Source organism: Pelobates fuscus, chromosome 1 (genome assembly GCF_036172605.1).
Source record: "Pelobates fuscus isolate aPelFus1 chromosome 1, aPelFus1.pri, whole genome shotgun sequence".
In the NCBI taxonomy this organism is placed as follows: Eukaryota; Metazoa; Chordata; class Amphibia; order Anura; family Pelobatidae; genus Pelobates; species Pelobates fuscus.
This window is the reverse complement of record NC_086317.1, coordinates 447782225-448043153: the sequence shown is the minus strand read 5'-3', so window position 1 is coordinate 448043153 and position 260929 is coordinate 447782225. Positions and strand designations below refer to the sequence as shown.

Sequence of the window (260929 nt, the reverse complement as noted above, 5' to 3'; positions counted from 1 at the left end):
GCAGTTGCTAAGGCCAGTAAGGTTTTGTCATGTATAAATTAGGGCATAAATTCTCGGCGTGAAAATATAATTTTGCCTCTTTATAAATCGCTGGTAAGACCACACCTTGAATATGCTGTGCAATTTTGGGAACCTGCTCTAAAGAACGATATCATGGCACTAGAAAAAGTGCAGATATGAGCTGCAAAATTGATAAAAGGAATGGAGCATTTTAGTTACGAAGAAAGGTTAAAAAATGTAAACCTCTTTAGTTTGGAAAAACGGCACCTCAGAGGGGATATAATAACATTATACAAATATATTCGGGGGCCAGTACCAGTGGCGGATCCAGAACCTGATCTCGGGAGGGGCACTTGTAGATTATTTAAATAAATAATCTAGGCACAATAACCACTACAGCTCAGTGTAGTAGTTATGGCGCCAGTAGTGCCAGGATCCCATCCCAGAGTAAGTAGTCAAACCGTTTAAGAACAGTTTGACAACTTACCTGGGGTCTGCTGGGATATTGGGCATAGGAGCAGTGGTATGTGTTAGGGGTGAAGTGTGCGTGAAAGGTGCAGTGTGTGTGGGAGTGGTGAAGTGCGAGTGCGTGAGGGCAGCAGTGTATGTCAGGGTTGCAGTGTGTGTGTTAGAGGGCAGTGTATGTGTGGGGCAGTGTGTGTGTGTGTGTGTGTGTGGGTGGGTGGCAGTGTGTGTGAGAGTTGCAGTGTGTGTGTGTTTGGGGCGGTGTGTGTATGGGGGGCAATGTTTGTGGGGCAGTGTGTGTAGTGTGTGTATGGGGGCAGTGTTTGTGGGGCAGTGTGTGCATGGGGCAATGTTGTGGGGGCAGTGTGTGTATGGGGGCAGTGTTTGTGGAGCAGTGTGTGCAGTGTGTGTATGGGGGCAGTGTTTGTGGGGCAGTGTGTGTATGGGGGCAGTGTTTGTGGGGCAATGTGTGTATGGGGGCAGTGTTTGTGGGGCAGTGTGTGTATGGGGGCAGTGTTTGTGGGGCTGTGTGTGTAATGTGTGTATTGGGGCAGTGTTTGTGGGGCAGTGTGTGTAGTGTGTTTATGGGGGCAGTGTATGTGGGGCAGTGTGTGTATGGGGGCAGTGTTTGTGGGTCAGTGTGTGTAGTGTGTGTATGGGGGCAGTGTTTGTGGGGCAGTGTGTGTAGTGTGTGTTTGTGGGGCAGTGTGTGTATGGGGGCAGTGTGTGTAGTGTGTGCATGGGGCAGTGTTTGTGGGGCAGTGTGTGTAGTGTGTGCATGGGGGCAGTGTTTGTGGTGCAGTGTGTGTATGGGGGCAGTGTGTGTATGGGGGCAGTGTTTGTGGGGCAGTGTGTGTATGGGGGCAGTGTTTGTGGGGCTGTGTGTGTAATGTGTGTATTGGGGCAGTGTTTGTGGGGCAGTGTGTGTAGTGTGTTTATGGGGGAAGTGTATGGGGGCAGTGTTTGTGGGTCAGTGTGTGTAGTGTGTGTTTGTGGGGCAGTGTGTGTATGGGGGCAGTGTGTGTAGTGTGTGCATGGGGCAGTGTTTGTGTAGTGTGTGTATGGGGGCAGTGTTTGTGGGGCAGTGTGTGTAGTGTGTGTTTGTGGGGCAGTGTGTGTATGGGGGCAGTGTGTGTAGTGTGTGCATGGGGCAGTGTTTGTGGGGCAGTGTGTGTAGTGTGTGCATGGGGCAGTGTTTGTGGTGCAGTGTGTGTATGGGGGCAGTGTTTGTGGGGCAGTGTGTGTGGTGTGTGTATGGGGCAGTGTGTGTAGTGTTTGCATGAGGGCAGTGTTTGTGGGGCAATGTGTGTAGTGTGTGTATGGGGCAGTGTTTGTGGGGCAGTGTGTGTAGTGTGTGTATGGGGCAGTGTTTGTAGTGTGTGTATGGGGGCCAGTGTTTGTAGTGTGTGTATGGGGGCCAGTGTTTCTGGGGCAGTGTGTGTAGTGTGTGTATGGGGGCAGTGTGTGTAGTGTGTATGGGGGTAGTGTGTGCATAGGGGCAGTGTGTGTATGGGGGCAGTGTTTGTGGGGAAGTGTGTGTAGTGTGTGTATGGGGGCAGTGTTTGTGGGGAAGTGTGTGTAGTGTGTGTATGGGGGCAGTGTTTGTGGGGCAGTGTGTGTAGTGTGTGTATGGGGCAGTGTTTGTGGGACAATGTGTGTAGTGTGTATATGGGGGGCAGTGTTTGTAGTGTGTGTATGGGGGCCAGTGTTTGTGGGGAAGTGTGTAGTGTGTGTATGGGGGCAGTGTTTGTGGGGCAGTGTGTGTAGTGTGTATATGGGGGGCAGTGTTTGTAGTGTGTGTATGGGGGCCAGTGTTTGTGGGGCAGTGTGTGTAGTGTGTGTATGGGGGCAGTGTTTGTGTGGCAGTGTGTGCAGTGTGTGTATGGGGGCAGTGTTTGTGGGGCATTGTGTGTAGTGTGTGTATGGGGGCAGTGTTTGTGGGGCAGTGTGTGTAGTGTGTGTATGGGGGCAATGTGTGTAGTGTGTATATGGGGGGCAGTGTTTGTAGTGTGTGTATGGGGCCAGTGTTTGTGCAGCAGTGTGTGTAGTGTGTGTATGGGGGCAGTGTTTGTGGGGCAGTGTGTGTAGTGTGTGTATGGGGGCAGTGTGTGTAGTGTGTGTATGGGGGCAGTGTTTGTGGGGCAGTGTGTGTAGTGTGTGTATGGAGGCAATGTGTGTAGTGTGTATATGGGGGGCAGTGTTTGTAGTGTGTGTATGGGGGCCAGTGTTTGTGGGGCAGTGTGTGTTTGTGGGGCAGTGTGTGTATGGGGGCATTGTTTGTGGGGCAGTGTGTGTATGGGGGCAGTGTTTGTGGGGCAGTGTGTGTATGGGGGCAGTGTGTGTAGTGTGTGTATGGGGCAGTGTTTGTAGTGTGTGTATGGGGGGTAAGGAGGGTAGGGAGGCTTTTTTTTTAAATTTATTTAAAATTAATATATTCATATCCCCCCTCCCTTCTTACCTTTACTGGGAGGAGGGGGACATTTCTTAGTCCCTGGTGGTCCGGTGGGGAATCCCTGGTGGTCCCAGTGGTGGTGAGATGAACTCTAGCCCAGTTACAGGGCTGGAGTTCACTCTCGCGAGATTTGGAGCGTTGCCGTGGTTACCGCGGCAACACTCCAAATCTCGCGAGAGGAGGACTTGGAGGAGCTGCAGGTAAGAGCTCCCGGGTCCTCTCTCACTCCCTCCCCTGCCGGCTGTCAGCACCGTGCCTGCGGACCGGGGAGGGAGATCAGATATCTGCCTCCCCGGTCCGCAGGCACATTGCAGGGCTGGCACTTGGGCAATGCCAGCCCTGCATTAGCCGGCCGGGGGAGAATCTCGGGGGGGGGCAATTGCCCCGTTGCCCCCCCTCTGGATCCGCCACTGGCCAGTACAAACCATTGTCTGGAAATCTATTCATAAAGAGGGCTATACATGGGACACAAGGTCACACATTTAGGCTGGAAGAAAGGAGATTTAATCTAAGGCAAAGAAAAGTTTTTTTTACAGTAAGAACTATAAGGATGTGGAATTCTCTGCCAGAAGAGGTGGTTTTATCAGAGTCCATACAGATGTTTTAACGGCAATTGGATAAATACTTTCAATAACATAACATACAGAGATATAATTTCTAATTAGTGGGGTAATAGCTGCTTGATCCAAGGATATATCGAACTGCCATATTGGGGTCAAGAAGGAATTTTTTCCTAGTTTGTTGCAAAATTGGAAGCGCTTCAAACTGGGTTTTTTGCCTTCTTTTGGATCAACAACAAAAACATATGTGACGAAGGCTGAACTTGATGGAAGCAAGTCTCTTTTTTTCTATGTAATTATGTAAAGCACAGTAACAAAATCATAACAATAGCACAAATAATGGCTGGTTTCTGGTCACTGGTTCTCTTGCATCACAGCCCATGCTGGTGGTTTAATAAAAGCTGTGTTTAAAACAGCTTCCATTGCTAAAGGTAGCTGCAGAAATGCAGGATGAATTCTGAAATACAACGCCTGTCTGTGCTCATTTGCACATCAAGCTGGGAAGTCTGGGATAGTTGTGGTGACATGATTTCTTGAGTTATTATGCCCAAGGAGGACTTTTCAAAGTCCAGCTTGAGATATGCAGGTGATCGCATAACACTAATTGTTTTATTTAAGTAGGTGAATTCAATTTTGACTTCAACAGTAATTCTATTTAGTGTCTAGTTTTATGGATTCCCACTTCAGCTTATAAATGGACTGGATTTTGGCTTGTTTCTTTTATTTTTGGCACATTACAGCTTCTCTAAAACAGCTTACACTTACTCATAAATATTTTAGGATTCATTAGATTTCTGGATTTTTATTTATCTTTTATTTATCTTTTATAACCATATAATTAAAAGTTGTAGATAACTTCTAATTTTTTGTTAATAATAATAATTGGACACTTGTCACTTGGTCCTACCCTGTTTGTTTGTTTTTAACCTACAAATGAGGAAATGAGCTTTAAATCTTGAATCTAGTGGTAGGTCAAGTTCTCCACAGCCCTTTCCATGCCTGCGCCATTGTCACACCTCGTCACCAGTTTTGTCTAAGCACAAAGCCAGCGGCGTACATACTGCGGTCGCAGGGGTCGCAGCTGCGACCGGGCTTGCCACTCCAGGGGGCCCGGCCGCCCTGCGGACCCCTGTGACTGGGTATCCGCCACCATCATCTTCTGCGGCCCCAGTCCATGAGGCAAACCGCCGGGGCCGCCATCCAAGAGGTCCATCGGGTGGCCCATGCTGACAGGGCCACCCGATGGATGTGGATTGTCAGGGGGCCCGGTCAGCGCTGGGTGCTTTAACAGCGCGACCAGGCCCCCTGAGATGATGTCAGACAAATCACGTCACTCCTCCCAGCTAACACTGAGAGCCACTCGGGAGGATGCAGAGGGAGTCAGAGTGGGAACTCTGACTCCCATCAACCTGAGCCACCACTGGACCCCAGGGAATGTCACCTTAAAGTTAAGAAACAGGAGGGTGACTAAAATATTTTGTGTGTGTGTCTGTATGTCTTGTATTTGTGTATGTGTCTTTGTATGTATGTTTGTCTTGTGTGTGTGTATGTCTGTATGTATGTGTTATGTGTCTTTGCATGTATGTTTGTCTTATGTATGTGTCTTTGCATGTATGTTTGTCTTATGTATGTGTCTTTGTATGTATGTATGTGTGTGTCTGTATGTATGTGTCTTTACATATGTTTGTCTTGTGTGTGTGTGTGTGTGTGTATGTATGTGTGAATGTGTCTTTACGTATGTTTGTCTTGTGTGTGTGTGTCTGTATGTATGTGTGCATGTGTCTTTGTATGTATGTGTGTCGTGTGTGTGTCTGTATGTATGTGTGCATGTGTCTTTGTATGTAAGTGTTTTGTGTGTGTGTGTGTGTGTGTGTCTGTATGTATGTATGTGTTGTGTCTTTGCATGTATGTGTGTCTTATGTATGTGTCTTTGTGTCGGGATCCCGCGGGCGGCTGCGAGGGGAGGCTGCACTCCGCTTGCAGTACTCACCCTCCAGCCGTCCTCTCCTCCACGTGGGCTTGGCGAGCGGCATCCTTCCAGCCTCGGATGCCGCCCACGTCTTCCTCCACGTCCCCCAGCGGCAGCATGCATGACGCTGCACGCTGGGAGACCGCCCAATATATTACACGCCGGGGTCAGTCACCTGACCCGGCGTTAAAGGCACAGTGCCTCAATCACAGTGGGAGGTTTAGATATTTCCCACGTGTGATTGTTAATTCTGATTGGAAATTATCCAATCAGAATTAACCTTATGGTTTAAATTCTTACCTTTCCTGTTCCTCCCTGCCCTGTTGTGGTCTTTGCTTGCTAGTATTGCTACTGAACGTGTGTTTCTGGTTACGTACTCTCTGGCTTGTTAATCTGACTTTGTGACTTTCTCCTACCCTTTGACCTCGGCTTGTTTCTCGTTATTCTGTCTTCTGGTTCCCCTTACTCGGCTTGTCTCCTGACTATTCTTTGTGTGCTTAGCCCGGCCACTCTAAGGTCCGGTACTGCACCTTTTCTGTGTATGTGTGTGCATGTCTGTTAGCGTGTTGGGTTCCCCGAATCGTGACACTTTGTATGTATGTATGTGTCTGTATGTATGTGTATGTATGTGCCTGTCTTTGTGTGTCTGTCTGCCTGTCTGTATGTGTGCCTGTCTGCTTGTATGTATGTGTGTGTGCCTGTCTGTGCCTGTGTGTGCTGTGTGTGTGTCTGTCTGTATGTATGTGTCTGTGTGTGTCGGTCTGTATGTATGTATGTGTGCCTGTCTGTGTGTATGTGTCTGTATGTATCTGTCTGTCTGTATGTGTGTGTGTGTGTCTGTCAGAGGTGGAGGGGGGGAAAGGGAGAGGGGGGGCCCACAGATCAGTTTCGCACTGGGGCCCCATGGATTGTGTGTACACCACTGCACACAGCACAGCATGTAAAAGTGAGAGTTCTATGTATAGGCAGCATTTCAAGCGGATAAGCTCCACGTACACATTGCTTGCTCCAGGACCATGTCTAAAAGCAGATGTGGCCACGGAGGATGAGAGGGCAGCTCTCTCGGCCGCTTCATTTGTGTTATAATAATGTAAAATCAGATTCCTTCTTCTTCCCACACTCCCTACAATATAGTTACTATTACACTTACTTGAGACAAAATAATCCCAATGTTGTCTAATGTAAATCTTTTGAATGCGCTGTAATTTCATTAGAAACAAAATCAAAGAGTAGAAGAGCTGCTTTTCTATGGTGCTTATCGTAACCACAAATGCTTCTTTTCTTTCCATTTTCCTCACTTAATATTCTTGAAAACATGTAAAATACAGTATAAATATGTTATATAAATTTGTTTTGAGGATTTTGCTGTTAAATACTAGACATTCAAATGGGTTTTATATTGTTTGATCTAAGATCAAAAAGTTAATCCAACCAAAGCAATAGTGTTTTCATAACATAACACAATTCTCTTCTGATTGCTACAATTCTCTTCTGAATGCTACGTCCTTTTCCTCACTAAGGTCAAGTTCTCCCTCAAAAAAACAAATAAATAATACACCAATATTTATTTATTTATTTGTCTGTGTGTGCAGCGTTTCAAAATGGAACGCTGCCCATAAAGACTCCAGGCACCATGACCACTTCAAATCACTGAAATGGTCATGGTGCTTGGATTTACCCTTTCATTTACTGGTCTCTAGTTTTCCAAATAAAACAATGTGACGGTACCCGAAACAAAGAATGACAGAACATTTAGTATGTCACAGACTCTGGTTTATTGAATAAAGCATGCAGCACAATTAACCACCATTAAGTTTATCTAAATAATGTGAAATTCCCCTAAAAAAATCAGTGTGCGTGTGTGGCAACAAAGAAAAAGATATATATTAAGCTAAAAACAGCAGTCATCTATTTTTTTTTTTTTTATTTTTTTTTTTTATGTCTGTCTTTTACCTGATGTGTCAATATATGTTTTTTTTTTTTTGCATCTTTATAATTTTTCAAGCCCTTTCTCTTTTTCTCAATATCTTTCTATGTTATCTTACACTATCAGTCTTTTTATAGTCCTTTTGATCATCTTCCTCTATATTATTATTATTATTATTGCCATTTATATAGCGCCAACAGATTCCGTAGCGCTTTACAATATTATGAGGGGGGGATGTAACTATAAATAGGACAATTACAAGAAAACTTACAGGAACAATAGGTTAAAGAGGGCCCTGCTCAAACGAGCTTACAGTCTATAGGAGGTGGGGTATAAGACACGTTAGGACAGGAAATATCAATCAAATAGGGTGGGAGTGAAGCAGAGCTGGAGGAGAGAGTAAAGCACTGCCCTATAGGAGAGAGAAAGAGACAGGTATGTAAGGTAGAGGTTACTCTGGGGGGCCATAAGCTTTCCTGAAGAGATGGGTTTTAAGGCTCTTCTTAAATGATTGAAGACTAGGGGAGAGTCTGATGGCAGTAGGCAGGCTATTCCATAGGAAGGGAGCCACCCGCGAGAGGTCCTGCAAGCGCGAGTTGGCCGTACGGGTGCAAGCAGCGGTCAGGAGGTGGTCACGAGCAGAGCGAAGGGAACGAGGAGGGGCATACCTATGGATCATTGAGGAGATATGAGGGGCTAGAATTGTTCATTGCTTTAAATGTATGGGTTAGCACTTTGAATTGACTCCTATAGGATACAGGGAGCCAATGTAAGGACTGGCAGAGGGGTGATGTGTGAGAGGACCGACTAGAGAGGAAAATCAGTCTAGCTGCAGCATTCATTACAGACTGTAGAGGGGCAATACGGCTTTTGGGGAGACCAATCAGGAGAGGGTTACAGTAATCCATGCAGGAAAATACTAGAGCATGGACAAGCTCTTTGGTCGCATCTTGCGTATGAAAGGGGCGGATGCAGGCTATGTTTTTGAGTTGGAACCTACAGGATTTGGCAACAAACTGGATGTGAGGGTCAAAGGTGAGGCCAGAGTCAAGTATGACGCCAGGACAGCGTGCTTGCAAGGATGGACTTATGTGGATATCACTGACTTGAAGGGAGAGCGAGAGAGGAGGATCAGTATTAGGAGGAGGAAAGACAAGGAGTTCAGTTTTAGAGAGATTGAGTTTCAGAAAGCGTGAGGACATCCAGTTAGAGATGGAAGAAAGGCAAGCAGTGACATGTTGCAGGACGGCAGGGGAGAGGTCCGGGTAGGAGAGGTATATCTGAGTGTCATCAGCATACAGGTGGTAGCTATATCAAGCATGTCAAACTCAAAGTCTGGATCGGGCCACATAAACAAGGTTTAAGTTTATGTGGGCCGCAAAAAAAACCAAAATGTAAATTTTCATAGAAAAGTAGGTTTATTTTAATAAGTACAGTATAAGCCCCCTCCCCCCCAGCATCCCCCTCTACTAAACCACAGCACTGCCTCTACTAAATCCCAGCCCCCTCTACTAAACCACAGCACCCCCTCTACCTCCCTGTGCCAAATCTGATCCTCCCGCTGACACACAGACACACTAACACACACATACTCACTGACAGACACACACACATACTCACAGACACACAATCACTGACATACACACACTCACTCACTGACAGACATACACAGACAGACACACACTCACTCACTGACAGACACAGACAGACACACACTCACAGACAGACACACACACTCTCTCACTGACATACACACACTCACAGACATAGACACACACACACAGACACACACATACTCACAGACAGAGACATACACACGCATACACACACTGACAGACACACACATACTTGCTGACAGACACACACACTGACAGACACAGACGCACACACACCTATACTCAGTGACAGACACACACACATACTCACTCACAGACACACTCACTGACAGACACACACATATTTGCTGACAGACACACACACACACATATTTACTGACAGACAGACACACACACTGACAGACACACACACACACACTCACTAGCAGACACACACATACTCACTGACAGACACACACACACACTGACAGACAGACACACATATTCACTGACAGATACACACACACACACACATATTGACAGACACACACACATACTCACTGACAGGCACACACATACTCACTGACAGACACATACATACAGACACATTGACAGACACACACACACACACTAACAGACACACACATACTCACTGACAGACACATTACATACAGACACACTGACAGACACACACACACATACTTACTGACAGACACATACACATACTCACCGCAAAAAAAATGTACATTTTCATACTTTTTTCATTAAAAAGTACAGTATAAACCCCACTCTCCCCAGCATCCCCCTTTACTAAACCACAGCAGCCCCTCTACTAAATCCCAGCCCCCCCTCTACTAAACCACAGCACCACCCTCTACCACCCTGTGCCAAATCTGATCCTCCCACTGACACACACACATACAGACACACTGACACACACATACTCACTGACAGACAGACACACATACTCACTCACAGACACACTGACAGACACACACATTTGCTGACAGACACACACACACACACATATTTACTGACAAAGACACACACACATACTCGCAGACAGATAGACACACACAATGACAGACACACACACATACTCACAGACACACAGTCACTGACAGACACACACTCACTGACAGACAGACACAGACAGACACACACTCAGACATGCACACACTCACAGACACACACAAACACACAGACACACAAACACACAAACACACAGACACACACACATGCTCACAGACAGAGACAGACACAAACATACACACTGATAGACACACACTGACAGACTGTAACGGACCGTTTTGCTCACCAGAGGTTAAAAACCGTTTAGGCGATAATCCCCTTCCAGATAGACAAGCAGCTACTGTAAGCACTAATCTCCCGACCTGGAAACACATGAACCCTGGAACTATCTGAACAGGAAAACCATACGAAAGGGTTACACTCCTGGCAGTCAGCATACAATCCAATTCCCTGAATAACGAGACGACACTTCGTTTTGAGGGTTAAGCAGAATCTGACTGTCCTGGCACATACAGTCTCTTTTATTCCCAATCCACAACCACAGTACAGCCCACAGGGTATTACAGAACAACCAATCAATCCGTACAATACACACAGACACTCCCACACAAAATCCTCCCCTCTGCCTGTGATATAGTTACATAGTTACATAGTTACATAGCTGAAAAGAGACTTGCGTCCATCAAGTTCAGCCTTCCTCACATATGTGTTTTGCTGTTGATCCAAAAGAAGGCAAAAAAAACCCAGTTTAAAGCACTTCCAATTTTGCAACAAGCTAGGAAAAAAATTCCTTCTTGACCCCAGAATGGCAGTCAGATTTATCCTTGGATCAAGCAGTTATTACCCTACATTGAAAGATTATATCCTTGAATATTCTGTTTTTGCAAGTATGCATCTAGTAGCTGTTTGAACATCTGTATGGACTCTGATAAAACCACTTCTTCAGGCAGAGAATTCCACATCCTGATTGTTCTTACAGTAAAAAAACCTTTCCTTTGCCTTAGACGAAATCTTCTTTCTTCTAGTCTAAACGCATGACCTCGTGTCCTATGTATTCGGTTTGCGAATAGATTTCCACACAATGGTTTGTATTGGCCTCGAATGTATTTGTATAATGTTATCATATCCCCTCTCAGGCAACGTTTTTCTAAACTAAATAGGTTTAAATTTGTTAATATGATTACTGAACACAATGGGTAATCTCATTATCACAGGCAGAGGAATACAGTTTTTACACAATATTCATAACTTTGAAAGTATCACATTCACATAAAACTTACATTTTCTGAATCAGCATACTCCAAATACAAACATATGTCAAAATCATCCTAATTGGTCCATTGGTTCAAAAGATAGATCGAAGTCCTTTGTGACCAAATTAAGCATGGCTTTTCTGCCCAAAACCAGTTCCACAGAGTCTTCTATCCTGGAGATAATTGAGAAGTAATCCAATTATCTCCAAGGACAGAGGCAAAACTCCATTAAGCACATGGCAGTAAAAAGACAGTAAAATACAATAAATATACAAGGTTACATTTATTACATAAAATACAGACATTCTACCTATCCCCAGATAGCTTAGATCTGAGCGCACATTATTACCGGATGGCGCTCAGATCACATACATACAGTTCAATCGCAATGGAGCCAAAGTCTTTCATACAGTCTTTCAGTATATGGCTGGGCTCCATGGCATAGCTATCTGAGGTAGCATGGCTTTAACAGTCCGCAGAAAGGCACAAACCAGCCTTTCTGCAGGGAAAAAGAACAGGGGCCATAGTCTAAAGGGAGCAGGCGAGCAACCAGGCTTCTCCAGTGCACAGTGGCAAGGTTGGTTCCGCGACACAGACACAGACACACACACACACACACACACACATATACTCACTGACAGACACACACGCATACTCACTCACAGACACACAGACTCACTCACTGACAGACACACACATATTTGCTGACAGACACACACACACATACTCACAGACAGACAGGCACACATACTCACAGACAGACACACACATATACTCACTGACAGACACATACATTCAGACACACTGGCAGACACACACACATACTCACTGACAGACACATACAGACACACTGACAGACACACACACATACTCACTGACAGACACATACAGACACACTGACAGACACATACATACAGACACACTGACAGACACACACACATACTCACTGACAGACACATACAGACACACTGACAGACACATACATACAGACACACTGACAGACACACACACATACTCACTGACAGACACATACAGACACACTGACAGACACATACATACAGACACACTGACAGACACACACACATACTCACTAACAGACACACACACACATACTGACAGACACAAACACATACTCACTGACAGACACACACACACATACTCACTGACAGACACATACATACAGACACACTGACAGACACACACATACTAACAGACACACACACATACTCACTGACAGACACATACATACAAACACACTGACAGACACACACACACACATACTCACTGACAGACACATACATACAGACACACTGACAGACACACACACACATACTCACTGACAGACACATACATACAGACACACTGACAGACACACACATACATACTTTCTGACAGACACACAGACACAGACACACACTCACTGTCAGACAGACACACACATTATTTTCTTTATTGCTCCGTGCCTTATGGAGCCGATGGGGGGCATCTCCCTTGGGTCCTTCCTGCTCCTCACTGCTCCCTCGCACGGTTTAGTGATGCCAGGTGCCGGAATATGACATCATATTCCGGCGCCCGGGTTCACTTCAGACGGCGCGCACGAGGGAGCAGTGAGGAGCAGGAACACTGAGCTCCCTCGCTGGCCGCCAGCGTCCTGCTTCCTCCCTGGCCGGGTAAGTGTTAGCAGAGTAGGCACCTGCAATATGGGGAAAGCAGGTGCCTACTCTGCTATAACACCAGCATGTACTCGCGGCGCGGCGGGCCGCAAAGACTTGCTTATAAGACCACATCTGTTTCATTGTCTGTATAATCAAGTGTACAACCTATTAAAACTTAGAAGTCTCTTTGAACCTTCAATTCTGTTGTGTTGTTCATTGGGTGGAGATGAGGAGAAATGCAGAGCGTTCCAAATTGATTGAAGTCCATGGCATGAGAGTGTATACCTTCGGATCCAGATAATCTTCACTTCCTTTCAGAAAGATTTTCAGCTCTTTTTCAGGAAATATGTAGGGAGGCTGTGTGAGTCACATTCAGGCAAGGTGTGGCTTACTTTCCTCCAATGTGCAATGGTGAATTGAATACAGAACGATGTTATGTTTGGTCCTCCTGCCAATCCGTTCGGAGGAGGATATCGCACGTGCGTTCCAATGACGTCACGTGCGGTTCACAGACCCGGAAGTGGGTCGCGTTTGGATACCATGGAGGATACGCTGCATGTATTTACTCTTTTTATTTGCTTTTTCTTATTTATCTCTTCTCTCCTCTATGGGCACAGTATTTGTAACCAGGGAATACTCATGGCATAATAGGTTATCCTATATATATACATTCTAGAATTCCTAGCATTAATATGATCATAGAATGATTCATGTCTTATGTGTATGAAGTTAATGATATAGTGTGCATTATTGATTTGATGTATGTATACATTGTAACATTTCACATTTGATATTTGTTTCTTTTACAATGCCTTTTTAAATTACCTTTTCATCAATTAAGAATTTCTACTAATTAGCAGTAATTGATTGATTGATTGATTTCCTATTTGTTAGTGTTTGTTATATAAGCACACTCTGCACCATGTGGTGTCAGCTTGAAAAAGACCTTTCCGGTCGAAACGTTGCGTTGCATTCTGTCACAACAAATCTGCCTGCGGCTTGAAGTTGGAGTGCCTGTGAGTTTTTTCTTCTTGGATTACTTTCCTCAGGTGACATCTCATTTTTTTTTTTTTTTTAATTCTTTATTTTTATTGTGTATGAGGTAACAACAGGCTTGTAGAGCCACAACAGCTGCTACAGGCTTTTTCATAACATTTTAGTATTTTAAAGTGTGGCAGATTAAACAGCACATTTTACTTTTAGGAAAACATGAGAGTAACTAACTACATAACATCGACGAGTTGGTTTAGACATGCTAAGCTAGACAAGTGTATGAGGAGTTAGGTCACGTTTACAATTATGTTAACTACATGACTTTGCGTTCCTGAGGGGGTCAAACAGGTATACTTATGCCTTATTTACAACTGCTTGGGTACTCGCTTTAATTAAGGATCCAGAGGAGCCTGGCAGGAAAGGGGGGCCAAGGGATAAACACAGAGTGGAAGGGGTGTCATAGTATTATCAACGTTATGGTTCAAAACATAGCTGTAGGTTATACAGTACAGTAAATTCTCAGGTGATTTGCTTCAGGGATGACTATGATGGTCTAATAAGCGATCCAGTTCGCAGGTGACCGCAAGGCTGGCATAAACGTAGAAAATAAAACTAAAATGGGCGGTAAGAAAGTAAACAAAGAGTCCCCAGGGTCTTAAGTAGTGCTGCCGTCAGCCGATGCCTTGCGGGGCAACAATGACGTCCCGGTATGGTGCTCTGTGTCTCGCTTTCGGTGATCCGAGAGAGCAGGCAGGAACAGCTGTGTCTTCCGTGGGGTGGTGTGGTTCGTACATTGGGTAAGTCATAGTCCCGGTCGTAGGTCGTACTTTTGGCTGTAGTTGTGAGCCGCTGTGGGTCTGCTGCAAGTGCTCTGGGGTCGCTGCTTTTTCTGGCTTTACCGGTCGGCCATATTGTGCTAAGATTCTCCGGGGTTGTGGTATCGCCATTGTTTGTAGGCAGTGTGGCCTTTGCTGTTTGCAAGCTTGCGTTGCCTTCTTTCGGGTTCTTGCTCCCGTACCACGTTTGCCCCTAGTGTGTCTCCGAGCAGCAGCCTGTAATTCAGCCTCTCTCCGTTGCCTGGGCGCCTTGGTAGGGGAGTTCGGGAGAACTTCCATGCCCCTTTCCCTGGCCTTCTGTGCCCGACCCCTTGGTGTGCCGTCGGGTGTTGTTGCCGGTTCCGGGGGTCTCTGAAGTGCCTCCAGCTTGGCCCAGAATGCTTCAAAAATTTTGTTGAGTCTGAGCTTGGTTTCGCTGGCGGCGGTGCAGGAAATGGTGGTAAGCGAAGCGTCCGCCATATTTTGGGCCTTAGGTGTGCCGCCTAGACCTTGTGGTCGTTCTGTGTGTGGTCGGCTTGTCCGCGGGCTCTTGTGAGGGTGGCCCGGGATAACCCCCGCCGGGCCATGGGAGGGGGAACGAGGGCTCCTGGCCATGTTTCCAGCCGCTTTTGGTGGCAGGAGAGCGGCCGCCTCTCCCGCGCTTGCCATGCTTGGAGGACGTTTCGTGCTATCGGGTGTACGTCTCATGGGATGTCGCTTGACAGGTATCTGTGTATTCCTCTCGTCGTGCCCCTACACCGGGTAACCTTTAGTTTTAGTTTAGCTGCTTATTTTCCTTTTTATTTCGTTTAATATGGTCCCCTGTGCCGGAGCTCTGGAGGCACGCGTCCTCTCTGCTCCACGGTCAGGCCCCGCCCCCCTGGGTGACATTTCATTTAAATACTATAGAGCAGCAATTCCCAAACCAGTCCTCAAGGCACCCCTACCAGTCCAGGATTTAGGGATTACCCAGATGTCTGTCACCTGTGGCACAACTGGGTAATTCCTAATGCCAGGACTGGTAGGGGTGCCTTGCGGACTGGTTTGGGAACCACGGCTATGGGTGTACCACCAACAAATCAATTTTTAATAAAGGAGAGTAGCACTTATTTGATTTTATGTAAGTTATAGCACCTAAAAGGGAATCCCTAATACCAAAAGGCAATGACCCACACCCACCTCATCCATATGTATGAGCAGGTGGTATTACCAAAAGAAGGAGGGAGCACTTTAATCTGATTGACTCAAGATCACTATCCTCTGTCCACCTTTTACTTTTCACATGAGCAGGATGGTTTAAAATGAAAGAAAAGTTCAAATATGTATACTAAGCAATGGAAAGCCCATAGGAGAGGGCGAAATGTGTTTGACGGTTAGAAAGGATTTTAGCATATTTCAGATAAATTAATTGGATTCAGGAATTCAAAAAGACTGGTGAACTTATATTTATATACATCTCCCCTTTGTCTGTCTGAAACACACCCTTAAATATCTCAGTGTCATTCTGCCCCATTTACACTTGTCTCTATAAGTCCTATCTGCCATGGGAAGCTGGCAAAGGGGTGGGCCTGCTGGCAAATGACCCCTTCTGCAGCCTCACATCATACTTCTGTCGATTAAAATATCAGGAGGTCCCAGATGGTCTACCAACCCGTTATTATAAGCAATTCGCAGAGGTCCTCTCCCTTAACCTGTTTAAAGCGCTTAAAGGAACACTATAGCGTTAGGAATACAAATATGTATTCCTAACACTATAGAGCCCTAGTCACATAAATGGTGACTAAGGCCCCGTTCTGCAGCGAATAAATGGTTAATTAATCATTTATTTGCTCACCTTAAGCCAGTGCCGGGCTCCTTCGGCACTGGTGACCTCTCCTCCTCCATCAACGTCAGCTCCCAAGTTGAGTCGAATGCGCATGTGCAGGCAGAGGCATTCAAACCCACCCATAGGAAAGCATTACTCAATGCTTTCCTATAGGGATCTGTATTGACGCTGGAGGTCCGTGAGGACGTCGGTGTAAATCTTGGAAATGCCTCTAGTGGCTGTCAGGGAGACAGCCACTAGAGTCTGGATTAACCCTGCAGTGTAAACATAGCAGTTTCATTGAGCTGAAGTGGTCTGGGTGCCTATAGTGGTCCTTTAATTCTCTTAGGAACTGTTACGCTACTAGGGGTGATTTGGATTGGAACTCAACTGCAGCTTGTAATCTCCCTAATTACAATTGTGAAGAAATGGAGAATCCTTAAGTATCAATACTGTAGCTTTAAGAAAAGAGAGAATCACTGGTAACTTGTGGACTAGTTAGATAAAAAAAAAAAAGAATAAAGGTATGTAGAAGAGGATAAAGGTCTAGCTGACTGCCTCAATGAATATTTTTGTTCAGTATTTACAGATAAAAATGAAGGAAAGGGGCCGCAGTTAGGAAAAAGGACAAATTAGTAATTTATTACATGTGAGTTTACAGAGGAAGAGGTTCTATTTTAACTGTCAAAAGTAAAGACAAATAAGTCAATGGGACCTGTCCTGATGCAATACACCCAATGTTATTAAAAAAGCTTAATGGTGTACTAGCAAAACCATTAACAGATTCATTTAACCAATCATTGTTAACAGGAGTAGTCCCAGAATATTGGAAGTTAGCAAATGTTGTGCCCATTCACAAGAAAGGTAATAGGGAGGAGTCGGGCAACTAAAGGCCAGTAAGCCTTACTTCAGTAGTGGGGAAAGTAATAGAAACCATGATAGGATTGTTGAACATCTAAAAACACATGGATTTCAAGATCAGAGACAAATGGGTTTCCTTCAGGGAGATCATGCCATGATCATGATTGGGTAACTAAAATAATAAATCAGGGTGGTGCAGTAGACATTGCTTACCTAGATTTCAGTAAGGCTTTTGACACTGTTGCACATAGAAGGCTTATCAATAAACTGCAATCTTTAAGTTTGGATTCCAATATTGTTGAATGGGTAAGGCAGTGGCCTGAGTGGCAGGCAACAGAGGGTTGTAGTCAATGGAGTATATTCGAAAAATGGGCTTGTCACCAGTGGGGTACCTCAGGGATCTGTACCTGGACCCATTCTCTTTAAAGCGACACTGTCATGCCAAATCCCGTTTTTTTTTTTTAACCCCCCTCTCGCCTCCACTACATCCAATTGACTCCTTTGTCACCCCCAAATGCCCCTAAGCCCCCCATATTACCTCTTTTTTAATCTTTATTTTCTGCCCCGATCTATATTCAGGGCGCCGCCATCTTTGTGTGGGTAGATGAAGTCCCTGTGGGACACGTCGTCTGCCCACACTAAACAGACTGTGAGATTCCCGCACATGCCCAGTGAAACACCTGCACATGCGAACGGGAATTTAATCTATTCATTCATTCATCAGACAGACGAATGAATGAATAGAAAAATCAGACGAACAAACGAACACTGTGTATCAGTACCCTGGGTGGCGGGTGGGGGCCATAATTATAATGGGGGGGACCAACTGTCCTTCCCCCCTCCAGTCCCCACCCATGGGCAGCGGGTGGGGGCCATAATGATAATGAGGGGGGGACGACCTACTGTCCTCCCCCCCCCGCCCCCACCCCTGGGTGGCGGGTGGGGGCCATAATGATAATGAGGGGGGGGACCTCAAGCCCCTAGTCACCCACCCTCCCACCCAATTAAAAAGGCCCCCACCCCTAAACGACGGGTGGGGGCCCTAAAGTAAAATAAGGGGGGAGACCTATTGTGCCCCCCCGTGGCCCCCCATATTTCAAGCCATCCAATCACAGTGCTCTGTGTCATTTTACACAGCGTGGTAAAGTTCCTTGGAATTTTCCCATGCTGTGTAAAATGACACAGAGCACTGTGATTAGATGGATTTCAAGCCATCCAATTACAGTGCTCTGTGTCATTTTACACAGCGTGGGAAAATTCTTTGGAATTTTCCCACGCTGTGTAAAATGACACAGAACACTGTGATTGGATAGATTTCAAGCCATCCAATCACAGTGATCTGTGTCATTTTACACAGCGTGGGAAAGTTCTTTGGAATTTTCCCACGCTGTGTAAAATGACACAGAGCACTGTGATTGGATGGATTTCAAGCCATCCAATCACAGTGATCTGTGTCATTTTACACAGCGTGGGAAAGTTCTTTGGAATTTTCCCACGCTGTGTAAAATGACAAAGAGCACTTTTATTAGCTTAAACCCACCAATCAGAGTGTTCTTAGCCTAATTGCAGGGTGGGGCAAGGCTATATAAGTCTTCGCGGAGCCCTCCATGGGTGAAGATGGATTATTTTTTTGCGCTCGGGTTTTTTCTTTTTCGTCAGTTTTTTTTTTCTTATTTTAAGTTCGACTGCCTTTTCTGGGGATGAAAAATGAAGATTTTAGAAAAAAGAAGACGTTGAATGGTAAGTTTAATTTTACTTTACAGGTTAGTAATTTTATTTCCCCCTCACTATTTTTTAGGGTGAGGGGGGTTGGTAGGGGCCTTTTTATTTAGGTGGGGGAGGTGGGTGACTAGGGGCTTGGGGACCCCTAGTCACCTTTGATGGGGGGGGGAATTTGACTTAGTGCGGGGGGAGGACAGTAGGTCCCCCCCCCCTCATTATCATTATGGCCCCCAGCCACCACCCAGGGGTGGGGGCTGGGTGGGGGGGGAGGACAGTAGGTTCCCCCCCCATTATCATTATGGCCCCCACCCGCCGCCCAGGGATGGGAGCCGGGTGGGGGAGGAGGACAGTAGGTGCCCCGCCCTCATTATCATTATGGCCCACACCCACCGCCCAGGGGTGGGGGCAGAGGGGAGGACAGTAGGTCCCCCCATCTTTACTTAGTATTAGTAAATGTGGCTGAAAGACCAATTTAGGTCTTTCAGCCTTTTAGCAGATAGCTCCCTGATACCGTGGGAATTAGGGAGTTATCTACTTAGCGGCTGCAAGATGCAGCCGCGGCACAAATTGAATCGGAGTTGCATTCATTCGAATGAAATTCCAACGCGAACAAAGTTCTAAAACAAACGAACATACTGTTCTCATTGAGTTAGAACGCAATTCGGCAGTTTCAGCTAAAATGACAGGAAGCATCGTGGGAACAGGGAGGAAAGGTGAGAATTGTGGGAAAATTGCTCTGACCAGCGGAAATGAAGCACACTTTGCTCCTCCGCTGGTCAAGCGGAGGAAACCTCCATAAGGCAAAGAGCAGGGGCGTATTAGCCGCGAGGCAAACAAGGCATTTGCCTTGGGCGGCATTTTCCAGGGGGCGGCAAAAAAAAACGCCCCCAAATGCCCAAGGCAAATGTCTTGTTAGCCTTGCGGCTAACAGACATGCCGGCGGGCTGCTGAGCTGTCTGCTCAGCTCCCTCGCCAGCCGCAGAGTGAGGCTGGGAGGCGGAGCCGGAATATGACGTCATATTCCGGCTCCCAGCCTCACTCTGAGGCCGGCGAGGGAGCACTTCCCGCCCGCCAGCCAGGCAGTGCCGCCCGATCGCCCAGCAGCCACTGGACCACCAGGGAGGAAGAGACACCCCCCCTCCCCAGCATTCCCAAAGGTAAGGAGGCTGGGGGGCGGGGGTTAAATTAAAAAAAAATGTGTTAAAAATAAATTTTAAAAAAATGTGTTAAAAATAAATTACAAAAAAATGTGTTAAAAATAAATTTAAAAAAAATTTGTTAAAAATAAATTTAAAAAAATGTGTTAATGTGGGTGGGTGAGTGTGTGTATGTGTCTGTTAGTGTGTGTCGGTTAGTGTGTGTGTCTGTTAGTGTGTGTGTGTCTGTTAGTGTGTGTGTCAGTGTGTGTGTCTGTTAGTGTTTCTGTCTGTGTCTGTTAGTGTGTGTGTGTCTGTTAGTGTGTGTGTGTCTGTTAGTGTGTGTGTCTGTGTCTGTTAGTGTGTGTGTGTCTGTTAGTGTTTGTGTCTGTTAGTGTGTGTCGGTTAGTGTGTGTGTCTGTTAGTGTTTCTGTCTGTGTCTGTTAGTGTGTGTGTGTGTGTCTGTTAGTGTGTGTGTGTCTGTTAGTGTGTGTGTGTGTGTGTCTGTTAGTGTGTGTGTGTGTGTGTGTCTGTTAGTGTGTGTGTCTGTTAGTGTTTCTGTCTGTGTCTGTTAGTGTGTGTGTGTCTGTTAGTGTTTCTGTCTGTGTCTGTGAGTGTGTGTGTGTCTGTGAGTGTGTGTGTCTGTTAGTGTGTGTGTCTGACTGTGTGTGTCTGACTAGTGTGTGTGTGTCTGACTAGTTAGTGTGTGTGTCTGTTAGTGTGTGTTTGCCTGTGAGTGTGTGTATGTTAGTGAGTGTGTGTGTCTGCTAGTTTGTGTCTGCTAGTGAGTGAGTGTGTGTCTGTTAGTGTGTGTCTGTTAGTGTGTGTCTGTTAGTGTGTGTCTGTTATTGAGTGTGTTTGTTTGTTACTGAGTGTGAGTGTGTCTGTTAGTGTGTGTGTGTTTCTGTTAGCGAGTGTGTGTTTCTGTTAGCTAGTGTATGCTAGCAGTGCCACCCGATCGCCCAGCAGCCACTGGACCACCAGGGAGGAAGAGACACCCCCCCTCCCCAGCATTCCCAAAGGTAAGGAGGCTGGGGGGCGGGGGTTAAATAAAAAAAAAAAATGTGTTAAAAATAAATTACAAAAAAATGTGTTAAAAATAAATTACAAAAAAATGTGTTAAAAATAAATTACAAAAAAATGTGTTAAAAATAAATTACAAAAAAATGTGTTAAAAATAAATTACAAAAAAATGTGTTAAAAATAAATTTAAAAAAAATTTGTTAAAAATAAATTTAAAAAAATGTGTTAATGTGGGTGGGTGAGTGTGTGTATGTGTCTGTTAGTGTGTGTCGGTTAGTGTGTGTGTCTGTTAGTGTGTGTGTGTCTGTTAGTGTGTGTGTCAGTGTGTGTGTCTGTTAGTGTTTCTGTCTGTGTCTGTTAGTGTGTGTGTGTCTGTTAGTGTGTGTGTGTCTGTTAGTGTGTGTGTCTGTGTCTGTTAGTGTGTGTGTGTCTGTTAGTGTTTGTGTCTGTTAGTGTGTGTCGGTTAGTGTGTGTGTCTGTTAGTGTTTCTGTCTGTGTCTGTTAGTGTGTGTGTGTGTGTCTGTTAGTGTGTGTGTGTCTGTTAGTGTGTGTGTGTGTGTGTGTCTGTTAGTGTGTGTGTCTGTTAGTGTTTCTGTCTGTGTCTGTTAGTGTGTGTGTGTCTGTTAGTGTTTCTGTCTGTGTCTGTGAGTGTGTGTGTGTCTGTGAGTGTGTGTGTCTGTTAGTGTGTGTGTCTGACTGTGTGTGTCTGACTAGTGTGTGTGTGTCTGACTAGTTAGTGTGTGTGTCTGTTAGTGTGTGTTTGCCTGTGAGTGTGTGTATGTTAGTGAGTGTGTGTGTCTGCTAGTTTGTGTCTGCTAGTGAGTGAGTGTGTGTCTGTTAGTGTGTGTCTGTTAGTGTGTGTCTGTTAGTGTGTGTCTGTTATTGAGTGTGTTTGTTTGTTACTGAGTGTGAGTGTGTCTGTTAGTGTGTGTGTGTTTCTGTTAGCGAGTGTGTGTTTCTGTTAGCTAGTGTATGCTAGCAGTGCCACCCGATCGCCCAGCAGCCACTGGACCACCAGGGAGGAAGAGACACCCCCCCTCCCCAGCATTCCCAAAGGTAAGGAGGCTGGGGGGCGGGGGTTAAATAAAAAAAAAATGTGTTAAAAATAAATTACAAAAAAATGTGTTAAAAATAAATTACAAAAAAATGTGTTAAAAATAAATTACAAAAAAATGTGTTAAAAATAAATTTTAAAAAATGTGTTAATGTGGGTGGGTGAGTGTGTGTCTGTGTCTGTTAGTGTGTGTCGGTTAGTGTGTGTGTCTGTTAGTGTGTGTGTGTCTGTTAGTGTTTCTGTCTGTGTCTGTTAGTGTGTGTGTGTCTGTTAGTGTGTGTGTCAGTGTGTGTGTCTGTTAGTGTTTCTGTCTGTGTCTGTTAGTGTGTGTGTGTCTGTTAGTGTGTGTGTGTCTGTGTCTGTTAGTGTGTGTGTCTGTGTCTGTTAGTGTGTGTGTGTCTGTTAGTGTTTGTGTCTGTTAGTGTGTGTCGGTTAGTGTGTGTGTCTGTTAGTGTTTCTGTCTGTGTCTGTTAGTGTGTGTGTGTCTGTTAGTGTGTGTGTGTCTGTTAGTGTGTGTGTGTGTGTGTGTGTCTGTTAGTGTGTGTGTGTGTCTGTTAGTGTGTGTGTCTGTTAGTGTTTCTGTCTGTGTCTGTTAGTGTGTGTGTCTGTTAGTGTTTCTGTGTGTGTCTGTTAGTGTGTGTGTCTGTTAGTGTGTGTGTCTGACTGTGTGTGTCTGACTAGTGTGTGTGTGTCTGACTAGTTAGTGTGTGTGTCTGTTAGTGTGTGTTTGCCTGTGAGTGTGTGTATGTTAGTGAGTGTGTGTGTCTGCTAGTTTGTGTCTGCTAGTGAGTGAGTGTGTGTCTGTTAGTGTGTGTCTGTTAGTGTGTGTCTGTTAGTGTGTGTCTGTTATTGAGTGTGTTTGTTTGTTACTGAGTGTGAGTGTGTCTGTTAGTGTGTGTGTGTTTCTGTTAGCGAGTGTGTGTTTCTGTTAGCTAGTGTATGCGTATCTGTCAGTGAATGTGTGTGTGTATTTAGAATGCGGGGCGGGGGGAAAGGTTCGGTGGTGGTGGCGCGGGGGGAGGGGGGGCGCCTGAGTTTTGTCCTGCCTAGGGCAGCACAAAACCAGGATACACCACTGGCAAAGAGTCCCTACTTTGTCTTATGATTTTAAAGAAAACTAAAGAAGACAGGAAGAAAAGAAGAACAGATCCTGAGAGAGAGGGAGAAGAGGAAGAGATTGAGGAAAGGTAAGTTCGGCATGACAGAGCCGCTTTAATATTTTTATTAGTGATATTGATGGTAAGGTATGTCTTTTTGCTGATTATACTAAGATATGTAACAGGGTTGATGTTCCAGGAGGGAAAAGCCAAATGGCAAATGATTTAGGTAAACTAGAAAAATGGTCAGAGTTGTGGCAACTGACATTTAATGTGAATAAGTGCAAGATAATGCACATTGAACATAAAAACCCAAGGGCAGAGTACAGAATATTTGATAGAGTCCTAACCGCAACATCTGAGGAGAGGGATTTAGGGGTGATTATTTCTGATAACTTAAAGGTAGGCAGACAATGTAATAGAGCAGCAGGAAATGCTAGCAGAATGCTTGGTTGTTTAGGGAGAGGTATTAGCAGCATAGGCGTGCGCATGGGGTGTGCCGGGTGTGCCTGGGCACACCCTAATCCCCGCGGCACGCCTATGTATTGAGACCGGCAGGGGAGATCTCAGGATCTCCCCTGCCGGCTCATGCAGAGCCGGCGCTATCCAAGCGCCGGCTCTGCTCTCAGCCTCCCCTCCCCGGCTCACATGCAGGGAGGGAGGCAGGAGAGGACCGGCGGAGCTCTTGCCAGCAGCTCCGCCGGGTTCCTCTCGCGAGATCTGAGCGTTGCCGCGGCAACGCTCAGATCTCGCGTGAGTGAACTCTAGCCCTGCGGGGCTAGAGTTCACTCTCCACTGGACCACCAGGGATGGCAGCAGAAAGGATCCCCCCTCCCAGGCATAAGGTAAGAAGGGAGGGGGGATAACTGATCTGCCCCCACCTCCACTGGACCACCAGGGAAGGCAGCAAGGAAGGATCCCCCCTCCCTACATGAAGTAAGAAGGGAGGGGGGATATTAAGTAATGTACCCCCACCTCCACCCCCCACAATCACCCCCACACACACATACACAGCACCTACACACATACAGCACCCACATACATACACAGCACCCACAGACATACACAGCACCCACAGACATACACAGCACCCACACACATACAGCACCCACAGACATACACAGCACCTACACACATACAGCACCCACATACATACACAGCACCCACAGACATACACAGCACCCACAGACATACACAGCACCCACACACATACACAGCACCCACAGACATACATAGCACCAAAACACATACAGCATCCACACACATACACAGCACCTATACACATACACAGCACCCACACACATACACAGCACCTAAACACATACAGCACCTACACACATACAGCACCCACACACATACAGCATCCACAGACATACATAGCACCAAAACACATACAGCATCCACACACATACACAGCACCTATACACATACACAGCACCCACACACATACACAGCACCTAAACACATACAGCACCTACACACATTCAGCATCCACACACATACAGCATCCACACACATACACAGCACCTATACACATACACAGCACCTATACACATACACAGCACCCACACACATACACAGCACCTAAACACATACAGCACCTACACACATACAGCACCCACACACATTCAGCACCCACAGACATACACAGCACCCACAGACATACACAGCACCTACACACATACAGCACCCACACACATACAGCACACACACACATACAGCACACACACACATACAGCACACACACACATACAGCACCCACAGACATACACAGCACATACACACATACAGCACCCACAGACATACACAGCACCCACACACATACACATCACCCACACACATACACAGCACCCTCACACATGCACAGCACCCTCACACACATTACACAAACAGCACCCTCACACTCACACAGCACACTAACAGTACCCTCACAAACACAAACAGGACCCTAACAAACACACACACACACAGCACACTATCAGTACCCTCACACATAAACAGCACCCTTACACACAGTACATTTACAGCACCCTCACAAGTGCACACACACACACAAACAGCACCCTGACACACAGTACATTCACAGCACCCTCACAAGTGCACACACACACACACAAACAGCACCCTGACACACAGTACATTCACAGCACCCTCACAAGCACGCACACACACACAAACACCCTCACCCACATAGTACACTACCAGCACCCTCACACACACATCACACAGCTTTGTGTGTGTGTATATATGTGTATATATACATACATACACATATACATATATAGGAGACTATATATATATACCGCGTGTGCTTGTGCTTTAGGGTGCACACCCTAATGCAATAGGCTGCGCACGCCTATGATTAGCAGTAGAAAGAGGGAAGTGCTCATTCCAGGGGTCAAGTCCTGGGGAAGAAAGTGTGGGAACTCACCCAAGATTCCTGGACTGCACTATATGCATAGGAGTGTAATTTTTTTTTAAGGGGGGGTAAATTCAATTACACTCCTATGCATATAGTGCAGTGCAGGGTGTGTATAATGAATGTAGTGTGTTTGTAGTGAATGCAGAGTATGGATAATGAATGTAGTGTGTTTGTAGTAAGTGCAGTGTGTATAATGAATGTAGTGAGTGCAGTGTGTATAATAAATTTAGTGTGTTTGTAGTGAGTGCAGAGTGTGTATAATGAATGTAGTGTGTTTGTAGTGAGTGCAGTGTGTATATAATGAATGTAGTGTGTTTGTTGTGAGTGCAGTGTGTGTATAATGAATGTAGTGTGTGTAGTGAGTGCAGTGTGTATAATGAATGTAGTGTGTGTAGTGAGTGCAGTGTGTATAATGAATGTAGTGTGTAGTGAGTGCAAAGTGTGTATAGTGAATGTAGTGTGTTTGTAGTGAGTGCAGAGTGTGTATAATGAATTTAGTGTGTTTGTAGTGAGTGCAGTGTGTGTATAATGAATGTAGTGTGTTTTTTGTGAGTGCAGTGTGTGTATAATGAATTTAGTGTGTTTGTTGTGAGTGCAGTGTGTGTATAATGAATGCAGTGTGTTTGTAGTGAGTGCAGTGTGTGTATAATGAATGCAGTGTGTTTGTTGTGAGTGCAGTGTGTGTATAATGAATGTAGTGTGTTTGTTGTGAGTGCAGTGTGTGTATAATGAATGTAGTGTTTGTTGTGAGTGCAGTGTGTGTATAATGAATGTAGTGTGTTTGTTGTGAGTGCAGTGTGTGTATAATGAATGCAGTGTGTTTGTAGTGAGTGCAGTGTGTGTATAATGAATGTAGTGTGTTTGTTGTAAGTGCAGTGTGTGTATAATGAATGTAGTGTGTTTGTTGTGAGTGCAGTGTGTGTATAATGAATGTAGTGTGTTTGTTGTGAGTGCAGTGTGTGTATAATGAATGTAGTGTGTTTGTTGTGAGTGCAGTGTGTGTATAATGAATGCAGTGTGTTTGTTGTGAGTGCAGTGTGTGTATAATGAATGTAGTGTGTTTGTTGTGAGTGCAGTGTGTGTATAATGAAGTGTTTGTAGTGAGTGCAGTGTGTATAATAAATGTAGTGTTTGTAGTGAGTGCAGTATGTGTATAATGAATGTAGTGTGTGTAGTGAGTGCAGTGTGTATAATGAATGTAGTGTGTAGTGAGTGCAAAGTGTGTATAGTGAATGTAGTGTGTTTGTAGTGAGTGCAGAGTGTGTATAATGAATATAGTGGGTTTGTAGTGAGTGCAGAGTGTGTATAATGAATGTAGTGTGTGTGTGTGTGTGCTGGATGAAGTGTGTGTGTGTGATGGATGATGTGTGTGTGATGGATGATGTGTGTGTGTGTGTGCTGGATGAAGTGTGTGTGCGCTGGATGATGTGTGTCTGTGTGCGCTGGATGATGTGTGTCTGTGTGCGCTGGATGATGTGTGTCTGTGTGCGCTGGATGATGTGTGTCTGTGTGCGCTGGATGATGTGTGTGTGTGTGTGTGTGTGCTGGATGATGTGTGTGTGTGTGTGCTGGATGATGTGTGTGTGTGTGTGTGTGCTGGATGATGTGTGTGTGTGTGTGTGTGTGCTGAATGATATGTGTGTGTGTGCTGGATGATATGTGTGTGTGTGCTGGATGATGTATGTGTGTGTGTGTGTGTGTGTGCTGGATGATGTGTGTGTGTGCTGGATGATGTGTGTGTGTGTGTGTGTGTGTGTGCTGGATGATGTGTGTGTGTGTGTGTGTGCTGGATGATGTGTGTGTGTGCTGGATGATGTGTGTGTGTGTGCTGGATGATGTGTGTGTGTGCTGGATGGTGTGTGTGTGTGTGCTGGATGATGTGTGTGTGTGCTGGATGATGTGTGTGTGCTGGATGATGTGTGTGTGTGCTGGATGATGTGTGTGTGTGTGCTGGATGATGTGTGTGTGTGCTGGATGATGTGTGTGTGTGTGTGTGTGTGCTGGATGATGTGTGTGTGTGTGTGTGTGTGTGCTGGATGATGTGTGTGTGTGTGTGTGCTGGATGATGTGTGTGTGTGTGTGTGTGTGTGTGTGTGTGTGTGTGTGCTGGATGATGTGTGTGTGTGCTGGATGATGTGTGTGTGTGTGTGTGTGTGTGTGCTGGATGATGTGTGCGTGTGTGTGTGTGCGTGCTGGATGATGTGTGTGTGCTGGATGATGTGTGTGTGCTGGATGATGTGTGTGTGTGTGCTGGATGATGTGTGTGTGTGTGCTGGATGATGTGTGTGTGTGTGTGTGTGCTGGATGATGTGTGTGTGTGTGTGTGTGCTGGATGATGTGTGTGTGTGTGCTGGATGATGTGTGCGTGTGTGTGTGTGTGTGCGTGCTGGATGATGTGTGTGTGTGCTGGATGATGTGTGTGTGTGTGTGTGTGCTGGATGATGTGTGTGTGTGTGTGCTGGATGATGTGTGTGTGCTGGATGATGTGTGTGTGTGTTGGATGATGTGTGTGTGTGTGTGTGTGTGCTGGATGATGTGTGTGTGCTGGATGATGGGGGGAAGCATTTGTTTTTTAAACTGTGTATGTGTTTAGGTTTTTTTTATTTTATTCCCCCCTCCCTGCTTCTTACCTTGTCAGGGAGGGGGGAGATCGCCTGGTGGTCCAGTGGAGGGAAGCAGGCGCTGCACACAGGGACCCATCACACGCTGTGTTCGTCTCCAGCACTAACTCTCGCGAGACTTGCCTGTGCGGAGCGTTGCCATAGTAACCCGTGGCAACGCTCTTACAGCCGCGCGAACACAGCGTGTGAAGGGTCCCTGTGTGCAGGTAGCAGGGCAGGTCCTGCAGGACTGGTAACGGGAACGGCGTTCCTGCTTTGGAAAAAGTGCAGGAACGCCGTTCCCGTGCGTTCCTGCAGGACTTGAGCCCTGGCTCATTCCATTGTACAGCACACTGGTGAGACCTCACTTGGAGTATTGTACGCAGTACTGGAGACCGTATCTTCAGAAGGATATTGATACTTTAGAGAGAGTTCAAAGAAGGGCTATTAAACTGGTTCATGGATTCCAGGATAAAACTTACCAGGAAAGGTTAAAGGATCTTAACATGTATAGCTTGGAGGAAAGACGAGACAGGGGGGATATGATAGAAACATTTAAATACATAAAGGGAATCAACACAGTAAAGGAGGAGACTATATTTAAAAGAAGAAAAACTACCACAACAAGAGGACATAGTCTTAAATTAGAGGGGCAAAGGTTTAAAAATAATTTCAGGAAGAATTACTTTTACTGAGAGGGTAGCGGATGCATGTAATAGACCTCCAGCTGAAGTGGTAGAGGTTAACACAGTAAAGGAGTTGAAGCATGCATGGGATATGCATAAGGCTATCCTAACTATAAGATAAGGCCAGAGACTAATGAAAGTATTTAGAAAATTGGGCAGACTAGATGGGCCAAATGGTTCTTATCTGCCGTCACATTCTATGTTTCTATGTTTAGTGATATGTGGATAGCAGTGCGATTGTTATTAAAATTTACTGTGTATATGATAGTATTTGCTTTGTATAAAAAGTGGTGTCCTGTAACCCTCGTAATAAAGGAACTGCAGAAAATACATACTCTGCTGTTGTTTCATCCAACAATGTCTACTCCCTTTATCTGCAGTGTAGTTGTTTTTTACTCTACTCTACTGTCAGTATTCAAGTACTGACTGATCAATTACCACCTATAACATTAAAAGAAAACCTGTCATTTTTTATAACTGAAAATATGAATATATTTAATATAGATTTGAATTGTTTTTAATGAATATATTAAAGTTTTAGCAAGTTTTTTGGCTTATCCATGCCTCATGAGGATGCTTATTTTTAGTTTGAATCACAACTTATCTACCATGGCCATGATCAATTTGAAGGTCTACAATTGATCCAGATTTTTCTTTTGTCTAATTTCTTTTTTTTTTTTTAATTGGCTAATAGTCTGCATTTGCAAACTTGTATGACTGACTATTCCAGTACTATCCAATAATACCCCTCCTTTACCCTGTTCATTTCTCCCACAGTTTAGTTATTGTTGTCCACTAATCTCATTGCTATTTAAAAACATTTTGCTATTTACATATGCATATAGCCTTATCAAGTGTCATGTAATACCTTGTAACACTTTTAATTGACTATTTGTCATATACTGTATTTTGTATTGCAACTTATTTCTTAGAAACATGAATAAAAAATCAATTTGTAAAATAGAAATAAATTTTCCCAGAGTGCATTTTGGAGTCTTCTAGCACTTCTGCCTGATGTCATTATCCGTGAACAAATTCATGACTACCAGCACAGATGACCAGCATGATTTTTTTCTAGATTTGCAGGAAGGAAGTGCTTCTGATTAAAGAGAACTTAAAGATGGCCGCCTCCACAGAGCAAGTGTAAACCAAGAGAAGCATTGAAAAGAGCTATTTACTTATATGCATGCATTAGAACACAATACTCACATAATCTGTCAACATATCTGATATTTTATTTTAAATAAGAATAAACATTTATGACTGTTTTCCTCTAAGGATTTGTTGCAGTATTATGGTATATGGATATTGAATCATTGTTGCAGTATCGTAGTAAATGCATATCGAATCTTATTATTCTCAATATGTTGTGAGGACCAATATATTTTTTTTTAAATGTTGTTTGTTGCTGTTTTGTAAACCATTCCCTGTTTTTGGTAAACACAAGTTTGATCAGCCTGCAAGGCAATTTATAGTGAAAACCGCCAGAGTCAGATTATATACAGTATAATGCATTTAGGCAGGTGCCATGTATATACGACAATATTGAGGAAGATCAGGGACTACTACAGATTTCTATTCTATCAGAGAGTGCGTAGTTATGGGCCTCTTCCGAATTAATGAATCTGCCGTCTGATAATGACAGGCACTAAATGTTTTGCTCTACTGGCTCTCTCTAAACCTCTTTTATGCTGGGGAAATACACTTTGTTTTCTGTGAGATTATCTCTTACTCACATTGGCATATATATATCAATTGCATTAAACCTTTTATTTCCTATGTCATATATTACATAGTTACATAGGCTCAAAATAGACATGCGCCCATCAAGTGCAGTCTTTTTCGCATCTGTTTTTATATAAATATATGGACAGCACCAACAAGTAACCACACGCTGGCACTGTACCTCCAATTTTAAATAAATGATCCATACTCACATCAGATTTTCTCCCAATGCCAGTCGATCCAATCAACCCATTTTCTTAAATTATAAAAAAATCAAAATGACATACATGAAAACGATTGTCCAGGATTGATGTATCTCTCATGTAGAGGGAACTTTCAGACATTTTGGATCTGGACCTCTCATTATGGATGGGATCAGTCTGATATGCAAGTGGTATATCTCTCTGTAATGGCACAGGTGAGCAAAAACATTTTTAAGATATGAGCAATGAATTACCAAAGGGGAAAGCTATTAAGGTTAAAGGTTTTGCCCCTTCTCAAAGTTCTCATATTCTCTGTTATTGCTTCACATGTATATTTTGCATATTTTATTTTTGTTACATAGCATATACCATCTTTCCCCCAAAATTAGACCTGGTCTTATATTATTTTTTTCCTCCGAAAGAAGCACTAAGGCTTATTTCCAGGGGGTGTTTTATTTTGGGGAAAAATGGTAGCAAGCATGTGCTACAAAGCAGGTCTGCGTTCGGGGGATCAGTTCACTAAAGCATATAATCCCGCAAATCTATGTTCGGGAAAACTTCCCCGAACATAGATTTGCTTACTCGCGAATGGAATCCTGCAAATCTATTTTCAGGGGAAATTTCCTTACATAGATTAGCGAACTAGCAACAAGGACTTATTTTCGGGGTAGGGCTTATAATATGATCATCACCCGAAACTAAGCTAGGGCTATTTTTGGGTGATGTATTATTTTCGGGGAAACATTATGAACACAGTGAACAAGACGCATGTCATAGTTGGTGAATAGTACATTTTTTTATTAAAATTAAATAACATAAATACATACAGAAAAGAAGAGGGAACACGGACACAGGAATCTAGTGGCATCTCTGCTAGTCAGAACTTTGCCTTAGCAAGAGACTAGAAATGGTTACTTGTGTCTTGACTTGAGGTCAAACTCTGCTCCAGTCTGGAAGGATCTCTCATAAAGTATGATAAAGTATTGATCAAACACTTTCCATATACTCAGGATTTCTATATAATAACCATTGTTATGGAGAGCGACCCAAGTACTGGTTAGTGGGAGTACCTGTCTATGTTTCTTCCTGTGGAGTAGCATGTTGTGTTTATTTTATGTGTGATTTGGAATATATTAATTAATCTGTAATTCATAACTAGTGCAAAGATCAGTCGACATTGGTTACATTTTCAGTTCTAAAATGTGTGCATTACTTAAATTGCTAAAAGGCTAAAGTATAAATATATATTTATATATACACTTCTTACCATTTTCAGTGATCTACCTATAATACAATTCTATAAATGTATATGTTTGGATTAATATACAATTGCCTAGTCAAGGCTGATAGGCTTGTGATACAGTGCATGCACTAAGATTGCTTATTGTTTGAAATTTACCTACATTTACAAGCTGTATGTCTGTAGTATTGCTTGCATAATGTCAGCATCAGGGCTGGGAAACCTATGTCCACTGTACGTGTTGGAAATAAAAAGAGGGTTATGTATAAAATACAATTCTTGTGAGGAATTCCATAACTGAAACAATCATTATGGCAACGAATGGCATGTTCCATATGTTAACACATAAACCCTATTTAACCCCTTAAGGACACATGACATGTCTGACACGTCATGATTCCATTTTATTCCAGAAGTTTGGTCCTTAAGGGGTTAAAGGAATACTTGGAATATAGTTTGTGGAATACAAAGTTGTATAACTAACACTATAGTTCCTTCTGCGCTTCCCTTCCCTCACAGCCCCTTACCCCCAATAAAGGGTTAAAAACCTTTTTAACACTTACCTGACTCCACTGCGCTCAACCTCCTTCTACAGGGTCAGTTGACGGGGTTGAGGGCCTAATGCACATGCATGGTGAGCGCATTAGGTCCTCCCCATAGAAAATCATTGAATCAATGATTTCCATTGGGGTTTTCACTCACTGATGCTTGATGTCCTCATGCAGAGTGTGAGTCCAGGAGTTAAGTATTTCTCCGTTTTATTCCAATGGAGATACTGACAAAACCTGGACTATTGGTGGTCCATGAGGATTGGGTTGGAGAACACAGAGTTAAGTGACCTACATGTTTGACATTGCAAAACTAAGGGCAATATGGACTCTGTACCCAGACCCCTTCAATAAACTGAAGTGTTTTGGGTGCCTATAGTATCACTTTAATGCCCACTTTGCCCAGATAAATCCACAATCTGTGGAAGTACAACATAAATAGTATGAAGGTTTGTGGCTAAGTAACCTTAGATGAGAAGAAAGCAAATGGAGGTTGAATGCTAACATGCATTAAAAGCAAAAGAAACAGATCTGTCAACAACTGATTGATCTGTAACTACAAATTACTTCTACCCCATGGATCTCTGCACTTATTGAATTGGATTACTTCACAATAAAATTCAGTTAAAGCTTGTGGCATAGGAGAAACTTCCTCCCACTCAGATCTGTTGCTATGGTATACTTGAACTTCATCAGTGATTTCATCTGGAGAATAATCTCCTCCTAGTATATAAATTTTATCTTCAATTCCAACGGCTCCTGCATTAAAGCCAGCACATTCAAAAGAGCCTTCCCCTTTCCACACACAAGTCTCTGGGCAAAAGCTATAAACTTTGTATGTCGAAAGATCACAGATGTACAGTGTATTGTTGACTGGAACTGCTTTGATTAAGGTTGCATGGAAGAACTGTCCAAACTCTGCTACAAGTTCACACCACTGATCTGTATCGGCATTGTACTTAAAGAAACAGTCAAGCGAAGGGTTGAAAGCATCTGTCATTTCAACTTCAGAACCGAGGACGTAAATGACAGTTTTGCAAGCACTTGCTTCTGGATAGTATATTCCTCTTGGCAATGGACTTACTGATTTCCATTCTCTGCTAAGAGGATTATAAGCTTCAACGTCTAGAAGACTTCTGGTGTCCTGTGCACCTCTAGTTTTACCTCCTATTACAAATAATTGGTTAAGTGTCATCACAGATGCATGCATTGTCCTAGGTTTCTTCATGGCTGGAACCAAGGATGAAATATTGGTAGCCGGACAATAGCACCAAGTTTGGTCAGTAGCATCATGATAAGATTCAGCAATGTGAAGTCTCACTGCCCTACAACAATTCCCTTTGCAGCCTCCAGTTATAAAAAGCTTTTCTGCATAGCTAGATATACTTGAACCGGGGAGGTCTACAATATGAATTTGTGGAGGTTCTGACCATGTATCAGTTTTTATACTATAGCAAAAGGTGTGTTGAGTTTCTGCATCTTCTATAGTTTTATGGACAAAAATGTATTTTTCAGTTGTAGAAACACGAGCATCAGGAAATAATCCCCCTGACTGTTGCACAGATTTTATTGCAGAATTTATTGTTGAGAAACAATTTGTGCCTTTTAATAATTGCTCCTCAGAGACTAGCAGTGCTTGCAATGTGGCTTGAGATAGTTGATGTAATCTCACTTTGCTTAGTAACTGTGGAAGATACCTCTCCCGCTTATCCAAATGGCGCTTCGTCCAGGCCAAAACCGCAGACAACACAAATTCTTCTTCAGGAACATTTAGGTTATCATGTTGCAGGCATTTTTCCAGCACCCCAATATTCAATTCTAAAAAATCTGTTGACTGTGTTATTAAAGAAAAATGCTCCAGGGAAAATTCTAAGGCACGTTCAAACAAGCGTGATGAACCGTAACTCTCCGATATTGACAGCAACTGCAAGCAATTATGTATATCAATAGATTTTATTAAGAAATCACTGCATGCTTTTGAAAGAAGGGGAACCTGAAAAAATGACGACATCTGGAAAAGCATGTCTACATTTTCCTCTGTTATCTCTGCTTGTCCAGAATAGGCATAATCAAGAAATGCCTTTACAGCAGTGGGCGTTAAATTGCTGATGTTTACATTTCCATCATCTCGTTCTTTCATATTGACTTCAAACATGGCTCTGTAAAAAATAATATCCAATAATTAAGGTCAGTTACATGATTGTTATCATCGTCCATGAAATCAGTTTATGGTGACAAGTATTGGTATTTCTATGTTACATGGTGCTGTAAGAGTATAAGGCAATGCTATATATGCTAAGTCATGGGATATAACTCTCCTATTTATTAACATGTGGTTCACAATTCAGAATTTTAGTTTTTCTGTTTAGACTGAGACATAAGATCTGTGGATCTTCAATGGAGCAATCAGGGCTCAGTTCTTAAGACACATGTAAGAGCTATGTATTGGAGTTTGCAGTACCTAAACAGTTACATTTTTTTTAAAAAAAAAAAGCAGTTTGTTTGTCTATCTATGGGAAGGTTTGCTGATAGTATCAAAATTTCCAACAACTCATTTTAAAATTTTGCCAGCCTGCAGATCCCTTGGCATCATATGTGCTGAAAGCTACCTATTGGATACACCTGGTTTGGAATATAAGCACTTTTAAAATAAGTAGCTTTCCCATAAGTGTCAAGGTGCAAACATAGGCTTTGAACTCCACCAGATGGGCACAGTCCAAATTTGAAAAGTGATATAGATTCACCAAGCCAGATACCAAGTATTCTGACTGCAGACAACAAATACTCAATTGGGGTAGGGAGAAGTCCACCAAAATGTCTACAGAGTCACTGTAAACTGTGATAGTAACATGGGACCATAGACACATAGAATTGGACAGCAAGAATCCCTAGTCTTGGTTTTGATGAAACAATCAGTATTTGTCTAGAAACAGCTTGTTTGTGGAAGGTCCATGTATATTCTCAACAGTGTGATTGTAAGCACATCTACAGCTTAGGTTGGTTCCTGCAACACAACTGTATGGCCTATTACATAAATGGAGGTCGCCATGTGGATTGTATCTCTTGATGTATAAGTAACATTTACCCAGAGTGTTGATTAGATCCCTTAGAGTATGGTCACGTGTATGCTGTAACATATAAGATGCATCTCCTGAGAACACTCAGAATGCTTTACCTGGGAACGCTATAACACTTCTCTTGGGAATCTCTATTGAATTACCATGCCAAGATGCAGTGTTTATTATTGGTCCCTGTGATGCAGAGGAAAAGTGTGTTTCTGTTTATGTTGGAGGCCATTATCCAGACCTTGCTTCTGTCCATTATTCTAATTGCTCGGAGGTTTTTAAACACTCTTTTGTTGATCATCACATCCATCTTCTTCCTACTTTTTTCAGCTTAAAAGGTTGTCTCTCATACAAAACATAGTCAAATCTTAAAGTGTACATCAAGTATACATTGTCTGGTGTGTTTAGGAGAGGAAGATGTATGATCATTAACTTTTAATTACCCCCCCCCCCCCCCACCACCACCACATTTTTGGATCTTCTTTTAAAAAAAAAGAAAATGCCTGAATATAAGACTACCATATGTGAAAATACACACTAACATATACAGATACAGACTGACACACTTACACATTAACATTTAGATACTCAAACACCTACAGACATATACACACACATAGATAGATATACACACAGAAACACACAGATACAGATACACAGACACACATACAGACACATATGCAAACAGACATACATACAGACACAGATATGCATACAGACACACAGACACATATAGACACATATGCACACAGACAGCCACACAGACACAGATAGATACACAGAGACACACACACATACGCACACATACACATACATACAGGCAAAAGGTACACATTTTAAGCCATCCTCATGTTTCCTACCTGTTGGGTACAGGAGGGTGGCTTCCCTGAAGTCTAGACGGCTGACTCAAGCTGTTGGGAGTCAGACGATCTCTCACTCCACTCCATCTCCTCTCAGCAAACCTCCTTTGCGGCTCACTGTTAGCTTGGAGGAAGTGACTGGCCGCCACTTCCTTCCATGCTTCCAAGAATATAGTGGCCCGGTCACACTATTAAAGGGCCACAGCACTGTCCAGGCCCCTGAGAATACATTTGCCATCGGGTGGCCCATGCAGTTAGAGCCCCATAAGTGTGCAGGCTCAGGTTGCATCGGCGGTAGTTCCGCCACTGGGAGGTCTGATTATAAAATGATCTGATCTGGGAGGTCTAATTATAAGACAAGGTTGTTTTGCCAAAGTTTTTTTTCTGCAAACAACCTTGTCTTATAATATGGTAGGTTATTATAATATTGGTAAGTTATTTATACTGTCTATCCAATCACAAATGTCATTTCAGAGTACAGGTAGTTAAAGGGAAACTCAAATAATTGTTGTTGGGTTTTTTAAATCACTGTTTAGTTGATATACCCCTTATACCCCAATGAAAACATTCATGCATTTAATTCCTCTTTTTTTTCCCCTCTCATTGGGGTATATCTAAGAACCACTTACAAAAGCTGCAGCTTTATTGTCTCTGCAGCCTTTGCAAGTCCTCCCTTTCTAACCCCACCAGGCTTTCTGTGGCTGTCCAATCACAGACTTCCCAATGCAGCTAAATGAGATGTCTTTGCAAGGCAGGTGCGCTGGACAATTGCTGCTTGTTGAGCTTAGGCAAAGTAGCCAAACTGAACACAACGTTGACTTCAAATATTTTTTCAAATTCTGCTTTTTTTTACCTTAATTTTAACTTCAGAATAATACACAGTTGAAAAAATAAGACTGGTTACATGTTTGTGCAGGAGAAGAGTGAGAGAGTAAAGATATATGTGTGTTTGTGTCAGAGCCTCATGGTGTGTGAACGCAAAAATTGCTCTCTCTCTAATTTCATCCTAGTCTGAACTGTGCTGCCGCCGTTTTATGTGCCTGCATTCATTTAATATCTATAATTGAACTGTTCTCAAGAATTGTTTCTGGATTCCTGACGGATGTCATTGAGATTTGATGGAGAGTGAGGGAGGAGAGGACCATTAAGGATAGGGGAAATGGGAATACGAGCAATTGTCGTTTCTCTGACAGTCACTTGTCTCAGTATGTGTTTTCCCAGGAGGTGTTGCTGGGGCCATATGTCCAGACCAAAGAATTGCTGTTTCCAGCTTTTTTTTTTTTGCTTTTAACCTTTTCTGGCTAGCAATAGATATTGTTAAATAGACATAATTCTTAACCATGTAAAATCCAAACCTCTATATATATACTGCCATAACTATAAATTCAATGTATCAATATGGAAAAAAAGGAACTAACAACTGAGTGGCAAAAGCCAGGACCAGTAAATTGAGTGGAGCGCAATAGTAAAATAACAACAACTTACCTTTATATATCTTAAGGGTTTCTATGGCTAAGTGATTAAAAAAAAAAGAAAAAGAAAACCAAATATAGTATAATGTACATAAAAAATGTAATAGATACACTCATAGAGTAGATTTTTGGGGACAGGCTCAGATCTCTCAGATAGATGTGTACTAATGTGGCACTGCCCCTATTCTATCATCCAACCACACCTGTGCAAGGGAAGAACAAAGACAAAAACAGAGGTGTCTAGTGCAATATGTTTTGTTGATTTTAATATGGATCAAACAAGCTTAAAACTGCTCACCTTAAAAACAGCCATTTTTTTTTTTATCAAGCTCTAGGTAACAAAACCTGTGTGCCAACAAAGGGGTACACACACCCTTATTTAGGGCAGGAGCAGCTGGTATTGGGAAGCCACAGGATGTGAAAATATTAAGTTAAAACAAGTAAATAAAATCCAAATCAATAAAAAGTCCTTGGGCACTCCTTCGAAGACGTACTTCGCAGACTAGCAGATTTCTCAGTTGGTAACACATGCTCTTATCCGGCGTCCTATTTCAACTGCTGCCCTCTGAGTGATTGGCTGACTCCAATAGCAGTTGCTAGCTTTTCTCTGTATCACTATGCATTAGTAGATTTCTTTTGCAAGTCTCCAATATTATCAATATTGCTCTATGTTCAATAAATCTACCTAGTCATAAAAAGAACTCAGAATCATAGTTTTTGTCAAAACAGTCCCATGTTTTGGGTTCCTGTCTTGGCAAAAATGGAACTGGGGACCTGTCCTGGGTTACTTAAGTGTTGGGAATGAAGAGGAAAAGTGTGGCAGCTGCTGGTGAGTGTGCACTCCGTATGGGTCAATGTGTGTGTGTATGGGTCAGTCTGTGTGTTTGTATGGATGGGTCAGCCTGTGTTTGTGTATGGATTGGTCAGTGTGTGTGTGTGTGTGTGTATGGGTCAGTCTCTGTGTATGGGTCAGTCTCTGTGTGTGTGTGTATGAGTCAGTCTGTGAGCGTTTATGGGTCGGTGTATGTGACAGTGTGTATGGGTCTGTCTGTGTGTATTTATGGATGGGTCAGTGTGTGTTTGTGTGTGTGTGTATTTGTCAGTTTGTGTGTATGGGTCATGTAGCGGCACCCCGGTGTAGTAGGGGTTTACGCCGCTGAGAAGGTGTCCTTTCCCCCAAGCACGAAGTTAGCTACAGCATAACAGGTTCCCCATAATTACGACATCCAAGTAATAGTCATCCCCTCCAAGCACGAGACGAGACTCTGTGTTGAGGGTCAAAGTAGGAATAACGTTTATTCTGTAACTCGGGCTTTTATGCCGTACAACAACTCCTCCCCGTATCCGGAGGAGATAATACATTTACAGTGGGAGTCACTCCCACTGTACCAGACAGAATATTTTACCATTATTACAAGTTTTAATACCACACACAATATGCAACGAAATTACATTGTGCTACGTGTATGAGGGAATGGAGATCTAAGGGAACAACATACGTGAAAATCCCCTAGATCGGTTGGGCCGTTCGCCAGATACACGTTTGCACCAATTACGCAAGAACTATACAATATAAACGAAAACTCTCTTTTGGATCCGGTGTCTTTATTTCGGTACTTTGGATCCGTCGACTAGCATGGGCGTACGTTGTCGGTAAGGTCGGAATTCGTCGTGTGGAAAGTTCGGTCATTAGTCCATGCGGTCAAAATGGCCGCGACCCATTGTTCTCTCCACGTGGCGGTGTATCCCGTACGGATCCACAAGTACCCGAAATCCACAATAATCCACATACAACGGCAATTCTCCGAGATGGTATCTGTTACTCCAAAAAGGGGTCTGTCACACGGCTCCCTCCTAGTGGTACACTCCGGCAGACCTGGATTGATCCTTTCGGATTAACTTAGGGATGACCGGAATTCACTTGTCCGGAGAATTGTCCAGTTGTCGAGACAACCCATCGGCGTTGCCATTTAGCTTACCGGGTCGATAGCTGATGGTGAAATTGTACGTTTGCAGGGCCAAGCTCCATCTTAGCAATCGGCCATTGTCTCCTGCGACCCGGTTAAGCCATACCAATGGATTGTGGTCGGTTACCAAAGAGAATTCTTGTCCATACAAATAAGGTGTTAGTTTTTTCAATGCCCATACCAGGGCCAGGCACTCTTTCTCTACGGCCGCATAACTCACTTCCCTTGGTAGCAATTTTCGGCTGAGGTATGCGACCGGGTGCTCTTTTCCATCTTCCCCGATTTGGCTCAACACAGCCCCCAGTCCATACATGGAAGCGTCTGTATGTACAAGGAAACGTTTGTTAGGTACTGGGGCAGCCAAGACAGGAGCATTAACAAGAGCATGTTTGAGGGATTGGAATGCGGCTTCGCAAGCGGGAGACCACAGGACCTGTCTGGGTAAATTCTTTTTGGTCAAGTCAGTCAAAGGTTTGGCTACCGTACTATAATCAGGGACAAAGCGCCTATAATACCCGGCGGTCCCTAAGAAGGCCAATACCTGGGTCTTGGTATTCGGTGTGGGCCAGTTCGCTACTGCTTCAACCTTGGCAGGCTCCGGTCTCTGGTTGCCACACCCTACCCGGTGTCCCAGGTATTGGACCTCGGCCATTCCTAAATGGCATTTCTCGGGTTTTAGTGTCAGGCCCGCGGCCCGAATCTTATCTAGGACTACCCCTACGTGGACTAAATGTTCTTCCCAAGACTCACTGTAGATCGCAATGTCATCCAGGTATGCACACGCAAACTCCTGGAAGCCATCGAGGAGCCGATCCACCATTCGCTGGAACGTAGCCGGGGCATTTTTCATCCCGAATGGCATGACCTTAAATTGGTATAAGCCAAACGGGGTGACAAAGGCCGACTTGAGGACGGCATCCTCGGCCAGGGGAATCTGCCAATAACCCTTGCAGAGGTCTATGGTAGAGAGATAGTTACCCCTGGCTATGCGATCTAATAATTCGTCTACCCGGGGCATGGGGTAAGCGTCAGTGGTAGTCTTTTCATTTAGTCGCCTGTAGTCGACACAGAACCGAGTGGTTCCGTCTTTCTTGGGGACTAGGACTACGGGAGAGGCCCAGGGACTGTCTGATGGCTCAATGACCCCCAGCTGGGTCATTTCCCGTATTTCCTTCAGCATTCCGTCCCGGCTTCCGGAATACGGTAAGGGGGTTGTCGGAGGGGGGCCTGCCCTGGGGTCTCTACCTTGTGTATGGCCAGGGTGGTGTATCCTGGCTCCTGGGAGAAGGTACTCTGTTTCTCCCATAGGAGCTGTCTAGCTTGCTCTAGCTCCGTAGGGTTCAGTCGTTCTCCCAGCTTCACTAGGCTAACTGGGTCGGGGTGAGTCTCCCTGTCTAGCAGGTCAGGTAGGGGTAAATTTTCGGGGTCATCAGTAGCTGGGGCACAAACAGCGTTAACATCTTCCTGTCGCTCTTGGTATTCTTTCAACATGTTCACATGAAAGGATCGTTGGATCCTTTCATCTGCACAGCTGGCAATAAGGTAGGTGGTATCACAGAGTTGGGCTAAAACCTTGTAAGGACCCTGCCACGCAGCCTGCAGTTTGTTGTCCTTCACCGGTTTTAGCACCAATACCTTCTGCCCTATGTGGAATAGTCGTTGCCGGGCACCCCTATCGTACCATCGTTTCTGTCGCCCCTGGGCCGCCTGGAGATTCTCCCTTACCAATAGGGAGAGTTGCTCCATGCGGTCCCGGAGTTCCAGGACATATGGCACAATAGGTGTCCCTGCCTGTTCGGTTTCCCCTTCCCAGTGGTCCCGAATGAGATCGAGGGGTCCTCGCACCCTCCTCCCATACAATAACTCAAAGGGAGAAAAACCCGTAGATTCTTGGGGGACCTCCCTATAGGCAAATAACAGGTGGGGTAAGAATCTCTCCCAGTCTCTGCAACCGTCCGTAAAGGTCCTCAACATCTGTTTGAGAGTCCCATTAAAGCGCTCACAGAGACCGTTAGTTTGGGGATGGTACGGGGAACTGAGCAGGGGTTTAATGTGGCACACTTTCCATAACTGTTGTGTGAGTACGGCAGTGAACTGAGTTCCTTGGTCGGATAGGATTTCTTTAGGGAACCCCACCCGAGTGAATATCTTAACCAAGGCATCGGCTACCGTCTCAGCTTCAATATTCGGCAGGGGTACTGCCTCGGGGTACCGGGTCCCATAGTCCACCACGGTAAGAATGTACTTCTTACCGGACGGGCTATGTCGCGCTAGGGGGCCTACAATGTCGACGGCGACCCTATAGAAGGGTTCCCCAATGATCGGCATCGACATTAATTTAGCCTTCGGGCGATCTCCCCTCTTACCCACCCGTTGGCAAGTGTCACAGGTTCTGCAATATTGTCGCACGTCCCGGTTAAACCCTGGCCAGAAGAAATTCTGGGTAATCCTATGGGCCGTGCGACGTACTCCCGAATGGCCAGCTAAGGGTATATCGTGAGCGATCCTCATGATCTCTTGCCTGTATTTTTTCGGTAGCACTAGTTGCTTCTGCGGGACGGGGTTTTTACCTGCTGCGGGCTCCTGGGGGATCCTATACAGTCTATCCCCCACCCACTCGTAGCTTTCCCCATCTGTCCCCGGTTCCCCTTTATCTGCCTTATCCCTATACTTCCGTAGAGTGACGTCTTCCCGCGTCTCCCTCCCAAAAGTCTCAGGGGTATCCCAGTCTAAGGGGGTCTGTCCTAAGGTCACAGTCGGAGAGTCAGATCTTACCTGGGTCTCCGCGACTGGCGGGCCGATTCCAATAGCACGAGCCTGAGCCCGGGTGGTGACAGGGCAGGCTCCAGCAGGGCCTTGAGGAGCAAAAGCGGACAACAGCGGGGCTAAGTCATTTCCCAAAAGTACTTCCGCGGGTAGCCCTTTCATCAGGCCCACATTCACTTGGCCAGCTCCCACCCCCCAATCCAAATGCACTCGGGCCGTGGGGAGGCGATGTACTGCACCCCCGGCCACTCTAACGGCCACCGTTTGGCCAGTATGTTCTTTTTCTGGGACCAGATCGTGTTGGATCAATGTCAGGGTGGCCCCAGTGTCTCGTAATCCACTGACAACTTGTCCATTTACTCGGACTGTTTGTCGGTGATGCTGCCGGTTGTCTACGGCAGCCGCATATAGGGGATTGGCCTCGTGTAAAATCTCCCATTGCTCTTCCCCCAGGGGTTGGGCTTCAATGCAATGGGCCCCTGAGGTAAAAGGTCGGGGGTTCCCTTCAGCGGGTTTCCTCCAGGAAGTTTGTCGAGCGGGATCAAGTGGGCATTTGTCTCTCAGGTGACCCACCTGCTGGCACCTATGGCACCGCCGGCGGTCCGGGACACTGGACTGGGTGAAGCGGGAGGAAGTGTTGTAGCTAGGTTGAATAGCGGGGGTGGTTGGAGTAGGGCCGACGGGGCGGCTTTCTACTCGGGCAGCTGTCTTTTGGACCGAGAGATCGGGTTTGCGGGCGTCTGCGTACTCGTCGGCCAACCGGGCGGCTTCGGGTAGGGTAAGGGGTCTCCTATCCCGAATCCACTCTCTGAGCTCCTTGTCCACCTTTTCAAAAAAATGCTCCAACAAAAACAACTGTAAAACCTCCTCCGCGGTGGTAGCTTGGCACCCATCCATCCAGTGGCCAGCCGTGCGTTGTAATCGGCAGGCCCATTCGGTGTAGGAGTCACCGGTTTGCTTTCGGGATTCTCGGAAGCGTCTCCGATATGCTTCGGGGGTTACCGCATATCGGGACAATAGAGCTTCTTTTACCAATCGGTAGTTTCCCACCTCATGGTCCGGGATCGCCCGGAAAGCATCGCTGGCTCGTCCGGATAATTTGCCAGACAAAATTTTGACCCACTCCTCGGAGGGTACTTTATGCAGGGCACATTGACGTTCAAAGTCCGCTAGGTATTGGTCAATCTCCCCCTCTGCTTCCACAAAATTTTTAAAAGCGGCAAAGTGTACTTTCCTCTTTTCCTCGGGAGTTTGGAAAGTCCCAGCAATTGGACTGGTGCCGGTGGAAGTCTGGCGCCGGTTGGCATTGACTGCCGCAATTACTTGGGTTACAATCCTAGGTGAGGGGTTTGGTCCGTAGTGAGCCAGCCTTACCCTCACCTCGTGGTCGAATCGTTCATCTTCCGGAGTTCGGACCAAGGCGATCTCCGGTTCTGGGTTTGGTTCGACATCCAGTCCGCCATTCTGTTCAGCTAAGTCCAATGCGACCAATTCTGCCAAAATGTCTCTTTTCTTTTTGTTGCTAGCCGAACGACCACGGCTCTCCAACAAGTCTTTTAGGGTAGATCGTTTCAACCTTCCGTAGTAGGCCTCCATCCTGATTGCTCTCGGTAGCTGTCCTTCTGGGGTGAAAGAACGATCCCACCGCTGCCACCAATTGTAGCGGCACCCCGGTGTAGTAGGGGTTTACGCCGCTGAGAAGGTGTCCTTTCCCCCAAGCACGAAGTTAGCTACAGCATAACAGGTTCCCCATAATTACGACATCCAAGTAATAGTCATCCCCTCCAAGCACGAGACGAGACTCTGTGTTGAGGGTCAAAGTAGGAATAACGTTTATTCTGTAACTCGGGCTTTTATGCCGTACAACAACTCCTCCCCGTATCCGGAGGAGATAATACATTTACAGTGGGAGTCACTCCCACTGTACCAGACAGAATATTTTACCATTATTACAAGTTTTAATACCACACACAATATGCAACGAAATTACATTGTGCTACGTGTATTAGGGAACGGAGATCTAAGGGAACAACATACGTGAAAATCCCCTAGATCGGTTGGGCCGTTCGCCAGATACACGTTTGCACCAATTACGCAAGAACTATACAATATAAACGAAAACTCTCTTTTGGATCCGGTGTCTTTATTTCGGTACTTTGGATCCGTCGACTAGCATGGGCGTACGTTGTCGGTAAGGTCGGAATTCGTCGTGTGGAAAGTTCGGTCATTAGTCCATGCGGTCAAAATGGCCGCGACCCATTGTTCTCTCCACGTGGCGGTGTATCCCGTACGGATCCACAAGTACCCGAAATCCACAATAATCCACATACAACGGCAATTCTCCGAGATGGTATCTGTTACTCCAAAAAGGGGTCTGTCACAGGTCAGTGTGTGTGTGTGTGTGTCAGGATTCCCCCATTTTACTTTTACTCAGATCGGCATTTACCCGTATGGCTTCCGGGTTTCGCCGATCCAACTCCGCCCATGTGTCTGACGTCACGCACCTCCCTGTCAAAAGGAAGACGTGTCCGCATTCACATTACTCAATCAATTTGCCACTTTGATACTTTTCTACTTTGTTGCCAATTGCCGACGGAACTCCTTCTATTGATCACCTGTGTACCGAACCTCTTCTACTTGATTCTGACTATGTTGACTTCTCCACCCCCAGACTTGACTACGAATTTCTCTAATCCTCAGTATACTGCAGGGATCCTCAATCCTCATTAACATACTGGAAAAGACTTCCATTCTCATCATCCAAAGGAATTAAGCTAAATACTTCAGTTAATAGGACTAATAATTGGATCATTCCTTAAAGTTATTTGGAAGGAAAGGTGGATACTAATGTCTGCCCTCTGGGAATCTATAATTGCATGTGGGCTTTATTGAAAGTACCATTACAGCTGATTGCTCTTTCCTAATTTGTTTCATTCATAATTGTTGGAGTCTAAAAGGACAATAATCACTATCAAATTCAGGATCTTCAGGACTAACCTGTTCTTCCAATTCCTTATTTGATGTCTAATGGACTATTACATTTCCCTAATTAAGGAGTTACCATGTTTATTTATTTCTACTGAATGCTATCTCTGTTAAAGCAAATCCAAGCAGGATTTAACTTTGCTAATGCTTTATTATTTTCAAATCATATTGCATATTGCTACAGAGGATTGCTAAAGTTAAAATAATTTATTTCAATAAATCAAACTATCTTAAAGTATCAAATGTATTATTTCATCTGCAGTTGTATTCCAAATGAAGTTTTTCACAGTGTGTTTGTATGGGTCATAATTGATTTTGCATAAATGTATCGCAGTTTCACACACACACACACACACACACACATCATTCAGCCTCCTCCACACACATGCAAAACTCAACCACTGCACACAACACTAATATAAATGTGCCTGGGGGTGTAGCAGGGGGCCCCCAATGTGGTATCATCTCTAGGGCCCTGTGCCCTCTGGTTTGTGTGACAGGTAGTGATGTCGCGAACATAAAATTTTCCATTCGCGAACGGCAAACGCGAACTTCCGCAAATGTTCGCGAACGGGCGAACCGGGCGAACCGCCATAGACTTCAATAGGCAGGCGACTTTTAAAACCCACAGGGACTCTTTCTGGCCACAATAGTGATGGAAAAGTTGTTTCAAGGGGACTAACACCTGGACTGTGGCATGCCCCCATGGAAAATTACATAGTTGATGCAGAGTCTGGTTTTAATCCATAAACGTGCTTCAAAACATCAGGTATGATGTTGTATCGATCAGGTAGTGTAAGGGTTACACCCGCTTCACAGTGACAGACCAAACTCCCCGTTTAACGCACCGCAAACAACCGCAAACAGTCCATTTGCACAACCGCAAACTCCCCATTTGCACAAGGTTGGATACCAAGCTAGCCATGTCCCGTTCCTTGTCCTCACTGATGTCATTGAAGGTCTCTTCCTCCACACAGCCACGTACAACACCAAGGGTCCCCCGAAAGGTGACAACAAGCCCCCTGTATTTTTTTTTTTAAATGTACACTACTGTTACACCAGATATGAGTTGCACTGGTGTGACACTGTGCCCTGGCAGGCCCTGAAACGCACACGTGTGAAGGAAACTGACTGCTATTATTTCACAGTCAAATTTCTAGTTTTTTTTTAATGTACACTACTGTTACACCAGTGATTGGCCCACGTCATGCCTACGCCCCTAAAACGTTCGTGTGTGGGGGTGCTGGAATGACGTGGGCCAATGGGAACCTGAATCAACTTTTGGCTCCCACTGCCCCTTTAAGAGCGAGCTCGTGACTCGAGCCGTGCTCCTTGTGCCAGGCGGGCCACGTGACCGATCACTGCGGTCAGTGCACGCGGCTAAGTCAGAAGAGAAGATCAAGCCGCATGCGGCTCGTGTGGAGGCAGGAGTGATCCAGCCACGCGCGGCTCAAGCTTAGGAGCCAGGTCGGTCCCAGGATAAGGTAAATACAGCCACAACCACTTATCCCAATCACACACCTTTCCTAACGTCCTATCCCATTAAAAGCATATTACCGCGTATTTAATAAAACAGATAGACCCCCTACTTCATCCAGGTTACCGATCGATGGTTCGATATTCTGAACCCTCTCTGATTTACTGTACACGACTATTCAATATTCCCACAAATTTTATATAGCATTTTATGTTTTAAACCACCTTAAAAATATTGGATATCGCTAAAAATCATGATCACTATATACTTTCTCTACAAACCTCTAAAACGAACCAAACTACTCATCCATCCGCTATACAACTTTATCCCACCTAGAACTAGTGCCCAGTTAAAATACTTGACTCTTACTTACCCACACTCAGTCATGCCACACACATTTCACCACTACTCTCACTGAATCCCTCTGACTACGGCTAAATTCATCTTCTACATCAGAACACTACTCCTAAGATTGGGTTGTATCCATGTCTCGGGCCTTTCATTTAGAATAGGGGCAGCTTCGGTCTCCTTCAACACTGACACTCCAGTGCATATTATTAAAAGATTGGGCAGATGGAAATCCTCAGTCTACAACCGATATATTCCTCATCCCGAGAAAGAAATGACGAAAGCTTTTAAAAGTTTGGCTTTGTAAATTTGATGCAATAAGTGTGTTTTTCTTTAATACCTTTTCACCCTCTTTGCATGAACCCGATTTACATATATTACTAATATGTTTCTGAACATATATATTATATTATTCACTCACTCACTCTCTTGGCCCGGCCTAAGACATCATGCTGTCTAGGTCCAACGATAAATGACTATGTGGGATAATGTATCATAAACACAGGTTACTGGCTATGGGGGGGATAATGTATAATAAACACAGGTTACTGGCTATGGGGGGATAATGTATAATAAACACAGGTTACTGGCTATGGGAGGATAATGTATAATAAACACAGGTTACTGGCTATGGGGGATAATGTATAATAAACACAGGTTACTGGCTACGGGGGGATAATGTATAATAAAAACAGGTTACTGGCTATGGGGGGTAATGTATAATAAACACAGGTTACTGGCTATGGAGGATAATGTATAATAAACACAAACACAAAAGAAAAAAAAGAATGCAGCTTCAGAATTAATCTAAATTGTATGCTGTCTAGAAGGTGGGAGGGTCTGGGAGGGAGGGTCTGCTGCTGATTGGCTGGAATGTGTCTGCTGACTGTGAGGTATAGGGTCAAAGTTTACTCAATGATGACGAATAGGGGGTGGACCGAACATCACATATGTTCGCCATCCGTGGCGAACGCGAACAAGCTATGTTCGCCAGGAACTATTCGCCAGCGAACCGTTCGGGACATCACTAGTGACAGGATTTATAAAGTGATTGTGCTGATTTTAAAACTGTAAACTTTGCAATAGTCTTATGGACAAAATATTGGATAGGTAATTAAACTCCCCAACATATTAACCCAACAAAATCCAGCCCTCCACAACAGATATTAAAAAGCCCGGTTTTAGATCATGGTTCTCTGGATTATACTCTTCTTCATCAAAACCGCTGTAATATAGTGGCCAACAGGGATCTACTCTATTGCTTTGATAATAGTTAACAAAAGCACTTATCAATCGAATCAACTAAAAACAATCCAATTACAATGATGTAAAACTGTCCATCTGATGTTGTTGAAAGATGAATGTCAAAAAGAGAAGAGTCTGATTAAAGGTATTTAAGGTGCTTATAGTGGAAGGAAAATAATACCTGACTCTAGTCATTTAGAATTTACTTTTTGTAGTAATACCCATTTGTTTCTAGTAAGCAAAACCACATTTTTAAAAATATCATTAGGAATTACCGCTTTATGAATGATCAAATGTGGACAATTTGGAAATAATTTTAACAAAGCAATAGAGTGGGATTTGGCCAGAAAGCAGCAAATCAGATATATTCTATAGATTTGTTAACAATTCTGTAAGACCAGAAATATCCCTGTAGCCCCACCAGGTTTGACTTGGATGTTCCAGGTATGGAACCTCACTGCATGGCCCGGACGTAAATCTCTCTTCATTTGCAAAGCGGAAGATTTTGATACCCCAAATAGCACATGGGCAGAACCTCCCCAAAAACCTCTTTTTCCATGAATCTACCCATCTGCCTTCCATAAGAATACCCCAGCATGTCAAAATATGGGAGAGACAACTAAAACATCAGCCCACAAATAATTGGCCAACAAACGTACATTGTTAAATAGAAACAATTCAGCAATCCAAAAACTGATTATGTAAAAGCATATACCTGAAAAAGTCACTGCTTGCAGCCAGCACACATCGATGACAAGGCATTAGTTGATCTTTCACAGTTATGTTGAAGTCAAAAAATATCTGTTGCTCTCTAAAGGCCTGCAGTACGTTTAATACTTCCTGTCCATGACCTTGTACCAACAAACAGACCGCCTTCTTTTGAGAAGGAGAGAATCCATTGCATACTGAATTTGCATAGGAATCGCGTGGTATGTCCATATTGGTATACTAAATAAAACAAACAGAAGAAGCATGTTATTTATGATGTTTTTCCAACTACTCTGTTCGTCATAATTTAGTCTGAATTAAAAAAAAGAGAGAGAGAAACAATATTTTGTTTTGTTAAAACCAAAAACTCATATTGTACTTACTTGCTTGCGTCATTATCTTTCCTTTTTTATATTTTACAGATTATTTATTGAGATACGTATGTATACACTGATATACTATTACAGCTCCAGCCCATTTTGTAGTGTTTGTAAAAATAATAATATGCTTACAATCAGATGAATCACATGTGGTGGGATTGAAGGTTACTTTAGAATAAGAATGTCTTTGAAAGCATGAATAAAGTTGCATTTGATTATGGGATCATTCATATCCTAGCAATATTTCAGGCACATTTTGCAAATAAATCCTTTTAATTATTATTATTATTATTATTATGTTATTTTTTATATAGCGCCATCAAATTCCGCAGCGCTTTACAATGGGTGAACGAACAGACATGTAGTTGTAACCAGACAAGTTGGACACACAGGAACAGAGGGGTTGAGGGCCCTGCTCAATGAGCTTACATGCTAGAGGGAGTGGGGTAAAATAACACAAAATGGTAAGGATAGTATTAGACTAATGACAGTTGCAAGAGAGGATTTTTAACAAATACAATTATTTATATAGCACCAATAGATTCTGAAGCACTTTTTAAACACAGGAGTTTCCAGGCCCTCTAAAGATTTTTTGAATGAGAAAGACATAGCAAGCTCTTGTAAATGAGGTGCCAGTGTATTCGCATGACATTACGGGTTCCCAGGAACTACCCTATCCACACAGATAGCACAGAATATGGATACCAGCTAGCGGCTGAACGAGGAAGAGGGGGAATCTATAGCCAGCAAAAAGTAAAAGCTCACTGGGGATCATTCAAGGTGGGCATCATGTCTCAGTCCAATCCTGGTTATAAATAGTTCTGTTGGATGGGATTTCAGAACTCCCAATTGTCCCTGTTCATGGTCTTTTCATTGTGCCAGAGTAAGCAGTTCTTTTTAAAATGTTTTGCCTACCCCAGCTAGGACAGGGGGACTAGCGGTCCCTGATATCCGCACTTATTACTATGCATCTATCTTAGCGGCTGGTATGGTACATTTTGATAATCACAGTCCTCCCCAGTGGGTTCAAATGGAACAACAAATGGTGTTACCATATAATATTATACATATTTTATGGCTCCCTAAACAGTTTCGGCCCTTTTTAAAAATAGTTCCGGATCAGATAGCTTTGTTAATAAAAATTTGGGATATACTTAGATATAAGTTAAGTAGACAACTAATTTCCCTTGCGACTCCTACGGAAGCTCTCACATATTGCATCCCTACATTTCATGCAAAACCATGGAGGGAGAGGGGTCTTACGCATTTAATTCACTTTTATGCTAACTCAAGGTTACAGGAATTTCAGACTCTTCAATCACTATGACATTCCGTTAACCTCTCAATTCTCCTATAGACAATTGCATTCTTTTATGCACAAACAAGGAACACAGCCTGTATGCCAGGATATAATTATGGATCAACTCACAGTATGGGAAAAATTATGCATTGATAAAAAATTATCTACGCTATGTAAACCAATCTCCACCTGTTATCAAATATTATTAGATTATACACCCCTCTCAGAAGCTACACCTGGGAAACAATGGGTAGAAGATTTGGATATTGAGATTTCCGGGGAACAGTGGACTGATATATCTATAAAGACTAAGAAAATGGTTAAATCAGCCTCACTTATAGAACAGAATAAGAAAATGATTTATAGCTGGTATATGGTCCCAGCACGAATTCATAAAATGTATCCTTCTACCCTACCTACTTAGTGGTGTATCCTGGTTTTGTGCTGCCCTAGGCAGGACAAAACTCAGGCGCCCCCCCCTTCCCCCCGCGCAACCCCCAGCCAACCTTTCCCCCCGCCCGCATTCTAAATACACACACACACACTCGCTAACAGAAACACACACACACTAACAGACACACACTCACTCACTGACAAACACACTCACTAACAGACACACACTCACTCACTAGCAGACACAAACTAGCAGACACACACACTCACTGACATACACACACACTCACAGGCAAACACACACTAACAGACACACACACACACACTAACAGACACACACACACACACACACTAACAGACACACACACACTAACAGACACACACACTGACACACACACTAACAGACACAGAAACAAACACTAACACACACACACACACACACACTAACAGACACACACACACACTAACAGACACACACACTGACACACACACACACACACTAACAGACACAAACACTGACACACACACACACACACACACACTAAGACACAGACACACACTCACCCACCCACATTAACACATTTTTTTAAATTTATTTTTAACACATTTGTTTTAATTTTTTTTTTAATTTTTTTTAACACTTTTTTTAATTTATTTTTTTAACACGTTTTTTTTTTAATTTATTTGTAACACTTTTTTTTAAAATTTATTTGTAACACTTTTTTTTAAAATTTATTTTTAACACATTTTTTTTTTTTTATTATTTAACACCCCCCCCCCCCAGCCTCCTTACCTTTGGGAATGCTGGGGAGGGGGGGTGTCTCTTCCTCCCTGGTGGTCCAGTGGCTGCTGGGCGATCGGGCGGAACTGCCTGGCGGGCGGGCGGCCGGCGAGGGAGCACTTCCCCTGAGCTGTCTGCTCAGCTCCCTCGCGCGCCTCAGAGTGAGGCTGGGAGCCGGAATATGACGTCATATTCCGGCTCCGCCTCCCAGCCTCACTCTGCGGCCGGCGAGGGAGCTGAGCAGACAGCTCAGGGGAAGTGCTCCCTCGCCGGCCGCCCGCCCGCCAGGCAGTTCCGCCCGATCGCCCAGCAGCAGCCCAGCATGTCTGTTAGCCGCAAGGCTAACAAGACATTTGCCTTGGGCATTTGGGGGCGGCTTTTTTTGCCGCCCCCTGGAAAATGCCGCCCAAGGCAAATGCCTTGTTTGCCTCGCGGCTAATACACCCCTGTACCTACTTGTTGGAGATGTCAATATAATAATGGATCGGTAATACATATATGGTGGGAATGCCCACGAATCCAACCTTTTTGGAGAGAGATACACAATTTTCTACAAGATTACTAAACTAAATTACTAAAACTAAATTGTCATATGATCCCCTAACACTTTTGTTATTGAATCTCCCTCCATATATACTTAAACATCTTAAAAAATTAATTCTCCATGTAGTATTAACGGGTCAATGATGTATTGCACGAGCGTGGAAAACCTCTAAAATTCCTAAAATTGAGTGGGTATACCTTGAATTGGATGAGCAGAGGCTTTATGAATGCTGCTTTAATAAGGAATATCAGACTACGCAAATTGCGAAAGCAGCATGGGATATTTGGAACAAGTGGAGATTGGTAACGTTAAAGGACCACTCTAGGCACCCAGACCACTTCAGCTTAATGAGGTGGTCTGGGTGCCAGGTCCTTCTAGGGTTAACCCATTTTTTCATAAACATAGCAGTTTCAGAGAAACTGCTATGTTTATGAATGGGTTAAGCCTTCCCCCTATGTCCTCTAGTGGCTGTCTCATTGACACAAGCCTTATATTTGACGCTGTAATTTTTGAAAACACCATAAAACCTGTACATGAGGGGTACTGTTGTACTCAGGAGAGTAATATTTGTGTTTCAAAACATATTTGTGTTTCAAAACAGTAAAAAGTATTGCAGCAATAATATTGTCCCTGTAAGTGCTGTTTGTGCGTGAAAAATGCAAAAAACGTCACTTTTACTGGCGATATCATGGTTGTAATACATTTTACTGTTTTGAAACACTAATATTTGTGTTCAGCGAAGTCTCCCGAGTAAAACAGTACCCCCCATGTACAGGTTTCATGGTGTCTTGGAAAGTTATAGGGTTAAATATAGTGCTAGCAAATTAAATTCCCTCTACTTTCGGCATGGGTGGTCAGGCAGGTCCCGCTAATTGTAATTAATTAGGATACCTAATTATGTAAAATTATTACATAAATATATGTGTAGAATTAATATATGTATATATATACATATGTGTATATATTTATTTTTTTCTTTTAATATTTTTATTTATATATAGGTATATATATAGTGATATATACGTATATATTTATGTATATAGATATATATATTATTTCGTTCTACGTGTATTTTGATATAAATATATATATATTAATATCACAATACAGTTAGAACGAAATAAAACACATCTATATATTTTTTAATATTTTTAATTATTTTTTTATTTTATTTTTTTACGTATTTACATATTTTTTTTTAATATTATTTATAAATATATATATAACAATAATTATATATATATTTAATCAGTATCAGTCTACGTGTAATTTGATATTAATATATATATATAATTATATATATATTAATATTAAAATACACCTAGACGGTGTATGTGTGTGTATGTATATGTGTATATATATACTTAGATCATATATATATAATATATATATATATGATCTAAGTATAAATTTTTTTTACACTTATTTAACATTTATTTTATTTGACTTCAGCCAGCAGGGGGACCAACTGTCATTACAGTTGGTCCCCCTGCTGGCATTGCTGCAGCCAGCTATACCGGCCATGTGATTGTGAGGTCCTCGCAAGTGTCACGATACTGGGGAACCCAACACGCTAACACACACACAGACACACAGACAGAAAGTGTGCAGTACCGGTCCTTAGAGTGGCTGGGCTAAGCACACACAGAATAGTCAGGAGACAAGCCGAGTAAGGGGAACCAGAAAACAGAATAACGAGAAACAAGCCGAGGTCAAAGGGTAGGAGAAAGTCACAAAGTCAGTATAACAAGCCAGAGAGTACGTAACCAGAAAGCACACGTTCAGAATCAATACTATAAAGCAAAGACCACAACAGGGCACAGATAGACAGGAAAGGTAAGTATTTAAATCCTAGCCTGAATCCTGATTGGCTAACCACCAATCAGTATTAACAAACACACGTGGGGGATATCTATACCCCCCACTGTGTTGGTTGCACTGTAGCTTTAACGCCGGGTCACGTGAGTGACCCCGGCGCTTAGATAATAGTGCCGGCTCCCAGCGTGCAGCGTTAGACATGGGAGGAGGAGAGGAGGACGCGAGCGGCGTGTCAAGAGGAGAGGACGCCGCTCGCTTATTGGTAAGGGGAGAGGGGACCGCGGGCGGCGACGGACCGAGGGTGAGTGCTGCGAGAGGATTGCAGCCTCCCCTCACCGCTGCCCGCGGAGCCCTGACAGCAAGGACCTCACACTCACATGACCGGGAGGGACCGGAGGAGGAAGATGTGCCGCGGGGGGGCTCCCTGGGAGTCCCCCCAACCGCGATCGCCGGCGTGGGACCGCCGGCGACCGGGTAAGTTACTAAAAACCGGAGGGCGTACTATTACGCCCTGCGGCGTTTAGAGCCGCTTTAAAAAGGACGTAATAGTACGCCCTCCGGTCTTAAGGGGTTAAAATGTGTTTTATGCTGTTTACAAATATTGTATATTTTCTGTACCTGGGAGATAATTTAAAGATTTGTTTTTACTCAGTTATCTCCCAGGCACAGAGGAGGAGTCTGTGAACGGTTTACTTGTCCCTTGTCCCCACTCGGTCCACCAGGGGAAAACCCCTGGAATATGATTTTATAAAAAACTTGCATGGGGAGTTGCATAAAAGCCAGCTGTGGCTGAATAAAAATGAGTTGACACCCAGAACTGTCATCCAGTTACTGGGGGGATTTTGCTTTGGATATTTGATTGCTTCCTCAGCTACAAGGAGTCTACAGCAGAGATATTTATGTTGGATATTGGAGCTCCGGTACAGGTCTGTTGGATGGCCGCGTGCATGTGCGCAGGATGCACTGTGGGAAGAAGGCAAGTCAGCGAAGGCAATGTTCTTCTGGGAAAACTTGGGTCCTGGCATTCATGTGGATATTAGTTTGACAAGTACCACCTATCTAGAGATTGTAGCAGGCCACATACACCCCTTCATGACAATGGTGTGCACTAATGGCAGTGGTCTCAGCAGGATAATGCAATTTGCCATACTGCATAAATTGTTCAAGAATGGCTTGAAGAGCATGACAAAGAGTTCAAAGTGTTGCTTTGATTTCCAAATTCCTCAGATCTCAATCCCAATGAGCACCTATGGGATGCACTGGAACAACAAATCTGATCCATGTAGACCCCCATCTCGCAACTTGAGCCAGATACCGCAGAGCATGCTCAGAGGTCTTGTAGAGTCATTGCCTTGGCACATTAAAGCTGGTTTGCTAGCACAAGGGGGACCTACACCATATTTGAATGTTGTGGCTGATCAGTGATTACATTATTACATTTTAGTATAATAAACAATATTTATTAGATACAGAGAAACATAACATAAGAACAGCGTCTCAACTTAGAAATTCCAGGAAAAGTATCAGATGTAACTTTTAGGGGTGAGGGTTATGTATTTCTAAGGTACTTTTGGGGTGTTTGGGAAATGTGTGTTTTTTGTGCCTGGAGATAATTGAGTTTTGTACAGTTCCTGACTCAATTATCTCCCAGGCACAGGGGAGTGATTATCTTGTTTTGTATGGGAGTGTCCTGGACCTGAGAGTCAATGTAATCATGGATATGTTTTTACTGTGGTCTACTCTCAGGTCCAAGGGGGAGTGCCCCTTGCATGGGGACCTGCATATAAGGCCAGTTGTGGCTGCCAATAAACATATTCAAGCTTGTACTCTCAGAACTTTGTGTTGTCTGGTTACTGGGAGGGGAAAGTGCTATTCTTTAATCACTGTTCCAGTGTGGAGGATTCAACAGAGAAAATCCTAGAGCTCCCAGGACCGAACTAGAGCGAATTCCCCATTCGGCTCCAGGAGGAAGTGGTTCCAGGACCTAAGTCAAGCCACGGCGACTGGGGGCAGAAGTGCTGTGGTTTGTCCCCTGTTCCAGCTAGGAAGCGGTCCTTGGTGGAGGTACCCAGCCAGGGGTACAGGGAGCTCCGTTACACAGTTCATTAAGCCCATACAGTTAATGCTTGTGAAAATGGGTCTGTGGCAGAAATGTCTCTGCCACGTGTTCTTGGAGGTGCCTGCTTGCCATCCTCCTGCCTCAGGACTATGGTCCCCTGCAATAGACCTGGCTAAAATACTTTTAAAAGGCTTTGTTCGTGCAATTGGGATTATATGGTTTGGTTTGGTCGAACAGCCGCACGAACCAGAGACCACCTGGGAGCTTGTTAAGCCTGTTAAGCTGTTCGCATGTACGACCACAAGGTGGCAGCCATCGTGTTCCTGCGAACGCAGGCAGCGGTGTTTGGTCGTCAACTTCATGGAACTGTTTTCGGACACTGAAACTTCCGAACACCGCTGGACTTCCAGGATCGCCTGCGTTTGGTTCTACACAACTTAGAAGGGCACTGTTCGGTGGAACATTGATTCAAAACTGGAATTGGTTTTGGTGCTGAGAGTATCCCTTTAAATTTGCAATTTACTTTGAATTCCCAACAGTTCTTACTTTAGTTTCTCAGAGTTTGCATGGGCTGCATGAGCAGGTATAGGCATAAGGCATTTAAGACATCTTGCTGTAATATGTTGTTATTCTACCATGTCCCTTGGCTGCATGGACATGGGAAGATTTGGGGAAAATAAAGATTGTGACTGTACAAAAGGTATGTGAAACAGAACAAATGTCCACAATTTGAAATATTTAGTGCGGAATATTTCCTATCTTCAGCAACTCATCAAGACACACGGGTGGAAAAAGCCCCTAAGGAAGATGTAAAAGAGTAAAAATGTATTAAAAGACATGTTTAAAAAGAAAACGCTAAAAGTATACAGTCTAAATTGCAATTCTCACATGCAATACAATTTTTTTTTTTTTTTTAAAGTACATTTTAATATGGTTATTTATTGTGCTTTAATGGAATTTTGGCAAAATATCACTAACATATTAATATAATAATATCAGGAGTGTTCAATCTCTTTGGTGTTGCATGGATCTCAAATGTAGCTTAATTTTAGGAACTAGGTGCATGAAGAAATCAAATGTAATATTGAAACATCCATAGAAGAGATTGCATTCTATGAAGCATATGTATAGATCAGGGTGTGATCTACTTGGATTTTTTTCCAAGGTGTTTGATACAGTTCCACATAATAGATTAGTGTTCATACTCAAAGAAATCGGTCTAGATGAAAATTCTTGTTCTTGGGTAGAACATTGGCTTAAAAATAGAGTACAGAGAGTTGTCATTTATGGTACGTTTGCAAGTTGGACAGAGGTGGCAAGTGGTGTCCCTCAGGGTTCTGTTTTGGAACCCCTTCGATTTAACATGTTTATAAATGATCTTGAAAAAAGCATTCAAAGTCATGTTTCAGTGTTTGCAGAAGACACAAAACTCTGTAAAGTAAGAAAATGTGAGCAAGATATTACCTTGCTTTAGAGGGATTTAGATAGACTGGGGAACTGGGCAGTCAAATAGCAGATGAAATTTAATGTAGAAAAATGCTAAATTATGCACTGCGGCGTCAAGAATGCAGAAGCAACTTATACCCTTAATGGAAGCGAATTAGAGATAGCCACACACGAGAAGGACTTGGGAATTGTTATTGACAACAAACTATGCAACAATGGACAATGTCAATCAGCAGTGGCTAGGGCCAGTAAGGTATTGTCATGCATAAAAAAGGGCATTCATTCTCAGGATGAAAATATAATTTAGCCTCTTTATAAATCACTGGTAAGACCACATCTTGGATATGCTGTGAAATTTTGGGCACCTGTTCTAAAGAAGGCTATTATGGCACTCGAAAGAGTGCAGAGGCGGGCTACAAAATTCATAAAAGGAATGGAACATTTTAGCTATGAAGAAAGGTTAACAAATGTAAACCTTATTAGTTTATTATATAAATGCATTGTGTGGAAATCTATTCGCAAACAGGACTTTACATAGGACACAAGGTCATGTGTTTAGACTGGAAGAAAGAAGATTTAGTCTAAGGCAAAGGAAGGTTTTTTTACAGTAAGAACAATAAAGATATGGGTTTCTCTGCCTGAAGAAGTGGTTTTATCAGAGTCCGTACAGATGTTTAAACAGCAACTAGATGCATACTTGCAAAAATAGAATATCCAAGGAAATTATTTTTTAATTTAGGGTAAATGCTTCTTGATCAAAGGATAAATCTGACAGCCATTCTGAGGTCAAGAGCGACTTTTTTTTCTAGTTTGTTGCAAAATTGGAAGTGCTTCAAACTGTGTTTTTTTTTGCCTTCTTTTGGATCAACAGCAAAAAATGTGAGGAAGGCTGAACTTGATGGACACATGTCTCTTTTCAGTCTAATCTCAGCTTGTTACCTGTATAAAAGACACCTGTCCACAGCAGCAATCAATCTGATTCCAAACTCTCCACCATGGCCAAGAGCAAAGAGCTGTTCAAGGATGTCAGGGACGAGATTGTAGACCTACACAAGGATGGAATGGGCTACAAGATCATCGCCAAGCAGCGGTGAGAAAGTGACAACAGTTGGTGCGATTATTCGCAAATGGAAGAAACACAAAATAACTGTCAGTCTCCCTTGGTCTGGTGCTCCATGCAAGATAACACTTCGTGGAGTTTCAATGATCATGAGAACGGTGAGGAATCAGTCCAGAACTACACGGGAGGATCTTGTTAATGATCTCAAGGCAGCTGGGAACATTGTCACCAATAAAACAAGTGGTAATGCACTACGCCGTAAAGGACTGAAATCCTGCAGCGCCTGCAAGGTCCTCCTGCTCAAGAAAGCACATGTACAGGCCCGTCTGAAGTTTGCCAATGAACATCTGACTGATTCAGAGGAGAACTGGGTTAAAGTCAGATGAGACCAAAATCGAGCTCTTTGGCATCAACTCAACTCTCCGTGTTTGGAGGAGGAGGAATGCTGCCTATGAACCCAAGAACACCATCCCCACCGTCAAACATGGAGGCGGAAACTTTATGCTTTGGGGGTGTTTATCTGCTACGGGGCCAGGACAACTGCACCGCATCAAAGGGACAATGGACGGGGGCCAAGTACCGTTAAATCTCGGGTTAGAACCTCCTTCCCTCAGCTAGGGCATTGAAAATGTGTTGTGGATGGGTATTCCAGCATGACAATGACCCACAATACACAGCCAATGCAACAAAGGAGTGGCTCAAGAAGAATCACATTAAGGTCCTGGAGTGACATAGCCAGTCTCGAGACCTTAATCCCATCGAATTTCTGTGGAGGGAGCTGAAGGTTCGAGTTGCCAAACGTGAGCCTCAAAACCTTAATTACTTGGAGAGGATCTGCAAAGAGGAGTGGGACAAAATCCCTCCTGAGATGTGTGCAAACCTGGTGGCCAACTACAAGAAACATCTGACCTCTGTGATTTCCAACAAGAGCTTTGCCACCAAGTACTAAGTTGAACGGGTCAAATACTTGTTTCACTCATTGACATGCAAATCAATTTACAACTTTTTTAAAATGCGTTTTTCTGGATTTTAGTTTTTTGAATAGACTGATCATTTCTTTGTCAGTGAGCAAACGTTCAAAATCAAATACTTTTTTCCCCTCACTGTATGTGCGGTAACAAGGATTCTGAATAATTTATAATTATTATAATTCATGCCAATGGTGATAGAACAACAACTTACCAGCTTCGTCTTCAAGGCATTGTTCTCTTGGGCAGCCTGTTTCAAAAAGATCTAGAACATCTAATTCAGCAGACAGTACTGTTTTATGTTCTTTCTGTATAGTGTGTAGCTGATCTAGAAAGGTAGGGCGCTATTACTTTCTCTAAAATTAATTTGTTCCTGCTTATTATAACTTTCATCTGTTGATTTACGTCAGCAACTCATCCACTTCTATTGATTTATGAAACACCATCTGTTTCCAATGCAACTGACAGTAACACACAAACTGCAACAAACTCTATGCTGAAAGCAATTTTGTATTTGTGTTTCCCTAGCAATGGCTCATACAGTAGAACAGGAGTAGGCAACCTTTCAGTAGTACTGTGCCAAAACCAATTCTTATAGTCCCTTGGCTAGTCCTATTTTTGTTTAATTGAGGTGCCATATTGTGCATGTGTTATTTATGGTGCAGTTGCTTTGTAGCATTGTATTTGTGCGTTTGTGGGTTGTTATAGTGTATATGTTCATGAGTGGTTTGTTTTTTTGTGTATGTTACCTATGAATGTGTACCGGGGCTGCTTGTGGAATTGTGTGTGTGGATGATATGTCACGTTGTGTGTTTGGTGTGTATGTGAGGGAATTCTTGTGGTATTTCATGTGAGAGGCTGCTTGTGGGGTTGTGTTTGTGAGCACTGTGTGTGTTTTGTGTGTGGGCTGTTTGTATTATTTATATGGGGGGGGGGGGAAGGGAGCTTATTCTGCAGCTCTTTGTATATCTAGCAGTGTGGGTGGCTTCCCGAGGTCCAGTGGGGACCAGGTTGGCCTGATACAGGTCAAGGACAGGATACGATAGCTGTTGTAGGCTGCTCTACTCTCGTGTGAATTCCCGTTAACAAGTGCTGGGTGGAAGTAATCTCAGATAGGTGCTGCAATGTGTAAACTGAGGGCAACAGCACAACCGCCAATCCTCACGGTTTTTCAAATGTTCCGCAATTAATGATTTAATCGTCTTGAAGTAGCAACTTAATTTATAATTCCTCTAATAGGCTTGAACTAAAAAATACAAAGCGCACATATCGAATGAGTGGAACTACTTTTAGTAGTTATAACTCATGACTGATTTCTTGTTGTTGCATAAACTAAAATAACAGTTTAGTTAATAACGCCCATTTTGCTACTAAAAGGAGCTATGTCCGACAAAATTAAGATTCATATTATTATCTTAAGATTTGTATCTTTATTTTCTTGGAAAGATGTGAGAGTCTGAACTTGATCAACACATACCTCTTTTCAGCTATGTAACTACCGTATATACTCGAGTATAAGCCAACCGAATATAAGCCGAGGCCCCTAATTTTACCCCAAAAAACTGGGAAAACGTATTGACTCGAGTATGAGACTAGGGTGGGAAATGCAGCAGCTACTGGTAAATTTCTAAATAAAATTAGATCCTAAAAAAATTATATTAATTGAATATTTATTTACAGTGTGTGTATATAATGAATGCAGTGTGTGCATATGAATGCAGTGTGTGCGTATGAATGCAGTGTGTGCGTATGAGTGCAGTGTGCGGATGAGTGCAGTGTGCGGATGAGTGCAGTGTGCGGATGAGTGCAGTGTGCGGATGAGTGCAGTGTGCGGATGAGTGCAGTGTGTGTGTGTGCAGTGCGTGTGTGCAGTGCGTGTGTGCAGTGCGTGTGTGTGTGTGTGCAGTGCGTGTGTGTGTGTGTGTGCAGTGCGTGTGTGAGTGCAGTGCATGTGTGAGTGCAGTGTGTGTGTGAGTGCAGTGTGTGTGTGAGTGCAGTGTGTGTGTGAGTGCAGTGTGTGTATGAGTGCAGTGTGTGTGAGTGCAGTGTGTGAGTGCAGTGTGTGTATATGAATGAAGTGTGAGTGTGTGATGCAGTGTGTGATGCAGTGTGTGTTTGTGTATGTGTTGGTTGGGGTGGGCATTTGATATATTATTAATTATTATTTTTTTAAAAAAAAATTATATTATTATTTTTTTTTTATTATTATTTATTATTTAATTATTATTAATTTTTTTTTTTTAATTATCTTTTTTTTTTCGTCCCCCCTCCCTGCTTGCTAGCTGGCCAGGGAGGGGGGCTCCTTCCCTGGTGGTCCAGTGTCATTGGTAGTTCAGTGAGGGGGGAGAGGGGTGCTGGCAGAGCTGTACTTACCTTTCCTGCAGCTCCTGTCAGCTCTCTCCTCCTCCGCGCGGTCTGTGCAGCTCCCTCTGTCAGCTCCCAGTGTAAGACTCGCGAGAGCCGCGAGACTTACACTGGGAGCTGACCGAGGTGCTGAACGGACGGCGTGGAGGAGGAGAGAGCTGACAGGAGCTGCAGGAAAGGTAAGTACAGCTCTGCCAGCACCCCTCTCCCCCCAGTCTGTATTATGGCAATGCAAATTGCCATAATACAGACTCTGACTCGAGTATAAGCCGAGTTGGGGGTTTTCAGCACAAAAAATGTGCTGAAAAACTCGGCTTATACTCGAGTATATACGGTATATGACACAGCTTGTCTCAATAGTAAGATGGGCATTATAAACTGAACAGTTATTTTGATAGTGCCAGTTTGTAGGCACTTTACCTGTAAGTTCCCACCGAGAAGGGAGGTTGATTTTTATTGTTTTATGCAATTGGTTCAATAAACTAATACACTATGTAGGGTATCTTGGTGGTACTTTCTTTCCAGATAAATGTCTTCGTTAACATCTTGGACACAGAATTGTAGCGGAGGTAAAGAGTTCTGTATCTTACTGACATCCAATCCAGTTTTTTTTTGTTTTTTTGTAAATATGATTTTTATTGCAATACGAACGGATCAGATTGAGACTCGCAGGTCTCTAGTTGCATGTAAATCAATTGTATAGGACACAACATGTGTCAGAACATAAGAAAGTATAAGACACAAGATATATCACAGTTGATTGGGCGCGCAGGCCCGTAATAGCATTGGACTCGCAGGTCCTTAACTGGAGTTAGCGGTCCTCTCTAATGGACCAGGCAACAATGAAATCTTTAGCTTCAATCATGGTATAAGCCTAAGACTAATCCTAACCTGTAACGTATATTCCGGGTCATACGGACTCTGTAAGCGTGTATCCTGGCATCATGTATGGGAATTGTCGATCACTTCTGCAACATCTACCTATCCCTTTCGGGTTTCCGACCTAGTTTGGCCTCTTGCACTGGGGTATGGCTCCGCACCGTTCTGGTCGGTGCGTATTGGTTGGATCGAGGTCAGGGGGGGATAGGATCAGGTAAGGAAGGAGGGGTAGGGTTAGTGTGTTGTCTCCGTATCAGTCGGTCTTGGGCTCTCAGGTGTTAGACTCGTCAGTATCGTCTGGAATTCTGGTTTCGCAGTCGTCAGTATCCACTGTGTCCAGATGTCTAGGTATGTCTGCTGTTGCGGTCCAGCCACGTACATAGTGAGTTCCTCTATGGCTCTGAGGTCTTCCATTTGGGCAAACCATAAGGGTAGGGATGTGGGGGTGTTTGTGTGGTGGAGTAGCATGGCTGCCGGTTCAAATGGTGGGGGATTGTCCGAAAAGCGGGTAATAATAGCATGAATAGTGTGCCAGAAGGGTTGTATCAGTTCGCAGTCCCACCATATATGCCTGAGTGTGCCTATCACCTTTTCGCATCTCCAGCAGAGGCGAGACTCTTTCGTGTCTATGTGATGTGCTGTGGCTGGTGTACAATACCATCGTGTGAGCAATTTATAAGCTGTCTCTTGGCTCTTGCTGAATATGGAGCAGTGGTGTATGATATTACACATCTTCTCCCATTCCAGGGCGCTAAAAGTTTGGTTCAGGGATTCCTCCCATTTACCCATAAAATTAGGCGTTTCAGGGGGCGGGGCCTGAGACCCAAGATGGCCGGACGCACTTGCTGATAGCTCCGACAGCGACGGCAACAAACTAAGCCCTAGCAGAGACTCACCACGCCAGACACGATAATTCTGATCTGGGGGCTGATCTGCACTCGAGGTGACACACGTTGGGGCCAAAAATGTGGAAATCTGCCCACAGAAACCGGAGCTCGGCGGTGCGGCCTAGGCCGCAAGGAGACAAGCAGGGAAGCTGCGGGAGAGACGGCCGCTCTCTCGCGGTCATACCAAGTAACGACCACAACATGGTTTCCCGTTCCCCCCCCTTTGGACCGGCGGGGGTTACCCCGGTCCCCACCAACCCAGGGCAAACAGCACAACAAACCTCGGTGGCACCATGCAGCCTGACCGACGAAGCCAGTGGGCCACGCAAGATGGCGCTCGCATCCCTAGGGCAGAAGCCCGCGCAACTACTCCATGACACTTACCCGGTGGACGAATACGCTGAGCGACTGGACAGCATCTTTCAGAGGTTTTGGGAGCGTTTGGAGCAACGCAGCAGACTGAAACAGCCTGGTCCTGTGAAAGCTGTGGAGGGGGACGTGGAAGGGGGTAAGATGCAGCCTCCATCATGTAAACCCCACCAAGTAGCTAACACAGTCCGCCCCAAACATCCTCCCTGGCCGAGGGCCACCCGGAGAAAGTCTCCACGGCACCGACCACACCGCCGGAACACTGACCGTCGCTGGCGATGGCAGTCCACCCAAGGCACCCGACAGAGGGTAGACACGGCCTCAGTCTCGAGGTTCCGAAGCTGTGGATCGCAAGGGCTGGCCTTCACACCGGCCAGGGGCCGGAGAGCTCCTTTCACATACCTACACTCCACCGCCCTCCTGCAAACTCCACCGGTCCGGGATGCCAGCCTGCCCAGTAGAGGTATCGGCTGAACTGGCACCCTTAGCTGGCGGTCCCACCAAAATCGATCTCGGCTGAGAGCACCAAGGGACCTAGCCTGCACATTCTGTATTGGACTCTCACCTAGCACATAAGCTCACCTTCAGCTATTCCTTTGCATGGCCCTGGAGAGCTGGTGGGCGTTATAGCATGTTTAGAAATGTATCTAGCATAATTACCAGTGATCAATCTATTAGACCAAAGTAATGCTTATGGTTATGCTATTAAACTTAGGAGTGCATAGAATGTTTAAAATGAAGCCTTTAAGCTACAATATGTTTCTAATAGTTCTCCATATGCCAACTAATGACACTGTAGGGAAACTCACTGCGCCCTGGAGGGCATTAACAAGCATAACAAGCCTGTTGTAATAACTCCAATATGCACTGTCTCCACCAACTACTGCTAGTATGCAATCCGTGCCTATATACTATGACTAAGATAGCACAGCAGAACAGAACAGATAACTAATCGTTACTACTTCACGGTATTTTAGTTCATCTCATATCCTTGACCTGTTTAGTTAAGCTTGGTTAACAAAAATATATAAAAAATGTGTGAATCCTCATGCCACTGTCAATCTGTATTGATCTATTGAAATACGCTGTTGTGGCGACCGTTAATATACTGTAATCATCTGCACATCAAAAATAAAGAACTAAAAAAAAAAAAAAAAGGCGTTTCAGTTGGTGTCTGTGATTGGAGAAGGAAGTATAGATGCGATACCCCATGTGGTAAAGGGTCCGGGTCAGAGCACAGCCTTTCAAAGGCCGTGAGGTCTCTGCCGAGAGCCTGGCCCTGTGGGAATAGCTTTATGTAATTGTGTAATTGTTCGTATTTAAAACGCGTTAGGAAGGGCTGGGAGGTCTCCCCACACAGTTCTGTCAGGTTTTTCATTCCCCGTCTAGTGCAGACGTGTCGTAGGCGAGGCAGGGGGTCGTTTACCAGTGCCCTGAAGGCTCTCGGGTCCAGGCCCGGCGGGAAGTCCGGGTTATGAACCAGGGGTAGCAGTGGGGACGGGTATGTGGAGAGGGCATGTCGTCCGACACTACCTCGCCACACCATCAGTGTCGCTTTTGTGTAGGTCGAGTATCGTGTTTCCTTCCCTGACCCCCTGGCGGGGAGCCACGGGAGGAGGGCGGCTGGTATGCCCGCATCGCACTCCTCTGCTGTTTTCCAGAGCTTGCTAACCCCTGGTTTGGACCACTCCACCACACGTTGCAGGTAGCATGATTTGTAGTATAGTTTGAAGTCTGGTAGGGCAAGACCACCTTTGTCTTTGGGTCGTGAAAGCAATGTATGTTTCAGTCTCCTCCCATCCCAAACGTAGGACCCCAATGCTCCCCGGAGTGTCGTGAAGAAGGATGTCGGGATCACTATGGGCAAAGCCTGGAAGAGGTATAGCAGTCTCGGTAAGAAATTCATCTTTATGACTTGCACCCTACCTAGCCAGGATATGTGGGGGAAGGCCCACTCCCTCATCTCTTTTCGAAACTGGGTCAGCAGTGGGGTGAAGTTGGCCGAGTATAAATTCGTCGCGTTCGCTGTCAGCCAGGTGCCTAGGTAGCGTATTTTGTCTAAAGCCCATTGGAAATTATGACTCCTACGCAATTGGTCGGCTCTATGCGCGGGTACACTGATATTGAGGATATAAAATTTTGAAAAGTTAATTTTCAAGCCCGAGAGGAGCCCAAATGCCCGGAATGCCTGCACCAGGTTGGGTAGGGAGATCTCTGGGTGAGTGATAAAAAATAGTAGGTTGTCCGCGTACGCGGCTATTTTATGATGTGTATCCCCTGTATATAGGCCGGTGATGTCGGGGTGGCGTCTGATGGTGTTTAGGAATGGCTCCAGGGCCAACACAAATAGTAACGGGGAAAGGGGACATCCCTGGCGTGTGCCATTGTGTATCGGAAAGGCCTCCGTTAGTACCCCATTGACCAGCACGTGTGCGGTCGGCTTGGAGTAGAGGGCTCTAATCCATCCCCGAAGGTGTGGTCCCAGACCCATATGTGCCAGCGTCCGGAACATATATTCCCAGTTGACCCTGTCAAAGGCCTTCTCCGCGTCCGTGGAGAGCAGGAGAAGGCCCGAGTCCACCCCGGATTTCCTGTGCATAAGCGTGAGGGCCCTAATAGTGTTGTCCCTGGCTTCACGTCCCATCACGAAACCCACCTGGTCTGCGTGAACCAGACTGGGCACGTGTGTTTGGAGTCTGGTCGCTAGGACCTTTGCCAGAAGTTTAAGATCCGGGTTGATGAGGGATATAGGTCGGTAGCTCCCACAGTGTTCCCGATCCTTTCCCTCCTTGGGGATGATGGTGATGTGTGCTGTCGTGCTCGGGAAGGTCGTGTCCCTCTCTGATTGCATTAAACATGTCTACTAACGGGGGGTACAATATGTCTGCGAATCTCTTGTAGTATTTTAGTGGCAGTCCATCAGGGCCTGGGCTCCTCCCGGGCTTAGAGCTTTTGATCGCAAGCGCCAGTTCCTCAAGGGTAATGGGTTCTTCCAGCTGGTCAGCTACGTCTGTCGTTAGGGAGGGGAGTGTATGGGCCGAAAGGTATTCGTCTATAGAGTCACGGAGTCTGAGGATGTGTGAGTCTGTGTGTGGCCGCGGCATCGCGTATAGTTCCGTGTAGTATGCCCTAATGATCTCCTGTATCTTAGTGGGGTGTCTGTGAAGGATTCCTCCCTTGTCACGAATGCGGTCAATGTAAGTGTCTTGCCTCTTTTTATTGAGCATGCGCGCTAAAAGTTTCCCACTCTTGTTACCATTTACGTGAAAGAAAGCCCTGTTGCGCAATGCGGCCCTGTGGTGTTGGGAGTGTAAGAGTGTAGTCAGCTCTCTCCGTAGACTTAGCAATGTCGCCTAGGGCATCTAGGTGTTGTATGTCTGCCAGTAGTGAGGCCATGCGTGCCTCCCTCTGTCTCTTTAGGAGTGCGCCCTTTTGTATGAAATGCCCCCTAACGACACTTTTGTGTGCTTCCCATCGTATGGTGGGGGACGTCTGGGTACCATTGTGTGTGAAGTATTCGTGTAATGTAGTTTCTATGTCGGCCGTCAGTTCTGGCTTGGCTAGTAGGGCCTCATTTAACCTCCATTTGGAGATCTTGGGTCTGAATAGCGGGGACTTCAGGGTGACCGACACCGGTGCATGGTCCGACCATGTTGCAGTGCCCTGGTCAGCCCGAAGTGCCAGCGGTAGGTGGTATTGTGGCATAAAGAGGTAGTCGATGCGGGTGTATGAATTATGTGGGTGTGAATAAAAGGTATAATCCCTTTCATCGGGGTGTAGGGCTCTCCAACAGTCCACGAGTCTTTCCCTTGCCAAAAGGGCCCTGATTGCTGTAAGATGTTGGGTGGGGACGTGAGAGCGACCCAGGGAGGAGTCCCACTTAGGGTCCAGAGCCACGTTCAGGTCTCCCCCCAGTACCAGCACGCCCTCTGTGAAGCTCTTAAGGGTGCGGAGTATCCGGGCTAGGAAACGATATTGTCTACAGTTTGGGGCGTAGACGTTAGCGAAGGTGTATATTGAGCCTGCTATCTCCCCCTTTATGAAAATGTACCGTCCCTCCGGGTCGGTCATCACCCCCTTTTCTTTAAACGGAATGCGTTTGTGAAGAAGGATTGCTGTCCCCCTGGATTTCCCACCCTGGAAGTCACTGTAGTATCCGATGGGATAGTGCTGATTAGTCAGTGGGGGTCGCGACCCCTTTCTGAAGTGTGTCTCCTGTAAAAACACTATGGATGCCTTCTGGGAGAGGAAGTCCCTCATGGCTCCCGATCTTTTCTCGGGTTTGTTTAGGCCCCTAGCGTTGAGGGAAAGAACCGTTATGGGGGCTGGGGTAGTGGACATGGCCGAGACCTGTCAGTCGGGTGTATGAGTGCTGTCTTGTCCGTTCGGCGGTCAAGTGCTAGGATGGGGTAAGGGGGGTGCAGGGAAGTATAGGGTAAGTGGGGTGGAAAGGGTCAGGGGTAGTATGTACACAGTCGCTGTAATCAGCGGTGTTGGAAAAGAGCGTCGGAGGGCAGGGGCCCCTCCGGCCATTAGCGGGCGGAGGGGAACCGCTCACCTGATACTTGTCGCTCACTCCAGTAGGGCAGTCGAAGGAGTCCCGGAATTCCCAAGTGGGCAGGGCCCAGGGGACCAAGTGCGCTCGCAAATCAGTCGTCGCTGACCACTGTGGCCTCTCGCGGCTCCACCCAGTCAGGATATTCCATCTCCCCGGCTTACGGCACAGTCTATCAAGAATGAAGCATATATGTCAACCTCACCTTAGAAGAACAATAGTAACTTTAACATGTATGTCAGCCATAACAAAAAACATTTCAACATAGATCCCACATGTACCTCCATCGTGTAGGTCACCTGGTGGCCTGTCACGGGGCCCTCCCCCCACCCTTGTCTCCATTTCCCTCCCACCCTCTTGTCCCCCTATTTTATCTCCCTCCCTCTCCCTTCCCCCGCTCCGGTGGGCAAAACCCAGCCTTGATGACGAGCTCCTGGGAGCCAGCGTTGTGGGGTCTAGCCATCGGGCGGATGGGGTATACTATATCTCTCGTTCTCCTCTTGAGCATAAGGCCCAGTGTGCGTCTCCAACCCTCGATGAGGAAGCAGGTTAAGAGTGTCCCCCCTCCCCCTGAGCTAGCCCCTCCAAGCTCTTGAGTGTCCCCCTATCTGCCCACCCTACCCCCCTGTCTGGAGCCGCAGCTCTAGCAATACTTGCTGTGTCAAAAGGCACATCAACGTTCATAGAGTGGTGGAGCACCAGAGGCACCCCGATGTAAGGTCCATAGTTAACATCATGCCTGCGGTATCAGGGTAACAGTCCCAAGGCCGAGTCGCCTAGCAGGCGTGGCTGTTTTCAGTTGGGCATCCCCACTGGTCTGGTCGTCTGTGTGCAAGGTGGTCTCAGTCTCTGAGGACAGGGGCCCATGCCTTGCGGTCTGGGGGCAAAGGTGTAAAAATTTAGCGGGTTCGGCCAGGGCAGTGTCTCCGGTGGCAGGTGTAGCTCTTTCTGGAGCGCCTGAGTATCTTCCTCTCCTAGGACCATGAAGGGGCCGTTGGGAGTCGCAACCTGCAGTCCTGTGGGAAAACACCAGCGGTACCTCAATTGGGCTGTTTGCAGTTGTCTGGTTAGGGGTTTCATCGCTCTTCTGTATGCCAGGGTTGCTGGGGACAGATCGGGGAATAGGTGAATCTCCGAGCCTTTCAATAAGATTTTATCTGTGTTTCTGGCTTTGCGGAGGATCTCCTCTTTCAGGGGGAAGCTCTCCAGACAGCAGATGATGTCGCGGGATGGGCCTTCAGGGGGTCCCTGGGGCCTAAGTGCGCGATGCGCTCGTACAAAGCCTATAGGCCTCTGAAGCGGCCGGGCCAGTAGTCTGTTAAATAGATCTGACAAGGTGGCTTGAATAGGGGTATTCTTGTCCAGTCCCTCAGGCACCCCCCTGATGCGGATGTTCTGTCTCCTACCTCTGTTATCTAGGTCCTCAATATGAAGTGCCATTTGCTGCAGTACCTTTGTATGGGATTGCAGCATGTCAGTGTTTGCTGCCTGTGCTGCAGACATGTGATCGCTGTCTGCTTCGAGCTGGGCCACTTTCTGGCTGAGGCCTTGTATCTCCTCTCGCAGTGCGTGGAGCTCTGTAGTGATGGAGGTTCGGAGTTCTGCGTTCGCCTGCTTCAGATCTGCTTTTGTGGGTAGTTGTTGCAGTATGGACATCAGCTCAGGGGTGGAGGTTTGGGAGATCGTTGGCGTGTGTTCTCCCTGCGGGGACCGCGGGCGGGAGAAGCCCGAGGCCGTGGAGTCAGTTGAGGCCTGTTGGTCCGGGTCCGCCTGTGCCACGAGGTACTGCTTCATGGAGGGGTTCGGAGTGCTTTTCGGGGTGTCTGCGGGTCTTTGAGCGCTTGATGCGCGGTGAGTTTTCCCCATTTTGAGCGTTTGGCTGTGCGGTCGGTGAGGTTTAGTGCAAGGCCGGCGGGGAGCTCACGGTTTAGGCAGCCATGTTCGCGGACCTCCAAGCCACGCCCCTCAGTAATTCAATAGTGCATACAGGAATAAGGGAATTAGAAGCAGTCATAAAAAATAAAAGAAAAACATGAAAACGAGAACTTGTGTTACAAAATAAATGTTTATTCGTGTATTTACTGCTTGATAAACAGTATCAATCTATTCAAAACTGATTAAACCAGATGGGGGACCAAAAACAGACTTGAATCTTTACTAAAAAGATTGTTCACCTTTATACAGAAACACTGAGAATATCCCACATATTCCTGCCCAGTATAGGTTTGAGATTTGTCAATTAGAACCCTGGAGCAAAACCTTGTAGATTAGCGGCCATCGTTTTTTTTTTTTTTCTTTAAAGGAACACTAACATAACATATAAAAACGCTTCACCATACAGAAGTTAATGACCAGGGGCACTTGTTCAGGAAAAAACAAACAATAAAGATATTAAAAAAAATTAAAAAAATTAAAAAAGGAAGGAAAGGGGGGCGTGCTGACTAAATTGCACAAAGTGGATTGTATATATCAAAACAAAATAGCTTTATTAAACACAATTGAAATAATATCCATTAAAACATCAATTTACTCTCTGTATGGAAAAAAAAGCTGCAACCTGAAATAGCAAACCAGGACTAAAAATAACATCAGGATACAAAGTGTCCAATGTAGTATTTTAAAACTCTCAGTTTATCTGTAATAAAGCAATTTAGTTTTTTTTTATATACTATCCACTTTGTGACATTTAGTCAGCCTGCCCCCCTTTCCTTTTTTTTTTTATCTTTATTGTTTATTTCCTGAACAAGTGCCCCTGATATCTTTTTCAGATTAATTTCTGTACGGTGAAGTGTTTTTATTAATTAGCTTTATTTGTTTTGTTTTTTTGGTGGCCTTGTCATACCATTTTTTGAGCACTGTTTAGAACAGGGGTAGGCAACCTTCAGCACTCCAGATGTTGTGGACTACATCCCCCATAATGCTCTTACGCCCATAATGCTGGCAAAGCATCATGGGAGCTGTAGTCCAAAACATCTGGAGTGCCGAAGGTTGCCTATGCCTGGTTTAGAAGATAATTCCTGTAGTAATTTTATTTAGAGAAGGATTTTTTATACTTTTTTCGTATAACTAACATAACATATAAAACATGTATTTGTCATGTTAGATTGTTTCTTAGCATGTCTGCATTACCGACCCCCCATCTGGGGATCTACCTTTTTGTCACCCCTGCTATAAAGCGTATTTCGAGGAGATGGAAACTTTTATGGAGTACATAACCTGTTTGCACATGCCACACTTTGAATGCCAGTGAGAAAACATACGACTATAATGAACAGACAGAAAGGATATGAGGCCGGATTCTTCATCGCTCTATGAAAAATATACAACCAGTAAAAACTGCCAAGGTATTTAAATAAAGCAAGCTGGAACTTTAAGGCATTTGGCATTTGTTTTATGATGTTTGCATTTACTTTTCTTTAAACAAATCATATGACATGCACTTAGATTTATTTCACACCTTTTTACTTTACAGATTCTACATTAAACTTTACAGCAAGCGCTACATTATAAACACAGGGGGTATTTTTCTCTGCAAAGACAATTTACCCGAACTATTATATAACACATATAACCATAACACCAACCTTTACCAACCCGACACTATCTCTTAATAATTTTACATAAAATGGAAACTACCATAAATCCATGAATATTGTTCTGTACAATATAAGCCCTACATATAACTAAGTAATACAATCACATAGCCAAACTGGTCAAATCAATAAGGAAATAATTGGATCAATTCCAGGCGAGCAGATGGAATAAATAAAAAAAAACAAAAAAAAACACTATATAAATATTATCACTTGGAATCTGGAAATTCTGCAGATAACTGTACTGTGACAGGGTTTGTTATTCACCCAGTAGCAGAATAATTAAAGTGAAGCAGTATATTCAGTGATAACAGATCCTTAATCATCTGTGGTCAGGAAAGCCACAATGTTACAGTTAATTAGATGTGACTGGACAGCAAGTTGTATATCTGACCTCCAAACATCTGTCATGCAGTTAGGGTGGAGATTACAGCTGCTATTACAAGAAAATGGATTACCTGAGTCAGTGTGATGCAGATAACTGTGTGTGCTGTGCTCAACGCAGCCACAGGTCCCTCTGTTTAAATGCAAGGGTTAAGGAGGTCCCACATCACAGTGTCACATCTGTGAATTGTGTAATGCAATACAAAAAAACCAAAAACCCCTGACATTAACAATGTAACACAGCCTTCTCACACACACAGCCAATAGCAGTACACCTTTCTATACTTGTAAAGCCATGAAGCTATGATACTTCAGCTCCTATTGGTTTGCACTGTCTGCTGCTTGGATTGGATTGTATTAGCAGTGAGAAAGGATGGGGAGAGCACAGTCCCATTCCCTGTTTTAGTATGTCAGTGCCCATGTAACCCATGCATGTGCCAAGTGTCCTAGAGTTGCAGGGTCAGAGTACCAATATCATTCCTTTACAGGCCCACAGACTGACTGCAAATCTGTTAGTTTGTTTCCCCAACAGTATGCTGCTGTCTGTTCTATTTAACTCCATCAGTTCTGGTTTTGACTTGATTTTCTTAGCCTCCAATTCACAGTAAACCTGTAGAATGTTGGACAATGTGTTAGCAGCTGTGGGAAGTAAAATAAACCAGTATCAGTTTAAATAAAACATTAAAAAAAAAAATGCAGTGTAAAATGAATAAGTTATCTCCATCTCAGGGCAATCAATATGCTATTGGGTTACTGAGTTCCAAATTTTAGGCCAAAATTAACCAGATTGGAAACATTCTCCAAGTCGCCTACATCCTGTATATAGTTGGTATGTTATCTTTAGCTGAAAATAAGAAAATGTGCATGATGGACATTGTAAGCTTGTTCCAGCAGGGTCCTCGATAACCTCTTGTCCCTCTTCAACATTTGAAATAGTTTGTCTCATTAGCCTTTAAACCCCAGGTTTTAATATTTTAAAACAATGAGGATTAAGCTGGCTTTGTATAAATGGCAATAATAGCACTGATTTCATTCACAAAAAAAAGACAAATGGGTTGTGATAAAAAAAAAAAAAAGAAGAAGACGCATTTGCAAATCGACAGGTTTTTTTATGCCTTAAAGCGCTTCTTACATGTTCCAAGAGCTTCTTACCTGTTCCACTCTGAAGAGGCAGAAAATTGCATCAGAAAAAAAGGCAAACTTATTTTTTATACATTTAGAGTGACATACTTAAAAAATGCTTTGAAAAAATGGAACAGAAAATAAAGTGATGAAAGATGTGCAGTAAGGAATATTTTGTCACAAAAAAAGAAACAAATCGGAAAACTGTCAAAAAGCAGCCTTTTTATGCATGACCACGATTGAGTCATCAGTACCCTGCCACTATCAGTTAACAGCTGGTGTACATTATTCTCGAAAGAGAAATTGTCACATATTTGTACAAATAATTAGCTAACTAAAAGTTAGCAAATGGTTATTTTTTAAAATAAAAATAAAAATAAAAAATTCACTAGTTTTTATCATTCATAGCATGAGAAAATGACCCACAACATGAAAGTGCAATAGGTAAGTGCTTTTTCTTTTCTTGTTGCCTTGGTAAATATTGCAGTACTTCCAGGGAAGTGACAGCTCTGATTTAATATTTTCTAGTTTTTTTGTTGTTTTTTTTTATATTTACTTTATATTTTAAATATACATACAGAAACACAATATACAATATTTGGTAGAAAAATTGTTCAATATATGTTAATTCCATATTCAGAAACATTCAAAGTCCATTATCACCATATCAAAAAAGCTTGTTGCATGTTCATAAAGATAAACCACAAGTACAGACATAAAACACTTAACAAGGTGGCTAAGCAACATTTGTAAATTGCCCTTTACAAAAGACAGAGTGGTTTTCCATAAGAGGTCTGGGAGAGAGAATATAGTCTTGCAACTTAGAATTTATCAAATCATAAAAATACACCCATTCTTATCTTGAAAAAGGAGAAAAAAGCTTAATCACTTGTATTTGTCTCTAAAGTTGTTCTATTTGGTTTAACCATGAATTCAGTTTATCATATGAAACCTTATTATACCTCTTTCCATTTTAGTTTATATTTAAGCTGTTTGTTTACTACAGACCAGATTGTAGTATTAAATGATTTCAATATTTTCTAGTTTTATATGTTTGAGCTCACAGATGGCATATTTAAGGTAAACTGTGGCAGAAATGACAAATTATGTAAATAGTGTAAAAAAATTCAATGTGAAAAAAAGTTTCTCACCTGTAAAATTTCCTTTAAAGCACTCTTTAGAACAGGCGCTGGATGAAAGTAAGTAAAGCCTTGTTTTAAAATGTTTTCAGGGCTTCTTAAGGGGGCACCTAAAGAATAATACCCAGTAGGGCATTGTTCAAACATGAATCACACGTGTTAGAGCAAACCTTTAAGGTTACCAAATTATGGAGCTATATTACTAAACACACAAGATTCTCATGCATACACACACATAATCACAGACACATACTGTACATACACATTCACACACATGTAATCACAGACATATTCACACACACAATGTTTTTTGTGTTGTGGTATGCCTGGGAGGACAGGGGTGCTGCTGCTATTTTGATACAGCTGTGCAGAAAGAGCCAAGTAAGTACATAGCTCCCTCACTGCTCGTCAGCCCACAAGGTAGAAGCGGCTGACTGGGCCACCTTAGGCTTGCGCTAGCCATACTCTGGGTTGAATGACCAATTTGTTTACAAGGGTGTGGGCCTTCTGACCTCTATTTAAAAGGGTCTGTTAATAGTAAAAAATAGTAAAAAAAATAAAAAAGGGAATTGGGGGACATCCAGAACATTTCTCAGCAGTGGCGCTGCCATAAAGATACATACAAAATAAAGATACAAAATAAAGATTATGAACAGTGCACACACAAAAATAGTTTTACAGGAATATTTAAAAATCAGCTATATCAGCAAACAATGATGGGGATTGAATTCATATTATGTTAAAGGGACACTATAGTCACCCAGACCACTTCAGCTCAATGAAGTGGTCTGGGTGCCAGGTCCCTCTAGGGTTAACCCTGCCGGCTGTAAACATAGCAGTTTCAGAGAAACTGCTATGTTTACATATGAGTTAATCCAGCCTCTAGTGGCTGTCTTCTGGACAGCCACTAGAGGCGCATCTGCGACGTTGGAGGCATATTATACCTCCATCAAGCAGAGCGTCCTTAGGAAAGCATTGAAAAATGCTTTCCTTTGGACACTTTGAATGCGCGCATAGCACTGCCGCGCATGCGCATTTCTGCTCCACTGACGTCAGACGGGGGAGCTGACGTCGGTGGGGGAGGAGAGGTAAGGGAGCCCGGCGGTGGAAGAAGGTGAGTAACTGGAGGGGTTTTAACCACCTTCAGCACCACGGGAGGGGGACCCTGAGGGTGGGGGCACCCTCAGGGTACTATAGTGTCAGGAAAACCGATTTGTTTTTCTGACACTACAGTGATCCTTTAAGTCCACCACTACGCCACAGTACCTCAATATCGGTGGGTCGTACACAAATTCCAACGTGGGAGATAAATTAAATAGTGCTAAAAGAAACTAAAGTGTGTTTAATGTGTTGTAAGAGCGTTCTGAATATATTTAATACAAAATGAATGCGGTAAAAAAAAAAATACAGTGTCAAAACTAAACAATTAAAGTGATAGTGCTCTCACAGCAGATTAATAGCGCAGGTAGATATTATGATGCACTCTCGCTGAGTTTGGGACTTGTCTCAAAGTTGTCTACTCAGTGTGAGCGTTATCATGCTAATTCTAATCAAGAATCTCTAAATTGTGTAACAGACACTTGATATTTAAAATGCAGACCTGCTTTATTAACTTCAATATTTGACATTTTTTTTTGTACTTAATAAATTTACAAACACAATGAAAAAAAAATACATATACAAATCAGTTTTGCTATTTTTTTTTTTTACAACTGTTCTGCTAAACTAACAAGTTTATTTTTTTATTTTAATTTTCACAACTCATCAAAACATGCAGTTTAGAAACTAGACACTGCACACTATCACTTGACTATAAACAAAAGAGACACTAAACAGGCGTTCTTATTAACCTCCTAAACCAGGTCATTCAGTACTCCGGAAAAATGGCCGCCACAGTCCCACATATTGTCTCATTTAGTGTATCGGTGTGTAGCGCTCTAAACAGCCAGCTGATTTCATATAAGCCAATAGCAACGCATCTTTCACTTTCTTGTCTTTGAGCCGAGAATTCCTATTGGTTGTTGTTTTTTTTTTTTTTATTGTGGGCGCGTCCTACGCTGCTGACAGAAGAGGGAAGCGTGCTTGTTGCATTGTCTCCATTCTGTGGGTGCATTGCCTTGCTCCTCCACAATGGAGGCGGTTGACTGAGCCCATGCCAGGGTTCATGGGTATAAAGGGGGTTGCCTGCAGGCTGCTGGCCATGGAGAATGTGCGATGGGCTTTCCACTGTGGCTCTTGGGCTCCCACCCGTGCAGAATGGCTGCTGTGTGCCCAGTGTGTGCAGCCAGAAGAGAAGCACCGCATTGGGCAGTTCATGTTTACCAGGGATGCCAAGGCTGCCATGGTACCCAGCTTCTTACTGTTTATTAACACTCCATAATAATAATTAGGGAGAGTGAGAGTGAGAGAAAAAAATAAATAAATCTTTCCTATTTTCCCCTGTCTTTTCGTTTTACACCTCCAGACTTAAACTTAAATGTTTAGTCATAGTCCCCCTTCTTTTCCTTGTTTGTTTCATTTTCAAAATCCTATATTATTAATTAATTTAGTGCTTATATACTTCCATTACATTACATTTATTTTATGCCTATATCTTTCTCTGTTTGTGATTCTAATTATTAGTGCACATGTTTATTTTGTAAATCACTAATTATCAAAAAGAATGCAAAGTTAATATTAAGTCCAATTCTCTTAATTTCTATTGTGATCTCTCCTTTATTTTATCTTTTTAGCCTTTTCCTTTCTTCTACAAAAAGTGTTAACTTACTAGTGCAATTCTAATGTTTCTCATCTGTATTTCATCTGAGGTGTCTTATATAATCTTCTTACTTCTTTTCTAATGTGCATAAAATAAAATAAATAAATCTTTCCTATTTTCCCCTGTCTTTAGTTTTGCTTTACTTTACATTTTAGTGAATAGACCCCTAATGTGTTAATTGTCCATTTTTAAAAAGTGAATTCAATTTTTTTAGGCCACAATAACTAAGGCAAAAAACCATAGCTGTTTGTTTTATTTTTTCTTCAATTCAGCTATTTTTTCGTAAAATTTGCAATTTGCTTTGCATTCCTGACAATTCACCCATTAGTGAATACACTGTCTAGTGAATATTCAGGTGACAATGTGGCATGCAGCCTGTTGAAAACCTATTAATCCCAAAATATACATTCATTTATAATTTTGCTTCTCTTAATAGCACAATAAACTGTGAGGTTGCATGGCGCAGGAAGCTGAATTTTAATGGTTATTTTTAGATCTTTTTTTATACTTTTGCAATATGCGTTTGCTGCTGAAATAGTGTGAATTTGTATTTTGGGGATCTCAGCAAATAATAAAACTAACATCACAATTGTGTATTTTAATAAATAAGAGTTACATATACAGAAACACCCAACAAAATAATTATAACATACCGTATATACTCGAGTATAAGCTGACCCGAATATAAGCCGAGGCCCCTAATTTTATCCCAAAAAACTGGGAAAACTTATTGACTCGAGTATAAGACTAGGGTGGGAAATGCAGCAGCTACTGGTAAATTTCTAAATAAAATTAGATCCTAAAAAAAATATATTAATTGAATATTTATTTACAGTGTGTGTATAATGAATGCAGTGTGTGCGTATGTGTGTGTGTATGAGTGCAGCGTGTGTGTATGAGTGCAGCGTGTGTGTATGAGTGCAGCGTGTGTGTGCATGAATGCAGCGTGTGTGTGTATGAATGCAGTGTGTGAATGCAGTGTGTGCAGGGCCGGTGCAAGGATATTTGCCGCCGTAGGCAAAAAACATTTTGCCGCCCCCTCCCCCCCCCATATGTCCTGACTTCCCCTCCTCCTCCCTCAGTGGTCCTTACCTCCCCACCCCCGTGTTCCTTCACCCCCCCCCAGTGGTCCTGACTCACCCCTCCCCTAGTGGTCCTTATCCCACCCCCTCCCTCCCATAGTGGTCCTTATCCCCCCCCCCCTCCCTCCCATAGTGGTCCTTATACCCCCCTCCCTCCCATAGTGGTCCTTATCCCCCCCCTCCCTCCCATAGTGGTCCTTATCCCCCCCTCCCTCCCATAGTGGTCCTTATCCCCCCCCTCCCTCCCATAGTGGTCCTTATCCCCCCCTCCCTCCCATAGTGGTCCTTATCCCCCCCTCCCTCCCATAGTGGTCCTTATCCCCCCCTCCCTCCCATAGTGGTCCTTATACCCCCTCCCTCCCATAGTGGTCCTTATACCCCTTTTTTTTGTTATTAATTTTTTTTTTATTATTATTATTATATTATTATTTCTTATTTTATTTTATTTCGTCCCCCCTCCCTGCTTGATATATGGCAGGGAGGGGGGCTCTCCTTCCCTGGTGGTCCAGTGGCAGTTCAGTGGGGGGGAGAGGGGGGCTGGCAGAGCTGTATTTACCTGTTCTGCAGCTCCTGTCAGCTCTTTCCTCCTCTGCGCCGTCCGTTCTGCTCTTCTGTCAGCTTACACTGTAAGTCTCGCGAGAGCCGCGGCTCTCGCGAGATTTACACTGGGAGCTGACCGAGGTGCTGACCGGACGGCGCAGAGGAGGAGAGAGCTGACAGGAGCTGCAGAACAGGTAAGTACAGCTCTGCCAGCCCCCCTCTCCCCCCAGTCTGTATTATGGCAATGCAAATTGCCATAATACAGACCTTGACTCGAGTATAAGCCGAGTTGGGGTTTTTCAGCCCAAAAAATGGGCTGAAAAACTCGGCTTATACTCGAGTATATACGGTAGTTTATAACAGCAAGTTTTCGGAAATAAATAGCTGACAGCCATAATATCCTGGAAAGCAGAACTGTCAGTTTTCTTGGTCTGGGTTCTACAGTTTATTGTCCCTCCACCCTGTAAATGCCAATAAAGTATATTGGTGTGTAGTGCAGCTGTGGTAAGAGAGAAAACATACCTCCACGGCACTTCAAGGGACACTCCAGGCACCCAGACCACTTATGCCCATTGGAGTGGTATGGGTGCCAACTACCACTAACCTTAACCCTGCAACTGTAATTATTGCAGTTTTCATAATCCCTTCCATAAATAATTACCTTGCAGGGTTAACTCCTCCTCTAGTGGCTGTCTACTAGACAGCCACTAGAGGGCACTTCCTGCTTCATAGCTCTGTGGTAGAGCATCTCTGGACGTCCTCACGCTGTGTGAGGACCTCCAGTGTCGCTCAATACCCCATAGGAAAGCATTTTCAATGCTTTCCTATGGAGAGCTTGAATGCGCATGCACGGCATTGCCACACATGCACATTAGGTCTCCTCAGCCAGCGGGCGGGATCAGTCTCCACTGCCGGCTGACGTGATGAAGGGGAGGAGGGGGTCATCGGCAAGGTTCTCAGGTAAGTCACTGAAGGGGTTTTCACCCCTTCAGAAACCGGGGATGGGTGGTGGGAGGGAGAGGGGACTTGCAGTGCCAGGAAAACAGATTGTTTTTCTGGCACTGGAGAGTCCCTTTCAGTACTTTGGATGCCTTAAATGGCCCATTATACCTCTGGTGCACTCGTGCATGCTTGGACATTTAAAAAGAAATGATGTATGACCTCAAGCATTCCATCAGTAATTCTATAATCAGTCATTCTAATATGCTTGCAAACGTCACCGGACTGGGTTGTCCAATATACAAACCGTGTCCAGGAAATTAAGCAATATCTTTCAAATTCCATAGCTAACTTTTAGCCAACTATCATCAGTTACTTTCAGTTAGCAGTTTCTTATTATGGTACCAGAAGAGTCACGGAGTACTTGCACTGTAATTTGTGAAACTGGAATGGTTCCCCTAAGGATCAACTCCACATCCAGATGTCTCCTGCAGAAAAGACTGAATGTCTTCATTGATTTAACAATGGTACATGAATTCTTGAATTCTTATTGCAGACTGGCTAATGACACCTTGATAATGTTGCTGGAGGTGGATTTAAAAAGAGGCTAAACTTTAAGTTTAGATTTTTCAATGCGAAAAGTGGTCATGCTTAGAGTACCACTTTAACTTGCCCATCGTTTATGATATCCCTTCCATTCTTTGAAGGAATTCCAGCTGCTTCAACCGAAACAAAAGTGAGACTGTAGGGGCATGATCTATACAACAAAACCGTTTCATTAAGCTAGAGTTGTTTTGGTGCTTAGTACCACTTTAATATACTCCAAAGGCTCACTCTAAAGGATGTTAGGAACCAATTTGGTATTAAACTCATGAAATATGCAGAACATTTTATAATCTGCTGCTCTATACGATGCCTGGCACTATTCTCTGTTTGGAAACTCAAGCTTCTAGGTGAAAACATGCATTGTGTGACAAAACTAAATATATTTGTAATTTTTTTTTATTTATTTTTTTTAACAACCAATATGTACCCTTCTTAGTCAATGTAGTAATAAAATGTTGGAGAATACGAGTAAGAATGTGGATGATGCTTAGTTTTTAGTAGTTCCCCAGATAAACCATTCAATTACAGTTTTTTCAGGTTTCACTTCCAACTGGTACTATAAGAGTGAGATTTCTCTTGAATACATTTGTTGGACTTGCGTTAGGAATGGGTTGGATGTCACAAAAGATTCTTAATGTGTGTACACCCTGTTGGGTTTGTGAGTTGTATTTCCCACCTGTTGAGCATTTATGAAATAAAATGAATACACCTGTTAAGCCTACCAGTAAATATTTTAAAATGTAAAGAGATACTAGCAATGCCTTATAAATGTATCAATTAGTATTTTTAGATCTGCAGCAGATTTGCATGTTTCAGACTAAATGATCAAATTGATGACGGGGTTAAAGACAACATTCCATGATTCCCCTGTTGACACTTTAAAATTCCAACTTTAATGGATAAACCTTTATCGAATGTTGTTTGTTTATATATTCAGTTCAGAACTACTCACCATTCCCCTTTGCTTTCAGGCTGGTCGTCTTTTAATAAGAAAGTTAATTGCTGAAAAGCTTCAGATCCCTTGGAGTAAAATATTGCTGCAAAGGACAGCAAAAGGAAAACCATTTCTCGCCAATGAAATCTCAAGCCAACATCTGAACTTTAACTTCAATGTTTCTCATCAAGGAGACTATGCTGTACTCGCAGCCGAACCTGAGCTACAGGTTGGAGTTGATATAATGAAAACAGATCTACCAGGTATGCAACCTTGTCATTATATAGATACAATTCAAGGGAGCCCCCCATTTAAAACAATATAAATATTGTGACCTTTATGGGCAAAGCAACACAGTACTCTAGGGTAACAGGTATAGAACAACAGTCTCTAATGCAAAAATGGTGTGGTTTATTTACAGCGTGCACAAAAATCCATGTAGCAATCAATTTGTTCAAAACTGCAGCACAACAGAAAGGAAAATCTACAAACAAAATCCTAGCTCAAATTCGAGCACTAACTAAACATAAAGTAATGTCCCTTACTAAACCAGGGTAATAAACTACACAAATCAACAAAAATAAACATTGGTTTCACCAACCTTTAGCACTTTGTTTGGTGCTTCTCTGCACAGACCTGCTCTCTCTGCAGGTCAGATTGTACCTCTCTCCTTTCTGCTCTGAGACCTGCTACGGTAATTAAAGCCTCAGCAGTTGCTAATTGGGCAGGTGAATGAGTACAGACTATGGAGGATTCTGGGTCCTAGATACCTTCCTTCTATTACCCTCCCATAAACTGTCACGGATCCCCCCCGTCAGCTTAGACCCATCGGTCTAGCGACCTTTGACCACAAACAATGGACTCTGGATAAACCATCTGCATTCCCCTGGTCTTTACCAGCTCTATGCTCCATAGAGAAGTTATATGGCTGAAGACTAAGGAACCACCTAGTTACTCTGGCATTTGTTTCCTTGTTTTGTCTCATCCACGTCAAAGGCGCATGATCTGTGACAAGTTTGAACCTTCTCCCCAATAGATACTACTTAAGTGTTTCCAGTGCCCATTTTATGGCCAAGCATTCTTTCTCAACCACTGAGTATCTCTGTTCATGGGGATTCAGCTTCTTGCTCAGGTACATAATGGGATGTTCTTCTCCTCTGTGTACCTGAGAAAGAACCGCTCCTAGGCCCACATCAGACGCATCTGTCTGTACCACAAATTCTTTTGTAAAGTCTGGGTCAACCAAAATTGGGTCAGCCCACAAAACCTCCTTCAGGGTACTAAATGCCTTCTCTACCTCGGGAGTCCACTTTATCATAACAGGGTCTTTTGCCTTAGTTAGCTCTGTCAACCGGTTTGCGATCGTAGCAAAGTTAGGTATGAATCTACGGTAGTAGCCCACTAAGCCTAGAAATGCCCTAACTTGTTTCTTTGTCACAGGACGTGGCCAATCCAAAATAGCATCTACCTTACTTTTCTGTGGTTTCAGGAGACCCCTCCCAATAGTGTAGCCCAAATACTTTGCCTTTTCCAACCCTATCGTACATTTGGATGGATTGGCAGTTAGACCTGCATCTCGTATAGACTTTATTACTGCCTGAACTCGGGGAAGGTGTGTTTCCCAATCTGTACTGTGTATAACCACATCGTCAAGGTAGGCAGCCGCATATTCACTATGGGGTCTAAGGATTCTATCCATCATTCTTTGGAAGGTGGCAGGTGCACCATGCAACCCAAAAGGTAAGACTTTATAGTGAAGTAAACCTTCTGGTGTGGAAAAAGCATTTTTTTTCTTTGGCCCGCTCTGTTAAGGGAACTTGCCAATAACCTTTAGTCAGATCTAATGTAGTCAGATATCTGGATCGTCCGGATCTCTCTATCAGGTCATCAACCCTAGGCATGGGATAAGCATCACATTTTGATAGCTCATTTAATTTTCTGAAATAATTACAGAATCTGATTTCTCCATTTGGCTTGGGTACCAACACTATAGGATTACTCTATTCACTTTGATTCCTCGATAACCCCTAGCTCAAGCATCTTTCGGACCTCTGCTTTGATGGCTTCTTTTCTGGCCTCTGGGATTCGGTAGGGTTTTAAGTTAACCCTTTTTCCAGGTTCCGTAATTATGCTATGTTCAATAACAGGAGTCTTTCCTGGTACTGGAGCAAACACATCCCGATTTCTAAGAACAAACTCTTGGACCTCATTTTTCTGATGAGGTGCTAGAGTGTCAGCAATGTTAACCTATGGTACTTTGTCTACTTTGCTCAGAGGAACTTTGTCTGTCATGGCCATCAAGGCCTCTCTGTCTGTCCAGGGTTTAAGTAAATTTATATGGTATATTTGTTCGGGCTTTCTTCTACCAGGTTGTCTCACCTTATAATTCACCTCATTGACTCGTTCAATGATCTCGTATGGGCCATGCCAGTTTGCAAGGAATTTACTTTCTACTGTGGGGATTAGTACCGTAACCCTGTCTCCAGGTTGAAAGACCCTCAGTCTAGCATTCCTGTTATAACTAGCTTTCTGGGCTTCCTGTGCTCTCTCCATATTTCCCCTGACAATTGGCATTATGGCCTCAATGCGATCCTGCATTTGTGCCACATGTTCAATAACACTCCTATGAGGCGTGTGTTCCTGTTCCCATGTTTCCTTCGCAACATCAAGGAGACCTCTAGGATGTCTGCCATATAACAATTCAAAAGGTGAGAACCCTGTGGAAGCTTGGGGGACTTCTCTGATAGCAAACATTAGATATGGGAGCAAACGATCCCAATTCTTACCATCTTTATCAATTACCTTACGGAGCATTGTTTTTAATGTTTTATTAAATCTTTCCACTAACCCATCAGTTTGTGGGTGATACACTGAAGTTTTCAATTGTCTAATCTTAAACAAGTTACATAGCTCTTTCATCACGCGTGACATGAAAGGAGTACCTTGGTTTGCAAGTACTTCTCTAGGTATTCCAACCCGGCTGAACATAAACATTAACTCTCTGGCAATGATTTTAGCTGAGGTATTTCTTAAAGGTATAGCTGCAGGAGAGCAGGTAGCATAATCTAGTACTACCAATATATATTGGTGCCCCCTAGCGGATTTAAGTATAGGACCAACCAGGTCCATAGCAATTATTTCAAATGGGACTTCTATAATGGGAAGAGGAATGAGGGGATTATGGAAAGCTTGGAATGGAGCCTTTCTTTGGCATTCTGGGCATGACTTGCAAAATCGCTCTATAGCAGAGTAAATTCCTGGCCAGTAAAATCTTCTTAGTACTCACTCCCTGTTTTTTTCAATCCCAAGATGCCCCCCTAATACATAGCTGTGAGCTAGTTTTAAGACTTGGTTCCTGTGGGATTGAGGTACTCCTCTCTACTCGGTAAAGTAAATTATTTATTTCTGCAAAATAGGGAAGGGACAATTGGGTTTCCGGGTTAACAGGAGTACCTTCCACTACCTGAACATTGTTACGGGCAGCTACCAAGGTTTGTTCCTCCCATTGGGCAGCCCGAAAATTTCCTGAACTAATACCTAGATGATGGAACTCCACCTCTTCCCTTAGATTCTCTACTTGGGAGGAATCCCTTTCATTGTGTTCCCCTTCCAAACCCAAACATACTAGAGTGGGTTCATTTTCACTATACTGCTCCAAATCAATCGTAGAAAAAGGTAAACCATTCTCTAAACCCACTGTTTCTGTCTCTACCTCTGTACGCTTATCCTGTTTTATTACAGTATATTCCAAAATTTTCCGAAAGAAGGGAAAATCACGCCCCAATACAGCATCATAAGGCAATGATGGTACCACCCCAACTCTGTTTTATCGCCCCTACCGCTGTAGCAAATTCCACCTCGGCCGTGGGGTACGTGTGGGTGTCACCATGTATGCGAATTATATCCAACACGTGAACTTTATCTACTTGCTCACTCTGAAGTAAAGATCTCTTTACCAATGAAACCTCACTCCCAGAATCTAAGAGTGCTTGCACACTCCTCCCCTCCATATTTACAGATTTGACATGATTAATACCACCAGTACTTGTTAAAGCAGACATTTGTGTGTATACCAACAATGCACCATGTTTCTCCCCCCTCCCCAAATTACATTCCATAGGTTCAGTCTGTGGACAGTTACGTGCAATATGTCCAATCTCCTGACATCTATAACACTTTATCTCTCTCTGTCTGGCCTTGTGGCCGGGTTGGGAACCTGGGCACCCAATTTTCCAGGTAGTCAGTCTGTCTATGGGTCTGTACAGAATCTTTTTCCCCATCTGTTTCTTTAAACCCACCAGACTTCTTTGCAGGTATCCTGTTACTTTGCAATTTGGCGTTGAGGTAAGGTTCTTACTCTGAGTTTCATTAGCAAACCGGTATCTCTGTCAAGTTCATCATTTCTTCTGGGTCCTTTGCATCCGCTTGACTGACCCATTTCCGTAGCGCTATCGGCAGACTCCTGAGGAAGCGATCCATAACCACCTTTTCAGTGATTACTGCAGCAGAGTTGATTTCGGTCTGTAGCCACTTCTGGGCAAATCTCAAGAGGTCATACATTTGTGACCTAGTAGATTTCTCGGTATCATAAACCCAAGCATTATATCTTTGGGCTCGCACTGCAGGCGTAACTCCAAGCCGTGTTCGTATTTCTGCTTTCAATCGGTCATAGTCTTGTGCTTGCCTGAGAGGCAAATCATCATATGCTTTTTGGGATTCTCCACTGAGGCAAGGGGCTAATAATCCAGCCCACTGACCTGGAGGCCATCCTTCTCGGGTAGCAATCCTTTCAAAGGTTGTCGGGTAAGCCTCCATGTCATCAACCTCACTTTATGTAAAAAGTCAGTAACTCTAATCCGGCGCCCCCTATCCATAGTAGGGGTAGTCACACTTGACAGCATGGTTTGTTGCAAAGCACTTGTTAGTTTTTCTCTGTCTTCCCGCTGAGTTTCCATAACGCAGTCTATTTGTGTGGCCAAAAAGCGGTTTGTCTCCTGTTGGACCGCAAAAGCCTGTCGCTGTGACTCCATGAGGCTACTGATCTGCGCCGCTGTTACACGGTTTGTGTCTTGCTGGGTAGTAGTAGCCTGTACCAAGGCTTTTACTAACTCTTCCATCTTGTGTTTTTTTTTTTTTTTTTTTAGCCACCTGGTAAATACCACACACCACACCTGCAGGCCTCTGTTTCAAACAACCAGTCTCAGTTTGCAGAGTCACAGTACCTTAGGTCTCTATACCCACTGACCATATAAATGTGCTTTAAATGCCCGCATTCTCCAACATCTTGTGACCTTTATGGGCAACGCAACACAGTCCTCTAGGGTAACAGGTATAGAACAACAGTCTCTAATGCAAAAATTGTGTGGTTTATTTACAGCGTGTACAAAAATCCATGTAGCAATCAATTTGTTCAAAACTGCAGCACAACAGAAAGGAAAATCTACAAACAAAATCCTAGCTCAAATATGTTTAGTTAGTGCTCAAAAAGTAATGTCCCTTACTAAACCAGGGTAATAAACTAAACAAATCAACAAAAATAAACATTGGTTTCACCAACCTTTAGCACTTTGTTTGGTGCTGCTCTGCACAGACCTGCTCTCTCTGCAGGTCAGATTGTATCTCACTCCTTTCTGCTCTGAGACCTGCTAATTAAAGCCTCAGCAGTTGCTAATTGGGCAGGTGACTATGGAGGATTCTGGGTCCTAGATACCTTCCTTCTATTACCCTCCCATAGACTCTGTCACAATATATATAATCTCTGTTGTAATCCAAATTATTCAACCCCCATTAAAAAACAGGATTTGGTCAAAATGTATAGACTTTAAGCTGTTTGCAATGAACAAATCAAACAAAAGCATTTGAAATAGCTCAACATAATGAATGCTTCAAGTGGTTTCCCCAAATTCAACTGAACATTCAAGTTTTAATGACTTCTCCGGTCTCTAAGTTATTCAACCCCAGAGCTTGCTCGTCCACAGGACGGACTGGGGCAATGGCCCCAAGCGGCGCTGTAACAGGGGCGGCCCTGGGCCCCCTGTGCTGCATATAAATGCAAAGAGACAGCTCTCCAATCAGACGATTTAGGCAGCCACCTAAATCGCCTTAGGGCAGACTGATCAGTCGGGTCCTCAGGGAGAACCTGTCACCAGGAGCGGGCCCGGCGGAATGCCCTGTGTGCCGCCGGGTGCGCAGCCCCTACAGCAGTCTGCACTGCAGGAGAGAGCCACACTGTAACTGTCACCTTCACATTCTGTCACCCCAGATAATGCTTCCCTCACTATCACCCGCACAGCCTGTCACCCCCACACTGTAACTGTCACCCTGCCACCAACCACTGTCAAACCCACACTGTAACTGTCACCCTCACACCCTGCCCCCACCACTGTCACCCTCACACCCTGCCCCCACTATATAGACACACACAATGGATTCAGTACACACGACATCCATGACACACAGACACTGCATCCAATGCAAACACACTGCATCCACTACACACACAGACATTGCCGCGCATGCGCATTAAAGCTCCCCATAGGAAAGCATTAAAAATGCTTTTCAATGCTTTCCAGTGGGGAAATGAGCGACGCTGAAGGTCCTCACACAGCGTGAGGATGTCCAGCGACGCTCTAGCACAGGTTTTCTGTGCTATGAAGGAGGAAGTGCCCTCTAGTGGCTGTCTAGTAGACAGCCACTAGAGGAGGAGTTAACCCTGCAAGGTAATTATTGCAGTTTATAAAAAAAAAAAAAACTGCAATAATTACACTTGCAGGGTTAAGAGTAGTGGGAGATGGCACCCAGACCACTGCAATGGGCAGAAGTGGTCTGGGTGCCTGGAGTGTCCCTTTAAAGTGTCTGTGTGTCATGGATGTTGTGTGTACTGAATACATTGTGTGTGTGTGTGTGTGTTTTTTTTATAAACTGCAATAATTACCTTGCAGGGTTAACTCCACCTCTAGTGGCTGTCTATTAGACAGCCACTAGCGGGAACTTTCTGCTCTATAGCACAGGAAACCTGTGCTAGAGCGTCGCTGGACGTCCTCACGTCCTCATGCTGTGTGAGGACCTCCAGCGTCGCTCAAATCCCCATAGGAAAGCATTGAAATTTGTTTTCAATGCTTTCCTATGGGGAGACGTAATGCGCATGCGCATTAGGTCTCCTCGGCCGGTGGGCGGGATCAGTCTCGCCCACCGGCCAACGCAATACAGAGGAGGAGCATCGCGGTGGAGGAGACAGCGGTGAGGGACATCGCCGCTGCCTCAGGTAAGTGACTGAAGGAGTTTTCACCCTTCAGTAACCGGGGAATGGTGGGTGGGAGGGAGAGGGACCCTCCAGTGCCAGGAAAACGGATCGTTTTCCTGGCACTGGAGTTTCCCTTTAAGCATGGTGGTTGCTCGTTGATGCTCTGGGGCTGCTTTGCATCCACTGTCACTGGAAACCTTTAGTGTGTGGAAGGCAAGATAGATTAAAGTATCAGGAAATCCTTGGAGAATGTGACGACAGATAAGAGCCATTCGGCCCATCTAGTCTGCCCAATTTTCTAAATACTTTAATTAGTCCCTGGCCTTATCTTACATCTAGGATAGACTTATCCCTATCCCACACATGCTTAAAATCCTTCACTGTGTTAACCTCTACCACTTCAGCTGGAAGGCTATTCCATGCATCCACTACCCTCTCAGTAAAGTAATACTTCCTGATATTATTTTTAAACCTTTGCCCCTCTAATTTAAGACTGCCCTCTTGTTGTGGTAGTTTTTCTTCTGTTAAATATAGTCTCCTCCTTTACTGTGTTGATTGCCTTTATGTATTCAAATGTTTCTATCATATCCCCCCTGTCTCGTCTTTCCTCCAAGCTATACATGTTAAAACATTATGCGGTCTGAGAGGAAGCTTAAGCTTAGGTGTCATTGGACCTTTTAACATGTCAATGATCCCAAGCATTCCTCAAATTCCACCAAAGATTTGTTGGAAAATTCTACACTGGCCATCACAGTCATCTGACTTGAAATCTATAGAAAATCTCTGGTGGTATTTGAAGAAGGCAGTTGCAGCAGGCAAACCGAAAAATATTACTGAATGGGCTAAGATTCCTCAGGAACCCAGAAGCTGGTGTCTGGCTATGCATCTCGTTTGCAGCAGGTCATAATAGTAAAAAGGTGCTCTACTAATAATTTTGAGACTGGAGAAATCATTAGAAGTTGCATTTTCAGTTACATTTGGGGAAACTACTTGAAGCATTTGTTGTGTTGAGCCATTTCAAAAGCTTTTGTTTGATTTGTTCCTTACAAACAGTTTAAATGGGGGTTGAATAATTTTGATTACAATGATGTATGTGTGTATGTATACACATTACAGGGGTGGCACTTAGGCCAATTTATACAACATGATCCAGTGTACTTATCCATTCATTAAACAGCAACTTCGAAGCTCATAGCATGTAATAGTATTATCTAAAAACACCTCACCGTGGCAAAAAGTAATGGGGGTTTAGTTACAGTATATGATTATTCATTTCCCAAGTACCAGAGCGACCACATAGGTGACAATTTTGGTCTGTGGTGGTTTTACATGTTTTGGTTAGAAACACAGAGGTGATGCACTATCTGAGCAGCATTTTAACCACGTATATCCTATGTTTCTTTACATTTTACCCCCTTTAGATTTTCATCTGTGTTCCTTTACCATTTTTTAATATATACCATTTTTGTGTCATCCTGAGGATGAGAATTGAGTCAGAGATATATAAAGTAGAAATATTAGCATGGTTATTTGATCTCATTAACCCCTTAAGGGGAATCATGTGACATGTCCTGATTCCCTTTTATTCCAGACGTTTGGTCCTTAAGGGGTTAAATAACCTGTGGCACAAGTTTCAGTAAACTCCTGGCTGGCTAACCAATGTAATTAAATATCACACTTAAAAATGAAAAGTGTTTATGAAATGTAAAATGTGTATTCATGGCTTTACTGAAGTTTGCTCAAAACAAATATCTCTCTGGAAATCAGAATCACACCCCCCACTAAAAACAATCACACATTTATTGAGAAACTTGATGATGTCTCTCATCACACATAACATTATTATTATAACAGTGCTTACTGTCTGTTAGTCCACCCATTGTAAAGCGCTGCGGAATTTGATGACGCTATATAAATATAATAATAATAATAATAATACAAAAAAACTAAATTATTACTTCTTGTACTTGGCAGCTATTTTCGGCACTCCAGATCTCTTTCTGTTTCCTCCAATGTTTTATTACCTACACTGTCTCAGCTTTTATTTAAATTTGATATACTATAGTTGGCTCAGGTCCAAGTAAGAGTGTATGCTGTATTTCAAATCCACTCTTTATAACCTAATGTATATTCTATTATGGACACTGTGTATATATAATGTTACCATTAAAGGAGCTTAATGAAGCAGTTTTAATGTAAAAATAATGCCTCTCAGGTTTTACTGCTCAATTCACTGCCACTTAGGAGTTAAATCACTTTGTTTCTGTTAATGCAGCCCTTGCCACACTTTCCCTGGCAGAGAAAGGGCAGATAATGTTGGATTCTAATTCAGGCCAGTGCTTTAAACCTCATGGAACATGCATTTGAATTTGAGCTACGTGGGCAACATAGTATAGTGAATATGAAGAAAACCTACACCCCTTTGCACCTTTTGTCTGTAAATAATAGTTCTTTTGACTCTCTTGTTTTGGCATATACATTTCTTTACTGCTCGCAGTAATATTTGGAAATATTTGAACATGTTATAAAGTGGACAGTGCATGGAAAAGATCAACGTAGAGGTGGTCGTAATTTCTTTGTTCTATAAGCCTCTGTCTCTTAGGAGGCATTTTTATGTTCTTTTTTGTGATACGCAATGTTATTTTTCATCCTGTTTCTCTAGAAGAATTCCTTATCAGAATTTCCCCTATTTTGTTATATTTACTTATTCTTTTGTTGTGCGATAGGCAAGCTGTACTTACTTGAAGCCGGGAGCTTGACAGATTGCTGTGAGCAGCCCAGTTTGGCTGCTATCAGTTTGAGCAGTTCCACTCCTCCTGTGGAATGAATATAATTGTAACTGGGAGATACTAGGGTTTGATGAGATAAAGTTGCACCTCATGAACCAGAATGAGAGGCTCCTGATTGGATGAGTCTCTTTCTGTTAAGAGAGAAATCTATCTGTTGCAGTACTTGATGTGCCAGTGCAGCAACTTTAGAAGCTGCAAAATGCGTAGTGTTCACATCACCCTGAGCCCGCTCTCTAAGAGTGACTTATAGCGGCCTATATTTGTAAACATTGTTACCTCTATAGCACAACCTACCAGGGCTGTCAATCATACACTCGGAACACTATGGGTCTATTTTTACCGAAACAATCCGTTGTAACTAAAAAGTCTTGAATTGCAGTCTTAATGTACTGCTACAGCTTCCTGCTCAAATATTCATTAATTGAAGAGATTACAGAAAAATTGCTTCATTTTGTCTGCTACAGAAAGCACATGTGGAATTCTTTCAAATGATATAAGAATATACATGTATATTAAATCATTGCTTTGTAATTCAAGGCTGAACTTCCAATTTGCCATTCATTGTAATGTACCATTTAGTATGGATAAGTGGTGCGGTTAGCAGTCAGCAGACTTGACATTTTGTTTTAGCTTTAATAGGTTTCTGCAGAAGAGTTATTGATTGAACTTGTCAGTGTCTTTTTCAGAGTGTCGGCCTGCGGTTTAGTCAAGCAGCGAAGAAAGTGTCCTTAACATCATTTAATCCAATTCTAAATGGGTTTTCATGGCGTCATGTGCATGCTTTGCACCAATGGCTGCCAATACTAGGCGATCTGCACTTAGCTACATATAGATATGCTGAAGGAATGTTGTTCTTCGTGCTTCTCATCATTCTCTATTGATGAAGAACAGACTCTGCACCCTGTGCAGCTACTTCTACATTCTCCATTGAATCTTCTGACACCGCTCAGAGCTTTCCGTAAACAGATACATAACCTGGCATATAATTGCAACTTTTGAAGTAAACTTTTTACTATTTTTTTAAACCATTTTACTTAAACAGTTTTACTTTTTAAACATTTTACTTTTCTTAATTTTTTTTTTTTTTTTTTTTAACTGCTGAATATGATCTGTAATGTAAGCTAAGGATATTGTAAAGAAATGACCATCTTAAATGGAAGTGTTATGTCAGACTTAATTGTGGGGTTCATGGTGCTCAGACTCATTCTTCTCTATGGCTACATCTCACCCCAAGAGTACAACACTGATGCATCTCATGACTGAGGAAGATGGGGGTAAGTGGTTCAGGAAAGTGTTTACGTCTGCTCCCCCTCCTTCGATTTACACTGTGTAAGTAGACGTGTCACCTATTTGCAAACAAAGCAAAGGACATAAAAGTGATAGTTTCACTTTTAACTTAAAGGGACACTGTAGTCACCAGAACAACTACAGCTTATTGTATTTGTTCTGGTGAGTAGAATCATTCCCTTCAGGCTTTTCACAGTAAATACTGTCTTATAAGAGAAAAGGTTGGTTAGTGTTTTTAACACTATAGGCTACGTATCCATCTATTTATAAATGGATTAAAGAGAAGAAGTCCTACTTCTACGTGCTGGATTTTAGTTCTGTAATCATTATTGTACTAAAAGATATTTCCTGCTCTGGTGTCAGAATATTTGCTCTGTATTGTAATACCTAACATTTAGCAGCTACAATAATATTCAGTGTGTATTGGAGGTATTACAGAGATCCACTGCACTAAAAATCAAACTTCTATGCAGTGTGTGAATATAAAATATATAAAGAGAGGGTGCTGTAGCATAATGCATATTTAATTACACCGACATATCACTACACTAGAAATAAAACATCATACTTGTTCAAGTTCTTTTCTGAAAGCACACTTGTACATCACATAGAAAGCCGTTTGTATAGGAACACTAATAACAGCACATTTAATTCCCTGCCAATCTCAACATTGTACTCAAAGTACTCCATGCAAATATAAAGGCTCCTTTAAATATTGGTACATTTGATTCTCGGGCCAGTCTCAACATGACATTCAAAGTGCTTTTGTGCAAACATAAATATCATGCAGAATCCTTTGATATCTTTTGTGTAGCTCAAATACAAATTTGTGAGTTTGGCTGAATGCGACATTGAACCAAGTAAGTTCCAATAAATTGCTTTGTGCCAATATAAACAATCTGTTTTCCTTTACTCCATGGAACTCCTCTTGTTCGAGACTACACAAAAGAACGCTCTCTCATGTTTAAAGCGCACTGACGAAGTAAACGATAATCCAAATAACGATAACATATTAATAACCCAGCCACTTCTGTGATACCTATGTTCCCCCGGCCATGTGACTGAATAAATAAAAGGCACTATAAAATTAACGGGAATCCATACGTGATCATGCATAATTAATAGCGGGTCTTAACCAAATCCCAGATACAAAATTTAGCCCTCAACGCTTGTTACTTTTAGTGTTCACTGTAGGCACTTCTACCACCAACACGATTATAAAAAGTAGTTCACTCTGTCACCTCCATGTCCACAGCACCCAATCCACCAAAACGCTTCCTAGTTAAAGTAATTGTGTAATCCAGTGGTAGTCAACCTTTTTTTACCTACCGCCCACTAATGCATCTTTTTGGTTGAAAAAATTTCCTTACCGCCCACCAGTTTTCGCGCAAATGCAGAATATTTTTTAGAAAGGAGGGTGTTTCTAAACAGGCCTATCAATGATGCAGACTATCTTAGCAAAAATTTGTTTATATGATGCCTGGAGAACGTCTAATCCAGAAGCGAGAGACTACACGTTGTTTTCAAATGTTCATCAGACATACACTAGAAATGATTATTTTTTGGTAAAACCTGAAATTTTGGGGCGAGTTAAGAAGGTGACAATTGGACCTATAACATGGTCCGACCATGCACCTGTAAGTTTAGTCATAAAAAATAATCCTGAATATAAATGTAGAGACAAATGGAGACTTAATGAAAATCTTCTAAAATCAGAAACTAATGTAGAAGAACTGCGCACTCAGACTAGAGAATTTTTTTAACTTAACGATACAGGGGATGTCTCCAACGCCATGTTATGGTGTACTTTTAAATCATATATGAGCGGATGCCTCATAAAAATGGGCGCTATTATAAAAAAAGAAAGGAAAAGAGCTCAACGAGCTTTATATTGATCTGGCAAAACAAGAACGCCTACATAAACTTACCATGGATTATAAAATTTTGGAGGATATTAAAGAGATTAGGGGAAAAATATTAGTAAGAACTCAAGAAAAGATTAACAAAGCTATGCTAATTCTAAAACAGAGATGGTACTATGGAAATAATAAAACAGGGAAAAGTCTTTCAAATAAACTAAAAAATAAAAATAAACTTCAATCTATAAACTATATAACAGTTGGAAGTAAAAAAAATGTTTTCTCCAACCCAAATAGCTAAAGCATTTGAAGACTATTATAATAGCCTATACAATATAAAATTTAATGAGCCAGCTGAGGGCGAAACAAAACAGTTTCTGGATAAACTGAGCTTACCAACAATATCTGTGGAGAAATTGAGCCAACTAAATGCCCCTTTTTCTATTCAGGAGATTAGTAATACCATTAAAGCACTAACAGCAGGTAAAGCACCAGGCCCAGATGGCTTCTCTTCAATCTTCTATAAAAAATTAAGTGATATAATCTCTCCATATATATTAAGAACATTTGAAGATTTTGCTAATCATAAAGCCATCCCAACGGAATTACTCCAGGCCTCCATAATACCAATCCCTAATATAGACAAGGACCCCTACGTACACTTCAAACTATAGACCAATTTCTCTTATCAATTTGGATATCAAAGTATACTCTAGAATTTTGGCCGATAGACTAAAACTAATCATACCCAATATTGTACATATAGATCAGAGCGGGTTTGTAGAGGGTAGGGGCACATCTGATAACATTAGGAAACTACTGAATGTCCTATATCATGCAGATCAAAGTTTGTCTCCTTTTGCTGTGGTTACCCTCGATGCCGAGAAGGCCTTTGATCGGGTTAACTGGAAGTACATGGAGGAAGTACTGAGGGCCTTCGGCATCGAGGGTTTCTTTAAGGAGTGCACAATGGCGCTATATAAGGATCCTCAAGCTAAAGTATCAGGATACATGTTTCAATCAAATTGGTTCCCTATTAGAAATGGGACGCGACAGGGATGCCCTCTGGCACCCCTGTTATATATCCTTTCCATAGAACCGTTGGCAGCCGCAATTAGACAGAACGAAGACATCAGCGGGCAAAAAGTAAATAAGATGGAGAATAAAATTGCATTATATGCAGATGATGTTCTACTGACCCTTGCAGATCCTATTAGATCTATCCCAGCCGTATTTCGGCTTATTAACGTGTTTGGTATACACTCAGGTTATAAAATAAATATAAAGAAAACACAAATCCTGATAAAAGGCCTAAGTGGATCAGGTGTAGACGATACGCGGTCTTCAAAGGCAATTATCAAATTATATTTGGCAAGATAGGAGACCTAGAGTCTCATTGGAAATACTACAGAGAGACTGGAAAGAAGGGGGGATTTGTTTCCCAGACATACAGAAATTATATATGAACAACATGGTAGCACACCTAATTAAGTGCGACAATTTTACAATGGCTAGACCAAATTGGTTAGATATTGAAAAATCAGATCTCGGTGACATTGAACCTCTATCGCTGTGGTGGTGCGATAGTGAATTTCTAAAAAATATAAGATCTAGCAATCCGATGAATAATACAATGATTTATATCGTTAAGCACTTGAAAAAGAAATACGGAACAAAACACATATCACTAAATGCCCCATTAACAACCTTAAAACTTTATATAAAGGATATAAATATCCAAGAATGGGAAATTGGTGGAGTAGTAAGAATAGCGGAACTTTTAAATAATAATAAAATGTTGCCATTTCCAATATTACAATCCAAATATAACCTCCCTTCGAAGGAAATTTTTAACTATTTAAGAATAAAATCCTTTACTATGGGAAAAGACTTTTCGGAAAGTTCCCTAATGGACCAGTTTGTAGAATTTCATTATAAAAAAAAATTGCTTCCAGATATAATCAATTCGTAAGAAGTCAAAGGCAAATAGATAAAGCGCCAGCAATGAATAAATGGGAGCAAGAACTTCATTTTTCATCCTCGGTGGAGGACTGGCTGTTGGGTTTACAAGCAGTAAAAAGATATATACACGGGGTGAACATACAGGAAGTGTACTTCAAACTAGTATACCGTTGGTGCCTACTCGCCTTCATAGATTTCAACCCACACTCTTACCAGACTGTTGGAGATGTGGTAGGGAGTTAGGTTCATTCTCCCACATCTGGTGGGACTGTGAGGAGCTGAAACCTATGAAACTAATCCTAGCGGAATTGGTAGACTTTATGTTCGAGATTCGGACTGAGATCACGCCTCAAATGTTTTTGTTTCATTTAGATTTACCAAAAAGCAACATAAAACAAAAAATTCTTATGATTCACATCTGTATGGCAATAAAAATAGTTATGGCCAGAAATTGGAGAAATATGGGTGCGTTAAATTGGCAGCATATATGTACGCAGATTGAATACCAACGCAGCATGGAAGCTGGGATAGCCCTAAACAAGATATCTAGAGAAAAATATAATGAAGTCTGGGCCCCTTGGGTTAGATTTATTAACTATAAAATGTAAACCCCCCCTAGCCCCCCCCCCCTCACATAGATAGCTACCCGTAGGCAGTAGAGAGAACGGGATGTATGGTTAAGATGTATGGTATGTTTATATGGCTGTAGATACAGTAGAATATTGGTAGATGTCTATTAGAAACACGGCCCTATTGTTAATTATAATTATTATTATTATTGTATTACTATTGTAAAGTAATCTTTTGTACTGTGTTTAAAATTTATAGTTGAAAACTGTATCTGTACTTGAATGAAATTTAAAAAAAAAGGAAAATAAAGATTTATATATATAAAAAAAAGAAAGGAGGGTGTTTTACAAAAAATAAATGTACGTACAATTATCTTTTTATTTCTACTTAATGCAGGTTTATAAGGTTTTAACTTTATAAAGTTTAATGAGAAAACAATAAAGTAAATTGAAATTACCTTTACTAGTGATTAATGAGATCCTTGAGGTTGATGCTGCGAGACTAAATATTTGATATCTGGTTCGATTTTCGTAAGGAACAAACGAAGGTCTCTTTCAGTGATATTCAGACGACTTCTCTGTTTGCGCATAATATGATTACTCATTTGTGCGTCAGCTCATCTCCTCTCTCTCCTCAATTCCCCTCCCCACCTTTTTTCCCCTTTTTTCTATTTTTTAACCTTCCTTGTAGCAATGCCCAATAGGAAGGCTGAGCTAGGTAGCCCACTTACTATATAGTCCACTATAACAGACAGACACACGTACAAGACACACGTACAAGACACACGTACAAGACACACGTACAAGACACACGTACAGGCACACGTACAGGCACACGTACAGGCACACGTACAGGCACACATACACACAAACATACAGACACACACGACACACACACACATACGGACACACACACACACGACACATACAGGAACACAGACACACACAAGACACACATACCAACAGTCACACATACATGCACACACACAAGACACACATATATACAGACACACACACACACACACACACACACACACGACATACATACAAAGACACACACACACACACACATTATATTTAAGTCACCCTCCTGTTTCCTACCTTTTAGATTCAGGAGAGTGACTTTCCCTGGGGTCCAGTGGTGGCTCAGGTGGATGGGAGTCAGAGTTCCCACTCTGACTCCCTGGTCTTCCTCCCGCGCGGCTCTCAGGGTTAGCTGGGAGGAGTGACGTGCAGTAACTTCCTCCCAGCTCTGCGATGTCATCACAGGGGGCCCGGTCGCGCTGTTAAAGCGCCCAGCGCTGACCGGGCCCCCTCACAATCCACATCCATCGGGTGGCCCTGACAGCATGGGCCACCCGATGGACCCCTCCATATGCGGCCCCGGCGGTTTGCCGCGCGGGCTGGGGCCGCAAATTGTCACGGCGGTACCCAGTCGCAGGGGTACCGCCGGCTCGCACCCGCCCGTCCGCCCGGTCGTCAGGTCGTCAAAACCTGGAAATCCCTACCGCCCACCTGAAATCCTAAAACGCCCACTAGTGGGCGGTAGGGATCAGGTTGACGACCCATGGTGTAATCTCTCTCTTCTCTCCTCATTCAGACACTGCTTTCTCTTAGGATGAAGGCAAGCAGGAGAGTTCCAGAGGAGTGCAACCTTCTATTCACTGTGCCGTTTTGTTTCAGTGGTAATATTCTCCTTACCCTGTCCATTGACTGAATTGTTTTCAATCCCCATGACAACCCAACTATTTAAACTATTATCATGAAACCTCATAAAGTGTACAGAAACTGATGTATTACTCTTTTAATTAAGAATGGAGATGCAGTGTTACCTAAACCTTTATTTAAAGATCAGATCGTAGCCAGATTCCAAAACATATACCTGGTGGAGCCGGTACCACCCATTCTGACCTATTTCCCTAGCCATAGATTTAACGTTCTTGTTAATCTAGGACTAAGGGGAATTTTCCTGTTCTTTATATACCAGTCTGTTCCTTTTGTAAGTAACTATCAGTTGATCAATTTGAGGACCCCTTAGAAAAAAATATAACCGTTTTTACCTCCCTGCTTAAAGTGATGACACATAATGCACCTATATACATCTTTCCGTCACAGCCAGGGGAGGTGTTGCTAGCGCTGCATGAACAGAAACAAAAATGATTTAACTCTTAAATGGCAGAGAATTGAGTAGTGAGACTGCAGGGGCATGATCGGTACACAAAGACTGCCTCATTAAACTAAAGTCTTGGTGACTATAGTGTCCCTTTAAGCCAACCAATCAAAGCCAAGGCTTTCCCCTCAGAGGGAGCTTAATCTTCTGCCTTGCGGGGTGATAATGGATTATTTTTTGGTCTGGTTGCTTGCTATTAACTATGCATGCCCCTAATCGCAACACGACAGGGGCAGGAGGGAGAGTTTAAACACCCTTACTAATACTATGTACTTTTTATTTAGTATTAATAAAGTTTTCTGCAAGACCAAAATTAAGAAAAGGAAGGGGTGTTCAGAATTTTGATCTTTAATCTTCTTAGTAGATAGCACTCTAATCCTTGTGGGATTGCCATAAGGATACCAAAGAGGAGCTGTCAAACAGCTACCTAATTTGGTGCCCTTAAATATGGCAATTCTACATAGATACCAATTTAGGGATTTACCTGCTAAACGGCTGTTATATGCAGCTATGGCCTAGATCGGAATTTCTTCTGTTTGTATGAAATTGCAATATAAACAAAATGGCCACATTTCGTCTGAAAACAGACAGACAAAATTTGTTTCAGATTAAACAAAATGTTTTTTTCCGTCTGAATAGATTTGGCCGAAACAAAAATTTCGGTGGCGCCCGAAGATAAGTGTTTAAGACCCCGTCACGCTGCCATGAATGAGGATCTGGTGCCGCAAAGCCTAGAAATATTATGGGTAAAGAGAGGTTCTTTATGAGCAAAACGGAAAGTAAAATAAGGGTGGTAAACATCATGTTGAGAAAGCACCAGGAGGGCTGCGAAACGTGTCCAGGGCTCTACCTATCTTTTTTCTGTCTAGTCTTCTTGGGTGGTCTCTCCCCTGTCCAGTAGTTGCGGGTAGTCTGGTTATCTGGTATTTATATATATTTTTTAGAATTTTAGTTTTTGGGATACTGTGTTGCTTTATTGATACAATGCTATTTTTTATAGTTGCAGTACCGTTGCATATATATTGTGTTTCACAATATCTTTATCCTTGTGGATTGTTTAGAATTATCCATGTGTGTGGACCATTGTTCAAACAATGTGAAGTATTGGTATAATGCAGTGTTCCCCAACCCCCGGGCCGTGGACCGGTACCGGGCCGCCCAGGGGTGTGCGAGCCTGCCGGCTAATGCAGGGCTGGCATTGCCCAAGTGCCAGCCCTGCAATGTGCCTGCGGACCGGAGGGGAGATTAGAGATCTCCCTCACCGGTCCGCAGGCACTGTTCTGACAGCCGGCAGCGGAGGGAATGAGAGAGGACCCGGGAGCTCTTACCTGCAGGTCCTCCTCTCGCGAGATTTGGAGCGTTGCCGCGGTAACCACGGCAACGCTCCAAATCTCGCGAGAGTGAACTCTAGCCCTGTAACTGGGCTAGAGTTCATCTCACCACCACCGGACCACCAGGGACTAAGAAATGTCCCCCCTCCTCACAGTAAAGGATAGAGGGGGGGGGAGGAGGGAGGGGGGACATGAATATATTACGTTTAATTAAATAAATAAAAAGCCTCCCTACCCTCCTTACCCCCCATACACACACTGCCCCACAAACACTGCCCCATACACACTGCACACACTGCCCCATACACACACTACACACATTGCCCCAGAAACACTGCCCCATACACACACTACACACATTGCCCCATACACACACTACACACATTGCCCCAGAAACACTGCCCCATACACACACTACACACATTGCCCCATACACACACTACACACATTGCCCCAGAAACACTGCCCCATACACACACTACACACATTGCCCCATACACACACTACACACATTGCCCCATACACACACTACACACATTGCCCCATACACACACTACACACATTGCCCCATACACACACTACACACATTGCCCCATACACACACTACACACATTGCCCCATACACACACTACACACACTGCCCCATACACACACTACACACACTGCCCCATACACACACTACACACACTGCCCCATACACACACTACACACATTGCCCCACAAACACTGCCCCATACACACACTACACACATTGCCCCATGCACACACTACACACACTGCCCCATGCACACACTACACACACTGCCCCATACACACACTACACACACTGTCCCATAAACACACTACACGCACTGCCCCACAAACACTGCCCCATACACACTACACACACTGCCCCCATAGACACACTGCACACACTGCCCCACAAACACTGCCCCATACACACACTACACACATTGCCCCATACACACACTACACACACTGCCCCACAAACACTGCCCCCATACACACACTGCCCCGCAAACACTGCCCCCATAGACACACTGCACACACTGCCCCGCAAACACTGCCTCCCATACACACACACTGCAACTCTCACACACACTGCCACCTTCACATATACACTGCACCGCTCACACACACATACACACAATTTTGAGTCTGTCTTTATGTGACTGTGTTTGTGATTTTCTGACTATGTATGTGTCTGCGTGTTTTTTTAATATATGTGACTGTTTTCTTTTTTGTCTTATTAAATCAAAACAAGCGGGCCACGGAAAAATTATCAAACGTTTACCGGTCCACGGCGATAAAAAGGTTGGGGAGCACTGGTATAATGTACTAAAAATCTACCCAAATAAATGTGATATCTTCTTTTAGGATCGACTCTTAAAGGGATCCTATAAACCTGTTTTCCTGGCATTATAAAACCCCTTCAGCCACTTACCTGAATCCAACGCCGATGCCCCTTGACGCTGGGTTAGGCACCACCCACGCCCCTCCCCGGACGATGTCAGGCAATGGCTGAGCACACATTAGACTTCCCCATAGGAAAGCATTATTCAATGCTTTTCTATGGGGAAAATCTGACGCTGGAGGTCTGTGAGGACGTCCAGCGTCAGATAACGGACCAAAAGTATGTTACGATTTCGGAAGCGCCCCCCAGTGTCTGTCTGGTAGACAGCCACTGAGGGCAGACTTAGAGCTGCAATGTAAACATTGCAGCACAAAGTGCAAAAGGGTCACAGCTCCCAGACTACTTCAATGAGCTGAAATGGTCTGGGTGCCTACAGTGTCCCTTTAAGATGACTGAAGTTCTTACTCTATCCCATTTTAAACATAAAAATGTAATCTCCCTCCTCACCAAAACTAGAAATATCCAATTGTGCATGTATCCATTTTTATTCTATGTGACATAAGTGTAATTCTGTAAAAACGAAATGAAATAAAAACGCACTTTGAATAATGGTTGTAATCTAGAATTAGTATTAATCCTAATCATAGTGTAGGCATTCAAAATTGCCGTGTTTTAGTTTCATTTACATTATTTAACTTCCTATTAATCTAGCAAGAACATCAGAAGCTTTATCTTTTTAGCAGACATTGTAATAACGGCTAATAAAAAAAAGATCATGCTGAGTTTACTAAAGATTGATCTTTTTGCACACTGAGGTTGAATGGCCCTTGCTGCTTCCATCACTAAAATGGTCCAACTAAGAATAAACTGCAGCAATTCATCACAATGACATGTTTTATTTGGGGAATTTTCTTATATCGTCTTTTATCTTTGGTATTACTTTTTTCCCGAACTGAGATCTGAAATTCTAAAAATACTAGCACGACTTTCTAGAATGTATAGTCTACATTTATTTATATTCAATACACAGCAAAAGTAGATTGATTGTAAGAACCGTTTTGTAAGTGTGGAGAAATCAGTAGGAACATTTAATTGGTTTCTTAAGGCTGCCCATTTGTAATTTTGACCCCAAATGGTTTTCTGTACACACCATGACCATGACAGCAGGCTGTGATATTCCTTTTAAATCCCTGTAGTTTCTATACTTTATATGGAACACTCTGCTATAGTATGCAGAAACCAGGAGCTAACCTATGATACTGGCTGAGTATGGTAAACGGTAGAAGACTGCAAGTGTATAAAAAAAGTGTACTATGCCTTTAAGGAATGAGAAATGTGTGCTGTGCCTTTAAAACTCACATAATATGCGTAGCAGGTCTATTAGCAAGAGAGAAAATAAAAATAAAACAGAAAAAGGATCCAATAAATCGCAGAAAAAAAGGGGAGAAAGAGAGATGAGAAAATAGGAGGAAAAAAAAAATAGAAAGATGAAAAAAAAAGAGAAAGATAAAAAATAAAATAGAGTATAAAAATGAAAATAGGTAATGAGAATAAATAAAAAGAAATGGATGAATAGTGGATAACACAGCCGATGATATGTGCAGTGCAGATAACTCTATCCCTAATGGGATATAGGGTAGTTGATATCTGCTCCAAATATTATACTTTGTATATTATACTTTGATAACATTATACAAATATATTCGGGGCCAATACAAACCATTGTGTGGAAATCTATTCACAAACCGGACTTTACATAGGACACGAGGCCATGCGTTTAGACTGGAAGAAAGAAGATTTCGTCTAAGGCAAAGGAAAGGTTTTTTTACTGTAAGAACAATCAGGATGTGGAATTCTCTGCCTGAAGAAGTGGTTTTATCAGAGTCCATACAGATGTTCAAACAGCTACTAGATGCATACTTGCAAAGACAGAATATTCAAGGATATAATCTTTCAATGTAGGGTAATAACTGCTTGATTCAAGGATAAATCTGACTGCCATTCTGGTCAATAAGGAATTTTTTGTCCTAGCTTGTTGCAAAATTGTGCTTCAAACTGGGTTTTTTTTTTTTTTTTCCTCTCTTTTGGATCAACAGCAAAAAACAGGTGTGAGGAAGGCTGAACTTGATGGACGCAAGTCTCTTTTCAGCTATCTAACTATGTAACTATGTAACTATATATCAAAGATCTGGTTCAAATTATAATAGCAATACAGTATGTGGAACTGGATGCTAAGGTGGTTCTTTAAAAAATGTATCACTAGATATAGAAAGCAATGGTACAAACTGGATGTAATATAACATAAACCAGTTTATTGGTAAAATTATAAAAGTATAAAAATATATAATAATATAATGCAGGAACAGTTCATGCAGTGGTTACCAGTCTAATGAGGTTCAGAAAAGTGCAGGAACCCTTGGATTTGGCTGGGATTGATGTGGATTGACTTTGGCCGATGAGCTTCAGAAATCCTGCTGCCGGTGAAGACGGCGGGCTTTTCGGTGTGCGTCCCGATAAGGATCTCACTCCATGGGACGTGCTCTGTAAACGGCTCCACTCGGCAAATACACAAAAGGTCCTGTGCGAATACTGTTCTCTGCTGGTAAGCGCTCTGCGTGCTGGAACTCAGTCCTGGTGGATTGCTGTGCTTGTCTAACGCGTTTCGTAGGAGGGTGCCCTACTTCTTCAGAGACGGGATGTGGACCATTGCTATCTAGTTGCTTAAATATACATGCTTGTGATTGCTAATAAAAACTTATAATCATACATTACATTCTCATTATTGTGAGGACTTCAAAGATTCATCGGTCTGCATACAGTACATAAACCTCACATGAAATTCCATGTATGTTATGTATAAAAATATAAATTTATAACATAATTGTATGGGAATTCGAACCAAATTGGCGATTAAATTAACAATATAATTCTTGATGCTTAATAGTTATACAGGTATACAGGGTGATGTGATTCATAACTTAATATTGTTACAATATATAATTATTCAAAAAATGGTACAGGAGGAATACGATGGTATAATGAATAGAATAAAATATGATGAATTAAATAGACTAGGAATAGATCTGAAGGTATATAGGTGCATGTATGGCTACCTTATAATAAAACAAAATTAATAGAACAATGATGATAAAACAATGTTGAAAAAATGGCAGTACCAGTTTAGGCATAATGGTATATAGAACTACTTGGTATCATATATTGGAGGGACATATACATATGCAATCCTATATACATGATTGACTGAGAGTTGATACAAATTGCTGTACAATAAAATTATACATGTGAAGTATGGAGTATAATATACACAATCTTCTCATCTAAAAGGGAAACACATTGATTAGTAATCAATAAATGAATGTAAAATCCAAGATTGTAGGTGGACTCATAAAAAATAATAATAATAAATAATAAATCTAATAAAGCGACAATGTATAAAGTGCCTTTAGTGGAAAAGTGATATGTGCATAGTATAGTGCATATCAGATAAGGAGTGAGTGAAGAGAATGTCCAGGTATGTGGTATCAAATTAAAGGAAAGCATGTAGCTCAAAATCTATGTTCAATCCTTTGGGAGCTAGGGTGTCTAACTCAAAGATCCATTTTGCTTCAGTCTGGTCTAATAGTTTGTCAATGCTGCCACCTCTCCAATGCACATTAACTTTTTCTATAGGTAGGAATTCTAGACCTATAGGGTCTCCCCCGTGTTTCTCTTTGAAATGCTTTGAGAGGTTGTGTGTTAAAAGTCCCTTTTTGATATTTCTGATGTGTTCGGCAATGCGTACTTTCAGTGGTCTTTTTGTGCGTCCAATATATTGCTTTGGGCACGGACAGGTGACGAGGTAGATGACTCCTGAAGTGTTACAGTCCATTCTGCTCTTCAAGTCATATTCCTCTTGACTGATCAGTGAAGTGAATCTGGTGGTAACTTCTCTCATAGTGGGATTGTTTCTACATGCCGGACATTTCTTACACTTTGTGAATCCATGGGCAGGGTTTCGACTCCTGGTGGTGTGTGAGGGTTTGATGGTGGGTGCCAACATGAGTTGGAGATTGGGTGCTCTGGTGAATATGATCTGTGGTTGGTGATCAAGGAATTGAGAAAGGGATGGGTCACTCTTTAGGATTCCCCAGTGTTTTCTCAGGATCTTCTGTATGGTCGGTGCTTGGTGATTATACTTCGTGATAAAGGTGGGTGCCAAGGTGTGTGATTCCAGGGTCTTGTTTCTTTCCTTTAGGGTGTCTTACCTTGGGATAGATAGTGCTTTCTCCATGGCTTCTCCTAATAACGTTGTAGGGTATCCTTTGTTCACAAATCTAGTCTTCATTTCTTCCATTTGGTTTTTGCATACATCCATTTTAGAGCAATTCCTTCTAACCCTCCTGAACTGGTTCTGAGGAATGTTCCTTAGCCATGTGGGTTTATGGTGACTGTTAAAAGGGATAAAACTATTGCAATCAACATTCTTCTTAAAAGTTTTCGTGTGGATTTTTCCTTCCTCAATGTAGATGTTGAGATCTAAAAACTCAATTTGTTCCTTCGAATGATTAAAAGTGAATTTCAAATGGTAAGGGTTATGGTTGAGGTAGATCTTAAATTCTTCTAGGGATTCTAGGCTCCCCTTCCATATGAAGAAACAGTCATCGATATATCTGCGCCATAGGGACAGATTTGCGCCAAATGGGCAGTGGGTCCATATATATTCTTCTTCCCACTTACCCATGAACAAATTGGCGTAGCTTGGCGCAAATCGTGTCCCCATGGCTGTACCTTCTATTTGGAGAAAGAAGTGTTCATCACACCAAAAATAGTTGTGAGTAAGGATAAAAATGATGCACTGAATTAAAAAGTCAATTTGGTCATTCTGGAACTCTGAGTATGTGGCTAAAGAGAATTGTACAGCTTCACATCCCTGCAGGTGTTCAATCACTGTGTATAGGGAGGTAACGTCGGCGGTGACTAAAAACATGTCGTCGCCCCACTTAAAATCAGATAAAAGGTTAAGAACTTGAGTGGAATCTCTCAGATACGATTTGAGGCATAAAACTAAATGTTGTAGGTAGTGATCTACATATTCTGAGAGATTGGCAGTGAGGGATCCGATTCCCGATACAATCGGTCTCCCAGGGGGTTTCTCCAGTTGCTTGTGGATCTTGGGGAGATGGTAGAACACTGGTATCCTTGGGAATGCGGTGTTAAGGTACTTGAATTCTCTTTCATTCAGGATGCCCCTCTCTTTCCCATGACTTAGTATTGTTCTAAGTTCTTCCTGATACTGTGGAGTGGGATCACTGTCAAGTCTGAGGTAGGTGTTGGTGTCTCCTAGGAGTCTTCTATTTTCTTCGATATAATCTTCAGTGTTCAAAATAACCAAGCCCCCTCCCTTGTCCGCCGCTTTGATGGTGATGTCTTCTGATTTAGTAAGTTGTTTCAGAGCATTCCTCTCTTTCTTGGTTAGGTTATCCTTAGTAATTTTGTTGGTAATCTTATTTCTGAAGTCCTTCTCAACCATCTTTTCGAATACTTTAATTGAGTCATTCTTGACATGTTGTGGGTAAAATGTTGAGGTGGGATGGAGTTGGGTGTGGGTGTATTCTTGTTCCATTTCTTGTTGTGTCACCTCTTTGTCTGCAAAAAATTTCTTGATTGCAATTTTGCGTATGAACTTGTGTAGGTCTATACACACATTGAAATTTGAACTCTTGGATGTGGGAGTGAATTTCAAGCCTTTTTTCAAAAGTGATGTCTCATCTGGACTAAGAGTCCTGTTTGATAGGTTAAAGATATTTACTTCTTCCTCTTCAATTGAGTTTGTTCCTCGTGTGGTCCTTTTTCTTCTCACATCTGGAGATCTGAAGTCTTCTGTTGAGAATCTCTTGGGGGGGACTCTCCCCCATGATTCTAAAAAAGCATTACCAGTGGTGGAATTGGGGATTTCAGTGTGTGCAGTACTATTATGCATGGAGTCCATCGTTCTGTTCTCTGGGGGTGGAACCCTAATATTTGTAGACTGATGATTTCTGCGGTCTGGTAGTTGTCCAGTTCTAGTTGGTTGGAGATATGTAGTCTGTTCTCGGTCTTGGTATCTGTTCTCCTGATGCCAATGTCTTGGATGCTCATGGTTCCTCTGATTGTGTTTTTCCTGTGGGGCATCTCGTCTTTTGTTGTATGTACGTCTACTGTCGATCCAATCTTTCGGAGTGTCTCTCACTGGAGTTCTGTGGGAGACCAGGGCGTCCCTATAGGATTGGTAGTGCTGAGGTCTACGTTCTGTTCTGTGTCTGACAGGAGAGTGCTGTCTTGGTCTGAATTCCTTCTTCCAATTTCTTTGAGTTTGGGTCTTATAGTCTGTCTGGTCTCTTATGATCTTCTTTCTTTTGATTTCTCTGATGTTCTCCTCTATGTTCTTGACTCTTTTCTCCATTTTCCCCAACAGTTCTGCATATTCCCCACTGTCCACTAGTGGGCGAATGGAGTTTTTCAGTTCCGTAATTTCTTGGTCTAGTTGTGTCAAGTCTTTCTTCTTTTCATTAATTAGAAATACCATTAGGAGTAATGAACCTTTATCTAGCAATTGATCCCATTTTTTTCAGGAGGGTCAAATCATGGCGCTTGTATGCTGATCTTTTATAAAGTCTTAGACCCCTTGGTACTATATTGTTATTCACATAAAAGTCCAATGCTGCTATGTCCCACCACACATGTATTTCTTTCTCCATACTTTTCCCTAATTGGTAAATAAGTGATCTGATATGATCAGATTGTTTGGAAGGTGGGGGAGTGGGTTTAATGGTGGTTTGATCATCTTCTCTAAGAGACCATGTATCCATAAAGGATTTCCTATCCAATCTAATGGAATCGATATTTCTGCTCAGAGCCATAGTCTTACTCTAAAACCTCAATAGTGAAATTATAAAGGATTTCCCCATTAGGGATAGAGTTATCTGCACTGCACATATCATCGGCTGTGTTATCCACTATTCATCCATTTCTTTTTATTTATTCTCATTACCTATTTTCATTTTTATACTCTATTTTATTTTTTATCTTTCTCTTTATTTTTTTTATTTTTTTTTAATTTATTTTTTTCCTCCTATTTTCTCATCTCTCTTTCTCCCCTTTTTTCTGCGATTTATTGGATCCTTTTTCTGTTTTATTTTTATTTTCTCTCTTGCTAATAGACCTGCTACGCATATTATGTGAGTTTTAAAGGCACAGCACACATTTCTCATTCCTTAAAGGCATAGTACACTTTTTTTATATACTTGCAGTCTTCTACCGTTTACCATACTCAGCCAGTATCATAGGTTAGCTCCTGGTTTCTGCATACTATAGCAGAGTGTTCCATTTTTGTATAGGTTTTAGTGAATCCCTATTTTTCCAGTTTTTGAGCGACCTATTGTTAGTCAGACTCCCTCTCCCCTGGGTATTACATTAGGTATACCAGCACCATCCATTTACAAATCCTTTATAATTTCACTATTGAGGTTTTAGAGTAAGACTATGGCTCTGAGCAGAAATATCGATTCCATTAGATTGGATAGGAAATCCTTTATGGATACATGGTCTCTTAGAGAAGATGATCAAACCACCATTAAACCCACTCCCCCACCTTCCAAACAATCTGATCATATCAGATCACTTATTTACCAATTAGGCAAAAGTATGGAGAAAGAAATACATGTGTGGTGGGACATAGCAGCATTGGACTTTTATGTGAATAACAATATAGTACCAAGGGGTCTAAGACTTTATAAAAGATCAGCATACAAGCGCCATGATTTGACCATCCTGAAAAAATGGGATCAATTGCTAGATAAAGGTTCATTACTCCTAATGGTATTTCTAATTAATGAAAAGAAGAAAGACTTGACACAACTAGACCAAGAAATTACGGAAATGAAAAACTCCATTCGCCCACTAGTGGACAGTGGGGAATATGCAGAACTGTTGGGAAAAATGGAGAAAAGAGTCAAGAACATAGAGGAGAACATCAGAGAAATCAAAAGAAAGAAGATCATAAGAGACCAGACAGACTATAAGACCCAAACTCAAAGAAATTGGAAGAAGGAATTCAGACCAAGACAGCACTCTCCTGTCAGACACAGAACAGAACGTAGACCTCAGCACTACCAATCCTATAGGGACGCCCTGGTCTCCCACAGAACTCCAGTGAGAGACACTCCGAAAGATTGGATCGACAGTAGACGTACATACAACAAAAGACGAGATGCCCCACAGGAAAAACACAATCAGAGGAACCATGAGCATCCAAGACATTGGCATCAGGAGAACAGATACCGAGAACAGACTACATATCTCCAACCAACTAGAACTGGACAACTACCAGACCGCAGAAATCATCAGTCTACAAATATTAGGGTTCCACCCCCAGAGAACAGAACGATGGACTCCATGCATAATAGTACTGCACACACTGAAATCCCCAATTCCACCACTGGTAATGCTTTTTTAGAATCATGGGGGAGAGTCCCCCCCAAGAGATTCTCAACAGAAGACTTCAGATCTCCAGATGTGAGAAGAAAAAGGACCATAAAAGATCGAGAAGAAGAACAAGAGCCCCACGAGGAACAAACTCAATTGAAGAGGAAGAAGTAAATATCTTTAACCTATCAAACAGGACTCTTAGTCCAGATGAGACATCACTTTTGAAAAAAGGCTTGAAATTCACTCCCACATCCAAGAGTTCAAATTTCAATGTGTGTATAGACCTACACAAGTTCATACGCAAAATTGCAATCAAGAAATTTTTCGCAGACAAAGAGGTGACACAACAAGAAATGGAACAAGAATACACCCACACCCAACTCCATCCCACCTCAACATTTTACCCACAACATGTCAAGAATGACTCAATTAAAGTATTCGAAAAGATGGTTGAGAAGGACTTCAGAAATAAGATTAGCAACAAAATTACTAAGGATAACCTAACCAAGAAAGAGAGGAATGCTCTGAAACAACTTACTAAATCAGAAGACATCACCATCAAAGCGGCGGACAAGGGAGGGGGCTTGGTTATTTTGAACACTGAAGATTATATCGAAGAAAATAGAAGACTCCTAGGAGACACCAACACCTACCTCAGACTTGACAGTGATCCCACTCCACAGTATCAGGAAGAACTTAGAACAATACTAAGTCATGGGAAAGAGAGGGGCATCCTGAATGAAAGAGAATTCAAGTACCTTAACACCGCATTCCCAAGGATACCAGTGTTCTACCATCTCCCCAAGATCCACAAGCAACTGGAGAAACCCCCTGGGAGACCGATTGTATCGGGAATCGGATCCCTCACTGCCAATCTCTCAGAATATGTAGATCACTACCTACAACATTTAGTTTTATGCCTCAAATCGTATCTGAGAGATTCCACTCAAGTTCTTAACCTTTTATCTGATTTTAAGTGGGGCGATGACATGTTTTTAGTCACCGCCGACGTTACCTCCCTATACACAGTGATTGAACACCTGCAGGGATGTGAAGCTGTACAATTCTCTTTAGCCACATACTCAGAGTTCCAGAATGACCAAATTGACTTTTTAATTCAGTGCATCATTTTTATCCTTACTCACAACTATTTTTGGTGTGATGAACACTTCTTTCTCCAAATAGAAGGTACAGCCATGGGGACACGATTTGCGCCAAGCTACGCCAATTTGTTCATGGGTAAGTGGGAAGAAGAATATATATGGACCCACTGCCCATTTGGCGCAAATCTGTCCCTATGGCGCAGATATATCGATGACTGTTTCTTCATATGGAAGGGGAGCCTAGAATCCCTAGAAGAATTTAAGATCTACCTCAACCATAACCCTTAACATTTGAAATTCACTTTTAATCATTCGAAGGAACAAATTGAGTTTTTAGATCTCAACATCTACATTGAGGAAGGAAAAATCCACACAAAAACTTTTAAGAAGAATGTTGATTGCAATAGTTTTATCCCTTTTAACAGTCACCATAAACCCACATGGCTAAGGAACATTCCTCAGAACCAGTTCAGGAGGGTTAGAAGGAATTGCTCTAAAATGGATGTATGCAAAAACCAAATGGAAGAAATGAAGACTAGATTTGTGAACAAAGGATACCCTACAACGTTATTAGGAGAAGCCATGGAGAAAGCACTATCTATCCCAAGGGAAGACACCCTAAATGAAAGAAACAAGACCCTGGAATCACACACCTTGGCACCCACCTTTATCACGAAGTATAATCACCAAGCACCGACCATACAGAAGATCCTGAGAAAACACTGGGGAATCCTAAAGAGTGACCCATCCCTTTCTCAATTCCTTGATCACCAACCACAGATCATATTCATCAGAGCACCCAATCTCCAACTCATGTTGGCACCACCATCAAACCCTCACACACCACCAGGAGTCGAAACCCTGCCCATGGATTCACAAAGTGTAAGAAATGTCCGGCATGTAGAAACAATCCCACTATGAGAGAAGTTACCACCAGATTCACTTCACTGATCAGTCAAGAGGAATATGACTTGAAGAGCAGAATGGACTGTAACACTTCAGGAGTCATCTACCTCGTCACCTGTCCGTGCCCAAAGCAATATATTGGACGCACAAAAAGACCACTGAAAGTACGCATTGCCGAACACATCAGAAATATCAAAAAGGGACTTTTAACACACAACCTCTCAAAGCATTTCAAAGAGAAACACGGGGGAGACCCTATAGGTCTAGAATTCCTACCTATAGAAAAAGTTAATGTGCATTGGAGAGGTGGCAGCATTGACAAACTATTAGACCAGACTGAAGCAAAATGGATCTTTGAGTTAGACACCCTAGCTCCCAAAGGATTGAACATAGATTTTGAGCTACATGCTTTCCTTTAATTTGATACCACATACCTGGACATTCTCTTCACTCACTCCTTATCTGATATGCACTATACTATGCACATATCACTTTTCCACTAAAGGCACTTTATACATTGTCGCTTTATTAGATTTATTATTTATTATTATTATTTTTGGAGCAGATATCAACTACCCTATATCCCATTAGGGATAGAGTTATCTGCACTGCACATATCATCGGCTGTGTTATCCACTATTCATCCATTTCTTTTTATTTATTCTCATTACCTATTTTCATTTTTATACTCTATTTTTTTTTTTATCTTTCTATTTTTTTTTTCCTCCTATTTTCTCATCTCTCTTTCTCCCCTTTTTTCTGCGATTTATTGGATCCTTTTTCTGTTTTATTTTTATTTTCTCTCTTGCTAATAGACCTGCTACGCATATTATGTGAGTTTTAAAGGCACAGCACACATTTCTCATTCCTTAAAGGCATAGTACACTTTTTTTTATATACTTGCAGTCTTCTACCGTTTACCATACTCAGCCAGTATCATAGGTTAGCTCCTGGTTTCTGCATACTATAGCAGAGTGTTCCATTTTTGTATAGGTTTTAGTGAATCCCTATTTTTCCAGTTTTTGAGCGACCTATTGTTAGTCAGACTCCCTCTCCCCTGGGTATTACATTAGGTATACCAGCACCATCCATTTACAAATCCTCTATACTTTATATAACTGCATGGCAACACAGCAGGCTGGCCGCAAGATTTAGACAGGGGAGTTGCTGGGAAGGTAACTAAGAGCTTGCTGCGGGCCCCCACTGCATTGTCCATTCCACTGGAACACCAGGGAATGCCATATCCCCCCTCCCTTGACAGGTAACAAGCAGGGAGGGGGGACTAAAAAAAATAAAAAGTTTTAAATATTTAAAAAAAAAATTAAATAAAATGCCTCCCCCCCCATTTTACACAAATTACATACCTTCAGAAACACACACACACTCTGCATTATATACACACTACACAGACACACACACTTTGCATTAATTATATACGCAAACACACTGCATTCACTATACACACACTACACAAACACACACTCTGCATTCATTATATACACACTGCATTCACTATACACACCCTACACACACTGCACTCACTTTACGCACACTACAAACACACTACTCAAACCCACACACTCTGCATTCATTAGATACACACACTGCATTCACTATACACACCCTACACACACTGCATTCACTTTACGCACACTACAAACACACTGCATTCACTATACGTACACTACACAAACACACACACACTCTGCATTCACTATATATACACACTACATAAATACACACTGCATCCACTACACACACACACTACACAAACACACACAGCTCCCCTGTCTAAACACACTGCATTCACTACATGTGGCATGTGTATTTTGTGCATTTACATTTTAGAAATAGTTTATTTTTTCAAAATGGTAAATGTACAGAATCTCGGTAAGTTATCGGCTATTGGCCTGAAAGTTCACAGATTATCAGTATTTGTATTGGCTCTAAAAAGTCAATATTGGTCAATCCCTAGTAAATACTTTCAAGAATCTATGGTTCTGTTGTGTCTGATAGGAGCCATATTGGACCAGATTGATCCCACTAACAGTAACGTTGGGCCGGGCCTGGGTAGACAGAAACTGACTGCAACCTGTAATGCGGTATTAGGTTAGAAAAGCAGGAGGTAACAACTAGAAAACATAAAAAAAAAAAAAACGATAACACATGCTTGGCTCTTAAGGCAGTTCAGGTTGCTGCTCCAGGCTTATCTCTTCCTCCAGGCCTGAAGGGCTCCGCTCGTGCTGTGTCCCAGCCGTGCGTAGTGAGGTAGGTGTTCAACATGGCTGCATTAAGAGTTATAAAATAAATGAAAGAGGGTTAGCGCTTTAAAACAGAAAAAAACAAGGCAGCAGCTTAAAAAGGGAATCCCTCTAAACCCTTAGAACACAGATCGATAAAATAAAGGTAAAAGCTGCGCCAAACAAAATAAAATGAAATAAAATAGTCCAAATATGAGAAAACGTCCAGATAGAATAGGGTAAAAGTCAGTCTTAACTGGGTATGTCTTCTTTAAGGTAAATTCCTACAGTGGTGTAATCCTTGTTTTCCTTCCCCAGGTGATCCAATGATATGAAAAGATAAAAACAGAAATCCAAAATAGTGCAGTAAGTTCTTAAAGGTATAATGTATATAAAAAAGGAGAGATGTAGCACTCACATTTGGTAGAGCTATGACCAGCTCTAGTGTAGAAAGCGTACAGCGGTACAAATCCCCGCGTATGGGATACAATGCAGTGTTACTGGAATACAATGCAGTGTTCTTCTTGTTCTTCTGGGGTAAGTGCCACTCAGAAAAAAAGTAAAACAGACCAATAGTGTTCTCCGTATAAAAACAGTGTGAGAATAAAACAAATAAATGAAATGGTACTTGTAACGGAGCTCCGTGTACTCCGACCGAGTACCCTCCGTTGATGGATGCTCCTAGCGCTCTCAGAGGACTCCAAGCACTGCAGACGACACCACAACCACCGCAGGCTCCACAACCGCCGTAGCTTAACTGGAGCCGCGCCGTCTTCCGTCCACCCTGGATCGGCTTCTGTCCTCCAGGACCGTGTGGGGAAGACCTCTCCTCCAGGAGAGCGTAACAGGAACAAGCTCTTAAAAGAGCTAAGTGATTAAGAGCTCAGGGGAATATGCAGAGCATAGCAATCCCCAGTGTGATATAGCAGTTCCCTCCAATAACGAGACAAGGCTACGTATTGAGGGTCAGAAGAGGTCTGAGGACTGGAACACCCAGCCTGCTTTTTATTAGGATAAGGTACACACAGGACACTCCCAGGGGGAGGATGAAATTGACCAATCACATGCATAGTACAGCCCACAGGTTCCCTCCCCTCAGATAAACAGTTAAACCAATTATTACATACAATAAAAATACAGTTTTCACATACACACTGTAACTTTAAAACCATACATTCAATTTCAATAAAAGTTACATATTCAGACTCAGCATACATCAAACATAAACACTTCCAAAAATCAGCCAAATCCCTCCAGTGGATCAAAAGTTAGCTGGAAGTCCTTTATGACCGACCGCAAGCACAATTTCCTGCCCAAAACAGTTCCATAGATTTGGGCTGTGCGGTCGGTCAATTTCATGCGAAAAAACGACTAAGTCCCATTTCGAACGGGACTTAGTCTCTGGAGCTGCAAGTTCAGTATGGGAGAAGGTAAGGGTCAGCGGTGTTCGGCAAAATGTGTAGCCGATTTTGGTTCCACAGAATCTTTAGCATACACCGCTGACCGCATTCGAGGAAACCAAGATGGCCGCCGCCACGTGCAATTAACCGGCAGTAACCTCACAGCCTGGGAGGTAAATTGCCTGCACACTTTAGCTTCTGGGTGGTCCGCCTGTGTGGTACTTGGTTCAGTAAGCCCTATTTACTGAACCAAGTGGGAGAGAGCCAGGGGCAAGTTATTTTACAGGTCTGGGAACATAGTCTTAAAGGGACATTGTTCAGCAAAGTCACAATATGTCCCCAGACGGTTCTTAAAGGGCCATACACACCCAATAAATGTTAATAAGTTTTCAGGGGCACAATCTTCCAGGGGCCATAGTCATGAGGCAGGAGGCTGGCAAACATGCTTCTCCACAATCCAGGGAAGCAGGGCAATTTCTCATTTAAAGGGCCAGTTACAAATAGCGATTTGTAACAGTACTCACAAATATGGAGCAGGCTGACTGCTCCTTGATGACAGCGTAGGTGGAATAATCCCCACCAAGGATTTCTTGGAGTCCAGAAGTATAAAATGCCAGGTGAAGAAAAGTATATTAAGATTCTAGGCACAACTAAAATAGTGACCAAATAAATCTTTAATACATAAAATATAAAATAAATATCCATAAACGCGTTTCGCCCACAATGGTTTTATCAATATGGAATAAATAAGAGTTATCCCCAGTGTTTGGAGGAAGGTAGTGGCGTCTGTTAGGGAGGTAAGTTTCAACACTCTACCATCAGCAGTAGTAGGCGTAAAGGGATCTTGGTAAGTCCAGTGGCATCTCGCAATTGTCCAGTGACTATGCTAAGGGACCTCCGCAGTGTATTCCTAGTAAGGTCTTGAAGCTTTGATGCCTCAAATAAAAAAAAAAATTTCTTTCCTTGAACTACTGCCAGGATTCGGATCTTTTCCGACAGAGAATGACATCATCATACTATAATGTCCCGGGTGGCCTCGGTCAGGGCCTGTCTTAAATTGTTAATTCTGTAGCAGCCATTGAATAAGAACTTTTTTGCTTGAGAGTGAGGCTTGTTTCTGTCAAGCACGGCAAGTACTGTGGCAATTTGGCCAAGCCAACAAAGTCTTTTTGGATACAAAAAAGGCATGGGTGTGATGCTCACCCTCTGCTATCAAAGCTGGGAGTAGGGAATTGCTCCCATGGCATGACATACATAGTTGAAAAGAGACTTTCGTCCATCAAGTTCAGCCTTTCTCACATATTTTTGCTGTTGATCCAAAAGAAGGCAAAAACCCAGTCTGAAGCATTTCCAATTTTGCAACAACTAGGAACAAATTCCTTCTTGACCCCAAAATGGCATTCTGATATTTCCTTGTATCAGGCAGCTATTACCCCGCTCATTAGAAATTATATCCCTGATATTATGTTTTTGCAAGTATTTATCCAATTGCTGTTTAACCCCTTAGCGACCGAGGACGGTTCAGGACAGTCATCGGCATTTTAGCATTGCCGACCGGTGACAGTCCTGAACCGTCCTAACGGTCTTATGTACTTACCCGATCACCGTTGTTCCCACGGCGGCGATCGGCGGTGCTCCTGGTAAGTTTTATCCTGCAATCCATGAACCAGTTTAGTAGCCCTTCCCTGAACTCTCTCTAAAGTATCAATATCCTTCTGAAGATACGGTCTCCAGTACTGCGTACAATACTCCAAGTGAGGTCTCACCAGTGTTCTGCACAATGGCATGAGCACTTCCCTCTTTCTACTGCTAATACCTCTCCCTATACAACCAAGCATTATGCTAGCATTTCCTGCTGCTCTATTACATTGTCTGCCTACCTTTAAGTCATCAGAAATAATCACCCCTAAATCCCTTTCCTCAGATGTTGAGGTTAGGACTCTATCAAATATTCTCTACTCTGCCCTTGGGTTTTTACGTCCAAGATGCATTATCTTTCACTTATCCACATTAAATGTCTGTTGCCACAACTCTAACCATTTTTTCTAGTTTACCTAAATCATTAGCCATTTGGCTTATCCCTCCTGGAACATCAACCATGTTACATATCTTAGTATCATCAGCAGAAAGACATACCTTACCATCAAGACCTTCTGTAATATCACTAATAAAAATATTAAAGAGAATGGGTCCAAGTACAGATCCCTGAGGTACCCCACTGGTGACAAGCCCAAGCTTCGAATATACTCCATTGGGCCTGCAGCCCAGACAGTCTCCCCATGACTGATGATATAATTGTTGTAATACGTTTTCCTGTTTTGAAACACTAATATTTGTGTTCAGCAAAGTCTCCCGAGTATAACCGTACCCCCCATGTACAGATTTTATAGCGTTTTTGAAAGTTACAGGGTCAAATATATGGGTCAAATATTTTTACATTGAAAATGGCCAGGTTGGTTACGTTGCCTTTGAGAGCGTATGGTAGCCCAGGAATGAGAATTACCCCCATGATGGCATACCTTTTGCAAATGGGGTATGTCCAGTCTTTTTAGTAGCCACTTAGTCACAAACACTGGCCAAAATTAGCGTTCAATTTAGTTTTTTACTTTTTTCACACACAAACAAATATGAACGCTAACTTTGGCCAGTGTTTGCGACTAGGTGGCTACTAAAAAAAGACTGGACATACCCTATATTGAATACCCTGGGTTGTCTACTTTAAAAAAAAAAAATATGTACATGTGGGGTGTTATTCAGAGATTTTTGACAGTTAATAGTGTTACAATTTCACTATTAATAAATTTGAAAACATTTATGTTTTAAAACCGCAATATCCTACTTGTACCTATAGCCCTATAACTTGCAAAAAAGCATGTAAACACTGGGTATTTTAAAACTCAGGACAAAATTTTGAATCTATTTAGCAGTTTTGTTTATTCGTTTTTGTAGACTAGTAAAAGATTTTTCAAGTAAAAGTCAAAAAACATGTATTTTTTTTACATTTTATCATATTTTTTTTTTTATTAAATTACATGAGATTATATAAATAATGGTATGTAAAGAAAGCCTTTTTTGTCCTGAAAAAAACAATCTATAATTTGTATAGGAACAGTAAATGAGAGAGCGGAAAATTACAGCTAAACACAAACACCACAAAAGTGTAAAAAGAGGCCTGGTTGCAAATGTACAACATCGCAAAAACAGTCCAGTCCTTAAGGGGTTAAACATCTGTATGGACTCTGATAAAACCACCTCTTCATGCAGAGAATGCCACATCCTTCTAGTTTTACTGTAAAAAAAAAACCTTTTCTTTGCCTTAGACTTAATCTCCTTTCTTTCAGCCTAAATGCGTGACCTTGTGTCCTATGTATAGCCCGGTTTATGACTAGATTTCCAAATAATGGTTTGTACTGGCCCCGAATATATTTGTATAATGTTATCATATAATCCTCTGAGGTGCCGTTTTTCCAAACTCAAGAGATTTGAATTTTTTAACCTTTCTTTGTAACTAAAATGTTCCATTCATTTGATCAATTTTGCAGCTTGTCTCTGCACTTGTTCTAGTGCCATAATATCCTTCTTTTGAACAGGTGCCCAAAATTGCACAGCATATTCCAGGTGTGGTCTTACCAGCGATTTACAAAGAGGCAAAATTCTATTTTCATCCAGAGAATTTATGCCCCTATTTATACATGACAAAATTTTACTAGCCTTAGCAACTACCGATTGAAATTGCTGTCTAATTTGTTGTCTATAACAATTCCCAAACCATTTTAGGGTATAAGTTGCTTCTGCATTCTTTGCCCTGAAGTGCATAACTTTGCATTTTTCAACATTAAATTTCATCTGCCATTTGAGTGCCGAGTCCCCCAATCTATCTAAATTCCTCTGCAGCAAAGCAATATCCTGCTCACTTTTTATTACTTTACAGAGTTTTGTGTCATCTGCAAACACTAAAACATGGCTTTCAATGCCTATTCCAAGATCATTTATAAATATGTTAAATAGTAGCGGTCCCAAAACAGAACCCTGAGGGACACCACTTACCACTTTTGTCCAGCTTAAAAATTTACCATTAATGACAACTCGTTGTACTCTATCCTTAAGCCAATGTTCTATCCAAGGACAAGAATATTCCTCTAAAACCAATTTCTTTAAGTTTGAACACTAGCCTATTGTGCGGAACTGTATCAAATGCCATGGCAAAAAACAAGTAGATCACATCCACTGCAACACCCTGATCTTTACTTCTGCGAAGAAAGCAATTAGGTTAGTTTGACATTTCGTTTCTTAAAACCATACTGATTATTGCTGATAAAGTTCTTCCCAATGAATTCCTGAATATTATCCCTTAATAGCCCTTCAAATACTTTCCTAGTCACTAAAGTTACGCTTACAGGTCTATAATTTCCAGTCAAGGGGTTTTAACCCTTTTTAAATATAAGAACGACATCTGCCTTCCTCCAATCCTCTGGTACAATTCCTGAAAGTATAGAATCTTAAAAGATTAAATACAGAGATTTACTTATTTCCACACTTACCTTCTTGTGATGCCACAGATTTGGTGGATGACGTACCAAGTGTCCGCATGTGTGGCAGATGGCGTCCATTCTGCTCAGGCGCTAAGCTCTGCCCCCCGAGGTAGGTATTTTCAATTAATCTTACTGCTCTTTGTAAGCTTTAGGACATGAGCTTACCATCTAAATGGAGATTGGAATTATAACTGCTACAGGAGTTGAACTCTGTTTATTAAGTCCTAACCTTGGAGAAAGGACATTGCGGATTTATGCAGTTTTCTTATCCCCAAGTTTATTCTTGATACTTTATACATATGTATCTGTGAATATTATAAATTAAAGCATCATATCAATCCCTTATCTCTTATCTCCAAACATGGGAGGTATATGGAATCTGGAACAAGGGAGTGCAGCCACAGGGGTGGAAACAAAAGTCAGGTCTCAGATTTACAATACAGTACAGTGTGATTCTAGGCGCTTAGATTGTGGTTTGATATTTAATAGGTCAAGCAGCTGAGAACACTGGGTACTCCAAACCCCACCAAATACAGAAAAGTAGAGTAAACACAGCACTCACTGTTTAAGTGATACTCCCCCAAAACATAAAGTGCAGCACTAAAAGCTATAGGACCCCAAATATATGGGGTGATGAAATGGTACATAGATTAAAAGGAAGTAAAGTACATATAGTGTAATATTGTAACAAATATGAGTATTTATGGAGGTGAGTGGATATAAACTCACTTAATTTATAGCCTTTTATAGAAGTATAGGCTCTAAACTATGTAGCTTGTGTGCCTTTAACGTGGCCTACACACCCGTTTTCACACTGGATATTTGGATCAACTGCTCCCACTATGTCACGTTTCATGAAAAAAGGAAACGGAGAATATCTCCTAAGTGCAGTGAAAAGTGTAACACACAGGTATGAAAATACACACAGGTATGAGACTTGCTCACCTGGTGTGGAGCTTATTAAAACTGGCTCCAAGTTGTATCTGTTTAGTGTCTATTTATAGGGTGACACTTCCCCTTTGATTGGAACCCAGTTGAAGACTCAGGATGATGAAATAGAGCATACCTTTTATTTACCAATGACATTGGTAAATAAAACCAAAAATAAAAAAATCTAATAAAAAACTTGATAAAATAGTAAAATACTAATTTCTTCCTTTTCCTGATGTCCTCTGAAACGCGTTTCGCCTGTGGTTTAGACTTTTTCAATTGGCGATGCTCTTGTTTCCGGGTTCCTGTATTTAAATCTCTGCTCGTCCCGCTTTAGGGTATCGTTATCCAATGGAAGGCTTGATTCCCAGCTGTAGCGTAATTAGGAGCAGAACCTACTTATGTGTTCACATTCTGATCGTAGTTCCGTAGTAAACGTGCACTCTTGTTGGCATCATGTCATTTCTGGTTATTATTTTGGGGAACAAGAATCCCCATACTGCTGTGCACCTCTCAATCGCGGTTGTGTGTGTTCCCATATCAGTCCATTACAATGTCCATATATGCCATAAAGTACTATAGAAAATGAAAAAAAAAAATTGCAAGTTTAATTTATAAACGCTATAGATAAGAACAAATATAAGGAAGAAGAAGAAGAAGAAGAAGAAGAAGAAGAAGAAGAAGAAGAAGAAGAACTAGGCAAGATATATAAAACATAACATTTGGTAAGTCTGGAATGTTTTGCAAAGACTATAGTTAATAAATTATTTGTCTATTTATAATAATCCGCTCAAAATCGATAAGAATTTTGGATAGCTGTATTTTGCTTTCAAGATCATTTTTAAATGTTACAAATTTAATGTATCCAATAAATTGAAATATGTGTATATCTATGAACAATCTTAAAATCTTTGAAAAATCTCTTATAAAACGTGGCACAGTTCAAAATCTACATTTAGACCTAGCGGGACTCAAGTGTTCAAATTAACCCCTTAAGGACACATGACATGTGTGACATGTCATGATTCCCTTTTATTCCATAAGTTTGGTCCTTAAGGGGTTAAAAATCCATTCATCTCACTTTTAGTTAGTTATATATATATATTTTTTGACAACTTTCCCTCTCCAATTAGTCTCTATTTTTTTGAATTGCTAAACATCTCATGCAATGTGGGTCATAGTTATAAAACAATTTAAAGTGTTGTTTTTATTTATATTTCTTACATGTTCATTTACTCTTATATGCAATGGTATTTTTGTCCTGCCCAAGTAGTACAGATTGCACATGCATACTAGAAGGAGATGAAGTTAGTGTAACATGTAATAAGACTTTTTTATTTTTTATTTTGTACTTCCGGTTTGTGGATTTTTAAGTTTTCTCATGTCTTTAAAAAAAAAACAAAAAAAAACGTATTGCCTGTATTTCTGCATGCTGTACAGAATCGGCCAAAATGTATTTAACATTTTTTACATTTTATTATTATAACTGAAATTTCAGATACAAGGTACAGCTAGTCTTGCCAACCTAGGGCAGGCCATGTTCCGAGCTCTGTTGAAGTGCTCTGAGCTGGAGTTTAATGTCCTGAGTTTACTCAGCAATACTTGAACACCTCTAATGATGCCCTTGTACTTGATCCGGCACTATGGGTCCAAACCAGGACAGTTGAGAGATATGGCATTACTATTTACACTAAATTTGGAGGTTGATACATGAACTAACATTTAATGTATGGAAAGACCTAATGCTTATTTATAGTAAACATTACAGGTGTAATCTAATAATCATGATGGGTTTCACCTAATTGGAGGTAAAGCTGGAAATGAGCTGTTTTGTTCACACTAGACCACTAGAGGTCCTCCAAGGGAAACAAATCCTCACAAAAGGGCATAGAGGAAAGATGCAGTGGTGTGTCTTCTATATAATACAGGCAGCAGATAAGTGTAAAGGATGTTCCAACAGCTCTGTTCCTTTCTTATGTTAAATGATCATAGTCATAAGCTGGGACTACGAAGCTTAGCCCAATTAATACTTTTTTATTAGTATTCAATGAACATTTTCTTTTTTTATTCTTTTATTATAATTTTTTTATTTATATAGCACCATCAGATTCGGTAGCGCTGTACAATTGGTGGACTAACAGACATGTAATTGAAACCAGACAACAAGACGTACAAGAACAGAGTGGGTGGAGGGCCCTGCTCAATGAGCTTACATTCTAGAGGGAGTAGTGACACAAAGGGTAAAAGTAGGGGTACAAAGGTAGGTTGTTAGAAAAGTATTCACTGAGGGCTTAGTAGGTAATTTTTGACGGTTGCAGGAGAGGAGTCATGGGGGTTGGGGATAAAAACCTGCTAACCGTTTAATTGATATGCTTTCTTGAAGAAGTGAGTTTTCAATGATTTTTTGAATGAGTGGAGACTGAGTGAAAGTCTTACGGAGAAGGGAAGGGAGTTCCACAGAAGAAGTGCAGCCCTGGAGAAATCTTGGAGGCTGTCAGGGTATTTATATCGGCAGACATTTTGTGCTATGATAGAAATTAAAATGTATACTGTCAGTCACTCTGAACAGAGCAAACTCCATTTTGTTATTTTCAAGTTAACAAAAGACACAAGATTTCTATCCCTTCTGTAAAACTAACCACTTTGCCAGAAGCTAAGGAATGTATTGTATATACAAACCTGTTGATAAGAGATGAGAAGGGGGGATGTACAGACTGTTAGCTAAATGCTAATGGAATATAATTAATTCTAAACCCAGACATTTGTGACAGAGAAGATTAAATAATTTAATTTTACTTTCGATATTGTATAACGTCCCATTGTAAGTTTAGGGGTCATACTTAGTTATAACTGTCATATTAGAAATTATAGCAGAATTTGCCAGACACATAGTCTGGACAAAACTTAAACTCTTTGATCTGACAGTAAACTTAAATTAAAGACAACTATAAAGATAAGGTAAATGACGTCAAAATAGCCACCAGGAAAAGTTAACTCTTTCCTGGATAGGTATCTTTAGTGGGACGAGACTGCCGTCAAATACTTAAATTGTTATCTGGAAGGTAACCACACCTCCAATTTTCTATTGGTCTATTACCTAGTGACGAACAGAGAATCTTTTCCTTTAAAAGTTAAGACAAAGGGGCGTGGCCTGGACGCCGAGAGCAATGGCAGCATAAAGGGTGAGCTCCCCGCTGGCTCAGCTTACCTCCTCGCTAAGCGACGTGTCGGATCCCACGATGGGAAAATCACAAAGGGTAACACAAGCTGCCAAGTCTGCCGACACCCCGAGGGGGTCCCCAGCCCCGTCGATCAGGCAATACCTCACCACTCCGGCCGACCTCACCTCACAGGCCTCAAACAACCGCGGACCTTACTCCACCGCCTACCTGGGGGGGGGGGGGGGGATCCGGCCCCACGGGGAGCACCAGCAATGCCCCCAGACTGGGTGCAAATGCTCAGTAACATTCCAACAAAAGAGGATTTAAGAGAGGCAAACAAGGCCCTACAACACTCCATCACAGAGGAGCTGCACGCCATGAGGGAGGACCTACAAGGCCTCAACCATAGAGTCTCGCAACTGGAGGCGGACTCCGACCACGCGCACTCAGTGCAAACGGCGAACTCGGACGCCATAAACAAACAAACAGCCCAACTCCGGCAGATGGCACATCACATTGAAGACCTCGATAACAGAGGCAGAAGACAAAATATTAGAGTCAGAGGTATCCTTGAGAGCACGTCGAACTCAGAACCAGTGAAGGAGATCCTGACAGGACTCTTCAACAAGATCCTCGGAAGACCAGAGGCCTCCACCATAGAGTTCATAAGAGCTCACAGGGCCCTCCGCCCCAAGGGGTTTCCTGAAGATCCCCCCAGAGACATTGTATGCTGTCTAGCAAGCTACCCACTCAAAGAGGAAATCCTCCAACGGGCCAGGGAGATGGACCGAATACCTCTTAACGGAACGCTGATACAATTATTCCCAGACCTCTCCCCAGCGACATTGGCCTACCGCAGGGCCATGCGCCCGCTCACGTGGGTTCTGCAATCCAATAAACACCGATACTGCTGGACATTCCCAACCGGATTACAAATTTTTACACCGACAGGCCCCTTCCTAGTACGAGAGGCGGAGGACTTGCCGGAGCTGATTCGGGACCTGCAGCTCCCCCCGATCCAGATGCCGTGGCCAGATCCACTGGCATTCTACCTACCTACCACTAACACCCAACTACCTCAGCAGAGACCTCAGAGACCACGACGGGGCTGACAGCAGGCGATGCGCCCGTCCGGGGCCTCTGTGTAACACGCCAGGTATGCCGCCCGGGCCCCGCTGGGGTCCAGGGCCCGCCCATGCCCTACTCACCCGACACCGAGCAACGTTCTCCATTAGCAGCCGGACACCATGTCCCAGCCCATCCCAACACTCACCAGACGCACCAGATGAAATCTAGGCAATTGGAGAAGGGTCGGACCTGACCAGTCCGCCGGTGATTTTTCCCTGAGCTAACGATGCTGGCGGACCGCCGGACTTATGCAATGACACCCTGGGGACTGACACAGGCCGCCCAGCAGAGAGGCCGGAGGGACCTCGCACCAACAGTGGAGGTTCCCTGATAATCAGACTGGTGAGGGCCGTAAGGCCATAGAGAGGGGGGGATCCGGGTGGGGGGTGGGGGGGGGGTGATAGACAATCGGGGGCCTGTGCGCTCGGATCGGGGGCCTGGGGGCCCGGCCAGGGATGCCCCCCCTCCGCGCGCTCACCTACACGGGTCGTCACGTAGCGGATTGGGGGCATCCCTGGCCGGGCCCCGGGGGGGCACGGGCTCCCGGGGAGGGAAATGCGGGCATGGAGGGCCGTTACCTGTGGGCCACAGTGTTTGAGGGGATGTTGCTAACCGGGTTGGGGGGTGGGGGCTGGGCCCCGCGGGGGCACTGGGTACAGGCTGCCGGGATGTGACAGGGCCAGAGACGCTGCAGATTTTCTTTCTTCCTTACTGTTATCTCTGCCCCTTCAATATTTCAAATGTACAAATGTACAAATGTTCAAATGTTTAAATGTTGAATGGTTACTACAGACCCCCCACACACGCCACTTCATGACCCACAAGAGACCCGACACGCACGGAGGCTACACGGCCCAGGGCCGCACTCTAGATAGCGAGGAACACATAGGCTACCAAAACGCACAATGAGCCGACAGGGGACTAGATGGGCAACGAACTCCAGGACTTAAGGGACTGGTGCCGTAACAGTCCACACACTCACGAGTGCTGCCACGAGACTCGCGACCTCCCTCGACCCCCAACAGGAGGGGGTAACAGACCCCGAGCGGGGGTCACCCCAAGCCCCTGGTGGGAGGGTGACTACCCGTCCTGGGCTACCCACATCCTAGACAGCGACCTGACGGATGCTGGTTCACTACAGACTGACTACCCACCCCTACTCTCTCCCCCCCCTCTTTTCCTCTGACCATCTCCCTTAGACAACCACCTTGGGGTCTCCAAGGGGTCCTAACATGGCGCTCCGCCAAGCAGACCTGAAAATCACCACCATAAACGCAAGGGGGTTGAATAAACCTGAGAAACGCACAAACGCCCTAAGGGACTTCCATAAATCCAGAACTGACGTGGTCTACATTCAGGAAACGCACTTTCATTAAGGGCTTCGGCCCAAAATGACCGACCACAGATACACCAGGGGATACTATAGTGACTATAGGACAAACAAATCGAGAGGGGTCGCCATATTACTCCACAAACTGGTACCATTCCATGAAATAGAGGCCAAGTCCGACCCGGACGGACGATACCTGTTCCTAAAGGGTACCATAGCCGACTCTACATATACCTTCGCAACCATATATGCCCCGAACCAACGGCACTATAGTTTTCTAAACCGCACCCTGCGCAAACTCCAAACCTTCACAGAGGGTATACTGATTCTGGGAGGGGACTTTAATTTGACATTGGACCCTAAATGGGACTCGTCCTCAGGATCATCCAGGGTCCCGACCCAGCACTTGAACCACATAAAAGCCCTTCTCAAGCGCTCACAACTGATAGACTGCTGGAGGGCACACCACCCGGATGAGAGGGACTGTACGTTCCTGTCCCACCCACATAACACATATTCACGACTCGACTATCTCTTCACGACCCACCATCATCTAACACTAGTAGAGACAACGGATCTGGGAACAGCAACATGGTCGGACCACGCACCGGTAACACTCACTCTCTCCTCACCAATATACAGACCAAAGGCGACCAAGTGGAGACTAAATGACTACCTACTGTCCCTACCTGACGTCCGGACTGAGACGGAGAGAACACTGACTGAGTACTTCACGACTAACACACCAGACCAAACCTCACCCACATACATATGGGAGGCGCATAAATGCGTAATAAGGGGACACCTCAAACACCAGGGGTCGTTATTGAAGCGACAAAGAGAGGCGCGTATCACGTCACTCATACAAGAAATACAAATGACAGACGACTCTAACAAAAGAGACAGCCTCCCCACACACCAGGCTAAGCTACTCCATCTGAGGAGGGAACTGACCACACTTCTGAACGCTAGACATCACAGAGAAGCTGCCAGACAAAAAGCTTTCTTTGAGGCTAACAGCAACAAGAGTGGAACACTGCTAGCACGAATGCTAACTAAGCGTAGGCAGCTGACATATATAGACAAAATTAAAGACGGAAAGGGGACAACGCACCGCCTCCCTACTGAAATACACAACATCATACGCTCCTACTACAAAGACCTCTACTCCCTACCGTCCCCGCAGGACGCACATTCGCGAGCCACCCTCATGACCCGGATAACTAACTTCCTCCGAAACAACACGCACACAATCCTGGAACCTGAGGTAACTGAAACATTAGATGAACCCATTACGATGGAGGAGATAGCAGTGGCTGTCAAAACATCCAAACTGGGCAAAAGCCCGGGGCCCGATGGCCTTCCATTGCGTTACTACAAGTGCTTCGCAGGGACCCTATACGCGCCGTTGCTGTCCTCCTTTAACGCGATTAGGGAAGGGCACCACCTACCCCCACAGTCCCTCGGGCACACGTCACGCTCATCCCCAAAGAAGGGAGGGACGGCGACTACTGCCACAACTACCGCCCTATATCCCTCATAAATAGCGAAACGAAGCTATTGGCAAAAATACTGGCGACCCGCCTGCAGCCACACATCCCCGCCCTGGTACACCCGGACCAGGTGGGGTTTGTGACGGGACGGGAAGCCAGAGACAACACGATCAGAGCCCTGTCAATAGCCCACGGGGAACGGGGGAGGGTCGGGGGCCTTCTCCTGCTATCCACGGACGCGGAGAAGGCCTTTGACAGGATCGGTTGGACATTCCTGTTTCAGGCCCTCACACACCTGGGCATGGGGGCACACATGAGGGGATGGATAGAGGCGCTCTACAGGCAACCCAAAGCCCAGATACTCGTGAATGGGGCCCTCACAGAGGATTTCACAATACAGAACGGCACTAGACAGGGTTGTCCCCTATCGCCGATCCTCTTCGTTCTGGCACTAGAGCCATTCTTACAAGCAATTAGAACCAACCCGGACATCACGGGGGTGACCAAAGGCCTCACACAGCACAAGGTGGCGGCTTACGCCGACGACCTTATCTTCTTCGTATCCAAACCCGAAATCTCGCTTCCCAACATTATCAAAGCTTTTAGAGAATATGGGGAGATCTCCAATATGAAAATTAATTACACCAAATCATACATCCTTAACATTTCTATACCCCAAAAAAGGGAGGCACCTCTCCGCCAGAGCTTCTCATTCCAATGGGCGGACTCAAAAATAAGATATCTAGGAATCTGGCTCACCCGAAACAGCGCGGACCTTTTTAGAGAGAAGTTCGCCCAAATGTTAGCTGTGCTCAAGAGAGATGCCGGGGAATGGTCATACCCCCACATCTCCTGGTTTGGCCGGGTTCAAGTCATTAAAATGAATTTCTTACCAAGACTGCTGTACCTGATGCAGGCGATACCCATAAGCATACCCAGAACATACTTCGCGACCCTACATAGGACCCTGAGAGAATACGTGTGGTCAGGGAAAAAGCCCAGGCTCAAATTCTCTCAACTCACCCAGCCGAGGGAGCGGGGAGGCATGGCACTGCCAGGCTTCCACCTTTACTATCAAGCGTGCCATCTCCTTAGAGTAGTGGAATGGTCTAAACCCAACGTCCACAAACAATGGAAGGTCGTGGAGGAAGCAGACCTACGGATTCCCATAGCACTGGCCCCATGGCTACCTAGAAAGGGGAGAGCCGAGACACCCATATATGTGGGGAACACCCTCCAAGTATGGTACGGTATAGCAGACAGAGCAGGTCTGACCCCGTTTCCATCCCCCCTGCTTCCCTTGACATACAACGCGGACTTCCCTCCGGGACTCGACCCGCTCATTCTCAGTGGCGTCATCCCTGACCGACTACCTAGGCTCCACCACCTCCTCACACCATCAGGCCGGAAGACCCTCTCAGACCTCATAGGTGGCCGGCCCCCGACATTCTCACAGACATTCACACACGCACAATTGACAAGCTACCTCCAGACTCTGCCACAAGGTAGGGCACTGCGCCGCGCCCCCACGGAGTTCGAACACCTGTGCCTTGACCCGGACCCACTCCCGCATGGGATATCCAAACTCTACAGCCTGCTACAAGACCAGATCCCTGTAGAAACACCTAGATTTAAAGGAAAATGGGAAACGGCCCTAAACCAGACGTTTAGCGACGAGGACTGGGACAAAATTTGCACTTTGACACACCACTGTGCGGCCTTCAGCAGACACCAAGAGGCCGCATATAAACTGCTCACACAATGGTACCGCACCCCAGACATACTACACAACATACATCCAACACACACCGCACACTGCTGGCGATGTGGGACAGGAACATCTGGTGGTCGTGCGAGAAGATACAACCCTTCTGGAGAGGGATCTACAAAATGATACAAAAATTCTCTGACCTCCCCCCACCCTTTGAACCAGCAGCAATGCTTCTACACCACACTACGCTACCTAGCAACATATATAAACGATCAATGACTATTAGGATACTGAACATCGCCAAACTCCTCATCCCCCTACACTGGAGAGACACTGAGGCCCCTACCCTTAGGGAATGGTTCACGAAAATGGAAGACCTCAGGGTGACTGAAGACCTACACCTAACGGCCACAGACAGGACACAACGATACCTAGACATCTGGACACATTGGATTCTGACGATGACTGGAGACAAACTCCGGGATGTACTGGGGGAGACAAGTTAATATCATGACCCCAGACCTATGAAAGCTTGGGCAGATAGCCCTAGTTGAGTACACACAGGGGATCCATACTGATCCCCCGAACCTCGCTAGATGACCCCATGGGGAACCCGCCCCCCCCCTCTTCCCACCCCACCCAACAACGACAGACACCTGACTGATCGATGGGTGGCACCGAGCCCGTGTCTCCGCCCATCCATGCTCCACAAGCACCGAAAGCTGACACAACGAGACCGAACGCAAAGACGCGATCAAATACCGACTGAGACCTCTAGAGAGACACATCAGGACCATCGGTCCCGAGATGAGGTACACCACACTCAAAGATTGAGACCCGGGAGTATACCATGACGGGAAACAGGTAACCACAAAGGCCAGAGAGCACTCACCCGAAACACATCATAGGTTAGACTCATGGGTCCTGCCATGACCTACGCTCTGAGATGCCCTTACCACCCACCGGCCCCATCTTACAGGCACTAAGCACCTAGGGCAACGATTTTGACGCCACCCGACTGCTAGATAAGGTGACAACGGTTTCAAGGTTTAACGTAATGAAGGGGACCTGCGCATCCCAGCGCGATTAAGCGCATGGTAGGAATGAGAGACCTGCGAGTCCACTATCTCTATTTCTTCACTATGATAAAAGGAGGACAGAGATCCTCAAAATCTCAAGTTCGACTGGGAACCCACTCAGTCGCATGTTACCGAATGTTCAAACAATGTTATGTTATATGTTGCAAACTCATCCCACTGTAATAGCCTACCAGTGACATTGCTGGGAATTGGACGGCCAAACTGTTGCGTAACCAATCACGTCTGTCACTGATACCGACACTGGAAGGCCGTAATACCCACTAAGCATTCACCCACGCAAACAATAACTGTTCAACAGGGCTCTGAAGCCGATAGTGCTTGACTGTTTTAAATACTATGTATAACTTTGTGGAACCCCACTATGTTCAACCATTTATGTTCCTTTTTCTCTTCTGTAACCCTGGTTTCTGATATCACTAACTGAAAAGAAATAAAAACGAAATTCAAAAAAAAAAAAAAAGTTAAGACAAAGGGAAGAGAGAGGTATGCAGAGAAAGCAAGAGAATGAGCAGTCGGGGGCAAAAGAGTCGGAAGCAGGCTAAGAAAGAAAAGCAGAGAAAGAGACCCATGAAACATTCCTTGACACTTAGCTACCTACTAATCTGATGAAAATATCTACTAAACTGGTAATTATACTGGCTTCATTTAATCTAAATTAATTAAAATTTTCTAATAGCATGATATGACTGGATAAATCACGATCAGATTTCGATATTTAGAAATTTTAGTTAACTAAGAAGTATATGATTAAACATTCTATTCTGCAGATAGAAAATATTAATTATGTATTTAATGTGACATATCACGTTAGCATATCGTGATATTTATCCAGGTGTATTGATTTGCTCTAAAATAAGATAAAATATCTGTTTAGGCAAGTTAAAATTCTGCTTATAGAACATGGTAGATTACTCTTATTGGATGGTTCCAGGAAATGACTAATGAGCTGGTTTAAATGTTATTTTATTTAAAAATTACATGAGAATAGGTCTTAATTACTTAGGAGGTCTAGCCAGCATTGAAAGGGTTATTCTAACTGTCAGCTAGAGTTTTATGGCTTTATGCTGCAAACTGTGTGAAACTTTTTCTTTGTCTCTGTGAAAGACAGTCATAAATCTTGTCTTGACAATTAAGGCTGTTAGCCATTGGAAGATGTTTTTACATTGCCATTGTATTGCATACTATGTTATACTGAATATTCATTGATTATTATCACGCATGTTACATATTATTATTATTATTATTTAATTTGTCACAATAAATTGTATCTATTTTTATAACAAATTGTGATTTTATTTATATGGAATACATTTCACTTACACGAGAACGATCTTTGGGATCTGAGAATTGAAATAGTGGGCAATTCTCAACTGTTTACTATTATCCCATAAATATCCCCACAAGGCGAGCATCAGAGGTGGACGTAGGTCTTTGGCAGAGTGCAGGGGCCTCGACGGGACATACTTGTGTATTACAGAGGATAGGTAGGTTGGAGCAGCATTATGTAGGGACTTGTAAGCAAGCACCAGACTTGTAAATTGAGCCCTGTATCTAACTGGAAGCCAGTGCAGGGACTGACAGAGCAGGGAGGTGTGGGAGGTGCAAGCGGACAAGAAAATGAGCCTCGCCGCCGCATTCATTATAGATTGCAACGGTGCAGTCGGGGAACACGTAAGACCACTGAGAATGGGATTGCAGTAGTCAAGACGAGAGAGCACAACAGCATGGACCAGCACCTTAGCCGCATCCGGTGTTAAATAGGGGCGGATCTGTGACTCAAATCTCTATTTCTCTGCTGAGAAATTTTGAGTTATGAGCATGTATATAAGTGCTGTTTGAACACCTACAGTTGGTTTGATATTTTGGGTTCACCCTATTGCAACCAGAACAAAGTGCACATTCCCAAGTATTTTCTTTCAAGGAGTACTCTAAGCACCATGACTCTACATCGCTTTGTAGTGGTTATGGTGTGCACAGTCTATGGGTGTTTTTGCTTAGCTTGACAAAAGCCTGGTCTGTACCAGTGCTTTCAATCTGGCCCTTTTTCTGTGGCTTGACCAATGCGAAAAAAAATTATACATGGACACTTTTGTATGGCAGTGCTGTAGGTAGATTATCCCAGCTCTCTCAGCCTATTATGTGCCTTAATTTTGATATGTAAACTGAATGTTCAATTCACAATTCTATTTCTGTGCATCTTTGGGAAAACAGAACCTCCGTCTATTGTGAAAGATCTTCTACATGAGATGTTGATATGAGAATATTTTTGAAATATTTGAAGCAGGACCTTTTGCACATCTATTTGTAGTCATTAATTGATGGTCTCCAATATAGTAAAGAAACCTTTATATTTCCATAATGGTTTTGCTTTTTAATTATTCACCATGTTCATCACCTCTGCATACCTAATAAATGACCAAAAATGATTCCTCTAAGTGCTACCTAAGTATACAACAAAAGAACCCCTCTCCCTCCCAGTGGGATTTGCATTGGCATTAAAACCTGCTCCACACCGCCAGACAGCAGAAAGTAGGCTGACTTGGAGTCTATTGTTATGGGGAAGGACTTTATCTGGGTTCAGAGGAAAGACAGACCCTATTTAAAAACGGAATATCCGGCTATATTAAACTCCATCTGGATTTGGGATGAGCTAAATATGATCTGGTCCAACTCCCTCCTGCCCCCCATGACTCTCTCATAATAATGAACTGCTTCTTCCTGCAAAATTCCAGTGGTATAGAATATACAGGGTTGCACAGATACACGCATTTATTTTGTGACCAAAAATGAATCACCTTCGAGAAGTTACAGGTTGAAATGCCTCTTTCAACCAGAGATATTATGCAAATGTACGATTTTGGGGGGAAGGGAATAGGAGGACATATGAAAGGCCTTCTTCTATATGCATTGCTGCACAGTTTTTAGGGGGTATACAACCCCCGGTACAGTTACACCACATTGGGAAAATTCCCACAGATGTATGCTGGCAATCAAGAAATTTACGCACAGATGTGGTGGTTTTGCCCTAAGGTCGAACAATTTTGGAAAGGTGTACAAGGTTTAGTAACTAAGGTTCCATGCAAAAATATACTATTCGACCCATGGAAACTTCTACAATGCAAGTCATTGGACTATACCCTATCACACGAAAAAAACTAATAAATACGATTTCCCTATCAGACAAAAAGGTATTGAGCCAAGCAAGGTTTAAACTGAAGTCTCTAGGAGAGCAGAGGTAGAATACAGAGTACAGGACACATATCTTACGGACAAACTATTGGCCTGAGTCTGCTTTCAAAGGCTTCCTTTAATACAATTTGGCAACAGTGGATAACTTTTAAAGCCTTATACAGGGTTGGGAACATATTTCTCCTGGCACCGGCCCACTCCTGCCAGTTTCTTACTCCCATTTCTCTCTCCTTTCGTATCTTCTTTATTCTTCTACTATTATTCCAAAATTGACCTATTTCGTATTGACACTAGAGAAATTAACAAAGTTTAAAAACAAGCACTAGTCGCCACCTACTGTTATGTTTTCCAATAGATGAGATTTTATGATATTGTATATCTACACTATAAAAATGTCCTAATTGGGGGCGGGGCCTGACAGCCAAGATGGCCAGACGTGTTTGCTACTAGCTCCTGCTAAACTACACTAAAAAAAGCTAAAAAAAACTGTGGCAAAACCTGAGAAACTCGGCCCTAGGCAACCAGGGGAGCACCCTCACTACACTCAACTACTCCCCAAGCTTGAATTTGGGTGAACCGATGGAAGCACATGGAGCCTCAGCTCGCTGCCTATTATGGTCGACGGTCAGGGTGCTTGGGGAGACGGCCGATCTCCCGACCCTGGAATCCAGGCGGCCAAAAGAGTCTGCACAGCCCTGTTCCCTCCCCCCCCCTTGGACCGTCAGGGGATATTCCGGTCCCCTCAGAGTGCCACCTCACCTCAGCAAGGTCGACAAGACGGAGTAACGAACCTGAAACCGCATGGTCACCAAAGATGGCGGATGGTCTAAGGGGTAATCAAGAAAAAGAGCCCTTGGAGACTGCCTTTGAAAAGTTCTGGCAGGCATTCTGGCTCCGCACGAAACTCCAGGCACACCGACCAACCTCTCATCCAAAACGCGAAAGCCCAACGACAACGGAGGCTAAAGCACCTCCACCCAGGCGCAAGGCCTGCTCAACGCTGAAGCCAGCCCGACGTCCTCTAGCCCAGAGAAGCTCCCGGCTTACCGTGGCCCGATCCCGACGACACTCGAAGGCACCTCTCCAAGTGACAAAGCCCAACCCAGAGACCCAGGCGCATCATGGCAGGGAGAGAGCCAAAAGCAGGAACCTCCGCAGCAACACCACTCCCGAGGACCGGACCCGGCAGGAGTCCGGGAGCGATTAGCACTACAGCTCAGGAGGGGTCGCCCACATACCCACGACTCACACCCACGAAAGGACCTACCTCCACGAGCACCTCAGAAGGCACATACTCTGGCACGTGTGAAGCCCCACACTCATCCCAGACAACGAGTCAAGCATGCACATAGAGCCGTGACATGGGATGTAGGCAATACGAACTGCCGTGGGACTCGGGGTGGGGGACTCGAAGTTACGATCTTGTTACCTGGGGCAGACCGGATGCCACTGTTAGGCATAGGGTAAGCAGTACCTGGAAGAAGCAGCACTCCCCTCACTAGGGAACCTAGCAGTATCTCTCTAAGTCAAGGTTGATATATGACACTGCACCTAGTTATAGTGGACAATATGCTTTTAAGTTTAAATGACATTACTGTCTCTGTTTTCTATTATTATTTGGCTATACATCTAATTATCAATGTGCTTACATGCTAGTCAGGCTGGAACGACATGCTACTCTTTGCCCATTACCGGCTCATGCCAATCCCAAACATGGAAGAGCCTTTGCTAGTCTGCCAACTAGGTTAAGCTTCCTAGGTCAATTGCAAACCCAAAGCGCGGTTTTCCCTTACCTGAACTTATATGTTATGCTGATTTAGACCAGCTGTCATAGTATAAAATGCATGTCCCTCTCTTAAGCATAGATAAGCATAACCAAACCAATATCGAGAAACTGAAACGATGACACTCAACATGAACACTAATCTTAAGCTACCGAACTAAACGTGTTTATAATTTACAATTGCATTGAACAATCAAATGTTTACACTAATCAAGCACCTAAACTATTGCAATTCTGTTATTTCTACCTAAAAAATGTGCCTGACACTCGATTACCACAACCTGTAACGCAAATGTTCATTAATGTACCCTGATGTCGCTGTTGTGGCGCACCACGGCGTATTGTTACTTTTGTGCACACCAAAAATAAAGCATAAAAAAAAAAAAAAAAATTACTAATTGATGCAATGATTGGCTTGTCAAAAATAGAATTGATAAAAATAAAAACAAGCTCAATTTGTGGCATACACTTAAATAATATGTAGAGTGTTAGAAGATAGTGTTCTATCACTCGTTTTTTTGAGGGACTAAAATTGGCAGTTCTTTTTGAATATTTTATTCTTTTTCATACTTGACTACAATTTGCACCACTGGTGATGCTCCTAGTTGTGAAACGTTGTCACGGTACTGAAGCATACGTGGAATTATCCTGATAAAGAATATGCTACAGATCATTGTAGTGGTTATTGGTGGTAGGAATCTGTGGGTCCCCAGTTTTCAAAACATTTTTGTGATGTGTTACATGGTACCTTTTTTCTGGAGTTTAATCAGGACCATTAAGAAAAATCTCAGGACAGTGGAAGAGGGTCTCTAAATTGGGACACTCGCAAACTAGACAAAATAGGTTTCTGTTCTCTATGTTCTAGATCAGGGGTCCTCAAACTCCGGCCCCCTAGATGTTGCTGAACTACAACTCCCATGAGTCTTTCAATTGCATAGATAGCTAGAGAATCAGAGGACCTCTGTTCTAGATTGATATGTACATATTATATATGAAGAATAATATGTACAACTCTTGTTATAATTGTAATCTAGCAAAAACATTTATAGAAATAGCTCATAGAACAATATTCTTCTCTTTTACTGACTAGGTGATGTAGCCTTGATAATATTTGTAATGTTTGTTACTTTTGCCTCTCGAAAAACCACTGTGTGGTGCTGTTGCACCTTATTTATATTTTTCCAAAGCATGCTATACATTCTTAAAGAAAATAAATATTTTGAAGAAGGGTAATGTAATTGTTCTTGCTATGAATGGTTTCTTGCAAGATTTAATAAACAAAATTGAACAGGAAATGCATTAAAATGAATTTAGATTATTCCATTTTATGAAGTAGGCTCTTTCTGTTGGGCTCTTTGGTCAACAAAAAGTAAATGCTAAAAATAAAAAAATGTTTTTATCTATGAGTAGTTATAAGCCAACCAGTTAGTTTGTAATTTTTTTTTTGCTGATTGTCACATTAATCCCATATACGTGCACAGGCTATGTGCAGCTTGTGTACCTAAAGAAACTCTCTAATTAAATATGTATTATATAAGTATTTGTATTTGTTTCATTTATGTTATGCACCCTGTTGGTTGTAGGAATAAAAAAAGGTTGGCGAAGCTGAGAAGGGCATACCTACGAATTAGGAAAAGAAATATAACGGGCTAGAGTTGTTAAGAGCTTTATAAGTAAAGGTTAGAATATTTAATTGACTCCTATTGGATGTAGAAAGTCAAGGTAAGGATTGACAGAAGTGTTTGGTGTGAGAAGAGCGACTGGAGAGAAATATCTGCCTGGTGGCAATGTTCATTACAGACAAGGCAGTACAGCCTCCGGTGGAGACCTGTTAGGAAAGAATTACAGTAATCCATTTAAGAAATTACTTGATCTCCTTAACCAGGATGTGGCGACAGACTGGACATGAGGTGCAAAGGTGAGGCCTGAAGCTAACACCAAGACAGTGAGCTTGCAAAGACCGTTTGATGCAGGTACCATCAACTTACAGGGAGAGCGAAAGAGGAGGATTAGTAGTATGAGGAGGAAAAACAAGAAACTCAGTTTTAGAGAAATTTAACTTTAAACAGATTAGAAGGGAAGAGCTTGCAAGACACATGAAATCTGCTGCTTTTGCATACTGTTTTTACATATATCCCCAATGAAAAAATGTAGAATTAAACGCAAAACATACCAAAATCATTATTTAGTCGATATACCCCGAATTAAAACATGCATGCATTTGGGCAGTGGAGTGTCTCTTTAATAGGAAATGGTAATAACACAGCAAAGACAATTGCATGTTGTAGGTGTAGAAATAAAAGGTGAGAAAACAAAACTATCACCGTTGTTAGTGTTCTTAAATTGTCCAGGAGTACAGTACAGCTCCTGTCGTAGGAGGAGAAACTACATCTAGGGTAAATTTAAAATATGTGTTCCAAGTCCCCACTCCTACAAAAGACTTATCTTTGGCTCTGTGGGTTAAATAAACCATTTTCCCCACCCTTATTTCAGTTAGATTGCCCAATGCTGATATCTTTGGCTAAAGCACCACAACAGAAAATTGACAGCCCAATGTAAAGTTTCCTTTTAGTTACCAGCCTTCTAGCAAAGGGGCATGCGCAGGACAATACATCTAGCCGAAATACAATTAGACACCTTTATCTTCCAGAATGCATGGGGTCAGAATCTAAAAGGTAGTGTTTTTATGACCTTTTATTTTACCAGGCACGTGAGAAGGAATTTTTTTTGTGGGCTTTTAGTTGTCCACCATTTTGCTTTATGCTAGGCAGCTTATCATAACAATTGAAGAATGGGTCAAGATATAGAGAAATAGCGCAGACAGTAGATTTATAGATACAAAGGCAAATTAAGTACATTTTATACATATCTTTGAAGATCCTTCCAGCACACAGCAAAACTCATTCTGGAAGAAATTGGGCCTAGCAGGAAGATGAGCAAGTGCGAATATATTCTTTACTCACTTTTCTGAATGGAGAGCTGCCGATAGACTAAAAGTGTCTTCTGACACTGGTGCCTTGTCCTAGGCTTCCCAATTGAAAGACATTCACTAAAGGACTTATTCATAGATCAAGTAAGAAATTAACAGTTGAGCGAGGAAAAAAGAGGAGCCGGTAAATAATAAATAAACAACAACAACAACAAATTATATATAATGTATTAATCCCTTAAGAACGGCGGGTGTGCTATGCCATCCTTGGGGACCCGGCTCTAAACGCCTGCGGGCTGCAGAGCACGTCCCCACGCCTGGCGATCTCGGTGGGAGGGACTCACCTGGCATCCCAGGGAGTCCCCCTGTTGCGGTCCCGGCCCACCTGGGCCATGTGATCGTGAAGTCCTTGCGAGGACCTCACAATCACATGGACGGCATAGCCGTCCACAGCAGTGCCAGCAGGGGGAGTGCCTGTAATTACAGGTACTCTCCCTGCTACCTGTAAAATGTACTACTTATATATTTATGTAATTTACATAATTAGGTCATTTTATTAATTACAATTTGCGGGACCTGCCTGTCAACCCAGGCCGAAAGTCCAGGGAATTTAATTTGCTTGCACTATATTTAACCCTGTAACTTTCCAAGACACCATACAACCTGTACATGGGGGGGGGTACTGTTTTACTCGAAAGACTTCGCTGAACACAAATATTAGTGTTTAAAAACAGTAAAATGTATTACAACGATGATATCGTCAGTGAAAGTGATTTTGTTTGCATTTTTCACACACAAATTGCACTTACACTGACAATATTGTTGTGATACGTTTTACCGTTTTGAAACACTAATATTTGTGTTCAGTGAAGTCTCCCGAGTATAACAGTACCCCTCATGTACACGTTTTATGGTGTTTTCAAAAGCTACAGAGTCAAATATAAGGCTTGAGTTTCAGTTTTTTCACATTGAAATTCGCCAGATTGGTTACGTTGCCTTTGAGACCGTATGGTAGCCAAGGAATGAAAATTACCCCTATGATGACATACCATTTGCAATAGTACACAACCCAAGGTATTGCAAATAGGGTATGTCCAGTCTTTTTAAGTAGCCACTTAGTCACAAACATTTGCCAAAATAGGCATTCAAATTAGTTTTTTGCATTTTTCACACACAAACAAAGAGTAACTCTAACTTTGTCCTTAACCAATCTGGCGAATTTCAATGTGAAAAAACTGAAAAATGTAACATGCTATATTTGACCCTGTAACTTCCCAAAACACCATAAAACCTCTACATAGGGGGTACTGTTTTACACATGAGACATCGCTGAGTACAAAATGTGTATTTTATTGCAGTAAAAGCAAACAGTATTATGACATTCACAGTTAAAATGTCACGTAGAACTAAAAAAGTTTAAAGTTTACAAAAATTCTCATTTTCTCACACTTTTTAATATTTTATTCTTATTATAAAAAATGATAAAATTAATATTATATATATATATATATATATATATATATATATATATATATAGTCCAGACTCTGGCACTCAACCCCAAAGCAACATATATGCAATGTATATTACCAGGGTGCCTCCAGGCCAGTAGATAGAAAGTAAGAATCAGGAGCACTCGCTTGGATTTTTCAACAGTGGATCAAGTGTTTAATCACAACTTCAACATCAACGTTTCGACCCTGATAAAGACCCTGAAGGGTCGAAACGTTGATGTTGAAGTTGTGATTAAACACTTGATCCACTGTTGAAAAATCCAAGCGAGTGCTCCTGATTCTTACTTTCTATATATATATATATATATATAACAAAGTGCACACCATAAAGTGGAAAATTACTGATAAAATATTACCCTTAAAGATAATTAGATTGTAAGAAGGCTTCTCACATCTTCTGTATAAACATAGAAAATATACAATCTAGGAAAGAAAAAATATACAACAGTGTAGAACTATAGACTCTATAGTGCGCTATTGGTATTATTGCACTCACACGATTTATGTTGATTACAGGCTCATATGAGTCTCTTTAAGCGATGTAGCCTTTGATTATTCTCTCTTCTCATATGTACATAGGGAAGAGAGGAAGAAATTCAAACATAGTGTAACAATATCAGAATAAAAACACCTTTAATTATATTGCATTTACAGCAAAGATTTTTTTCTTGCATATGAAAGTGTTGTTCTTACACAAGGAGAGAGACAAAAGAAATCCCTCCGGAACAAAAACAAGATGATAGCAGCAAGTAATCCTAATAAAAACAATAATATGGACAAAAAGTCACTATAAACGAGTCACAACGTAGATTTCAAGCCGTACGTGTTTCGTCCTAAGTTAGGACTTACTCAGGGGATTCTGGTAGTGTCGCTGGTTGATCTCCTTCTTCTCTGGTGTTTAAATACCCATTTTACCACTGTCCTGGACTGCCTGCAACCAATCCGGGATGGCGTCACAATGATATTCACCTGCGTCCGTGCAAAATAGAACTTTGCGATTCAAGCATCGATTTCAAGTGATATCTCGGGACGTGTTTTCGCCATGATCGAGATCGCAACTGGCGACCCGCAATTATGAGTTATGTCCATAAGTCCACCAACGTATTAAGAATCATTTTAAACCAAAATGGAAAAAGGAAAAAAACAATCACTATTATTACAATAACCTTATTATGAATTCAATACATTAAATATAATAAAATTAACTAAACATATACAGAAGGACTAAATAAAAGAGCATAGATATAAAATCCTAAAAATTTCTTTAAATTGAGACTAAAAATGAATCAAAAACTGACAAAAAGAGGTAGGGAATACTAAATACGAAAATAGACAAGAGTAGTACCAAGAGGGTCAAAATAAAAAAAAAAATACAAATATGAAAATACAAATAAAGATGAAAATGGGGAAAAAAAACTAATTAAAATTAAAATAAAGATACTGTTAAAATTTTCTAATTTATATTTTTGCAATGTTCTAAAAACCTAGTTTTGAGTGGTCTACTAGTCCTCCCCACGTACTGTATACCACAACCACAATTAAGTAAATAAATTACGTGGGTGGTTTTGCAACGAATATCTTTAATCCTAAACACTTACCTCGTTTGTCTTCTCTTGAAGTTAAGAGTTTTCTGAGGTAGAAAGCGACACCCTTTACAACCTCCATATTTATTAAAAAAAAATACATTTTGTGGGGTATCTCATACAGCAGTATTTCTAAAAGTACTTGGAGCTAAAATATTTTTTAGACTTCTGCTTTTTTTTTTTAAATCATTTTAGGTGCAGGAGGTATTTTATCTTTTAAAAATTAATCTTCCAATAAAAGTGGCCAGTGGTTTTTTGAGGATCTTCTTTGTATTTGAAATGCTTGAGCATTATACTGTTTAATGAAAGAGGAGCCATAACTTTTATTAGAAAAGTTGAATTTATTTTTATCCAATAAAAACTAATTTCTATTCTTATTCTTTACTACGTTGATCTCATTATCTAAAATGGACTGACAATATCCCTTTTCAATTAATTCCTTCTTTAATTTTACTTCCTATGCTAGGATTGGTTAATTAATTATTAATTCTCATACTTAGGGATGATCCGAAATGAAAATTCTGGGCCGAAACCGAAAATTCAGGATGCCCTTGGCCTGAAACCGAAAATGACTTTGTTCCCGAAATGCTTTTAAAATAGTTTTTCCCTTTACCTAATTATTTATTTGTGCTATTTAGATTCCAATTCACTTTAGATTGCATTAAACGATGATGATTTTCTCTTAAATCTATTTAATGCCCGTTAATCTGTGTACAACTACAACATCACAGATACCATATGTCACTGATGGTATATACATCAGTACACACGGTGAGGAGCACACTGTCTGGCCAGCTAATGGGGGATTGAAGGGGAATACTGATTAATAATAAACCCCAAGGAAGTGGCAAACATTTTGAAGAACTGCCCAGCAAAAGATAGGTCCTAACTTTGAAATTTGTCAGCACTCAGCAGATTTAGAAATGCAGGAGTGGATTGGGTACTAGGACAAAGCACTTCATCGTCAGTCTGGGCAGATTGGCAGGGAAGGGCAGAATATAATAAATTAATCTATGAGCTGTCCGGCCGCCGGGCTGTAACTTACCGCTCTCGGTGTGACTGTATGTTTGATGTAACTTCCGACACAGACAGGTGTCCCGGCTGCAAGATGGCCCAGGAGCAGAGCACAGGACTCTGACAGCAGCAGTGATAATTTGCAGCGGTTCCAGGAGGCGGCTTTGGAGCTACCATGTGAGGGAACTGATAGGGTTTTAGGCATGCGGTGGTTTAAGTGTTAAAGCACAGTCTGCAGCTCACACCTGGCGGAGCTGCAGACTGTACTGACTCTCTCCCTCGCACCCGGGTGCACATAGGGCAGCCACCGGGACGCCTCCCAATGTCAGGTCCTCGGTCATGGGCCGAGGACCTGACAAGTCACTATGCTCGATTTTCAGCAGATTTGAGCCATTTTCTGTCGAAATTGGATAGGCCCATCTTCGTCTGAAAATTTCGGCTGCCGAAATTTCAGTGCAGGTTTCATTTATGAGTTATTCCTTTTTTTCCTCTCTTATTTCTCCTGTTTTCGTTAAATTTCAGTTTTTTTTAGTGATATATAAGAAAAAGAAGGAACTACTTTTTCTCATGGCTTGAATTATCTTTGGCAAATTTTGGCAATAAGCAGAGATTGAGTTGCTGAACTAATTTACCCACAATCCATCAGTCTAAAGACTCCTACAGAAAGTCAAACTGCAACAACATGGACAGAGGAGAACACAATGGAGGCAACCAGGTATTAAGATCTGGTGCAAGGAACAAAAAATAAATCTAAATAATTGACAAAGTATGGGAGTATAATCCTTAAGGTACAAGGGTCACAAGCAAAGAAATTAAAAAAATAAAAACATGACCGAGCCGCTTCAAAGGAACACTATAGCATTAGGGAATACATAGAGATTTTTTTTTCTTTCACTCCAATGGCCATTAGGGGTAATTGTTAGTGTAGGACCCACCTAAGAGGTTTGCCTTGATGTGGCAGGTGGGTTCTACACTAATTTGGTTCTCAACACAGAAGTACCTCTAGTGGCTGTCTAAAAGAGGTGTTAACCCTACAATGAAAACATTGCAGTTTCTACAAATCTAAAACTACAGGGCCACTGCACCCACACCACTTCATTAAGATGTAATGGTCTGTGTGCCTTTAGGGGTCCTTTAGTTATTTTATCACTCCAATCAATTTCCTCCCAAGGTGAATATTAACAGAAGAACTCCTGTATGAGACAACTAATGAATAATGAACTAATTTGATGTGGTGTGCGATCAAGGAAGAAACGATCATGTATTTACTTTGTTACTGATGTGTCCCCTGGTTTTTAAGTGTACATGGGACTGTAAGTCTTGGAATTAATCTGGAAAGATTGTATTACGTTGCCGTTTATTCTGCAATTGGTGAGCGTTTTCATATTGTTGAATATTTGTTATTTGAACTGGTTCCTATATAAAGATTTAAGAAAAAGGCTAGTTTGCAAACAAGGAAACAATGTAATTGTAACCTTCTTGGAAAGACTGTTTGTTTTTTTTGCCATTGCTAACAAAGCAAATGATGGTCTAGTAGAGAAATCATACATAATACAATTAACACAGACTGTCCACTTCTTAAAATGAACTGCATATTTCCTTTCTTGAATTGACTCTCTAAAAGTAGGTTTATTTATATTAATATAGTATTAGTCAATATTCAGCTACAAAACATCTATGTTTAAAGTGCAACTGTCATGAAACGCATAAGCTACAAAATACACTAAAATCCCATCTATGTTATGTTATTATTTATATAGCGCCAACAAATTCCGCAGCGCTTGCCCGTCTTTTTCCATTAAATGTTTTAGTGACTTTAAGTGTAAAGCTCATATTTCAGGAATGCAATAATCAGTTTGCCCCTTTTATTGTATTTTGTTTGTTTCCCCTCCATAAAGATTGTGCCCCCTAGTGGTGCATTTGTAGCATGACTTGACTCCAGCTACTTAAGTTCTACACTTAAAGGGATATGAATCAATTGACAATTTATTTTTTAAGCCAACAAACACTTTTAAACAAATGTACAAACCCAAACAGTGCAAAAAACACTTTGAAAAGTAAATGTTTATAAACTTGATAAGATTCCATTACGTTGCATGCCTCGAAACTAGGGGAGTTTCTTCATCCCCCCCCCCATCTCAGTTTCAGAGTAGGCCACAAATTAGAGAGAAACCCGACACCTGCACTGCATGATCAGACTGCACATGTGTATATCTGTATCTTTCCAGCATTCCTAGGGATAGGACTAGGTTATATCAGTGCCCCCCTGGAGTGGGTGTGGAAAGCATAAGAAAAATATCAGTTACAAAATTAAGAAAACAAAATCACATTTACCTTCTATTTTCATCCTGCAGAGTGGTGACCTCTCCTCCCCGTCCGACATCAGCTTCCCCGTCCGACGTCAGTGGAGCAGCATGCGCTGCAAGTGCCGCTCGTGCATTCAAAGTGTCCATAGGAAAGCATTTCTCAATGCTGCATTTCTCAATTCTTTCCTATGGACGCTCTGCGCAATGGAGGCGACAGCCACTAGAGGCTGGATTAACCCCAACATAGCAGTTTCTCTGAAACTGTTATGTGTACATGTGAAGGGTTAAAACCGGAGGGACCTGGCACCCCGACCACTTCATTGAGCTGAAGTGGTCTGGGTGACTAAAGTGTCCCTTTAAAGTACTTTTTTATTGTACCTGCATTTGCTGCTTCCAGATCTTTGGGCCATATCCTTGGTGGGTATAATACCACTTAAAACTGTACTTTGCTCTTAAGCATGTGAGTAGGTTTTTTATCTTTTTATTTTATTTTACACTCCATATTTACGGTAGACACTAAGTTGGTTTTATTTGTTTTTTCCATATATATATATATATGTATTAAGGCCTTTTGGCCTGTAATTGTGGGAGGGGCGTATGACTCACCTTCTACCTACTTAAGGGACACCCCTTACCTGGCTCCATACCGTCCGAGGTCAGCGCTGCATCCTGAATCCACTTCCGGTTCACGGACGGCGCCATCTTGTTTTCGGAAACTCCGCGTTTTTCTTCAGTGTCAGCTGTGTCCAGGAACTCCTTGCAGGTCTTTCCACGGCCAGCCACGCACAAAAAACCGGTCTTCGTCGCTGATCGAGTCCTCAGGACTTCTCAATCGTAAGTCCGTCGCCCGGATAACTTCCCACGGCGTCGCAATCATTTTCAGCCTTACTTTACGGCCACACGCTTTACGGCCAAAGTCTCATGCTTTTTTTTTAACCCTCTGGTTGCCGGAAAATTTGCACTAAGTATGTAGTATTCATGTGCTTTACTTTTCACTCTTGTTATTTTCAGTTGGTTGCTATATTTTCAGTTTTAATACCTGGTAGTAGGTTATTGTGTATATATATACATATATTTTTTATTTTTTTTTTCCCTCTCCTATACAGATTTTAGTTCATTAAGTATTACAGTCTGGGTATCATATACATATAACGATTATAGCATGGTTTTTATCAATTATGCTTTCACATCAATTATACTTAGGTTAGGACTCTATGTATTTTTAGATAATAATATATTAATTACTGGTATATACATAGTTTTTTTTTTTTTTTTTTTTTTTTGCTTAAACAAACTTTACATTATTTATGTATCCTCCATCTGCACCTAGAGAATTTGTTTTAAACATACGGTTTGTTTTTTTTCTCTCTCTCCCTGTGTAAACACACCATGTACACTTTTCATTACATGGCACGTGTCATATGCTGACTTTTTCTTTATGTACTCAAATTACATACACAAGAACTCGGTCGTAAATTATTTCATGTACTTTCGGGTAAGCTTAATTATAGTCTTTTATTAAGTACCTCTGTATATATATATTTCATCTTGATACTTCATCTATTTTATACATACATACACACACACACACACACACAGACTGTATTTTATATACATATGATGTTTAAAGCATATCCTCCCTATTCATGTGTTATATAATTATACTTAAGTGAGGGCTCAGGATATATTATTAAATTGGGATATATTAGTATAACATCCTGTTATAACAACAGTTATGGTTAGCCTACATTACGGCTCCTTTTTCTGTCATGCTCGTACAACATACCACAAGCTCAAGGACACGGTCCTATTTTCTAAGAGTATAATGGAGATATGATGTTATTACAACCATGTACACTACGATTACATGGCACTAACTATTCAGGCCATTTCTTATCATACTCATACGAATTACCACGAGTATATAAGAACACGGTCCTACCTTCCACAGAGGGTTTCGGGTTGAATCACACGCATTGGTTCAACCACTCATACGTCACAACATTTTCTGCATAGATTGCCATTTCACATAATTTCACATGGCATTTACAAACTCAGGCCTTTTCTTGACACACTCAAACGACGTAACACGAGTATTCAAGAACACGGCATATACGTCTCACAAGACTTTTGGTTTTGAATCACACGTTCTGGTTCATACATTCATACGTCACTTTACAGCACATTTATGATTCTGCATATTGTCATTTTCACATTAAAAAGTCCCTTACATTCCCAGATCAGTTTAGTGACATGCATATCATCTGATCACCTTCCATATATACACATTACACGGCCAATCCCCTGCTGCCAGGTATCGGACTCAGCGTAACGCTTGTCACCAAGCATGGGCAGTCATGTCACTATCCTACTCATAAACTTTTTACACCTCCCACACATACTGCTAGAAGCCCTAATCCCAGCCTATACAGATTACACAGGTCTCACGGGATCCATTCTCACTCTATCCCTTTTTAGGTTTATCCAGGTTTTCATACCTGTCGATTCTCAAAACTTTACACATACTACCAGGTACGTAAGCCTGCTCACGTTGTAGTTCACATACGTTTCATTCTTCTAGGCCATAGAGTACTGGCAAGTTAGGGGTATAGGCCCAAATAGGTATCTCCCTTCTTGGCATTTCTGCCTATCGTTTAGTGGTCCGCGAGGCCAACACCCCGCCTCCAAGTTTCGGAGGCAAACGCCATCGGGCCACACGTGAGTTAGCCGCCTCGCAATATTTATAGAGAGGGCCTCACCTGTCACTCCCTCCCCCTGTTTTCTTTTACTATCACCGAGAGGCCTACGATTCCTGCCACTACGACGGGTGGCCTCAATAACCCCTCGCGCCAACTCATAGACAGAGCCTCTCATAGCCACTTGGCAACTAGCAGGGCCTCACCTGTCACCAAAGAACAAGATTAATGGTTTCGCCTTACCCGGCATAATTAGCCTGCCAGTACATCCCCTAGGATTTTTCCAAAAGTGTCTGGCACATTCTCACAGTACGGGACAAGGTTCCGCTGGTTCAGCAGAGGAAACGCCCAAAGATAAACTGGGTCGTCCTATCAAGTTTTTTGGGGAAATCCCAAATATGTAATAATTTCAATGTCTGTGCATGTAATTACAGTGGATGTAGGTTATTGCATATATGTTCAAACATGCTTTAGAGCACAGGCGAAAACTATGTGTCCATATAAAATGTACCCTAAGCATACTTAACGGATCTAAAGGGAAATCTTCCCACAAACAAGATTTATCATCGATCTGTCTGCACCTCACACCTCTGCCACACCGAGTCTGAACTCCCTTATCCCCTCGGAGGAATTTTCTCTTCACTACTTCACCATAGATCACGCCATTACGGCTATCATGCAGGCAGGTGTCGGAGCACGGCTCAGCAAGACTGACATAACACATGCTTTCAAATTATTGCCTATCCACCCTACACTATGGCACCTGCATGGCTTAAGTGGGCCGGGCACTACTACTTTTTCTCACGTTTAACGTTTGGTTCAAAAGTAGTCCGGCCATTTTCGACGTATCCGCCGAAACACTATGCTGGTTATTGTTACATGTAGCCAGATGCCCTACAGTTATACACTACTGGATTTCTTACTGATCGCAGAGAATATTTCTCCACCCAGTAGCCGCATAGAAACCATTAGTCTTTTTAAACAGGTGGGCGTCCCAGTTTCCCCCACCAAAACCGAAGGACCAGATACAGTTATCACTTTCCTAGGAATCATACTAGACTCAGCCACAGCCAGCAAGCCAGCCTGCCACACACCAAGATAGAGAACATTCTTACCAACATCAACCTTTACTTACACCTCGGTACTTGCAACCGCAAGAATTACAATCTCTACTTGGGTCACTAAATTTTGCCATGCGCATTATACCCCAAGGCCGGGCTTTCATCTCACGACTCCTAAACATGTTTTCCACTGTTTAGCATGATGCACACAGGTTACCCCTGGATACCCAGGCCACGGCAGACCTACTTATGTGGAGAAACTTTTAACCACCTGGAATAGGAAAAGCATGTTCCCCCCTGAATTGTCTGACTCTTCACCCACCCTCTGGTCAGACGCGGGTCTACCACAGGTTTTGCAGTAATTTACGGGAATAAATGGCTTTGGGGTAGTTGGCCTCCAGAGGTTCAAGACCTGGAGAGTTTTTCAACTACTTCAGCTCTATTTGAGATATATCCCATTGTGGCAGCTGCCGTGACATGGGGGCATCTATGGGCAGGTTCATCAGTACGTTGCTACTCAGACAACCAAGCAACGTACCACATCATAAACAAAGGTCGATCCAAATCACTGACCATTATGAGGTTCTTGAGGAAACTCACCTGGCTGGCCGCGTGTCACAATTTCTTCTTGTTTTGTGTGCATGTCCCAGGTGTATGCAACACGGCTGCTGACCATTTGTCTCGTTTCAATTTACAGGCTTTTCGACATACTTCCGTCAGCTGCACGCACAGCCACGACCACTCCACCTTTCCACCAACTAGTCATGGACTAGACGCTATAATGCAACATAGCAGGACATTGTCACAATTAGCGCTATCCGCCAATACCCGGAAGACCTATGACAGGGCTTTCCTTCTATTCAAAAGATTTCTGTCATCACACAATATCGCACAACCTTTCATTATGACATCCTTGTTGGGTTTTGCTTCCTTTTTGCCACCTCAAACTCATATTACCATACAACACAATCAGCTATATCCAACAGGCATACAACATCACATGTTAACATTACAACCAAACAACACAAGTTTCATGTCCTCCTACCAGATCAAAATATCCTTAGGGGTATTCAGAGATCCGAACCCCCACGTACTGCGCAAAGGCTACCCATAGACGTCAATATTTTCAAAGATCTACCCACTACTAGATTTAAAACCCTTTGCCAACACATACCTTGGTATTAAAACCGCCATCTATATGGCTTTTTATGGGTTTTAAGACCAAGAGAATTTACCGCCATCTACACAACCCAGTCCACTCACATTCTGCTTCACTCACACTTAACAAAACACATGGATTACTATATCTTGCCTCTGCATCACTCCAAAACCAATCAACACGCACCTCCGGTAGAGGTTAGATACTATCTTACCCACAACGAGTGGTGCCCCGTCACATTACTGGACACATATACCCAGGTTTTACAAGCATCACCATCTCAACCACTTTTGTCTACAAGGTTCGGTACTCACTACCACCACCTTCATGACCCACGTCAGGTCATTACTTACACAACTAGGCCTAAAAGCAAATAACTATTCGGGCCACTCCTTCCGCATAGGAGCAGCCACTACAGCGCTGGAAGTCCTCTGCATACTCTAGATACACACCTAACCCAGTACAAGAAGTTAGAAATGCCTTTCAAGATATGTCTGGTTAAAGTATGTATATTGCTCGTTTCGTAATAAATTTTGATTTTCTACTTTTGCCCTCTTTATTTACAGGTCTACCTCATCGTCGGTTCCGGCACACCACAACCGACTTGCTCTTGTAATACCATCCCACACCTAACAGTGTTTGTATCTTCTGTACTATCAGGAGCCCTTAACACAAGTATTAAGGCCTTTTGGCCTGTAATTGTGGGAGGGGCGTATGACTCACCTTCTACCTACTTAAGGGACACCCCTTACCTGGCTCCATACCGTCCGAGGTCAGCGCTGCATCACCCTCCCACCCACTCCTCTTTATCAACTCCTTTTTCTTACATTTCTTCTTGGTGGGCCCTCTTTATTTACAGGTCTACCTCATCGTCGGTTCCGGCACACCACAACCGACTTGCTCTTGTAATACCATCCCACACCTAACAGTGTTTGTATCTTCTGTACTATCAGGAGCCCTTAACACAAATATATATATATATATATATACCCACGGAGAAAGTTTGTCTACACCCATATCCCTGAGTAGGGAGTATACCACTTCACATGCTGATTTGGAGCCATACTTACGGCTCCATTGCATGTGAGTGTAAATTTTATATTCATACCTACCCTCGCTCTATAGCCCTGATATATTACACTATATACTATTTTTATCTATTTAATTTATATGAGGATACCTCCTACAACCACAAACAAAAGAAGAGTCAGCACTGCACTTTATTCTTAGGTGGGGATTGTTCCGCACAGGCGCATAAGTTGGAGCTGCACTGAAGCTTGAAAAAAAGTGACTAGTTAGACCAGGTATAGGCAACCTTTGGCACTGCAGATATTTTGGACTACACCTCCCATGATGCTTTGCCAGCATTATGGGGGATGTAGTCCACAACATCTGGAGTGCTGAAGGTTGCCTATCCCTGAGTTAGATGCTGCACCTAACCTAGGTGTTACCCAGTTTTTACCGGACAAGAGAGACTCCGTACTTGGTGTTTTAGCTGCCATTGGACTGTAATTATCTTACATAAGCGCTGAATTATAATTGTGTGTTATTTTCATTAAACATGTTGCTGATTCTAATGATGCATGTGGGATGCGTGTGCAATGAAAAGATTAAAGCGGGACATAAGAACAGCCTACAGACTGCCCGTTGATGTGTACAAAAGCAGACCGTCATTGGAATAGAATCGATGCTGACATTTGCTAGCCATTTGGTATAGATGACAGCAATAAATACAAAAAACTGTGAGAAATTGGCGCTTACAAACTCTTATAGAATACAGAACCAAATTAGGATAAGCAGCTCAACACACGTGCCAATACCTCTAAACTTAGCACAAAAACATGCAGGCGTATAGAGTAGTATGAGTGAGAGAAAAGACTTTCACATCAGAAAACCCAGTGGAGCGCTATATAAATGGACTTGCCCTTAAAATAAGGGATACAAAATATATAGTATGACAAATATCTGGAGAAAGAGATAAATAGGGAGATAATGGTGCAGTATATCTAATACTTGTAAATGGTGGATTCAAAACCAAATGTAGCAAACTCACATGGCTTAGATCCTGGGAGGATAGGCTGCACTCGCAGGGGTATTTAAAGACAATACCAGGCTTCTTCTATAGTAGTATCCAGATGCTCATAAAACAAGGGACAAAAAAGGGAACAGACTCCTAGTGTGTTACCCTTTTAAATGTATATCACAAATCAAATTGGTGCAAATAATTGCTCACCTTGTTTAGAGGCAAAGGAAACTGGGCTCTCTGTACAATATGCACTGTGCCTTTAAGAGGGCATAACTCTTCTTTTAAAGCAGGAAGAAGATGCTGCAGCACATAGGACTCAATTTAAAAAATAAAAACACTTTATTATGAACAAACATAAAATATGATAAAATACCATCTAATAATGGTTCTTAACAAAGTCTTTGCTGTCCAAGACGCGTTTCGCCTTATCTCCACAAGGCTTTCTCAATGGTATAGATGAAATCGGAAAAACCATGTTAAAAACAAACAAAAAAACAAATTGGTTTAATTCTCCTCCTTACTGTGTGCTTTCGCTTTCTTGACTGCCAGGTATATAGAAGAATGTTTATAGTAATGGTTGAAAGGGAGCTAAGATAGAGGCCCTCAGTTGCAGAATGAAGAGGTGTGGATTTTATTATAATTATTATTATTGGCAACACTTTACAAAAGATTCTGTAACGCTTTACAATTTTTAAATGGGGATATTCGACAACAAGTAACTTACATGCAGAATAAAACCGAGACATGTGAGGTGAAGAAGGTACTGCTCAAACAAGCTTACAATCTATGATTTTTTGCGTTTAATTTTATTATTCCCCATTAATATTGCTTTGTCACAAAAAATCAACAGAATATAGCCAATTTGCTACAACTAGATGAATATCAAGTTAATATCCTTATGTGACTTTTAGTCTTACCCTAATATGTGTGCATATTTTAACGGTTTCTATTTTAATTGCGGCTTTTTAAAATTTTATTTATTTTGTTTTTCTGAGTCCATAAGCGTCTCCATGCTCTTGACTCTTGGGGAGATATTGGAAATTTGCCCATTGGCTGATGCAAATGATGTGGTTTCGCTATTGGTTAGCAATACTACTAAGTAATACTACTGATATATATATATATATATATATATTTCTCCTATTATCACATCTGTTTCTTAAACGCTAGTTTCATCTTCAAGTAAGCAAAAAATGCTTTTTTCTTTTGGTTGGATTCTGGTGTATTTCTGCCCTGGTCGGAGTTGGAGACCTGGCAGACAAGTACCATCTTGAGCATTTTTTAGTTAAACCATTTATAAATGGCTTAACCTTTTAATGGTAAAATATCTGGGCACTAAAACAACTTTATTGAGATGAATAGCTAGCCAATCTATTAAAACGTCCCTTATCAATGAATCCTTGGTGTCAGGATACATACCCAAACTTTGGAAGACTGCAACAGTAGTACCTATCCATAAACGTGGTGACAATACTTTTGTATCTAACTTTTGCCCGATATCATTGCTCCCAGTATTGTCAAAAATCTTGGAAAAATGCGTCCACACGCAACTATGTGCATATTATCAATAATCAAATTATCTGACCCCTGATCAATCAGGCTTTCGTCGAAATCACTCAACTTAAACAGCCCTCTTAAAAGTTTGCAATGACATCCAAATTGGCATGGAACAAGGAGACTTAACTGGAGCTATTTTCCTTGATTTCGCCAAGGCTTTTGACACAGTAGACCATGGCATTCTTTTGCAGAAACTTAAAAACGTAGGCATTGGTGATCACCCGCTAACCTGGTTTTGATCATATGTTTCAGATCGATTGCAATATCTGGCCATTTCTGATAGCGCCTTCATCCTTCTTCCAGTCATGTGTGGTGTTCCCAAGGTATCCATACTCTGCCCCCTGCTATTCACATTATTTATAAACAATCTGCCTAACGTCTGCAAATCCTCAACTGTACAAATGTATGCAGACAACACTGTAATCTATGCTAGTAAACCCAATCTACTGCAGCTTGAGGCTGTGCTCCAAAATCAATTCACAAAGGTAAAAAAAATGGATAGTGGTTAACAAACTCTTCCTAAACACTGCCAAAACGGTTACAATGATCTTTGAAACTGTACCTAAATTATGTAAACTACAAAATCAACAACTGTGGATCAGAACAAATTCATCAGTCTGTTCTTTCAAATATCTAGATATGTTGCTAGACCCCAATCTATCCTTTGGCCTTCACATTGAAAACTCTCTTTGAAACTCTATACAAAACCAGGTGCCCTGTACAGAAACAAATCCTGCCTAAGCCCTACAGTAAGGAAACATTGCAACAAATGCTAATGCTGGTCATTGATTATGGGGATGTTGTGTATGCACCTGCATCGGAAACCCACATTAATAAACTTAATATGTTATATAATTCGTTCTGCCGCTTTGTACTAGAATGTAATTACTTTACCCACCATTGTGACATGTTAAAAGCGCTAAACTGGCTATTGATGGAATCCCGACGCACTCTTCATCTTTCCAGCCTTTTTGCATAAGATCTTTTCTGGGAAGCTCCCACCCTACCTGAGTAGAATGCTCTCCCCAGCTGTTCCCACCTCCTATAACCCCCAATCCAGTACTAGCACGATATTTAGCATACCACAATACAAAAATAAAGTGGCTCGATTCTCCGTTTCCTACAGAGAATCGCAATTATAGAATAACCTCAGGGGCACAGTCAAATCTTCCTTCAATCTAAAATCTGTTAAGAGATATATGGCAATATACCTCAGCACAGAATGCACCTGTCATGGTTGAATATATTTATTACCTGCTATGTGTTACATTTATACGTGTGTGTGTGTGTGTGTATATGTATATTTATAAATATATATATATATATTTTTTTTTTTTGTATATTGTATTTTTTTTAATATTGTATCCTACTGTAACAAAGCAATGTTTTGTGGACCCAGGACATACTTGGAAACGAGAGAAATCTCTTTGTATCCATCCTGGTAGAATATTTTATAAATAAATAATACATAACATAAATAGTGTAATATTGTATGTCACCAAAAAGTGGATATTGGCAATTATTGCACTCACAAAAGTATGTGAAATTCAGGCACGTAGTAAGGCTTTAGCGTGTGCGTCCTTCTTGCATCCTCTTTTCACTTATTCAATACATAAAGGGAAAAGGAAAGGGACAAACACATAGTCTAACAATTTAAACACGAAGAATGACTTTATTAAGGTTACACTCATAAGATAAACGTTCAAGTAAGGCATGTCAACAAGCTCCTGCTGTCCGGGTCGATACCAAAGTCCACAGGAACGCTCGTGCCGCAATAAAATCAAATAAAAACAATAAAATAACACTATGCCCTTCCTCAGGGCATCCTACATTGGACGAAACGCATAGGGCTTTGGGACTTCTATAGTGTTATTTTATTGTTTGTATTTGATTTTATTGCTGCATGACCGTTCCTGTGGACTCTTGCATCGGCCTGGACAGCAGGAGCTTGTTAACGTGCCTTACTTGAACTTTTATCTTGTAAATGTAACCTTAATAAAGTCATTCTTCGGGTTAAATTATGAGATAAATCATGAAGCGTTCTTCTACTATCGTACCAAAGCAGAAGTTTTAAAACTTCACTTTCCAGACTTGGGAATATGTAGCATGCTCCTGTTGTTGAACACCTTGCCTGAAGGACGGCTTTATGACTACTTTATCCTGTATGCCTAACAAGTATTTGTCAATAGCTAGTATGCTTTTTAACCAAATTGAAAGCATTGATTAAACAAATATGTACCCGTAAAGCTTTAGTGTTAGCCTAGCTATTTGGATTGTTGTGCCTCCCAGAACTTTAAAAATCCACAGGGAAGCATTGGGAGGCAAGTGTAAATGTACAGCAAATCACTGCATTGTGCCAGTCAACTCCTCAGTGAGATGCATTGTGTCGGAGCATAGAGAAGCTGAACGGTAGTCCTGCAGAAGTGGCAGGACTGAAACCAGGAAGCCTCTCTAGTGGCAGAGTAACAACCATTAGAGGTGGCATTAGTCAGCAGTGCCTTTTCTCAGAAAAGGCACCGTTATCACTGATGAAGCCGAACAGTTAGTCTCTATAGCCTAGAACCACTACATGAAGCGGTTGTTGTTCTGGTGCTTATCGTGTCTATTTAGCAATAATAAAGAGCCCCAACCAACAACATTATGAATGGATAAAGTGTTACTAAAATAATTGTGTTTATCCAATATACCCCATCAACTCATGTTTAATGTAAAAAAAATAAAAAAAAAAATAGAGAAAAAAAAATAAATACTACACATTGGTGTATTTTATATAAACTTTGCTCATTTCGGGCTCTACCAGTACCACTATTAAATAATACATGTTCTAGGTGTCTCCCAAAATGATGAAGAGCCAACCAATCGCAACGTTCTGACCTCTTGAAACACTTGCCTAGTAATGTGCATAGATGTATGTTTTTTTTTTTATAGTGACCCTTTATCCTCCATCCCTATACCACTAGCTTGCTCCCCTCCCTCAACATGTCACTTACCGATTTCTTTCATTGCATGTGACCTGCTGTATTTACCTCTAATATCTACCTTCATGTTGCTTGCATGCTGCACTCCCTGCATTTCATTGTTGCTGTCTTCATTTCACTTGACCATCTACCTCCCTGAATGTTACTGGTCCTCTTCAATTGAATTTGCTTTTACTTACCTACTCTCCTCTAAAGTGTCACTTAATCGATACTTCCTGGAAACGGCTGCTATTAAATTTTTCTTTGCTGTCTACCAATGGTCTATATTTTAATCAAAATCCTCTCCTGCAATAGAACTAGATCTCATCAAATCTACAGCGCTTGGTGGTTCTTGAGGCCAGGTTTTGAGAATCTCTACTAAAACATATGAATAACCAGCAGCCTATGTTTATATGTGTGTTTTTGTAGACTACACAATATAATGATCTTTTTCAGACTTTCTTCATTTTGCGCTTTCATCATTTTATATTGCTCTCTCTGTGCCCGACCATAAGAGTTTTCACGGTGACAGTCTTTGTAGTGAAAATATATTGCTCGGAAAAGTTATGCATCTTGAGTATACATTATATTGTGAAGTGGCAGCAGAATCCCGCATTTTGAGTCATATGTTCCGTTCCTCTGAGAGATTGGGCTGCTGCACTAAAACATTTTATTTTTTTTTAATGAGATTTCTCTCTTCGGTACCAAAAAAATTGAAAAAATAGAGCACAATCTTTTTGTTGACAGTTTTCTTCGTTCTCTAGATGCCCGAACGTTCACTTTGTAGGGTCTGAATTCTTTTAATCTTGCAAGCTACATTCTGTTCTGCAGCAGATGTCTGTTGATACTAGCTTCTGTATAATGATTTTAGATTTAATGCGTTGGGGACAGTGCACAATTTTATTTAAAGTAACAATCAAGGATTTTTTTTTTTACTCTGAAAGAATGCAGTAGGAACAAAGCAAGGGTAGACCCTTTTGCATACACGTTCGCTTGCACACAGCCAGAACCAAGCCATAAGTGCTATTTGCACCCGAGCCTCTCCCGATTTAGGATTATGGCACTGGTCGTTCAAATTTCTTGCAGCCTTCTGGATGTAAAGTAACTCCAGCCAGTTAGTATGAGTATAGTTCCCGAGCCCTAACCATTACACTCGTCAACCTCCTGAACCTATCTGGACACAGAGGGTGAACATGATTGAATGGAATGACTGCCTTCGCTGTATTAAGCAATCGAGGGACCACCGAACGTTTGTACATGATGTGTGGTGTAATAATATAGCGGCAGGTTCAAAGGCCGTCAGGTCGTCTAATAACTGGTATAGATTTCCCTACCAAACCTCTCAACCAGGGTGCAATTATGCAGTAAAGTTCCTTCCACCGCACCAAAGCGGCAGAACAACGGGGACTGTGTCAAGCCACGGGCATGGAGAGTTGCTGGAACCTGGTGCCATCTTGTGCAAGTTGATAAGAAATCTTCTTCAACCATGCCAAAAGAGACATTGTATGGATGATGAAATATCTTGGTCCTGTCTTTGTCTATTAAGGTGACATGACATGCAATTCCACCTCCCACCTATTTGTGCATATAAATTAGGTTTCTTCCCCCTCCCCCTCGCCCCCCCCACGTAAAAATAAAATAAAAAAATACTCGCCTTTTCTCCAATGCCATGTGCCTCCAGGATGATGGTCCAGTCCAAAGCTCCTCTTCATTGAGAAACGTAGTTGCATGTGCTGCGCTCGCCGCTATGCACCTAGAATTTCTCCATAGATTATCAGTGCATTCAGTGATTCTCTTTGGCTTACAGCAACGGCACTGCGCATGCGTTCATGACATAATTTTATGTCATGCCCAGTGGGCTTGGAGGTGTGACTTGAAGCCATGGCTTCTGTTTAGTGAAAAAAAAAATTAACACCTCTTTGGGGTGTAGGATGAGGTTGGGTAAGATAGGGGTGGGAGCAGCAGGACTGCAGGCACTATAACAACTTCAATAATATGAAGTTAAGTGCCTACACTGTTCCTTTAACCAACATAATAATCAAAAGACACAGCACTGACCTGTCCAAGCAAGAAAGACATTGATACTCCCATTTACGGAAATAATTCACAATTGAAAATAAAATGGGAGAGAAGATTGCCTGGAGTCACAAGAAAGGATCCTATGTGAGCCAAAGTCCTATGTACCATATCTTGGGATGAAAACCCAAATTCTGTATAGATGTATATGAAACCATATCAGACTATAAATTTTGTACCATTGTTCAGATGTGCAAGGAAGTACAACTATAGAAATCAGTGAGGATTGGTGGGGTAAACATATCACAAGAAAATTGATGCAGATTTTCACTAGACTATAAGCTGCTTTGATTAGGGCTGCATCAACTATTATTCCAATATAGACAAGGGGGCGGTAAGTGGGAACACAAAGTGCTTTAAATAGTGCTTTAAACAGTGCAGGTTAGCCCCTCCAAATTAGGGATCACTCCCAATCCCAAGAAAATACAAGCCAGCAATTAGTATAGTTTACATAAACATATACCACCGGGGGGCGCCACAATCACACACGTGTGAATATATTTACCAGATGTTGGGTACAAGTATTCATGAAAAGAGATAAAAACAATAAAATATAGTGAAGTATTTAATAACAGAGATACAAATAATTTAAAAGTAAAAATCACACTCACAAATATAGTGGCACAATAGGGACATATGTCTAAATTGTGCTAAAAACGCTTGTCAGCCCCTTCCTGGGCTAAAATCCCCTTTTTTTTTATCTGGATTTCGTTTACCCAATTCCAAGGTAGTCAGTCCGTATCTGGATAATCTCCAACCTTGTAATATGGTCCAATCTTTCTGTGGGGGTGCTGGCAAGCTTCAAACTGCTCGACGCGTTTCGTCTCACCGACTTTATCAAGAGCCCTCTTATCAAGCCCTCAAGAGCCCTCTTGATAAAGTCGGTGAGACGAAACGCGTCGAGCAGTTTGAAGCTTGCCAGCACCCCCACAGAAAGATTGGACCATATTACACGGTTGGAGATTATCCAGATACGGACTGACTACCTTAGAATTGGGTAAACGAAATCCAGATAAAAAAAAAGGGGATTTTAGCCCAGGAAGGGGCTGACAAGCGTTTTTAGCACAATTTAGACATATGTCCCTATTGTGCCACTATATTTGTGAGTGTGATTTTTACTTTTAAATTATTTGTATCTCTGTTATTAAATACTTCACTATATTTTATTGTTTTTATCTCTTTTCATGAATACTTGTACCCAACATCTGGTAAATATATTCACACGTGTGTGATTGTGGCGCCCCCCGGTGGTATATGTTTATGTAAACTATACTAATTGCTGGCTTGTATCAACTATTATTCCCGCTTATCATTATATTTTGTCTACTTTTTGTACAGTGCTGTGGAATATGCTACAGTGTATGAAAGCAATAATTTATGTGATATGGTACATGGCATTCGAGTAGTGATCACTATCAAGGTAGATGAATCAAGGAGAAATGTGTTGAAATTAAGCTAAACCAGTTGAGTTTATATTCAATATTTTGCTAACAAAACCCTAAAATATATAAACCGTAAACCACACAAGTAGATTTTCTGCTTAGTTCATTAGCTAACACACTTTATCAGGTATTTCCACTTAATCCGTTTATTGCCAAGCTATCCTTGCTGTTATTGATTTATTGTAAATGAACTATCGATCCAGATAATGGTATAAATCTGCAATAAAGCTCTTAAATTTTTATTTTTTTTTTAAATGTACTATTTCTAATCACTTGAACGAGGATTACCGTGTGTTTCTCTGTAAATATACCAACAGGTTTCATTTAGCCTCAAATAAAGGCAGAAATCTGAAGTAAAACATGTATTCAAATTGTCATACGTCAGGTGGTCAAGTATTTAGGAACACTATATTGTCAGGGATACAAACATTTATTCCTGACGCTATAGCGTTGAACTATTTTTGTGATACGCCCCCTCTGATTGCATGGCAAAGGTGATTTCACTCAGCGTTTATTCCCACGCTGTGCAAGTCTTGCTGCGGCTTGCGTTGCCTTACCTCTGCTGAGATCATCACAGATAATAAACTCCGTCAATCCAATACTTGTCCATAGGAAAGCATTTGGAGGATATTGTATACAACGCTGCACCGATCAGCATTTTCTCATAGAGATGCATTGACTGCATCTGGACTAGGAAGCATACCTAATGGTCGAGCTAAGTGATTGTCGCTAGAAGTTTTAGAAGGCAGCAATGTGAACACTGAGTTTTCTCTGAAAAGGCAGCATTTACAGTGTTCAGGCTATAGCCACAAGAACCACTACATTAAGCTGCAGTGGTTCTGGTGACTATAGTGTCCCTTTAAGACAAGTATTCAAATATTCAACAATCCGTGACTCCAAACAATGGCCTGCTTCGCTGCACATATTGCCTCCCCTTTCCCAATAGTAAGTATTACTAACGTGTACTGTGGCTAGAGTGGTTCTTTTTAATTTTTTATTACATTTATTTTTAATTTTTCATTTTTACAGTATTACAAATATATGCATTACAACATATATCATTTTAATTTTTTTTTGTTTGTTTTTACATGTATCTGATAATGAAGCATCAATTAAAGGGACACTATAGTCACCCAGGCCATTACATCGAAATGAAGTGGTCTGAGTGCAGTGGCCCTCTCCTTTTTAACCCTAGAATGTTAAACATTGCAGTTTTTTATTTATATTCTTACCGCTATTAGAGGTACTTCCTCTGCACTGTCCGAGTAATGCGGAAACACCTTCCTATGGGAAACTTGAATGCAGAGAGCTCACTGCGCGTGCACATTACCTCCCCAATGCTTATTTTTTTTATGGGGCGAGGGGATGAGACCTTAATTCTAATAGGGACAAGTATTTGTGTTTTTTATGTATGTCAAGCACATTCTTTTTGTTTTGTACAGTTTGATAATTGGTTAGATTTAGAGTGATATTGACCTAGAATGTTGCTGCTGAAGATATATATATATATAAATTATGTATTACATGACGCCAGGTTACTGTGGCACTGAGTACAGGCATTGTTAATCACACAGAGTGCTATGTAATTTTTGAGTCATGCTGGGTTAATAACATCACACATCGCATAGGTTCATTAGCAGTCTCTACTGCACCTGCTATTAACCATAACACAGTAGTGGGTAATGGTTTGTAAAAAAAATACTATTACTAATACTATTCTACTATACTATATTCGACTGTAATTGTTATTTTGCTTAGATTGTTTTTTTTTTTTATTTTATTTTTTTATTTTTTTTTTGTGTATTAACTGTTCCATTTTTGTATTCTAGGTAGTGGTTCAACTGAGGAGTTTTTCCGCCTGATGAATCGTCAGTTCACAGAGAAGGAATGGTGTACAATTAAGAGCATGAACTGCAATAGGAGCCGGCTAGACATGTTCTACAGACACTGGGTAAATACATGTTCTAAAGCCAAAACAAGAAATATTGCTTATATATAAGCTGATCTACGTGTATGTATTGCATGCATAGGCTGGCACGGACTGTTTCTATTAGCGGGCAGCCAATGATAGGCTGAAGCATCAGCTGATGCTCTCAGCCTATCTTCCTCGGCCCGACAAACCTTCCTCATTCTACAGCAGCTATAAGAAGACTGTCGGGGAAAGTGTTGTCTGGCACAGATCAAAGGTTAATCTGTAGCAAAACCGTTTAATCCCGGATTATAAGAACGCATCTGGACACTCCTGCCCCCATAATAACTTCTATGAGCTGACATTGTTAAACCCAAGAGCAACACTCTGTAAGCTGCGTGCTTTTCAGCCCTGTTGCAGGTGTGCTGTGAACAGCCCTCCAGCATACCTAGATACTCTGCTTTTACCTTAATGGTCTCATTTTGTTTTCAGTTAGTCAGTAACATATCTCTCTAAATCCAAGAATTTAATTTGTTCATCTTTCAAGCAGCTAAGGCTGGATGGAAGAAAATGTGTAGTTGCTTTTCGAAAGAAGCTTCAGAGAAAGCGAAAAAAGCTGTAGTGGCATCCTTTTTATCATGGTTTCAATCCAGTCTCCAACAGACGTTTCTTGATATATGCTTAGTTGCAATTTAGCCAACCCAGTCAACTCTGTCTCCTGAGCCAGTGACAAGGTCACTACAAAAAGGCAATAAAGAGAAATGTTGTGAATATCCTGATTCCAGTTAAGTTAGCTCATCATCCAAATTATCAACATATTTAAAAATGTAATACTAAGAGAATGGAAAAGGCATTTGTCACAAAACATTTTTTACATGTAAGTTAAAGAAGAAGACTGTAATGAATTAGATCTCCCTAAAGTGGATGTGCCTTTTTGCACAGTTGGGGAAAAGAAGACCACCCTACCCATAGGACAGGGGTCAGCAACTCGAGGTGTCTTTGCACGGCACTCAAGGCTGTCCTAGCCAAACAGGCTCTTGCCTATAAGGAGTCCTTAGTGCAAACTGAGTGGTGAGTATCAATTTATGCATTGCACCACTTAGTGGAAGTAATCTCGCATCCCTTCATCCAAGAACTTGTGACCAGGAATTCACACTGGAGTAGAGCAGTCCGCAGAAGCTATTGCAGCCCCTGCCCTTGATCTATATCTGGCCAGCCCATTCCCCACTGGACCCCAGGGAAGCCACCCACATTCCTAGATATACACAGAGCTGGAGAAGAAGCTGCACCCTCATACAAATAATAAAAACAGCCCACATACAAACACTGCATCACCACAAGAACACTGAAAATCCACCTACACACACACAACCCCACAAGCAGTCTCTAACATGCAATACCTGAAGCAGCCCCACACATACACACACCAAACACACAATGTGACATATCATCCAGACACACAATTCCACAAGCAGCCCCCATACACAGCCCATATTCATTGGTATCATACACACTACCACAAACTACTCATGAACATATACTGTACGATATAACCGCTCATATGCACACACATTCAACATTACAAAGCAACTACAACACCTATAAATAACACAAGCACAATATGGAAACCTCAATTTAAAAAAAGAGGATCGGCACACCAAGAGACTTCAAACTCTTATTTTGGCACTGTACTACTGACAGGTTGCCTACCCCTGCTATAGGAGATTCTGGTGGACCACCAGGTGCAACGAACAAAAGTGCGTAATCTGCATTAAGGAAGATATTTTCTACAAATGCAGCTCAGCGTAAAGCCCTTATGCCAGGAGCTTCAGTAGAGAAAACCCAAATATTACAATGGCATCTGATTTTCTAGCAGATTCTATTTCAGAATTACTGGTTAAATCCATGTGGCTCTCTACAGTTGCTGTAAGAGTGGTGTGGCTTTGGAACTGGTTGGTGGATTCAGCATCACAATATTCCATGTGTGACCTGCCATTTTAGTATGGCAGATTTTTTAGATCTCAACTTGACGATCTTCTTAAACAAGATGGTAGAGCAGAGGGTATATAAATCTCTACTGGAAGGGAAAAAAAGGAGAGATGGAATTCAACCGAAATAAACCCACGTATAGAGGGTTTATTTTGATTATAGGCGTAAACATAAAGGAAAACTCATGGGTAAACCAAAAGACCGTAATTTCTGATGCCAGAGCTGTAGATGAAAGACTTAATTGAGAAAACATCACCACAGATGGCTGGATTCTAATACAATTCAACAGTATTCCTTTACAAAGATATGTGTTCTTTGGTTCAGTCACACAGGACAGCATCAACCCTAAATATTGAAGTTCAGAATCTGCTAAGAAAAAGTGTGATAGAAAAAGTTCAGCATACAGAATACTTCACAGGAACTTATTTAAGGTGTTTTTGGTTTGAAAACCAGACTGGTCTTTCAGACCTATTTTTTTTTAATTCTTTATTTTTGTTTGTGCATTAAGAAACAGGTATGTCTGTCACGCCACAATAGCGTTGGCAGACCGTTTGTCAACAAGTGATAACATGGCATAATAATTACTTTGCACAGTTTTTAGATTATAAGTAACATGTAAACAATGAACAACAAGGTTTGGTGCAGTAGAGTATTTTTCCAGGCCTATGTGTCAAAGTTGTAGGCATTGTAACCGCTTAGGCGAGGTAATTATTTCTTACGTACACGTTGGAGTAGCTGCTAACCAGCTTTCTACAGTGCCTGAGAAATTAAATAGATGAATTAAATTAAATAGATAAGTGGTGCCTAGACTTAAAAATCAATTTGTTTTGTGTATAGCTTAGAGTGCTGGAAGTTCTATCCCCGCTTGAGTTTCAGGGCATCTGCACAATTTGTGTGGAGCGATCTAGTCTGACCCTATGAGTATGTACGCTAGAACATAGTATCTTGGTTAGGCAGAAGTTAACTGCCAAGGAGTTAGGTAAGTTATTCTTTGCTGGCTATATGCTAACAGTAGGTAACCTATAAGGGTACCTTTGAGCGTAGTCAATAGTTACACATTTGTCTGCTTTTTGTGTCAGAGTTTCAACATGGTCTCTGAATATAAGGCTTCTGTTGTGCTTCTGGCCTGTCTAGTGTGCCCTCCTTGTGTATCTTTTTTAATTGAAATTCCTTATTTTCGGATGCGGACGGATTAGAACACAGCCCCGGCAGCAGCACAACAGCAAGTACCAGCTGCATAGACACCACAGGAACAGCGTACCACGAGTCCGCACCGGATATGTATAAACAAACCTAACCTAACGCGTGGTGATGTTTGCCACTTCTGCTTGTACCCCGGCGAGGTCGGATTTCCATACCTCCCGGAGGTCTAATAACAGTCTTTTGATGTCGCCTTTCGTGGAGGGCGAGTCATCTGAGTCGGAGTCCCCTTGTCTGTACACTGCGGTGGCAGGGCTCTCGGTTTGGGGGGCTTCGTCTTCGCTGGACGCATCTGACTCACTGGCGCTGCTAGGCCTGTCCGGCGCCATCTTAGGCTGCGGACGGTGCTGCGGCCTGTCAAAGGATCGCCTGATATCGGGTTGGTAAGAGCCCTCCGTGCGGGCGAGTTTCTTGTTTTTTCGCCCCATCTCTCTGTGGGGGGGTTCAGCTCTTATAGGACTTTGTGCCTTAATTTTGTGGCGTTTCAGCTAGTTTTGTGTGTTTTTGAGCAGGAGCTCCACACAAACACGTCTTGCTCGCTGCGTTGCTTGGCCACGCCCCCTTTTCAGACCTATTTTAAAGAACTAAATCTTTACATTGCAAGGAAAAACATTTTTATGATAACCGATCAGTCAGACACTCATGTTATTCAAGACGGACACTGGTTGAGTTCCTTTGATCTGTGTTACAGAATGAGATGGGCTTCTTTAACATTTCATAGCCCTTGCTTTTAGTCTCTCCTCATCTCCTCGTGTCTTTTCCAAAGTTCTAGTGGTCATTACAGCTGCCTTAAGGTCTCCATTTAATTACATTCTGTGGACGACTAGCTGTTAAAGGGACACTCCAGACACCCAGACCACTTCTGCCCATTGGAGTGGTCTGGGTGGCAACTCCAACTACCCTTAACCCTGCAAGTGTAATTATTGCAGTTTTCGTAAATATTTGCAATATTTACCTTGCAGGGTTAAGTCCTCCTCTAGTGGCTGTCTACTAGACAGCCACTAGAGGACACTTCCGTGTCCATAGAACACGAAAAGTGTGTTATACAACGCTGGACGTCCTCATGCTGAAATCCCCATAGGAAAGCATTGAAAGCATTATTCAGTGCTTTCCTTTGGGGAGGTCTAATGCCGCGCATGCGCATTAGGTCTCCCACGCCGCGGACCGCGCATGCGCAATAGGGGGAGGAGCGTAGGCGGAGCCTGATCCAGCATCGAGGGACATTAGCGCTGGATACAGGTAAGTCACTGAAGGGGTTTTAACCCCTTCAGCAACTTGGGATGGGAGGTGAGAGGGAGAGGGGACCTGCAGTGCCAGGAAAACCGTTTGTTTTCCTGGCACTGGAGAGTCCCTTTAAAGGCAGACACAGAAGAGCAACTTCAAAAATATATCAGGAGAGGCTCTACATGTCCACAACTACATGGATGGATTCTGAACCTGGAAAAATCAGGACTTTTTCTCTCCAGAAAATCTATTCTTTATAGACTAAGTCCAGGTGAAGTTTTTTTTTTCCCCCCACAGAGAAGAAGAAAAACTCCTTAACTTCTGTGGAAGGAAAGGAAACATAGACAATAATGGAAGCTACGCGAGTGATGGGCCTTTTCACTTCATCCATTCTACCTGTCAGCTGGGCCACAGCAAGACTGCAGCCCTTACAACTGACAGAAGCCATGTGATAATCTCTACAGAAGTTTGTTCTTTCAGTTTGGGAGCACATTTGGAAAAATCTTTGACAAAAGATCAATAGACCTCTTGAAATTCCAGGAAATCTTTAAATTTCAAAGAACTCAAGACTTGGATGGCACTGAAGAGTTTTGTAAAACACATTTTCAGGGAAACCGTGTTCAAGTAACATTGAACAGTGCTGTGACAATAGCGTATATAAACAGACCGGGACAAATTCAATCTTCTTCCCTTGCAGGATTATGCTCAGGATTATGCAGTGGTCGAAACTTTACCTTATTTCACTGCTAGCTGTCCATAACAATGTAAGGGTAAACATTTTAACAGGTGCCTTGAACAGGAATATTTTAAAGCAAGACGATTGCTTTTTGACTCCGAAGACCTTCCAGAATATAGTGGAAAAATTCAGAAAGCTATAGATTTACATTATGGCCTCAAAAATAAACAGAAAGGTCAATAAATTTGCCTCAGTCGACAAATCCAACCATCCAGACTTTCTAGACACTCCGTCACTTACCTGGGAGTTTCATCTAGCAAACATCTTTCCTCAAATACTGTTAATTCTAAAACTTTTGCAGAAGAACATTTGGGACAAATCAAAAGTCACTGTCGTTATTCTATTCTGGCATCAATTTTATTATTATTGATGGACCTTTCTAAGAGAAATTTCTTGCACCTTGTACCATTAGAAAAAAAATGCAATACCATCTAATTCCTCTGCACCTTGAAAACATTCAATCTCACATTGTGGTATCTGAACCGCAAAATCCTAAAAACTAAGTTTAAGCCATGAAGTGATTGAGATAGTAGTGGCTACCAAGACGGAATCCACAAGTATTGTCTGCTCCAGAATTGCATACAAACTTAGTAATGCCTTACTTTTAATGAGAATCTGTATCTGTTTCTGCCCGCTGCATTCTGCAATTTTGCAAAGGTTTTATGTCCTGCTTCGTTGGGAGTTTAGGTTTCTCGAATCAGTTTCTATAGGCAATTTTCAGTACTGCAGATGTTACAGCCATAATCATGACAGAGCATCAGGGGGTATGTAGTACAGGGACGGGGCATCCATAAGGCGGTACAGGCAGCCGCCTTAGGGCGCACGGGCTCTGGGGGCGCAATATTTCAGTGGCCGGCAGGAGGGAAGCTCTCCCTCCTGCCGGCCACCTTCTGAACCCCCGGCGTGGCAGTGCTGTGATGTGATCAGGCGCGGCGAGGGAGCTCTTATCTTATCGCTCTGCTCCCTCGCACGCTGTCTGCTGATGCCGCGGGAGCCGGAATATGACGTCATATTCCGGCTCCCGCGGCATCAGCAGACAGCCCGCGAGGGAGCAGAGCGGTGAGATTAGAGCTCCCTCGCCGCGCCTGATCACATCACTGCCGCACGCCGCCCAGCAGCCCCACTGGACCACAGGAAATGATTCTCATCCACACCAGCTCTCCAGGTAGGGAGGCTGGATGGAAAATTTGTATTTGTAAAATACTTAGTGAATGTATGTGATGTGTCTGCGTGTGAGTGTCTGTGTCTGTGAGTGACAGTGTGTGTGTCTGTGTGTGAGTGTCTGTGTCTGTGGGTGACAGCGTGTGTGTCTGTGAGTGACAGCGTGTGTCTGTGAATGACTTAGTGTGTGTGAGTGAGTGCGTCTGTGTGTGTCTGTGAGTGTGTGTGCATGTGAGTGTATGAGTGTGTCTGTCAAATCAGTGAGAGTATGTTTGTCATTGAGTCTGTGTGTGACTAACAGAGTGAGCACTCCCTGTCAGTCCGGCCGGGTACAGAAAACTGAAGCTCCTTTAGGGGATATGCTCCGCTCGGCAATGCAACAATAGAGGTAGGAGGCACACCAGGAAGGGGAGTGTGACCACTAAAGGGGTGTGGGGTGCACCAAGAGAATGGGAGAGAAACACCAAGAGACAGGAAAAAGAGGGGGGAGGGGAGAAGAACACTAAGGGACAGCGAAGGGACCACTAATGGTCGGGGAGGGGAGAGGGGCTGGTTAAGAGGCACATAGGTGAAGATTATTTTTTTTTGGGGGGGGGGAGGGGGTGTGGAAAAATGCATCTTCGCCTATGTACCTAAAAATCCAAGCACCGGCCCTGATGTAGTGCACAACATCTGGAGAGCCAAAGGTTCCCTACACTTGTTCTATGCCATCAGAGACTTGGCTTCTGATCATTTGGTTTCAAGATTCTTCACAGCAGTTTCACACCACTTACTTCCAACAATCAGATATATTATTTCTCCATGGGATCTTAATTTTATTAGTTCAGCTCTCTGTGAACCTCAGTTTTTGAAGCATTGCAGGACTGTCAGATGAAAGTTCTGACCTGGAACTTGTTTTTACACCTTGAAGTTACATTGACAAAAAGACTTGGTGTACTTTCTGGCGCAATTCAGTATTTTATACTATTAAAGAAAGAGGATTAGGAGTAGCTTAGTTATTACATTTATCTTATAGTTCCTGCCTGCCTTTCCTCACATTGAAATTCCATAATGTAAGTGTGCACTGCCTCTAATCCTAATGAAAAAACAATTTACGGTGAGTACATTTTTGATTATTTGGCACCGTTTTGACCAAATCTGCAATGTACACAGCTTCTATACAATTGTTTTCTCAGGTTTTTTTTTTAATCATATATAGTTACAAAGGAATAGTTTCTGCACTTGACTAGAAATCACAAGGGTAACTTAATTATTTAGTAAGAGTTTACTGTAAGACAGTCCATATGACTAGCAGAAATGTTAAAGGAATACTTCCAGCACCATAACCACTACAATGTGCTGTTATAGTGTCAGGAGTTTCCTGCTTAACCCCAACCCCCTTTCCATGTAAGTAGTGAACCTTTTTCTTGCATGGGTCCACTGAGCTTAGTGCACAGCAAATGATGCTCTAAGCCAATGAGCTAGTCCTTGTAATACCTCCTCTTGGCCCGTGCTGCTCCGTTTCCTCCATCCATGCTGATGCCGACATCGCGGGTGCATGTAGGTGCACTTTGACCAGCTAGGGGGCGTGCATCTTCGTTGTCTTTGGCCCTTTAAAGAAAAAGTAACCTATTTTTACATCTCGGCTAACACTCCATTTATATCTGTTCACTTATTACCCAAATTGGATCCCTAACCTATCAGCTAATACTTAGCCCTATTTATGTGCCCTTTTTATTAGCTCTATTTATTAGCCCTTTGACACTGTCACGGATTCATCCGTACATAAAAATGTGGTTAATAGCATTTACTGTCCTGACAGGAAAAGTTGTGCCGAGCAGCAATCATGCACATGGAAACCTGGTAATTACTTTTGGAGTCAAAGGCCAATCATGGCCAATTAACTCCACAGAAGGGTTTGTGCTGAGCAGCAATCATGCACATGGAAACCTGGTAACTGCCTTGGGGGTCAAAGGCCGGTTACAGCCAATCAGATCCACAGAAGGGGTATTTAAACCCAATTCTTTGGCTTTGTTTTCACTTCCCCCAGGTAAGAAGTCAAACCATTAGCACCATAACTAATACAGCATGCTGTAGTTGTTATGATGTTTGGAGTATTCATTTAATGATTATTCTGCCTACTGTTGGCATCAAGACTTCAAGTAGTCTTTGCATATTTATTGTTTGCTCTATACAAAAGATTATACCTTATTTTTTTTGTACCATGTTATTCTTTTGTGGAAGGAAGTAATAGTCAATCTCTTATTTGTTATGTACTTGCGCACACAAAGCATCAATTAAGAGGTCAAGGCAACAGTAGATATGTCTCGGCTACCTGTCGTGCTGTGGTTATACTACTGATACCGGAGAAACTGACGGAAGCCAAGCACAGAGAGATGGACACAGGTTTCTTCAGGAAGGAAGAGATTCTTTATTGGATCACCGATCGGGACTCAGAGGGACTAATGTCACCAAAATACAGCAAGTTCTGAGCCCCGGACAATAGTGCAGGCTCCTTATATAGGCACATAACTCCTCCCATATTAAGCTCCACCCGCACATTCTCTTGACCAATCAATACAAATAAGAATTAACTTCCTGCTTGACCGCATGGCCTGTCCAGCACAATGGAGGAGAGGAATACTATATCCTGTATTCTTGCACATGCTCCGTACACTACTGATCGTATCTTGCCTCGTGCAACCAACTGATCGATACGTCAGCATATGCACGTACACATGCCACGTGGTAATCTCGGCCTACTAAATTTATTTTTACAGAGATTCCACCACATTACCCCCTTTGATGCCTCTTGATATTTCACAATTACTTGAGGCATCACTTAACCTTAGTTTGCATACACCGCAAGTTACCTTGAACCAGACCAGACTTATCTTATGATGTGAATCTTCAACACTCATCTTCCTGCATTGGTTCTCCCTGATCTAGAGCCTTATATTTATAAATTGCCATTATCTGTGCAGCAGCCTTCCTCTCTGCTATATTTTCTATCAGGCTTTGCACAGACCTAACTACTAAGGGTATAAGACACGGCAGGAGTAGACACAACATTAAAATCAGTAGGACTCCAACTACCACTGCTTTAAGCCCTCCAAACCAAACCAAAGGATTATACCCTTTCCATACCTGAGTAGGCACATGCGCTAGTTTAACCATATGGCTAGTAAGCTCAGCTATTGCTTGCCCTTCGTCATCTATTTGAAGACAGCAATTGCTCAGGTTAAACTTCCCACATACACCTCCCTCTACTGCCAAAAGGTAATCCAAGGCTAATCTATTTTGGTATACTGCTGTCCTCATCCTGGTATTATGCTTCGCTAGAAGATTGAGCGCTTGTGATGTCTCGTTAGTAATGATCTCAACCATCGCCTGTAATCTTATAATACGGTTGAGCATATAAATAGGGGTTCTATAACCAAAGGTACCATCCTCTGCCCACGTGGCTGGCCCATAATAATCTATAATACGCTGGGGAGGCCATTCATTATCTTCCCAGGCGCCTATCTCTATGGGTCCCCTTTTCTTCCTATGATTCACATCATACACTTTAACACCTAAAGTCTCACCTGTTTCAATAGGTAACAAGAAGAAGGATGGTTTGAGCATACCCAACACACATGCCCCTTCCCAGTCCTGTGGCAACTCCGAATAGGCTTTCTTACCACAGATCCAGTACAAATTTGCTGGGGCTCTCCAGGTAGATGTGATGGATAGGTCAAACCACACATCCTTTAAATTGGCATATCTAGCAAACGGGTTAGATGGTTCTGAGACATTTGAAGCCGACCACCAATTTGTATTCTTTGTATCATCGTCATAAGCTTTTTGCCCTAAACAAGTTAATTCTCCTACAGAAGTATTATACATCATTCCTTTCCTTGCTATGCAAACATAACCTATGATGGAGGTCTTTAATCTCCACTCAGATTTACCTCTAACACTCATATGATAATCGGCTTGTGTAGATATTAATTGGTCAACTGCCTCAGAACCGGACATTACCTCCTTTGCTTCCCAAGGCCATTGGTCTCCCATGTTAGTACCTCCACACACATAGCAGTTGGTAACATTAAGACTACCGGCAATACTTTCAGCTAAATCAATAAACAGGTTTTTAGCATTATGGGGGATCTTATTATCTATGCTCATCTCTTCATTAAAGGAATGGTATACTTGATGAGTCTGGGAGGATACCGTATCAGTCTCTATCCCTATAAACAATACTGTCCCAGGATCTAAACCCGTCCCATATATTTGAAACCCAAATAAATTACCATATTTATCTAAGAACTTGTCGGGGTTATTTATAAGTATATGGACTGGATTGCATTCCATAGACTTACAATATGGGCTGGTAGGCAACTTAGTCACAATCATGTCCTTGTCTACTGTCTGTCCCCAAGTTGCCCACCCCACACAAGACCAATATGGGCAAAAGTTTTAATCTCTATTTGGGCATCTAGGACTCACATATTTATTTTTACTACTGGGACAAATATATTTATCGTTAGACCCATACGTCCTCTCCCATCTAAGATCCCCACATACATTCCACGGCTTTCTACCACTTGATATCGCCTTACACGCATCAAATAGCAGAACACCCGAAGAATGTACGGATTCTAATACCGTCTTATTAATTAGGGTCCCCTGAGGATCTCCATTCCTGAGAGTCAACCAAATTGTACGAGGTTGATACTCTGGACTGAAGCACTTAGGTTCTCCTACTCCTAAATGGCACACACTATATTCTATATTTAGGTATCTACATCTTGATACATCTCCTTTACACTCGTATTGTGAATGCCAAATTAGGGTTTGGGAAATATGGTTACCTGTTCTTGTAGTCTTAATGCATACCTCGCAGCTAGGAGTGTCGGTACCTCTACCTTCCTGAATATAAAAATACACATAAATAAACATTATCATAAACACATCTTTCGTCGTCATCCTCAGTCTTCGTCCGTGCGAAGGCACCTCAGCTTCCAGGATGTAAGGGCTGCAGGGAATGGAGTTCTGCTCGTCTTCACAGGAGTCCCTTCGAGACTTTTCCTGGCTTATATACTATACATCGGTGAGCGGACAGGCTTTATTATGGCCCTCTCACTCACTTACCAAATCTCTGAAACAATAAAATTTGTAATCCACAAGGTTCCTCGTCACTCCGACTGAGTCGTGCGCTTTAACCGGATCTTGCAGGGATTCTCTGGATCTGCTGTAACTTGCCAAGAATTGACTGCTGCTGGTTTAACCCTGGAGTGATGTATCCACGGAGTCACTTCGGCTACTTTTATCGCTGTAGGGGTAGACAAAAGAACAACATAAGGACCTCTCCACTTGGGCCCTAACGGTACATTATTCCACTCTTTAATCCACACTTGGTCTCCTGGGTGGTAACTATGAACTGGGGGATAAATATTCACAGGTAATCTATCTTGTACCCATTTCTGTACCTCCTCCATAGTCTTACCCAACTCTACAACCTGCTGCCGGGTAATTCCTTCTCCCAACTGACTCAAATCCCCCCTTAAGTTACCAAGTACGGGAGGTGGTCGCCCATACATGATTTCAAAAGGAGAGAGGCCCATCCTTCTGGTAGGTGTACTGCGGATTCGCAATAGAGCTATGGGCAAGAGAACGTTCCACTTAAGTTGGGTTTCCTGACACATTTTAGCCAACTGATTCTTAATAGTTCTATTCATTCTCTCTACCTTACCAGAACTCTGGGGTCTATATGCCGTATGAAGCCTCCACTTTATACCAAGCATATGAGTCAGTTGTTGTAGGCACTGATGAACAAAAGCTGGACCATTGTCCGATCCTATAGAGCAGGGTAGTCCATATCGGGGTATTATTTCTCGTAACAGGAATCTCACAACTTCTCCTGCTTTCTCTGTACGAGTAGGACATGCTTCTACCCAGCCTGAATAGGTACACACAATTACCAGCAGGTAACGATGTCCACCCGATTTAGGCATCACTGTATAGTCAATTTGTAAATCGGACATGGGGAGTCCCCCCATAAACTGGACTCCTGGTGGCTTTACTGGTCCTTGCCTTGCATTATTCTTAGCACACGTTACACATCTTCGTACAATGGCCTGAGTCAAGTTGGACAATCTTGGTATGTAGAAATGTTTTCTGAGAGATTCTTCTGTGCTGTCTCTCCCAGAATGTGTCCCGTTGTGATAGTTTTGGACAATTTCTACCGCTAGTGATGCTGGAATGACTATTCTTCCATCTTCTAACTGATACCATTTGTTCTCCAAATACTTTCCAGGTTCAGTCTTTAACCACTCCTCTTCTTGAGCTGTATAAACTGGAGTCCATTGAGACAGTGGAGTTGGTATAAGAGCAGCTATATGCCCCACATACTCCTGTCTTCCCGATTCAGCGGCACGCTTAGCTGTACTGTCTGCCATCCGATTTCCTTTGGTTACATCACCATCTCCTCTCAGATGCGCTCGACAATGTATAATTCTCTCGGCTCCCACACTGCTTCCAATAGTTGTAGGATTTCGGCTGCGTACTTGATTTCTTTGCCTTCTGAATTCAATAGTCCTCTTTCTTTATACAAAGCTCCGTGGGCATGAGTGTTTAAAAACGCATACTTGGAGTCCGTGTAGATGTTCACTCTTAAACCTTCAGCCAATTGTAACGCTCGTGTCAGTGCTATCAATTCTGCCTTTTGTGCTGATGATCCTTTTGCCAGTGGCCGAGCTTCTATCACCTTGTCTATTGTTGTTACTGCATATCCTGCATAGCGGATCCCTTCTTTCACATAACTACTACCGTCGGTGTAATATTGAACATCGGGGTTCTGGATGGGAAAATCACGAAGATCTGGTCTACTTGAAAATACTTCATCCATTACTTCCAAACAATCATGTTGACTTTCAGTAGGTTGTGGCAAAAGGGTAGCTGGATTTAAGGTGTTTACAGTCTCTAAATGCACTCTTGGGTTTTCACACAACATTGCTTGATACTTGGTCATACGGCTGTTACTAAACCAATGATTTCCTTCGTAATCCAACAACGTCTGTACTGCATGTGGGACTCGTACATAAAGTTCTTGACCCAGAGTGAGTTTATCGGCTTCAGCTACTAGCAGGGCGGCTGCAGCTACGGCTCTTAGACAAGGTGGAAGTCCGCTGGCCACTGCATCCAGTTGCTTAGACATGTAGGCAACAGGTCTTTGCCAGGATCCCAAGTACTGTGTCAATACTCCCACAGCCATTCTTCTTTGCTCATGTACATACAGGTAGAATGGTCGTGTGTGATCAGGTAGACCTAATGCTGGGGCACTCATCAAAGCCTTCTTCACATCTTCAAATGCCGTTTGCTGTTCTTGAGTCCATAAGAAGGGGTCGTGCTCTGTACCTTTGATAGCTGCATACAGAGGTTTTGCCAGTATCGCGTAGCTGGGAATCCATATCCTACAGAAGCCTGCTGCCCCCAAGAATTCTCGCACTTGTCTTCTATTCTTGGGTATCGGTATTTGGCACACAGCTTCTTTTCTCTCTGGCCCCATAATTCTTTGTCCTTCAGAGATATGGAATCCCAGATATTTGACAGTTGGCAAACACAACTGAGCCTTCTTTCTAGACACCTTGTATCCTGCCTTCCAGAGAATGTGTAGTAGATCGTGCGTCGCTTGCTGACATATTTCCTTTGTAACTGCTGCTATCAACAAGTCATCTACATATTGTAACAATACACACTCTCCTGGGATGGACTCGAAATCCAATAAATCTTGACTTAGAGCTGAACCAAATAGGGTAGGTGAATTTTTAAACCCTTGGGGCAGTCTTGTCCAGGTCATTTGGCGTTTTGAGCCTGTTACAGCGTTTTCCCATTGGAAAGCGAAGATACATTGACTTTCTGCGGCAATTCGGAGGCAAAAGAAGGCATCTTTGAGGTCTAAGACTGTAAAATAAGTAGCCCCGCCCGGAATTAAAGCAAGCAGGTTATATGGATTGGGCACAACTGGATGTATACTAACAACCGCATCATTGACTGCTCTCAAGTCCTGCACAGGTCGATACTCATCTGTACCGGGCTTTTGAACAGGCAGCAATGGGGTGTTCCAGGGGGAAGTACAGAATTTTAGGATACCATACCGTATGAACTTATCCAGATAAGATTGGATGTTCTTCTTAGCCTTCTGCGGGATGTGATATTGTCTTAGGCTCACTGGATAAACCCCAAGTTTTAGTTCGATTTTAATAGGTGGAATATTGCGGGCCAGTCCTGGTGGGTTGTTCTCTGCCCAAACTCCTGGTATGTTGAATAAGGATTCATCACTCCTAGGGTTTTGGATAGTCAACGCTGTATAAAGTCGCCACTCTTCTTCCTTTGGTACGGATAATGTCATAATACCTGAAGGTCCATTAAACTTTAAGGATGTTGTTCCATTTGGTAGGAACGTAATCTGCGCTTGTAACTTAGCATATCACGTCCCAGCAATTGGACTGGACATTCAGGCATATAAAGGAATTGATGTTTTACTACGTGGCCTCCCAATGTACAGAGTCGACTTTTAAGAACCGGTTTTGCAGCACTTCTTCCAGTTGCTCCTATTACAGTAATAGTTCTTCCAGATGGAGGAGCAACTAGGTCAGTCACCACCGAATGTTCAGCACCAGTGTCGATCATGAACGCACTCCTTTTTCCCCCTATTGATACATCGACCATAGGCTCCGCTCGACCAAGGGGGATGGAGCCCGGTCGGTATCAATAGTCCTCCATGACCGTGTCAGCCAATCCTACAAAGTCCCTACCTTCTCTATCGCGGGACCTTTGCGCTGCTGGATAGTACCTATCTTCCCTTACACTTCCTCTGTTCCCATTACTCCCTCTATTACCATTGCTCCCTCCGGGGCCTCCTCTACCTCTCGCTCTGCCTCTAAAGTTTCCATAACCTGTCCTAGGTCTGTCTCTCTCATACTGTTCTCTTCGCGGACACTCATTTCTCCAATGCCCTTCTTCCCTACAGTATGCGCACTGATTTCTACTCAGAGGTTCCTCATTCCACTTACTATCGCCTCTATCTGGGCCCCGTCTATCTACGCCTGCGATCGCTACCGCTAGCATATCTGCCTTTCTACGCATCTTGCGCTCTTCCTCTTTCTTACTTTCTGTTTCCCTATTCATATACACTTTATTCGCTACCTCCATTAGTTGGGTGATAGACATACCTGCAAACCCTTCTAACTTCTGTAGCTTGCGCTTAATATCTCCGTAAGCTTGGCTGACAAAGGCGGAGTTCACCATTCGGGAATTATCTGCGTCTTCCGGATTAAAGGGGGTATACAAGCGGTATGCCTCCAATAATCGGTCATAAAAGACACTGGGCGCTTCATCACTTTTCTGAATCACCTCAACTGTCTTCGACATATTAATGGCTTTCTTCCCTCCGGCTTTCATGCCAGCAATTATAGCGTCTCTATAGGCTCTGAGTTGAACCATATCTGCGCCATTTACATTCCAGTCGGGATCGGTGTTAGGATAATGTGTTGCGGCCCATGCTGCTGGATTGGCTTGATTCAAAGCACGGGCTCTATCCTCTAGCGCTTTAATGGCCGCTTGGTCAATCCTTGTCCTTTCCTCATTATTAAACAAAGTCATTAATAACTGCTGGCAATCAGCCCATGTCGGGTTATGTGTCTGAACTATCGAGGTGAACAGATCGGTCATAGCTTGTGGTTTCTCAGTGTACGAGGAATTGTGGGTCTTCCAATTCAAGAGATCGGTAGTCGTGAACGGGACATATACGAAGACTGGGTCAGCATGTGCCATTTGACCTGCGGCATCGATATAGGCTGACCCGGGATTCAGACGAAGAGGCATCTGATAATGTTTTAATTGTTGGGTACCGGTCAGTTGTCTGGTTAGTATGGGGCTACGTGGAGGGGCGTCAGTTATGGGTTCCAGTCGGGGAGAAATAGGGCATGAGGATGTGGGAGCTTGATTTTGGGAAAAGTTAGTAAATAGAATACTCCCAGCCGAGCTAGAAGAAGCTTGACCGGAAGTTTGAAGTGGCGCCAAATCAGGATATTTAGATCTAACGGGGGTTGGTTCTGGTTCCGGAAGAGGAGGTTTAATACGAGGGGGGGTGGATTCTGTACTAGAGGAGGAAGCGGAAGTGGATGAGGGCAATGAGGGGAGGGGTATAGAACTTCCTGTATTCGCGTTACCTCTTCCTGTAGGGAAGTAAGGGGGCGGCAAAGGGATCTCGGACTCAGGGGGCGTGTCCAAAATGGGCCTAACCACAGTCCTAGTGGACAAACAAGTCCTGGCCACAATGAGGCGACATTGCTCCTCCTGGCATATCTGAATCCATTTTGGCGAGTCATTTACGGCCTGTCTCCAACAATCAATATATGGAAACTGCCCGTAAAGTTCAGGCCTACCTGACACAGCCACGTGTACACGCTGTATCAGGGTTGGATCCAAACTACCACGTGGCGGCCATGCCGCAACCAAAGTAGGCCACTCCCTAGTGCACAAAGTAACCAAACGTACAGGAGACATTTTAACCCCAAAATCACATGTTTTGAATCCCTTTTTAAAATTCTTTACCATACAACCTAAGGGATCCGGAATCGTTGACTCCGACGCGCCCATACTTATCAATGGAACGTCGTTGACAACGAATACTATGCACGCATACTATTCAACAGTCACACCCGTTTCCTCTGGCAACAGCACCACGTGGTACGGTTACCAAGTGAAACGTACACAATAACACAATAAACACTCAGGGAATTCCCGTACACACACAGCTGTTACACCAGTCACTAGATAATCAATATTATGCCCTTTGGCGAAACTATACAGTCACCCACGCTATAATTCTCTATATATGAATTACCCGTCTATAACACACCCCAGTAACATCGTCTTTTACAAATAGCGGTTACAGTACGGTTAGCATAGGTCAAAGCACAATTTAAGGTCACAATACAATTATTAGTGGTTATGGTGTTAAACATGCAATGGACGACAATGATTAGTACTTATATACAGTGTCAGTAAATATACAGGGTTATGGTACCGTGCACTATGATACAGCAACACACTATTAACACTCTCGCTAGACGGCTGAGCTTGCGCTATCTAACAAGATATACACTTTACTAAACAATCTTTAACACATTTACAATTCCCAACTAAACTATTGGCCAGTACCTTGATGGACTACCTAAAACTATCTACATCCGTTTTGGTTAGCCACACTGCCCAAGCACCACATATAGCGAGCTAGAGGACCGAATTTACACAGACGCCTCTTAGTCGATTACTATCAAAAATCTAGTGGGTTCCAAATTTACACGCCTTCCCACTTAGCCAAGATAGGTTGAGAGCTAGCGAACCGAATTTACACAGACGTCGCTTAGTCTCCCGGTCCCTCCGACCTAGCGAACAAAATATACACCCTAGAACGCTAGTCTAGACAAGACACCGGTGTCCGGCTAGGGCTATTTACACCAGAACCCCGCCTGACTAACCAAATCAAACGGTCTGACTAAAGAGCGTTCGATTGAGCGGTGCGCCTTCGCTCCTTCCCTCCGACAGAGGGGGCAGATTCCATACACAATTCAAACCCCTTATGGGCCTACCGCACAATCGGTATACCCCTAGTGGGTCTGCCGTCTAAAACAGCAGTTGTCTTACCTCCTCGTTCCTGAACCTGAGTTCACACTCATCGACGGGGACACCCCAGCACTTCTTACGTAGAGGCCGATGATCTGCTGGACAACAGACCAGTGGCGCCGAGACGAAGGGAAGTCCACGCAGAAGTTCAGGGGTGCAGCCGTAGAGAACGTGGGCAAAGATAGACCGTCTCACGCCTCTGCCTCTCAGCTACCGTTGAACGATGAGCTTCCCGGCCAATGCACCAAATGATACCGGAGAAACTGACGGAAGCCAAGCACAGAGAGATGGACACAGGTTTCTTCAGGAAGGAAGAGATTCTTTATTGGATCACTGATCGGGACTCAGAGGGACTAATGTCACCAAAATACAGCAAGTTCTGAGCCCCGGACAATAGTGCAGGCTCCTTATATAGGCACATAACTCCTCCCATATTAAGCTCCACCCGCACATTCTCTTGACCAATCAATACAAATAAGAATTAACTTCCTGCTTGACCGCATGGCCTGTCCAGCACAATGGAGGAGGGGAATACTATATCCTGTATTCTTGCACATGCTCCGTACACTACTGATCGTATCTTGCCTCGTGCAACCAAGTGATCGATACGTCAGCATATGCACGTACACATGCCACGTGGTAATCTCGGCCTACTAAATTTATTTTTACCGAGATTCCACCACACTACTTATTTGTACTCTTTGCAATGTAATCAAAGGTCTATATCCAATAAACAAATAATGACAAAACATAATAAGAAGCACATTAATGCATTTTGTGTACTTGTTTTTATACAGTGATTATTAATAAGGATATTGTTCCCCATTAAATGCTCCATCAAATCATTGTTTAGTGTACAAGATAATAATAAAAATGGTAGATAATAAGGAGTTTTTTATTTTATGCAATTTTCAGATCGTTATGTCAATAATGTCAAAATGATTTATCTGTTATCTGCTCTTTTTGGCATTGATTTATGAATTCCACAATTTCTTCAAATTCCATACTATACACTCTAGTTTTCAGCTTAGCAAAATAATCATTCCAAGTATGAGTATAGATATTAAAGCGCTCAAATCCATAGTGCTGTATATTTATAATATGTTCTTTAAGTTGTTGATTCATAACGTTTATATTTTCTATATATTATATTTTATCCCACATTTCCTTGTTATGCATCTGTGAATAGCTGGTGCATTTTATAGATGAAAAGGTTACGTTTATAACTTCTAAGGCCATAATAACTATGAAATCTTGGGGGCGGAGCCTGACCGCCGAGGTGATCAGACGTGCAGGGACAGAGCTCCCGACGGGCAAGGGGAACAACGGGCAATAACTACTGCTTTATAGCCCAAATACCCCCCAAGGTGTGCCACCCACATCGGGGACACGCCAAGGAAGCGGTGGATACCCTTCTGACGCTGATCGGGGCATATCGCCCAATAAGCTACCTGAGGCCTGCGGGAGATGGAGCTGGGGAGAGGCGGCCGCCTGGACCGGTGGGGGTCATCCCGGTCCCCGCAAAGCAAGCGGACAAGCGACAGCGATCGATTTCGTTAATCTGGCAGACACACGAGTCAGGCGAGGCAAGTCCAAGATGGCCGCCCGTAACGGCTCACAGGGGAAGACCGCGAGCACTCAAAGAATGCCCTCCTCCTTGGAAGTCCTCGACTGGCTGTGCTCAGCCTTCTATAACCTACAATGCAACAGGGGTATACCTTACTTCCACGCGGCACAGGCGGTGGCTGGGTGGATTCGGCCAGTGATCCGCAGACGCTACTACGGAGACCCCCTGCAGGTATTCAGCTCACGGAATATACAAACGACTCCAGCAGGGAAGAAACTCACACAGAGGCAGCGGACTGGGCCCTGCACATCTCCCCAACGCAAGCCAAAGCAGAAACAAAACCTCCGACAAGCGAGAACTCCTTATGCCCATCGCTGCAGATTTCAGACACCCTCATCGACCATAACCCGCGGACCTGACTGGCCTCATGTGTCACGCCCGAAGCCCAGAGGCTTAGAACACGGCTCCGACCTGTTGAACCGCGGGAAACATCAATACTCGCCGGATGCCTGGCTCTCAGCCACACACCAGCTACAGAAGCCCCAGGAACCAAAGACTCACACGATCGGCAAGCGGCACCCAGAAGGGATAGGATGAGCCCAGGAGACGGCGCAGGGTCCGGCAGGCACATCCTGGTAAAGCGGGGCTTTTTACATGCCTTTTTACATAAGAACTGCTCCTTACAAGCCGTACAGACCTTTGAACTGCCATCACCGACAAGTCTTCAGCCTCACTGTTACTCATAAGACACATACCCTAGCTGACAGCTATTACATGCATTATTCCGGCAGAAATTGTTTTTCTTAGTTCAGCCTTGCAATGCATAAACGCTTAGGTCTCGAATCACCTAATCGCCCTCAACTAACCAGACACGGCAGATTATTGTTAAACTCCACAGGGAGCTTCTGGTAATTCAACTTAGGTGAATCAATCAGGGATAGGAACACCCCGCTTTAGAATTAACTTCCAGCGGAGTCTTAAGCTAAGTTGCTCGTTATGTAACCTGTCCGCTTCATTTAGAATAAGAATAATTGAAAACGCTTCTGCCTAGCATCTGACACAACATATTAACCCACTATGTAAAAACCAAAACGTTGTTTTTCTTTGTTATGTTTTGCAAACTCACTAAGCAAAGTTTATCATTAATGTTTATCTCCTTACTTTTAAAAATTGTGTGCAAGATCTCATGTCTACCCCTATGTACAAATGTGCCTAACGTGCTAGAGGATTGCCTTTTGGGTACCTCATAAGCAACTGTTATCACTGTGCGCACTTCAAAAATAAAGAATTTAAAAAAAAAAAAATAACTATGAAATCTTGGTAATTTTTTAATGTGTTTTAGCCCATGTTAAGGCATGATGGTTTCCATGTGGCTCAATCACAGACATTCACTCTCTGAATTGGTTTAGATACTATTATAGCCCATACATATGAAAATAGACAACCATATCCCTTTTGGATGTATTTACCTTTTACACATTCCGTAAAAAGGACTCCTGGGATCATTCAAAATAGATCTTTGTGTCTTACTTCAGTATAGTAAACAGGTAGTGTTGAACTATAAGATGAGCCACTTACCGTATATACTCGAGTATAAGCCGACCCGAATATAAGCCGAGGCCCCTAATTTTATCCCAAAAAACTGGGAAAACTTATTGACTCGAGTATAAGACTAGGGTGGGAAATGCAGCAGCTACTGGTAAATTTCTAAATAAAATTAGATCCTAAAAAAAATATATTAATTGAATATTTATTTACAGTGTGTGTATAATGAATGCAGTGTGTGCGTATGTGTGTGTGTATGAGTGCAGCGTGTGTGTATGAGTGCAGCGTGTGTGTATGAGTGCAGTGTGTGTGTGTATGAATGCAGTGTGTGAATGCAGTGTGTGCAGGGCCGGTGCAAGGATATTTGCCGCCGTAGGCAAAAAAATTTTTGCCGCCCCCTCCCCCCCCCATATGTCCTGACTTCCCCTCCTCCTCCCTCAGTGGTCCTTACCTCCCCACCCCCGTGTTCCTTCACCCCCCCCCCCCCAGTGGTCCTGACTCACCCCTCCCCTAGTGGTCCTTACCCTCCCCTCCCCTAGTGGTCCTTACTTCCCCCTCCCCTCCCATAGTGGTCCTTATCCCACCCCCTCCCTCTCATAGTGGTCCTTATCCCCCTTCTCCCTCCCATAGTGTTCCTTATCCCCCCCCCATCCCTCCCATAGTGGTCCATATACCCCCCTCCCTCCCATAGTGGTCCTTATACCCCCCCTCCCTCCCATAGTGGTCCTTATCCCACCCCCTCCCTCCCATAGTGGTCCTTATCCCCCCCCTCCCTCCCATAGTGGTCCTTATACCCCCCTCCCTCCCATAGTGGTCCTTAACCCACCCCCACCCTCCCATAGTGGTCCTTATTCCTCCCCCCCCCTAGTGGTCCTTATACCCCCCTCCCTCCCATAGTGGTCCTTATCCACCCCCCTCCCTCCCATAGTGGTCCTTATACCCCCCTCCCTCCCATAGTGGTCCTTATACCCCCCTCCCTCCCATAGTGGTCCTTATCCCACCCTCCCTCTCATAGTGGTCCTTATCCCCCCCTCCCTCCCATAGTGGTCCTTATCCCCCCCCTCCCTCCCATAGTGGTCCTTATACCCCCCTCCCTCCCATAGTGGTCCTTAACCCACCCCCACCCTCCCATAGTGGTCCTTATACCCCCCCTCCCATAGTGGTCCTTATACCCCCCCCCCTCCCATAATGGTCCTTATACCCCTTTTTTTGTTATTATTAATTTTTTTTTATTATTATTTATTTCTTCTTATTTTATTTATATATTTTTTTTTCGTCCCCCCTCCCTGCTTGATATATGGCAGGGAGGGGGGCTCTCCTTCCCTGGTGGTCCAGTGGCAGTTCAGTGGGGGGGGGAGAGGGGGGCTGGCAGAGCTGTAACTTACCTGTTCTGCAGCTCCTGTCAGCTCTCTCCTCCTCTGCGCCGTCCGTTCTGCTCTTCTGTCAGCTCACATTGTAAGTCTCGCGAGAGCCGCGGCTCTCGCGAGACTTACACTGGGAGCTGACCGAGGTGCTGACCGGACGGCGCAGAGGAGGAGAGAGCTGACAGGAGCTGCAGGAAAGGTAAGTTACAGCTCTGCCAGCCCCCCTCTCCCCCAGTCTGTATTATGGCAATGTAAATTGCCATAATACAGACTCTGACTCGAGTATAAGCCGAGTTGGGGTTTTTCAGCCCAAAAAATGGGCTGAAAAACTCGGCTTATACTCGAGTATATACGGTAATTAAAAATCATCTATCATTTAAAGGAATACTATAGTGTTAGGAATACAAAGCTATAGTGTGCCTCTGCCCCCTCCTCCCCACGACAGTTTTCTCACTTACCTTATTCATATGCCAAGCTCCATGATACGGTAGGATGCGCCTCTAGCAACCGTCTGGTAGACGGCTACTAGTGGCAGTCTTAGCATTGCAATGTAAACATTGCAGTTTCACTGAAACAACAGTGTTTTACATTGCAGGACTGAAGGGGACAGGGACACTACACCCAGAACACTTCAATGAGATGAAGTGATCTGGGTGTCTATTGTCCCTTTAAGCAGTATTACAAAGTAAAATTACTAGAAACTACAGTAAAGGCTCAATATTTCAGGTTCTATGGTACTAGCTAGGCCTAAAAGTTACTTGTCACCTGCACGATTTCTGGAAATGGTCAGGGAGGCAAAACGCACAGAAACCCTCCTGTAGCATGGCTTCTGATTTAAAAGTCAATCCCATATTATTAACCTTTCTGTACTTAATTCGGTATTTAGAGGAATGTATTTGTGATCTCTCCCATAATTCTGTCATTCTGTGTGAGTGGTAAGCGGACTGTTGCAGCATTCAAAGTACTCCCAGCATGGTGCCAGAGTTGGGTTAAGCATGGTGACAGATTTCCACAAACTCTACAGAGCTTTAAACAGCTCGTGCCATGTTGTATTGTTAAATGTTATTCCTGATTGCCACAGGCAATTCTTAACAAGCAGCTGCTTTGAATTAGCACTTAGAATCCTCGCACTCTGTAGGGTCCATGATTGAATTTCCACTCTTTATGGATGAACTTTTACTTACCAATGGCTATTGGGCGAGTGAAAATGTTGATCCCTATATATATATTAATAATGACATTTGGTTTTTTTTTTGGGGGGAGCAGGTTGGAGAGCGGTTATTTATTTATTTATTTATTTATTATTTCACTTGGCCAGGTAACTTAATTTTAACTAAGATGGTCTATGCGTGGCATTATTGCAATCTGATCTGTTTTTTATTATTATTATTATTTTTTTATTAATCTTTATTTTTTTGTTGTGCTGATGAGTACACATTCTTCTGCCTTGTCACGACAACAAGAGCAGGGATATTAGATAAAATTATACATGTTGCAGGAAGTTAGAGATGGTACACAGAGAAGAGTTATGCATAATTATGTTGGAACAGCATAATTTTATAGTATAAAGACTGAGAGAGCATGCTAATAGAGACTGCGTAACATTATGGTAGTTTGTCAAGAGTAGGCTTAGTAGTCAAGCTTGAATATAACATGAATAGAACCACATAGTGAAACTTAAATTCACCTGGTGGGCACATGCATAGCAGAGTATGTGGCGACTGGAGGTATGGTGACTCCTAAAGAAAGCTGCAAAATGAACATATTTACTTTGAAAATAAAAATAAAGAAACTTGACGTGGTATGGCTCATGTTGTAGGCGTTGTGGTCACTGGCAGCCTGTGTTAGTAACATAGTGACTGTGGTGTCATGTATGTAAACTGCACAGTGAGCTTGCAAACCAGTATGCTATGCATGGAGTGTGCATGCTGGTGTCCCAATAATTATAATGCTACACTATTCATGCAATGCAGATTAAGTAAGTTAGTAGGACTATGGCATCTAAACGGGGATTGAGTACTAAATAGTGTGTATCGCGTTGAGTATGAGATAAACAGGCTAGAGTGTAAGGGTAACAGAGTTGCAGTCAACGTGAGTGGTTTAGGTTGTGCATTAGAACTGATATGAAGTTCTCTTTGGGTGGTATACTGGGCACTGTCCTTGGACCATGATGTCAGCCGATTCTCGTGCTGGGCAGACTGAGAGCGGGTGCTCGAAGATCTCGGAGAGTGATGGCGAGCTGTGGACGAAGAGAGGCCTCTCCCCATCCCCAGGCTTTGTATAGGGTCGACATCCATTTTCCACATACCTGGGAACTTTGTGAAACCGGGTCTCTCCCTGTATGGGTACTGCAGAAGGCCCTGATGTTCCTACGCGGCCAGCAGCGGGTGGTCTTCTGGCGATGTGGGTGATGGGATCACTGTGCGACCTTCTGCCTGGGCGGGCTTGCAACCACCCTAGGGAAGGAGGTGGTTGATTGGTGTGCTGCTCCAGCTTCTCCCAAAATCGGGTGAGTATTGGGTCCAACTGCGTGAGCAAAGGCTGCATGGTTACAGGCACTGATGGTCGATTTGCATCTGCCATTTTGCTGTTGTTGGAGCTTGTGGTACAATAGGCAGTAGGAGCCAGTGGCAAGGCGTGTGCCGGATTGGAGGGGGCCGGGATAATCCCCACCGATCCGTAGGGGGACGAGCAGGAGCCCAATCTGGGCTCTGCAGCGAGTTGTGGTGGCGGGAGAATGACCGTCTCCCCCGGCCGACCACGATCATGCAAGATTTGTCCACTCTGACCCGGTAAGGAAGTCCAAATGTGTTGTATTGGTTTGGAGCTCGTAAAGTCCCTTTTTGTTAGTAAGCCAGATTATGTCGGGTTACAGGCTCTGCTCAGGGAAAATCAGAAAACCTGTGTCTGCTCCAGTCCGCGGTTAGGCCCTGCCCCCCATAGCAATCTGTTCTTTAAGGATCTTATTCCAAAATGCAATATGCCACTCATCCGCTGCAGTGATGTATATATAGCCAGAGCAGTATATGGTCATGAAGGACCAGTGATGAGATGAGATTTTGCTTCCTTAAGTGTATGTATTGTTATAGCATTGTTTAGTCGTGCACACATTTTAATTAAAAACTCACGCTCACCATATTAATATATTTACACATATACAGGGTAAACAAAACATGTTATCTGAAAACACTATTTCCATTGCTTGATCTGTTTTAATAAGCTTACGGGAATAATTCCTTATAAATATATGCAAGGTGAAGATCCTCCATTTCTACAATTTATTAAGCTTTAGATTTTTGAAGAACCAAGAATCTTTTGCTCACTCAAGATAAATCAGTTATGGGTTCTGTACCTTAAAACAGTTGGTTGTCTGCAAAATTCCATATTTTCCCTCTTTCCTTTTTTTTATGTATCTATAATATAATCTATATGTTTATTCCTGGTTTATGTGCACATACGTAATATCAAAGAGGCTGTACTGTTCATCCAAAGTAAAAGTTTGTATAAGGACAAAAGATAAATTCGATACATTACGACTAATTAACTGGCACATAAGAACAATTTTATCATATTACAAATTATTTAAATACTTTCTTTTTATATGGACCACAACAAATGTTTCCAATACATATTCAGTATCTATTTGTCGTATTTCACTCTTTTTAAATTAATTTTGTCCTGAAATTATTTTTTTTTGGTATCTCTCATAATTAGCCATGCATGAGTGGACTGTTCATTTAAAGGTGACAGTTTCCAGCAGACCTTCATTCAACCTATATTCACAGCTGGCTTTGTCTTTTTATAGAAGATATGCATTTGCATTTGTTTCAGAAAATGTCAGAATTGGGAGAAAAGCTGAGTAGGTGTAAAAAGTAAATTATAGTATACAAGGTTGAGTACAAAATATGAAGGCATTAAGCAGAGAAACAAAAGATATCACAGAGTCTCAGTTGACAAGACATGCTTTGCTTATCAGTAAAGAACCAAATACAACATACTATAGTGCCAGGAATACAAAGCTGTATTCCTGGCACTATCGCTCCCTCTGCCTCTCCCCTCCATCGTGCCCCCCCTCCCCGCCCCCTCCCCCCTTAACCCTTTATTTACTTATCTTATCCCAGCACTGATGTCTTTCGGCGCTGGGTCGACTCTCCTCCCCCTCTGACATCTCGCGACGAGCACACGTATTAGACTTCCTCATAGGAAAGCATTGAATCAATGCTTCCCTATGGGGAAGAATCTGGAAGCTGTCAGATACTGGACCAAAGGTCCATTTCGATCTAGGAAGCCCTCTAGTTGCTGTCTGGTAGGCAGCCACTAGATGCAGGAAAAACAAAATATGTGTGTACACAAAGCAAAAGTGCAATTAGTGCAAAATAAGATATTAGCAGACAGAAACTTCCCTGTACAATGTGAAGCTTCCAAAGGTACCCCAAAGACTTCCTCCTGTCTTCCACGAAATACATACAAAACAGGCGATGATCTGCTAAGCCAATAAACAGGAAAACATAGCGTATAACTGTGTATGTAATAAACCACAAATGTTATATTCCCAAATGACCACTCACATATTCACTGAAGTTTAAATGCCTTTGATATAAATTCTTTCCTAGGGTTCGATCATCACTCTGTATTCAGATCACCATGGGTTGGCTATAAAAAATTAATTACCGTATATACTCGAGTATAAGCCGACCCGAATATAAGCCGAGGCCCCTAATTTTACCCCAAAAAACTGGGAAAACTTATTGACTCGAGTATAAGACTAGGGTGGGAAATGCAGCAGCTACTGGTAAATTTCTAAATAAAATTAGATCCTAAAAAAATTATATTAATTGAATATTTATTTACAGTGTGTATATATAATGAATGCAGTGTGTGTGTGTATGAATGCAGTGTGTGTGTGTGTATGAGTGCAGTGTGTGTATGAATGAAGTGTGTGTGTGTGTGTGTGTGTATGAGTGCAGTGTGTGTGTGTGTATGAGTGCAGTGTGTGTATGAGTGCAGTGTGTGTGTGTGTGTATGAGTGCAGTGTGTGTATGAGTGCAGTGTGTGTGTGTGTGTGTATGAGTGCAGTGTGTGTATGAGTGCAGTGTGTGTATGAGTGCAGTGTGTGTGTATGAGTGCAGTGTGTATGAATGCAGTGTGTATGAATGCAGTGTGTGTGTATGAGTGCAGTGTGTGTATGAGTGCAGTGTGTGTATGAATGCAGTGTGTGTATGAATGCAGTGTGTGTGTATGAGTGCAGTGTGTGTGTATGAGTGCAGTGGGTGTATATGTGCAGTGTGTGTATGAGTGCAGTGTGTGTATGAGTGCAGTGGGTGTGAGTGCAGTGTGTGTGTGTATGAATGCAGTGTGTGTATGAGTGCAGTGTGTGTGTATGAGTACAGTGTGTGTATGAGTGCAGTGTGTATGAATGCAGTGTGTGTGTATGAGTGCAGTGTGTGTGTGTATGAGTGCAGTGTGTGTGTATGAATGCAGTGTGTGTGTGTGTATGAATGCAGTGTGTGTGTGTGTATGAGTGCAATGTGTGTGTGTGTGTTGCAGAGCCTTGGTGGGGGGTGGGCATTTTTATTATTATTATATATTTTTTTATTATTTTAAATTTATTTTGTTAAATTATTATTTTTTTTATTATTTTTAATATTTTATTATTTATATTTTTTTTTCGTCCCCCCTCCCTGCTTGATACATTGCAGGGAGGGGGGCTCTCCTTCCCTGGGGGTCCAGTGGCATTGGTAGTTCAGTGGGGGGAGGAGGGGGATTGGCTGAGAGTTTACTTACCTCTCCTGCAGCTCCTGTTAGCTCCCTTCTCCTCCGCGGCGGTCCGGTCAGCTCCCTCTGTCAGCTCACACTAAGTCTCGCGAGAGCCGCACTATGACCCCGCGGCTCTCGCGAGACTTACACTGGGAGCTGACCGAGGTGCTGAACGGATCGCCGCAGAGGAGGAGGGAGCTGACAGGAGCTGCAGGAGAGGTAAGTAAACTCTCTGCCAGCCCCTGTCTATACAGACACTGACTCGAGTATAAGCCGAGTTGGGGTTTTTCAGCACAAAAAATATGCTGAAAACTCGGCTTATACTCGAGTATATACGGTACATTTTTTTAATAATTTAATTTTAAAGTGGCATATCTGTAAAAAAAAATGTATATTTATGCTCTAGAAATAGTTTTTATACAATTTTTACTGAAATATCTATTTTTCAGAAATAGATATCTGAAATATCTATTTCTGAAAAATAGGAAGAGTGCAATATTTTCAAAAAGGGTTCAAAATCTTTGCCTGGAAATTATAGACCTGTGAGCTTAACTTCTGTGGCTGGGAAAATATTTGAAAGGTTATTAAGGGATAATATTCAAGATTTCCTTGAGAAGAACATGGTTTCAGCAAAAATTTGCATGGTTTTATGAAGCACAGGTCATATCAAACTAACTTGATTGCATTCTACGAAGAAGTAAGTAAAAGTATAGATCAGGGTGTTGCAGTGGATGTGATCTATTTGGATTTTGCCAAGGCATTTGATACAGTTCCACACAAAAGATTCGTGTTCAAACTCAAGGAAATTGGTCTAGATGAAAATGCTTGTTTTTGGGTAGAACATTGGCTTAAAAATAGAGTACAAAGGGTTGTCATTAATGGTAAATTTTCAAGCTGGACAGAGGTGGCAAGTGGTGTCCCTCAGGGTTCTGTTCTGGGACCCCTTCTATTTAACATGTTTTTAAATGATCTTGAAAAAAGCATTGAAAGTCATGTTTCAGTGTTTGCAGATGACACAAAACTCTGTAAAATAATACAGTGTGAGCAAGATATTACTTTGCTGCAGAGGGATTTAGATAGACTTGGGGACTGGGCACTCAAATGGCAGATGAAATTTAATGTTGAAAAATGCAAAGTTATGCACTTCGGCGTAAAGAATGCACATGCAACGTATACCCTTATTGGAAGCGAATTAGGGATAACAACACACGAAAAGGATTTGGGAATTGTTATAGACAACAAACTATGCAGCAATGGGCAATGTCAATCAGCAGTGGCTAAGGCCAGTAAGGTATTGTCATGCATGAAAAAGGGCATTCATTCTCGGGATGAGAATATCATTTTGCCTCTTTATAAATCACTGGTAAGACCACATATTGAATATTAGTTACCAAAAAGAACGCGCTAAAATAATCTGTAAATATAAAGAAACAAATAATGGTGCAGACCATCTGGTAATAATAGTATGGGGAAAAGGTGTTATATGTAATAAACTCACATGTCCCAGAGCCCTATCACCCCTGGCTCTGGGTTTGAAATGCTCCTTGGGAGAGGGGATATTCCCACACTGCAGGATAGTCAGGAGGATATGTCCACTGATGATTCCGTTGTGCTGTATATAAAAGGAAAGAAGGGCAGGACCTCCAATTGAATAGTATCACAATTCGTTTTATTGTATAAAAAAGGTTAAAAACCCTTACTTTGGATGTGGTGGGTACAAACTCGCAGAGTCACCCACATAAAAGCATAAAACACATGTACTCGAAAAAAACGCTTCCTGGTTATGGTCCGGTCACGTGATCGCGTGATCGCGATCACGTGACCGGACCATAACCAGGAAGCGTTTTTTTCGAGTACATGTGTTTTATGCTTTTATGTGGGTGACTCTGCGAGTTTGTACCCACCACATCCAAAGTAAGGGTTTTTAACCTTTTTTATACAATAAAACGAATTGTGATACTATTCAATTGGAGGTCCTGCCCTTCTTTCCTTTTATATACAGCACAACGGAATCATCAGTGGACATATCCTCCTGACTATCCTGCAGTGTGGGAATATCCCCTCTCCCAAGGAGCATTTCAAACCCAGAGCCAGGGGTGATAGGGCTCTGGGACATGTGAGTTTATTACATATAACACCTTTTCCCCATACTATTATTACCAGATGGTCTGCACCATTATTTGTTTCTTTATATTTACAGATTATTTTAGCGCGTTCTTTTTGGTAACTATTGTTTTGCTTTTCACAATCTCTTGTGCATTGTATTTGTGAACGCTGCCATATTATCTGCATGGGATTTTAGCGCTCACACATTGGTTATTGTGTCACATATTGAATATGCTGTGCAATTTTGGGCACCTGTTCTAAAGAAGGATATTATGGCACTAGAAAAAGTGCAGAGGCGGGCTACAAAATTAATAAAAGGAATGGAACATATCAGCTTTGAAGAAATGTTAACAAATTTAAACCTATTTAGTTTAGAAAAATGTCGCCTGAGAGGGGATATGATAACATTTTACAAATATATTCAAGGCCAATACAAACCATTGTGTGGACATCTATTCACAAACCGGACTTTACATAGGACACGAGGCCATGCGTTTAGACTGGATGAAAGAAGATTTAATCTAAGGCAAAGGAAAGGTTTTTTTACTGTAAGAACAATAAGGATGTGGAATTCTCTGCCTGAAGAAGTGGTTTTATCAGAGTCCATACAGATGTTCAAACAGCTATTAGATTCATACTTGCAAAAACAGAACATTCAAGGATATAATATTTCAATGTAGGGTAATAACTGCTTGATCCAAGGATAAATCTGACTGCCATTCTGGGGTCAAGAAGGAGTTTTTTTCCTTGCTTGTTGCAAAATTGGAAGTGCTTCAAACTGTCGTTTGTTTGTTTTTTGCCTTCTTTTGGATTAACAGCAAAAAAACATATGTGAGGAAGGCTGAACTTGATGGACGCAAGTCTCTTTTCAGCTATGTAACGATGCAATATTCACAGAAACATGCAAAAATCTTAATCCTCCAAAAACACCACAAGTCCAATGAGGGTTGTATTTCTCATTACATCAAGCCCAATGAGGGTTGATGTAATGAGAAATCTTGCCAATTGAACTTTCTACAACTATTGCAGTGTATTGGTACTATGTATTTAGTGACATTTTTTCTGATATTGTTTTGGTGTTCTAGGAATCTTTATTTTAGTTTCCTACAAGTTCTCCCTATATATTGTTTCCCACATGGGCATTGTAGCATATAGAAAACTTATTTGGTGTTACAATTTATATTTGATTTTACTCTGAAACTTTCTTTAGTAATTGTGCTTTTAACTTCTTTCTTTGTATATATTGTTTGATCTTACATCCTTTGCAGGTATTACAGGGATTAAAATCTTTGACATTAGATGTTGTACCTCTTCTCTGGAGTTTTAATGCATAACTTAGGGCAAGTATGTTTTTTTAGATTTCTTGTTTACTTAAAGGACCACTCTAGTGCCAGGAAAACATACTCGTTTTCCTGGCACTAGAGTGCCCTGAGGGTGCCCCCACCCTCAGGGACCCCCTCCCGCCCGGCTCTGGAAAGGGGAAAGGGGTTAAATCTTACCTTTTTCCAGCGCTGGGCGGAGAGCTCTCCTCCTGCTCTCCTCCTCCGATCCGCCTCTTCTCCTCCCCGTCGGCTGAATGCGCACGCGCGGCAAGAGCTGCGCGCGCATTCAGCCGGTCACATAGGAAAGCATTCATAATGCTTTCCTATGGACGCTGGCGTGCTCTCACTGTGAAAATCACAGTGAGAATCACGCAAGCGCCTCTAGCGGCTGTCAATGAGACAGCCACTAGAGGACATAGGGGGAAGGCTTAACCCATTCATAAACATAGCAGTTTCTCTGAAACTGCTATGTTTATGAAAAAATGGGTTAACCCTAGAAGGACCTGGCACCCAGACCACCTCATTAAGCTGAAGTGGTCTGGGTGCCTAGAGTGGTCCTTTAAAGATGTTTTTTTTTTTTTGGGAGCACCTTTCCCAATGTGGGATCTTTACATAAAATATCCAAATGTTTATTTAAGATGTTATTTATTTTTCAGTGTTGTGTATTATATTGCGTAATGAAGGAAAACTTGTGATCTTTTTTCGGTTTTGGTATTATAAGTTCCCTTTTATCCTTTTTTTCAATTTCCTTAATTTCCCTTTCTAATGATGCTGGTTCATATTTTTTTATTAAAAATTTGTTTTTTCAAATGTTCAGCCTATTCTTGGTAATCTGAACTTTTTGTACAATTGCGTCTTGGCCTGATTCTTGCTAGTTGGCCTTTTGGGATAGTTTCTAACCATTTTTCATGGTGGCAACTTTTTCTGTGTATTGAACTATTGCCTTCTGTTTTTTTTAAATGGCAATTTGATCGTATAGTTTGATTTTCTACATAAAAACAAACATCTAGAAAATTAATTGTTTTGGGATTGATAGCGTGGGTGAATTTTAGACCATAATTATTCCTATTAATATAGTTTAGGAAAAGTTGTAATTCGTTGTGGGTTCCTCGCCAAATCATTAAAATATAGCCAATAAAACGTTTCCAGAGGACCAGGTTCGCTACCCAGCCATGCCTCCTCCAAATTTAGTTGCATTCCCAATCTCGCATGTAGATGTTGGCATAGCTGGGGGCGAAACTGGTCCCCATTGCTGTACCAGTTGTCTGAAGGTGAAAGGAACCGTCAAAAAGAAAATAATTCTGCTTCAAAATGAAATGAATGGTTTTAAGTACAAAGTCTCGAAATTTAGGTGAACTATTTTCATCTTTCTCCATGACACGTTCAACTGCAATTAAACCCTTTTTATGCTTAATGATTGTATACAAAGAGGTAACGTCTTTTGTTACCCAAATAAAATCCTTTTCCCAATTGATATCTCCCAAAATCCTCGAGCTATGTAAAGTATCCTTCAAATACCAGGGTGCCTCCTGCGCATATCTCTGAAGGTTATGGTCAACAAATTCTGATAAGTGTGCAGTTACGGAATTAATGCCGCTGATAATTGGCCTTCCAGGTGGTGTTATTGGGTTCTTATGTAATTTGGGTAAAAAATAAAAAAATTGGAATGATTGGAAAGTCATTATGTAGATATTCCATGTTATATTTGGAGATAATACCTTCTTCAAATGCCTGGTTCAATAATGATTTTAAAATAAGATTGAACCTTTTTGTTGGATCCTCTGTAAGTTTTCTGTAAGTGTCTCCCAGAATATTATATACTTCTTGCATATAATATTCTTTAGTCATAATGACTATGGCCCCTCCCTTGTCCGCTTCCTTAATAATTATGTTTTCCATTTGTTGTAATTTTAAAATACTTGCTGCTTCTTCCTTGCTCATATTGTACTTCGTTTTTTGCAAAAATTGTTCTTTTTCTAATTTTTATAAATCATGGCACACCATATTATTAAAATAATGGGCCTCTGTCTCCAACAGGGTAGAAATGGGACTTTCTTTTAAATTGATTTCCTCTTATATCTTCTGTAGATGTTATTTCTCCTTTTTCCCTTTTTAGAAAAATATTTGTCATTTTTCGAATGTATTTTTGAAGATCTATATAGGTATGAAATAATTCATGTTTTGGTTTGGAGCAAATTGTAATCCCTTTTTCAAGGCCTTTAAATCATTGTTAGTTAACTCTATATTTGTTATATTATAAATTACATGCTGTTTTTCTAATTCTCGGAAGTGAGTGGCCATTTGGGAATACAACATTTGTGGTTTATTACTTACACGGTTATACGCTATGTTTTCCTGTTTTTTATTGGCTTAGCAGATCATACTCTATTTTTTGTATATAGACAGCCACTAGAGGCTGACTTAGTGCTGCAATGTAAACATTGCAGTTTCTCTGGAACTGCAATGTTTAACCCCTTCCCGACCAAAGACGGAGATTTTCCGTCAAGCTTGTCCGTGCATTAAGTACCGCTGACGGAAAATCTCCGTCATTTACTAACGTTATCGCCAGATCGCCGCGATCGTGGGGTTAACGCTGTTGTTGGGTGCCTCGATGTCAGAGGCAGACCAGCAACCGCCAATAGAGCTGTCCCAGCACATGTGATCGCTGTGACAGCCAGTCACAGCAATCACAGTGCTGCTGGGATTCCTGATCCTCCTCCCTCCACCTCTGTGTGGTTTGAGAAGTGGAGAGAGACGGATCAGTGCTGAAACATTGTGTGTCAATTTAGCATAAAGAGTATCTGTGTTTTAAAAGTTATTTTAATACTTTTAAAACAGTTTTAGCCCTTTCCCTGCCCTTTTCATCACTGCCTGCAGTGATCAGTTTACTGATCACAGTTAGTGATGTCCCGAACAGTTCGCCGGCGAACATAGGGTGTTCGCGGTTGCGAACACGCGCGATGTTCGATCTGCCCCCTATTCGTCATGGAGGTGGGAGGGTCTGGGAGGGAGGGTCTGCTGCTGATTGGCTGGAATGTGTCTGCTGACTGTGAAGTACAGGGTCAAAGTTTACTCAATGATGACGAATAGGGGGTGGACCGAACATCGCGCGTGTTCGCTATGTTCGCCGGCGAACGGTTCCTGGCGAACTGTTCGGGACATCACTAATCACAGTATTTAACTGTGATCTAATTTTTTTTGTACCCTCGAGGGATAATTTTGATTTTTTTAACCCTTAGGGGTTAATTTTATTTAATTTGTTATTTAATTAATTTAACGTTAATTCCTTAGTTAGCTGGAGTGGGTGGACTTTAGTGGGAATTTGGGAAATTGAGTGTTAGGCTAGTTAGAGACGAAAAGTTTAGAAAAGTTCTGAAACTTTCTGAAAAGTTTAGAAAAGTTTTAAAAAAAAACTATAAAAAAAAGGATAAAAAAAAGAAAAAAGTAAAAAAAAAAAAAAAAACAGTTTAAAAAAAAGTTTGTTTAAGTTACACCTTCATAATGTCTAGAAGGTACACTGCTGAGGAGGCTTATGAAATACTAGCAGCCGACTCTGACGCCACAGATACTGCCTCTGAGAGTGGTGATGAGACTGTGCCAGATACTGCAGGGCCCTCTGTTGTAAGCGCCGAGTCCCCTGGCCTGGCTCATGACGCTTGTGACTGGGAACCCCTAAATGATTTCACGCCTGACATCCCACTGTTTACTGGCAGTCCTGGAATTCAGTTGGACGTCACCAACTACAGTGCACTGGATTTCATGCAGCTATTCTTGGGGGATGATATTTTAGTACCTGACACTTAATGATCAGAGTCTCATTGCCAGGCAAGGGAGTTGGTACCTCACCAGTGTGCCAGAACAAAAAAAAAATTGGGCACTAACAATGCTAATGGGCATTATTAAAAAACCCAGCATCAGGATGTACTGGTCCAAAAATCCTGTATGCAGCACCCCTATTTACTCCCAGACCATGAACAGGTCCAGATATGAAGCAATGCTTTGCTTTTTACACTTCAGCGACAATTCGAAGTGCCCCCCAAGAGATAATCCTCAATACGATAATCCTATAAGATTCATCCCCTTATTTCCCACTTCAACAGACAGTTTGGCTCAATGTACACCCCACAAAAAAATATTTGTGTAGACGAGTCTCTTATGAAATACAAGGGCAGACTGGGGTTTAAACAATATATCCCGGCCAAAAGATTCCGGTATGGCATAAAGTTGTATAAACTTTGTGAAAGTGCCAGTGGGTATGTTTACACCTTCCGTGTTTACGAAGGTAAAGACAGCCACTTGAATCCCCCAGGTTGCCCGGATATCATTGGGACGAGTGGAAAAATCGTATGGGATTTAATTAACCCATTGCTAAATAAGGGGTATCATTTATTTATAGACAATTATTATAATAGCATCCCTCTTATTAGGATGCTTTATTGCTTTGAAACTGTGGTCTGCGGCACTATCCGAAAGACACGTTTCGGTTTCCCAAAAGCCCTGGCACAAAAAGCTCAAGAGGGGGGAAACGGCTGCTCTCTGCCAGGACGAACTGCTGGCTCTCAAATTCAAAGATAAGAAGGAGGTGTTCATACTAACATCTATGCATACGGAGCACACTCGAAGAGTCACAGTTCATGGCAGATAAGAAATTAAACGGGTGCCAGTCTGCATTAGGCAGTATAACAACCACATGGGGGGGGGGTTGACCTGTCCGACCAACTGCTGCAACCCTATTTAATACTGAGGAAGACCAGGGCATGGTACAAAAGGCTTGGCATTTACCTTATGCAAATGGCGACTCACAATGCCTTTATTCTGTGCAAAAAGGCAAATGCTGACCTTAAATCCACATTTCTGGATTTCCAGTTGCAGCTTATTTCTGGGCTGCTCACTGAGTGCCACAGTGGGGAACCATCAGCTGGGCCTAGCAGCAGAAGGGTTGAGACAGGTCACTTCTGTTTCCGGATACCACCAACCCCCAAAAAGAAGACACCCCAGAAAAGTTGCAGGTTGTGCTACCAGAGGGGCATAAGGACGGAAACCAGCTTTTATTGCCCTGATTGCCCCTCTCAGCCCGGCCTTTGTATTGGCAACTGTTTTAAAGTTTTTCACACCCAGGGAGAATAAGTTGCACATTATATATATATATATATATATATATATATATATATACCGTATATACTAGAGTATAAGCCGACCCGAATATAAGCCGAGGCCCCTAATTTTACCCCAAAAACTGGGAAAACGTATTGACTCGAGTATAAGACTAGGGTGGGAAATGCAGCAGCTACTGGTAAATTTCTAAATAAAATTAGATCCTAAAAAAATTATATTAATTGAATATTTATTTACAGTGTGTGTATATAATGAATGCAGTGTGTGCGTATGAGTGCAGTGCGTGTATGAGTGCAGTGTGTGTGTGTATGTGTATGAGTGCAGTGTGTGTGCGTATATATTAATTGAATATTTATTTCCAGTGTGTGTATATAATGAATGCAGTGTGTGTGTGTGTGTGAGTGCAGTGTGTGTGAGTGCAGTGTATATGAATGAAGTGTGAGTGTGTGTGAGTGCAGTGTGTGTGTGTGCAGTGTGTATGAATGCAGTGTGTGTGAGTGCAGTGTGTGTATATGAATGAAGTGTGAGTGTGTGTGATGCAGTGTGTGTTTGTGTATGTGTTGGTGGGGGTGGGCATTTAATATATTATTAATTATTATTTTTTTTTATATTATTTTTTTTTGTATTATTATTTAATTATTATTATTTTTTTTTAATTATATTTTTTTTTCGTCCCCCCTCCCTGCTTGATACATAGCAGGGAGGGGGGCTCCTTCCCTGGTGGTCCAGTGTCATTGGTAGTTCAGTGGGGGGGAGAGGGCGGCTGGCAGAGCTGTACTTACCTTTCCTGCAGCTCCTGTCAGCTCCCTCCTCCTCCGCGCGGTCTGTGCAGCTCCCTCTGTCAGCTCCCAGTGTAAGTCTCGCGAGAGCCGCGGCTCTCGCGAGACTTACACTGGGAGCTGACCGAGGTGCTGAACGGACCGCCGCGGAGGAGGAGGGAGCTGACAGGAGCTGCAGGAAAGGTAAGTACAGCTCTGTCAGCCCCCCTCTCCCCCCAGTCTGTATTATGGCAATGCAAATTGCCATAATACAGACTATGACTCGAGTATAAGCCGAGTTGGGGTTTTTCAGCACAAAAAATGTGCTGAAAAACTCGGCTTATACTCGAGTATATACGGTATATACTTTTTTTTGTTATTATTTAGTTCTTCCATTTTAAAGTTGCTGATAACGTTTAGGGCCAAGGAGGCTACTGCAATTCTTACCTCTGACTGATTATTTTTATTTTTCTAATTTTAGTTAGTTAATTAGGGTGCGTGGTAATTCATAGGAAGTTGGGGAGTTTATTGTTACGCTAGGGGTGAAAAGATTTTAAAAAAAATAGAAAAAAAAATATTTTATAACATTATTTAGTTAAAGTTCTTGTGTAAAAAGTAAAAAATGCTTAGTTTGTTATGAATTATATCAGCAGACAGGCAGTGCCTCAGAGTTTGATGCAGGTTAATACGGTGATTAATACCTTCTTTAAAAAAAATGGTAGGCCTTTGTGGGGTGGTTTGAAGTATCAGCCTGCTAAGAGGCTCTAAAATTGCACATGGACCCAGCGTCAAAATTCAAAGTTTGAAAAAAACTGATATGGCTTAGTCTTCAATGTGCCCCTCCCTTCAACATCCACATATCCCTGAAAAAGGTACACATGGGGGTATTGTTGTACTAAGACGACATAGCTGAGCAACATAATAGGTGTTATACTGCCGTAGCACACACAAGGATTGCAAAATATACAGTAACATCTCCAAGTGTGTGTCAAAAAGGCAGAAAAATTGCTAATTGCTACTAGACTTGGTACAAACTAGCAAAAAGAAATGATCCTACGCTAGGGTTTAAAATATGCCATTTGAAATACCCCGAAGTGTCTACTTTTACAAATGGTAGGCCTTTGTGGGGGTTTTTCGAACCGTCAAACTGCTATAGTGGCCCAAATTGAAACATAGGCCCATCAAATCCGTCTCTCAAAATTCTACTGTAAATACAAAAATGGACAGGTCTCCTATATGGCTTTGTAGCTTCACAAAATAGTGCCAAAGACATACAATGGGAGTGTCATTTTACTCAAAAGACTTAGCTGAGCATAATATTGGGGCTTTGATCATGGTAGCACATGTCAAATATACACAATGCCTAGCAAAAATGTAATGCGGATGTAAAAAATTCCCAAAATTATTTTTTACCACAAACTTTGACATACATTGGTGAAAAAATGGGGGCATGTTAAGGCACAATATGCACCATATGAGATACCCTGGAGTGTCTACTTTTACAAATGGTAGGCCTTTGTGGGGTTTTTTCCAACAGTCAAACTGCTATAGTGGCCCAAATTGAAACATAGGCCCATCAAATCCGTCTCTCAAAATTCTACTGTAAATACCAAAATGGACAGGTCTCCTATATGGCGCTGTAGCTTCACGAAATAGGGCCAAAGACATACAATGGGGGTGTCATTTTACTCAGAAGACTTAGCTGAGCATAATTTGGGGGCTTTGACCATAGTGGCACATGTCAAATATACAAAATGCCCAGCAAAAACGTTATGCGGATGTAGAAAATGCCCCAAATTATTTTTTACCACAAACTTTGACATACATTGGTAAAAAAAATGTGGGCATGTTAAGGCACAATATGCACCATATGAGATACCCTGGAGTGTCTACTTTTACAAATGATAGGCCTTTGTGGTTTTTTTTCCCAACAGTCAAACTGCTATAGTGGCCCAAATTGAAACATAGGCCCATCAAATCCGTCTCTCAGAATTCTACTGTAAATACCGAAATGGACAGGTCTCCTATATGGCGCTATAGCTTCACAAAATAGTGCCAAAGACATACAATAGGGGTATCGTTGCACTCAGCAAATGTAGCTGAACACAAAATTAGGTTTTGTACAGGAATAGCACACACTAACTTTACGAAATACACATGAGAAGTTCTTTGTTATAATTTTGTCCAATATTTGGCAGGGATTAGCGGGGAAATGGCTACGTTAACCCCTTCAGGACCGCTGACGGTTCAGGACCGTCAGCGGTAAAACGTGCGTTTGGACCGCTGACGGTCCTGAACCGTCATAACGGTCTGGGGCTACTTACCTGATCGCCGTCGGTCCCCCGGCGGCGATCAGTGCTCCTCCCGGTCCAGGGGGACTGCCTGTCTGCCCGGGCAGTCTCCCCTCGGCAGATCAAGACCCTGCGGCCATGTGATCACTCGATCACATGACCGCAATAGGTGTCCATGTGTCTGCCTGCAGGGGGACTGTCTGTGCTGACAGGCAGTCTCCCTGCAAGGGAAAAATCAAAAATAAAGTTAAAAAATAAAGCAATCAGTGTAAAAAAATTATATGTATATGTATGTATATATATATATATATATATATATATATATATATATATATATATATATATATACATACATGTATTATATCTATATATAATATATGTATATGTATCATATATATAATGTCATACTAAGTGTATTTTTATATTTATATATACGTATATTAATATAAAAATACACTTATATTTAAATTACACACGAATATATACAATATATATAATTACTATATATATAGTATATATATTATAAAATACAAATATGTTAATAAAAATAAATAACAAAAAATAAAAATAATTTTTATTAATTAAAAAAAATATATATATATGCAATTTTATTCTAACAGTATTTTGATATTGATATATATATTTATATCAAAATACACTTAGAATGTAATGATATATATATCTATGTATAAATAAATAAATAAAAATAATACAAAATATACATATGTCCATATACATAATTACATAAATAATTTCATAAATATACACGTAGACGTCAAATATATAAATATGTATATATATTAAAATTCTACGTGCGTATTTATGTAATATTTTTACCTAATTAAGTAATTTTAATGATTGCAATTTGAGGGACCTGCCTGCCAACCCAGGCCGAAAGTCCAGATAATTTAATTTGCTAGCACTGTGTTTAACCCTGTAACTTTCTATGACACCCTAAAACCTGTACATGGGGGTACTGTTTTACTCGGGAGACTTCGCTGAACACAAATATTAGTGTTTCAAAACAGTAAAACATATCACAGCGATGATATTGTCAGTGAAAGTGAAGTTTTTTGCATTTTTCACACACAAACAGCACTTTCACTGAGGATATTATTGCTGTGATACATTTTACTGTTCTGATACACTAATATTTGTGTTCAGCGAAGTCTCCTGAGTATAACAGTACCCCACATGTTGAGGTTTTATAGTGTTTGTGAAAGTTACAGGGTCAAATATAAGGCTTGATTTTACTTTTTTTTTTTTATTATTGAAATTTGTCGGATTGGTTAGGTTGCCTTTGAGAGCGTATGGTAGCCAAGGAATGAGAATTAGCCCCATGATGGCATACCATTTGCAAAAGAAGACAACCCAAGGTATTGCAAATGGGGTATGTTCAGCCTTTTTTAGTAGCCACTTAGTCACAAACACCAGCCAAAGTTGGCGTTTTTTGCATTTTTAACACACAAACAAATATAAATGATAACTTTGGCCAGTGTTTGTGACTAGGTGGCTACTAAAAAAAACTGGACATACCCAATTTTGAATACCCTGGGTTGTCTACTTTAAAAAAAATGTACATGTTAGGTGTGTTTCGGGGATTTATGACAGATAACGGTGTTACAATGTCACTATTGATACATTTAAAATATATATATATTGAAACAGCAATTTCCTACTTGTATTTATAGGCCTATAACTTGCAAAAAAAGCAATAAAGCATGTAAACACTGGGTGTTTTTAAACTCAGGACAACATTTTTAATCTATTTAGCAGTTTTTTTCATTAGCTTTTGTGGATAAGTAAAAGATTTTTCAAGTAAAAGTCCAAAAACATGTTTTTTCTTAAAATTTTTCACCATATTTTATTATTTTTTTTAAATACAATATATGACATAATACAAATAATGGTATGTAAAGAAAGCCCCTTTTGTCCTGAAAAAAACAATATATAACTTGTATGGGAACAGTAAATGAGAGAGCGGAAAATTACAGCTAAACACAAACACCACAAAAGTGTTAAAACTGCTCTGGTCCTTAACGTACAAACATCGCAAAAACAGACCGGTCCTTAAGGGGTTAAAAGTGTCAAAATAATGTTAGTTAAATAGCCTGTGATTTCTGCTTTATATAAATATATATTTTTGTGTGGCAATTTTGTTTTCTTTTATGGCTATTAAGCTTACAAGACAAACATACCAAATTCTAAAATCGCTCCACATTAAAAGTTTATTTTACTCCTTGTGTTTTGTGAGCTGTAACTACCAAAAAAAACTGAAAATCCTAGACACATTATATATTCTGTAATTCAGAACAACTAAATGAATTTATTTTTAATTACTTTCCTTAACCTGCACTAATTATGCACACATTATTATTGCAAAAACTGAAGAAAAAAACAATATTTTTAAATTTTTGGGCATTTTTTTGTATTTTTTTTTTATAATAAATAAGCATTTATATATGTATATGTTACATCAATTTAAAGCCCTTTTTGTCCTTTAAAAAACGGTATATAATATGTGTCGGTGCAATAAAATAGTAAAATGCAAATTGCAGTTTAACACAAACAGCAAGAAAATGTGAAAATGTATTGGGTCCTTAAGTGCAAGACAAGCTTTTGAAGCTGTGTCCTTAAGGGGTTAACATTGCAGCACGAAGTGTGAAAGGGGCACTGCACCAGACCACTTCAATGAGCTGAAGTGGTCTGGGTGCATACAGTGTCCCTTTAAGGTCTGTTATTCTGTATCTCGAAGTTTAAACTTCTCAATCAGCTACTATTCAAGTCAAACCTTCCTATATCTGTGCAGATAACAGAACAAGTAACTAAACCAAGAAATCTAAAAGGAGTACTCCTACTACGAGTACATGTAACAGCCTGGGGGTATTTATCTATACCTCTGCATGCATGAGTAGTGACTGTCTTCCATATCCGCAAACATGTACAAGTGGTACTGCAAGTGAAAAAAAGCTCACTTGGGTTTTTAAATGTTTTATTATTCTGGCCATTGTTTCAGTGTCGGCAAAACCTGCTTCTTGCACGTGTCTCAATCATCTGGCATGAAGAGGAGAGGGAGTTACGGGGACAAGCATATGCTTTTGACTTTAGGGAGAAAATGATTTGTAGCTACATTTTTCAAAGTGAGATAATGTGCATATAATGCTGACAAAACTAAATGAATTATTAATTTCAAAATGTGAAACATTTATAAGGTTGGTTGAAGCGATATGTGCAGATTATGATATGAGGAAAAAACTATAATAAATAATGCAGTTCTTTTTGTTGCAAAAAATAAATAAAATGGCAGTTTATATGTGTTTGGACTTTCAGGCTCTAAAAGAAAGCTTTATAAAAGCCATAGGGGTCGGGCTCGGATTCAACCTTCAGCGAATTGAGTTTGAGGTGTCTCCTATCAATATGGAAACGGGAAAAGCTTATGGAGAGACCAAGATGTGGCTGGATGAAGAACAAGAAAATTGGATTTTTGAAGTGAGAAATGTATATCTTGTTGTAGAGCAATGTATTTCAAACATGATCTCAAAGGCTGAATCTTTGGATAAAATAGATGGACAGAGAATCATGGGAATTGTAGTTAAAGGGACACTCCAGGCACCCAGACCACTTCTGCCCATTGGAGTGGTCTGGGTGCCAACTCTCACTACTCTTAACTCTGCAAGTGTAATTTTTGCTGTTTTTTATAAACTGCAATAATTACCTTGCAGGGATAAGTCCTCCCCTAGTGGCTGTCTACTAGACAGCCACTAGAGAGCACTTCCTGGTGTGAGGACCTCCAGCGTCGCTCATTAATCCATAGGAAAGCATTGAAATGCATTCTCAATGCTTTCCTATGGGGAGCGCATGTGCGGCATTGCCGCGCATGCACATTAGGTCTCCCCGACCTGTGGACGGGATCAGTCTCGCCCACCGGCCGACGCAATCACTGGGAGGAGCGGCGGCGGAGGAAGAAGCAGCGACGTGGGACATCGTCACTGCCTCTGGTAAGTTACTGAAGGGGTTTTTACCCCTTCAGCAACCGGATTGTTTTCCTGGCACTGGAGTTTCCCTTTAAGCAATATCTTGAGACCAAGGTTTCGGGTGTTTGCTGCAGGTAATGAATACCTCCAATGGGTGTGTACCTGTGTTAACTACAACAAGATGTCAGGCACCCATACTACCTAGACATTAAAACAGCTTGGAAACGGCAGGTGTGTTGTACCTGACATATGTAAATGTTGGGCAGCACTCTTAACACGGTTATCTACTAAAGTAAATTCAAAGTGAATTCAAGATGAATTTCAAATTTAAAGGGTCACTCTAGACTCCTAAACAACTTTAACTTGCTAAAAAGCTTTACGTGTGAAGAGTGTGCCCTCTTTTGAAAAAATTCTCTAAGTTAGATATGCTTTCAATTTGACTACTCTGGCCCTTAAAGGGTCTCTCCAGTGCCAGGAAAACAAACCCGTTTTCCTGGCACTGCAGAATCCTGCAGTCCCCCCCATCCCATGTTGCTGAAGGAGTTAAAACCGTAATGTCCCTCGGCGCTGGGTCAGGCTCCGCCCACACTCCTCCGGCAATGGGCGCACACATTAGACCTCCCCATAGAAAAGCATTATTCAATGCTTTCCTATGGGGATTCCAGCAACGTTGGAGGTCCTCATGCATAGCGTGAGGACGTCCAGAGTCGTTTAAAACACTTTCGTGTTTTAGGAACCCGGAAGTCCCTCTAGTGGCTGTCTGGTATACAGCCACTAGAGGAGGACTTAACCCTGCAAGGTAATTATTGCAGTTTATAAAAACTGTAATAATTACACTTGCAGGGTTAAGGGTGATGGGAGTTGGCACCCAGACCACTCCAATGAGCAGAAGTGGTTTGGGTGCCTGGAGTGTCCCTTTAAATTTAAAATTCACATTGAATTCACTTTGAATTCTAACTTTAGTGAAACTTTAAGAAAGCAATTTTGGTGTATAGATCATGCCCCTGCAGTCTCACTGCCCGGTTCTCAGCCATTTAGGAGTTAAATCAATTTGTTTATGCAGCCCTGGTCACACCTCCCTGCATTGGACCCACATAGTTTTCCAGTAAACTTCCTTTATAGCAAAGCGTGTTTAATTTAGAATTTATTATCTCCTACTCTGTTAATAGCCTGTTACAGCCTGCATGAGCCTTGTGCATGTGTCTAAAATTAACAAAACAGGAGATAAAAAAAACAACAACTTTTAAACACACTGTGCTGCAAGATCTGATTGAAAATTAATCTATTTTACTATGTAGACTATGTGTCACAGCCAGGGAAGGTGTGGCTAGGGCTACATAAATCTAAACAAATGTTATTTAACTTAGAAATGGCAGAGAATTGAGCAGCAAGATGCATTATCTATAAATAAAAAAACGTCTTCATTAAACCTACTTTGCTTTGGTACTTAGAGAGCTTTAACCTGATTTGACAAATCCAAAATAACAACTTATTACAGCGGTTCCCAAAGTGTGGGTCGCGACCCACTGGTGGGTCGCAGGGCGATTCCCAGTGGGTTGCGCTGACCCACACATCCAGGGCCGCCGGCAGTCAGGCAGACTGACACCAGGAGGGAGCCCGGCGGCCTGCCCTGTATCCCGCCGGGCTCCCTCCAATCAATCTGCCCAGCAGCTCCGGTCTGCAGCTCCGCCGGGTGCAGAGCTGCAGACTGTGTGATAGAAGTCTCGCGAGCTCCCAGAGCGTTACCATGGCAACACTCAGGGAGCTCGCGAGATTTTTATTACACTGTCTGCAGCTCTGCACCCGGCGGAGCTGCAGACCGGAGAGTTACCCCACTGGACCACCAGGGAGACACTGGACCACCAGGGAATTAAATTAAGGTAGGACACAGCCCCCAAATCCTGACCCCTAATGTAAATAATTTTCTCCCTACCCCCCCCCCCCCAAACTGTAACCCCTTCACTCCCTGCCCCTTCCCCTCCCCACCCTGTAACCCCTTCACTCCCTGCCCCCTCCCCACCCTGTAACCCCTTAACTCCCTACCCCCCCCAACTGTAACCCATTCACTCACTGCCCCCCTCCCCACCCTGTAACCCCTTCACTCCCTGCCCCCTCCCCACCCTGTAACCCCTTCACTCACTGCCCCCCTCCCCACCCTGTAACCCCTTCACTCCCTGCCCCCCCCCACCCTGTAACCCCTTCACTCCCTGCCCCCCCAACTGTAACCCCTTCACTCCCTGCCCCCCCAACTGTAACCCCTTCACTCCCTGCCCCCCCAACTGTAACCCCTTCACTCCCTGCTCCCCCAACTGTAACCCCTTCACTCACTGCCCCCCTCCCCACCCTGTAACCCCTTCACTCCCTGCCCCTTCCCCTCCCCACCCGGTAACCCCTTCACTCCCTGCCCCTTCCCCTCCCCACCCTGTAACCCCTTCACTCCCTGCCCCCTCCCCATCCTGTAACCCCTTCACTCCCTGCCCCCTCCCCACCCTGTAACCCCTTCACTCCCTGCCCCCCTCCCCACCCTGTAACCCCTTCACTCCCTGCCTCCCCACCCTGTAACCCCTTCACTCCCTGCCCCTTCCCCCCCAACTGTAACCCCTTCACTCACTGCCCCTCTCCCCACCCTGTAACCCCTTCACTCACTGCCCCCCTCCCCACCCTGTAACCCCTTCACTCCCTGCCCCCTCCCCACCCTGTAACCCCTTCACTCCCTGCCCCTTCCCCACCCTGTAACCCCTTCACTCCCTTGCCCCTTCCCCACCCTGTAACCCCTTCACTCCCTGCCCCCCTCTCCCCACTGTAACCCCTGCCCCCCCACACTGTAACGCCTGCTCTCCCTGCTCCCCCACTGTAACCCATTTTCTTCCTGCCCCCCCACTGTAGCCTTCTCTCCCCCTGCCCCCCCCCCACTGTAGCCCTCTCTCCCCCTGCCCCCCACTGTAGCACTCTCTCCCCCTGCCCCGCCCTGTAGCCCTCTCTCCCCCTGCCCCGCCCTGTAGCCCTCTCTCCCCCTGCCCCCCCACTGTAGCCCCCTCTGCCCCCACTGTAGCCCTTTCTCCCCCTGCCCCCTACACTGTAGCCCTTTCTCCCCCTGCCCCCTACACTATAGCCCTTTCTCTCCCCTGCCCACCCACTGTAACACTTTCTCCCCCTGCCCGCCGCCCACTGTAACCCTTTTTCACCCTGCCCCCCTACACTGTTACCTGCACACACACTCCCTACCACACGGTCACCCTCACCTGTCTCTGCGTGTATGTGTATGAGACTCCTTTTGTGTCAGTGTGTGTGTATTTGTGTGTCAGTGTGTATCTGTTTACATGAGTGTATGTGTATCTGTGTGTAGGAAAATAAGTGACATTGTGTGTGTATCGCTGTGTCAGTATGTGTATGTGTGTGTCTCTGTATGTGTGTATTTGTGTGTCTCTGTGTATACACTGCACACATACTCTATGCAAAAAACATGCTTACATCCAAACACACATTGTGTATATGTATATTTTATATACACAATATACACACACTGCATCCACTACACACGCACTGCAATCAAACGCAAACATTACATACAAACACACCCATGTATTAAAACACCAAAATGATATACGAACACCCCTTCATTCAAACACCGACACTACACACAAAAAGCACACCTACATTTATAGTCCAGCACTACATTCAAACACCCCTGCGTTCAGACGCAAACATTACAAACAAGTACACCACTACATTCCAATGGCAACAGTACATACAAACACTCCCATACATGCACACACATACTTAAAGGACCACTTCAGCTTAATTAAGTGGTCTGGGTGCCAGGTCCATCTAGGATTAACCCTGCCTGCTGTAAACATAGCAGCTTCAGATAAATTGCTATGTTTACAAATGGGTTAATCCAGCCTCTAGTGGCTGACTCATTGACAGCTGCTAGAGGCGCTTCAGCGCTTCTTACTGTGATTTTCACAGTGAGAAGACACCAGCGTCCATAGGAAAGCATTGAAAATGCTTTCCTATGGACTGGCTATATGCGCGCACGGCTCTTGCCGCGCATGCGCATTCAGCCGATGACGGCTAAAGGAGGAGAGTCCCCAGCGCCAAGGGAGCCCGGCGCTGGAGAAAGGTGAGTTTTTAACCCCCTTTCTCTCCCTTCAGCCTGGCGGGAATGGGACCCTGAGGGTGGGGGCACCCTCGGGGCACTTTAGTGCCAGGAAAACGAGTTTGTTTTCCTGGCACTATAGTGGTCCTTTAATACACAAACATGCTTACATTTAAACGCTCAAACACTGCTCACAAATATAACCCTGCAACGATGGACAAATGGTAGATTACCAGCAGGCATAGCATTGTTGAAGTTCTCCGACAGGTGGAGATCTACCTTTTGGCCACAATTGCACTAGAGGGGGCCCCAGAAAGCATACTTGCACCAGGGCTCTCTCTACATTAGTTCCACCACTGGGATAATCAATGTGAGGGGCCTGGATGAGCAGGACACAACGTCTGATTCTGACTGAGTCTGTGAGTAAGCAGTTGTATGCCTCTAAAACTGATTGCCATGATATGCAAAGTTTCTGCCTCTAAAACTGCCATGATATGTCAAATTATGCCTCTAAAACTGCCATGATATGCCAATTTTATGCATCTAAAGCTGATTGCCATGGTGTGCCAATTGTATGCTTTTAAAGCTGATTGCCATGGAGTGCCAATTGAATGCATCTGACTGTTTGCCAATTGTATGCCTCTGAAGCTGATTGCCATGATGTGCCAAGTTTGTGCATCTAAAAGTGATTGCCATGATATGCCAAGTTTATGCATCTAAAGCTGATTGCCATGGTGTGCCAAGTTTATGCATCTAAAGCTGATTGCCATGGTGTGCCAAGTTTATGCATCTAAAGCTGATTGCCATGGTGTGCCAAGTTTATGTATTTAAAGCTGCCCTGATATTCCAATTGTATGCCTCTAAACCTGGTTGCCATAGTGTTCCATTTGTAAGCCTCTAAAACTGATTGCACGGGTGTGCCAATTTTATGCACCTAAAGTTGCCATGATGTGCCAAGTTTATACATGTAAAACTGATTGCCATAATGTACCAATTGTATGCATCTAAAGCTGCCATAATGTTCCAATTGTATGCCTGTAAAGCTGATTGCCATGGTGTGCCAATTGTAAGCCTCTAAAGCTGATTGCCATGGTATGCCAACTGTATGCCTCTAAAGCGGATTGCTATAGTGTGCCAATTGTATGCCTCTTAAGCTGTTTGCCATGGTGTGCCAGATTTATGCCTCTAAAAGCAATTGCCATGGTGTACATCTAAAGCAGATTGCTATGGTGTGCCAATTGTATGCCTCTAAAGCGGATTGTCTTGGTGTTCACTTTTTAAAATATGCATTAAAAAAAGCAAGTGGGTCCCGAAAAATTACCATTTTGAAAAGTGGGTCTCGGGCCATAAAAGTTTGGGAAGCCCTGACTTATTACATTCCCTCAATTATTGTAACTTGATTATGCATGATTGTAGGAATTTGACATTTTATAAACTGATGGTCTAAGCCACATAATATTTTTTGTTATGTGTGTATATATGTATATATATATATATATATTCTTTCTATTTGTCATCCAATAAGCAAGAAAACAAACATTTTAAAACATAATCATCTATAAATAAACTTAATTCCAGTAAATTCATATTTCAGGATAATTAATGTGGGCACATATATTTTATGTTAATTAACGGATGTGATTTATGTTTGGCAGGAGTATTTACTGGATAATCAGCACCATGTTGCTGTTGCTTTAGGGGAACTAGATGAACCGAAAAAAGAAAATTCCAAGGTATGAATTTAATTATCCCCAAAAAGTGCCAAATCCTTTGAATATTTAAATGTTATTGGTTTTTAAAAACAAAAAACTTGTAATTTAATGTTATGTTTATGGCTCTTGTGTTATGCAATGTATAGAAATATTGATACATTTTCTAGACCGAATTGTATGTGTTTTCGACATTATTTATTTTTAATTTTGTGGAAGGGGGGCGTGGCGGATACTGCTCAACATTTGAAGCTTAATCGGTAATCTATAAAACATATTGATCCCCAAATATAAAAACACAAGCTAAAATAATTTATTTTAAATGTTGCATTAAAATTGATTATAATGTCATTTGCTAAATTGTAATAGTCTCACATAATAATAAAACAAAACAAAAAACACCAGTAACCCATTTTTTAACTGTTTAGTTGTGTACAGTTGCCGGAGGCCTAGTGAATATGATCTGTCTTTAGCAACCATTAGGGACCAACTAAAACCGTATTTTAAAACGTTTGATCTGGCTGCTAAGAAGCATCCAATAGCTTTACTAAAGTATGAACTACATCAAAAGAACCTTATTTGGCAGGGCCTTGCACATTGTGACTGGCCAAGTTGTGTTAAAAAACTCTTAATGTTTCTCTACAGAAAGTGACATGTGAAAATACAATGTTTACAGTCCTTACATTTGAAGATCTGATGGCATCTGCAGTTCCAATCACATCAGAAGACCCAGAATACTGGGATAACTTTCAATCAAAACAAGAAGTACCATTTCGACAAAGATCAAATCCAAGCTAATAACTGTTATTAGGAATTTATTATACTATATATATACACATTACATTATTTTATAAAATTATATTGTCTAAAGTATACATATTTTTAAATTCATAGAACAAATAATGATATGGGAGCAATTCCATATAATCTTACAATACAAATTAAGCTTCTGAAGACTATTCAACAATGTTTATTTGCTGAAGTATTGCAAAATTAGAATGTTTGGATTGTTGCATAATTATTTCAACAATAAAACCCCGTTCTCTCCAGTATGGTATTGCTGTAGTGATACCGGAGAAACTGACGGAAGCCAAGCACAGAGAGATGGACACAGGTTTCTTCAGGAAGGAAGAGATTCTTTATTGGATCACCGATCGGGACTCAGAGGGACTAATGTCACCAAAATACAGCAAGTTCTGAGCCCCGGACAATAGTGCAGGCTCCTTATATAGGCACATAACTCCTCCCATATTAAGCTCCACCCGCACATTCTCTTAACCAATCAATACAAATAAGAATTAACTTCCTGCTTGACCGCATGGCCTGTCCAGCACAATGGAGGAGGGGAATACTATATCCTGTATTCTTGCACATGCTCCGTACACTACTGATCGTATCTTGCCTCGTGCAACCAACTGATCGATACGTCAGCATATGCACGTACACATGCCACGTGGTAATCTCGGCCTACTAAATTTATTTTTACCGAGATTCCACCACATTCCCCCCTTTGATGCCTCTTGATATTTCACAATTACTTGAGGCATCACTTAACCTTAGTTTGCATACACCGCAAGTTACCTTGAACCAGACCAGACTTATCTTATGATGTGAATCTTCAACACTCATCTTCCTGCATTGGTTCTCCCTGATCTAGAGCCTTATATTTATAAATTGCCATTATCTGTGCAGCAGCCTTCCTCTCTGCTATATTTTCTATCAGGCTTTGCACAGACCTAACTACTAAGGGTATAAGACACGGCAGGAGTAGACACAACATTAAAATCAGTAGGACTCCACCTACCACTGCCTTAAGCCCTCCAAACCACTCATACCAGCTACCAAACCAACTGCTTGTAGGCACATGCTTGTAGGCACTGAGTAGGCACATGCGCTAGTTTAACCATATGGCTAGTAAGCTCAGCTATTGCTTGCCCTTCGTCATCTATTTGAAGACAGCAATTGCTCAGGTTAAACTTCCCACATACACCTCCCTCTACTGCCAAAAGGTAATCCAAGGCTAATCTATTTTGGTATACTGCTGTCCTCATCCTGGTATTGTGCTTCGCTAGAAGATTGAGCGCTTGTGATGTCTCGTTAGTAATAATCTCAACCACCGCCTGTAATCGTATAATACGGTTGAGCATATAAATAGGGGTTCTATAACCAAAGGTACCATCTTCTGCCCACGTGGCTGGCCCATAGTAATCTATAATACGCTGGGGAGGCCATTCATTATCTTCCCAGGCGCCTATCTCTATGGGTCCCCTTTTCTTCCTATGATTCACATCATACACTTTAACACCTAAAGTCTCACCTGTTTCAATAGGTAACAAGAAGAAGGATGGCTTGAGCATACCCAACACACATGCCCCTTCCCAGTCCTGTGGCAACTCCGAATAGGCTTTCTTACCACAGATCCAGTACAAATTTGCTGGGGCTCTCCAGGTAGATGTGATGGATAGGTCAAACCACACATCCTTTAAATTGGCGTATCTAGCAAACGGGTTAGATGGTTCTGAGACATTTGAAGCCGACCACCAAGTTGTATTCTTCGTATCATCATCATAAGCTTTTTGCCCTAGACAAGTTAATTCTCCTACAGAAGTATTATACATCATTCCTTTCCTTGCTATGCAAACATAACCTATGATGGAGGTCTTTAATCTCCACTCAGATTTACCTCTAACACTCATATGATAATCGGCTTGTGTAGATATTAATTGGTCAACTGCCTCAGAACCGGACATTACCTCCCTTGCTTCCCAAGGCCATTGGTCTCCCATGTTAGTACCTCCACACACATAGCAGTTGGTAACATTAAGACTACTGGCAATACTTTCGGCTAAATCAATAAACAGGTTTTTAGCATTATGAGGGATCTTATTATCTATGCTCATCTCTTCATAAAAGGATGAGTCTGGGAGGATACCGTATCAGTCTCTATCCCTATAAACAATACTGTCCCAGGATCTAAACCCGTCCCATATATTTGAAACCCAAATAAATTACCATATTTATCTAAGAACTTGTCGGGGTTATTTATAAGTATATGGACTGGATTGCATTCCATAGACTTACAATATGGGCTGGTAGGCAACTTAGTCACAATCATGTCCTTGTCTACTGTCTGTCCCCAAGTTGCCCACCCCACACAAGACCAATATGGGCAAAAGTTATAATCTCTATTTGGGCATCTAGGACTCACATATTTATTTTTACTACTGGGACAAATATATTTATTGTTAGACCCATACGTCCTCTCCCATCTAAGATCCCCACATACATTCCACGGCTTTCTACCACTTGATATCGCCTTACATGCATCAAATAGCAGAACACCCGAAGAATGTACGGATTCTAACACCGTCTTATTAATTAGGGTCCCCTGAGGATCTCCATTCCTGAGAGTCAACCAAATTGTACGAGGTTGATACTCCGGACTGAAGCACTTAGGTTCTCCTACTCCTAAATGGCACACACTATATTCTATATTTAGGTATCTACATCTTGATACATCTCCTTTACACTCGTATTGTGAATGCCAAATTAGGGTTTGGGAAATATGGTTCCCTGTTCTTGTAGTCTTAATGCATACCTCACAGCTAGGAGTGTCGGTACCTCTACCTTCCTGAATATAAAAATACACATATAAAAACATTATCATAAACACATCTTTCATAGTCATCCTCAGTCTTCGTCCGTGCGAAGGCACCTCAGCTTCCAGGATGTAAGGGCTGCAGGGAATGGAGTTCTGCTCGTCTTCACAGGAGTCCCTTCGAGACTTTTCCTGGCTTATATACTATACGTCGGTGAGCGGACAGGCTTTATTATGGCCCTCTCACTCACTTACCAAATCTCTGAAACAATAAAATTTTGTAATCCACAAAGTTCCTCGTCACTCCGACTGAGTCGTGCGCTTTAACCGGATCTTGCAGGGATTCTCTGGATCTGCTGTAACTTGCCAAGAATCGACTGCTGCTGGTTTAACCCTGGAGTGATGTATCCACGGAGTCACTTCGGCTACTTTTATCGCTGTAGGGGTAGACAAAAGAACAACATAAGGACCTCTCCACTTGGGCCCTAACGGTACATTATTCCACTCTTTAATCCACACTTGGTCTCCTGGGTGGTAACTATGAACTGGGGGATAAATATTCACAGGTAATCTATCCTGTACCCATTTCTGTACCTCCTCCATAGTCTTACCCAACTCTACAACCTGCTGCCGGGTAATTCCTTCTCCCAACTGACTCAAATCCCCCCTTAAGTTACCAAGTACGGGAGGTGGTCGCCCATACATGATTTCAAAAGGAGAGAGGCCCATCCTTCTGGTAGGTGTACTGCGGATTCGCAATAGAGCTATGGGCAAGAGAACGTTCCACTTAAGTTGGGTTTCCTGACACATTTTAGCCAACTGATTCTTAATAGTTCTATTCATTCTCTCTACCTTACCAGAACTCTGGGGTCTATATGCTGTATGAAGCCTCCACTTTATACCAAGCATATGAGTCAGTTGTTGTAGGCACTGATGAACAAAAGCTGGACCATTGTCCGATCCTATAGAGCAGGGTATTATTTCTCGTAACAGGAATCTCACAACTTCTCCTGCTTTCTCTGTACGAGTAGGACATGCTTCTACCCAGCCTGAATAGGTACACACAATTACCAGCAGGTAACGATGTCCACCCGATTTAGGCATCACTGTATAGTCAATTTGTAAATCGGACATGGGGAGTCCCCCCATAAACTGGACTCCTGGTGGCTTTACTGGTCCTTGCCTTGCATTATTTTTAGCACACGTTACACATCTTCGTACAATGGCCTGAGTCAAGTTGGACAATCTTGGTATGTAGAAATGTTTTCTGAGAGATTCTTCTGTGGTGTCTCTCCCAGAATGTGTCCCGTTGTGATAGTTTTGGACAATTTCTACCGCTAGTGATGCTGGAATGACTATTCTTCCATCTTCTAACTGATACCATTTGTTCTCCAAATACTTTCCAGGTTCAGTCTTTAACCACTCCTCTTCTTGAGCTGTATAAACTGGAGTCCATTGAGACAGTGGAGTTGGTATAAGAGCAGCTATATGCCCCACATACTCCTGTCTTCCCGATTCAGCGGCACGCTTAGCTGTACTGTCTGCCATCCGATTTCCTTTGGTTACATCACCATCTCCTCTCAGATGCGCTCGACAATGTATGATACCGACTTTTTTCGGCTCCCACACTGCTTCCAATAGTTGTAGGATTTCGGCTGCGTACTTGATTTCTTTGCCTTCTGAATTCAATAGTCCTCTTTCTTTATACAAAGCTCCGTGGGCATGAGTGGTTAAAAACGCATACTTGGAGTCCGTGTAGATGTTCACTCTTAAACCCTCAGCCAATTGTAACGCTCGTGTCAGTGCTATCAATTCTGCCTTTTGTGCTGATGTTCCTTTCGCCAGTGGCCGAGCTTCTATCACCTTGTCTATTGTTGTTACTGCATATCCTGCATAGCGGATCCCTTCTTTCACATAACTACTGCCGTCGGTGTAATATTGAACATCGGGGTTCTGGATGGGAAAATCACGAAGATCGGGTCTACTTGAAAATACTTCATCCATTACTTCCAAACAATCATGTTGACTTTCAGTAGGTTGTGGCAAAAGGGTAGCTCTTGGGTTTTCACACAACATTGCTTGATACTTGGTCATACGGCTATTACTAAACCAATGATTTCCTTTGTAATCCAACAACGTCTGTACTGCATGTGGGACTCGTACATAAAGTTCTTGACCCAGAGTGAGTTTATCGGCTTCAGCTACTAGCAGGGCGGCTGCAGCTACTGCTCTTAGACAAGGTGGAAGTCCGCTGGCCACTGCATCCAGTTGCTTAGACATGTAGGCAACAGGTCTTTGCCATGATCCCAAGTACTATGTCAATACTCCCACAGCCATTCTTCTTTGTTCATGTACATACAGGTAGAATGGTCGTGTGTGTGATCAGGTAGACCTAATGCTGGGGCACTCATCAAAGCCTTCTTCACATCTTCAAATGCCGTTTGCTGTTCTTGAGTCCATAAGAAGGGGTCGTGCTCTGTACCTTTGATAGCTGCATACAGAGGTTTTGCCAGTATCGCGTAGCTGGGAATCCATATCCTACAGAAGCCTGCTGCCCCCAAGAATTCTCGCACTTGTCTTCTATTCTTGGGTATCGGTATTTGGCACACAGCTTCTTTTCTCTCTGGCCCCATAATTCTTTGACCTTCAGAGATATGGAATCCCAGATATTTGACAGTTGGCAAACACAACTGAGCCTTCTTTCTAGACACCTTGTATCCTGCCTTCCAGAGAATGTGTAGTAGATCGTGCGTTGCTTGCTGACATATTTCCTTTGTAACTGCTGCTATCAACAAGTCATCTACATATTGTAACAATACACACTCTCCTGGAATGGACTCGAAATCCAATAAATCCTGACTTAGAGCTGAACCAAATAGGGTGGGTGAATTTTTAAACCCTTGGGGCAATCTTGTCCAGGTCATTTGGCATTTTGAGCCCGTCACAGCGTTTTCCCATTGGAAAGCGAAGATACATTGGCTTTCTGCGGCAATTCGGAGGCAAAAGAAGGCATCTTTGAGATCTAAGACTGTAAAGTAAGTAGCCCCGCCCGGAATTAAAGCAAGCAGGTTATATGGATTGGGCACAACTGGATGTATACTAACAACCGCATCATTGACTGCTCTCAAGTCCTGCACAGGTCGATACTCATCTGTACCGGGCTTTTGAACAGGCAGCAATGGGGTGTTCCAGGGGGAAGTACAGAATTTTAGGATACCATACCGTATGAACTTATCCAGATAAGATTGGATGTTCTTCTTAGCCTTCTGCGGGATGTGATATTGTCTTAGGCTTACTGGATAAACCCCAAGTTTTAGTTCGATTTTAATAGGTGGAATATTGCGGGCCAGTCCTGGTGGGTTGTTCTCTGCCCAAACTCCTGGTATGTTGAATAAGGACTCATCACTCCTAGGGTTTTGGCTAGTCAACGCTGTATAAAGTCGCCACTCTTCTTCCTTTGGTACGGATAATGTCATAATACCTGAAGGTCCATTAAACTTTAAGGATGTTGTTCCATTTGGTAGGAACGTAATCTGCGCTTGTAACTTAGATAGCATATCACGTCCCAGCAATTGGACTGGACATTCAGGCATATAAAGGAATTGATGTTTTACTACGTGGCCTCCCAATGTACAGAGTCGACTTTTAAGAACCGGTTTTGCAGCACTTCTTCCAGTTGCTCCTATTACAGTAATAGTTCTTCCAGATGGAGGAGCAACTAGGTCAGTCACCACCGAATGTTCAGCACCAGTGTCGATCATGAACGCACTCCTTTTTCCCCCTATTGATACATCGACCATAGGCTCCGCTCGACCAAGGGGGATGGAGCCCGGTCGGTATCAATAGTCCTCCATGACCGTGTCAGCCAATCCCACAAAGTCCCTACCTTCTCTATCGCGGGATCTTCCCTAACACTTCCTCTGTTCCCATTGCTCCCTCTATTACCATTACTCCCTCCGGGGCCTCCTCTACCTCTCGCTCTGCCTCTAAAGTTTCCGTAACCTGTCCTGGGTTGGTCTCTCTCGTACTGCTCTCTTTGTGGACACTCGTTCCTCCAATGCCCTTCTTCCTTGCAGTACGCGCACTGATTCCTACTCAAAGGCTCCCTATTCCATCTACTATCGCCTCTATCTGGGCCCCGTCTATCTACGCCTGCGATCGCTACCGCTAGCATATCAGCCTTTTTACGCATCTTGCGCTCTTCCTCTTTCTTACTTTCTGTTTCCCTATTCATATACACTTTATTCGCTACCTCCATTAGTTGGGTGATAGACATACCTGCAAACCCTTCTAACTTCTGTAGCTTGCGCTTAATATCTCCGTAAGCTTGGCTGACAAAGGCGGAGTTCACCATTCGGGAATTATCTGCGTCTTCCGGATTAAAGGGGGTATACAAGCGGTATGCCTCCAATAATCGGTCATAAAAGACACTGGGCGCTTCATCACTTTTCTGAATCACCTCAACTGTCTTCGACATGTTAATAGCTTTCTTTCCTCCGGCTTTCATGCCAGCAATTATAGCGTCTCTATAGGCTCTGAGTTGAACCATATCTGCGCCATTTACATTCCAGTCGGGGTCGGTGTTAGGATAATGTGTTGCGGCCCATGCTGCTGGATTGGCTTGATTCAAAGCACGGGCTCTATCCTCTAGCGCTTTAATGGCCGCTTGATTAATCCTTGTCCTTTCCTCATTATTGAACAAAGTCATTAATAACTGCTGGCAATCAGCCCATGTCGGGTTATGTGTCTGAACTATCGAGGTGAACAGATCGGTCATAGCTTGTGGTTTCTCAGTGTACGAGGAATTGTGGGTCTTCCAATTCAAGAGATCGGTAGTCGTGAACGGGACATATACGAAGACTGGGTCAGCATGTGCCATTTGACCTGTGGCATCAATATAGGCTGACCCGGGATTCAGACGAAGAAGCATCTGATAATGTTTTAATTGTTGGGTACCGGTCAGTTGTCGGGTTAGTATGGGGCTACGTGGAGGGGCGTCAGTTAGAGGTTCCGGTCGGGGGGTAATAAAGCATGAGGATGTGGGAGCTTGGTTTTGGGAAAAGTTAGTAAATAGAACACTTCGAGCCGAGCTAGAAGAAGCTTGACCGGAAGTCTGAAGTGGCGCCAAATCAGGATATTCAGATCTAATGGGGGTTGGTTCTGGTTCCGGAAGGGGAGATTTAGTACGAGAGGGGGTGGATTCTGTACTGGAGGAGGAAGCGGAAGTGGATGGGGGCAATGGGGGAAGGGGTGCAGGACTTCCTGCATTCGCGTCACTTCCTCTTAAAGGAAAGTAAGGGGGCGGCAAAGGGATCTCGGACTCAGGGGGCGTGTCCAAAATGGGCCTAACACCAGTCCTAGTGGACAAACAAGTCCTAGCCACCATGAGGCGACATTGCTCCTCGTGGCATGTCTGAATCCATTTTGGCGAGTCATTTACGGCCTGTCTCCAACAATCAATATAAGGAGACTGCCCGTAAAGTTCAGGCCTACCCGATACAGCCACGTGTACGCGCTGTACCAGAGTTGGATCCAAACTGCCACGTGGCGGCCATGCCGCAACCAAAGTAGGCCACTCCCTAGTACACAAAGTGACCAAACGTACAGGAGACATTTTAACCCCAAAATCACATGTTTTGAATCCCTTTTTAAAATTCTTTACCATACAACCTAAGGGATCCGGAATCGTTGACTCCGACGCGCCCATACTTATCAATGGAACGTCGTTGACAACGAATACTATGCACACGTACTTTTCAACAGTCACACCCGTTTCCTCTGGCAACAGCACCACGTGGTACGGTTACCAAGTGAAACGTACACAATAACACAATAAATACTCAGGGAATTCCCGTACACACACAGCTGTTACACCAGTCACTAGATAATCAATATTATGCCCTTTGGCGAAACTATACAGTCACCCATGCTATAATTCTCTATATATGAATTACCCGTCTATAACACACCCCAGTAACATCGTCTTTTACAAATAGCGGTTACAGTACGGTTAGCATAGGTCAAAGCACAATTTAAGGTCACAATACAATTATTAGTGGTTATGGTGTTAAACATGCAATGGACGACAGTGATTAGTACTTATATACAGTGTCAGTAAATATACAGGGTTATGGTACCGTGCACTATGATACAGCAACACACTATTAACATTCTCGCTAGACGGCTGAGCTCGCGCTATCTAACAAGATATACACTTTACTAAACAATCTTTGACACATTTACAATTCCCAACTAAACTATTGGCCAGTACCTTGAATGGACTACCTAAAACTATGTACACCCGTTTTGGTTAGCCACACTGCCCAAGCACCACATATAGCAAGCTAGAGGACCGAATTTACACAGGCGCCTCTTAGTCGATTACTATCAAAAATCTAGTGGGTTCCAAATTTACACGCCTTCCCACTTAGCCAAGATAGGTTGAGAGCTAGCGAACCGAATTTACACAGGCGCCGCTTAGTCTCCCGGTCCCTCCGACCTAGCGAACGTAATATACACCCTAGAACGCTAGTCTAGACAAGACACCGGTGTCCGGCTAGGGCTATTTACACAGGACCCCGCCTGACTAACCAAATCAAACGGTCTGACTAAAGAGCGTTCGATTGAGCGGTGCGCCTTCGCTCCTTCCCTCCGACAGAGGGGGCAGATTCCATACACAATTCAAACCCCTTATGGGCCTACCGCACAATCGGTATACCCCTAGTGGGTCTGCCGTCTAAAACAGCAGTTGTCTTACTTCCTCGTTCCTGAACCTGAGTTCACACTCATCGACGGGGACACCCCAGCACTTCTTATGTAGAGGCCGATGATCTCCTGGACAACAGACCAGTGGCGCCGAGACGAAGGGAGGTCCACGCAGAAGTTCAGGGGTGCAGCCGTAGAGAACGTGGGCAAAGATAGACCGTCTCACGCCTCTGCCTCTCAGCTACCGTTGAACGATGAGCTTCCCGGCCAATGCACCAAATGATACCGGAGAAACTGACGGAAGCCAAGCACAGAGAGATGGACACAGGTTTCTTCAGGAAGGAAGAGATTCTTTATTGGATCACCGATCGGGACTCAGAGGGACTAATGTCACCAAAATACAGCAAGTTCTGAGCCCCGGACAATAGTGCAGGCTCCTTATATAGGCACATAACTCCTCCCATATTAAGCTCCACCCGCACATTCTCTTAACCAATCAATACAAATAAGAATTAACTTCCTGCTTGACCGCATGGCCTGTCCAGCACAATGGAGGAGGGGAATACTATATCCTGTATTCTTGCACATGCTCCGTACACTACTGATCGTATCTTGCCTCGTGCAACCAACTGATCGATACGTCAGCATATGCACGTACACATGCCACGTGGTAATCTCGGCCTACTAAATTTATTTTTACCGAGATTCCACCACAGTAGGTTAGCAACAAAATTTAAATGGGGATGTAAGACCAGCTGGTTATCTCTAGAGAAGATGTGTTAATGGTAAACAAGTCAGATATACAATTAAAGGGACACTCTTGTCACTAGTACCACTGCAGCTTAATGTAGTGGTTTTGGGGCATGTAACCTGACCCTGCAGGGTCTGCAGTGTTCATGGTGCCTGTAATGGATCCCCTATACTCCCCTTGAGTATATCCACTGTAGTTCTCCCACCCAAACATCAGCCTAGACTTGATGAAGGGTACAACAGGAATCATTTATTGTGGCCAGATGTCCTGCTTTTATACACATCAGGGTTACAGTCAAACACGTCCACAACACGCCCATGACACACGGTCCTATGCCCAAAACAGTTCCAGGGTGTTTGGTGCTTTGGCCGGTCAACCTTCGGGAGCTCCTGTGGCCGCAATACAGGGTGCTCCGCCTGGGTCTCGGGTAGCATTTGTTCCCCTTAGTCTCAGACACCTTCCCTCCAAAAAGCACTCTCCTGGAGGATTTCAAAGTCGTTCAAAACCCCAGACAAAGTTGTCCGGGAGTCGCACGGTCACCTCATGCCTTAAAACAGTTCCATAACATTTGCGGCTAAGTCCTGCTGAGGTGACCTGGAACCCACGAAGTCCTCATGCTGAATTTAGTTCCATAACGATCACGGCTAAGGACAATTCTTGGGTTTATTCATGCGAATGACCGCTAGGGAGCTAGTATTCAGCTCCATTTGAATAAAGGGAAATTGCCGAACCAGGGGCACCCAGGGAAAGGTGCCTATGGAAACTGGGGAGATTTAACTCCCAAACAAGGTCTTTGTATGTGGCCCATAGTCCTTGGACAGGAAGCTAGCTAGCAGGCTCCTCCAGGAGTTTGTGAAAAACGTCCAGGGTAAGAAGCGTTTGTCACACTGCCTTTTCAACTAAACCTCAGGCAGCCACTAGAGGGACTTCCTAGGCGAGGTCCTGCAATCTTTGTAGGACCTATGTTGAGAATCACCAAGCTCTGCTTGAAGACAATGAACGCTCCCCATAGAGATGCACTTATTCTACTCATCTCAATGCGGAGATGCTGATTGTCGTAACACGCTGAATTGCCGTGCATGCACACTAGCCTCCCATAGCTTCCTTATGGGAGAAACATTGGATTGGCTGAGATCATCAATATTGATGATCTCTGCCAAGGAGGCGGGACCGGAAGCCCAGAGCCTGGCGCTGCTGGATATAAGGAGAGTAAAAAGCTATTTTTAACCCTTGTGGGGGCACAAATCTAAATGGTATAGCATTAGGAATACATACTTGGGATCCTAACTCTATAGTGTTCCTTTAAGGCTAATCGACTCGTCTGTAGTAGAAATGAGGAATGTACAGTTGAGTGAGGGAGTGGCATTCAAGTGCAGCCATCAACAGAATTATCACAAATAGAATGCTGATAAATGAACTAAAAATTCCAGAAACCTTGCTGTGAAGAGAAGAGGACTTAGGTTTGTTTGCTCCTCCCCTACACTTTACCCCTTCCAGTATTTGATGAAGAAATTCCATAGTTAAAGATCCTTGCACTAGAATTTGATGTTTCTGACTGACTAATTACACAAAAAGTATTTTTATAATATATTATATTTTATATGCATTTATAAATATAATTAATTCAAATTCAGTGGTTTTGGACTGGCCCTTTAACAGAACATTCCAACTAAAACTAATATATTCTATATACATTTTTTTTATTTCAGTGTTAAACTTATTAGATTAGTAGCTCTTGAAAGGATATGCATCTTCTGACTGGGCTGTTAGGAGTATACAGCTGGATGGAGGTCACAGATTTAGAGAAAAAACAACAACTATAAGACATAGGATCACAACTGCAAAATAAGATAAAGCATGGCATTAGCGGAGTAATGAAGGTGGATGACTGGTGTTGACTGGTCAGAGCTGAAGTTACGCATTTAAAATAAGAAAGCTGCAATATTGAATGGAACTAGACTGCAGTTAGCTTAGGTAGGAAATTAAATTAACGAGCAGTTCTATGCAGAGTGAGTTAGGGTATGAATCTATGTTGGTACATACAGGGCCGGTGCAAGCATTTCTGCTGCCCTAGGCAAAAAACATTTTGTCGCCCCATTGGCTCCACCCACTCATACAGACTAACACACACGCACTGACCCATGCAGACTGACGCACACACTGATCCATGTAGATACGTCTATCTTCTATCTGTACTCCCACCTCTGATGCTCGCCTTCAAGACTTCTCGAGGGCTGCACCGTTCCTGTGGAACTCGCTTCCCTCCTCCGTTAGATGCTCACCCAGTCTCCACTCCTTCAAAAAATCATTAAAAACCCACTTCTCCATAAAAGCGTATCAATTAAACTCTTGATAGCTCCCAACTGATTCCTCTTCTGCAACTGTCACTAGTCTAATACTATCCTTACCTTTTGTGTCATTTTACCCCACTCCCTCTATCTAGCATGTAAGCTCATTGAGCAGGGCCCTCAACCCCTCTGTTCCTGTGTGTCCAACTTGTCTGGTTACAACAACATGTCTGTTACTCCACCCATTGCAAAGCGCTGCGAAATTTGACGGCGCTCTATAAATAATATAATAATAATAATAATAATAATGTAGAGAATCACATATAGACAGAACTGACCCATGCAGGCACACACACAAAATGACCCATACAGACACACACTGACATACACAAACATATTGACTGAAGCAACACATTATCTGACACACATCTTACCTTCATTGCTGTTTCTATGTCCATCTTGCCTGCGCCTGGTGGCCCCAGTACTTCCTTTTTCTGAACATTTCCTGACATGCTCCCGCCCACTGTCACCACATACTGGGGAAGGGGCTGGAGCGAGCAATTGAAGCACCCTCGCGCTGCTGTCGCGTGCCGCAACAGATGTCTGAGAGGGGGTCTGGCTGAGCGGGCTGATTTGTATGCTGCTGGACCGGTGTTTTACCAGGTGCTAGTGAACAGCAATGTAAGTGCTCCTTAGCACTCGGGAACATGACCGGCGGCACGCTAGAAATAGAGGGGCGGCAGTGGCGCAAACTTGATAGAGGGGTAGCACAAATCATCATAAAGCCGCAGGGCCAGCGCCCCCCTTTAAGCAGCGCCCTGGGTACATATTGGGGATTGGGGCTAGGCTTGGATAGAGATGGGGGAGAATGCTAAACCTGAAAAAATAATTTAAATAATGGTACTGCATTATGGTGCTTTAAACTATATTAAAGGAACACTATAGGGTCAGGAACACAACCATGTATTCCTGACCCTATAGTGCAAAACTCACCATTTAGATGGCTTGCCACCACCTCATGCCTCCTTAAAAGGAATTAAAACTCACCTTATTTCCAGCGCTGCACGGGTCTGCCGCCGCTGGCTCTGCCCCCTTGGTGACATAATTAGAATTGCCCATGGGGAAAGCATTGGATTGGATAAAATCAGCAAGGGTGTGGGGGCAAACGCTGTTTTGGCCAATCAGCATCTCCTCATAGAGATGCATTGAGTCTCTATGAGAAAAATTCAGGGTCCCCATGCAGTGCGGGGAGACGCTGAATAGCAGTGTTGCCTAATGTGCAGCACTGAGCCAGGAAGCACTTCCAGTGGCCATCTGAGGAGTGGCCACTTGGAGATGACCCTAGGGGCAATGTAAACACTGCATTTTCTCTGAAAAGGCAGTGTTTGCATAAAAATGCTTGCATATAATGATTATACTTACCAGAACAACTACATTAAGCTGTAGTTGTTCTGGTGACTATAGTGTCCCTTTAATTTGATGTGAGCATGGTGCTTAAATACAGTGAATATGCACTCAACTTCCTATTTTTTTTTTTAACTGCATTTTATTAATATGAAGTAAAAGTACTTAAAAGTAAGTCATTGCTAATATATATTGCATACGTAAAAATGCAAAGACCTCTTGTGCGGTAATCAATTTATCACAATTATAACAATAACAATGGAATATTTATTAAAATTGCATGGACGACGTGCAGATTAATGTAGCCTTCTGATCTGAATAGCAGAACTGGCATGTCTCCTATATGGAAAAAATCAATCACGTGTCTGAAGGGAAGTTACTGAATATTAATAGCAGCACATGAAGGATTGTGTTGTCAATGATATTATTTTCCACCTCTAAAGATAGAACGATAGATGAGACACCGTTTATGCTTCCACATAAAAGTTTAAATCAGAAGACACAGTCGACTCTAAAAAGGACAAACAAAAGAGGAATATTCACTAAACAACAGATTCTGTAGATATTGGAACTGACTTTATGAATGTAGGCTGAATTTGCCAGATTAAATTCTTTTTTATTCATTGTCATATGCTATGCTGGCCTACTTTTTGAAAATGGATTTCAAAGTCACTGCAACTTGCAGTGTTTAATGAATAAATCCTTCTTTATAATACCGGGGGTAAGTTTCAATCTATCTTATGACAATCGTCGACATGTTAACAGATGGCAATGAACAATTGATGTTGTTCCAGCAATCACCAAGCTTTTGGCCAATTTTAAAACAAAAAAAATAGTACTGGTGAAAATAAGCACAATACCTTACATTAAACAGTGAAGTTTAAGCAATATGCTACCTTTCTGAAGAAGAGTGATCAATACATTAGCAGAATCATCAGACACTCAATAAATTCAATAGAAAAAAAATGAGTACACCACCACAAAAGTCTCCACTGAGCTGATGATGTTTGCAAACAAAATCACAAAACCTGTACAATCATTTCTTTGTTCATCAGTGACCGCAAATAAAAGACAAATAATCACCATAACTAAAAAAACAAAACAAAAGCACACACAAAAATTGATAGAACGACAAATACAAATGTATGCTATACCCAATAAGTCTGATTTGAACAAACTTAAAGAACTATATCCACATATCAATGTCAATTTGTAACACAGCAGATTATTAATATTTGTTGCCTATTATCAACACTGCACTTAAATGTAATGAAACTAGCAGATCAGTCATTTAAGATGGATACATTTCCCAATCTCTAGGTCTAGATCTTAAGATCATGTGTTAAAAGGGATTCTAAAGTGTAAGGAATACAAAGCTGTATTCCTTACACTACAGTTCATCTGTGGCTCTCATGAAACTATCCTCCATCCCCCCGTCTGGCCTACGTGTCTACCTCTAGCCTCCTCTTGATTGGGCATGGTTCTTGCCTTTTTTCTGTTGTGCCGGTCCCGAAGGGTCTTCATTCAGGGCGTCTCCATTTTCCAAGCCATAGCTTTTCCAAGATGGTGGCAGCTGGAAAGGACAGGCATTTCCCTTCCTAGAGTCCAGTACACCTTAGACATGTGTTGATTGTCGGGAATGCACACGAGTAAACATAGAGGATCCATGATGCACAGCATTTACCAACACAGCCAATGACAAAGTTGACAAAGCATGTGGAGCTTGACAAACAGAAATTCGGAGTTCAATCCAAATTTTTTTCAAATGCTGCCTTGAGTAATGTTGATGATGCACAACAGTTAGTTTTACCTTATTTTAAAAAAATACTACAGAATGTTATTTTTAACTTCCGCACCTCCCCCATATTGTTGACTGTGGAATATGACATGAAGTTGAATTTAGTTTTACACACAGTGAAATAGAAATGAAAAAAAAACAGCGGTTTACATTTTTAAGAGTGTAGCGTACAATTAGAAATGGTAGTTTAAGGTTCTAAAATCTACACTTGCACATAGTGCAGGGTGACAAACATGCTGAAAGAAATTCTCATTTTGGCTTCACTAAAAAATAATTTTCTTATCCAACAGCAGCAAGCACCAAGGTACTGGCTTACATCTACAGCACAGATGGTATCCTGATTACTTGGCCAACCAATGAACAGAAACCATGTTTAATGAGAGGTAGAAGCCTCAAATAGGCAGTAAAAGGAATACAGTGACTAATATTTCTATTTCGATGCATATTTGCAGTCTTCAATAAAAATGTGAGGAATGGTTAAAACAAATCTGAATATACGTAGAATAGCTTTTGTTCCTTTGTGTTAAATTTGAACAGTTTGTGATTGAATTGATTGTACCGGTAGTTTTGTAAATTTAGATTTTAAATTGTATTTTAGTCAATCCTGTAGCCTATTACTGGTATTGTCGCTTAACATATTCAAATAAACTTCTCTTATAAGAAAGTGATATGATATTTTGCCAGTACTGTTGGATAAGTATAAAATGGCAATTGAATGTCAGTATAAACTTGTAAACAGATGCTATATGGTTCCAAGTAGAGTGAGCACGACACTGGAGATTATAAAACAGTTTATAATTTAATATGGCCACTATGTCTTATGTCTTTGTTTGTCGTTTACATTAACCACTAAATAAGCCGCTTCACATTGTTGTCAATACAGTAGCTGTGATTTAATACCAATGTTGGTTTCTACATTTAATTCACATGGATGCTCAAATTAAGTACCGTTTAGATGTGGCTCTTCTGATGATGCACTTTACTCAAAGCCAGGGCACTTTCGTGCTTTAAAAAGGATATGTATTCAATAGATGGCAACTCTGATAAGTATGTTGTATGTTTGTTATATGTTTTTGCTATTATTTAATAAAAAGATAAATTATAAAAAAGTATAAAATGGCATGAGATGCAGATGAAAGTAATGACTTTTAAACTTTTCCTGAAAATATAGCTTTTTTTTGTACTCTTGTCTATGCATTCTTCGGTTATGCCACTTTCTACAATACACTGCAGATAGCCTTGATTAGTATAGCCAACCATATGCATGTATGTATATATAATATATCCCAGGTATGCAAGTGGTGTGTGTGTTTAAATATATATATATTTTTTTTGGGGGGGGGGGGGGGGGGCAGGGGGAGGATCTCCAGCACACAGAGATGTACACCAGCTAAAAGGAAGGAGGTCAGAGCCTGATGCATGTCAAGGCCACAGTCTTGGATGAAACACAGAACATCCCCAAGTCCATCATGAAGATGCAATAGAGTGTATAATGGAACCAGCGCTTATGAAATATAATAATAAAAGAATCAAAATGACAATACCTCTGTTATCAATTAGTATAGCTGCTAAACATTCAAATAATTCCTTTTAATACATGTACAAAGTAACAACAAGTTAAGAATGTAGTGCTTATGTATCAATAAATGATTCACCTTTTGGAATTGTTAAGAGCAGGATTTCACTGTCAAATCAACAGGTAGTAGCCTATAAAAAATAATCATACATAGTGTAGGTCACATTTATACACCAATTAATGTTTAAATATTATGCGCACTCACAAACAGAGAGCTATAAACCCAGCTCTGGTGTGGATAATCTCTGGGTCCGTACAGGCGACCCACCCCTACTGGTGATGTAAATTGGAGGTCTGTAAAACAGTAAAAGTACACCCAATTGCACAGTATTGTTTAAAAAATATTTTTCAATATATAATGCACTTATTGTAACGAGTATATACCCCTACACGCAGGATCCAGCCTAACAGAAGACAGTACAGAGGAGAGATACGTCTACCGGACCTTAGAGTGGCCGGACTCGACGTAATAGGATAAAACAGAGTCAGGAACGATCCGAGGTCAAGGGCACAAAGAGACAGCGTAAACGAAAACTAGCCGGGGACTGGTACACAGGAATCAGCAAGCCGGCAAACAGTACAGAATAGGATAAAGCGAAAACGAAGTCAGAATACAAAGCCAAGGTCAAATACGGAGAAACACAACTGAACACAACAAGCACTAAAGGGAACTGTAGCAGAAACCACGATAGGGCAACGAACTAAGGGAAAAGGGTAAGTATAAGTAGCCTTCAAACTAATGTGATTGGCTCCTGTCACTTCCACTCCCCCAACAGGTAAGTGTATGGGGTGATTGGCATGACAGGAGCCAATGGGAGCCTTTTTGCAATTTAGGCTCCCACTGTCTCTTTAAGAGCGCGCCCGAGATTCGCGGCGCGCTCTTAGCTGCAGGCGGGACACGTGACCGCTTCTCGCGGTCACTGCCCGCCTTCCTGTCTGAACAGTCGGACGAGCCGCGCGCGGCTCGTGCAGCCGCAGGACCGCGTGCGGCTTGAAGAGAGGACCGCGTCCGGCCCCCGGATAAGGTAAGTACCGCTACAGTACCCCCCCCTGAGGACACGCCCTCCGGGCGGGCAGGACCAGGCCTGGCAGGAAAACGCGAATGGAAAGAACGTACAAGGCGGGGAGCATGAACAGCATCCGCAGAAATCCAACTGCGCTCCTCAGGCCCATAACCCTTCCAATGTACCAAGTACTGAAGCTGACCCCTAAGAAAACGAGAGTCAATAACAGCAGATACTTCGAACTCCTCATGACCCTCCACAGAGACAGGAGGGGGAGGGGGAGTATGCCGGGTATAGCGGTTGCGTACGTAAGGCTTCAACAAAGAGGTGATGACCTGGAACCGAATGGTTTCATAGTGTAGAACCCCTGTGTACATGTGTAGCGGTGCAGTCTCGTGAGTAACAACAGGAGATATCAATGGTCTACCATCTATGGCCTCAACGGCCAAGGGTATCTCCTTCTCTCTGATGGGAATATTGTTTCTCTTTACAAAACCAGAGTCTATAAAGTTCTCGGCTGCCCCAGAATCAACCAGGGCGTCTATGTTTTCAACTATACAACTCTCTCCCATATGTAAAGAAACAGGGAGAAGCAGTCGGTTAGGAGGCAATGTAGGAGACTTAGAAATCACACCCAAGGCCAGTCCCCTATAAGGTCTTAGGTGCGAGAGTTTTCCGGGAGCAGAGGACACTCCTTTACCATATGGTCTCTCTTACCACAATATAGGCAGAGTCCCTCCCTTCTCCTATGTAATTTCTCAGTATCTGAGAGTTTGGCAACCCCTAATTGCATAGGTCCCTCTTCAGATACTTTAACACTCTCCGGTATATTAACTCTGGGTTGAATAGGTGTAACAAAACGTCTATTCCTGTTCTTAGTATAGAGCCTGTCACGAATCCTATTATCTATATCGATGAGGTAGTCAATAAGGTCCTCTAAGGCAATAGGAAGCTCCTTAGCTGCTACCTCATCCAATATAGAGTCTGATAAACCTTCCATGAAGGCCGTAGTTAACCCATTATTGGTCCAATCGACCTGTGAGGCAAGGGTACGAAACTGTATAGCGTAATCAGCCACAGACCTAGAACCCTGTTTAACCCTCATTAATGCTCTAGCGGCATTCTTAGACCTTTTCATAGTATCAAAAGTTCTGCGAAAAGCTGTTAGGAAACTGTGAAAGTTATGCACCATAGGTCCATTAGCCTCCCAAATAGGGTTTGCCCATTCAAGTGCTTTGTCGGTAAGTTGGTGCATAAAGAACCCAACTTTAGACCTCTCTGTGGGAAATGAACGTGGATACATTTCAAAATGAAACTCTATTTGGTTAATGAACCCTCTGCATGTCTTAGAATCCCCTCCATACCTAGGAGGAGGCGTTAAATGTGCTGTAGCGTTAGGCATAGTCGATGCTTCAGGAAGCAGGGGTGCAGGAGGGTTAGGTGCGGTTGCTGGAATGGTTCTAGCTAAGAGCGTCTGGAGAGCCTGAGCTATTTGATCCATACGGTGATCCTGCTCTACAAATCTAGCCTCATGGGTCGCCATCTGTTGAGCTAAATCTGCGGGGTCCATGGCCCTATCGTAATGTAACGAGTATATACCCCTACACGCAGGATCCAGCCTAACAGAAGACAGTACAGAGGAGAGATACGTCTACCGGACCTTAGAGTGGCCGGACTCGACGTAATAGGATAAAACAGAGTCAGGAACGATCCGAGGTCAATGGCACAAAGAGACAGCGTAAACGAAAACTAGCCGGGGACTGGTACACAGGAATCAGCAAGCCGGCAAACAGTACAGAATAGGATAAAGCGAAAACGAAGTCAGAATACAAAGCCAAGGTCAAATACGGAGAAACACAACTGAACACAACAAGCACTAAAGGGAACTGTAGCAGAAACCACGATAGGGCAACGAACTAAGGGAAAAGGGTAAGTATAAGTAGCCTTCAAACTAATGTGATTGGCTCCTGTCACTTCCACTCCCCCAACAGGTAAGTGTATGGGGTGATTGGCATGACAGGAGCCAATGGGAGCCTTTTTGCAATTTAGGCTCCCACTGTCTCTTTAAGAGCGCGCCCGAGATTCGCGGCGCGCTCTTAGCTGCAGGCGGGACACGTGACCGCTTCTCGCGGTCACTGCCCGCCTTCCTGTCTGAACAGTCGGACGAGCCGCGCGCGGCTCGTGCAGCCGCAGGACCGCGCGCGGCTTGAAGAGAGGACCGCGTCCGGCCCCCGGATAAGGTAAGTACCGCTACACTTATCCCAAGTGGGTACTCACAAGTGTGGAGTCAGGATATACTGACTCACTTTTGCAGCATTGTGCAGATTTGGGACTGCACTCCCTGTTGGATAGAATGATGCTGGGAACCAGGATCCGTAAAAATAAATTAATTTAATAGTATAATGCAATACATAAAATAAAATAGCTTCAATGAGCTAAAAAATAAAAAAGGCCGGGACGCATTTCGCCACTGCAAGCGTGGCTTCTTCAAACCGGGTATAATTGATAAATGTCCTGGAGTTCCCTGTACAAGTTTAAATAACCGAAAACGGCGGGCAAACAGTTCGTGCACATTAATCGTCACACACGTCGGGACCACCCACAGGTATGACGTGTGCGGTCCATGCCTCTTTTCCATATCGGGTATCGCTGAGGAGCCGAGAGGGTTAAGTCCTTTCTTCTCTTCTCGGCTATGTTCATTTCTCCGTGTAGTGGGCTGCCTGTGTATAGAATCCAATTCAGCAGTAAATTCGTTGAGAGCTCGTCGTTCTTTAGTGCAGTGTAATCTGTTACTTAATGTCTGCATATATTTAATTATCATAAGATAATATCCACACATAAAAGAGAGAATAAAACAAAAAAGGCAATATCAATGATCTTATCATTGCAGATATGTAGTTTATTCTGATCTATAACGTTGTATCTCATGAATTATAATTTGTAATGGTAACACATCAGTAAATATTGTTAATTCCAATTTTAAACAAACAATTCATTTTTTATAGAATCCACTAAAATTAATTATAATCTAATCCAAATAAAACCATAATAAAACAAAAGTTAATTTCACCCTTTTTATCCATAATTGATATCAGTCTTATAATTAATCTAAAAAGTGAATGGATACAATGGACTATTAATTAGTCATCACTTCTTATCTAATGGTCACCTCAATTTTATGATTGTTATATAAAGAAAAATGTCTTTTTTTTTTTTTTTTAGATCCAGATAGTATTTATGTGTATTAAGCCCTGATGAATTAGACTTTCTGTTCAGATATTATGTATCTATAAAGTTATATTTCTAGTTCACATACATTGTTATACATTATGTGAACTCTTGCTTATTTCCACTATTCTTAATATTTATACTTAGTCATCTATTTAGATGATTGATTTATTATTATTTCAAGGTTATGTATCCTCCCCCCTGCCCCCCCCCCCCCCATTAATTCCAAAATATTATACTAAAATATCTATTTTCTAGTGTGTAGGAGAAACTGCAGGCGACCCTAACAATGTATTATTTTAAAATATTCTAACTATTTCCCTTTAAAAGTGACGGCTCTGATAGGTGAATAATTACACTCTAATATATATATATATATATATATATATATATATATACACCATAAACATATTCTAATATGTAAAAAATATATATTAGAAAAGAACAAGGAAAAAAAAAAGGAAAGGAGAGAAGAGAAGAGAAGAAATAGAGGAGAGGGGTGGGGAGAAGAGGATAATCTTAAAAAAAGGATAAAATCATAAAAAATGGCACAACTCAAAATCTGCATTAAGACCGTGTGGGATCAGGGTATTTAATTTGTAGATCCATTCCATCTCACGTTTTCCCAAATCTCTTATAAAATCTCCACCTCTCCAATTCTTCACTTTATTTATCCCTACAAACATTAAACCCTCTAGTTTTTGATTATGGCACGATTTAACCCCTTAAGGACACATGACGTGTGTGACACGTCATGATTCCCTTTTATTCCAGAAGTTTGGTCCTTAAGGGGTTAAAGTGGCTGGAGACACTATGCTGCTCAAAAAATTTGAATTTTGTATATGTGTTCCCTAATTCTAGTGTGTAGGGGTCTTGTTGTTCTCCCCACGTATTTTAATCCGCATGGACAAATTAGAAGATATATCACATTCTTAGTGTAGCAGGTTATGAATTGTTTAATTAGAATTTTATTGTCTTTATTCAATTCTATGTCTTTTATCACTCTTCGCGTGCATCCTGACTTTTTACAGGCTGAGCATTGACCACAGCCATAAAAACCTTTCTCGTTGTTAAATATGGTAGAAGGGTGGTTATGCTCTTTTAGGGAGCTTCGTACTAAAGTGTTTCTCAGATTCATTGTACCCCTATAAATCATCCTGGGTTTCACAGGGAGGATTTGCTTCAGAGCTGGATCCTGTAATAGGATTGGCCAGTATTTTTTTAATGATTCGGCTTATTTGGTAGTTGTTATTATTATAATTGCAGATAAAAGGGATATCTTGCGTATTGGTACTAGTTTTTGTTTTATATACTAGTAGTTCCTTTCTTTCTTTATTTCTTATTTAATTTCTTGATTTCTCTAATTTCCCCACATTATATCCCTTAGTGACAAAATCTGTTTTTATACGTGATGATTGTTCATCATAGGTTGCTAGATCACTACAGTTACGCCTGATTCTGAGAAATTGCCCCTTAGGAGCGTTTTCCAACCATGGAGAATGGTGGCAGCTTATGTTATCAATAAACCTGTTACAATCCACTGGTTTAAAATGATTTTTGGTCTTAATTCTTCCCTCTTCAATAAAAATATCTAGATCTAAAAATTTAACTATTTCCTTACTCCAATTGCTGCTTAGTTTAATACCCCAATTATTATTATTTAAAAACTCTATAATAATAATAATGGTTATCCACTAAGGTGAGAATTTTAGGTGAATTCAAAGTGAATTTAAAATTTAAAGCCAAAGTAGCTGGACGGGAAGCATACCGGATTTGGAGAGTTTTTCCATTTTGGCTATTATGACCCTAAATTTGAAATTCACATAGAATTATCACTTTAGTAAATAACCCTGTTACTGACAACAATGAGTATTTTATTTTCTTTCATTTCTTAACTGTTCTAATGTTATCTTATTTCCCTCTGTGCGAAGTTAATACATTCTGAATCAGAAAATATATTTTCATGCACAGAAACCGTTTTTTTTTATGATTGAACTTGTACTGCTGATACAATGGAATGAGTAATATGCTCATAAGTCATCGCTTCTAAAAGCTTAAATTCAATTTAGATTTTCAGTAGTAAAATAAAAAATAGAGACAAAGTGTCTCAGTTGATATCAAGCTCTTTTATGTGAGGATACATTAAATAATCGAGGCAGCGCCAAAACTAACCTGGTCACGGCTCCTTGACTCTTTGCATAAAGTAACAATCTACCATCTCACAAAGGATTGATAAAAAAAGGAGCAAGTGAAGGCCTCTTGGGTCAACTGCCAAGCCATAATTGTAATACAGTTAAGACATAATTGCAGGTGAGCATAACTTAGAATTACTGAGAAAAGAAAACTAAAACAGCATTGAAAGGAGCACTGCCCTGACCTGCTCTCTGCCTTACTTAACTCTTGTTGAGAACACCTACTCGGCAATGATATTACTGCTTTCCTCAGCACCCCTTTAATATGTTGTTCATGTCAGCTAGTACCTTGAAGAGATGTACTGGTTGCATCTGGGGCAGTATTGCAGCATACATTCAATGAACTGGTAGCTTGCAGACAAACAGGAGTTATGCTTCCAGAGTCCAAGGGGAATATGTAAGATGAATAAAAGAAAGATCCAATTGTGTTTTATGTTGTCACCTCCATATATATATCACTGAGGAACCATACCTGGATAATGTGAAGCACCTTCATATCCTAAAGTTGGGATTTGCACTTCTCAAGCCTATACTCTGGAGCTGGCCTTGTAAGTGTATTAAATTACTTCTACCGTTTTTTCCCCCAAATAAGCCCTAGCTGGATGCTCGCTATACCCCGAAAATAAGCCCTAGTTGCTAATTCGCTAATCTATGGAACATAGATTCACGGGGGAATTCCTCAAACGTAGACATGCTTTCTAGCACATGATTGCTACCGTTTTCCCCCGAAAAAATACTCTCTGTGTTTCATGACATAACGACACTTTGTCAGATATAGATTTCTGATGAAGTGTCATTAAGGTATTAACTGCATTACAGCCTATTCAGGACATATGAGTATTGAGAAATACAGTAGCTGAAGTATAGAAATGTCAAAAGTTCTAAAAATACATCCAGAGGGAAAAACCAGGGAAAAACTCACCTCTGAAAAAAAAGATAATAACATAAAATAGATAAAATAGCTGTATACTCATGAAATTTACTTAGCAGCTTCACACTCAAGTACATCACACCCCAGACAAATACCCCATGCTCAGTGAAAAAGTATGTACCTCACATGAAGTGGAGTGCAAAAGAAAATCGTTATACATGCAAATATGTTTATACATAAAAACAATATTTTCCAATGTTATTTTAACTTAGTTACTGTATGCTGACAAATATATCTACATATTAAAAGCTCTACTTTTTCAGTTATAATGTATCTTCTCCCACACTGGAGGTATTGGGTACACAAGCAATAAAGGTGGGTTTGTATTTATTTAACCAAGGCACCACACACGTTAATTTAGTTAAGTGCGCTACTTAAAGGGAAACTATAGTCACTAGAACCACTACAGCTTAATGTAGTTTTGCTGATATCTGTAGCCTGTTCCTGCAGGCTTTTCAAAGTAAACGCTGCTTTTTCAGAGAAAAGGCAGTGCTTACATTGCTGCCTAATAACACCTCTAGGTGCAGTCACGCAGACTGCCACTAGAGGTGCTACCTATTTCAGTGCAGGACAGTGTGCAGAGCCTACGTTCAGCATCTCCACACTCTGCATGGAGACGCAGCAGCTATATGAAGAGGCTGACTTCACTGCATGTATATAATGAAGCTGATTGGCATGCACAACAGCCTCCCAATGCTTCCCTATGGGAAATCATTGGATTGGCTGAGATCATCAAGGTTAATGATCTCAGCCATGGAGGCAGAGCCAGCTGCAGCAAGATCTGCACTGAGATGGAGCGAAGGTAAGCAAAACAACCTAATTCCTACACTCAGACCAAATAAGCTAGTCCCTCGCTATATGTTAAGATACATTATTATTATGTTATTTATATAGCGCCATCAAATTCCGCAGCGCTTTACAATGGGTGGACGAACAGACATGTAGTTGTAACCAGACAAGTTGGACACACAGGAACAAAGGGGTTGAGGGCCCTGCTCAATGAGCTTACATGCTAGAGGGAGTGGGGTAAAGTGACACAAAAGGTAAGGATAGTATTAGACTAGTGACAGTTGCAGAAGAGGAATCAGTCGGGAGCTATTAACAGTTTAATTGATACGCTTTTATAAAGAAGTGGGTTTTTAATGATTTTTTGAAGGAGTGGAGACTGGGTGAGCATCTAACGGAGGAGGGAAGCGAGTTCCACAGGAACGGTGCAGCCCTCGAGAAGTCTTGAAGGCGAGCATCAGAGGTGGGAGTACGGACAGAAGATAGACTTAAGTCTTCAGCAGATCGTAAGGGCATACATGCTTGTATGCCTAACATTATAATGTTCCTTTAGTTCCTGTGGACACAATAATGATCATTTTCATTTAACTCCATCAAGGGATTAGAAATGTTTCTTCATATCTCAAATGTCTAAGCCCTGGCATATTATTTGTCATGTAAGGGTTAATTATGTATTTACTTTAATGTGATCAGTACACATTATGTAACTGATGCTTGAGTGACAAGTGTATGATATGCTTGATCTCACCATAAGGGATAACTATTGCGCTTACTTATATATAACAGAAAACAACCCTTTTAAGGAAATTGCTGAACAGCTATGCTGCGCCTATACACATTATTTATTATTTATTTTTCATGATGAATTCTTGGTGAATAGGGTGTTGTATTACATGGCTCCAAAGCAAGGATTTGTGATAAAAAGAAGATTCTACAAAAGAATGTATTAAAAATGTGCTGTCTTCTGGGATATACATTTTCTTGCATTTCTTTTTTTTTTTTTTTATACGTATTAAATCTTTTGAAATGTGAAGCAAAGGACATTCGCAGGAGGATTGGCTCGACTAAGACAGCACAGATACAGAAAAATACAAGCTTTGACAACTGAATAGACAAAAAGGAAAATAAAATCTATTTTTATAATCCTAGATCAAATGAAATATTTCTTCCAATTAATACATATTTATGATGTTAGTCCTGGGCATAAAAATTATATTCCACTTTAATACAATTAGCCAATTGAGAATTCTTCATAGGCGCTATGAATTAGAACATGCACGTAACATGATTTATGTTCCTTATAATGGCTCAAACTCTCAAGGGAGGATGCAAATAAAACCTATTGTGTGTAGGTTTGGAATTTATCGGAGTCTGATGGCATTCTTATACCTAAAGAGTTGAGTTTTGGGATTTCTTAAACCTATAAACAATAGGAGTGCAGGAGAACTATGCACACGACATTAAATGTATCACATAAAAATGTCTGGATAACCCCAAAACAGCCATATTCTCATGCATTTTTCATTGTGTTAATAAATACTCAACACAAACTATTAAGCTGGAGATTGAGAGTGAAAATAGAACCCCCTTGCTAATTCAGTGGGTCCCCACTAGCAAAACTACCAACCGTCTCATTTTCAACAGGACAGTCCCAATTTCAGGTTCTTGTCCCACTGTTCTGATTTAGTTTCTGAGTTTAGTTCTGATTTTAGATTGCATCCAGGGACATCAGGGAGCCTACCCCGGGTAGCACAGCGAGAGCAAATTATTAGACATTCTCTGCATTGTCCTGTAGGCCAGGAGCCAGCCAAGAGACGGTCTTCTGTAAGCCTGGCATGCTTGATGAAGGAGGACATGTCCACTTTCCAGGTGGGCGGCCCATTATGGGTATTGCTTTTTTCGCAAGTTGTGTTACTGGCAATGCCAGTGGGTGGGGTAAAATGGTGGCCACTGACGTGAGTCACATAACCAGAACCGCCATGAGGGGCAAACATGCCCAAAAGGGGAGTGTCTACCTGAAGAATTAGGTCAGCCTGGTGTAAATGCAGGGCAGGCTGCCTGCCAATCATGCATGCTGGCCAACAAAGGGCATACCAAGCAGACAGCACCCTGAGCTTGGCATAAATGCATCTCTCTCCACGCTTTCTAAGGACTGTCTTCTAGCACTCACTTGTCCACTCCTCTCCTTACCTTCTTGCTAGCAGGCAGAAACTTCTATTATGCAGAAGGGAACATGCCAGAGTGTTTGTGAGACTGAGGCAGCAGGAGCATTTGCATAGTGCACAAAGTCAGCTTTACGTTTGTCAGGATCCAGACAGGGATCCAACATGCAGAGTACTAGAACAGATAGACGTATACCGGACCTTAGAGTGGCCGGACTAACGTCACAGAAACAGAGAATAGTCAGGGGCGAGCCGAGGTCGAGGGAACGAGAAGACAGGTAAGCGAGGTCCAAGCCGAGAGTCAAGGGTAGGAGAGAGAATCAAAGTCAGAAAACACGCCAAGTCAATAACCAAAAGCCAAACACAAAGAACGCACTGAGGGAACAGGCAAGCTGAAACCACGACAGGGCAATGAGTCAGTGGAAGTCTGGAAGTCAGTGGAAGCCTTTTATACCCTCTCTCTTTAATTGGTGGCCACGGCCCCAAAACGTCCTGGTTGGAATATTCAGGCGGGTTGTGACGTCATCGACGTCGTGACGTCGGCGGGATTGCGCCGCGTCATAAAAGGGGGCGGGGTTATCGCGACCAGCGCTAAACATGCCAATATTGCTGGAGGGGAGAGAGGTATCAGTGGCAGGTACCATGACAGTACCCCCCCCTCTTAGGAACGCCCACTGGGCGAAAAGGACCAGGCCGAGACAGAAAGCGGTTATGGTACGTCCGAAGAAGGTGAGGAGCGTGGATATCCGTTTGAGGAACCCAAGATCTCTCTTCAGGACCAAAACCCTTCCAGTCGACAAGATATTGCAATTTCCCACGAGACATACTGGAGTCAAGGATGAAATTCACCTCATATTCCTCCTGACCCTCAACCTGAATAGAAGAGGGAGGAGTCGAGACCGAGTTGAACCTATTGCAAACGAGAGGCTTTAAAAGTGAAACATGAAACGAATCAGGAATGCGTAAACCAGGGGGAAGAGCAAGTTGGTAAGCAACAGGATTGATCCTCCGTAGGACTGTGTAAGGACCAACGAAACGAGGAGCGAATTTCATGGAGGGGACCTTCAAACGCAAGTGTCTGGTACTCAACCACACCTTGTCCCCAGGGCAGAACGTAAGAGCAGGCCTTCTGCATTTATCTGCATGCTGTTTAAATAGAGTTGAAGTGTGAACAAGAACAAGGTGAATCTGATCCCATAACTTCCTCAGATTGGCAACGTGGACATCGACCATCGGCAAACCCTGTGAGGGGGGATACCGACGGAAGAATGGTAGGGTTGAAACCATAATTCATGAAGAAGGTGCTAGTATGAGTAGAATCACAAACCAAATTGTTGTGTGCAAACTCCGCCCAAGGAATCAAATCAATCCAATTATCCTGGTGTTCGGATACAAAACAGCGCAAATATTGCTCGATCTTCTGGTTCGTACGTTCAGCATCCCCATTAGATTGGGGATGGTAGGCCGATGAGAAATTCAATTGGATACCCAACTGGGAGCAGAAGGATCTCCAAAAACGAGATACAAACTGGGGGCCCCTATCAGAAACAATATCTGTAGACATTCCATGCAAGCGAAAAATCTCCCTAGCAAAAATCACGGCTAATTAGAGAGCAGAAGGTAGTTTAGGTAAGGGGATAAAATGAGCCATTTTAGTAAACCTGTCAACAACAGTGAGAATGACTGTATGGTTATGAGAGACCGGTAATTCGACAATAAAGTCCATAGCTAAACTGGACCACGGTTTCTTAGGTATAGCTAAAGGTTGTAGCAAGCCACACGGAAGCGTGTGAGGTTGTTTAGATTTAGCACAAATGGTACAAGCCATGACATACTCTCTAGCATCTCCACATAAGGTAGGCCACCAAAACTTTTGGGAAATCAGAGAGAAGGTCTTGTGGATGCCAGGGTATCCGGCAATTCTACTGTCGTGGAAGCATGAGAGCAATTCAGTCTGGAGGGAGGAGGGAACAAAGTATTTTCCCACAGGGGTATTAGCTGGAGCCAAGCGTTGTTCCTTTTCTATTTTGAGTAATAAAGGAGAATGAACTTTCAAACTGGTATTGGCTACAATATTCTGCTTGGGAACTATGGAAGACATGGGAACTTCCTGAAAAGTATTTGGTTCAAATTGACGTGAAAGTGCATCAGCCTTGGTATTTTTGGTGCCAGGTCTGTAGGTTAGAACGTAATTAAAATGAGCAAGGAACAAGGACCAACGAGCTTGTTTGGCGGACAATCTTTTGACTTCCCCAATGTACGATAAATTCTTATGGTCAGTCAAAATGGTAACTGGTTGCAAAGTCCCTTCTAAGAGGTGCCTCCATTCCTTCAAGGCCATGATCACCGCCAACAGTTCCCTGTCCCCAATGTCATACTGTCTCTCCGTGTCAGATAATTTTTTAGAAAAAAATCCACACGGATGTAACGGTTTGCCCAACCCTTGCCTTTGTGATAGCACTGCCCCTACACCCGTCTCTGAGGCATCAACTTCCAGTAAAAAAGGCAAAGAGGTGTCAGGGTGAACCAAAATCGGAGCAGAGGCAAAAGTCTCCTTGAGAGACTTGAAGGCAGCCAACGCCTCCTTAGTCCATACTTTGGTATTAGCCCACTTCTTGGTCATGTTAGTAATGGGTGCTATTATAGATGAGAATCCCTTAATGAAGCGTCTATAAGTATTGAAGAACCCAATAAATCTTTGTAAGGCTTTGAGTCCAGAGGGTAAAGGCCAGTGTAAGATAGACTGAAGTTTCAATGGGTCCATCTTGAAACCTTCACTGGAAATAACATAACCGAGAAAATGTATCTGGGATTGGTCAAAACTACATTTTTCCAATTTGCAGTATAAACCGTGTTTTAATAGTTTATGCAACACTCTCCTAACTTGTCTGTGATGAATTTCTATGTTTTTGGAATGTATTAGTATGTCGTCCAGGTATACTATTACGCATTCCTCTTGAAACTCTCTCAATACTTCATTGATGAGATCCTGGAAAACAGCTGGAGCATTGCATAGCCCAAAAGGCATCACAGTATACTCATAGTGCCCATAATGAGTATTGAATGCAGTTTTCCACTCATCGCCTTGCTGAATTCTTACCAAGTTATAGGCTCCTCGTAAGTCCAACTTAGTAAAAATTCTGGAACCCTTAATTCTATCAAAAAGCTCAGTGATTAGAGGAATAGAGTAAGCGTTTTTAATGGTTATTTTATTTAGGCCCCGGTAATCTATACATGGTCTTAGAGTACCATCCTTTTTTGAGACAAAGAAAAATCCAGCACCCGCTGTTGAAGTAGACCTTCTAATAAAACTTTTTTCCAGATTTTCTTTTATATATTCTTCAAGTACTAGATTCTCTTTAGTGGATAAAGGATACACAGTACCACGGGGAGGCATCGTGCCCGGTAGTAGCTTGATAGAGCAGTCAAAAGACCTATGGGGAGGTAAAGTGTCAGCCCTTCCTTTATCAAAGACTGATTTGAGGTCCTGGTATTGAAGAGGTATCCCTGAATCAATGCACTGGGAATGTTGAGAGGGTATGTTAACTATGGGAACAGGTTTGACCCGAAGCAAGCACCTGCCAGTACAACCCGAACCCCATGATACTATCTCTCCTAACTCCCAGGCAATGACAGGATTGTGTTTCCTTAGCCATGGATATCCCAAAACCACGGGAAATGAAGGAGAAGAAATTAAAAGTAACGATATAGTCTCCTCGTGAAGCATGCCTATAGTAGCTTTGATTGGTAAGGTTTCATGAGAAATGACAGGCTCTGAAAGTGGTCTGCCATCTATGGCCTCCACGGCCAAGGGTGTTTCTCTTAATTGAAAAGGAAGACATTGTTTCTTGGCAAAAACTAGATCCATGAAGCTCTCTGCTGCTCCAGAATCTATTAAAGCAAAGGTACTCACGGAAACCTTCTCCCAGATCAAAGAGATAGGAATAAGAAGCCTATGGTCTTTCTGACTGTATATAGAGGACGAGATCGCATCACCCAAGTCCTGTCCTCTGGAGGGACTTAGGTGCGAGCGTTTCCCGGCCTAGTAGGACAAGAAATGAGTAAGTGACCCCTTTGTCCACAATATAAACAGAGACCCTCTCTTCTCCTATATTTTCTCTCTTGTTCAGTTAGTCGAGTAGTTCCTAACTGCATAGGTTCAGGTAGTGCTAGCACCATGGAATCGGAGTTTTGAAATGAGGGAGCTAATTTAATAGAAGGTCTACGAATTCTATCCCTAGTGTTTTGTCTTTGTCTCATACGTTCATCAATGCGGGATAAAAACGAGATTAGATCTTCCAAATTTTCAGGGAGTTCCCTAGTAGCTACCTAATCAAACATTTCCTCAGATAGACCATTTAGAAAGACATCTATGAATGCCTGTTCATTCCATTTCACCTCAGAAGCCAAAGATCTGAATTCTAACGCATAATTCACAAGAGAACTATTCCTTTGCCTGAGGCGTAGTAATGCCTTAGCTGCGTTAGTCTTCCTCCCTGGAGGGTCGAATGTTCTTCTGAAGGCTTCTATAAAGGCGTGATAATTGTAAACTAGCGGATTATCATTCTCCCATAATGGATTGGCCCATCTAAGTGCTTTATCTATCAGCAAGGTTATGATAAATCCGACCCTGGCTCTGTCAGTAGGATAGGCCCGGGGTTGTAATTCGAAATGAATACTAATCTGGTTCAAAAAACCTCTACAAGTATCTGGTGAACCATCATAGCGTAGTGGTGAAGTCACACGAAAAGGAGCCCCCACCGTAGCTATTTCTAATCCTGTGTTACCAGGAGCAGAAAAAGACGTACGGGTCTCCTCAGGCTGCAAGTTCGGCCGAGATAATAATGCCTGTAAGGCCATAGCCATTTGGTCCATTCTATGATCCATAGCTTCGAATTTAGAGTCCTGAGAGGAAGCCTGGGAACTAGTACCTGCAGTATCCATTGGCCCTGTCGTAATGTCAGGATCCAGACAGGGATCCAACATGCAGAGTACTAGAACAGATAGACGTATACCGGACCTTAGAGTGGCCGGACTAATGTCACAGAAACAGAGCATAGTCAGGGGCGAGCCGAGGTCGAGGGAACGGGAAGACAGGTAAGCGAGGTCCAAGCCGAGAGTCAAGGGTAGGAGAGAGAATCCAAGTCAGAAAACACGCCAAGTCAATAACCAAAAGCCAAACACAAAGAACGCACTGAGGGAACAGGCAAGCTGAAACCACGACAGGGCAATGAGTCAGTGGAAGTGATTGCCTTTTATACCCTCTCTCTTTAATTGGTGGCCACGCCCCCAAAACGTCCTGGTTGGAATATTCAGGTGGGTTGTGATGTCATCGACGTCGTGACGTCGGCGGGATTGCGCCGCGTCATAAAAGGGGGCGGGGTTATCGCGACCAGCGGTAAACATGCCGATATTGCTGGAGGGGAGAGAGGTGTCAGTGGCAGGTACCATGACAACGTTAGTCAATCAGTCCACACAAGCTTTGTTCCTCTACATCCCTCTGAAGTTTCCATTTTTAAGCAAGAGTATGTGAAGAGTAGTAAAAGAAAGACATTTTTTTTTTTTTTTTTTTAACAATGGGCCTATTCCATGGGCATGACATTGCTATCCAAAACCTCTTCAAATTTTTACCTCCCTGTGGTCTCCTCCAAAAAGGCATCTGAAGCTGCGGTGCTTAATCGAAAAGAAGTCTGATCTGGACTCTAAACATACATAGTAAAAAGAAGGCATTGGGGGCACACCTTAAACGTGCATTTCCAGGCAGTAGTGCTTAGAAGACCAACATTAATGCAAAATACAGGTTACCGGAACAGCGCACACATATAAATACTGTTTTCAATTTTACCAAGCCAAGTGGTTAAACTTATAATGTGCAACTTTTCATAGCAAAACAGAACACATACAGACTACAGGCACCATGACCACTTGATAACACTGAACTGGTCACGGTACTTGGAGTAACTCCCGCTAATCACAGGTAGTTGCTACACTAAGATTAAGGGCCCCACTGCCACATAGCAGAAAAAACAGCAGGATGTGATTAAAGCAGGCAGTTCATGGTATTATGCTATTAGTCACATTTAATTAAATTTGGGGATGTATTTTGCTAATCATAGAGTGGGTTAATCTTTTTATTTTTTTTCGAGGGATAGAGTATGAATCATAACCTACCCCAACAGGACCAAACATTTCATTCACCATTTTCTTTGTACTTAAAATAATAAATGGTCTTGGCACTCTTTCTTACTATGGGACAGTTAGAAAACTCACAAATGTCAGATTGGAGCTTATTTGAGGAAAAAAAATGTGGTTCACTTATATTTGTAACTATTGCATTTTCATTTCAAAATAAAAAAACAGTTATCAACTGACATCAGTTGCCATAGCAACAGAGAAAAAGTCACTATAAATGGTTAAGGATCTCTTTACTGAATTCTTTCAAAAGTGAAATTAGAGAGGCCCTTCATTAAACTATTGCCATATGTATTAATTCAATTAACACTGAATGAAATAAAAAAAAAAATTGCTACCCTTTTGATGTATTTCATGCAAATCACTAGAACTGGCTTTGTACTCATGTAAATTTATGTTTAAATATTTGCTTTTAGCTTATCTGCGTTTTACAGCCATTAACCTATTATTTCAATAAACATAATACATAATGTAAATAGGACATGATCATAAAAATACTAATGGAATGCGATAAAAAGGGATACATTGTTCTGAAACTTGGCAATTCAAGTGCCAACAGTCTCTCCATTCAATAGTTGTCCCCCCCATGAGAGCCATATACAACCAATTTCTTAATTTTAGCTAAAATCTCTTAAACATATTTAGCAGTTTAGTATATTGGTACCCTGCTAATATATCTAATGTGCTATTGTAGTTCTTATTCCAGTTACACCAGTTTATGCAGCAATGCATTGGCATTTTGTCTCTCTTCTATCTACACATATACCCCATCCAATACGCTTCAATATTATATGGGCAGCTAACAGCTTTTTATCCCTTTTAGTCTGGAGGAGAATTTCCTGTGCACTTTAGACATGTGCAATTTGTTTAGGTCCGAATAGGAATTTGGACGAATTTTGGACAATTCAGACATTCGGGTACTTCCGAATGTCCGAATTGCCGAGGTCCCGAAGTTCCAAAATTACCGCATTTCCGAAGTGTCGAAATGCTGAAGTGCTGAAGTTCCGAAGTTCAGAAGTGTCAAAGTGCCGAAGTTCCGAAAGTTCCAAAGCACAGTATTGCCTAAGTACTAATATACTTACCCAGTGAAAGAAGAAGAATGTTACATTGTATACAATTTTAAATAAAAAGTACACAAACATAGCCAGGATTCACCTGTAAGCATTTGCAACACTTACAACAATCAAGTAACATACATTCATATAAAATGTAAGTTACTTGGCCAGTCAATGTAATGACAGGAATGAATAAGTAGATAACTCCCTAATTCCCATGGTATTAGGGAGCTATCTACTAAAAGGCTGAAAGACCTAAATTGGTCTTTCAGCCCAATTTACTAATACTACGTAAAGATTACTTAGTATTAGTAAATTATGCCTGCTATACCGCGAGTAGGGGCATGTCTATTAAACAGTGAGCAGCCTGTGGCTGCTCACTGTAAAAATATAAAAAAATAAGGTCCCCCCTCCCGAGCCCCCACTCGCGCATCAAACTAAGGGGGGACCTATTGCCCACCCCCCCCCGGCCCCCACCCCTGAGCGGCGGGTGGGGGCCCTTATGTAAAATAATGGGGGGGGACCTATTGTCCTCCCCCGGGCCCCCACCCCTGAGCGGCGGGTGGGGGCCCTAAATCAGAATAGGGGGGGTGACCTAATGTCCTCCCCCCTGGCCCCCACCCCTGAGCGGTGGGTGGAGGTCCTAATGTAAAATAATGGGGGGGGACCAAATGTCTTCCCCCGGGTCCCCACCCCTGAGCAGTGGGTGGGGGCCCTAAAGCAGTTTAAGGGGGGGGCCTAATGTCCTCCCCCCTTGCCCCCACCCCTGAGCGGTGGGTGGGGGCCCTAAATTATAATAAGGGGGGACCTAATGTCCTCCCCCTGGCCCCCACCCCTGAGCGGTGGGTGGGGGCCCTACATACTAATAAGGGGGGGGACCTAATGTCCTCCCCCTGGCCCCTACATCTGAGCGGTGGGTGGGGGCCCTAAATTGTAATAAGGGGGGGACCTAATGTCCTCCCCGTGGCCCCCACCCCTGAGTGGTGGGTGGGGGCCCTACATAGTAATAAGGGGTGGGGACCTAATGTCCTCCCCCCTGGCCCCCACCCCTGAGCGGTGGGTGGGGGCCCTACATACTAATAAGGGGGGGGGGACCTAATGTCCTCCCCCTGGCCCCTACATCTGAGCGGTGGGTGGGGGCCCTAAATTGTAATAAGGGGGGGACCTAATGTCCTCCCCGTGGCCCCCACCCCTGAGTGGTGGGTGGGGGCCCTACATAGTAATAAGGGGTGGGGACCTAATGTCCTCCCCCCTGGCCCCCACCGCTGAGCGGTGGGTGGGGGCCCTACAGTAAAATAAGGGGGGGGACCTAATGTCCTCCCACCTGGCCCCCACTCCTGAGCGGCGGGTAAGGGCCCTAAATTGTAATAAGGGGGGGACCTAGTGTCCTCCCCTCTGGCCCCCACCCCTCAGCGGCGGGTGGAGGCCTAAATACTAATAAGGGGGGGACCCAGTGTCCTCCCCCTGCCCCCACCCTTGAGCGGCAGGTGGGGGCCCCCAAAAAATGTTCCCCCCCACCAGGTGACTAGGGGTCCCCAAGCCCCTAGTCACCCCCTCCCCCAATACAACTTATCCCCCTACCTACCCCCCTCACCCTAAAAACTAATGAGGGGGGGGGACCTTTAACTACGTACCTGTAAAAAAAAAAAAAAAAGTATTCAATGTTTTCTTTCTTCTAAAATCTTATTTTTTCAGCCCCCAAAAAAGCCAAATAAAAAAACATAATAACCGACGCAATTATAAAAAAAACAGCCCCCATCCGCCGCTCAGGGGTGGGGGCTGGGGGGGCACTATTTTTTTTTAAACAGTGAGCAGTCACAGGCAGCTCACTGTTTACTAGACATGCCCCTACTCGCAGTATAGCGAGTAGGGGCAAAATTTACTAATACTAAGTAATTTTTATTTATCTATTAGTAAATTTGGCTGAAAGACCAATTTAGGTCTTTCAGCCTTTTGTTAGATAACTCCCTGATACCGTGGGAATTAGGGAGTTATCTACCAAGCGGCTGCAAGAGAAGTCCCGAGGTGCCGAAGTCCCGAAATGCCGAAGTTCCGAAGTGTTGAAGTGCCGAAGTTGCCGAATTTCCGAAGTGTCGAAGTGCCGAAGTGCTGAAGTGCCGAAGTTCCGAAGTGCTGAAGTGCCGAAGTTGCCGAATTTCCGAAGTGTCGAAGTTCCGAAGTGCTGAAGTCCCGAATTTCGGAATGCCGAACCGAACCGAAATTTTTTCCCATGCACCTGCCTAGTGCACTTACAATGGAATTACACTCAATTTTAGAAGAGAAAAAAGTCAATCATCATCATATGTGTGTGTCCTGAAAGTACGGAGCATGCTCCAAGTTTTTCTTCTTTTAAATATAGTCTCCTCCTTTACTGTGTTAATTCCCTTTATGTATTTAAATGAATCTATCATATCCCCCTGTCTCGTCTTTTCTCCAAGCTATCCATGTTAAGATCCTTTAACCTCTCCAGGTACGTTTTATTAAGCAGAATATCAGCTTTGCCACTGTATCACCAATTAAACCACAACACCATGACCACCTCTACATCACTATGGCTAGCTTCTTACAATTGTCACTATTGTATCAGGACATGTATTGTATCAAACAAAAACAACAATATATGTGAAACACAACCCCAGTGAGAAATGTATAAATATAGAGCAAACCGGGACTTCCCCTGAATTTTGGGTGAGGTGTCCTGGATGAATCCCCGAAGACTTCCTCCTGTCTTCAATAGATATATTGCAAATAGGATAGGGGAAAATCTGCTAAACACAAGCAAAATAAAAAAACATAGCGTATAACTGTGTGGGGACTGATGTTAATGTGTAATCACAATTGGACACTCACAAATTAGTGGAGTTAAAACAGCCTTGAAAGGTATCTCTTTCTTCAGTATCCAATGTGTTGTCCCTCTTTACATATTCATCAGCGGATGGACGTATATATCTCAGAAGACAAAATATATACAGAAATTGTAGTGCACTTCCAGAGTTTAAGTAAAAAAAGTTTTAATAACTTACATTCAGGTAAAAAATAAACAGCATGTCACCATAAGACGTCCTACGCGTTTCGTCCTTGGACTGGACTTCCTCAGGGACTTGGTGAGATAAGGTGCAATCACAAATATTAACAGCAATAAAAATATCCCTCCCGCAGTCCTTTTATACATCCCCATTTAGTGTTCAAAGTCTTTCAGCTGGTGTTCACTTTTCGTTTTTCGCGGTCTTGGGCCGAATGACGTCATCGCGTACGCCACGTGCGTTCCACCATGCGTTCCACAGACCCGGAAGTGGGTCGCGATCGTTGGTCTGTTTTCATTGCAAAGACTCAGAACATGTGTAGACGGGTGCACCAAACGGAGAGGGGGAGGGAAAAGTAGTTAAAACGGTTCTCTGGATGGCACTTACAATTATAAAACAAAATCAGAACTGTATATTTACCATATAACATGTTGGTAAAGGCATGTGTATACATCCCTTTTTATGAGAGAAAAAATAAAAGATGAAAGTTGCTAGAAGTTGCTTCCCTTACATATTTTATGTTTTTTATGCTTTTTATGCTTTTCACATCATTTATACAGCATAGGTAATAAGAGGATAATAATATTATTTATAAAAAACATAGGGAGAGGATGATGATGTCACTTATAGAAAACATATAAGGAAAGAATAGCGATATGATTTAACATCTTATGATTCTGGTACCATAAACAGTGTATATATACTAATATCAATATGATGGTGAAACCCGTTTATGTTGCACCTTTGTTTCTTTCTCTTTTAAAGGTAAATACCATAAGTTATATGTCTTTTGGGTGACAATCAAAAATATCCTAAGAGATAAAAAAATTGATGCAAAAAAACGGAATAAAAAAATTAAGTAAAATTTGGAGTCACAATGGGAAAAAATAAATAAATAAATAAATAAAAATAAAAATAATAAAAAAATAAAAATAAAAATAGAAATAGAAATAGAAATAAAAAATAAAAAATAAAAAATAAGAATCAAAATAAAAATAAAAATAAAAATAAAAATGAAAATAAAAATAAAGATAAAAATAAAATTAAAATAAAAATAAAAATAAAAATAAAGATAAATAAAAATAAAATTGAAATACAATAAAAATAGAAATAAAAATAAAAATAAAAAATAAAAAATAAAAAATTAAAATAAAAAATAATCAATAATTATAAGGAATTAAAATAAAATATAAATAAAAATCTAATAAAGATAAAAAAGATAGGTAATAAAAAATGTTAATAATAGGGATAAAATACAAGTAAATCCTTTATTTTTCGAAAGAAGGAAAGGTGCAATAATTCCCACATGTTTTACAAAAAACGAATATAAACTTAATGGTTCTTTTAATCTTCAAAAAAACTCCATAAATCAATATCTAAATTAAGACCAAAGGGTTGGAGTGTTTTTAATTTATTGATCCAAAACGTCTCTCGCTGGGAGAGCTTTTTGGTCAAATTTCCTCCTCTCCAATACGGGTCTACATGTTCAATGCCCAAAAAAACAAAACTTCGCCAATCAAATTTATTGCAAGCATTACAATGTAGTGGTATTATGTGTTTTTTTTATTCTTTTCGAATATTGTTTTGATGTTCTAATATTCTCTCTTTTAATTTTCTACATGTTCTCCCCACGTACTGTTTTCCACAGGGACATTGTAGTATGTATACTAAATTTTTCGTGTTACAATTTATATTAGATTTTATTTTAAATCTCTCTTTTGTGGTAAAGCTCATAAATTCTCTTTTTTGTACAAATCTTTGATTCTTGCAGGCTTTGCAAGAATTGCAAGGGTTGAAACCACTGATGTTCGGAGTTTTGTTTTTACACGGAGTTTTTAAAGCATAACTGGGTGCTAATATGTTTTTTAAGTTTTTTGTTTTCTTGAAAATAACTGGTGTTTTCATTGGTAACACTTTACCCAAAATGGGATCTTGGCGCAGAATGTTCCAATGTTTATTAAGTATTCTTTTTATTTTCCAATGCTGTGTATTGTACTGAGTGGTGAAAGAAAAATTGTAATTATCTTTAAAATGTCTTTTGGGGTTAGATGCTATCAATTCTTGTCTATTCCTTTTTCCTATTTCCTTAATTTCTTTATCTAGCAATGTTGTTTCATATTTCTTTGCCAAAAAATTATTTTTAAGATGTTTAGCTTGTTCTCTATAGTCTAAGTTCTTTGTACAGTTTCTTCTTACTCGTATTAGTTGGCTTTTTGGTATAGTTTCCAGCCATTTGTCTTTATGGCAACTCTTCCTATGAATGAAACTATTACCCTCTGTTTTTTTAAAAAAGCATTTTGATTGAACTTGGTTATTTTCTATAAAGAGACTTAGGTCAAGGAAATTGATAGTGGTGGTATTTATTTCGTATGTGAATTTTAAACCATAATCGTTTTGATGAATGTAATCAATGAACAATAACAAGTCTTCCTGTGGACCTCGCCAAATTAGTATTACGTCGTCAATAAAACGTTTCCATAGGACCAGGTTCGCTGCCCAGCTATGCCCACTCCATATGTGGTTGGATTCCCAATCCCGCATATATATGTTTGCATAGCTGGGGGCGAACCTGGTCCCCATGGCTGTGCCAGTGGTTTGGAGGTAAAATGAATCATCAAAGAAAAAATAGTTATGTTTAAGAATATAATGAATACTGTTCAAAATAAATTTTCGAAAATTTGATGGTATGTTTTCATCTTCCTCCATAATTCGTTCCACTGCAACCAAACCTTTCTTGTGTTTTATTATTGTATACAGTGACGTGACATCTATGGTTACCCAGACAAAGTCGGGTTCCCAGATTACATTCTCCATAATCCTTAAAATATGAGCAGTATCTTTTAAATAAGAGGGTGCTTGTTGTGCATATTTTTGAAGATGATGGTCCACAAATTCGGATAAGTGAGCAGATATAGAGTTTATGCCACTGATAATTGGCCTGCCTGGGGGGGTTATTGGGTTCTTATGTAGTTTAGGGAGAAAGTAGAAGATGGGTATTATTGGGAAGTCATTTTGAAGGTATTCCTTGTTATTTTTAGAGATTATATCATCTCTATAGGCTTGGTCCAGCAAAGATCCCAAAATTATGTTAAATTTTTTTGTTGGGTCTCCTGTGAGTTTGACATATGTCTCTCTATCTCCCAAAATTCTGTAAGCCTCATTTGTATAATATTCTTTTGTCATAATGACTATGGCTCCCCCTTTGTCAGCTTCCTTTATTACTATATTATCCATTTTCTGTAATTTAGTTATGCTCGCTGATTCTTCTTTGCTCATATTATATTTATTTTCTCCTGAGTTTTTTTCCTTTTCTAATTTTTCTAAGTCATGACATACCATGTTGTTGAAAGTTTCTAAAAAAGGGCCTCTGTCTCCTACTGGGTAGAACTTAGATTTCCTTTTAAATTGTTTTTGTTCTAAAGTAGTTTCATGTATACTTTCTAAAGGTGTATTTTCTTCTATCTCTCTTTTAAGAAAGAATCTTTTTAATGTCATTTTCCGGACGTATTTCTGAACGTCAATATATGTATTAAAAAAATTCATTTTTTGGTTAGGTGCGAATTTTAAACCCTTACTCAAGGCTTTTAAATCAGTGTCACATAGCTCTATATCTGTTAGGTTATAAATTCCATATTGTTTTTCTAATATCTTTGTCTTAGGGAGTCCTCCCTCCGTGGATTCTCCTCTATTCTTTTTCTTTTGGGGGGTGTTGAGTGGATATCTGATATGTTTCCCTGGTGACTGTGACGTGGTTTGAAGAATTGAGTTATTCTCCCATCCCTGTGATGGGACCCTCCCTCTAAAAAAAGATTCTCCCTCTCATCTGGGCGTTCCAGGCTCGTTCTTATTACTTGGGCATAGGATCTTTTAGGTGGAGAGTCACACCGACTTGGGGAAATCGATTCTTTCCTACCCCTCTGTTTAGAACCAATCTGTGGGGCGTTGTTGGAAGTGAATGTTTTTCGTCTTGTGATAGGTGGACTTTGTGTGTAATTATTAGAAAAGTTTCTAGTTTTAATGGGTGGATTACGTGTGTGATTAATTGGAGAGTTTCTTATTCGAATAGGTGAAGTGTTTCTTTTATATGTGTCAGGTTTTCTGAAGAAAGTGTTTCTCTGAGTTCCCTCAAAATTTCTAGTGTCTCTTTCAAATCGTCGTTTGTGTTTATTTTTAATTTTATTACTAGTTGAAAAAGTGTTAAAAGTTTTGTCTCTTCTATCTCTCTTCATTTTATTATTTTTAGTCTCAGCGATTCTTTCTTCTAAATTATTAATTGCATTACAGATTTCTTGTTCTTTTTCTTTATATTTATTGGGTTCCATTTTTTGGCTTCCTTCAGATTCTAGAGTTTTTATATCTTGCTCTATTTGTTCTCTCTCCTGTTTTTCAAACTCAATTATTAATTTCATAAGGTTTTGTGAGCATATGTCTAGAATTGAGTCCCATTTTTTTTTAGGAAATCCTCATTATCTATACCACATGCTGGAATTTTTTCCACTCTTAATCCCCTAGGGATTAATCCCTCTTTAAGGTAACCTTCCAGGTAGGATACTTCCCACCATTTTTTTGTTTCTTTCACCATTAAACGTTCTAATTTGGTGAAATAATAATTATCAGAGTCCCTTAAAGGGATAATATCTGTATTTTGTTGGAACATTTTTTCAAATCTTACATTTCTGCCTCTTTGTATATTTGAAAATGAGTGAGTTGCCATAATAGTTGTGTCACAATGGTGAGGATTAAAGTATACAAACAAAAACAACAATATATGTGAAACACAACCCCAGTGAGAAATGTATAAATATAGTGCAAACCGGGACTTCCCCTGAATTTTGGGTGAGGTGTCCTGGATGAATCCCCGAAGACTTCCTCCTGTCTTCAATAGATATATTGCAAATAGGATAGGGGAAAATCTGCTAAACACAAGCAAAATAAAAAAACATAGCGTATAACTGTGTGGGGACTGATGTTAATGTGTAATCGCAATTGGACACTCACAAATTAGTGGAGTTAAAACAGCCTTGAAAGGTATCTCTTTCTTCAGTATCCAATGTGTTGTCCCTCTTTACATATTCATCAGCGGATGGACGTATATATCTCAGAAGACAAAATATATACAGAAATTGTAGTGCACTTCCAGAGTTTAAGTAAAAAAAGTTTTAATAACTTACATTCAGGTAAAAAATAAACAGCATGTCACCATAAGACGTCCTACGCGTTTCGTCCTTGGACTGGACTTCCTCAGGGACTTGGTGAGATAAGGTGCAATCACAAATATTAACAGCAATAAAAATATCCCTCCCGCAGTCCTTTTATACATCCCCATTTAGTGTTCAAAGTCTTTCAGCTGGTGTTCACTTTTCGTTTTTCGCGGTCTTGGGCCGAATGACGTCATCGCGTACGCCACGTGCGTTCCACCATGCGTTCCACAGACCCGGAAGTGGGTCGCGATCGTTGGTCTGTTTTCATTGCAAAGACTCAGAACATGTGTAGACGGGTGCACCAAACGGAGAGGGGGAGGGAAAAGTAGTTAAAACGGTTCTCTGGATGGCACTTACAATTATAAAACAAAATCAGAACTGTATATTTACCATATAACATGTTGGTAAAGGCATGTGTATACATCCCTTTTTATGAGAGAAAAAATAAAAGATGAAAGTTGCTAGAAGTTGCTTCCCTTACATATTTTATGTTTTTTATGCTTTTTATGCTTTTCACATCATTTATACAGCATAGGTAATAAGAGGATAATAATATTATTTATAAAAAACATAGGGAGAGGATGATGATGTCACTTATAGAAAACATATAAGGAAAGAATAGCGATATGAATCCAACCACATATGGAGTGGGCATAGCTGGGCAGCGAACCTGGTCCTATGGAAACGTTTTATTGACGACGTAATACTAATTTGGCGAGGTCCACAGGAAGACTTGTTATTGTTCATTGATTACATTCATCAAAACGATTATGGTTTAAAATTCACATACGAAATAAATACCACCACTATCAATTTCCTTGACCTAAGTCTCTTTATAGAAAATAACCAAGTTCAATCAAAATGCTTTTTTAAAAAAACAGAGGGTAATAGTTTCATTCATAGGAAGAGTTGCCATAAAGACAAATGGCTGGAAACTATACCAAAAAGCCAACTAATACGAGTAAGAAGAAACTGTACAAAGAACTTAGACTATAGAGAACAAGCTAAACATCTTAAAAATAAATTTTTGGCAAAGAAATATGAAACAACATTGCTAGATAAAGAAATTAAGGAAATAGGAAAAAGGAATAGACAAGAATTGATAGCATCTAACCCCAAAAGACCTTTTAAAGATAATTACAATTTTTCTTTCACCACTCAGTACAATACACAGCATTGGAAAATAAAAAGAATACTTAATAAACATTGGAACATTCTGCGCCAAGATCCCATTTTGGGTAAAGTGTTACCAATGAAAACACCAGTTATTTTCAAGAAAACAAAAAACTTAAAAAACATATTAGCACCCAGTTATGCTTTAAAAACTCCGTGTAAAAACAAAACTCCGAACATCAGTGGTTTCAACCCTTGCAATTCTTGCAAAGCCTGCAAGAATCAAAGATTTGTACAAAAAAGAGAATTTATGAGCTTTACCACAAAAGAGAGATTTAAAATAAAATCTAATATAAATTGTAACACGAAAAATGTAGTATACATACTACAATGTCCCTGTGGAAAACAGTACGTGGGGAGAACATGTAGGAAATTAAAAGAGAGAATATTAGAACATCAAAACAATATTCGAAAAGAATCAAAAAAACACATAATACCACTACATTGTAATGCTTGCAATAAATTTGATTGGCGAAGTTTTGTTTTTTTGGGCATTGAACATGTAGACCCGTATTGGAGAGGAGGAAATTTGACCAAAAAGCTCTCCCAGCGAGAGACGTTTTGGATCAATAAATTAAAAACACTCCAACCCTTTGGTCTTAATTTAGATATTGATTTATGGAGTTTTTTTGAAGATTAAAAGAACCATTAAGTTTATATTCGTTTTTTGTAAAACATGTGGGAATTATTGCACCTTTCCTTCTTTCGAAAAATAAAGGATTTACTTGTATTTTATCCCTATTATTAACATTTTTTATTACCTATCTTTTTTATCTTTATTAGATTTTTATTTATATTTTATTTTAATTCCTTATAATTATTGATTATTTTTTATTTTTATTTTTTATTTTTTATTTTTATTTCTATCTTTATTGTATTTCAATTTTATTTTTATTTATCTTTATTTTTATTTTCATTTTTATTTTTATTTTTATTTTTATTTTGATTCTTATTTTTTATTTTTTATTTTTTATTTCTATTTCTATTTCTATTTTTATTTTTATTTTTTTATTATTTTTATTTTTATTTATTTATTTATTTATTTTTTCCCATTGTGACTCCAAATTTTACTTAATTTTTTTATTCCGTTTTTTTGCATCAATTTTTTTATCTCTTAGGATATTTTTGATTGTCACCCAAAAGACATATAACTTATGGTATTTACCTTTAAAAGAGAAAGAAACAAAGGTGCAACATAAACGGGTTTCACCATCATATTGATATTAGTATATATACACTGTTTATGGTACCAGAATCATAAGATGTTAAATCATATCGCTATTCTTTCCTTATATGTTTTCTATAAGTGACATCATCATCCTCTCCCTATGTTTTTTATAAATAATATTATTATCCTCTTATTACCTATGCTGTATAAATGATGTGAAAAGCATAAAAAGCATAAAAAACATAAAATATGTAAGGGAAGCAACTTCTAGCAACTTTCATCTTTTATTTTTTCTCTCATAAAAAGGGATGTATACACATGCCTTTACCAACATGTTATATGGTAAATATACAGTTCTGATTTTGTTTTATAATTGTAAGTGCCATCCAGAGAACCGTTTTAACTACTTTTCCCTCCCCCTCTCCGTTTGGTGCACCCGTCTACACATGTTCTGAGTCTTTGCAATGAAAACAGACCAACGATCGCGACCCACTTCCGGGTCTGTGGAACGCATGGTGGAACGCACGTGGCGTACGCGATGACGTCATTCGGCCCAAGACCGCGAAAAACGAAAAGTGAACACCAGCTGAAAGACTTTGAACACTAAATGGGGATGTATAAAAGGACTGCGGGAGGGATATTTTTATTGCTGTTAATATTTGTGATTGCACCTTATCTCACCAAGTCCCTGAGGAAGTCCAGTCCAAGGACGAAACGCGTAGGACGTCTTATGGTGACATGCTGTTTATTTTTTACCTGATTGTAAGTTATTAAAACTTTTTTTACTTAAACTCTGGAAGTGCACTACAATTTCTGTATATATTTTGTCTTCTGAGATATATACGTCCATCCGCTGATGAATATGTAAAGAGGGACAACACATTGGATACTGAAGAAAGAGATACCTTTCAAGGCTGTTTTAACTCCACTAATTTGTGAGTGTCCAATTGTGATTACACATTAACATCAGTCCCCACACAGTTATACGCTATGTTTTTTTATTTTGCTTGTGTTTAGCAGATTTTCCCCTATCCTATTTGCCATGTATTGTATCATATGGTTATTTAGTAGCTTTTTAAAGTAAATAATTAAAGAAGCAGCCTAAGAACCATAACCTCTACATATCAAAGTCACCCTTGGCCAAGTCCCTGCTCACCGGAATTGCTAATGAAGAAGTTCCATCATCCATATTTAAATTTATTGATTTAAAGGGACACTCCAGGCACCCA

The 260929-nt window shown here is 42.2% G+C and overlaps 2 protein-coding genes across 2 annotated transcripts; one reads left to right on the top strand and one right to left on the bottom strand.

The window, feature by feature from the left end:
- Nucleotides 1-32727: 32727 nt before the first annotated feature.
- On the bottom strand, nt 32728-73728 carry KBTBD3 (kelch repeat and BTB domain containing 3). The gene is made up of 3 exons (XM_063444921.1): nt 73585-73728; nt 49738-49970; nt 32728-34996 (listed from the first exon to the last, which is right to left on the bottom strand). The coding sequence occupies exons 2-3, from the start codon at nt 49959-49961 to the stop codon at nt 33394-33396; spliced, it is 1827 nt and encodes a 608-aa protein (XP_063300991.1). The 5' UTR covers nt 49962-49970; nt 73585-73728; the 3' UTR covers nt 32728-33393.
- A 4119-nt stretch (nt 73729-77847) lies between these two features.
- On the top strand, nt 77848-214270 carry AASDHPPT (aminoadipate-semialdehyde dehydrogenase-phosphopantetheinyl transferase). The gene is made up of 6 exons (XM_063444922.1): nt 77848-78115; nt 82668-82893; nt 163814-163935; nt 207014-207172; nt 213412-213489; nt 214111-214270. Exons 1-6 carry the CDS (start codon nt 77924-77926, stop codon nt 214261-214263), a joined length of 930 nt encoding a protein of 309 aa, XP_063300992.1. The 5' UTR covers nt 77848-77923; the 3' UTR covers nt 214264-214270.
- Nucleotides 214271-260929: the final 46659 nt, after the last annotated feature.

What these genes read in the sequence shown, in the direction of transcription:
- KBTBD3 (XM_063444921.1), bottom strand. Translation starts at nt 49,961, where the DNA reads ATGGACATACCACGCGATTCCTATGCAAATTCAGTATGCAATGGATTC. An exon ending in GCAAGCAGTGACTTTTTCAG is followed by an intron (nt 34,997 to 49,737) that starts GTATATGCTTTT and finishes TATTTTTTACAG; the next exon opens with AGCCATGTTTGAAGTCAATA.
- AASDHPPT (XM_063444922.1), top strand. Translation starts at nt 77,924, where the DNA reads ATGCCAGGGTTCATGGGTATAAAGGGGGTTGCCTGCAGGCTGCTGGCC. An exon ending in ACATGTTCTACAGACACTGG is followed by an intron (nt 163,936 to 207,013) that starts GTAAATACATGT and finishes TTGGACTTTCAG; the next exon opens with GCTCTAAAAGAAAGCTTTAT. An exon ending in CGAAAAAAGAAAATTCCAAG is followed by an intron (nt 213,490 to 214,110) that starts GTATGAATTTAA and finishes GTTTCTCTACAG; the next exon opens with AAAGTGACATGTGAAAATAC.